At 39.7% G+C, this 288,358-nt stretch overlaps 4 protein-coding genes across 13 annotated transcripts in view; 1 reads left to right on the top strand and 3 right to left on the bottom strand.

Annotated features, from left to right (window-relative positions):
• The window catches only part of SEMA6A (semaphorin 6A), a 106,761-nt gene extending 72,061 nt beyond the window's left edge, over positions 1-34,700 (top strand). For 3 of the 5 annotated variants that reach the window (XM_064735103.1, XM_064735100.1, XM_064735102.1), the window contains 2 exons: positions 6,458-6,622; positions 30,596-34,700. In XM_064735103.1, the coding sequence (XP_064591173.1) occupies positions 6,458-6,622; positions 30,596-31,785 (1,355 nt within the window). In that variant the 3' untranslated portion in view covers positions 31,786-34,700. The remainder of the gene's footprint in view (positions 1-6,457; positions 6,623-30,595) is intronic. The other 2 variants (XM_064735105.1, XM_064735104.1) reach the window with 1 other exon arrangement.
• Positions 34,701-96,354: 61,654 nt separating this feature from the next.
• Positions 96,355-197,932, bottom strand: COMMD10 (COMM domain containing 10). 2 transcript variants are annotated; one of them, XM_064736357.1, is made up of 7 exons: positions 197,827-197,932; positions 197,576-197,666; positions 194,679-194,789; positions 192,794-192,949; positions 175,166-175,276; positions 97,553-97,612; positions 96,355-96,927 (listed from the first exon to the last, which is right to left on the bottom strand). In XM_064736357.1, exons 1-7 carry the CDS (start codon positions 197,856-197,858, stop codon positions 96,889-96,891), a joined length of 600 nt encoding a protein of 199 aa, XP_064592427.1. In that variant the 5' UTR covers positions 197,859-197,932; the 3' UTR covers positions 96,355-96,888. The 2 variants fall into 2 exon arrangements, with proteins under 2 accessions (XP_064592427.1, XP_064592428.1); XM_064736358.1 differs by lacking the exons at positions 96,355-96,927; positions 97,553-97,612 and adding an exon at positions 135,733-135,878.
• A 10,095-nt stretch (positions 197,933-208,027) lies between these two features.
• On the bottom strand, positions 208,028-215,200 carry ARL14EPL (ADP ribosylation factor like GTPase 14 effector protein like). 5 transcript variants are annotated; one of them, XM_064736057.1, is made up of 5 exons: positions 215,099-215,200; positions 213,517-213,698; positions 210,215-210,334; positions 208,670-208,809; positions 208,028-208,327 (listed from the first exon to the last, which is right to left on the bottom strand). In XM_064736057.1, the coding sequence occupies exons 3-5, from the start codon at positions 210,323-210,325 to the stop codon at positions 208,105-208,107; spliced, it is 474 nt and encodes a 157-aa protein (XP_064592127.1). In that variant the 5' UTR covers positions 210,326-210,334; positions 213,517-213,698; positions 215,099-215,200; the 3' UTR covers positions 208,028-208,104. The 5 variants fall into 5 exon arrangements, 3 of the variants coding, with proteins under 3 accessions (XP_064592127.1, XP_064592126.1, XP_064592128.1); XM_064736056.1 differs by having other exon boundaries at positions 213,513-213,698; positions 215,099-215,184; XM_064736058.1 differs by lacking the exons at positions 213,517-213,698; positions 215,099-215,200 and adding an exon at positions 210,442-210,556.
• A 7,684-nt stretch (positions 215,201-222,884) lies between these two features.
• On the bottom strand, positions 222,885-256,808 carry LVRN (laeverin). The gene is made up of 20 exons (XM_064735831.1): positions 256,216-256,808; positions 250,813-250,955; positions 249,443-249,582; positions 247,195-247,321; positions 244,955-245,109; positions 243,446-243,559; positions 240,817-240,957; positions 240,438-240,503; positions 240,239-240,304; positions 239,026-239,195; positions 237,562-237,638; positions 235,627-235,766; positions 233,499-233,554; positions 232,042-232,195; positions 231,069-231,163; positions 230,311-230,418; positions 226,400-226,570; positions 224,760-224,900; positions 223,785-223,860; positions 222,885-223,109 (listed from the first exon to the last, which is right to left on the bottom strand). The coding sequence occupies exons 1-20, from the start codon at positions 256,806-256,808 to the stop codon at positions 222,963-222,965; spliced, it is 2,880 nt and encodes a 959-aa protein (XP_064591901.1). The 3' UTR covers positions 222,885-222,962.
• Positions 256,809-288,358: the final 31,550 nt, after the last annotated feature.

Here is a 288,358-nt window from a genome sequence, read left to right as displayed (position 1 = left end):
CACTTACAAGCTGTCCAGGCTGGTGTCGGTACTGTTACATCAGCCAGTCAGAGATACCTTAGGGAAAGTAGAACTATCCCTGGGTTACAGAAAGATCTCTCTCTCATAAGGAAATTAACCTTTTACCCATGTGGTTTGAGACTGGATTATGCCTCAGTTCCTGAAGGTTCTTGTCATTTCTAGGGTGAGTAATTTATGTCGTCCATTCTAATTTACATAGCAAATTGAATGACCTGAACTAAAGAGGATCTTTTCTGCAAGCCTAGAGTAGCAGGTTCCCATAAGGCAGCTGATAATCTGTGCTCACAGTGCTTTCTACCACTTTGTTCTCCATATTTCGAATTAGATTATGCTGTTTCTTGGAGTGAAGAATAAATGTTTTCATGAGGAGTCACTGCAGAATAAATAATCACTTTAAATTCAAACCTAGACATATATTGCAATAGCTTTTCTTACAGACATCGTGAACAAAGACAAGTACTCACAAGCTAAGAGCTGCCAGTGAAGTCAATGGCAAAATTCCACGAGAGGTGGGAACTTCCTTGTGAAGTTCCTTTCAGGCTGTAAGACTAGCAGTTCATTAGGGCTAGATCAAATTCACCATGCATTTGGTTAATGTGAAGTTGTGATGAACTTTTCATTGATCCTTTCATCTTGTGCCTGCAGAGTATGTAGGTATGAAACTGAACCAATGACAGCTCAGTACAGCAGAATATAAATAACTGGAGGCACAGTAATGCTGTTCAACATTTGTAAAAATAAAATCAAATTCCCCCTACTGTGTATTACCAGGAAATGAAAAATGTGCAGGTGAAACTTATTTGAAAGTATGGTAATGAAATCCAGTGAAGGGAATGTGCAAAATCAAAGGCAAGCTGAGACTTTCTGATATATGGAAGACTCACAGTTTCATCCGCATAGACAGTTTATACTTTCTTTCATTGTGAAATTGCTGTATTTCTAATGCACAAAGCAGTAATTAAAGAAGAGTAATAATAAAATTCGTACTCTGAATATGAAGATAAAGAGAGTGGCTTTGGGTATAGTGCTGAAGTGCCAGAAATGTTCTAGATTTCCTGCTTGTATGTGAATTCCATAGTCTGCAGAGTTATAACTGTGGAACTGTGGTTCTGGATCCTGCCAGCTAGCGTATTAGTAGGTACTTTGGTAAAAATTATATTTTAGTCTGACTAAGAAAGCAGAAAAGTGCTTCAAAGTGAGCAACAGAAGGCAAAAAGCTGTAGTCCAAGAGAGTACAGGTAACAAAAGAGAGTACATTTGTCCAGGCATGTCAAGGCCAAAAAGAGACTCCATAAATGAACCCAGCTTTTAAAGTAGGACTTTACAGACAGGTGCAATGGAGAAACGCTGACCCAGCATTAGTGTAGGTTCCCTGTCCTGCCTTTTATGGTTTATTTCACATTGACTCCTCTCAGGTACATCCTGATAACATGCTCTCTATGCAAGTCAGCTCACTTTTTACTGGTTTAGTAAAAATACCTAGTCTGATATTTTTGCAGTTGAGCTTTCTTTTCACCTTCCACTAGTTACCTTCTATTGATCTTCCACTAGGATGAGGTAGTAAACCAGCCTCGGTAAATTTGTTCCTGTTTGCCAGGTGTTGAGACTGGTCTGAGTAATTTTGCGTCTTGAAAAAACAAAAAAATTTATGAATGATCTCTCTTGATGTTATTGAGTACAGTTTAATGCAAAGGTAAATGCTATGTCACAATAGATTAAGCCTCAGAACACCAGTACCAGAATGCCAACTGAGTGAATGCTCAGTGGGCTAAATATACCCAAAGTCATCTGAAGCTCCAAAAGAAGTCATAAGGCCTGATTCTCTTCACTTATGCCACTATAAATCATCCTCCTTCAACAGACTTACTGCCAATCTGTAGCAGTGTGAATGAGAGGAGAACCAAGCCCTTAATCTTTGCATTCCTGGCACCAGCCTCCTCCTGATTTTGGCACATGGCTCTCTTCCTAAGTTAGTCTCACATGATCAGTTTTAAACAAGTAACGTGCAAAGTTCATGCAGGTGACTCAATTGACACCCAAGGAGAGGATAGCAGACGGAAGGTCTGGATGCAGAAAGTCAGAGAGAAATTATGCAGTAGACACATATTTAAACAAGGAGATTAAGCTAGATCACTCTGCAAAAGTCTAAGCAGCTTCAATTACCTTTGGAAACATCAATTCTTAGTGAATTGGGCCCTTATATTACCCCCTAGCCATAGTCCTTTGTCCCTCTATAGTATTGATTTAACTTTTCTTCTAATTGTCTAATTAGATTGCTTTAGCTGTTAATAGGATAGTGTGCAGATATCTTAACCTCTGAGATTCTAATGACTTGTGCATATTAGACCAACTATCAAATACTGATAGTATTGAATCTCTGTCTTTGTTTTAAACCTGAAAAAAAAACCTCTTTGCGTGTTACAAGTGCACTTCAGAACAAGCTATAGTTTCAGAAGTGCAGCCTTTCTGAATCATTATCTGTGCTCACAGGCACTAAGTGCTTTTACTCTGCCTCTGTTACTTGATTACAGCACTCCAAATGAAAAGTTTTTCCAAATAATGGAAGCACCTAATCCAGATTTTTTCAGAGTGTGTCTATTTGATTTTTACATGTTTTCTTTAAACAAAGACATTTGAAAAGCACTATGTGTACAGTTATTCAGATGCTTTGTTTTAAAACAAAGGCAGAATTGGTTTTTCAGATGTTTTTGTATTAACCATTATTAACACAGAGGTTCTGGCCACATCTCAGATGTGCCAAAGCCTCAATACATTTCAACAAATCTTATTGGCAAATTAGAGTGGTGAAAAATGGTGTAATGGGAAAAAAAGGCCCACTACATGTTGAGAACTATATAGTGCATTGTAAAGGCTTGATAATGGCTGTGTGTGAGAGGGCCAGGACTGGCTTGCCTGCCACTTCAGTCTTTTCTCTGTTTACGAGAGAAACTTAAATAGGTCATACATTTGTGGTGCTACTCTGCTCAGAGGTGAAATTCACCCAGTGGGACTGGCTATTCAGGCACTTACAGGACACTGTGATACTGCTTACAGGAGCAGCATCACTGCCTAGTAGAAAGTGTTTGCAAATACAGCTCTAACACAATTGGGACGGGCTATTAAGGTTTAATCTGCTTCCTCAAAATCCAGTGGAAGAAAGTTTGTCTCAATTAACTGTGTAAGCTTGCTTCTCAGTGTGTACTAGTCTAATACATTAGTAACAGAGAGAATAAATATACGGATTCCTTGTATTTTTGTGGAAGCCCTCTCTACCTAGTGACCATCTGGTACACATTAATAGATTCACAAAGCCTTAGCTTTCGATTACCACGAAGTTCTCTGTGTATTGGCAACATATGGTTCAAGAATTTTTTTCTCCCCCTGAAAAATGTGTCCCTTAAGCATATACTTCTTCTAGATTTCTGTATTATGAAATGTTTTTCTTTAACTATGCTTATAGCTTTTCCCTAGAACTCTTCCTTTAGGCATATTTAAAAGTGTGAGTGTCTGGAAAGAGATACAGGTGTAAAAATGCATATCAAACACAGGCCTAAAATATGATTGCTACTTGGCAAGATTTTCTTCCATTTTACCTCCTTATCAAGCAATGACTAAGTGCTGTCATATGGTGAGTGCACCACTATGTGTAAGCTGACCAAATACTGTACACATTGTTGTTGTTGCTGAATGGGGTATAATCTTGAAGACTGGAACCCCATTAATTTTTGCACTGCGGTTTAATCCTTAGAGAAAAGAAAACATGAAAATTCCATAATTTCTATTTTCTAGTCTGTTCTCTGCCTTGTTATTTGTCTTGTTCCTGGAGAATGAGCACGGGAGTTGACAAGCGTAAAAATAGTGTTGGAGTGAATGCTTTCAGGATCCAGCATATTCTTGCTTCAAGAAGGGGATGTGTTTTCAGTTGCTGGACCTCTACCAGTCCCTTTGGACACAAACAGTCCTGCTGCAGGACTGCTGTGAAGCAGCATTTGGATTAGAGATCAAATGGAGTCCTCTATCTGTGTGCTACCAACGTCCCCAGCCAGGACAGGGCTTACGGAAACCTTTTAAAAAAGGATCACATTTGGCTTCTCTTTTCTATTTGGATGACATTCTGTCTTAACAGAACACAGCATTTAAAACTCTGTCTTAACAAAACACAGCATTCAATTTGCTGCTATAAAGAAAGATGGCTGGGAGACAACACACTTTCTACCATGAGAGGGTAAAATATAATCCACTGCCCTTGTCAGTATAAAACCTTCAGAATGCCATCCAGAGCTAAATTGTGTTAACAATTAGTTGGAGTTGAAGGGTGGCTTCATGGTGAGGGCACTGTAAATTTAACTCCTTTAACTTTCTAAGCATACAAGTTAAAGGAGTTCATTGTGACCATGTCCTGTACAAAACATGGTCCAAAGTGGTCCCATATATAATTCAATTCAGTAAATCAAAATGGCTCCTCAAAAACTTATAGAGGAGCACAGACATTTTTTTACTCTAAAGTCATTCATATTCAACAGGGTTTCTTTAAATCATATCATCTTAATAATTGTTGCAGCATTTTGCTGACTTCATCAGTAGCTCAACACCATGAAGCTGGTGAAAGGGCTGGATAAAAAGAATCATGTGGGTGCATCTAAAAGCTTGGGGACATTGGTGGCCAACATTTAGATTTTTGATAGTTGGAGTAGAATTGAGGATCTACGTTCATCATCTCTCTCTAGACTTCTGAGAGCTGAGGCTGTATGGCTTTAGAAACCATTTAAAACAGCATTTTTGAGATGCAGTTTTCAAAAGCTTTGTGGTTATCCAGGAGCTGTTTAAAATAAACTACAGAAGCACAGGGCTCTAGCTGCCCAGCTCTGTGCCTTCTGTGTGAGGCTTAAATTTCAACTCCTTGTGTTGATCTGTCTCTGCCCCAGTGAGTCTCAAATTATTTTTCTGAGCAGTGAAGCAAGATCAAGGAAAGGAGCAGAGAGAGGGTCCCTGCTAGGGCAGCCTGTAGCCTGGTGATTGGACTCCTCTCCAAGTGAGATTCATCTGAGGAAGGAAAATTAATTTGCTGGGCTGTTCAAAAGGAGACAGGAGAAAGGAGGGCTGCTGTCAGTCTGTCTAGAGTTATCTGACAAAAAATGTTATATGCCATCCTGTCTGTGAATAATCCAATTCTGTTAGTTTGAGCATGTGTCAAAAATCCCATTTTTTTAATGGGCTCCTTAAGAAAAGTAGGTAAGGGGATATAGTTACTCTACAAATTAAGGAGGCCCAGAACTCCTTGAATCCTGATGAAAATAACTCACTTTTTCACATGTACCAAAAGAAAAATTTCAGAATGGTTTTGAGGTCAAAATGTTGTGGTGTGGATGGCTTTTGGTGCCCTCTCCCCAAAGCAGCTGAGCCCCTGGAAAGTCCATGTGGGAGCTGTCTTCCAGAGACCGTAGACTCCAAGCACCTCAAGCATTTAGGTGCTGATGTGCTTTTCAGGTCCAGCTGCAAAGAGTGTATGAGTTTGCAAACATGCTATTGTCCCTTCCAAAGCACACTTCAAATTGTGCTGTGTTTCCAATGGGGCAAGTTCTGTGAGTGTGCTCTTTGTTGGGGTGTGTATGATATGCAAGAAGCAGCTCAGTCTTGTTCAGGGCAGCAGTAACTATGTCTAGAGCATTTGTAATGGAAAAAAGGCATGTGAGACCTCAGCCTCAGCTGCTGCTGGAGTCAGGGGTTCTTGGGCAGATCCCGTGGCGAGGCACTGTCTGCACTGTCGCTCTGAGCAGAAATAGTGCTCAGTCTTGTGCTTATTTCAGAGCCGTTTTGGGCCACCAGCTCAGACAGGACCAACAGTGCTGGTGCAAGCAGGTGTGAGCAGCTGGCCCGGGACATTTGCCGTCTGGAGAGGAGGGCCCTAGCGAGAGCACACTGGTGTTAGGCAGGCCCTCACTCCTTGGGGACATGAGGTAGAGTGCCTCATGATGTCACCCTTTTGTAGTTCTTCTGGCATTCCCAATCAGTTCCAGCCATTTTGGACTTTGTTCTGCTCTACACTGATTTTTTTATTTGCTTTTTGACTGAGCCACTATCAGACAGCATGGGCTGACGCTTCAGTTTCAGTCAGGCATGTGTGCTGAATCCAGCCAAAGGATGCTTGGCTCAGATGAAGTGTGCTTACCCTCTTTCATATGCATTTAACTCTGTCGAGAAGCACAGAACTGCCAGCTCAGTGGCAGCACCTTTTAGCACCCTGATCTGGGAGGTTCAAATCCCCTCTTCCTTCGGAGTCACATTTTGAAGGACTTTTGAAGTATTACCCAGCCTAAGACAAGATGTTCACCTGTCACGGAAGCAAAGCAGTCTGTACATCCCTGAGCATGGGGAGGTAGCGTGGTAAGTGACTAATGAGACTTGTCTTCCCTACCTGTATTTATAATGTGAACAGGACACTCCAGTTCCCTAGTCCCAAGCACCACCACTTCTGACTCTCGCGCTCGACAGGGTTATGATGCTAGGGGACGCATGCTGGATTGGAAGGATCCGCTTGGTTCATCTGAAAATACTGATCCATATGTGGCAGTTTCATCCCATAATCATCAAGACAAGAAGGGTAAGGCCTTGGAAATGACATCCTGTGGTGAGGAGGGAGGGGGAGGAGGACTAAAGTGTAACTGCTTCCAGCTGGCTCAGAGTAACATGTAATGAAACTCCCATGCTATAATTAAAAGCTTATCGTAAAGTCTGAAACTAAACAGCCAATCTTAGAGTCAGTCCTAGATAATTCACTGCCTGAGGAAACCACACAAAACAAACAGAAGTGTATGCCTTTATCGAGAGTTTTGTGCATGTGTATGGGAAGGGGGGAAGCAGAGGATTTAGCTCTCTAAATTTGATCTCTCCTGTTGTCTGACAAAGCAAGACCAATGGCTTCCTATTGTTCTTAAGGATGCATTTTTATATTGCCTTTCTCGGAATTCCCAAGGCAGCACGACAGCTCTCAGCTAATTTCACTTTATTTCCATCTCTCAATAGCCATAGAATCATAGAATCATGAAGTGCTTTGATTTGGATGGGACCATAAAAATCATCTTATTCTAACCCCCCCCTGCCATGACCAGACAGACTTTCCACTTGACCAAGCTGTTCTGAACCCCATTCAACCTGGCCTTAAACAGTTTCAGGAATGGGCCATCAACAACTTCTCTGGGCAACCTGTTGCAATGCTTTACCACCCAGAGTAAAGAATTACTCAGAGTATAGAATTTCTTCCTCATATCTAATTTAAACCTGCCTTCTTTCAGTTTGAAGCCATTTGCCTTGTCCTATCACTGCATGCCCTTGTAAAAAGTCCCTCTTCAGCTCTTACATATTCCCCTCTGGAAGGCTGCTATAACATCTTCCCAGAACCTTCTCTTCCTCAGCCTGAGCAACCCCAGCTCTCTTCCTCACCCTGCTGGCCACACTGCTCTGGATGCAGCCCCATATACATTTGGCTTTCTGGGCTGTGAGTTGCCCTGCTCAGGTGCTTTGCACTTGGCCTTGTTAAACCTCAGGGTTCCCATGGGTCTACTTCTCAATCTTGTCTGAGTCCCTCTGGATAGCATCCTGTCCTTCAGGTGCATCAGTCACACCACACAGCTTAATGTCATCTGCAAATTTCCTGAAGGATCACTCTGTCATTGATGTCACTTACTATGTCATTGATGAAGTTGTTGGTCCCAAAATTGACCCCTGAAGGACACCACTTGTCACTGATCTCCATTCAGACCTCAAACCATTGACCACTATTCTCTGAATAAGGCTGGCCAGTGAATTCCTTATCCATTAAATTGTCCACCCATCGAGTCCATCTCTCTCCAATTTAGAGAGAAGGATGTTGTGGGGGACCATGTCAAAGGCCTTACAAAAGTCCAGATAAGTGACATATGTAGCTCTTTCCTTGTCCATTGATGGACTCTCTTCACCAAGTTGGTCAGGCAATATTTGCCCTTGGTGAAGCCATGCTGGCTGTCTTGAGCACCTCCCTGCCCTCCATGTGCCTTAACAGAGTTTCTAGGAAGGTATGTTCTGTGATCCAGGCACAGAGATAAACGGACCGACAAGTTGATAGTTCCCAGGGCCCTTCTTTCTACCCTTTTTTAAGATGGGTACAAAATTTTCCTTTTCCAGTCACCTGACTGCCACACTTTTTTAATATCATAGACAGTGGCTTGGTAATTAAATCAGCCAATTCCTGGGACTCTGGGATAGATATCACAATGTTCTATAGACTTTGGTATGTTCAGGTTCTTCAAGTGGTCCCAAGCCTGATTTTCTCTTACAGTGGGAGGGACTCACTTTGCTCCCCCAGGCCCTGTCTTGTGGACCAAACACTCAAGAGGCACGGGAACAGAGGTTGCAGGAGAAGACTGAGGGAAAATTGTTGTTGAGTGCCTCAGCCCTCTCCTCATGCCAGCCCTGCTTGCCAGGTGGAGTACATCTTCTTCAACCTTCCTTTTCTGGCTGACATACCTGTAGAAGTCCTTCTTGTTATTCTTGGCATCCCTTGCCTAGTTCAGCTCCAGCTACACCTTGACCTTCCTGGCTCTATCCATACACAACCAGACTGTGTTCCTATACTCTTTCCATGATACCTGTCCTTTCTTCCACCACATGTGCATTTCATTTTTGCCCTTTAGTTCAGCTAGCAGGTCCCAATACAGCCATTCAGTCTCTTGTCTTTCTCATCCAATTTCTTTCACCTGGGTTTCAGTGAAATCTTCAGAGATTCAGAAATCTTCAGGAGATCTCCCAAGGGAGATATCCTTAAAGATCTGTCAGCTATGTTCTGCTCCCTTGTTCTTGAGGGCAGTTTCCCAGGGCGTCCTACTGACCTTCTTGAAGAGCTGAAGTTTGCTCTTCTAAGATGCTGGGTCCTGGCTTTACTCTTTGCCTGACCCATATGCCTGAGGACTGTGAACTCCACCAGTGCATGATCTCTGCAGCCCAGGCTGCTGCCACTTGTGACATCACTGATCAGGTCCAGTGTTCCAGTGCAGACAAGGAAAGCCTGCTCTATTTAACCATTGAGCAAACTGGGAGTAGTCCTAGTCACTGGTCCTCAGTCCCACTGTCTTCAGTGAGACCTAAGCAAAAAATTCCTTTTAGTGTGCTCATTAGTGTACATTAAATGGTGCATAAATATCTACTCATTGAGAGGTTCTGTGTTTTGTTTTTCACATATTAAAATGTTGGGATTTGGGTGTCATTTCCCAGTGTTCAGACCACTGCTGAAGTGCAGGGATCTAGTAGAATTCTGGTCCTTTGTCCTCCATTCCTCCTCTGCCATACATACAGAGAATTAGGCAAAGAATTGCCAAAATTTGCTGCTTGAACATAGAGAAGAACCTTTTCTCCTATGTAGAGGTGGTGGTGCCCCTCATTGCATCTTGACCCTCATCCTTCTTTCAGTTCCTTTTAATCTGTATCTCAGACTTTAATATGGTTCCTTTTAAATAGGGGAGTTAGGTTCAAATAGCTCCACTGCCTAGAGAGATCTTAATTCTTGTTATTCTTCTCTGGGGTGTTCTTAGATCTCTTCTTTCAATCTCTGTTGAAGATGTTTTTCTCTGTGTGGACTAATTAAATACTCAGTGTATCAGAAGGAAGATGAGTATGAGCAAAACTCACTTGCTGAGTGGTTAGGGGCGCTCACGAGGGGCAGGAACACACAAGTTCAGTTCTTTCTGCTATGAATACTTGATATAAAACACTTAAAATATTAATTGAAATGTGGATTCCAGTCTCCATTGTTCATGCATTTTATATTAAAAACTCATTAGACAAAAGCATCAGCTGTTTCTAGAGAAGCTACTGCATGCCAGACCTGATGCTCTGCATTGTCTGCCCAAACTAGTAGGTTACTAGTTTCCCCTATTCTTCCCCCTCCATCTGACCCACTGAATCTTGAATTCTTTGCATTTCTTGTGGAGGCTTTCAGTGAGGAGTGATGAGCACATTAACATCACAGAACAGTCTTCAGCAGAATTACATGAACGGCTGCTGGTGGTCTGGGCCCTGACTGACCTCAGTGCCTGTCATTCCTTACAGCCCAGATACACCATGCCTCCCATGGTTCAGGGACATCCAGGGCTTCCCACTGAGCTCCCCAGCACTGACCTCTAAGGGCCTTCACAATCCCTTACCATAGAGGCAATGGGCACCACCTGGCTGGCCCAGCAGAGACAAGGCCTGAAGCACTTTTCCAGTTGAGAAGGCTGGTCAAATTAAGCAGGAGATAACATGGAAAATATTAATCTAGCAGCCTTGGCTTTTAGGCTTATTGGCAGGAAGTTGACAATGAAGACTTAAACTCCCACAGGCAGAGGATGTAAACTTGTCCCCCACCTCCCGGCTAATTAGCTCTTCCTACAGAAAAAAAAAGGAAAAACTACCCCTGTTTGAACAATATCTTTAAAGAGCTTCATCCTGTAGATTCTGGGACATTCTGGGAGAATAACTGCAAAATCTATACCAGAAAAGTGAATTTCTAGAACCTGATCAGTGTTCCCTGTGTGTTAAGCACAGAGCCTCTTTGCACCCTGCAGACTGGGGGGCTGCTGAGCCTTGGCAGAGGAATAATTTCAGGTGGCTGCAATACTCAAACTCAAAACCTTAACTTCAGATGCAAGGGAGTGACAGTACTGAAGATGAAACCTCTCATTCTAATTCCAGTTTAAGCTCAGTTTGAGATATCTTCTTTTTCTAATTCCTTGTCCCTTGCTCTTCAATGTAGAAATGCAATTAAGAAGAAGGGTTATCACTTACATAGTGGAGGGAAGGCAGATAAACCTTCATGCCTTCCTTAAGATGGCTTGTGATTTACCTAGCATTCCACTTTCCTCCCAGCCATATCAATGATAATAATGCTGACAGCCAAAAAATGAGGATCTTTTCTTTCTTTGTCCAATCTGTTGGTAACATCTGTTACACAAAATACCTCGGGCAAGAGGACATTTCTTAGAAAATCCAGTTTGCACTTCTGAAAATAAGCAGTATCATTCTCTTGTCCACCCTGAAAGGGGGGATGGAAGGGAGGGAAGGAAGGAGGGAAGGAAGGAGGGAAGGAAGGAGGGAAGGAGGGAAGGAGGGAAGGAGGGAAGGAAGGAAGGAAGGAAGGAAGGAAGGAAGGAAGGAAGGAAGGAAGGAAGGAAGGAAGGAAGGAAGGAAGGAAGGAAGGAAGGAAGGAAGGAAGGAAGGAAGGAAGGAAGGAAGGAAGGAAGGAAGGAAGGAAGGAAGGAAGGAAGGAAGGAAGGAAGGAAGGAAGGAAGGAAGGAAGGAAGGAAGGAAGGAAGGAAGGGAAAGGATAGAGGGATGGAGTCATGAATACAACTCCTCTGCTGCTGCCAGACAAGGCAGCATTTTAATAGCACTGTTTGTTGTGTGTGGGTCCCTGCTTCACAAGTCTTCTGAAAGGCAATGCTTAATAGATGGAAAACTAGCTCTTAAAAGCATCTTGTATGCCACTAGCAGCTTTCAGAAGAGCATGCAGTGAAAATATTACTAAATGTATAACTGATGAATTCTAATAATTTTCGCTTCAATTCACTGACTGATGAAGTGGCTTACATTCAATATTTCCCTCCCCAGGGAGTGGTGGTTACCAAAGAGCCTTATAAGTACTTGACAGGGTCATTTAAATATGATGCATTCTTTGATGCCTCACCATGATTTTGGCAAGGCTGGAAGCAGTCTACACCCCTCGGAACAATGGCGGCAGCAGTGCCTGCATGGTTTTCCACCATGACCATCCACCTGTGTGCTGTTATTCTTTGCCTTGCCCAGCCACAGCCATTTGGCTCCAAAATTCCATTGAGCTGTTGTTTCAAAAGGGCAAAGGAAAGAGTTCTCACGCAAAAATAAATCAGTAAATGTTACACTTACAATCCTTTTATCAAGATTTTGTTACCACTTTTGCTGTGATTTCTTTTGCTTTCACACATTTACAAAGAAAATTTTTTTTTAAATAATTTTTCCTTGTTTTGCAAGGTGATTTGTGTTTTTCTTCATTGGTTGTGTCTATTCCTTTGAGCAGTGTTTTCTTTCCTTTTTCTGTGCTCACAAATGGCTCCTTACTGATTGTACTAATTGTATAAGAATCCACTTGCTGTTTTCTTTACTGTAACACGGTTGCTTTGATGATGTCACATCCATCCATATGCTTCACTCCTAATTCAGTGCAGGCATCTTGGGGAATATCTGTGGGGGTGTGAAGACGGGGTTCTTTAAAAGGGTTGACTCATGGGAATGTGACATTTGTGTGCCACAGCTTTAGTAGCTAAATATACTCTGGAACTGTTGTTTCTGAACTACATCACATTTCTTGCCAAGATGAAAATGTGTAGTCCAACCCATAGAGTGGGAATTGTGCATTGCCATCGCATTGGCATTTTTATTTTGGCCATTAAGGAATATGCCCTTTATATTGCAGGAAAAAAAAAAAACCAACCCAAAAAAAAAAACCCACCAAAAAAAAAAAAAAACCTGAAAAAAAAGCAAAAAAAAAAGCTCCTGTGACTGGACAAATTAAATTGCAACCCTCTTTTCTATTCTCCTCCCATCTCCCCAGAAAACTAAATTAAACAAAACTGAAAAAAAACCCTAAAGAGCAGCACATGTTCTAGAGTATATTTATGTTTTGTTTTCTTTCTTGCTTTGTTTTAGTGTTAATTTGAATTGTGTTTCTCACCTTTGTTGAAACAGTTTCCCTAACCTTGCTGCCTAACCTTCCCCCTGCTGCCATTGTACCTGGTGTTCCTCCTCCGCAGTGGGAGTCATGCAGCTCCTCCTGGGGAGCACTCCAAGGCTTTACCCTCCACACCCCAGTAGTGCTGCGTGCCCCTGTAGTGGCCCTACTAACGAGGGGGGATAGAGATGTACAGCTCTTCCACAGGGCCTCCGTGAAGAAAGCAAACTGATTTTCTTCAAGAGTAGCTGGTCCTGTCCCTCACTGCCCTGCTGCCCTTCTCTGCTGCCTCCTGTCCTTCCTGCCTCCATTCAGAAATGCTGAACTCATGCTTTTCTAGTACTGGCTTCCTTAGTGCACATGTAGCCAACAGCTCTGTTTTCTCACACATTCCCTATCTGCCTGAAATCTGTGCCTGGTAATCACTGTTTTGATAAATTGGCTGAAAATTCGGGTTATGATTTTGTGGCTCTGCTACAAAAAGCTTCTTCTTCACAGCAGTCAGGTGGAAATGACTGAGCCGGACACTGAACAGCAAAAGTCTAGTGGTTAACAGTCTTCAATGTTTCTATTCTTACTTGGCTCAGCACTCCTTAGCTAAAGATTGTAAGTGGTATCACCTTTCCTTAGCAAGCCCTTTGTTGATATCCATGTAACTAAGGTAAAAAGCTGATTAGATGTGAGATGTGATGAACACAGTTTACAGAGTTAAGAGTTGCTGGTTTATTTGGATATCAAGAGGGCTCCTTTAGATATAGAATCTGGTGGCACCTATTATTTTACAGATTGTATAATCTATATTATTATTATCAATAACTGCAGCTTTTCCTCTGGTACATCATTAATAGTCAACTCCTTTATTTGGAGAGGGCTGTGCCCTTGGGGAGCCCAAGAGCCACTCCTTTAAAAACCTGCCTCCAGAAGATATTTCATATTGTACACAAGTGGCAGTGTTACTAAATTTTACTGTGATTATCACTACTTGAAAGATTTGCCAAGTGCTGACAATGCTTGTCTCTGGAGAGTCTGCAAATGTTCAGGCAGATTCCGCTGCAGTGAGACAAAATTATAAGAAACTTCAGGTACAGTTATGATAAAGAATGTAAAGTGTTGATATAACAAGATACTTTACAAGTAGACATGAAATGAGTGGGGAAAAAAATCTGCGGCAAAACAAAGCTTCAGACTTTTTTTTTTTGCATAAATTAAACAATTAATATTCATCACAGGAGAGTTGAGTTTTGCACCAAGAATTACATTTGCAGAGTGTGTTTTTACACAAAAATAGTTATACACTAATATGTACAAGGATCTAAAAGATTCAAAGCAGTTTCTATATCAGAGAAAACAGAGGAATATTATTATGTTGTTGGCATTATGTAATAAATCAGATGAGGAAATGAGGACTTGAAGTGGCACAAAAATTGTCAAAACTTAGGTTTTGAATCAGTGTTTGCAGGTCTGAGGGGAAGGGCTTGGACTTTCAATGTGTGGAGGTGGAGCAAATACTCAGTATTTCATCAGTGCCATCATCCTGACCCTGTCAGAAGGAACTGACTGATCCTAAAACAAGTGTGAGTCCAGGGGAAGGAGTTGCATCATAGGCAGTTCTGCCTGGATGGGACTGGGAAGAGATGTATTCACCCAAACCATGTGCATCTGGGGGAAACTATGCAAACACTGCTACTCTTTCCTGTATCTCAAACCATTGTGTGCACAAATATAAAACAGTTACAAGCACTTTGCAGATCAGCACATTTCAAGTGCTGAGGAAACAATGAAAATTGAATCAGACCACATCCTTTCTTTACTATTACATTATCCTTCTTTATACTTTTACATTTTCTGCCCAGAGTCTAGTAAGTTGTGAGAAAGGGAGTAGAAAATTTGCTCTGATTCTGTCTGTGATTCTGTAGCATGTGGCTGAGATTTGGGGTGAGAAGTATGGCTACTCAGAGTTGTAGTGGTTCACAAAGTGATTTTACCTAGACAGCGTGACATAGGATTTAGTTCATTTAAACTTATATATAGCTACATCTAGATTAAAATGTACTGACTTCACATTAGGATGAAAACAGAGGTTGGTTGAATGTACTAAACAAAGCACTGTAGATTTTGTTCTGAAATGTTCTTAAGTAAATTAGCATCAGCTTACTGTAAACATCCCTGTTTCCAGAGGGAGGCCTTATTTATATATTGGTTGCTTGGTTGAAATTTTTAAAAAAATATTTTTTTTAGAACAAACAACCAACCCTATATTTGCCTAAAATGTCTCTAATGAGCACCATCTCCAGGAACTGGATGTCCCATAAACTAATCCCAGCATACCTACTGTGGAGCACTGTTCCAGCACCATATCAGATAAACACCTGAAAGCCATTGTTAGCATTTGCATAGGACCAAATTTCCCAGTACGGTTTTTAGTGGCCAGATACCTGAGTCACTAGGCAAGGCTAATAACTCACAAACATGCCAGAAGATTTATGATCTCACCACACTGGAATGGCTGGTGTCCTGTGACATGCACCAGGAGGGCTCTGCAGTCAGGATTAAGGGAACACAACAGACTTGTCCAGAGAAATGACACTGATCCTTCTTCTGTTCTGTCTTGCATGTATGAGCTGTCTTCTCCCACGGCTAGAGACAGCTAATCATCTCGGATTACATCCTCAAGTTCAATCACTGACAGTAGTAAAGTAGATGCTAATTAATAAAATGGAAATTGTATATAAAATTCATGAAAAAAGAATGCTGGAAGGATTTTTCTGACAGACTTTCTTCAGACTTTTTTTAATGATATTTTAGTAAGTTTCTCTGAGAACAAGAGTGAAGAGACAGAGCAGAGACATAGCATTCAGAAAAGATGTCAGGAGTTAAATCCCTGAGCAGCGCCACATCTTTAAGCCAATTTTAGTCAAACACAGGGTTATAATAGAGTATTGGGCAGTGATTTACTGTGCCTTCTGTGTGACTAAGCCTGCATTTCAGACTTTATGTAAAGAAAGCACCAGCTCATTTAGTCACAGATTTTCTATAGTGGCTATCTGAAAGTGTAAGAAAAGGAACAGATTTAACTGCAAAAGACAGGCAAGGATGAGGAAATCAAAATAATGGTGGGGTGTATTCCAGCACACACCAACTGCCTATGCCACACTTAAAGAAATGCCTATACTTTAGCACTTAACATTTTCAGAATTCAAAACATTTCTGCATTTCACTAACAGTACAAATTTGAGATTTAACTAGCAGAAGTGGAAACATTGAGTGGCAAGACTAGAACCAAGAGCCATTTGCTGTTTATTAGAGAAAAAAAATTACATCATTGGTAACAGAAGAGGTTGTATTGATCTGGTTTTGAAAACAGCTTCTGTGCTCCCACATTAGATCCTACAAATAAAAGAATGATGAAGTTTAAAACTGGTGTTATTAAATGTGGCTTCTGGAAACAGCAGGTATCCTTGACCCGTAATTGTCCACCTGCATAGATTTCAAGTCAGGCTATCCATTTCCAGGCTGCAATGAGCTGTAGAGGTTTGTCTTACTAAAAGAGGGAAAAACCTGTCATTGCCCCAGGACCCTGATGTGCTTTTTCAATAACAGAGGCCACATCTAATTTGTCAAGGCAGCTGCTCAGAGTTCAGGGCACTAGAGCTATTGTGTGGTGGAGCAGATCCCCAGCTGCATTCATCCGCTGTCACCCGGGGAGGACGGCTCAGTGGAGGAGCACAGACTGCCTCGTGCTCTTGTTTGACCTTTGTAGCACTGACATATTTATCAAGAGCTGGGAATTCGCTCTAGGGTGTGCTTGCTCCACAGAGACACTATTCTATCTAGAAATAGCAAGGCATAGCTGGTGGACAGGTTACCCACGGTTTTTTTCTTGTGATGTTTATATTGATTATAAGGAAATGTCGTGCTAAATAAAGATGCTGAATTGAGGAGAGTCTAGCACTTTAAACAAGAGATTTCTGACACTGGTTTAACATTCAAAGGGATTTAATAGCAGAAAATCTAATAGCTGAAAGATATTTAAAGCACCTTTTAGTTTTCTTAATGCCAGTGTACAATTAAAATGTTAATATGCTGTTGAAGATATTTGAATAATTCATTTTTCTCATATAGAGATGAGAAACTCGGATAGAGACTCGGATGTGCCGAGTTTCAATTACTGTATTAATTAATAGTTCAGATGTGATGTGGTAATTTTGCAATGACCTAAACATTGACAGTTCTGGTTCAGAGCACTGTTAATATGGTCTGTAAACTGTCAACTGTCTAATTACCTGCCCTGTAAAAAACATCACCTACATTTTTCTCATATTCATTAACTTTTAGTTAACAGTTATCAATATCTCGTTAATTAAATAGGAAGGATCCCAAATAACTTTTACATTTTTCTTAGTTTTCTTTGACTGTAAAATAGGCACACTTAATTCCTTGTGTCAGCATGGGCTGGTGCTTACTGATCAGCAGCATGTAGTTAATTAAAAAATTAAAAACCTGGAGAGGGCATAATTGAGGTTTTGCAATCTCAGTTTTATTGAACATTAAATAGAGATAACAAATTTCATTGTGTTTGGGAAGCAGTTGTTCCTCTGAATTTCTTTAATTTAGTCAGGTGTTTAGGGAGGCGTTCCTTTGAATTCTTTGATAGCCATTTAGTGAGGCACTGTATCCTCTGCTATCTGGTTATCATTGCAATTTTTGCTGGACTTTAATCATGTGCTCCAAGATTCTGCTGATGACTGAGAGAGAGGATAGGGAAAAGACATGTCGTTATTCTTATGTTACAAAAATGTGTCTTAAGGGCTCTTTATTGAGAAGTTTTGAAGCAGATAGTGTATTAAAAATGCACATCCTAACACCCCTGTGATGGAAAAGAAAAGGAGGTTTGCTGGCAAAGCTGTAAGTTTTGTTTTTTTTAAATCTCAGTCCCTCATGTCCTCAGAAGAGACTTGTCACAGTTAGGCAACTAAATGCACAAACAGCTCTGTGTACACTGAGCATTGGTGTTTTTAAACTACCAGCTGATACTCTGATAACTCTCCCTGCCCCAGCAGAGCAGGATAAGTCAAGGTGCCTGCTCAAGTGGATTTAACAGCTCCATTGGCATTAGAAGGGCTTAGAGCAGTTTATAGAGTAGTTGCTCAGGAAGCATTAAGAAGAACTTCTGGCACAGCTATACAATACCACAAACATTTGGAAATGGCTAACAGCATATTCATCACCAATTTTGTGTTGGCCAGGATATTAAACTGTTGTTCTTCTATTAGCAACCAAAGATTGCTTATCTCTGTGAAATAAAATCTCAGCTGAGGGGGCAGCCTGATAGCATTGTCACAACTGGGCATCAACTAGACAGTTCTTTCATATGCCCATCAAGGATTTTTTTAATTGGAAAATAACACCAGCTGCATGCTGTCAATAATATGCCATCTTGTTCATGTTCCATCCCATCTTACCCACAATTGTGATAGAAAATAAAAGAGCAGCTGTTATATAAAAAGAAAAGACAGTTGGGGGAAAGCAAGCACATTTTTGAAGCCCTACAAAGCTACTGCTATCCGCTATCATGTCCTTGTAGAGAGAAACAGAGAGGTATTTTTGGAAAGCCTGAAAGATCTGCAGTTGCTGAACACAAACAGTACCACACATACAGAGAATTTAAGCATGTGCAGAAACACCTGACCAAAGCCTTCACTAAAATAATTCCAAAAGTCTTTTGAGAAGCACATATGTTTTTGATGTTTTCTTATTCTTTAAATCAGTAAATTCTTATTCTTAAATAAATACCAAGTTTCTGTTTGCAAGTAAGCAGGGTGAGTGCAACAGAAGCCATGGTGCTGGGTGGACACTGAGTACCGCTGGTTTTTGAGGATCCTCACAGAAGTGGTCTTACCAAGTGGTGCAGGAAAGGCCATCAATATGACTTTGAACCCATGGCCAGCACTGGAGAAATTTATTTCTGCTACCAGCTCATGGCTCCCATCAAGGAGCTCAGCAATTCTCCATGTGCATTCATTGCTGAATGAGTCCCAGTCAGAGCTTCTCAAAGGAGGGCACAGTGCAGGAGTTCCCTCTGTCCTTTCTTCTGCCTGCTGTGCACACTGAACCTCCTGCACTCACCACAGCCTCTGCAGAGGTTTGTGCAATCATGGCTCCTAACAAGGAACATAAAGAGCACTGCTCTTTTCTCGCAGACACCATGCAGCTTTATCTCTACAAAACAGGAGTCTCTATTCAGTGTCTTAAAGAATTCTTACAGTTTTGCAGGACTTTATATGTTTTTTGTCTAAATATGACCAGCAACAGGCAATGTCCTGAGGCAGTCATCCAGTAAGACCAATTAATTTTGTGTACACAGGGTTTTTTTTATATCTCAGTGTGCAGTTCACACTCATTGAACTAATATCAAATCAGTATCAAGACCTGGAAAAACAATACAGTTTATCTCTACTTGCTCATGGCAAGACAACTCGATACCATCAGCAGTGCTTCCCTGAAAAGTTTGATCTCACCTATACCGTGTTATATGTCCCCAAGTGAAAAGAGATCATGATAAAAATTCATAGGGTTCCCATGCTAGGAAAATAAATTAGGCTTTAACCTCTTACATGGGAGTTTGTATATCTGTAGATCAGTATATGTCTTGAGAGATAATCTACAAATGTGAAAAACCCAGTCATGTTCCTTGTTGCAGGAGTTACCTTCATGTTGACTAACTAGCTGCGTAAGCTCCCTGCTTTCCTGCAGCACTGGAAAGTACTGGGTTAAAGAGCATGAGCGGGAACTGGACAAATGACTGCAGTAAATTCAGAAAAGCAAAATTTGACCCAGTAGCAGAACTGATTGCAAGCCTGGGGGAGGTGTTATTTGCAGCAGTAACACTGCTGTTTGTAAGATGTTTGGTAAAGCAGACAGGTATGTCTGCCTGGCCTGCTGCTGGACAATTGAGAGGGTGTCTGCATAGGATTTGGTTGTATGTTGGAGAGGACACTGGTTTGCCCACACTGCCCTGGGTGTGTTACTGCTGGACTCAGTGCAGCTTTACTGGAGCTGGGACAGGAACCTACTTGCTAATGTTTGTCCTCTGAGATGAAGCTACAGGTTCACCTCATCCAGGGAAGAGACTGGCCATAGTAATTACTGAGCATGTTAGAAAATGTACACAGGAAACATTCAACAAAGTTATGGCAATAAAGTATAAATGTGCATATATTATACCAGCGTCTGCAAGGTAGGGAGGTACTAAAAAAAAAGAATTTGGTTTAAAAAAAGCAGAAAACTATAAATAAGACAGAAAAATTGATGAAAGAAGGTACCACTGGAGACAGAAAATTAAGTGAGACCATAGCAACATCTGGGCACCAAGTCCATAAGGGAAATGCTGTCTTTTACCTCAGGACATGGCTGGAGTAACTACGTTTGCTTTACTGGACATACTATGGATGTGAATTAATGTAACAGAGGAAAGAAAGGTTCTTTTAGTTGTACTAGAAGAGTTGTGAGATATCAAAGAACTAGCAGTAAAATTAGTCTTGCTGACTGTTACAACCTGTGTTTCAAACTCATCACAATCTCATTTAAAGTATTCAAAGGCAGGTGAGGCAATGGTGCTGCAATACAAAGGGAAATGGTAAACCTAATATCAGACATGCATAATTATTTTTTTAGCAGCTCTGCAAATCTTTCTGGAAGAAGCAGTCTTCCTCAGTATCCCTGGTAGGGGCATGTTCTAATTCTTAAGTCCAGGCCTTGTGACTGCACCTGCTGTGCTCGTGAGTGTAGCAGAAATAAAGAGCTAATCTACAGTGTTTGTTTCCCGTCATGCAATATACAGTGATGGCATTTTAATCACAGAAGAGGTTTCATCGTTCCTCTGTGTAAAGGCAGAGCTAACAAGGGATCCAGCCATGTTCCAAGCATTCACCAGCCCAGCCCAGCTGTGGGGAAAAGGACTGTTTCTAAGAAATACAGTCTGTGTGCATGAATAAACACTGTTGGCTTGGTCACATAGTTGTTCAACAATTTAGTTATAATTTCCAAGAGCCTTGGAGAGCAGGAGATATGGGGTACTGTCTTACTATTTGTCTTTGAATGTTTAATAGATGACTCCTCTGTTAGTTCAGCTGTGATGCATTCGATTGCCCTATTAGCTCAAAATTAGCATTTGCATTTTTGTGTTTTTAAGCAAGATCAGAGTTGATGAGGAAACAGTTTTTACTTTTAGATTATGTGCAGTGTTTGAAATTTAACCCAAATTCTACCATAAGGCTGCTTTGAGCTTCAGCCTGCTAAGCAGAGCTGCTTATGTTGACATTCTGCAAACTTCACTTTTCCCTGTTGTGCAGAAAGGCCATAGTTCAAAACAGGCTGGATAAAAGGAGAGGAAAAGCCACAGAATTTCTCAGTGACAGCTTCTTTTTCCTTGACACTATTCATAAAACTTCTTCCAGAAAGGCACTGCGCTGCTCAGAATACATAATGCCCGCATCAGGAAAAAAAAAAAAACTGAAAAAAAAAAGAAACACCCAACACTTGTTCTGTGCCATCAGAGGAGCTCCTTGCAGTGAAAAGGGAGCTGTGAAGATGAGAGATTCACTTTGCAAGCTACAACAACTTCTCTGGAGCCCAGAAATTATGCATATTCAGCCAAACATATGTAAATCTATTTTAACCCAGCTGCGAAAGATCCCCTGAAGTAAGCTAATAAAGAGCAGCTGTATATGTTTAAGCTTATCCCAGGCATACTAGAAAGGTCCCAGAATGTGCACTGAGCTTCTTGTACGTCATTAGAGGAAATGCTGCAGACTTTAAAGGAAATTTGTGTTTTAAGATGCAAAGCAGAATAAAGTTTGTGTCTGCCGAGACACGCTACAAAAGAATTAATTTTCCTTGACATTTGGATTTTATAATCTTGTTTTTAACTACTGTGAATGCCTCTGTTTTATGGTTTTTGGGGTTTTTTTAAGCAACCTGATATGTCTGCTTATTCTCCATCATACAGAGGCATCTAAAATTATCATTGCTCACCAGGAAAGGGTGAGAGGTGAAGGAAAGTACTGAAATCAGGAAAGTTCAAAATTATCTCCACCTGCCAGTGGGAGAAAAGTTGTCAAATGCTTTCTAGTGCAAGGGCTAGCCCTGAGCTGAGCCACTGGGACAAACAAAATGGGGCTGGCTTCAGGACTGTAATGACTTTCGTTATATTATACATGCAGGAGGTTGTGTCAGGCAAGCTTTCTCCCATAACTGCAGACTTTAACAAACTGGGTCATTTACAGAAGTACTGCTCAAAAGTAACACAATTAAAAAGCTTTAAGACCTTCCTATTCCAGTCTTTTTCAGTCTTGTCTCTCCTTCACTCTGCTGGGGGTGGAAATTGCCTGAGCATGAATTTTCTGGTTCAGGTTTTGTGATTTCCATCTATAATAATCCCCTGTTTCAAAATTCACAAGTGTCAATTCACAAGGCCATGGTGTGAATTTTGTATGGCCACTGTAGCATACAGAAAAATTGGATTGTGGGCTCATAATCAAACTAAAACCAGATAATTTAAATCCATTTTTAAAATGTTGCTTCAAGAGTCACAAGCTATATCATATGGACGTGTTGATCTCCCTTCCTTTTGTAAATTACAACCATCTTTTTTCTATAAAGAGTCATGTTGGCAATCATTCATGGAGAGTGGAGAAAAATTATAAAATGATGAACCAGCTGAAAGAAGAAATTAAACCACTGTTAAAGATCAGTTGATAAACTTGTCCTGGAGGGATTGTTTCTGAAATAGGTCTGATAAGGGAACAGAAAACCCTAACAGAGGCCACGAAAGCTGATCAGATTGCTTAGGTAGTTTTCAAAGCTTTGTTGCAGATTACTTCAGTCACATTATTTATTGATTTTTTTTTTCATAGTTCTGAAGTATGATTTCTTCTCATACCTCCAATGATCCCCAGGCTTTTTGTAACTGCAGGTTTTTTCTTTAACAAATTCATTCTCTTTCCAGCTTCATGCACCCACTTTTTCCTTGCTGGATACTCAGACTACTAGCTCAGGCAGCTGGCTTTGAGAGCCCTAAGGTGGAGTATGAAAGATGGATTGCTTTTCTCAACACAGTCATGCAAAACTTTAGAGTTTTAGACCTTTACGAGTCAACTATACAGCTTTACTGAGAGGGAAGGCAGGGGAAAGCATTTTACAGCAGCTTTAAGTATGAATGCTTGGCTGGGTTTTTTCCTAGCTGGTGACACCAGGAGTTCAGAAAAATGGGTACTGTTAGTGTTGCACTGAGCCAGCACAATGAGTCCTGGCAGCCAGAAAAAAGATGAAGAAAAGGTGTTCTCACTGTTTTCAACACAGCAATTCCATTAAAGTGGCAAACACCAAGTCATTGGGATAATAGTGTGGTTGGTTTATATAAAATCTTCAAATTATTCCTTCAGGAAAACATAAGATCTCAGAAGTGCATGGTAGACTTTGATCATTCCTCTGTTTTTCTGACACTGAAATCTCAGAGTTCAGTCTAAATTTGTCTGGAGATCTTTTGTTTGGTTGTTTTCTGGAAGTTGTTGTTTTGTTTTTTTTTTTTGATTATGATTGCTAGTTAAAAAAGAGGAAGAAAGCTTGTTAATACCTGCAGGGATTTTCCAGTCTGAAATAGTGTTTTAGCAGCATGAGACTACCTGTAAATAAATTTCTAACACCTGGAGACACATGTTGAAAACCTTTTCAGTGGTATTTTAGAAAGATATTCTGAAGCCTATAAAACCCTCCATTCATAATGAGGTTTTTCACCAATGTTTCTTGCAAGCGTAAGGTGAGGGAAATGTACATCCTACAGAGAAGCTTGCACTGAAGAATGAAATTAACTGCTGAGTTTTCCCCTTAGATAACAATGGTAAAGAAATCATTGTGCTTTTCTGGAACAATGGCTTTTTCAGTGAAAAGTCTCAAGTGATTTTGTAGCTATTGGAGATGGACGTGGGCTTATTCCCATTTAGCTAGAGAGGTGACACTTAACACCGTGATGACACTCATGCCTTAACTGCTCTCAGTGTGTGGTCTGGAGATAAATATTACCTTATTTCCTGATAGTCATTCCCTCATTTCCCTTCCAAAACATCATTCTTCATTTCCCACTTTGGTGTTTCAAGTTCCATGTGTGTCACCATTTTGGGTTATTACTTTACCTTTGGAAAGACAGTCAATGACAGCTCCCTGTGGATCTGATCACAGAGCGATTGTGGTGCTTGTGGCATGTAGTCTTCCCATTTCCCAGGACACACCTGTGCCAGCCATAAGTCATTTCTTTGTCTCCACACTGCAGCAAACTGCAGTGCTCAGACTGAAAGGTGTTACTTTTCCGGACAGGTAGCTGTTATTCATACGCAGGAGCTTGCAGTGGCAAGCCAGGTATCGCTGTCTGTATCAGAGTTATCCTTACCAGCTTCAGCCTCCTTGTGGAAGAGGGCAGCATCCAAACTCTTGTATCACCAGAAGTCATCAAGCTATTCAAATTGGGGAATGATTTGCTGCTTATTTTCATTTTTAATGAGTTGTGAGGGTTATAAGCTGCAATTTCAGTTTGTAATCACTGCAAAGCATACACCAGAACTTAGACTGAAAGGAATGTGGCTGTGGGGCTTTTCTTCATGTCCTGCCATTCATGTCACACAGGGATCACAGGTGAGACAAGGAAATTTAGGCTTCATCGTGAGATGTTTCTTTTTATGCTGTACATGCTAAAAGGATACAGAACTTTTTCTGGGCCTCTGGAGTCCAGGTCTCCTTTCTGCAGATGCCTGTTTTAATTGCTGTTCTCCTGAGACAAACACCTTACTTCAGATCTCTTTCCAGGGAGACCTTTGATCAGCACTTTTCAACTGCAGCTTTTTAGCAGGTTTTAGCTTGCTTTCACTTACTTCTGAGAAGATAAGTCAAAGGCTTTAGAGAAGTCAAGAGCTGTCATACTTACTCCTTCCCTACAAAAAGTAAGCTGTTTATCCTGCCAAGAGAGGAAGCTTGTCTTGTTTAACATAATTTACTTTTGGAAAATTTGCTTTGCCTTTTTTTTTTCCCTTTTTAATTACTTTATTCTTTGGGTGCTCATTAAATTGATTGCTTTATTACTTGTTCTAGAGCTACCTCCATTTGAAAGATTTTACTGGTAGGTCTGTTTTGTCCTCCATTTGGCTATTCTCAAAGGCATGTAATACACTTGTCCTTTTCCAGAGCTCTTTATGCGTGTACTTCCCCCAATGTTGCCCAAGATAGCTTACAATGTCTAAAAATTGCTTTGGCTAGCTCCTTGAGCTATGGGGGAAAAAATTCCTTAAGACAATTTTTAAATGTTTGGTATCTAAGTAGGTTTACTTCTTTTTTCTATCATGGTCCACACTTACTCCCTGACTTTGTTGCATTTCTGATTACAGATCAGAGTGGGGATTTGTTTTTTTTAAGCAGCAGCAGGAAAAGGAGTAACTGGTTCAGTCTCCATGTTGTCCCTTGTCTGTCCTCCTTTGATGAAGTTTTTTGTGTTGATATTCATTATTCTTATTCAGTTATGCTCATGCAATATATTCCTTAGAATGAACTTAATCCCTTTGTGATTTTTTTCATTTTAATTACATTGCTGCCCTTGGAATTTCTTTTCTATTACAATTAGAAAGAATAGCTTCATCAGTATTTTCATACACATCTTGCTTTTTAACTTGATTTTTTTAGCATAAGTACTGTCCAAAAGCCTGAATGATTTTGTTAATTGGTGAAAAGAGGGAGCCTCACTTTCCTGCTTATGATAGTCTAGCATAGAGGAGATCTATATCTTTGTATAACCTCTGGTCTTTTCTGTATTATTCTTACCCAGAGACAAATCACAAATCTGCCTTTCCCATCTCCCACAACTTTCATAATAGTATATGTATTATTGACATAAAATGTAATATCTCCTTGCTCATTAGTTACAACTACCTTTAGCTAGATCAGTGCTGTACTCACGGGATTTATACATATCCTAGCTCATTTCTGAGTTGAATCACTTGAAGGTCTGGAAGCATTTTTCTAAGTGTCCTCTTAACCAACCAGCCAGCCCAAACTGTGTACCTTAGCTAGAGGCTCTGCTGGAAGAGGGAATCAATTATGCAAAGCAGTACAACACAATACCAGATCAGGTCTTCTCTCTCATTAGATGAGTGAGAAGAGGTGATTTTGCTTGTTCCAGACTGTTACAGTGCAGGGTATACTGACTGAGAAAGTGAACGGCAACGTTAAGAGATGCAGACAAAAGGACATGGGATGAAATTACAGAAAGTTAATGGAGGAAGAAGGATCAGGTTGTCTATGGGAATCAAAATAGCCATGGAAAAGGGAGAATATCAGGTGACTAGACTGTCTCTTTTAGTAGCCAGAAATAATATTACATCACATATAGGGGGACCCTGAACTTGTAAGCCCAACTGTGATTTGTAATGGAGAGAGCTTAAAAAGAAGCGTCCAGGGAGGTCAGTAAATGTCAGAATGTTTGGGGCATTAGTGACACAACATGTAAGATCTCATCCCTGAAGATGCAAATATTTGATGTCATCTATTTCTTTGTAGCATTTTCAGGTTTACTTTTCTTTTTACCACTACCCAACTTCGGAGTACAATGTTAATACAGATAATTCTGTCAAAACGATCCCTTTCAAAATAACAGTTTGTTGTTATCCAAGGTGATAGGTCTTAATGCACTAGAGAAAATAGTCTGGGGTGTGGATTCAGACCACATAAAATTAAATAAGTAGTGTCTTTTCACTTTTGCAAATGATATATTACAAACAGGAAAGTGCTAGACATAATATTTTAAATGTATTTAATATAGAATAATAATTTTATTATTAAATAAGATGTTTTAATATGGGGACTCTTATATCAGACATATTTTACTGGTTCTATGCTGCCAGCCCATTCAGTTTTCCAGTACATGATGTCTTAAAAGTATGTCAGATAATAAATAAATGTAAGATTTTTCAATAACCTCAAGCCTGGGAGTCAGAATATTTTACTTGCCTTTCAAAAATGTAAACCCTACATTTTTCTGATTATTTTTTTCTTCATTTTAATTCCTTGAACAACAAGTGCAAATGAAGGATGCTGGACTTGCCATGTGGACTGTGATGTTCTTTAAGAATTGCAGGCCTAAGTAAAAGCACACAGAATACAAACTGTAAAGACATGAACAGTTTGCCTCATGCTCGACATGGTGGGGATCACACACTTCCTTAGTCATCCCTCTGTGCAGGCAGTTACTGCTGATGTTAAGGTTTGACATGTTGATGGACAACAACTGCAATTATCAGCCTATAGGCTGATATATCATGTTAAATTCCAGACCACCCCCACCCATCCTGTGGTCATGACAGTAGGATGCTGAGCATTTCTCCTACTTTTTTATTACTTATTTTTTTAATCTATTCCAGGGACACTGATGAAGGGTCAAATCTTGCCCTTTTTTTTTTTTTTTTTAATTTACATTGAAGTTAGTGGGATTGTTTGTATGACTAATGACACATGGAAGAGATCTCTGGTAAGAAATAAACTATATCATTAAACTGACTTTGTTTCCAGAGAAGATGAGCCTGCCTAGAGAAAAGGCACTAATGTTAAATATCCTTTAATGTAAGAAACATAATAAACATCAGGAAGGTTTGAGTTCAAGAGGAAAGAGCTGGAATTAGGATGTTTTAAGAGACTCATAAATTTCTGCATGTAAAACACCAGCAGTGTGCACAACATCATTTCAGCTACCCCTTTCATGAACACTAAGGGTCATGCAGTCTGGACTGTGCAGGAATTTTGTCATGTGAGTACTAATGTTTTGATATCTCCTGGCAACCTAAAGCTGAAGATTTTATGTTGCTTTTTCATGCAGTGATGCAGGTTTGTGCTTAAGGCTAGCACTCATCGAGTAGGACTTAGCCTAAAGCAGAAGACTGAGAGTGCAGAGCTTGAAGTTCCCCTCAGCCAGCAGAAATTTCAGGGCTGGACATGAGTTTTTGCATCCTGTCACCAGATACCTGAGAGACGTGACAGCACTTTCCCCCTGAACTCCCAGTCATGAGGAAGCTTTAGGTAGCAATGAAGTCTCCTCTAAGCTGAACAAACCAATTATTTTAAGCCACACTTCATCACTGATGCCCTGTAGTCTTTCCATCATTTTTGTGTGTTGGAATGTGTCAACATTCCAATATTTTTATATGGTTTGCCCTTTTCCCACCATGGAAAAGGGCCCTTTTCCCATGGCCCTTTTTCCCACCATTATGGCTGAATCATATTGAGCTTACCTCAACCAAAAACGCCGTTTTCCTTCGCACAGCTGCACTCCAGCCTCTTGCTCCCAATCTATATATAAAAAAAATATTAGAATTATAGTGTCACAGGACAATTTATGTTGGAAAAGACCTCTGGGATCATCAAGTTCGACCTTTAACCTAGCACCACCATGATCTCTTCTAAACCATGTCCCCAGGTAGCACATTGACGTGCTTTTTGAATACTTTCAGGGATGATGATCCTACCACTTCCATAGACAGCTTGTTTCAATGACTGACCATCCTTTCAGAAGAATATTAAGTTAGTAAGATATGACTTTCCTGTCATGAATCATGCTTTTGGGCTTTGACTGTGGGTACTTACACCCTTAGGTAGGCACTGAGCAGAGATTTTGAGTTTTTTCCATGCAAAACACATTGGATAAGTTCTCAAAGGGCCATGCCTGAGAAGTTTGTGCACAGAGACTTTTTAAGGTGAAGCTTTTCCTAACTTCATTCTTCCCATCTATTTAAGACCCTCTATCTGATTCTCTGGTTAATCTCTGCAAACAGTTTTACAAGCGTAAATAAATTTGGCCACAAAATGCTGCAGAGTCTGGGATGCAAATATGAGCAGGTGAAGGATCACAGGAGAACAACACCTTTGCAGTGAAATATAGTTCCTGCTGACTGTGCTGTAACCACTAGACTGTTCTTCTACATACAGCAATTTTGTACGTGCATTTAAATTACAGAGTAAGGTTTTACTGCTTCTTGCTGACAAAGAAGCTGATGACAAAGAATAGAAGAGTCTGCCTCTGAAGAAGCTTCTGGGCTTTAAAAGAGAGTTTTCTTAGAAACACTAAATTTGAAGATTGTTTCTAATTATATATTGTTTTCTGAGTTTTACTTTCCTGCCCTTACAATTTACTATTAGGACATTTATATGAATGCTGGATCATATTTTCTTAAGTGATCATCTGCTCTCGCTGTTTATTCTCCTTGTGAAATCATAATCCTTTGTATTGTCACAGCACAACAATTTCTGCGGCACCCAGCTGCGATGTCACGTGCAGGTGCTTATGATTTCAAGAGCTGTTTTGCTTTTAAATATAAAGTTCATCTCTTGTATGTAAATATCTCTTGTCCACCTAAATGCTGCAATCAATTTGGGACAGAAAAATGGGAACAATACTATATCTGGCCAGAATACTTATCAAAGGCTTCTGTGAAATAGTGGTAACTTTTTAATATTCTTTTAACATAGTTTGGTTCTGATTCTGGATTGTAATTACCTTCTGTACCAAAAACATGAAAAAAACTTATTTTAGGAGTTGCTTAACAAGGTGAAAGTTTTGTACCTTCATAAAGTCTCAGGAGAGCCTTGGAGTTGTATTTTCTGCCTTGGTATCTCTCCCGAAATAAGGACAACTATTACATTTCCTTTGAGCATGTGGAGCTTTTAATCCCCTGGCACTTGGGCCTTTTCTGGAAGAAGAGGTGGGAGAGATATTCCTTCAGTTCCTTGTCAAACTGTGGCTGCTCTTTGCAAACAGTGAGAACAAAACCAGAAATTAAAAAAAAAGTCAAACAAGAAACAACAACAAAAAAATTACAGGCTTTTTGCTTGTGTTTCATTAGTGCTGCTGGCTTGGTGCCCTTATCAGGAAAAAAGCTTACTTTGGAAATTTAGGGTATTCATTAATGCTGCACTAGGGACTTCAAGAGGAGGAGGTGCCTCCTCAGACAGTGGGTGCTTGGAGGGCCAAGTAGGATTTGACAGTGACCTCTGACCACAGGATGTGGCATCAGGTCAGGTCTTTTAGAACAGAAAGCATAGGTTTCAGCACAGAGGTCAACCTATTCATGTGTTCAGAAAAGAGAGAGCTTTTAAAATTAAAATAGCAAGGACAGTCACCCAGCAGGCTCAATAAATTTCAACATTGTGCTCTGTCTTTCATGGTTACTCAAGCCTCCTTCTGAAACCCAGGCATGTGACATTGACTTATAAAACACATGACAAAGATAACAGAATGAAGAACAGAGAAAGAAGCCTTAAACAATATGGGATGCACTTCTTTGGCATTCACCAAGACTTTATCTCCTCTCCTCCATTTAATGGCTTTTGAATACCAATGACTTACCATAGTAAAAAAAAGATGGTATTAGCCTAGGAGAGATCAGAAAGAGGAAGGTGAGGAATGAGTAGTATGTCAGAGGAGAGCTAAAAGATCTGCTGAAGTCAGCGTGAATTGGCCAGGGCCAGGATTTCAAAACAATTGTACTTGTGCTACAAGTAAATTAGCTTTCGACTCCTGAACTTTGTAGTCTTCAGCTGCAGATCTGAAAGCTGTACTGAAAGCTGAAGGCTGTACATGGATGATGTAGCTGTCAGGTAGAGTATGTCTCCAAATTTGAACAAGCTGATAAACAAAATCCCCCTGGCAAAACACAAAGCAACCTCCCAGGGGCACACCTTTGAATAAACTAGTTAATGATAAGTAGCCTTCCCCCCATCCCCGTTCCTCCTTTGTCTTTAGTTTGTTTAACCTCTGTATGCTGTCTATTGCAGGAGTGATTCGGGAGAGTTACCTGAAAGGTCATGATCAGCTGGTGCCAGTCACCCTGTTGGCCATTGCTGTGATTCTTGCTTTTGTCATGGGGGCCGTGTTTTCAGGAATCGTAGTGTACTGCATCTGCGACCACCGCCGCAGAGACATGGCTGCCGTGCAGAGGAAGGAGAAGGAGCTCACCCACTCCCGCCGCGGCTCCATGAGCAGTGTTTCCAAGCTCAGTGGCCTCTTTGGGGATGCTCAGTCCAAGGAGCCAAAGCCTGAAGCTATCCTCACGCCTCTGATGCACAATGGCAAGCTGGCTACCCCAGGCAGCACTGCCAAAATGCTGATCAAAGCTGACCAGCACCATCTGGACCTGGCTGCCCTGCCAACCCCGGAGTCCACCCCAACCCTGCAGCAGAAGAGAAAGCCCAGCCGAGGCAGTCGGGAATGGGAGAGAAACCAGAACCTCATCAATGCCTGCACAAAAGATATCCCCTCGATGGCCTCACCAGTGATACCAACTGACCTGCCACTCAGGGCTTCTCCCAGCCACATCCCCAGTGTTGTGGTCCTGCCCATAGCCCAGCAAGGCTACCAGCATGAGTATGTTGACCAGCCAAAAATGAGCGATGGGGCTCAGATGTCTGTGGAGGACCAGAATGCCACCCTTGAGTACAAAACTATCAAGGACCACCTCAGTAGCAAAAGCCCCAGCCATGGAGTTAACCTAGTGGAAAATCTCGACAGCATGCCACCAAAAGTCCCCCAGCGGGAGGCTTCCCTGGGGCCCCCAGGCACCTCGCTGTCACAGAGCGGGCTGAGCAAGCGGCTAGAGATGCACTCCTCTGCGTACAACGTGGACTACAAGAGAAGCTACCCCACAAACTCACTCACGAGAAGTCATCAGGCATCAACCCTCAAAAGAAACAACACTAACTCCTCCAACTCGTCCCACCTGTCCCGCAATCAGAGCTTCGGCCGGGGTGACAACCCGCCGCCGGCCCCGCAGCGAGTGGACTCCATACAGGTCCACGCTGCCCAGGCACAGGCTGTGACTGTATCCCGGCAGCCGAGCCTCACTGCCTACAACTCCCTGACGAGGTCAGGCTTGAAACGCACGCCCTCGCTAAAGCCAGATGTACCTCCCAAACCTTCCTTTGCTCCGCTCTCCACGTCCATGAAACCCAACGATGCGTGTACATAATCAGAGGGGGAGGGGGAGTGGGAGGAGGATGGCAATTAAGCAGAAGTTGCCCTTGAAAGCCAGTGTTCTGCAACTGTTATCACTCGCTCCTCTGAGAAGACGGTTGTTGCAAGCTGAAGATGTGTTGGATTTCTGCTCTCTGGGAAAAGTGGAATATTTTTTTAAACCCGAGCCATATGACCCATGGTTGAAGGTTTGCAACTGCAGGATTCACCCCCACAGCCTGCCAGTTCTTTGCTCAAAAGACTAACCCTCCATCAAAAACATTGAGCCAAAAGCACACAGGTGAAAATGACTGTGACATTTCACCCCCTGCCCCTAACTGCACAGTGCATTCCTGAACTGGGAAAGAGCGCTCTGAAAAGCAAAACAAATGTAAAAAAACATACAAATGTAAAAAAAAAAAAAAAGAAAAAAAAAGAAAAAAAAGAAAAAAACTTTAAAAAAAGGAAGAAAAAAAAAATCAATTGATAAAGCTAACTCTGACTTAACAATGGCAGAGGTTTACCACTAGCAGGTACTGTGAAATGATGCCCTTCAGTGTTACAGTCATTTGGTCATAGCAGTTAAATGCCAGCTTGGGCAAGCTACCCTTCTCTTTTAACAAATAACATGTGACTGTTAACACAAGTAACTCCTCTTATTTATTGTTCAACTTTCATTTTTCTTAAGGAACTGACCTACATTATCATCCCATGAGCAGCTTTTCAGAGAAGTACCTTGAAAGTTATACCTATTTAACGTGAAACCCATTAACTGGAGTAACTAGAACTCTTTTATTTTTCCAAGAAATTCACTGAGTTAGATAAGTTGGAGCTGGATTTCTGAACTTCGTGCCTGGACTGCCTGGTTAGCTGAACTAAAAAGGGGATATCTATTTAAGTCTCTCAGCTAATTAGCTGGCTGGGCCTCTGACCTAAGACAGCAACAAATACCGCAAGTTCATAACTTCTAAAGCAGCTGCAAGAGAAACTTAAAAGCTGCACATCTGTGCACCATTGCTATCAACATGGCTTTGTCAGTAGCTAATACTTTCTGTGAAGGCACCAGCTTGTGATGTGCCATCTCATTTCACCTTGCATGTGAGACGGCAAACAAAATCCTCAAACAGTGTGAACTAGCTAATATGCCGGCTGTTACCATGCATAAATTATGGTCTTATCACACGGGTTTTTCGTGGGAATATATCTGTGAATAGCCTGTTTTCTTCCACATGTAAATTTGTGCCTTACACCCTCAGTTGTGTATATTTGTGAGCTGTAGTATGTAAAACCTTTTTCTTTTTCCCCTTTGAGTAATGCAAATATTTATTGATCCTTCCTCCTCCAAGCCCCTTCAAAAACTGGAGTAAAGGCATTGAAAGAAGAATGTGGTGGTTATTTTCATAACCCCACATCCCTAAAGAAATTAGGCTAGCACCATACCCTCCAAATTTGACTTTCTAGCTGTGCCAAGTCCTCTCTCAAAACCACCTACTGGTGGTGATGCTCCCAAGGCACCATGCTGGGGGTTCTGCCTTCCCCCACCTCCCGCTCCCCCTTTACAGCATGTCAGCGTGGAGATGGTTCTCACTGGCAGCAGGAATATGACTAACACCCTTGTCCACGGAGCTGGTACATCCCCTGACTGGGGACAGCGCGGGTGAGAGGGGCCAAGCCCTGCAGAAAGCCCAGCCGCACATCCTGCAGCATGCAGGGCACATGGAGCTAGGACAGGCAGGCAGGCTCCTGCTGTAGCTACCTGCTGCTCCAGAAGGATGCTGCATATACTTCTTTGGGGAAAAACGGGGGTTTGTTTTTTTTTCCTTTGTTTCTTTTGTGTGACTGTGCATGTAGCTAGTGTGGGAGTGTGCGTGCGCGCAGGTGTGTGCGTGTGTGTGCGCACGCAGGTGTGTAAGTTCCTTTCCAGTCTTTCAGTTTATGCAAAACGTAGCTGTGTTTTTAATCTGTTACAATAACTGTGTCAACATACTGTAGAAAAATGATGGGGATCGCTTCTAAGCTTTTTATATATATATATATATATATATCTCTACTGAACAGTATGTTTGAGTAAGGTGGTTGTTTCTGTTTCAATTTGTTTTTTAAAATTTTATACTTCCATTTGTTTTTCAGGGTTTTGGTTTTGTTTCAGAATGATTGAAAAGACAGATTTTAAGTCCACTAGCTTATAGATGGTATATACAAGGTCTGGATGGTCTACACCAAAGTGTGTAACAAGGGTGCTTGCATGTTCTTTCATTTCATCATGGCTTCTTTTATGAAACAGTTTTGTTCACCCGTAGTGAACTATGCAGACTGGAGTAGATAGATCTGTATCCAAAGCAATGTTGTTGTTTTAATAAAAACAAACTGAAAACCCTTTGAAAACAGTAGGTAGCAAGGTAATTTCTTTAAAAAATTAGCCAACTCAACACCTTTTCACCAAGCTCCAACCCCTGAAGCAGGGTTCCCTTGATAATATCCCTCAAAACATCCTCCCAAAACACAGAGATGGATAATCATGGCAACAGCTTGTGCAGCGATCTGCCTTCACAAAGTACACACAGTTACTGGGTTGACCTTGAAATGTTCATTTTGTATTCGGTGGGTCTTCTGTTTTCATCCTTTCCCAAACCCCAGTTCTCTTCCACCCTCTGCTTTGAGGGATTCATGAACCTATGTGTGCCTTTGCTTTCCACCCTTGCTATACACTCGTAGATGCAACAAATTCAAATTCTCATTTGCTGTAAAGTTGTAAAGTATTGTGATGTCACCAGTTTCCCTTCATTTCCACATCCCCCTAACATGTGATTCACACTTAATGTCGGTTGTAAAAGAAAAAAAAAGGCAGGAAAGGAAAAGAAAAAGGAGGAGAGATAGGAAATAAAAGCTTTTGATTACATATGGTAATAAAACCAGACTGTTCTACCTTGTTTCTTGTTTCCTGGTTCTCTTGTTTCTAGAGAATTTATCCTTTTCCTTTAAAAAATACAAATAAATGCAATGCTGATAATTTAGATCACGTTACAGTGAGGAAGAAATTTATTACTTTTTTGCCTCTTACAGGAGATGGGCTTTAGTGTAAGGTGCTGGTAATTAATTAAAAGTTAAATCACACATTTGCTCTCCCTCTATTCATGTTTTGCATTTAGCTTTTATAAGCTTGTTCATCATCAAATATTTATGACAGACTTGATAGTTTAAAAGAGCAAGGGCAGGATTTAGGAACATGTGGTCCACCGAAATAGATCATCATACAGATGTGACTTCATCTCCAGATTTTATGTATTAATAGCAGAGTACCCTGTACTATTTTCTTTCAACAGGCATAAATCTGTTGTGCTTCACAAGCGTGATTTAGAGGATGTTGTCTGAGACTTACTCTGCAAGAAAATAGTAGTGAACAGATAATAACAGGGAGTGTAAAAGTAATGACTCCCTAGTCCTGAGAGTCACTGGAACATACCTGGGTTCTTTGCCTTGATTTTGTGTAAATGGGATCACTTATGCAAAGCCATTAACTACAGTACAAACAAACATTGGTTATGTCCATTACTAGGCTTAATGGACTCGTTTTTTGAGCGGAGTAGGCATTGTGAAGTGTGACCCCATAGATAAAAGGAATCTAATCCAGTAATTTATCCTTGCTCAGATCATACTGGGGCTTTTCTGCCCTGCCAGTACACTCTGTACAGGACCTATTGCCTTTGTGATACATGCCACATATGTGACACGCAAATGCAGAGCATTGCACACACCATTTTTCAGTGCCTTGCCCACATACTTGCCTGGTTTTTTCTCTGTGTGGGCTCCCTTCAAGCTGGGCACACTGGCATGCAGATGTGTGGTGTGCACACAGGGAGAATGTCTGCCTGGAACATTCTCCAAGGCGTGGGACATGCCCCAAGGAATGCTCAGGGACTCTCCAGCCCGGGGACTGAGGGCAGTGCACAGTTAACACAGTGCTCCACTCTCTGCTGCATTTGACCTGCATGCTGCCAGAGCTGCAGCAGATGGGAAAGCAAAAGCTCTCCAGGTGCTTAGGGATATGTGTTTCTTTCAGTCCTGCAGACAATCCTTTGTGAAATTCCTTTGTCTATTCTTCTGTTTGAAATGCTTTGTATAGGCAGCACCTACAGAAGCAGTTCAAAGATTAATATATCTCTTTTTTTAAATTCATATAAATGCTCCTCCATAACCAGTGACAAGCCTGGAGAAAAGGACCCAACAGTGCCCGGTGCGGTGCTGGATGTCTCATTTTGCACAGCTTCTCCATCTCTTGCCAGTGAAAGGAAAGTCCATTTAAAACATAGGCATGGAGTAGGGAGGGCAAGTGCCCTAATGAGCAAACTATTTGGGGTCTGTAACTGCTCTGTTCATGCAGCCAAAACCTGCTGCCAAAGGGAAGGTTTGTACTTTGCCTCTTAAAGCACTCTTCCCTTGGAACACTCCCTCAGAGGTGCACTTCCAGATGGCAAATACAGGTCCTCTGACAGAGAGCAGCCTTACCTTCTGCTGGGCAGGAGGGATCAGAGAGGACCTGAAGGAAATACACTGCCCCAGGGGGGTCTTGGCCAGCCAAGCAGAGGGCAGGCACCCACAGCAGCACCCTGCCAAGGAATGGCTCCTCCACTGAGAGCACACAGCTTGTCACCCAGAAGAGGCAGTGACACTGTGGTGACTTCTGACAGGGGAGGATACCATTGAGCTACTCACTGTCTATTTGAATCATGAGATCTGTCCCCTAGAGGGGCTGCTGGTGCCACGCTGCAGAGGCTCCCTGGGGCTGAACAGGACAAACAAGAAAGCCAAGAGAAAGCGAGGATGCTTTGAGCACTTCACTCAAGTTAGTGTCATCTTATTCATCGTATTAATGGTACTCACGTTGACCTCATTTAGCGTGTCATCGAGGATGCATGGAAGTTCCCTTCCAATCAGCATTAATTTGCATACATATTTTTACACAAAATGAAACTCAGCTGAATGACTCAAAACAATAGGTCTCTGCAAATAAATCCTGGTCCAGTGCCTAGTCCTTTCCCTCTGCCTCCAACAGACATACATTTCAAACTATACCAGAGTGTAGTTTCAAAGACAACTTCAAGTCCTGTCCCATTGTAACAGGGAATCAGGGAAACCCATCAGGGAATACTTTTTACCTGAAAGTTCTCCATGTGAAAAGAAGATGAGGCAATTGGGTCAAGCATGTGCAGTTCAGGGCACTTTGCTGCCAGTAGGATGGCCATGCACACAGCTGGTTTGCATGGAAAGGGTTGCCAGAATAAAGTGCCATAATGGTGATGCATCAGCACTAACAGTAACACATGATCCACATGATGGCCAGACAAATTCCAGGGATGCAATTCTGATAATTCTTCTGCCACAGAATTAGCAGGCTGTTCTCTCCCTGGATTAGGCATGGATTATTGCTCTCTAAAGCTTGTTTTTATAGCTTGTTTAAAGCAATGAGCAGGACCTCAAGTGATAGTCTTATCCACCCCACTGCACTGAGGCAGGATCAAGCAAACCTAACCCATTCTTGATGACTGATTGTCTTACCCTTTCCTTGTAAACATATTTTACTCTGAGCAGTGAAAGTCACCCAAGGGATCAATATCAAGCATTTCAGAGTGTCTAAAGAAAATAACAAGCTAAGAAAGGGAGTTGGACTGCCTTAGTTAAGGCCAGTTTTCTATTTATCCAATTAAAGTTAATTTCCCAGAAGTATGGCACCTGCTCCAATGAACAAGTGTTAGAGAGACACATTGTGTGTGTAATATTCATATGCTTCCGGCTGATGCATGTGTCTGCTATGAGTCTCTAAGTAGTCTTTTTATTACTCTTTTTCCTTTCTTTTAAAAAGTGGAGATACTTTTCAGAATAAGTACTAAGTCCATCTTCACATACCTTGTGCAGAACAATGATGGGTTAGCCATATTCATATGAATAGAAACAGGTAAATAGTCATATATCCCCTGACTGTAATTTAAACAGTGCAAGTCAGTAGGGAAAAGCTATAATTGGAGTCAGAGTAAGTGAGGTGAAAATTGCTAGGTGGCAGTACCATCTGCATCTTGTTTTAATTAGCCAAGTTTATTGTCAGAATATAAAACTTTCTGCTATTCAAGTCCCTGGCTTATTTCAGCCATCAGTCCAAAGTGATTGCTACATGTCTGGGTAAGCACAATTACTGATCAGCAAAGGAGAATTATCCTCCCCACTGATCTGGCTAACAGTAACCATGTCTAGAAGTCAGGATAAAAATATGACTAACCAAGATCATTGTCATATCTGCTTAGTGTTTCATGACAAACTCTATTAAGGCTAACAGAACCACTGTTAATTCAATTAGATCAGTGTTTTCCTTTGCTGGCCATGATGCATTTGGAAGACCAGCAACTGTATGCAGAGCATGGCAGGCAGTCCGCTGCAAGGAATAATAGCATCATAAATAATATATTAAGACGAAGACAAATCTAGCATGCTGCAGTCAGAGCACATCAGGCTTATAGATGAATCCTGCAATATCACAAGGAGGTGGGGGAGGAAGAAAGTAGCTATGACAGGAAATTATAGAAACTGTAAATGACAGGGACTACAGGAGGGGAAAAAAATTCATTAGGTCAGCTCTTTAAGCAAAGTGCTTGGGAAGCACAGGACAGCCTGCTGGCAGCCATGGAGGCCCTGTGAGCCCTCACATTTATCCTCCTTAAAATGAAATAGCAGACGTCGAGTGCTGTATTTAAAGGAAGATGATAAATAATGGAAAATGACTGGTAAAGCCCTCAGTGGAAGCTCCTCCCTTCCTCTGGCCTGCATGCCCTGCGCTAGCACTCAAGGCCCTCACCGTCTCTGCAGAGCGGGGCTGCGATGGCCGCGCCCTCCAGAGCAAGCAGGCCGCCCTCATGCAGAGCAAGGCCCCAGCACCCGCTGGGCACTGCCCTGTTTTGGGGAGCACCTTGCACAGCATGGGACAGCCCCAGGCACAGGGAGCTCAGGACAGACGAGCCTTTGTTCCACCCGCTGGATCTGGGCTGGCAGGGGGCCCACACCAGCGCTGGGCACCGCCGCGCCACAGCCTCCACAGCAAGAAAGACGTTGTGGAAACCCTGTTCAAACCTCTTCCATGTTCACAGGAAAAGAAACCAAACCACTTCAGGGAATGTGCCAGTAAAAAGGTGCTGATAAGAGCTTCGTAAACCAATTTCTGCCTTTTGGGGGATTTTCTTTGCATTTTCTTCTATATATCTATACAGCCTAGCTGCTAGAGAAAGTCATTCCATGTCAGAAAAAAAAAAAAAAGAAAAAGAAAAAGAAAAAGCCAGCTAGAATATTTTGTTTCTCTGAGTTCTGGAAATTATTACATAATCTTATCCATTTTCTGAATCTAAAATATTCAGACTGCTGATAGAAATATTGCTTCTGATGGTGCTGCAAACTGCAGATTGAGCTTTTATTAAATGCTGCATAAATTGTCTGTGAAGCAACCTTTTACGAGATGTGGTGGTTCAAACAATTTTACAAAGAGCAGGAGACAAAGAGTTCCTTTTACACTGTAATGGTTTCCTAGGAAACACTGCAAAATGTAACATGATATCTCTTTGTGGAAGTTCAAGGACTTGTGTGTGCTAGTGTATGTTTCTCCTGACCCTCTTTTTTTTTTTTTTTTTTTCCTTTTCTTAGTGTGGTGTATAGTATTGCTGGCCAGTTTTACCTTTTGATGGTAAAACAAGAATAGGATAGGCCTGTACCACAGCAACCCACAATCTGAAGGACATTTTCCTCTTTGATAATCAAATCTCTTCTCTAAACAGAAAAGAAAAACATTGATAGAAACCAAGTCTTTTAATCTGTAGCACTGTGGTTTCACAATAAGGAAAAAACAATGACTGAAAATGCCCAGAGTCAAGTTTCAGGTTTCAGATAGTCCTCATGGCTGACCCAGAGTATTTTCTTATCTCTGTGGAGCCTGCAGTACACGACATAAACTTATAGGGTTAAAGCAGATATCAACTGCCTGCGAAGCTATCCAAAACTACTCAGAGATCTGGACATATGTCCGATTTTCCTTAATTAAAGGCTAATAATCCACCCATCTGAGACAAGCACTTTGCCCTTCCCTATGTGCAAGCAGTGTGTCCCCAGAAGTGTCAAGTTCCTGACCAGGACAGCTCAGCTGTTTAACCAAACAGGAGGTAACTGAGCTGGCCTGGCTGCAAGCCCTTTCATTAGCTGTCCTACTCTCATAGATGCTAATAGGGATGTAGCATTACATGCACTTCCTGTACATGATAAAGACCGCAGGAATGTTGATGTATAAAACACTTTGCCCCATCCATAGCTATTCTTAAGACCTCGATATGCTGAAGTCCTTAGCTAGACAATACATGAGCCCATGCAGTGCTGCTACTGTGTCTGTCATCCTCCTAGCTGCAGTCTGGGCACTCAGACCCATGCACTTCTGCCCAGAACTATGTCCAGTTACAAAAGCATACTGGCCCGAGTGCAGAAGCACTACAGCACTGTATACAAGGCAGCAGAGCCAGACACACGGGGCCAAAGCTCCAGCATGGCTCAAAGCAAAAACACCCCATTTCTTGCAGAACATTTTACAAGCAGTTGTTTTGCAACAGACTAAATAAAATTTCTGAACAGGGCTTGGGATATGATTTATGTCCTAGGACTCCTTTTGCCTAGTTTGGAGGAAGTACAAGCAAAACTTCAGAAATAGTTGCACTGAATTTAAGCAAAGTGTTATTCATAGGTTGTCCCTGCCAACCTCAGCCAGCAAACCTCTCCGAGTTAACCAGACTTCCCCTTTGGAAAGCGCACAGCCAGTGCACTGATCCTTACTGCTGCCTCCCCACTCCAGTTACTCAATTTTACTATCTTGTTCCTTGGTCCTTTGTTCCTCAAGCAGAGTCTGGAACTGTGGCAAGATGCAGTTTACATGGTGATGTATTTGTCTCTGGTCCCAGGAAAGGTCCCTGGAGAATTTCTGTTCTGCAGGTAATTGACAAATGGAGGAAAACTCTCGGAACAGAATCCAGAGAGTTTAGCTCATGTTTATAAGCCCAGGATAATCCAAACAGCAGGTCAGCTAAGAACTGACATTTACTGTTGGTGCAAAATGTGAACTTTGGTGAACTACTGAATTTGTCAGGTTGTGTGGAGAGCAGCATTTGGGTCCAGATGTGCACTCTGGAAGAGTTGGAATGCATTACTGCTGGCAACACAGTTACTGACCCAAAGTCTTGACCTGAAACACAATTTCGCCCAGTGAGCTCCCTGTTTTAAAACTGGGACAGAATGACAGATTTACTGGGCAGGGCCACAGGGCCCCTCCTGAAGAGACCGCATTGCCAACTGCATTAAGAATGGTGCTGAGCTTCTTCCAAACTAACCGAGGCCAGACAGCCATTGATACTCCATGAGAACCACTGCCCTCCAAGCCAGTAAATCTAAAGGAGTTACCTGACAGAGCTGAACAGGCATAAGGCCGTGCCATGCCTGTGAGGGCAAATTGCAGACTCAGGACCTGCTTCCACTCTCCTTGTTCCTGTCCCATTAATTGTGTGGACATAATTGGTTATTCTGCGTGGCACCCAGAAGCTGTACTCATGGATGTGTTGGAAACACAGAGGACAAAGGAAAAGGGCTTGGCTGATGCAGCCTGTAACACTGTTTTGTTCATCCTCTGCTGTATTGGCTCTGTTGTACTAATAGGATTAAAAGGCATTTAACTGAGATTTCATGTTTGAGATCAGCAGGTAATTAAGCCCACATCGATGCACTACAGTTATATAAACACTTTCTGAGTAGAAATGCATCCCACTTACTGTCCTAAACACTTTACTCAGAGTGCCCAGTTATTAAAGATTTAAATAATTCACATCTACATTCAAATACCTCTTCTTTACTCTAACTGATGTGTTTAAATATCTCCTAACTGTAGTACATCGTCATTTAGAGTTTAAAATCCTGTGCAGGCAAACACACTTAATGATATAAGTCATACCAAATATTAGTCAGTGGAGGGAAATCTGATTTTCAGGAAGGGACTTTCTGAAGTGCAGGACTCTTGAGCTGCACAGGCTGCAGCTTTGGTTCAATCTCCCAGTGTAACCAGCTCAACACAGAGATTGTTTAGATGGTCTAGTCTCATCCACAATTAGAGCTGATACAAAATCTCACTTAATACACAGAATATGAAATGCAGTAGGCTGACTGACAGAAAACTAAATAGTGTCCAGAGTATTTGCTTTTAAATGCACATGCCATTTAGTATAACAAATGCAACTCAATAGTAGTTCTTTGTTCATCTTAATTTTTGAATGAAAAAATCTACCTGAAGTTTGAACCACTAGCTCTAATGCTGGAAAGGACATTACTTAGAATTGGTCTAAAAGCAATAAAAACTAATTTTCCCTCTGTGGATTCTGTGACTATGTTATATAAAAGAAAGTAAACTTATAAACTCCCCTGACCTATATAAAGATGTATGTGGTCTTTCCCTATTGCTTTAATTATGTAAATTAAGAGCTGCCCTATTAGCTCAGATCATGGAGGCAGTTTCTTATGTGGATTTGGCTTGTCTGTGGGACTTTCCCCACATGAGAAGGGGAGCACCTCAGAGTCACTGCCATTTCTGTGTCTGGCACTGCAAAATACAGGTGCTGTGAGAGTTGCAGGAAGGGGCACAGCTTACAAGCATCAGCCTCTGCAAAGGGTGCTCCCAGTCATCGGTGGTGGTTGCACAAAAGTGGTCATTGCTCCCCTCCAGCCCAGAAGTCTGCCTGCTTCCACAGATCATTCAGCCTGATCTGGAGAGCACAGGAGAACCTTTGTGTATTTCAACAAGGGTGTGATTCAGGCTGCTCCTTTTTAAATCCTTCTTTTCCCTCTCCTTTCCCTCTTATCATGCTGCCTGCCCTACTGGGACTACTTTGATGCAGGAGAATAGGCTGGATAACACATTTTATGAGCAGGCAAAGCGAGGACTGAAGCCATTTTGTCCCAGGCTACCTGCAAACCAGCAGCAGGGACAAGGGCAGTCACGAGGTCCCAGGTCACCATCTCATACATTCTCTCTGCATTGCCCAGCATAACTGGCAGGTTTGAGGAAAGGCACAGCTCCATAAGCCTGGAGAGTGGTGGCAGAAACAGAGAATCAAAGGAAAGGGGGTTGAATGGAAAAGAATTCTCTTTTGTGAAGAATTTACAAACACGGCAGGCACACGGATATTCCTGTTTCAATAAAAAGAGCCAGGAACAAGGCTGAACTTTCCCAGAGCATGGAAGAATAAGAAGAGGAGCTACTGGTGTGAGAGGAGGAAGGAAAGCAGGCTGCTGCCCCAGGGAGCGAGGGCCACGGGTCACCAGGGAGGGGTTCACAGAGTTCCCCAATGCTGTCTCTGGTGAGGTGTGTTTGCACCTGCAGCTACAGGCTGGGCATGAGCTGTGCCACCACTTTACACCAGCCCTACTTGTGCCTGCCGTGCCCCTTGGCACTGCCTGGATGCTCACAGGACATCCTGCTGCCAAGGCACAGGCAGGCAAATGGGATGTCTCCAGCATCAAGGAACTTCTGCTTTCAGAAACCCTCCTGTGGCAAACTGATCATAAAACACCAACTATACTAATTTTTATATATGCAAGAATATAGATATAAATAATGTGGTTTGCATATATGATATATAGAAAATATATCATATGTGCAAACCTCATTATTTATATCTATATTTTTGCATATCATATATGCAAACCACATTTATATTTATATTTATATTTATATTTATATTTATATTTATATTTATATTTATATTTATATTTATATTTTCTAGATATAATGTATGGCCTAAAAATTGTGCCATATATTATATCTAGAAAATATAAATATAAATGTGGTTTGCACATATGATATATAAGATATATTAAAGTTATATTAAGTATATTTTATCTCTATTAAAAAGAAGACTCCTCTTGGGATTATGTGCCAAATTAACTGCTAATTTTCAGGTTTTGGTACAGTACCTTGTATCTTGTTCACAGCAGTGGGGGCTTGCAAAGCTACCCCAGTACACTGCATCCTGGCTGTGGTGGATGTGAGGAGGGACCTCCCTTCTCCAGAAGAAGCACTGCTGCTGGGATGAGGCACAACAGGGTGTCCAGGAGTCTGAGACCTCACCTGTCCTTCAGAAATAAAGTATGAAAGGCACAGTCATGGGAGGAAGCAACATCAGGGGTTGGAGGACTCGCAGCAGCAGGCTCGTAAGTGAGGAGGGTAGGAATAGATGGTGTTAAAAAATCTGCTACCTTCCCACAAAAAAAAAAAAAAAACCAGAAACCTTATGAGACTAAATTTAAGTAATTTAAGAGAGATTGCATGCTATCACTCATGCAGCTAATTAAAGGTTACCTCACTTAAAGGAAAAATAATAGTGTAATTTTTAGAGCAATAAAAATTATAACTGATTTGCTTCCAAATTGTGCCAAAGACAAACAATCCACAGAGCCAGAAAAGTTTTTTCCCCTACTCCTCTGGGGAATGAGGGCTGCAGGCAACCAGCTGCCTCCTGCCCAGGGGGCTGATGCTGGCCAGAAGCAATTAAACACTCAGTTGTAATTGGGCCTCAGTGAAGATACATCTCTAATCACTCATCAGCTGTACTGAGACTGTCAAAGCAGCTTGATGTTCTTCACTTAGCCTTCCTCTTCATTTATTTGTGGAGGGTTTGTATGTGTTTATTTTTACTTTAGGTGGAAGCTAGTGCCAGGGCTACCACCTACAGCTTTTTCAGCTGTTGTCCCTTTCCCAGGTCTGTTCTGTGCTCCTGGCTACAGAGCAGAGGGGAGCTCTGGCAGAAAGGGACCCTGAAGTCGACAGCATGACTGGCATGATGCACATGGCAATGCCTTTCTTTTCCTGCTCTCCTTTCCTGTTGTGTGTGCCCCTCATCACAGAGCATGAGGGTACTTGCCATCCCTGAGCAGCAGCTCTGCCAAGAGGGCCTGGAAGGTCTTCAATCCCAGCAACTTGGAGTTGAAACACATCCTTTTCCTCCTTCCTCTTGTCTCAGGATGTTTTCAGTCCCTTCTGTGACTGTGGCTGTGCCAGAGAGGAAGCACTGGAGAGCTGAAACACCCCCCTGACACAGGTTAGCCAAACTCTTCTGAGCAGCAGCGTGGACTGACAGAGATAAATTCACATAATGCAGCCTTCACTTTTAATATATATTTGTGTGTGTTACAGAAACCAGATGTATCCACATGCTCTCAGGACAGCTGAGGATGGGAGGCACCTGCAGATGCCATCCCATCCAGCTCCCCTGCTCAAGCAGTCTCAGCTAGAGCCAGCTGCCCAGGACCACATGCATTTGTGTTTTAGTATTTCCATGGGTGGAGACACCACGGATGGTTTCAGCAACCTATTACAGCATTAGATTGCCTCTACAGTAAAAAATAGGTTTTCTTATATTTAAGCTGAATTTCCTGTATTTCAGTGTGTGCTTGTCCTGTCACTGCACACCACTGAAGAGCCTGGCTCCCTACCATCAGGTATTCATATATTTTTATGTGGCTTTTTCAATACCCCATGTGTTTAAAGGGAAAAATGAAAGCAGACTTTTGTAACTACAACAAGAATTGAGCCAAATAACACCTAAAGAAGGAGAGGCAAACTGCCAGGTGGGGAAAGGAGAGGAAAGTAAAAGTGGAATGAAAACTACACGGTAAAATACATAGTAATAAGCTTATCTGTCTGCATATAAGAGCATCAAGTTTTGTTGTCAGATGCACCATACTTACTCAGATTATGTATTTGCATGTGTCCTAAAGTGTGTGTTTCAGTCAGTGTGAAAAGGCCTTTCACTGGCCCAACACCACCTTCGTGCCCCACCACATTCCCAAACTTGCACTGCTGCAAAGCACATCTGAAATTTCAGGGTGAGGAGGTGTGAGAGGCTGCCAGGTGGGGCAGGGAGGAGCTGCACAGCCCCTGCTCGTGGCACCTCCCCAGCAGCACCACCTCACAGCACCCACCTGGCTGAGGCCATCCTGCAGCACAAAGCCTGCTGGCATACAGACAGCAGCAAACAGCCTCCTGCAGAGGAAAATACTGGGCACATTTACCCACATCCTACCACGCCATCAATGCAGGTAATGGTACTGCAATTAAAACCCATGCATTTCCCAAGAAACCACAGTGCGGTAACGCTACTGTTTGGAATAGCATATCAGAATAATATCTGTGTGGTAAGTACTGGTGAATAATAATGTTTTCAATGGTAAGTACTTCGTGTAGCATTCTATTTTGAAGGGCTTTGTACATTAAGGTATTGTCCTTCTAAATAATTCCATTTAATTTCTTAGTTTTCTTTTAATTCAATGTGAAGTAGTAGCATGCACAAGCCAGAACCAGGTGTTTTTATTATCCTCTGGGTAAAGGATTAGAGTAAAATAATCACAAAATCTCGCTGAATGCCATTTGGAATTTTTGGACCTTTTTTGAACCCATCTTCAGAGCTACATCCACCACATTACCACTTGATCAGCCTCTGGTGTATTTACCATCAGCTAAAGAGCATTTCTATAGGATACAGCAACACCAAGTGTGACCAGCCCTTTTGGGTAGTGGGCACTGCTGTACAGTACCATGCTCTGAGTCTCAGACTACTCCTCTCAGTTGCTCTTTACCTCTTATTAAAGCCTAAACTGTCATAAATTGAAAGGGCTTTTGGAAATTTTAGCTGTAAAACCTCATGCATTTCCTAATCTAATCTAATACAATCTACAAGTATACTTTGGATGATAGGGAGAAATACTGTAATCTATTTAAAAAAATGAAACTCCAAGGGAGACTTGAGGTTACGATGTCTCTGATTTTTGTGGACATCCATTACTTGTTTTGCATTTGGGGGAAAAAGGCTTTACAGACAACTTTTCATTTATTGATAACATATGAAAGAAAAATATTTGCAGGTGAACCTAGTCACAGAGGCTTCAAATTGCTGCTTTATACAGAAGTAACACCCCTTCAGCTGGCAGGATACTGAGCAGGAGGGCAAATATCCACCATGTGTGAGAGACCTTGAAAGAACTGTGGATAAAAAATGCTAGTCAACCAGGTACTTTTGTAAAAGTATAAAATCATTATTCTCCCTAAAGCTTTCTATTTCCTCAAAAAGTTCACAAGGAAGAGCTGGAAACTTAAGATTTCTACTTCTGTGTCCCACTTTCTTACAGACTGTCTTTTTATTGATTATAGATAAAGCAATTCATTGTTTTGGGAATGCAATTTCTGCCTCTTCATGAACATGCAAAATGGCTTTATTATAATAAAACATTATTCTGTTTGTATCATCTATTGACATCTGAAGTCTTTTAAGAGCCATGGATGAAAGGTGCTATGCAAGTGCCAAGTACAACATAAATTATTAAATATTTCTTCAAAATCTGCTTGCTCAGTCTGCATTTCATTGGGTGATGCCAGATTTCAGAATGAGCTGTACAAAAGGCCTTTATGAAACTTTGCCCTCCTCAGCACTGCCTGTGCTGTGCAGGATCAGGCAGAATCAGAATGAATCAGAATATATGCTGTTTTCTGCAAGGAATTGCACACTTCCTGGGGGGAAGAGGAGAGAGAGAAGAAGAAGGAGAAGGGAAAGAGAAAGAGGTTTATTTGCAATTACTCAATTTGAGTCTGTGTCTCTCCCTGCAAGGCAGGGCTCCTGAAGGCAGTGAGGTTAAGAGCAAGCACCAGCCGTGTGCAGCCCTGCCCTCCTGCTCTGAACAGCCCTGCCTGGGTAATGCAAATTATGCTGCTGCTGCTGGGCATTTAAGATCTATATGAACAAGCTGTCAGTTCAAGATCTAAAACTTATTCAGTTATTCAAACTAATTCAATTTCATCACCCAGCTCTGACACCCCCGGCGCTTGCTGCAGACCATTTTAATGGGAAGTGAAATGTAAGTGCAAACACCTGGGAGGCAGACGGCAGGGGGACTTTTCTGATACAACAGTCATCACCATGGTTGTTAACAGCAGTGGCATTTATGTGATCCTAATTATGCTGTAAGTATAAGACAGACAGGGAGGGCTCACACTGCTCTTCCTGCACTGCTCTCACACCATCTGCAGGCTCCCAGTGCAGACCATTGTGACTTTTAGCAGACCCACTACAACCACTTGCCATATTTCTATTCACATGTCTTTCTGAGAGCCTTAAGAGCATGGAAAGAAGTCTTGCCTTGAGACCAAGTTGCAGTTTATGCTAAAGTTCCCACCTTTAATGTCGTTCCAACCCAGGCCATTCTACCATTCAATGATTTTCCAACACCAGTAAATTCTAGGCATGGATGGTCTGATTCCCAAACAATATTGCATTAATTGTTCACGAAGACAAATTACAAACTGGAGCTCTGGTAGATCCTAGAGCATGCTTAATAATGAGGCCAGATCCAGCAGGGTTTTCACAGGACTGTGTCTCGGGCCAACCTTATTTAATATGTTTTCAATAAATATTCCAAATTACATAAAATCTTCAACAAGATGCCTGAAAATGCTGTACTGGTCGTGCAGCACTGAGCAGTGAGCAGGACAGGCTTGTGGCTGCCAAATGAACTGAGCTGAATGCCACATCTCAGTGGTTTTTTGGGTTTGCAGGGACCTACCACCCTAACTGGGTAATTCAGGTGGGATGCAAGGAAAGGTTGGCTCCTACAAGCCATATGGGCTCAGTTGCACCTCGCCTTGAAGGGAAATAAAGAGAGCTGTGTCTCTGTGGAAAAACACAGAGCTGTTGGTCATGGTCAGTGCATGCAGAAGAGGAAATGGGGTGGCTTGTGACCTTGTTGAAGGACACAGCCCAGCTACCAGCAGTGTCCCAGCACCTCTGCACCAAGTAAAGCCTGGGTTGCATGCTTTTTATTTGGCTGCTGGGATGTGGCCTTAGGGGTGTGAGGTGGCTCAGCCTCCCTAGCACCTTCCTTCATCTGAAGGATGAGAAAGGAGGCCATCAGACAACTTAATAGTCTGTGATTTACCAGGGGCCATGCTGAGATCACCTAATGATCAAGAATTAAAATGTGCAGGGCTCTGCTGAGATGCTGTAACATATATCAAAGCTGCAAAGCTGCACCCACCAAGGTCAGAAATCCAAGGAGGTGGAAGGCAAAACAGAGATAAGTGATTTAGTTCAATGCTATTAGTGATCTAGTTTAATGCTATTCTGTTAGCAGCCAAGTCAATAGCAGCACCTGCTTTCCCTCCTCTCAGCCTTGCCCCCAAGCTCAGTCTTTGCAGCCTCAGGCACCAAACAGAAAACCAGCTTTTAAAGAAGTTTATGCAATCAAGTTGGTTTTTTATATATAACTTTCAGCAATTTATAAAACAATTCTTCATTTGCAAGTCACAATTAACTTTGCCATTAAAAGAGTTGTTGTTGATTTTTTTTTCCCTTGTGATTTATTTATGGAGAACTTGAAGCTTCTTCAACCACCCAGGCTAATTTTGTCAGCTCATGTAAAACAAGGCAGAGGCTCGGCCTTCTTCTTTGGGTAGGAGGGCTCCTCAAAAACCAGAAAGCTGCAGCTCCAGTCCTCAGCTCTGGCAGCAGTGCCTGCCAAAAGGGCTGGCAGTGTAAAACAAGGCATTAATGGCACACTAATGCAAACATCAGTTTTCTCTGCTTTCATCACACAGAAAAATTGTTTACTCCACAGTAAACCATGCTAAGAGGATTCCAGAGTGGGACAGATGTGTCCTTCTGACACACCAAACATTTTGTGGGGTGAGCAAGCATCGATATATGTCAGAGCAGTAGGCAAAAGTGTTCTTGACTTTATCTTGTAACATGCATAGTTACGAAGAGTGATCATGGTCAAAAGAATAAATACTGCAGATCTTTCAACAGGACTTTTCCTTATGAAAAATTGCTTTCTTTTGGCATTTGTTGTGCATCTCAAATGAACTAGTTATCAGAACAAAAAAAAATTCCCACTTGTTCTCAAATCAACAGTATTTTCACTTACAATTAACATCTTGTAGATGTGAAGAAAAAGAAAACTACAAATTTGATTGTGGGCTTGTTTCTTTCACTTTTCAGAGGTAAAACCCATAAATATCTAAAATATACTTTGATTCCTTTTCCAGACTCGCTGAAAACAGTACAATTTATGCCAATTTTGATATAATTTTCTCACATTAAAGGACTTTGTTTGCTTAGGTCTTTTTTGAATGATTGTGTTCATGCTGTGCTGGTTGTGGTTGGCATAGAGGTAATTTTCTTCACAAGTGGCTGGTGCAGGCCTGTGTTTTGGATTTGTGCTGAATACAGGGTTGATAGCACAGAGATGTTTTGTTATTGCTGAGCAGGGCTTACACAGAGCCAAGGCCTTTCCTGCTTTTGCACTTCCACCCTGGTGAGGGAGCTGGGGGTGCCCAAGGGGCCGGGAGGAGACGCAGCCAGGACAGGTGACCCAACTGACCAAAGGGATTTCCAGAGCACCTGACATCATGGTCAGCACATAGGGTGGGGGAAGGAGGAGGAAGGGGGAGGACATTCAAAGTGATGGTGTTTGTATTCCCATGTCACTGATACTGTGATGGAGCACTGGTCTCCTGCAGCTGGCTGGACTCTTCCCTGCCCTTTGGGAAGCAGTCAATTAATTCCTTGCTTTGCTTTGTTTTCCCTGCCCTTTGGGAAGCAGTCAATTAATTCCTTGCTTTGCTTTGTTTTTGTGCGCAGCGTTTGCTTTCCCTATCAAACTGCTTTTTCAGACTCATGAGTTTTCTAAGCTTTTAGCCTTCTGATTCTCTTCCTGATCCTGCTGGTGGGGGAGTGAATAAGCAGCTGTGTGGGGCTTGGCTGCTGACTGGGGTTAAACCTCAGCACCTGTAATAGGAAAAATAAGCATCACCAAATAATTATCCTATTGTTACTTCACATTGCAGTAAGGCAATAATAGGACCTAATAGCAAAAACTTCAGCCCTTAAGAAATGCAAAGCGTACAAACCACAGATGATTCACAGCACATAAACATTAGGGAATGCCACAGTGAAAAAAGGCTACCGAGGCAGAGGAGGATGGGACCCTAGCAGTGTCCTAGCTGGTTCCTTTTTTCTTTCGATGTCTTTTCACAATGGGAGCAAATATCTATAACCTGATTAATCCAGGGACAGATATGAGGGACATAAGGCACTACAGCTTTTTGGCCCCAGCCAGCCCGCACAGACAGCCTTGAATGTAGACAGAGTGCTATACACTGATACAAGGCAAATTAAGCACAGTAGGACCAATTTGCAAACAATAACCTCTCTTTATCAGTATATCTATAGTTGAGGAGAAAAATCCAAGGTTTGGGTTTTAGGCCATTTTGGGGAAGGAACAAAATACAAGTTGTAAACACATCTGTCTTTGCCTGCGCTCTCGGTAAAGGAGGAATATGAGTAGGGATAGCTGGAACAGCCAAGCTCCATTTACAATGGCAGCAGGTCACACTCACATGATACTTTACAGAGAGGGCAAGGTCTGGCTCTAGCTGTAAATGGGGAACGCAGCATGTGGGAAGCAACTCAATTGACAGACAAGGACCCGAAAGGTCACGTAATGGGGTTCAAAGTCTGTTTAAGCATGCACAGCCAAGCTGGAAAAGAGCCTAATAAAGCATGAGGTAGGTGAGGCACAGCTCTCTGCATCAAATCACTCTGCGTGGGCTAAAGCACAGGGAAAGCAAAGCTCTCCTCACAGCAGCCGAGTTGTTAATGGGTGCCTCCCTGTGCTGCCCCCCACCACCCACCCCACATCCCCCCATCTCCCCCCATCTCCATCCCACAGGGCGGAGGGGAGGGAGAGAGCAGGCACACACAGCTGTGGCCAGACTGATAGGAAAACCTGGGGATTTACGTGGTCCTTGTAAGCAGACCTGCCGTCCCCGGAGGCCCTGAGCGCATTGCGCTGTGCGTGCTTTGCCACCGGCCCGGACAGGCCTGCAGGCCCTGCTCTTCTTGCAGCAGGGAAACGCTCTGAACACTGGGGACGGCACAGCTCTGGGGGCTGCAAAGCAGCTGGGCTCATCAGAGGGATCACCATGTGTCTTTTGGGGTGTCTTAGTGTATGGAGGAAAACTCTTAGTGAAGGAGGAAAAACAAAGCAGAAGATGACCAGGAAGAGGATGCCTAAACACACATGGTGGCAAAGCTCAAAGCCCCGTGGCATCAGCAGGGTCTCCTACAAAGTGTCAGGATACCATCCTCTCCCGTCCTTGGGAATCCAAGAACAGAGCACAGGTCAAGAGAAAACTACTGTGCCTAAATCCCACCAGACTATCTCACCCGCCCTGCTGGCTGGGAAGTTACAAGGCATTTTTCATCCATTCAGAGGGATTATTTAAAGCATAAAATACCTGAGGGACTCCAGGCTTGAGAGAACAGAAAGCATTTGTCTAAGCTCATTTCAGGGAAAATAATACATTTCTTCCACAGCTAAATGTGAATGTAGAAGGTTTTAACCTATAAAAACACACAAACAAATCACACAACAAGAGCAGTTCAAAGATTTCTCGTTTAGTTAGAAGTAGAAAGACATAATAGCAAAAACCTAGGGGATAGAGAGCTTTAAAAAGGCACATTTTAAACAACGTTTAACCTAGTCCTGAAATACTTCAGCCCACATTCAGCTAAAAGTTCAAGAAAGAGAAAAGTACTAATTCCTTTGAAAACTTCCATGAAACAACCCTCCTTGCATTCACAAATATCTTGAATTAGCTCTTTGTTAAATTGAGAGAGTCTTTCCTATTAGACCAATATTATGCATCAGAGAGGAATTATCCACACTTTTGTTTTATAAAACAGGCCATTTGCCAAATGCTGTTCCATTTAGCAGGCTTAGCTTTATTTCATCATATGATTTTGTTTGTCTTTCAAGATTGGTTCAAATAAACCTTTGGTAACCTAGATATTTTTTGAAAATAGAATAATCATTATTTGAACTGCAGAAATTACTTTCTTTGGTCTTTTGCAGTTCCATATATGGTTCAGGATTCACATGCATGATTTATGTGCATGCATAACTACTCCTAACACTGGCTTGAGTGTTCCCCCATCTTTGCAACTTAAGCTGCTGCAGTCAGTCACCTGATAAGCTGTTAGAAACCAGAGCAAAGAGGCCAGGGTGAGCAATGCTCTTTTACAGACCACTCCCAGGAATGAGACTGCACTTTGAAGAAAGGAGAGACTCAGCAGGGGAAGGTTTCCCCCTCCTACATTGTACCTTTTTTATATCCTCCTCTGAAGTCTCTTCTGCTCCTTCCCCTGGATGGATGGTGTTGTGGGTTGATTGCTTGCAAACTGGCTGCAGCCCAGGACTCCAGGCAGTTTGGATCCTCTATAGCCTAAAAGAGAAACCCTGGTAAATGGTAAAATCCTTCCTTTATGAAAACTAGATACATTTACATGCACATTTACATGCCGGATTGACTCCCCCTCTCTTTTCAAATCTGAACTGAAAATACATGTTCTCACTCAGATATTATTTACTGTCGTGCTTTACAACTGCATTATTGGGCAGTACAGAAATCTGTAATTGTAGTTTGCACAGTAGATTATACATAAAATAAATTGGAAATACATAAGTCACCCTAGGGAACTACATTAAAGATAAGCACGTAAAATAGAGTCCCAAGTGTACTATACTGCCAGCTCTCCTGAGGTATTATTGATCCTTGTCAGGAGCAACATCTTGGGCTCTGGAGTATGTGTGGGTTTGATGAGCACATCACAGAGGTGCAAAAGGCTGGGCCCAGGCTTGAGAGGCAACACCTGCTATGACCTGTCTGCAGGTAGAAGGATCATCTGGTTTTCCACCAGAAGGACTCTCTTGGGAACATACTCCCTATTCATCCTTATCCAGGACTGACCACAGCTAAACATGAACAGTGTGCTACACGGTTGAAGAGCAGCTGGATTAAACTTTCTGCAAGCACAGGAGATAAAGTATTATTAAGAAAAAAGGTGGGTTTTAATTAAAAATAAAGGTGCAGTGACTAGATATCCAGATATTCTCCTTCCCTTAGGGTTATACTTCATGAATATTCCAGTCTCACAGTAATTCAGGAGCGACATCTAGGAAACTTCTATAAACATTTATTATATGATAGAAACCATATCTTCTCAATGCAGTCTACAGAAGTTCAGATATATTTAACCCTCTGATACCCAGCAACAGCGTCCAAAACCCTAACATTAGATAATTCAAGGGGTTTTCTCCTTTTGATACCCAGTCACTTCATGATCGATTTAACAGACTGACTCATAACAACAGCTTTTGAGTCAGGCAGATGCCACCCCTTCCTGGGCCAGGGGACAGAGCCAGGAACAAACTGGAAGGCAGGGTGCTCATGGGGGGGGACCTGGGGACAGGACACATCCAAAACCTGCCACGGTATTTTCCAACTGATGACAAAATCTGCTGAGCTCGCAGAGGCTGGCGGGGCCCAGCAGGATGTTTTGCCCCCGAGTGTGCATTAGCTAATTCAGAGAGCGTAATTTGGCACACCTCTGCTGCCTTCAGCAGCGCTCTGTCAGCCTACACCTACTGAGACTCTTGGACCAGAGTCTGAAAAGTATATATTTCACCCACCTTTGATAGTTCTGGTAACCAAATACTGTAAAGTGCATTGCTGGAACCAAATCTGCCCCAGCAGGACACGGAGTGGAAAACCTAAGATTTCTTTCTGTCTCTCTGATAACTATTCTCACTCACAAACACAGTAACATACCAGCAAATGCATTTTGCATACCTATGCATTTCTCTGAAGGACAGAAACCTTTTGCAATTAATTTCTATTGCTACTATTCATTATGCTGCTCAATTACATTAAGTGCCCTAATTACTTATTTACAAAGGGTTGGTAACGTTGTACTTTTTACCTGACCTATATACTAAGCCTGGAGGCAGCAAACAGTTTTCTGCATTCATCTCTTGCTAGAAGCAGCTTTCAATAGCCCTTTGTTTCCACAAAGCATCAGGTCGGCAGAGTTTTAGAGGGAGGCATGGCTTTCAGCTGACAGTGAGCCCAGAGCCTGGGAGGCCTGGGGCTGTCCTGGCTAATCTTGCTGCGCTCTGTGTACATTTCTGCCGGTGAAGGCAGGAAACCCTGGCCCATGTTCTCAGCAATGGCATGCATGGACTGGGGAGTGTGACCTCCTCAAGGTATCCACAGAGGACAATAGGCTGTCAGGAGTGCTGTGTGCCACCTCTGGCAGATGCCTGCCTGATAACACCAGGGCTGGGGCACTGGAGACCCCACCAGCCCTGTGAACTGGCCCCACAACCTGGCCCTTGCCCTCCTCTGTGCTTGTGTGGTTCTTCCATTCCCTGCACAGTTTACAGAATCCCAGAACAGGTAAGGGTGGAAGGGACCACAGTGGGTCATCTGCACAAGAAGGGTCATCCCAGAGCACATGGCACAGGATTGTGTCCAGACAGTTCTTGAGTATATCCAGCCAGGGAAATTCCACGGCCTCTCTGGGCAATGTGTTCCAGTGTATGGTCACTTGCACAGTAAATTCTTCCCCTTTTTCAGGTGGAACTTCCTCTGCATCAGTTTCTGACCCTTGTCTCTTGTCCTGCTGCTGGGCGCCACTTAGCAGAGCCCGGTCCATCCTCACGGCACCCTCCCCGCAGACACTTAGAGACACTGATGAGGTCCCCTCTCAGTTTTCACATCTTGAGGCTGAACAGACTCAACTCTCTCAGCCTTTTCTGGTGAGAGAGACACTCTAGAGCTTTGACCAACACAGCAGCTCTCTGCCGGACCTGTTCCAGGATCTCCACATCTCTCTTGGCACCAATCAAGCCCTTCTTTTCTGTCCAAGAGCATCAAGTGTAAACACCCCCTCTACCACAACCTGTTTTGGATTCAAGGTCATCCATCTCCAGCTGAAATTTTCTTCTCTGACTAAAGAAGAAATTTGTCCAAATTTTTTTCATGTTTTCTAGTCTACTGTACTACTCCCACTGTCCTCTTGGCTTTAATCAAGTAAGATAGCCTCTTTTTGAGATACTGTGTCCAAAATTGGACCCAGTAGTTTCAGGAACTTTTTCTGTGTGAAGCAGAAATGTGTATCATGTTAAGAGTCCCATTCATGTGCTGTAGACAGGTGGGCCATCACTTAATATTGTGCCTGTGTACTATTTCCATTTAAATTTATATATTCACCCACCTTAGATTCACCCCAATTGAGTTATATTCTGGGGTTTTTTTTCAGTCCATATCTCTACTGTCAACATTATGTGGAATGCTAATCCAGACTTTCAACCTCCTTGCAGCAGCACTGATAAGCCTGATCCCTACTCCAGTATTCAGGTAATCAGTGAATTACTTAATAATCCCAGTGCTCATGGCTGCTGAAGAGGTGGCTTGACAGATGTGAGGCTGCTGCTGTTTTTCTGTGTCCCCAGATCCACCCAGCAGCAAGGCTGAGCTTCTATTCCCAGCACACACAGAGTGCTCATCCAAATGGGAGCATGCATGCGGCCTGGCTGTGGTTCCTCTCCCTCCAGCAAGTGGCCTTAGGCAGTCTCTGCTGTAGCTGGTCCTGGATCCCAGCCTCCCTGGCTGCCTTACCAGCCCCTACTCAGAGCTTCTGGTCCACAAACACACACACACAAATCCCCAGGGATGCTTCACACAGTGTGTCATCCCAGGTGCCAGGATCCCAGTTGAGCAGGTGATCTCTTGACATGGGCTGGCGCACACAGCTATCACTGAAAGCACACACATGCACATGCATGCACAAGAGTCAATCAACTGTGACAAGTACACTTGCCATCCCTGTTCACACACATCTGTCCCCTTTTGTCTCTTATCCTTTGTTTTTCTGAACTTGTTCCTTCTCAGTCATCCCTGATCCCTCTTCCTCTGTCTCTGATTCTGCCCCAGTCATAAAGCCTGACCACGCTCACAGCCACCCTGTGAACATCCCAGAGTAGGTGTTGTACAGTCTCTAGGTATCATTTTTCAGCTTTCCATCAGCTCTGGGCTGTGACTTCTGAAGGCTGTTGATTGCTGCAGGGATCCTCTCCCACCTACTCCACAGGGTCTCACCTCTTACCCTGGATCCATTACTTATTTTTAAGACTATCATTTCATACATTCCACAGCAGACCACAATCTTAGCTTGCCAATGACAGCTGCTAGGTGCACTAGCAGATTACAGATACGCTAAGAGATTCTTCTGAGAGGAATATGATACAGGTACATTCTTCAGATCAAACTATGAGCACCGCTCCACCAAAGCCAGCACAGCTTTGACCTTTACCTCACCATTAACAAAATCTACTCGTCAGCTGCTCGTATTGTGGCTGGAGCCTCATGTGGGCCCACACACATCCCCAGGGAGAGCCAAATAAGAGGGCAGACATTCCTAGAGCAAGGGTCTCCTTTGCAGGAGTTGGTGCAAGGCAGAGGCATAGCATCCAGACACAAGTGGAGGTTCCTGCCAGGCTTGGTCTTTCTGAGGCTGTGTCCCCAGGAAACTCACTGTTTCTGCCTTAGGGAGGGCTCCTGTGGTCAAGCAAGGCCATGACAGGATATGGATGCTCACACACACACACGGGGAGCTGCCAAAGCCATCGTAGGTACCGCAGTCAGGGAGAGACATTCCTCCCTCCTGGAAGCTGATATTGTGAAAGGCAGCAAGCAAAAGCCACAGAGAGGGTATATGGACACTTGCTGCTGCCTGACAGCATGGATTTGGCAGCACTTTGCTGGAAGTGAGCTCACTGTCCAATTTCTTTCACATCATCCTTATATCAGGTTACATGAAAAGAGAAACATTTAACCACAACCTTCAGAATTTAGGGGATAGTTTATTCTTTTGAAGACATAGGTAAAGACACAAAGGAAAACAATGCCTAAGATTCAGCTAGTAAAAATATGTGAGGTCTCCCTGTTTCTCACTCCCTTCTGGCCTTCCTCCAGAGCTGGCTGGAGAGCTCCCAAGCTTGGTAAAACACAGGAACCCCTACTAAGAGTCAATCTCTTCCAAGGAAGTCTAACCTTCTCTTTGATACAACTGTACCTCTTTTCCTCCTCCCTGTGATGTATTCCTGAGGTAGTCCTGCCACCCTCTCATCAAAACAAATATTTTTTGTCCGGTTTTCGGCTGTTTGAAGGGCCTGGAAAGGCCCGGAGTGGCCTTGGGGCAGCCCACGTATCAAAGAACGAGAAGAGGCTTCAGTTCTTCTTTCGGTTTTTATGTTTATTAATTGTTTATCTAAAAGATTTTCTTTCAGCCCGACAGAGGTCTGCTCAGCAGTCAGCCATGAGCACACTGTCCTGCCCTCCGGACAGTCACCTATCTTTATACCCATAGTTACGTGTACAATATTTATCATTTTTCCCCAATCCTTTTTATTCTTATTGTCCGGTGCACTTTCAGTAATGACCAATCCCAAAGTGCCACCATCACCACAGAAGATGGAGGAGAAGAAGAAGAAGAAGAAGAAGAAGGACAGGACACGCCCCAATTCCTCCATCTTACTTCTCTAAACCCCCTGTACATAAATCCTAAACCCTGTGTCTCACCCTCTAATTAACTAATCCCTTCACCATTCACCCCGGTGAAGTCCTCCTATCCTCATACAGGTGTCGTCTCCCGTGTAGGATCAAAGTCCAGCCACCAGACACTTCTGGCAACATTCCAGGACTCCCGAGCCCCCCAAGGGTGGTCTCGGTGGCTCGGCACCTCAGTCCTGAGGTGCTGAGATCCCACAATTTTTCAGCTCCTCAGAGGAACAAACAAGGTGTTGCAAGGCCAAGCATTATCTTGTGGACTTTGTCAGTTAATCAGCTACTCATTTAGTTAAAGATGAGGGCCCATCCTGACCCCCAAAGCATTCACCTCTCCAAATACGTCACCTCTCCGCACTTGCACCTAAAGTTTGAAACTAGTCCATGTGTCCACTGATGGACAAACTTCAACATCCATGAAGACATACAGCCCAGTCTTGGCTTGTAGCCAGCCACAGTGGCTGTCAGCCACTTGACAATGTCAGTTTACCTTCCTGCAGGAGCTTCAAGAGCTGGAAAGCCCCTTTCTTGCAGCTTCACTGGGTAAAATTTGGAGGACAGAGCCAAAATTGCTGAAGAGGAGGACCTAGAAGCAGCAGAAAGATCATCCTTCACACACATAGTGTGAGAGTGCTGGCTGCAGTTCTCACATCTCTGTAAATATTGCTCTAAACAGAAAGTCAGTTTACTTCCACAAGATTAGTCTGTTTTGATGTTATTACTCAGCATGTGGTAGGTGAACTGAGAGTACAGATCCTCCTGTGATGTGTTTGTAACATTCTCTACAACAATAGCACATGTTATTGGGAGGGTAGAAGTGGGAGTGTGGGAAAAATTGGCATGAAGTGTGACACCTAAAATTCACAAAAATATTAAGATATGTCAGAAATTGCAGTGCTAATTTTAACAAAAATTAACTGAAACTGCCATTATTTCCTTAAGCAGTTTTATGCTGCAAAGACGATTTGATTGGCAAAATCCAGTCTTACTTAGAGATGTATTTACACCCTGTAAACAGAGTGAAGCAAATTAAGACCTATCCAAAGGGTAACACATTTAAATGAAAAGACACCTTCTTCACTATCCATCCATGCATACCAAAGTGAACATCACCAGCTAGCAAAATCCTTTAAATTACATACATTTTACTTGCTGAAAATGGATCCATGTTAATGGACACAATGACATACACCTAATGTACCACATAACCAGCTTATTATAAAAAATAAGTATCAACAGAATCCTAATTCATACATGATGCTGCAGAAAATGCTTATTTGAGAAATGTCTCATACCAGTTTACAACGTACTTAAAGGGTTTTTGCTTCATCATGAACTAGAGATGTGAAAAATTCAGAGCAAACTGACAACGTTTGGTTCATTTTTCAGAAATCTCTAGAACTCTGTCATCCTATTACAATTAATTCTGAATTCAGAAAGAGATTAATATGGTGTGTGAGGAAAGAATTGGATGCCATGTCTGACTATCCTGTGGCACAAGAGAGAGCATTTCACGCACCCATTTGCAGTATTCCAGTTTCATTTCTCTGTTGTGACAGGGGAGCACAGAAAAAGTATCATGGCATGGTGGGCTGTCTTGTTTTGTACCACCACCAAAGTGAAAAGGAAATTAGAAATGTTTTTGCCTTCTCATCATAAGCAATGGCAGCTTAAGGAAAAGAGGAGCAACTTCTCCAAAAGCTCTGTACACCATTACTCCATAATCTTGGTAGGCTCATATATGCACAGTTTTAGGGCTCACTCATGCTGCATGAAACACTCTTACATCCTTGAATAATTTAGAAAAATACACAGACATGTTTGGTTTTCTCGGTAATTATTCAGTGATGATGTTATCCCTTCCAGAAAACTTAGAAATATTGGCAGTGCATACCGGGAGTTCAGATGATGCAGAAATTTTTAAAAAAAGAAATTGGCCCAAAGGAGTCACTCATACCTTCTTTATGCAAATTGCCTGCATCCTTTGTGGGTGGAAAACTCCCTGGATATGTATATTAAAGCAGTTAACAGATTTAGATGGCCTGACTGGCACTGAGACAGCAAATCACCAAAGGTCTTGACAGCATAACAGAGGTCATTAAGATACGGAAGAAACAGAAAGAAAACTATTTTCCAGCTTGTCCACCATAAGCAACCATTTCTCTAAGAGCAGGCAGGTAGCTCAGCCTTTCCTGCTTTCATTTTACATCAGGAAAACAGACCACAAGCACAGCAGCAAGAATTTCTGCTTGCTGGAGCACTGGGAGGACAAGCTGGGCAACAAGGAAGTGCAGGGCATTGCTTCTGTCTCCCTTGAGCCTCCTACCCTCTAACGTTACAGTGCTCCACATACTGCGCTGCTGCTGTGGGAGAATTGCTATTGATCATCTCCAGCTCACACGCAAAAATCCATATTATTATTTTGTTGGGTGTCTCCAGGGAGGTAAGTGGCACCAGATGGTAAGGGGGAAGCAGCTTTCTGAAAATCAAAGGTGACAATTTTGCATGACTAAAATGCTTAGTGAGATTTCTAGCCTTCACCTCTCCCACAGATGCAGACTATTTCAATTGCTGGACTGGAGTCTTGTGGGCAAAGTGAACCCAGAGATCTGTGGGTGGCAGCCTCTGGCTCCTGCCTGAATGAGGGAAGCAAAGCAACCCTGTGGCCTCCATTGGCTCTCTGCACTGAAATGATTTGAGGAAATTCCTCCCCTGGGGGCGATTGTGCACAATTAGCTCAGAATCTCTGGGATTTGTTCCAGTGGAATTGATTCCCAATAGGCCCCACCACTCATCAGTGCTGGGCAGTGCAGGCAGAGGGAGTCCTGCCAAAAATGCATGCACAGGGATCTCTCCATACACATTCATCCCCATCCCTGCCCGTTCCTGCACACACCTTGGTAAGAACTGTGCACATTTGAAACCAACTCTGCTGCGCAGCACAAGGGATTAAAATATTTCCTTTCCATTCAAGGGCAGTAACAAATTGATATGACCTGTTGGTCACCAATGGAGCCTGGAGGAGCTGCTCACTGCTGAACACCTCAACAAGGATGCTCCAAAACTCCTCCTGACCACCCACACCCCTCCATCCAGATTTGGCCATGCTGTGGAATGATTCCTGGCCCTGCTCCATCCCCACATCCTACGTGAACATCACCACTTCCCACCAGCTAAGGTGGTTGAGGGTCATTGTCACCTTCCTGCAATGGATCAGCGCTGTCTCTGCCCCTGTCCTGCACACATTTCTCTGTGCCCCTCCAGCTGGGAAGCACTGGACACAGAGTGGTCACTCCACCCCTGCCTCAGCTGTTGCACTCACAGAGAGCTAATGACCCTACATTTTTTTCCGGAAAACAGACTTTGGAAAACATAACCCTGGAAAGGTGTCCCTCAGCAGCAGAAATGTGCCTACTTTTGCTTTGCTGCCTGACTCTTTATATATCCTTCCACTTCATAAAATATGGAACTGTGACTGCATTGGTGTCTGTCAAGATTATGTGATTATACTAACTACCTAATAAATGTATTTCTTTACATAACAGCTAAGCAGATGCTTCACACCCCAGCAAGCATTCAGCAGAGAAGAGGATCTTAACATCAACATAGATTAAAACCAGAGTACCATGGAAAAACATCTCACAATCTGCGCAACTCAGCCAGTTTCAATAGAAATTATCTCTGGCCCGTAAGACGGAGAGAATTTGTGAAATTATTAGCAGAGACAAGGGAGAGGAGGCACAAAAAGAGAAAGAGGAACTAACACCAGTGCTGACTAAACTGGGCAGGAGAGCTGAGACACAGCACAGATGTGTTTTCAAGCGCGCTGAGTGTGCTCCAGCGGCAGTCCCTGCCTTTTCCCACAGCGAGCTGCTATCTGCAGGGGAAAACATAACACAACAAAGCAGGCACAAGTGTACAGCTCCTATTCAGAGCCAAAGCTGGTTATCAGCAAGGAGGCCCCATATCCCACTGAGTACTTGTAAATTTACTGTCGGCTTTTTGTGATGTGCAGATACGTTCATTGTGTGTTTATCTCTGTGGTAAAGACTGCCAGGGATTTGGGGGCTTTATGGTATTGACTAAGGCCATGAAAATAAAATAAAAATAAGGGCTTGGGACTGAAAATATTAACACTTTATTAACCAGGGGGACCACTTTGTCTTCCTGAGTGGGTTCTAGTGCAGAAGAAAAACAACATGATCCATTAAGAGGAATTAATTTAAGTAATGCAGACAAAGGCCTGAGCCTGGGACACGATGGGGACCTGGATGCTTCCCAGCCAGGATGGTGAGATGTGTTAACACATGCCATTGGCAGTGGCTGTGCAATGGATAGGATCAGTGCCACAGTGATCCAAACCTGCTGCAGGTGCTGCTTCCTCACTGCCCGAGCATGCCAGTTCCTTAGTCTGAAAGCTAAGGAGGTAACAAATGAGAGACAGAGGCACTAAATGCTGCAAAACTCATCCTAAAGACCCAATGGTTCATAAGAGACTACCAGCTCCTCTGCTCCTTCCCTCATTGAGGAGCACTGAGGGAGCCATAGTGAGGTGAAGCTCCAAAATCCCTATGCCACGCCAGGACTGGGCAGTCCCTGACCCCAGAGCCAACCTGCCTTCCCCAGGGTGCCCAGCCGCCCTGGTAGCTGCTCGTCTCTCCACCTCACAGCACGGGGAAATGCTAAAATAGGACTGTGGGGAATTCGTGGAAGAGGTGACATGCAGATAGGGGCACCCCAGGATAATCCTCAAAATGGAAAATGGACTTTGCTTAACTTCAGAAGGAGTGTTTGCATATCATTTAGCAGGAAGGAGGAGAAAACATTGAAATATATTCTTCCAAAAAGCAAACCCCAGGCTACCAACAGCCTCTGGAAAATTAAAACATCCACAGTTTTTCCTCCCAGAGTAGTAATTTTAATTAAATATATAGATCACATCCTAATAAAAATATATATGTTAAAATACAATGGAGAATATCATGTGATGTGGACATCTGCAAATGGCATTATCCCACAGGCCTCTTAAGGAAGATATGCACCAAAGTTGAGGGAGGGTTTTAAAATCAGGCTCTTTGTACAAACTTTACTTTATCTCCATACTCTTTCCTAGGAAAAGAAGTACCATTCAAAAGAGGAAAGCTCGAAGAAATCTACCTCAGTTATTAAGGAAATTGTCTTTAATGTCTAGATTTGCATTTCATTTCAGCATTTTTGTAGTACCAGCAGAAGCTCTTTGATAATACAATTTTGTGTTAGAGAAATGACAGCTCTTGCTGAAAACACCTCCCTGAGAAGCATCTGGACACTGGGAAGAAAAAAAAGGTATTACAAAAAAGGCAGGGAAAAAAGTGATTTTCTTATTGATCTGAAGTTAATGATCTGCCACAGGGGGTTACAACTTTTCAGGTGCCTGCAGTCACATACAGCAGCTCTACCTTTGTTAGACTGGATACTTAATCAATTGGGAAAATGTTATCTGCCAGCCACAGAAAATGAATGTAAAACTACAAAGCATGTATAAAACCTGGCTGCTAAACAAAATAAAAATGCTTCGCAGAAGAAACTGAAAATTTGGGTGAATTGGAAGAATGACATGTCAGAATTACAAAGCGCTGTGCAGGGAACGTGGGGCGGGGGCTGTGCTTTAGCATGTGGCATTGCTTGGGCAGTGGAGCAGGGGCATCCACAGCTTGGTTACAGGCTGTGGGGAACACCTAATGCAACTCTGACGATGCCAAGCCCTCCAGTCTTCAAAAAGGGAATGAACACCTCCAGCTCTCACCAGGAAAATCTGGTGCAGGTAATCTCTTTGGGGACTGCCTCCTTGAAAGCAAAAAACTATCCATCCTGCCACTTCAGTGGAAGGTGTACAACCCATTTACAAACCTTTTCTGCTCTAAGGAGGGAAAACAGCACATAAAGGCCAACTTGTTAAAACAATCCTTATCAGCGGTGCAGAAAGTGATAAATACAGGCAAGTGGAACCTAGCTGCTCATGACTGGGGCAAGCAAGACATTTTCCTATTCTTTTTTCCAATTTCCCAAGAAGGGACATTTGCCAGCAGGCCCTAGCTCCCTGCAAGTCAGCCTGCAGAAAACGGAGCGGCCACATCTTCCCCAGCAATGCCAGAATCAGTGCAGATCCCTTGGCATCACTCGTCAACCTGTTTGCAGTTTGATCCCACTTAACTCAAGAAAAAATCAGAATATTTTGTTGCTAAACAGAAGACTGAAGGCTGTTATGTAAATCATTCTTATCCTAATGCATAGTCAAATGACTGAATTAGAGCAATAGGATTAGATGCTAAATTGTCAATACAATAGCTCAACTTAGAATATAGTAAAATTTAAAAAAAGCTGACAGTGGAGTTTTTGGTCTACCAGTCAAACATTTCAAGGAGTGACATCTTCTCTTTCTGTGGAAAATTCCCCTAGAGGAGGATAATGGACTAATTAAGGCAATTAAGGGCGAAGGCATCAGGAGCTTCTCTACAAATCACAGGAAAGAAGTCGCCAAGGCAGCGACCCCTCTGCTTCCCCGAGCCCACGTTGCCTGCAGCATGAGGGGAGCCACACTCCGGCTCCTCTCCCTGCTGGGTCCCGCCTGCCCCGGTGGGGAGGATGGAGCTGTCAGGCCCTGTCTCAGGGAGACGGCCAGCCCCAGGCCCCAGCAGCCTGAGGGGGCCAGCGCAGGCCTTGCCCTGCTGCAGGAGGCATCTGCGGCACTGGAGACTGCAGGCCCGCTGAGGAGCCCTCTCACTCTTGTAGCTCTACAGAGGAAGCAAAAACATTTTCCTGTGGTGTTACAAACTCAGGACCATAAAACCTGCGCTTGTCCCCAGCTCCTCATGCAGTCCTTTCCTTCCCTGGCTGCTCTCCCTGGCTGCAGAGCAAGCCCAGCCTGCCGGTTTCACCTTCAAGCAAAGGAAGATCAGTGGAACTGCTTGATTGTTAAAGTACAGTACAAGTAGCACTAAGCTCTGATATGGCAATTTCTGTCTGAGACAATTTAGCTTTTGATCTCTGGATGCAGTTAATTGCTAGCTATGCAGACATTTGCGGGGAAAAAAACAATCACAAGCAATTTCAGAAGCGAGATGCTTGATGTTTAATCTTGCACCTGTCCTAAGAACTGAAATGAGCTTTTCTTAGTCTGGATCATGCTGCACAGAGCTGCAGATCAGCCAAAGGCAGAATATTCAAATGTCAAATAGATGCAAATCTATTGCTCTCCCACATGATAAAAAGAGAAAGTCACCATAATAAAAACAATAAGGTGTTCCATTCAATATATTCACATTAATAACATTTTTTGTGTCTTAAAAATAAAGCAATACATCATATACAGAATAATTGGGGAAAACAGCTACATTCATTGTTCATTTTGGTCTTTATTTTTTCTTCTTGTGGGCAATTCTAGGACAGCAGAGAGCCAAGTCCTATTTCTCCAGGGAAACAAAAATTTATTTTCAGCCAGGGAAACTGAGTAAGATAAGACAGGACAATTTTGAGTATACCTAATCAAGGTTCAAATACCAGCACATAAAAAAAGTCCTGGCAAAAAAACCTAAAACCTCTGACTAGCAGCTGGCTAGGTGTATCTCAACTGCAACTGCCCAGCTACAAATGTAAGCTGTGACAGACATCCTGCTACCCGTCACCAGCTTGCTTCTCTTCTCCTGGGTGTAATAACTCATCTCAGACCCTTGAAAGCCTGGTAACTTGGGACTGCCTTGAGAAATGTCATAACAAAGTCCCATTTAGCCCAAAACACAGAGACATCCAAGGCCTGCAGTGTGGGTTTCAGAGGGGCTATGTGAACCAGGGCAAGTGCTCTGCCTTATGGCTGTGCCAGAAGGTGCAGCCTTGCTGCCCAGTTTAACTTGCTCCCCACAGTCTTCTTCCTTCAGTGGGTAATTCCTTCAGATTACCCACTCCTCCACACCCCACGGGTACTCTGGCATCCCCAATATGCAGAAGCAAAAGTGCAATTCTGCACCACAGGAAAAGGCACTTCTCTGCCTCCGCTCCAAATCCAACAGCCAGCTTGCCCACTGAGCAGCGCTTGGATGCTTTTAGCAAACATTCCACAATGACTCAAGCTGTCTTTCACTTTTTCCTGAGATAAGAGATCAAGATTTTACATAAGTAGTCACTTTTCCCCTAACACAGAATTTCATTTTAGTACAGTGAATAATTTCAGTGGTTTTTCAGAGTCAAGGCTAGTTTTGGTTATCCTGAATAATATTCCATCAGTTGTCACTATTTGCTTGCACCACCTTCTCCAGGCCTCTTAGAAAGATGCTGAACATCAGACCCAGGTCTTGTGTCTATTGGACCTCCTCTTGATGTATGAGGTTCTGTTTCGTCCAACCCTCCCTTTTCTGCAGGTTAGCCTATAAGTAACTTCTCCTATTCCATAGTAAGTGTCATTTCTTATGAGTCATTGCTTCCCTAAGGTTCTGCTGAAAGCTGCACAGCCTGAACAAGCACAATATGCATGCTCATGGTATCCTTCTGAGAGCTCTTGTGGCTTCCAAGCCTGACCTTCCTCCCAAAACCTATGTTTCTTCTCCAACCTCCAACCAAATCTGACCACTGCAAATGAAATCTTTGACTGACCATTACTTCCCAGGATCACTCCTGAAGCCCCATTCAAAACTTGGCATCATGTTCCCACTTGCATCCCTCTAAACCCAGAGCTGATAGTAGTGCCAGATCACACATAGTTAGCAATTCAGAAAATTCTTATTTGTGGTGTGTGTTTTTTCAGGACTCCTGTGTAAACACCATCTGGTGCTGAGAATTTGTTAATGTTTAGTTTATCAATTTGTCCTAACATGCTTTTTCCCACCACCTCCATTTGAGGTGGTTCCTCTGACTCCCTCCCCATTCACGGCGTCACCATCACAGTGAATGCCAATACATGCAAAATATTTGTTCAGCTTTTTGACAATGCCATTGCTGTCTGCCAGTGGATCTTTTTACACAGGGGTCATTTATTCGCCCCAGTAGTTCCTCATCATCTCTATGAATCATGGACAGGTGCTGCACAGACAAACAGATCACATTAATATTTATAAATCAGATGAACTTTAAATGCATCTATACTTCAAATACATGCTGCTAAGTTTACTATGAAAATTTCAGATGGAAAACACCAAATGTGATCTTGGTACACATCCAAATATAAATGTGAATTCTTTTGAGTATTTCCCAAACAGGAGTAATTTTTATCTTAGGGATCTTCCAAAACTGACTGCTACACAAGCACACTGTAGCCTCCAGTCATGTCAAACATTTTTTATCAACAAAGATGACTGAAGCCTGGAACAACACCTTTCTTTGTGTTAAACATTCCATTGAATCCCTGAAAGCACTCTACTGGAGAGAGAGAAACCAAATACAAGATGACCCTTGCCTGGCCAGCACAGTGCTTTTGAAGCCCCTCTTCATGTGGAGAGTTGTTAAGAAGACTTATGTGAAGTTGCTCATGAAAATTCATAACTAGTGTTTCAGCAGTGGAAGGTAAAATATTTATTAAAAGCAGTGGATTGAAGAGAAAAGCTTTGCAGTCAGTTTACCATACATAAAATAAGCAATAAAGGTGACTGTTTAACATTTACTTAACAATCCCAGCTGAAGCCCTTAGAAAAAGTGAAGGTGGCAATACGGGGTAGCAGCTTCTACAGTGCTGAAAGACAAGAGAGCACCTTCAGTGCAAGTGAGAAGGAGATGAGGAGAATGATTTATAAGGGTAATGATTAATCTTTCACTTTGTGTGGGAACAGACTTGGGCATTTGATTAAATATTCAAGGCAGAAGAACAACGTCTAATAACACAAAACCTTGTTTTGCAACAGCTTTCACGGTCTCACTTTTCCTTCTGTGAAAGTGGTTTGAATTTTTGGTTATTGAGGCTTTGATTTTGGGTTTGGTTTTTCTTAGTTGGCTTTTTTATTTTTCCTGAATTAAAGATGACATAAATAAATTTCAGTGTAGAGGTGTGGAAAGGACAGAAGGAGTTTTATTTGGTTACTAGCATTGCTTTTTCATCTCCCGCTCTTCACCTGATCCAGGAGGTAAGGAAAGCAATCAAAACAATGAGGAATATGCTCTTGGTCCCACAGCAAATTTGCCTCTTAGAGCAGGCAAATTAATTGGGGTGCTGTTCAGAGCTGAAATATATTCATCAGCACTGGGCACGGCGACACATAAAGAACATTATTCACATAGACACAGTAAGGATAATAAACCAGCAACACATGTCTGGGAACAAAAAAGCAACACTTTCAAGCTCATCTGTCAGACTTCTCATGTACTTGAGGTGAGGAGATGGGGGAAGGAAACCAGGAGAACCTGAAATAGCACAGTGTCATGTGGGAAGGTAATATCACAGAGCTCTGAGCAGCAGAGACAGATATTTAAAATTCTTTTTCATTAAAGAACATTTTTAGATGCTTGGCTATTGCCCTTCTTTCTGTTTTCTGGGTATCATTTTAATGAATATGCATATTCCTGAATATTTTATTTATATATGTTCCCTCCTTTGTCATCGTAATTCTACCTTGTTACTAAGTGACAAGGCTGTGCCGTTGCTATGTTTTTTCCCCTCAATAATCCTGCTCATTTGATGCTGCCATTCTTCTCCCTGTACGAGCAGGCCTCAGCCAACATCGGGGAGAAACAGCTGGCTTTGTTCCAAGGTCCCAGATTTTACCGCTGTTGGTAATGGCACAAGTTATGCTGAGTTCACAGATGAGTGGCCCTCTGAAACTTTCTTACTATTGCTACAGCACAAGCAGCAGCCTCCTGGAGTTCCACTCTGCCAAAGGCAACCAAACTGAACAAAGCCAACCAAAGAGCTGAGTGACCTGCAGACTGCCAGGAGACCTCACCTGCAAGTACACCCACCTGCAGGCACTCAGCAGCTTGAGCCATGAGACCCTGCTGGAATTCACACATCCCACCCGAGCCCACCTGAGCTCTCACACAGAGAATTTACACGAACAAAGAGATTCCTTGTCCACAAACAATCCAGTTACAGATATCTGTTGTGCTGAAAAACAAGTGCATATTGATAGGGGCATTTGCCCCAGGTGCAGTAATGCAGTGATGTACAGCAGGAGCTGTAATGCCAGCACTCCATACTGATCCCACCTCACTGCCCAGCCCACTGCATGCTCAGGGAAAGATAATGCCAGTGATATGGACTGCCTGAGGGGCACATCCAGCCCCTTCGGTGATGCAGGGATGCTGGGCCTCCCTGCAAGGGAAGGCAAACTTCAGATAATGTGCATTTAAAGGCCAGAGAGACCATCATTAAATATAGCGTGATCTTCCAAACACCCTAGGAATATTGCTTCACCCACCAATTCCTGCTCCAAATCTATTTGGATGTTTTCAAATTATGTTGACCTTGATACTATATTGCAATCTGGCTACAACATCAAAATATAGCTCCGCATTTATAAAAGCTTACACTGTAGTATAAATCAGTATATTTTTTACTAAATATATTCACACTTCTTTCTCACACATCTCAAATTTTAGTTAACAACAACCAATGGTTTAATTTAAAATATAAAAAATATCCTGTGTTATGCAACCACAACTAGGGAAATATTTTTAAAAAAACCCTAAAAAAAACCAAAGAGAAAATAGGGCCACTTGTTTGCTCTCCTGCTGTGATTGGAAAAGCAGATGATCTGGGGTTTTTTTACAATTGCTTTAAGACCATAGCTTTGTCAGCCAGGCTCCTGATCTGAGCCAATTTTTCCAGTTGATTTGCAGACCCCTGAAATGGGTGTTTCTAATGCTGTTGTAAACACAGACATGACAGATACCATCCTGGCAGATACCTCTCGGCTGCAGCGCCCATCGCAGCTGCGAGAGACGTGCTGGGGCAAGGCTCGTCTCCCTCATCCCACTGCATAATCCCAGGTTTTCACACAGAAAACTGTTGTATCCGAGCCCAACAGTCTGTTCACTGAAATTTTCCCAAGCTCTCTTGCATTCTTGTTATTTTTCTAGCCCTGATAAAGGCTGGTTTGCCGCTAGTTACCCTTCCCTCCCCTGTTCCACTCCCCAGTTCCCTCACCAAGAACCACTGCATCAGAGCTTTCAGGCCCTAATTGCTCTATTTTAGCATGGTTAGCAATTAATTTAAGTAGGCAAAATAGGGAGCCAAAATTCACTGATGCAGACATAGAGATTTCCAGTGTGGAAACAACAAACTCGCCTTGTTTCCCCTTGAAGTCTGATTCTTGGCGTGTTTAATTTTAAGCAAATATATCTCATGCTGAGTGGATAGTCAGCTTGAAATCTGAACTGGTGTCAAGAGGCTCAATGGCAATAGGTGGCACATTTTCCTCAGCTTCCTTCAAAAAAGTAATTGGTTTTGGTCCGACAACTCTAAGCTTAATTTGGCTGCTCGTCCAATGAGATCTCACTCATGCAAAGGTTTGTTTCCGCTTGAAAACCACATTGAATATAGGTACTTATGAATGAAGCAGAAGTAGAGCATGGTCAATATAGTACTACAAATTATGCAGCCTTTCACTTTTCTATCAAGCTAAAGAATGCTTAAAATTTTGTAGGATATCCTCTCAAAAACACCCTATACTCTATTTCTTCACAAAGTGATCCCATTCTGAGTTCAGCTAGCACTGTTTTTAAGAAGAATACCAACTATTGTCCAGGACAAAGGAAAAAATTTACAGCAATTTTTAGCAAAGGAGAAGAAGTATAATTAGCTAATTCTCAGCTTTAGTCTTGACAATATGTACATGATCCGTTTATGCCATATTTGCCAGGCTTCCTCACCAGGCTCATTATCAAGGCATAACAGCACCTGGCAGTCCCAGGAACACCTACAGACCAGGTGGAGAAGCACCTGAGAGCAGCCCTGCAGACAAGGACTTGGGGCAGCTGGTGGATGACAGCCTGTGGGACAGCCCAGACACAGAGCTCAAAAACCAGATGTGTCCTGGGCTGTGCCAAAAGCAGCGTGGCCAGCAGGGTGAGGGAGGGGATTCTGCCCCTCTGCTCTGCTCTGCTCTGCTCTGCTCTGCTCTGCTCTGCTCTGGTGGGACCCCACTGCAGGGCTGTGTCCAGCCTGGGGTCCCAACACAAGGACAGGGACCTGTTGGAGCAACCCAAGGTCCACAGACTTTATAAGAAGACTGGAGCACATTCCCTACAATGCCAGGCTGAGACAGTTGGGAATGTCCAGCCTGGAGAAGGGAAGGTTGTGTGGAGACCTCCTGGCAGCCTTGCAGGATGTGAAGGTGCCTGCAGGGAAGCTGGAGAGGGACCCTTCATCAGGAACTGTAATGGGTACAAACTGAAAGGGGGGAAATCCAGGTTAGGTATTAAGAAGGAATTCTGTACTGTGAGGGTGGCAGGGCACTGGTACAGGACAGCCAGAGAAGCTGTGGATGCCCCATCCCTGTCAGTGTTCAAGGCCAGGCTGGATGGGGCTGTGAGCAACCTGGTCAAGTGTGAGGTGCTCCCATCCATGGCAGAGGAGCTGGAACAAAGTGATCTTTAAGGTCCCTTCTAACCATCCCATGGCTCTATGAAGAATGATAAGAAGAAATATAAAGACTGGTCAGTTCAGATGCAATATTCAGCACTATAGAGATGCCTTAAATAAACCACAAGCAAAATAACAATTAAGTTTTGACAGAAGCATTTGCATAGACAGTTAATAAAAAATCACTTAATAAACCTTAACTTTTTTAATTATGACAAAATGACAATTAAGAATTATCTAATATGAATATTTAATTAGGTCTAATAAAATGTAAAGTCAAGACTAATTCCAATAACTAATTCCAAGGACTGACTTATTTTTTGACCACTTAGCTTGATTATCGGGGGGAAAAAATCCTACAACCATTTTACAATCCATTCCTCAAAAGAAATTGGAGCTAACTGCTTCTTTTCAGGAAAGCCACATTGCCAGATTAGCATACAAAACATATTTTTAAGGAATATTAAATTTTTTTTCCTGAGGAATAGTAAAATAACTTGGATGAATATAATTACTATCCAAGAGGCAGCACTCTGAGCTACACATACAGGCAAAAAGAACAGGTTTTATTTTTTGCAGTTGTCATTGCCAGCAGCCCTACCCAATCCAGCTTTGAAGTCTGATTTGGAAATTTTTCCCAGGGCACCAGCCTATGATTTCTTTTTTCCTGGAGCGTCCCATGGCTCTGTGGAAACAGTGATACATTTGTGCTCCCCAGGGATCACCACTGCTGCAGAATGGATGTGAGCAGGGGAAATGACACCTCAGTTGTGAGCAGGAGAGAGGAGGGAGCCCCCATCGCTGAGGTTGGGCTGGGGACTGCTCCCCAAGGGCTGAGCAGGTCGTTGGTGGCTCAGAGGGTGAACCCAGCACTGATGCCACATCTCCACCTCTGCCTGCAGATCACGCGTGTTTTGGAGGCAGAGTGACCACTGAAAAACAGAGGTTGCCATTAAATGCATTTCTGTCTTATTTTTCAGCTTCTGATTCAGGCTAATTACAGCTGCTCTAACCCAAGACTGACCCCTTCCACTCTTTCTGGCTGCCCCAAATTCGCAAAGACTGTCTTGGAGCTTCCTTCCTTGAAAACTGAGGAGTTCCATCATGCAAACAAATTCATATTTGAGACAAAACATGCAGGGGAGATGGAGGGCCTTCTCACTGATCAGGGGCATGCAGGGATGGGTCATGATGGGGAATATGTTGCACTGTTCTGGCGGCATCTCACTCACAGCTTTCAGGGAATGCTCGTACCAGAGACCACATCTGGCCAGCCGAGTCTGGGGACGGAGTTCCAGTTTGGGAGGGTGAGCCAGCAGTAATGGTCCTTACCTAAAAGACACCAGAGACCAGCAGTCAGGTCCTTGGCAGTCACCATCCTGTGTCTGGGCAGCTGCTACTCCTGGGGGAGAAAATGCATGTCTTTCTTCCGAATCGTCATGTGTTCTCATGTGAGTGAGAAATTATGGTGAAATACCACATTGAAAACTGACTGCACATGCAGCACCTTCTCACATAACCAACCTGCTCACTCTGTGAATTCTCACTTTTGCTGATTTCAGGCGACTGAAATAGATTTTTGCTACCTTTTGCTTTCTTGTTGCATAAAACTGATACCATTGAGAGCAAGACAAGGAGAAAAAGGTTTTCCCTATCTCATGAGCTTTCACATTTCCTTTACCAGGGACAGTGCAGAATGATGCAGAAGACATGGATTCATGTATGGATCCCAACCAGTTATGAAAAGCAATAAATACAGACCCCTATACCACACTTTTTCCTGGGTTGTTTTTCAGAGCAGAGCCACTGTAATGCTTTATAAAATTACTTCCTGAAGACTGCATTTCTACAGCAGCACAGCTATTTTTAGCAAGCAAAACTCTGGAACCACCAAACTACAAAAATAGCTGTGATGTACATCAATACCAGCTCACCTGACATCCTCAGCTTTGACTCTGCACCCATGCTACCAAAGGGTCTTTTAGTTTATCTGATCTGTCAGAGAATATCCCAAACAATAAATTTCTAGTGGAACAGGTCCTCCAACCATTCAGCATCTTGGCACTGAGCTAACATAGAAGGGGAGAGCTACTTAATAAACATGAAACACCACAGCAGACAGGTTTTCGGTAAGAGGTGAAGGAATGAAGTCTGGGGGAAGGAAGGTCTGACAATGTCTTTGCCATCACACAGCAGTGTCACGTCACCAACTTGGCCCAAGCAGATGCTCCAGGCTCTGTGCATATGCCCTGGCAGCAGAAATGGAACTGGTTCTGTTTGCTTCTTTTTACTGCAGAGTTATTTGCATGGCATTGACAGATCTTCAGGTATAACAAGGGAACAAGCAAGCAGAGAACAGATGACTACTCTGCGCTGTGCAAGGAAACATGGTGAACAAAGACCAGCGAGCATATAAATCCCCACCTGGTCAGTTATGAAGTTACACCTTTATCTATCATTGTTACCCAGAGGAGGGAAATGTCCAGATCTCTGGCAGTTTTGCTGCAGCACCAGCTGCAAGACATGCCAGCGGCTCTAATTGCTGAAAACCTTGTTGTGGTGATGAAATTGATGCTTTATCTTCACTCTCAGTAACAGTCATGGATACTGATTTGAAGCCAGAGTCTTTCCTCACAGAAACACCTGCCCCTGCAGTAACTGGCTTAATTAGGCCTCTGATATACATGGTCACAGACCAAGTCCCCTCTAACTCTTTACACACCCAACACTCAAAATGCAAATGCCTGTCATTTGAAGGCCTATTTTTTTTTTTTTTTTTTTGCCAGATTCCTCACCTGGGGGAGATGATTTCAAAATCCCTAAACTAGGAGCCAGAATAGCTGCTGCTGGCACCAGTGTCAGTATTTCAAGCCATGGCCACTGCTCTCAGCCTGGTGCCAAACTCTGCAGCAGCTGTGCCTGACAGGAGTGATGCCAGTCCATCTATGCCCTCCCCAGCATAATTAGAGAGGAGGTGAGGGAGAAAGAGAAATAAATAATTTCCTCTCACTTCTTGTCTTCCCCTCAAAATGGGGTGAGGCCCCCTCAAGACACCTGGAGGAGCTGCTCCTCTGCTCAGGGGCTTCAGGAGAAGCTTCAAGAAGTTCATGAGGAGGGAGAGAGATCTTGCTACCCATTTTGGGCTAGGCAGACACACGCAGCTTCCAAAGTGGATGGATGCCCGCTGTGGTGTTGGGTGGAGCAGACGGCACCTCCACAGCACAGCCCGGCCTCGCCACAGCGGGGCCCTGTGTCTGCTGCACATATCCCAGGCCACAGTGGGGCCTTGCGTCTCCTGCACATATCCCAGGCCACAGCTCCCTGGACATCACCTCCCAGGAGCACAAACACAGCCAGTAAGCAGCTACGTTTCTGCAGAAGCAAACTCCTGGTTTGGATATTGTGGGATGGACTGCAAAGCCATGGCCAGCCAAGCTGGCACGTGCCTTTCAGGATTTGAATAAGAACTGTCTCCATACTGTTTCTTCTGCTCAGCACCTTGTGGGTTGAATTTTTATCGGGAAGATTGACTCTTACCAAATACTCTATGATGTTTGTGAATTAATTTGGGATAATGAAGGCCATATTCCAAGGACAGTTTTTAGTCTGCTTTCCTTTCATCCAGGTACAGAGACAGGAGGGCTAGGTAAGGTGCAGATCTTAAAGATAGGGATAATAGGTAGTGCTGAAGCAACAGTGGAGAAATAACAAGCAGTGATGTCACAAATGAATGCTTTAGGGTCACTCAAGGAATCACCATCAAAGATATTGGCAAAAATAGATATAAAAGCTCTTTTTTAAAATGTGCATTAACAAACCTAATGTCAAGGTTCACTCTATTACCTACCTCATGGATGAAACATGCAAAGGTAAATCAAGTCAGAATCCATTTAGAGTGACAGAGACCAAAGATCTAACATGGGAGGTATCGGAGGTTCTCCCCTTGAGTCACAAGGCTCAAAGTGAATCCCCAGCTTTCTAAACTCGTGATGAAGCCTAGCTGCACCTAGGGCCAATCTTAGTCTCAGACTTGGACAATTGTTTGTATCAAAGGAATCAATTTCTTTGCAAAGGCATCCATTACATGATTTCATTAGAACTAATTTAGCATGCTATTAGCTACTTACAGAGGATGTGTTGCAAAGAAGGTATCTCTCTGCCTGGGGTAAGGAAGGATGTCTTGATCTCAGGTAAAGAATCTCAGACTTAGAGAGGCATTCCAGCTCCAGTGGAGATCACACTTATGCAGCCACACTGCCTAGCAGGGAGAGCTCAATTAGGCTGCTCTATTTAAGGGATAAAGCAGTTGGCCCCCACTTCAAGTGCATACAACGAGAAAGGCAAGCATGAGACTCCCCGTACCCACACTCATGAGTCTTGGCAAACCCACCTGCTCTCCCTGCATTAACAGCGTGCTTGGTGCTCCAAGTCCACGTGCACCTATGCTCCCTGGGTCACTCTGCCCTTTGTGGCTTCCCTGGGGAGATTCTGCCCTGCCTATGACCAGTTTTTACCTCCTCTGGAGTTTGCACCAGACTGCTGCTAGTTTGGTTGAGGAGGCTGAGTGCATCCATCACAGGTGAATGCCCTGAGTATGTCAATTTCTCCAATCTGTCCAGCTTGTCAATTTGTGCAAATGAACATCAGTGAAACTGAGTAAGCTTCATCCCCTGGGGAGCCAACCCTTGACTGCAGACATTTCCTGGTTCTCAGCTGCCATGAGGATGAAGCAGCAGGCTGGTTCCATTCCCTTCTGAGTGACTGCATTCAAATATTTCCAAATATTTTTAATGTTCCTTTCTTGCTTCTCAAGGTTACATATCCTTGGATAGGGTTTCTGTAACAGGTTTATAACATCCTTTCACGTACCCTTAAAATTGCCTGTAATGTTAGAGAGGGCTCTGATTTTGCATAGTTTAAACCAGTCCTAACTGCAGAGCTGTTATATCCTGTGCATCTTGCCTCAAGGCACAGTGTAAATGAAAGTGAAGCTAAGAATAGGGCCTTGTGTCTCAGCTGAGGAGAGAAGCATGTGCCTGCCTAAATAAGGAGAAGTAGGTTATGTTTCTAATAACAAGCAACTTTTTTCTTTTTTTATTTTTAGGGGGAAAAAAAAAGTCAAAAGTATCCACAAATTTGAGCTGATCTATTCTCCTTGCCCCATTCCTAAGCAGATAAACTATATATATATAAGAAAAACAGACAGACAGAAAATTCTCAAAGGAGAATCTTGTCTTGTTTAAGATATAATGAATTCAGTCTTCAGAGACCATGAAGTCTGAGAGTTTTAAGCTCTGTAATGTCAGTTGAATAATTATCTCACAAAATGCATTTGTGTAGGTGAAGTCCCTCTGGTTTAGTTGTTTTCCTGCCGTGAAATGGAAAGCTGCTAGTCCCTTGGAAAAAAAATAAAAGCACAGGGAAACCAGAGAACATCAATTTTGTGTAAACACTTCTTTCCACTTGTATTCTTCACCTAAGTTTTGGTGATGAAACACCTTAGAAATAAGGTTTGTCTGTGATTTCTCTCCCAGTTGCATGTGCAGACAAACCAGAGTGAAACATTAAAATAAGGAAAATTAAACATGTTGCTTAACAGTTGAGTGTTAAACATGTCATTAAATGAAAATCTTAGACTAGGTTGAAATACAGACATTTCAGAAAACACCCTTATCAAACACTGTTTTTTTTTCATTAAATGCAATAAAATAGAGTATTATTTGAATTGCAAAGTGACTGTGACATTAACTTGATTAGGTTTTTTCAGATGTAGAATATTTTACATTTAGGAGATAAAATCTGGCAACGTGGCCCTGTGGATATGGAACTGGATTAAGAATTAAACTGTTAATTGGCCGGGCAATTGGGCAAAGTACATAATCCCTCTGCATGAGTCATATTTCTTCATCTTTAATACAGAGTTTTCATGCACTTCAGCTTTCCCAAAGTGTTTTGATTTACACAGATAAAAGGCTTATATTAATTACTGTAGATGAATACTGAAACGCCATAAAAGCATTGCTTAATGAAATATTGATTTAAAAAATATCAAGTAGGACTAAGTCCTTGCCTTAGACGTTGAGGAAATGCCTGTGCAATGGGGGTCTCAGATCCTCAGAGATGATTCCCGGCTCTGAACAGAGGAGCAGATAGGACACTCAGCAGTCCTGAGCTGTTCAGTGGCAAAGCCAAGCCCTGGGTCCCCTAAAGGACCATCTCGGATTGCCATTGACAGTCCACAGGCACCTGAGATGCCTCCACTGCCCACAGCAAGACCCCTGGTGACACCAGTGTCTTCAGGCTGTTTTGTTTCCTAAGGGGAAATGAAACCTAGGGGAGTTGAGGATATAATTTAATCTCTCGCAAAAAGCTTTAAATTGTATGCTCTGTCTCTTTTAGTGGAGAGTGGCCTGGACCTGGAGGGATGGGGGGAGCATTTAAAGGTTAGTTACTAATGAGGCTGTGTGGAATCAGAGAGACCAGAGACAGAGGGAGGAGGAGGCAGTGGTTTCTGAATTAGGGAATAAAAAGAGAGCTATTTACGCCTATATGTGCAGAGACATTTACAGTAACCCACAAACACCTACAGCTGAATGCACTGTGGGTATTTTAGGTGACAGTGTTATGCTGAAACATTTCAATAATGCAGTCAGAAAGTTTAAATATAAAGGCAAAGTGACAACAGCCTTGTAATTGATGTTTTATCATTAGAAGTGCTTGAAATGAGGTTGAAAAGCAATTTGAAGCATCTGAGGGGTGGAAAATGATGTGAGCAGTATGCAATGGGTTAAACGACAGAATTTCGCCTTTTATCCCCACAGTGATGAACTGTGACACCTTTATTTTTGTGTTCCTATACTACTATTATAGTCCTTCTCTGAATTCTGCCGGTTTTTTGTGTTACTACAATTTCCTCTTATGATCCCGCATTTCTGCCCTTCTTTCTTTATATTTCATGTACTGGATGGCACTGAGATAAAACTGACCACAACCATGTTTCCTGAAGCTACAGTGAATGCTGCCTAAACATTTACTAATCTAACTAGCTTTACTTCCCTGCCAGAAAATCACTGGGAAGAGTGGGAAGGGACGGGCATGGCTAACTGGGACCTGAAGCCCCGCGGCTGCATCTGCCAGCACATCACAGGCCACAGAGCCAGCGGCTCTGGCAGCGCTGCTCATGCACCAGGAAAAGGGGAGAGACACATGCAGAGCTGTGCTCTCACCTCTGCCTGCTTCCCTGCCCAGACCTGGGATTTCTGGAGTGAAATTTGGCTGCTGGGGAGGCCAATGGCACCGCATGGCTGTCAGCATTTGCACCACGCAGGGGCTGCAGATGAGCCCCTGGAAACCACCCAGGGCTTGGGGCTGCAGAAAGGCAGGTGAAGCTCTGAGAAACCCCTCACTGGACTTGAGTGCAGCCAGGTATTTTGTCACAGGTATCATTTTAATTGCATCCATAATCCCACTGAAGTCTGTAGGGCTATTCACATCTCTCCATTTAGGCTCTTTCTGTAAGTACTTTGCTGAATCTGTCCCTGGAAGCTTATAGTTTTTTTTTTTTTTTTAACCAAGTGTAGACCTCTTACCCCACAGAATAGTTTGACAAGTTTAATTAACAACCCGAGCACCACTTAAGTGACCCAGAAGCACAGTTTAAAGCACAGATGGAAGTCAAGACAGATCAAGTAAAGAAAGATAAAAACTCCAATAGAGTGAAGCCCTAACCTTGTATCCAATTGCCTATGCCTCAAGTATCCCAGCTTCTCAGAGACCCTTGCAGGGGTGAGGTGACATGCAGCAGGAGCCTAAGGTACTGAGGCTGGACACATAACAGCAGAGAGAACAAACTGAGACATGAGCAGAAAAGGAAGAACACATCAAACATGCAGTGAAGGTCTGGTCAGCCTGCAGAGCCCACCCACAAGGTGTTGAGCGAAGCCTGTGGAAGCTTCTAGACCCCTGCCCAGGGCATGTGAGCTCTCAGCCCTCTCAGCTCTGTGCATGGAGCACTAAGAGGAGCCATTCAATATAACAGAAATTACAGAAACCAATAATAAAACCTTCACTGCACTGACTGCCTCTCGGTGTGGGGAGTGGGGAAATCTCTCATTCATCTCATCTGCAGCAAGGCATTTCTGGGATTTTGTTGGTGTCAGTGAGAGAGCTGCAGGCACAGAGACTCAAGGCACACGAACTCATGTATTCTCTCACAATCATCTGTGCCATGTACAAGAGGCACTGATAAAAATAAACCAAACCAAACAGAGAGCAGCTTAGGGTTCAATTTCGCCTTTTCTGTTGGTATCCAGAGTGCAGTCCCCCATCTCTGTCACTGCCCTGTGCCAGCTATTTCCTTGAGTTAGCCTGGTGTGTGATCCTACAACTGCAGACAATACAGAAGCATAAATAAAAAATATCTGCACAGAAATAATATAAAGGGATGATCTAGAAATAGACTGAGTTCTTATCCAGGGCTTCAGTTTTGGTAGTGATGGTGACTTTGATGTGCCTTCTTCAGACTCCGTGCTAAATTCATCCATCCATCCCTCTCATTTTAAAGAGTGGGAGAATTAATCCTGATTTTAGCTCTGTCACTTCAGGGAATGGAGAAGGAAACAGCCCACTAAAATAGATCTGAACTCTACTCATGAGGTGAAAGTCTAACTCTTTATGAGTATCCATTTAGTATCTGGTAAAAGTACAGAATATTCTAGATTGTATCCATCTGATTTTATAGTTCACTGAACAATGGAGACAGATCTGAAAGCTGGATCTATTAAACTCTTCACATAAAAACAAAAGCTGGGAATCAGCAAAAAAACGGAAAGTGTGAAAAGTTTCACTTAAATTCCCTTTTTTCTTCCACTGTAACTTCTCTCCCACTATCACTTCAATGATTCAAATTCTACTCCACCATCTGTTCTGAGAAGAAACAAATGGAATCTGTCTAATCTCTGGAAATTCTGAAACAACCTGGATAATCTCATTCCAACAAAGAATCCAAGTACGAGTCAGCTTTCTGATCTTTATACTTTACAAGAAAATGCAGCTGAGACTGATCAAAAGAACACTTATAGAACAGAAAGCAAACCTCTCCACAGAGTAAACATAGACCAAAATATGTATATACAGAGCCCCTCATTTCTCTGCCTAATGTACTCATGACCTCAAGTGATAGTGTCTCACTCAAGCTGCCAGAGTGTGTAACGAGTCTGAAGGATGTTCACAGCAAAGTTACCCAAGAAAGTTCCTGAAAACTCTGGATTAAAAGTTTAAAGTGAGTATCGAACCTGTAATATAACTTGGCAGATTTGAAACCATGTTTTTAACCTTGTCAGCTGCCCATGAGTTACACAGCATGAAAAGCATCCCTTCCCTTTGATGGCCAAGGCAAGAGTACATCATCTCTTCACTGTGATGTTTGGGGGACATGACAGACGAGCCTCCTCCATGTTCCTGTTCAACGCTGAGAGGTGGAATTTTACTGACAATGCACAACAGCCCCTCTCCAGGAAAAAGAGTTTTCAAAAAAATAGATTGAGAGGGGGAAAAAAGCATTTTGGAAGAACTCCTGAACTTTTTCACCTCCTTTCCTAACTTAGCTTCTTTTTGCATATTAGGTTTACACAGAGGTAACAGATAAGAGTGAGAAGGAATAGAGCTGTCATTCCTCCCATTAAAGATAAGCACAAGTGTTATGCAAGCACCCTACAGTTTGCTGGTTAAATGTACAGTGACTAACCAGGTGTCACAGTAAGGGGTCTTTACTTTCAGACACCACACCTGCTGTACATTGCAGGGTTACCTCACACTGGTCTATAAAACAGGTAACTGCCTTTCAGATTCCCTCTGAAGAAGAGCACATTCCATCAGCACATTCCAGGCACTTGGAAATAAAGTCTGGTGGGGACTTCAGTCACTTCTGCTGGAGATTTCTCTTTTGCCTTTTAGGCTTCAAATAGGCGGTTTCTAAGTCGCTGTCTATTGTGGGCAAAATCTGGCATGCAGATATATAAACACAGCCAGTGCAAGTCTGAAACATCTTAAAGTTTTCTTCTTTAAGTACATTTTAGAGATATACTTTAAAGTCTTCTGACAGCTGACACACACCTTAGTTATTCTTTGCCATGCGTATGGTCCAGACAGAAATGATGACAGTGCTGGTTTTGGAAATAATGGGTATAGGAGTCACCTCAAGAGTGAGCTCTGCAGCAGTTCTTAGCATGACATGATCCTGATGAATAGCACCCAGCTGAAGTTTAGCAGTCAGAGCATTTGCCTCTGCCACCTCTCTCCTGGAAGCTTGACAAATAAGTAAGCATTCTCAGTGCAAACCAGAATTATTTCAGTTCACAGGAGAGTAGTACCCACAGGCCCCTTTCAGAATCTGGACTGCCTTTCTCTGTCGTTGTACAAGTAATCCTATTCCAAAAATTAAAGAAAGTATAAAAAGTCAGATACAATTCAGATAAAATCAAGTGCAAATAAAAAGTGCTCCACACAGAATCCTGAATCCTGCATGAGTGACCAGCTATATAAGAAAAGAAAATGGAAATTGTTTTAAAATTACTTACAAAGCCAGTAGAGGAGAAGGGGAAGAATATAAACAATTCTTTCAAAGTTTTAAATTTGTCACCACTGGTCTCCAAAAATTTGTGATCTTAAATCATTATTTTAGCTAAAACAATATTCTTGTTTCAACATCTTACAGACTGCCAAGACTAAGTGAATCCTACATCAACACAGCAGAGGAAACCAGAAAAGGGCTCTTATTACATTGCAATAATAAGAAACATGCTCATGGCTCACTGCAGGCCTATTCAGAGCTACTTTCACCTGCTCCTGACTACACAACTCTGCTGAGAAGCAAAATATACTGTCCTGCAGTGAGGTGATCTCATGCAGCTACTTCAGCCCCACCTCGCCCAGGTGTCTCTGCTTTGACCTGCCTGTGCTCGTTTTTCACTTTTGCTGCTGTGGAACTGACACTGGATATCCCTTCCTCAAGAAATCCTATGTGACAGCGCCTCTGGTTCCCTAATGAGGACAAAACTGGATTCAAAAGACATAACAAACATTATTAAAAATAGACTGTACAGAATCTGGATCTCAACTGAATTTTAGGGCCATAATCTTATTATTTATATTGTAACAATGTAAATTCTTAGACAATTATTTATTTTTATTATCACAATTAGCTACATATTTAGTATTCAAGGGGGGGTATGATTATAAAACAGAAGTCTTGGGATGTGAGTGCTATTCCTTTCAGACATCACTCTCCAAAAGCAGTCTGCTTGGTTGTTTTCCCTTGAATAGATTATCTATGTTAAAAAATGTACCAAAACACACAAACACTTTGTTTCCCTTTCAATTTAGGCTCCATTTTAGCTAATGAGGCAGACAATGAAGCTGTACTTTGAATACCTGACTTTTATGGATCAAAGAATAAAAACTGCCTGGTAGGTGAATTTTATTATGTCAGAGAGTAGATCCTCTTCTTCTTTTTTTACTTAAATTACTAGACACTACTGTCACATACTGACTTTTTAAAGTTTTTACAACTTTAAAGATAACTGAAGTTATCTTATGGGTTAAGATAACTTCACAGATGAAGGTTGGTGGAATTCAAAGAAGCAAATATTTTTTTCTGTCCCCTGCCTCTGCTGACCATTTAACTTTCTAGACTCAGCAGGGGATGTGAGCAAGTACTCCCTCTATTTAAGCTGATGTAATGCCTTTAGAATGGATCTTAACAGAGGCAGTAGACAGGATTCTGTAATAGTTTAGCTCCCTGTAAAATTTATTACCTTTCTGTCACCCTCTTAGATATTGCCAGATCCCTGAAACACTGCAGTTCTTTTCCCTTCATATGTGTGACACTTGATAAATAATTTGATAGCACTTTGTGGTGAAATGAATTCCACTCAAATAAAATTTCTCTATCCTCCCACCTCTGACCCTGGTCCCAACTCCAAATCAGCAACAGACCCCAAGGACTAAGGTTATGAATTCATATCAATTTGAAAAGATATAAAAAGCAATTTAGGTGAGCACAAGAAACTATCTGTCCTTCAGAAAAAGACAGAAGCACCAAAGTACTCTCAGACATTCCTGAAGCAAAAAAGCCATCCCTCTTGGACTTTGCATCAGAGGAATGCTTCTTGGCTATCTTCAAACTTCACCAGCAAGGCCATATTCTGTAGTTCTGTCTGCAAGTTGTAAGTAACCACGTGTCCATAAATTCAAGATTCAGTTTCATCCTTTGACTACATTTCAGGTCTTTGCAAGGAGAGGCAAAAATCTTTGGGACTGAAATGCCATGTTGCTTTGCTTTAGTTCAAGCAGCCTTTGGCCTCTCTTTTATGAGAAACTCTCTATCACTTTATATCTCTCCTAAAAGTTTTCACAGCCTGAAGATGTCTCTCTGGAAAAAGGTGAATTAAGAGCTATCTTTATCTTTAGTGGGCAGCACATTTAAAGCAATTCTTCCTCTGTGGGTCATCAGTGTAACAAAGCAGTACTAGAGGAATAAGTACAGGCTAACATCTGATGCTTGGGATCCTGCAAAAATAGAGCAAACTTCCTAAATATCAGATCAAAGTTAAGAGTAAAGGTTACATAAATAGTAACACCAAAAGCTGGCAAAAAAAGCCCCAAACAAACAAACAAACAGAGAAAAAAAGAAAAAGCTGCACACAGAAACAAGAACCCACACCACAGAACAAAACAAAACCACAAAAAAGAGAAATGAAGATAGGAAAAAACTCCAGTTATACTGTCTGGATACTAAAAACACCAGATAAGAGAAATAGTTGGGTGAATAATGGAGGATGTACTCACCCACTTCACACTTTCCCCCACAAAGCAAGAAAACAGTGCCCAAGAGCTGAGATTAACATGGACCTGAGAAAAAATCTTATTCGCATGTTGATCCTTATCTACAACAGAGAACCGGGAAACCAGGAAACCTTGGAACACCACCTAGGAATTTAATCCTCAGAGATCTGTCACACTATGTGTTCCTGAAAAATAATTGTGATAGAAAATAAGAACTATCTTTATTAGTGAGTAATGTGAGAACAAGATAAAGCAAAGACACAATATACTCAGGGTTGACGCAAAGAATGTACTAAATTGTATGCCTTGACAGAGAGAATTTTCGTATCAGAAGGCCTCCATGGGGAAGAACCACAAGTAGGTGTCAGAGAGCAATCTGGGAAATGTTGACTTGGAAAAGGAATTTACCTGCAGAATAAACACAGGCTTTTAGCAGGGGTTTAAGCAGGAGTCACAGTACTGCAGTCCACGTGGCAGAATAATGCCAGGAGGAGCTGAGCCCCACTGGCTTGCTCAGCTCTCCCCTTTCCAGGGCCACCAAACCCTAAATTCAGTCCTGAAGTGCCACCAACAGCTTATTTGCCACACAGAATGGAACAGCATTGACCCTTTGAAACCCAAGCACTACACATATGGTGAATATGGATATAGGTAGCTATGGGTGAAGTCTAGGGGAAAAAAAAGGAACTGTGAAAAGTGAAGGGGGCAAAGTGGGAAAAAGCTGCTGAAGTGCCCCTAAAAATGTATTATAAATGAGTCATCCATTTCCAAATGCCAAAATGACTGTGTCCAAACAACTGTTCATTAAATGTCAGATAAACCCTGAGATCACTGAGCTCTTCCAATATTTTCCTAGGAACAAATTGACCATAAAATGCTAAATACTTCTGCAAATGGTTAATTCAATACAGATGTATCCCTCTGCAGCAGTACAATGAACCAAGACACATCTGTGTATGTGGATGTACACAGCCTGTCTCTGATATTAAGGAAATGGAGGGAAAGAAGGAGTGAACAGACTTTGCCTGGATGGCATTCACATCCCAAGGAACACATTCACTTGAAGCTTTGAGTCATAGGACAGCACCTGATTTTGTAACCTTAGAATACAACTGCACTCAATACATCAAAAATGAGTTTCATATAACCAATCTTCTGCCTTTCTAAGCACAGAAATGGGATGTGAGTTGAGAGTTGACATCCTGATGACAGGCAAGAGTAGATAAAATTTGAAATAACTTCTGCAAAACACTTCCATCCAGCCGAGCCACAAAACTAGACTCAGTTACACTGGAGAGAACCTCTGGGCTCAGCTCCCATCCAGAGAAGATGTTGCTCCAACGAAGGAATTGCTGAAACTGAGAAAGGCAATAGAAGAGCTGGGCTAACTTAGCACACACAAAAGTGGAATCAAAAGTCTGAATGGAGGCATTTTAGGACTGAGGTGCTGGCGGTGGTGGCAAAGCAACCCTAGGACATGTTTCCCATTAGAAATTGGAGACAAACTGGATGAAAGACAGTTTTAAAGTTTTGGATTAATACCTTAAGTGACACACATCAAGTGCACACATCAAGGGAAAATACTGAGGGGCTAAATGTAACTTTGTGCCCTCTGCAGTGACACCAGTAGGTTTGCAAATATGCACAGGGAGCCAGATCACTGTTCAATAATGCTTGCAAGCCCAAAGTGACAATCCAGTTTTGTGGATGTGGGCTTTAGATAGTTTTATTTGGCAGCCTTTCCAAGGACCTCTGTATTTTTTGAGCTCATCCTTTTTGTTGCCTATGTTTCTGAGTGCCACTCTTTCTTTCACTTAGAACAACAAATATTTTCAGATTTTAAATGCAAGTACACACAGACCAGGAATATGGTGGTCTGGTGAGATGCTATTAGATCCTTTGCAGCCTACTCCATTAGAATATTTCAATTCACTTCCGCATGCTTTACTTCAGAGTTGTTTGTGTCATAAAACTAAAGATGTCCTTATCATTTGCTGATAAGAAAACCATCAGTCTTACAAGCTGACACTTACAAGCTAGTATTTATGTATACCTTGGTTTTGATCATGAACCATATCTTTTAGCAGGAAATTAAAATCTCCTGTGGAAGAGTATCAAACACATGCTAACAAAACCCATCAATGGAAAACATAACTGATGTCTCTTCGGAGGATTTAACTTGACCGTGTCACATTAATCACCTCTGAAGGAAAGGAATGACTCATAATTGTTTTCCATTACCTTGTGTTTGCTTTTTCAGCATTGCAAAAATGCATGGGCCAGGACCACAGATCATAAATCTCATCAGACTCGTAGACAAGACTCTGAGTGGTTTTTGCCATGCTATGTTTCATGCTGCCCTTTTTCTTCTGATTATAAAAATATGTTTCTAATACTGGTATTTCTGAAGCATCAATGTTTTCAACTTTCTGCACTTTTGAACATAATGCTCCCATCATTCCTTATGGATAGTAAAATGAATTTATAAGGCTATTCCACTTTGTCTCAGACATTTTCAGACCTATTTACTTCTCAATGAAGTGACTGAAAACCACTGTGTACCCAAATAAACAGACTGTACTTACAGATAACAGAAGGATCTTCTTGCTAAGGCAGCAAAACTTCCATAGAGTAACAGTTTACACAATCACTTAAAGAAGCAAGGGAAACATTAGTTTTGTAGGAGGACTGATTATCCAATTAAGGTGGATTTGTTACGTGGCCCATGTGTCCAAATATCCAATTATCCTTTCCTTTCCTTTCCTTTCCTTTCCTTTCCTTTCCTTTCCTTTCCTTTCCTTTCCTTTCCTTTCCTTTCCTTTCCTTTCCTTTCCTTTCCTTTCCTTTCCTTTCCTTTCCTTTCCTTTCCTTTCCTTTCCTTTCCTTTCCTTTCCTTTCCTTTCCTTTCCTTTCCTTTCCTTTCCTTTCCTTCCCTTCCCTTCCCTTCCCTTCCCTTCCCTTTTTACTGTTTTCCGATCTTTGCAGTTGTTTAGCTAGTTTATTTCACCACTCCCACGTATCACCAGTGACCTTGAGTGTCACTGTGATGAATAGGGCAATTTCATACAGTATAATCTAATTGTGAATGATTTTTTACTGACTTTAAGATTTGTACTAAGTCCTTCAAAAGTGCACACCAGCAGAGGACTGTTGACAGAAAAATGGCAACTCCTGACCCTTCTTTTGAAAAGTTGACAGAGTACATATGCAGCAAATAGGGAAAGAACATGGCAAAACATTAATTTCAACTTAAAGAGTGTAGGGAAAGTTGTGAGCAGAACTGGTTAGCTCAGTGAGCTAAGGTAAAATCAGTAAAAGATAGAATCCATCAGCAAAGAGGTCAAAGAAGACACTGAGTTTGGAGGAAGGTTTTCACAAAATCCAAAGGAGAACCAGAATTTCAGTTCATGATTTCATAGGATGCATAATTTTTATTATTGGGGCTTATAACTGTCCTCGGAGATCATGTTCATGAAATCTGATGGATTAAGAACTAGAGACTATGGATAGGTATCTGCATTTTTCAGATAATGTGCTCTTAACATGATGCATAACAGTGAGATCTCAACTGACTTGTAGCTGGGGACAGGGATGGACAACCATTCCATGTATAATAAGCTAATCTAAATCTATGAAGATTAACTTTTGTTTTGTTTTTTTGTTTTGTTTTGGTTTTTTTTCCCTCCAAGCAGGCTCTTCCTAGAAGACAAAGTCTCTTACAAACTGGCACAGTAGTGTTTTCCTGTTCTTCTTCATCCTTATGTCAATATACCACAGGGATTACTGCTGCACTGTATTCCCAGACTGGGTAAAAAATCAGTTTTTAAATACAGGAGAAATATAAGCAGAAAGGGAGAAATAAGGAGAAAAGATTATGCAAAGGAATCTGCAGCATCTTTGACTGGTCAACAAGTCATCAGAATTCTTCTGTAAAGATATGTGCGTACAAATATATGTGCATATATACATATATACACACACACACACATATATATTGTTAGTCAAGAGGTAGAGTAGATGTTCGTACAAGTGATAAGAGTAGATGTTCATACAAGTGACAAGAAGATCCCTTGTACCTTTTTATACAAGAGATATGGTTGCTTTATCTGGAGGCTGACAGAACTCTCAAGGGCTGAATTTTCAAGGACTAACACCTTGGCTGCAGAAGTGGGCTAATGTGGCAGCTGAATGCTCTGTCTGATTTGAAACCACCTAAATCACTTGACTGAAGAGACTTATGACAATGGGGCTACTCTGGCAGGTAAAAAGCACAGGCATGTCTGCAGCCTGGGTTTGATTTAGGCAGGGCTATGAAACACAGAATAAGGTACCAAGTTCATGCTTTGTGACCTTGCATACTGGAATAAGGTTGATTAATAGGAGATTTCCTTTCTTCCAACATGCTGAAATCATTATACCACAGGGATACGACCTCTTGCTCAGGTAATTTTACACATTCATATCCAGGCCCATCTGAAAGGAACTCAAGGGTGGATTTTATTCATCTTACATACTAGTTAAAGCATGAACTTTGCTCCAGGCAGCAGAATAAGCTCCACCTTTGGCTTCTCTTTCATATTGAGCATTTCAACTAAATATTAATTTAAAACTTCTCTGTTCTCAGACAGAAGGTGGATCTTAAAACTTATCAACTTCAGTGCTGAGAGAGACACTCACCCACCCAAAACCCCAAAACCTTGTCTATCAACCCTAGCAAACACAGCTCGTTCAGACAGAACGACACTAAAATTACTTGAGATACTTTGCATTCCCATTTGCGTGCTGTTTGGAGAAGCAGTGCTGCCCAGTAGTGCTGGAGGTAATTCAGGACCTTGTATCCTCTGTCCTGACATACAGAAGATTGCCCAGACTGTCCTTCTTCTGACTACAGACCCACAGGAATCAATCAGTAGGCTGCCAAACAGACTTTAATGGGAAGATGCAGGGGTGACATTTGACAGGATATGAGAAGAGGCAGCTCAGTTGCAGGAGGACATTAAAAGCACTCCAAGTCACTTACTGGGTACTGCAATGAGGATTACACACAGTCTGTGCTGCCCCAAGCAAGACCTGAGAAAACTTCTCACTTGAAGCATCCTCAGTGGCATACTATGTTCTCTTGCTTAAAGGAGGCTCTGTGTCACAGACATCTTTTTGTGAAAATCCTTTCTTAGGACTTTTCCTGCTGAAGATGAGAAGTTTCAGCAACAGGATGTAAACAATGGTTATCTGCTGCTGTGGAATGCATCAAGTGTGTTTGTGATTGGGCCATCTTGAATGTTTACAATTAATGGCCAACCACAGACCAGATAGCGCGGACTCTCTGTCCGAGCCACAGATCTTTGTTATTCATTCTTTTCTATTCTTAGCTTAGCTAGTTTCTGAGAGGAAACCTTTCCTTGTATTCTTTTTAGTATAGTTACAATGTAATATATATATCATAAAATAATATATCAAGCCTTCTGAACGTGGAGTCAACATTCTCATCTCTTGCCTCATCCAAGACTCCTGTGAACACTGTCACAACTCTGCTTTGCTTGTTTGTGTCCTTTTTGCCTCTTTATATCTATTTTAACTGGGCTTTTTTATTATATCTAGTATCAGATTACCTAAGAAACTGGGATCACTGCCATTCATCCTGTCAGACAGTGAGTGAACACAGCTCCGAAGGTATCAGTTCACACTTATATATTTTTTCTACATTTATCTGATGCACTTCACTTCTGCTGCCCTAAATCCAATTCCAAGGATATTTTAGCTTGTTGCGATTCATAAGGATGATGTGGGGAAACAATAGTAATTTTATTCAAGTGGGCAGTTTAGCTGCAAAGAATAAATTTTATCATTGATTAGCTGAACAGAGAGTTTGTTCCAGAAATGGCCAAATAGTGAATAAAACCCCTGAAATGGAACATCCTGAAAGGCTGGTCTTGTTTGACTTCTCTTCTCAGACAGATCTTTTCTGGACCTTTCTCAAAGTGAGTTTCAAATTTGGAGTGATGAGAAAACCTCAACAAAAGCTTGTAGGGAGGATACTACTTGGAACTGTACTGAACACACTGTACTGCTGAGAGAGGAGTAGAGATCCTCTTGGGAGCACAGATGAAGAAAGAGAAATATCCTTTTCTGTTCTTGAGGCCTGTGGTGCCTCTCTCCAGGCTGTGCATGAGCTAGAAGTAGCAATAATTTCCTAGGAATTAGAAGACAAGAAGATGGTGGAGCTATACCATCACAAGGCATAGCTCCTGACAGAGGTATCAGGGATTCAGCTGATGTGCAAAGCAGTACTCTTCCCTTACAGGGAGGAGCCCTGGGCAGAACTGCAGCTTGCATGAAGAAAACATTCTCATCCCTTCCAAAATAAAGAGCTAAGCTAAAAACACATAGTCTCACTTAAGTTTTTTTCCAATGCAGTCAGCATCTCTGACCTTCTCCTGATGCACTATTATCCAGGAAAGAGGTAGCAACTCCTCAGCTAACAGGCAGTCTGAGGTGAAAACAAAGGAAAAGCCTGAGCTGCCCCACAGGGATCAACATGGAGGAGTACAAGGAACAGGAGACATGGTCCTTTCCTCAGTCCCTGGGCTTCAGTGACCTCACTGAGATTCACTCTCTGCTGCCAACAAGAATACTGGCTATGACAAACACTTTGAAATTAGAAACAAAAACAAGAAAGCAATATTTAAAATGCTACTACATAATTAACTGCATAATTTCTTAAATCAGACTGGGTTTTTTCTTTTTTTTAACAAAGAAACATTTTTTAACCCTGGAAGCAGAAAAACAGACAAGTGCATGACAGAAAAATAAGTGTTCTCATGCTGTCCATGAAATACAATTTATTGAAGAGCTGCCCTACCTACTGAAACCATGGATGGGAACTAAATGAAAAAAAGTTGGCTCACCTGTATGTGGAGCTCTTCATATTAACCCTGGTGGGATGATCCTTCCAACACAGTGCAGATGTGAGTAATCTTGTTAGCACTGTACAGGGAGCGCTGCTTCCTCCTCCCTTTCCCTTGTCCTGAATGACCAGAGGGTGAATTCCAAAAGAGCTCACATGCCACTTCAGTGTGTCCAGTGCCAGAACTTGCACGCCACAGCTGCCTGTGCCGGCCTCTGCGGACCTGCACAGCCATCTCAGAGGCAGCTGCTATCTGCATTCACACTTTCTTGAATGTATGTTTTATATTACCATAAAGGGGCAATTAATGTTTAACACTGATGACAAGAAAAGTTAAAAGTGCTCTAAAAATGTAATAATCTTATTAGAACAGCTGATCAAGACATTTATGCTTCCAGCATGTGTAGGTCTCCAAACTGCCTACCTATGATTTCAATAATCAGAGAAAAACATTGGATAACCATAAAACATATTTTGACCTCAACAGAAAAAAGACTACTCCTCTAAGTGAGAGGGGCAAGTGGTTCCTGGATGCACAGCTGAACACAGATGAACGCTATCTGATTTGTAACAGACCTGTAGTTTTTATCTCTTGAGAAACAAAATAATGAGGGGTTGAAGGGATGGTCTAAACACTTTATTTCAGTCAAAATCACAGCATATAATTTGGTCTGATCAACAATTAAGGAGGCCAAGGGAAGATCCAACGAAACTGATTAATTTCTATGGAAATTAGAAATCAACTTATGCAATTGCAGATAAAAGTATCTTACTAGTTTATCTTAATGAGACACCATCAATAGCATACCAGTCAGCAGCAATGTGGTTCACACACCTACTCAAAATCACTGTTATTCATATCTGCTCCATAGAAAAGGAACTTCCACACAGTGGCTCAAAATGTCACTCATTTTCATTGGTCAAATAAGCTACAAAAGCTTATAACACAAAGTGCTATGATACTTATTCACTGGTCAGCAAACATTACTAAGCTTTGTCATTATTTTACCATAATGTATTATGGAAAAGAGAGAATTCATAATCTTTGAAGATACGATATACCAATGCAGCCAAGCAATGAAATGTTACTGATGATGCTGGAATCAAGAATATGAGAATACAAACAAGTGTGAAGGGGAGCTTATGCTATTTTATAACAATAACCACTTTTCTTCCTTTGACCAAGATTAAGAATTTTAGCATGTCCATAAATTCTTCACGCTCTGAAAGAACAAGACTTCACAGCCCTTAAAATCAGACTGTAGAAATGAAGCTGCAGGTCATTACTCAAAATTTATGTGTCAGCAAACCCAGAAATTAAAGGAGAATTTGAAAGCTCATTTGGCTCATCCTCTGGAGAGCCAAAATAGGTTTCACAGTCAAAATTTGAGACAGCAAAGGTATATTTGTCTAACTATGTATTTTACTTCAACAAAAATAAAATGCAAAACTTTACAGACATTTTGTATTTGCTTAAAAAACAGGAATTACATCTCCAAGTTTGAACTGGACAAAGATAATCTAATGCATTTGTACTCAACAAGCATTAACGTGCCGTTAGTGTTGGTTCTTCTCAGTGATGTACAAGTGGTTGCTCTTCACCAGTAATTTGGTGGTTTTGAGGCAGTTTGAGAACTGGCTTTCCCTTAGGTCCAGAACTCCAAATCTTCACGTCAAAATATTACTGATGCTTGTTACGCCTGAATCAAAAGATTTCCTTCTTTTGTCAACAGTCCATTTGAGGCAGATTTTGACATTATAGTTTTGAAAGAAGCACAGTCACAGAAAATACTGTCTTTAATGTCTGAACAAAGATGAATCAAATGTTTTTTAAATGCACCGGAAGATCTGAAATAAGATTTAGTAATTCTTACTCATTCCAATTTCCAGTTTTAGAGTTCAATAAATCTCTGCAAATATCCTCTTCAACACTATGTGAAGCCTCGGTAATTTCAAATCTGGATCATGTCCAAGAGATATTACAGGCCAGTACGCTAGGATCCTGAACATGGAAAAAGCATCCCTTTTGTTTTCTGCAATAAACAATTTCAAAATTCTTCTCAGGGCCATTGAAAACAGCCCTGAGACTTAAGTGTTGTGTTTTTTCACCAGTACCCATAACCACAGCTTGAACACCTTCAGAATGCACACGCCTGTCCAGGCTCTCACACCAGCCTGGTATGGTCATTCTGTGTAGTCTACATGCCGCCCTCCTCCCAGAAGAGATTTTCTTCCTGCCACCCCTAAGGCACTGGGTTGAGTCCCTGCTTCAGGCAGATCCACCCACGCAGGACCCAGTCTGTGCCAGTGCTTGTTTTTCCTCTTGTTCACTGACACTTGTGTGACACCAGGACTCTATACAAACCAAGCAGAGACAGCTTCTCTCAGGAGAATAATAATCTTCCCCTCTCCAGGTTCACTCACACCCAGAGAGAAGCAACCAGGATAAAAGCTTTCTTTTCTGCAAGACCTAACAAAACCCCCAAAGTCTTCTGCTCTTTCTCAGTTAGCCAATTTTCTCTCCTTAGTCAGTAGCACTTAAATTTAAGTGGCAGTGTTCTTCTCTAAGATGGTACAGGTTATGTCCTCGCTCTGTAACAATGTACAACCCTAAAGCTTCCCACTACATACAGAAAAGTCTTTTTCAACTAAATGTTTATTTCTCAGCAGTCCCTGACTAAAGGTAACCACTGTACTTCTTACAATAAAGCTTTTGACACTAAGAATTCAGTACAGTTAGTAAAAAATAAAAGGCGGACAGTGTAAAGAAATTGTAAATCTTTTCAGTCATCTGCAAACAAGGAAAAACATTAATTGTATTTTACAAAATTATTGCAGTCTTAGGCTTTTTCATCCCTTTCAACATAGTTTTATAATTTTTTAAAATATTTACTATTAAAGCTAGATTTAAAATCTGTATTTCATTATCCCATACTTTGATCTTGGTCAGCTTTGCACCAAGGTTGGCACTTCTGGGTTAGTTTGAAATACTAGATGCAGTTATACAACTGGCTAGTTTCCATAGCTAATTCTGGTTTACTCTGATTCCCCTACTCTCACTCTACTATAAGGTTATCTCCCCTTCTGCTTAATATTTTCTTTGTATATATACTTTGTCATATTTTCCAATGTTTCTGCTCTCTTCCTGGTATTTTCCAACACCCAAATTCCCTCCTTGGAATATCCATTTCTCTACCTTCTCCTTTGTTTCTCTTGTGCTCCATTTCTTCTGACCCTGACTTCTTTTTCTAAGATATGCCTGCTGATTTGTCCATGGCTCTTGCTCTCAAACTAGTCCAGCCTTCACCTCCTCCTCCAGGATTCATCAATCACTGCCTGCATTCACAAAGTTAACTTAAACCCCTAACACAACTGCCTTAGCATGTCCTGTATCTACACAGGAAGGTCTGAACTTTCTTTAGACCTGATTTCCAGAACATAAGCCCTGAACACGCAGTGAAAAGGCTCAAGAGCAGTGTTCTTCCACAAAGCATACTGTGCCATGGGACTGGCAGAGAAGACATGTCATGCAGAAGAGGATTCCCTCAGCTGCATTAGCTACAAAGTACTGCTACTGTCAGCAAGCAGAGGCAATGGTGGGGATGTGTCCAGCTGCAGACATGCACCAGTCTATGCGTGGGTGAGATGAGCAAGCTGCCAAGCTCTTGTTGAACAACCACACCTAGGAGGTGACATCTGTATCTCCAGACAACATGGCACACGTGCCAGGGGCTTATGACAAGATGTGATTTTGGCAGCCAGCCTCACAAGCTATAGTGGAAAGCTGAGGGTGTTCTGCTGGGCAATGTTGACTCACTTCTTCCAGGTGACTTTCTTCTTTTTCTACAGTTAGAGTGTTACTGTACCAGAGCAGTAAAGCATCATTTGGCACTTCAAGAGCTAAGGACTATGGTAAGTAAGTGTGTGTTCTCTCTCCAGTGCCCTTCACTCACACATAGGCTGTTATCATCTGAACCTAATAATTTTCAGCTCAGACAGCTTGTGCAAACTTCACAGTATTCTAGAGTTGACAGCACAATCCCTAACAACAAAGCAACAAAAAGGCACAAAAAAAGCAACAAACCAGGAAATCTGGCACGGGAGAACCTTAACTATTCAGGAGAAACCAGCTATTCAAAACATACATTTTGGTTATAATTATACCTACAGTCATGAGCAAAGAAGGAAACTGTCTGGTGGGGTATTAACCATCCCTGAAGTAAGCATCAGGAAGGAAAAAAAATTAAATTTCTGATCAGGCAAATTTCCTCTTGCCTTCTATAAGCCCAGAGCCTGGAGTCATATACAAATTGTCAAGAAACAAGAACTAAGATGACTTTCACCTTTCTCCTGCTGCTCATGAATCATCTGGAACTAATGGGTGAAAGTATGACTAAGTTGGCTGTTAATCACTATACTTCAATTTTTCCTGTTCATGTAAAAATGCTGGTGGTAAAAAGAGCATGAGGAAGGATCAACATAGCTTTCAGAAATCTGTCAGATCATTTCAGTATTTTTTTGTTTTATACTCTGAGATTTCTCCCCTCAGTTATACATCACACTTCTTACATTCGTTAGTGCGCATGCAGTGCCAAGAACCATGTTAATTTTCAGTGTCAAGAGTAAACACTGAAAACAGAGATATTGTTGATTATTCCAAAGAAAAAACCCCCAGCAAACTAAAATAGAACAAAGACAGAGAAATGAAATTTGACTAGCCTCAAAATAAACTTTCAAAATTCTGAATTTATTTTGAGAAATCTGCAAGAAGCATTATCAATTGTGTGAATAATATTTTAAAAGGATAGAGATTTTATTAGCTGTGTACTTTCTTATAACTTCTACATTTATATCTACAAAAGAGGGTTTTCTTCCTGGTCACTCTCACTAACATGCAAATTTCTACCAGAATCAAGTAACACACAGAATGAAAAAAATATTCCTGAAGCAGAGTAGCATTCTTTGGGGAGATGGGGAGGAAGGGGGCCAGGGGAGGAGGGTCTGGGCAAGGTGTTTCCCCACTGTAAGTAAAGAAGGCATTTTCCACAGCTGCTAAGCAAATAAGAGAAAGTCCATTAGAATCTTCAGACCCTTGACAAAGACTCTTGGCTTATGGTACTGGTCTGAAAAGCAGATAAGCCATATAATTTTACAAGAAGCAACCCGCTGAATCCTTCAGGAAATGCAGCTTGGCAATCTATCTTCAATTCAAAATAATGAGGTGGCAGGAGCGTGATGGAGAAATAAGTCTTCAAAAACATCACGTAAGGGAATCCAGCTGTGCTTGTATAGTTTCCAGCTATTTAAAGGAAAGAAAAAGAGAGGAAAAAACCTCCACTCATAAAGGGTTGTTTAGAAACATGCAAACAGAAATAACCAATATCTTCAACTACGAATACCAAATATATTTGCATACCAATATAAAAATCCTGTACTCATGAATATTTGTTTTTACATGAAGCTATTAGAATTCATTGCTGCAGTTTAAATATTCAAATTTTAAAGAAACAGTTGTCTAAATACTACCTCTTTAGCATGCACAGATGTTTTCCTCTGAATTTTCAATGCATAATAACAAGCAAAAAAAATAGAGTTCATTTTGACTGGATTACGAGCCTGGCATCTTGACTGAAGATGCAACATGAAGATGCTGTTTCCAGAGAGATCCCCACTGCCAATCATCAGCTACTGCTTCTGATCCAACTGCCAGGTATGCTTACAGTGACCCAAGCCCTGCCTATTGCAAAGGTGAATGCACAGGCTCTTCCTGAAAGTGGTTTTTGTCAAAGGAATCCAACAGCCTTAATTTAAAGTTGGATCCCTTCTTTCCAGTTTTATTCTATTTAATTCATATAGGCAACACTTCCTGCTGAGCAGCATAAGGTGTTCACAAAGAAAATTATAATATTTTAAAATCTACAGACCTTGTTGTAGAACTCAAATAGCTCCTGATGGCTAAATTCTACAAACACCTTCTTCAGGTTCTGTAAAGAAGAAAGAAAAAACAATTTAAAAAAAATTAAGGATTAAGCATACTCCTCTTCTCTTTTCTTTTCTTTTCTTTTCTTTTCTTTTCTTTTCTTTTCTTTTCTTTTCTTTTCTTTTCTTTTCTTTTCTTTTCTTTTCTTTTCTTTTCTTTTCTTTTCTTTTCCTTCTCTTTTCCTTCTCTTTTCCTTCTCTTTTCTTCATTTCTCTTTTCTCTTTTCAACATTAACTCCAGTAAATCAGAATATGAGATTAAGCTATATGAAAGATAACCTTTGGTTTCCTTCTGTTCACTACAATGCTCCTCATACATGTATACTTCATTTAAGTGAAGAATTCAAATCTATCAGTATATCTATTCTCCTCCTGTGAAGAACAGTAACAAAATAATCTATGTGAAGAATTTAATTACCTTATTTTTAAGTCAGACTAAAATGAAAGATTACATTCATCTTTCTCAGCAGTCCATCTAAGATCTGGTAAATACTTTTCACAGTGACAAAGTCAGTAGTGTATTTGACTGAACTGGCACAGTTATTAATGTACTGCACAGGCACAGAGCTGATACTTTCATTCATTAATCCAACAGTTCCAATCTTAGCATGCTGACACTGCTATAGGCATCCATGCAGATTCAGCCAAAGTTAACAATTAACACAATGGCTTCAAAGCAGTGCTTAAGCACTTAAAAAACCCACAAAATAACACAACTGATGAAAACTGCTGTAGATAAAACAGATGGTGGTAATAATCCTCTGCATGCATGTGCTGATGTCTGTGAAGATGGGGGTTGACGTAAAACTTCTGTCCTGCTTAACTTGCTTGGAGCCTGCTACCTCCAATCACACTGCAGATCTAACCACACAGTTCCTAGCCTTATTCCTTCTACTTCACTTTGTGCCTTTATTTATTTAAAAGCAAATTTCTATTTCTGCACATTCTCTTTGTTTTTCTTAGACTTTTCAAGGGTTAGAGGCATTCCTGAGGATAAAAGCTGCACTGCCATGAACAATAATGAGGCTCTGTGAAAGCTGAATCTCTGGATTCACAAAATACTCACAAAATATTATCAGCTGAAATAATGCATACACACCACGTTTCTTTAACTGGTAGCAACTTCATGTACCACTTGGGTCAATAGAAAAACATTTGTTTATCCACTCATCTTAAATGAGCAAGGATACTTTTGCATACAGACAAGGCTGAGGGCCAGATTCTGTGTACTCAAAGCAATGCAAGTCTCAAGTTATGCCAAATAATGTCACTGAATTTGGCGTACCAAATGCACAAGACCAGCAGAAGCCCTGGGAACACAGTATAGGTACTGCCTGGTGCCTGCTCCTCAAAAGGAGCTGTAAGAGACACAGGAAAGAGATAAAATAACTGGGGCCAGCCTGTCTGGTGCAATTCCTCCTTCTCACTCTGCAGAAAGAAAGATCCCTTCCAACAATTTCAGGACGGCTACAAAAGCCTAGAAAAGGACCAGTGATTTGCATGAGAGACCAATCTTCCCCCTCTGGGAAGGAACAATGCAATACTGTGAATCGTATGGTGAATACAAAATAAAACTACCAGGACAGCAGTTTTCTTTGCCATGACTCCAGCTGATCCTCCCTCCAAAGAGCATAATGCCATGACAGGGGAAGTAAAAGCATTTTTAAAGGCTTTCTAACAGCTAAGAAACAAAAAAAGAAAGCAAACAAGGCTTTTTTCAGAAGAGAAAGCGGGTAGAGGAAAGAAGAAAGATACATTAATAGCAAACGCATCTACCATTTCAGCTGGGATGTTTGCTTGCTGTTTGCCTTCCTAGAAGGATTTTAGTGACTGAATGGAGGAAATCAGAACTGCAAAGATGAGGCTCAGCAAAAGGAAGATACAAGATATCTTTTAAGTTTATCAGTCACAATTAATAGCTAGGATAATTTCTTGAATGATTTCTGGAAGTCTGCTGCATTTTGATGTGATAGTTTTGCACTGCTGCCAGAGAGGGGCAGAGAAAGACCTCTGACCATCAGATCTCATTTCTCCAATCTCTGTGTCTCATTCAAGATGGGCATCTTCTGGTACTTCTTCAGATCAGCAAGCACAATCAATTCTCCTCTCTCTCACTGCTTGTCTTTCATATTTTCTACCTACATTAGTTACTGTTAGTTAGAAGATAAAGTGTGCAAGTGAAAAAAAGTGCAGACCTTTTAATTCAGATACTCTTTATGCTTTATTAAAAAAACCCACTCTGCTTTATAAAAAGTATGAGATCTCTCTTCCCATAATTATTTAATAGTCATACTCTGATAACTAGGACAAAATGTATGTTGGATTGTGTCAGGCAAATGTCTGTGGAGATCTAAAAGAAAGCATGCCACGCTAGGCATGTTTCTGATCTGGGGTGGGAGTAGGAGTGTCAATGGGAGAGAGGTGTAACAATCTTGTATGAAATATGTTGTTTATCTGCACTTAATCATCTGCAAAAACACATTTGTTTGTATGTCTAAAAACCTGGCACATCTACTATACCACTACAACAGAGAGTGGTGTACAAAAAAACCCATACAGATGTATGACACCAGTTAAAAATGTTATATTACTACGTTAAATTTTTCACTAGCATGAGTCCACTAAGGATGGTGACAAATTATAATTATTATGTGGTCAGGAGTTCCTATTACAAATCACAAAAATGTTGTATCATAACTAGATCCCTAAAAAAACCCCTACTCCTCAGGTGGCTGATGGCCCCCCATTTTAGCTGAGATATCCATTATTTACTTATTTGCTTTATTCTGTGTGAATATAAACAAGTGCAATTAAAACTGTGCACCACAAGACTAGATTATCACCTAGTTCTTTAATTACTCAGAAAAATTGTCTTAAAAATTACTGTTTAGATAGATTATTGCTAAACCCCCCAGAACAGGGAAATTCCTAATATACTTAATGGAATTTTACTCAAATAAGCATACAAAACTAAAAACCCCAATAATATTTCAACTGTAACTAAAACACAGGATGAAAAAAATCGCTTTCAGCTTACCTACTTAAACGTCACTGTGTGCAGACAAAGCCTCAACCTATTTATGAGAAGTACAGTTAAGCAGACTTCTTTTATCTGCACATACAAGTTTTCAGATGTTGCCTCTAATCTAGTATGTTTTTCCCACACGTAAATAAGAAAACAGCAATTTGCTGGATGTCTAAAGTCTTCTTTTTATCAAGTGTATCATTCTTTTTTCCTCTTTCCTTATAAATATCTTCCTATCCCTCACCTTCACACTACTCTCCCCCTCATTTCTGGCATCTCATTTTCTCTTTCTTTTTATCATCTTCATGTGAAAGAAAACTATACTGAGCAACCAGAAAACCAAACTGAATTTATTCCCATTGTCACACCTTGTCAATCCAACAGTTTTTCTAGTTACATCCCAAATTTTTCTGCTGTGCCAGTGTTAACTCCTAGCTCCTGCTTTTAAGAATTTTAGGCTTGAGTGTGACAGTTTCATAGCATCAGATAAACATGGCTGAACGTGATATTCTGATGAAGACAAAGAAATCTCTAAAGTACCAAACGTTCATTCTTTGGGCTGCTTTGAAAACAAGGAGACAGGCTTTTTGTCTGACACAATATCCATGAAGGGTGGCAGGGACTGCACTGGAGCAATATGCTCAGTAAGTGTAGCTAAAGAGTATGTGCAGCACATTAGCTAAATAAAGTTGCTCTTCAGTGTGTTCATCTACTGTAAAACATGACAAAGCACTGCATTTACTACTGGAAAGGTATATGTGAATTGCAACTGTCAGCAAGAAAAATCTTTACATCATTCTGAATTCACTGCAAGGAATATGGTAATAAGCTTTCTGAAATGTGTGGTTTAACATGTTTGGACATGTATCACTAGTGAATGTATTTTAAGTGTAAAAATTAGATTTTAGTGCCATTTTCCCTTCATACATCTAGATGAAATCTGATTTAATTCCACCTCTTCTGTCACCCCAGGGCTGTATCAATTTACAACTCACAGCCTCCTGAGAACCGTGAAATTCTAATAAGCTTAACTGATTAGGGTTGTTTTCTCCCCTTAAGTATCTTCTCACTTACTGTCTGCTATTATTTTAAAAAACATAACGTCTTCATCAGTCTCTAAAACCAAATTTCCTTTGGGGGTGGAAGGGGGGCAGGAAAGAGAAAAGAGAAATGAGGGGAAAATGAAGATAAAACCTTTGTATTCCCAGTCAGTATTAATATGTTATCCTAACCAAAACAGCCATTCTGAATGTCTGGCTAATTCTACAAAATAGCCACAGTCTTTTAATATATACTTAGCTTACACCACCACCAAACAGGCAATTTTTTAGCTGAACACGACCATCAGCATAAAATGATGAAGATACAAATATACAGGATATGTAAGAGTCTCCAACTTCCCATTATCTTGGCTAACTATTTTAATCATTAATACCTTCTTGCTGCAAAAGGTTTCTGTGGAAACCAAGCAAAAACTGCCTCCTTAAAATACTTCAGAAAGCAGAGGCAAATTTCGGGTTATAAACAAAGGACTGGGTTTTGCTTTTAGGGGGTTGGTTGGTTGGTTGGTTTTACAGTGGGGATGTTTATGTGCTTGTAGTGGTTTGTTGGGTGTTTTTAATACAGTTGTCTAGATATTCATAATGTGCTACTGAAAAAAGTCTTTTTACTAATGACAGTTTTGCAACCTTACATACTACACAACGATTCCACACTTTTAAGTCTCCAGCCCCATGTGTAAGCATAAAGTAATGCACTAGAAGTTATAAACTAAAGCCAAACCTCTGGTTTAAAGCTGTCTTGAACACAAAAACACAGCTACTACTGTTCTCAACTGCAAAGCTATAACTACTTCAATGATGTTGAAAAATAAATGCCAAGTATTTTGAAGCAAACGGAGGGATAAGCTGAATTATATAATATATTTATAAGCTAAATGTCTTATATATATATGTCACTAAGTGAAATAACATACATCCCAGTCCTCATATTCTAATATTACCTTTAATACTATCTTGAGCCACATCTCCATTTGGTCTGAGAGAAGAATATTTTCACATTTGCTATCCATTCTCCAAATCATTCCTATTAGATATCCTTAAAATCTCAGATATAACATAATTATATGGATAACTAAGCTAATCAGTGTATGGACAAATTAAGATTCATTCCTAAACAGACCCCAGTTGATTCTTACTAGTGTGCATTTCCCTCTGGACCTATCAATTTTTGTGCTACATTAATTCAGACTTCCTTTAAACTTGCATGGGTCTCAGAGAACTGTGCATTCACCTAGGCACTTACAACTTTTTCTACTTATATCTCACAGAATTTATCAAAAAGTTTCTGTGGCTTGGTCAGGAAGATCAATTTTAAGAAGAGCATATGCATTACAACAGACCAGCATTTCTTAGAAGCACACCTGTTTGTTAACTCTCTGCATATAAGAGACAGTAATTAAAACTTCTTCATATTCTTACAGCTGTAGATGAATGTAATTCAGCTCAGGGATTCAGTAAAACACTGGGAGTTAAATACAGACTAATATATTCCTAATTAAACTTCTTTCACATCATCAAAAAATGTAACCTTCAAACTTCAGTCTTTTTCAAAGCTTATCTCCATTTGCAATACCAAATTACTATTTTTGTAGAGAAAAAAAATCATGTTTTATTACCAAATTACATGCATTTCAAGTTTCGGTGTGTAACTGTTATAAAATGTAAGATACTAACCCACGCTTCCTGACCAACATATTAACATCTAGTTCATAAACATACTGCGTTCTACCTTTCAAAGTTGCATTTCTTTTTCATATAAGCTTAAGAAACTCAAATTCCTTGTGGATTCAGGGAGATCATGATCTGCATCGTACTAAAGATATACTTCCCTCTCTTTGCAACATATATGCAAGCATCCTAACCAAATCCTGTGTTGATTCCTGAGATCTAACCAACGTGTTACTGGAATTTATGGAGATACATACAGATAAATCTTGAATCTCACTCCAGCAGATTCAGGATCATTTAACATGTTTACATGGAAGACGGCAAGAATGAATTTATTGTCCAATCTGGTAGGAAAGCAACAGATTCTGCAGGCATTTGATCACCTACAGAACACCTGACATACTCCCAAACTGCAGTAAGAATTGTCAGTCACTACTGTTTTCATTACTCCTGTTCCTCTCCATCCTTACAAAAATACCCATTGCTGGCTGAATTAACTGATGCAAAACTATGGACAGGAAATGGGACACAACTCCTAAAAAGACCACACAGGCTGGGAGGATCACAGAGCATTAGAGGGAGACAGGTCCCTTTTCCACAGTAGGTAAGAAAAATGCTTTTAAAACTGAGAGAATTATCTGAGAAAAAAACCCCAAAACTACAGTTTTCACCTCAGTACATTGTGTCAGAGTAAATACCATCTTGCTAAAGAAAAGAGAGATTGAAAAGCCTTTTCTTCCAATAGCTGTATCCAAGCAAAATGTTCCTAGGAATTTACATTCCTGTAAGTACCATCATTATATTGGTTGGCCTTTCAATAATACTTTTGCATGGAAAACTTTTAAAAACCAGAAATCTAGAGATGAGGGTTGACACTTCTCTGCAGATTATGTTAAATACACTTTTAGAAAAACATCACAGTAAGCAAACAGGCTTTTTGGAGAAATGGGTGGTAGATGTGTATCAGTGTATGCCTATCACTTAAAAGCATGTCTTTTATATCGATATTTCCCTGTATGTTGCAGGTACGGAAAATGGCTCATAGGAGATCTGTTGAAAGGCTGACTTGCTTTATGTCATTTGTATTTGTATTTACCTTCACATGACCTTTCCGTCTTTGAAGATAAGTATGCACACTGTACAAGCCCCTGACTGATTCCTCACCAGACTCCATAAGGATTCAGCAATGAGCTATGAGCAACAAGCTTCCATCCATATGAATGTTGTTGTATTTTCAAGACTCAATAGCAAAGTATGCATAATTTCCAAAAACAGTATATCCAACAAAACATGCATTTAAAAATTGGTTCATTCACTGAAAGGCTGCCACAATTACTAAGAATGTCACAGATTAATCTGAGGAACACACGTTCCAATAATTATTATCTTCCTGTTTCATCTCTCATCTAATTTTGCAAATTCTACTGTACTACAAATACGGCAGAAAGCCCTCTGAAGAAGCAGTCTTACTAAAAATTTAAAAAGGAAACCCAAAAAAAACCCAACAAAAACAACCAACAAAAAACCCAAAACAAAACAAAACAAAAAAACAACAACAAAAAAACCCAACCCAATTCCAAACCCCACCCAAACAGGCTTTCTCCCTATTAAATTTCACTGTATAAAGTTTGGAAAAAAGAGTTCACAAGAAATCATATACACCCTAATTGTTGCATACTGCTTATACTGTCTGTAACTATCAAAATACAACTTTCTTCTTTAATCAGAGCTATACTGTGATAAGTAGTTTTATTCCTCAGAAGAAATTAAATTCTTATCTTCCCATTTTAGTACACTTCACTTGTCACAGAACTTACGACATTTAAAAAATTAAGTTCAGGAACTCTGCAAGGAAAACCAAGCAGTTGTGATTCTGTGTTTCTTTTATTTCCACTGGGGCTAGCATGTATAAGTCTTCAAAGACATGAAGACCAATGAGTTCATATTTCCATTCTAAAGATAGCTCACATCAAAACTGACACAACAGTCTTACATTCACCTCAAATGATAAGGAATTCACTTTTCTTCTTATTATTGTATTCACAGATAACCTCTGCTGAAGAAATGGAAAGCATCATGCTGGCACTAGAAATGCTTTCAAGCTTTTCTGACCTCACATGATCACCAGATTTGACCACAGCTGATGCCATTTTGATTTGATGCCACATTAAAAAGATGTCACGTAGTTAGAGTTGGGAAATATTTTCATTATTGTGATCAGAAAATGATCAAATTCTAGGAAATTAACAAAACTCAGTACAAATATTAAGTGCCTAGTATTGTCATCCAGCAAGATTATGAGGCTTAAATGGCAAACAATGCACCTTGGGTATCTTAGAACAGCGAAGCTCAACTTACAGCACCAAAGGCAGACTGAAAACTCTTTGCATCTTGATATACAGTGGTCAAAACACTCTACTAGCAAGAAGAGCAGCTCAACACCATGCACTGAGTGTTTTAAAGAGCTTTTCACACAGTTTGCTTGCAGCTGACGTAATTAACCTGGAGTTACAAACACTTTGTTCTAATCAGTTAATCTAATGCTGGGTCTGAAGCTGGATTTAGAGGAAACTCAAACTGTCATCCAAACCACCCCTTGTCAAAAAGCCAGATCAAACCTCCTCTGTCCAGAGAAGAAACCTGGGTTGCTATCATCTGTGTCCACATCTAGAGCTACAGATCTGACAGAAATATTATATGGTGATACCCTACAGATGATTAACATTTTAAGAAGGATTTATACCTCCATTTAGGAACGGAGGAAGCTGGCATCTTTTGAATTATGACCTTCTGAGCCTACCTGATTCAGTAAGAAACTGCAATGCTGTATTGTTTTTCCACAAAGAACCTTCATTGCTGGAAAACCTAAAAGTATCTATTGTTTCTACTGAGGCACAAGAAAAGTGGCTGGATAAAAGATGCCAGCAGTGAGGGGAAAGATCTAAGGAAGCTCAGACCCACATGAAATCAATGTAACTGATGTGAAAACTCCTTTCCAAAATCTGTTTAAATATTCACAAAATGTTGAGATTAGATAATCTGTAAATTAGGTTTTTTTGTTTGAAATGGGTCACTCGAAGTATCACAAATTTAGATTTTGTTAGGCAGATCAGCAAAGATAAAATGTTTGGGGCTGTTTTTTTCTGTGCTAAAGGGATGCTAGTGGCTGTCAGCAAGTATGTTTTTGATCTCCAGCAGGCAAATAATTCCAGCAGCTAGCAGCTGGGGACTTGCACACAAATCTCAGCTGCTGAAAGACAGGGAAGTCATGCAGGAATGAGGGATGTTAACTAGCAGTCTAGTCCCCAGCAGAATCAAAGGCAAAACTCCTAGGGAATAAGGTTGTTTGTAAAGTAATACATATTTTATCCTTTTAAAAATTTATTTAATTTTGTGAGGACATCTCCTACTTACTATTTCTACTGTATTCTAAGGGTCATAATATATCTACAGCTGTTGCTACAATGCTCATAATCTACAAATAAGTGCTGGTATCTCTTCCTTGCCATAAGCAACCCAGCAAAGCCTTGAACCAGAGCTACCTGTTTGTATCAAGGACACACTGATGTCAGATGTCTCACTGATGTGAAAAAACTACATTGCACCACTAGCCTGACCAAGTAAACACTAACATTTCTCAGACAACAGACCACAGTGCAAAACTGGAAGAGGTTATTAAAACCAAAGTTTGTCAAATGAGACAAAAAAGCTTTGCCTTTTTACAAGAATTACTAATAGATTATGTGGTCTTCTCATTGTGACTCCACAAAATTAGTAAGAATGTGGAAACAACCACTATACTAAAAAGCAATCAAGAAACAACTTTCTCATTTGTCACTGAAGGTTACACACATTCTAATGACACAAAATTAGCTATTTTGGACTTCAGACAATGGAATTTCAGTGATTTTCCTTTACTGCTTTGGCTGACAAATTGTTTAAAGCTTGATGCAGTGGAGTGATGTGAATTCTCACTGCTTACTGAAAACTGAACAAAGCGCTAAGGACTGAAAGTACAAGTTCTGTGTGTTTTCACATATACCAAAGATGAAATAAGATCTCTCACCCCCCATTTTCTTCAAAGCCAGACCATGAACATAAATGTGTAAGTAATATCCTTTCAGGAAAGAAAACAACAAATTTTGGCTGACATAAGCAACTCGAAAGAGGGTATCAAAGCCCTTTTTATTTTCAAGTCTGTGTGCTATTGAATCATACAGGTTGCTTTAAAAGACAGTAAGTAATATGAAGGAATATAGTACTAGATTCAGATTATTTTACAGATAGCAGGAGCACAATCCAGTACTTAGGTTGGATGCAATGGTTTCAGTAAGTATCAAAACCAAGACACTTTTTATGCTTCTCTCTCAAAATGAACCCATTTAGCTCCCAATTAATTACATTTTTCTCTTCCAAGACAGCACTGCATGATGCAAAACTAAAATGGTAGAGCAAGCAATAAAAAGTACATGTGGTGTAATCTTTTGACAAAGATAGACATGAAATTAATATTTAAACTAAACTTAATGTCTTTTTTTTGTCTTTTTAACATTGGAGTGTCACAGACATCTTTTCATAAAAATCCTTTGTTTAGGATTTTTCCTTCTGGGAAGCTGAGGCCCCAGAAAAAGAATGTAAACAATTGTTATCTGCTGCTGTGGAATGCAACAGGTGCATCTGTGACTGGCCCATGTTGCTGTGTACAATTAAGGGCCAATCAAAGATTGAGTTCTCTGGGACAGAATCAGAGAGAGCTCCTTTGTTATTTCATTCCTTTTCTATTCTTAGCTTGCTAGCATTCTGAGATCTTTCCTTCTATTTCTTTTAGTATAGTAATAATGTATATATATAATAAAATAATAAATCAAGCCTCCTGAACATGAGGTCAACATTCTTGTCTCCATCTTCCCCCTGAAAAACCTTTGCAAGCCCTGTAACAATAGGAGTTCTTCAAAAGGAAAAATGGAATAGCAAGATGTTACAGATCAGTTTGCAAATACTAATTTCTCAGAATCACTCATCATTAAGGTTGGAAAAAACCTCCCCCCGGACCAGAGGGGACAGGGAACACCGAGAGACCCAGGACAGCAGGGACAGGGAACACCGAGTGACCCAGGCCAGAGGGGACAGGGAACATGGAGTGCCCCCCGCCCTGCTGGGCCTCTGGGCGAGGGCACCAGCCCTGGGGAGCCGCCAGATCTCCATGTGCTGCTGCACCTGCCCCGAGAGCTCTGCCTTCTGGCACGGATCTGTGGCTGTCTTGTCCCTCGGTCCTACAAGCCCGGAGCAGTTGGCTATCTAGCCGTTATTTACTGTTACCTTTTTTATTCTTACCTGTTGCCACTTTGTTTGTTACTAAACTGTTATTTTTTCACTTACATCCATTGGTTATCTCATTCATTACTGGTGGGAAGGGATTAGTTGGAATCAAGGAGGAAGTTGCTCATTTCAGACTGCCCATCTCTTTAAATTGTCTCAAATCTATACACCTATTTGTAACAATTTTAGCATTAAAATGTATCTCTGTGACAGGAGATTTTAGTTTATTCTGTTAAATATTAGAGATCTTACCTGCTTAGGGAGTTCACCTCATAACAAAGAACCATGTTTGGCAACAAATAATAACTATCCCTTACCTGAAGAACTGACAAGGAATACAATTTTAACCCATTCATGACCATTCAATTTCTCCAAATAATTCTCAAACGGAGCTGATCCAAACAAAATCCCTAAAAGCTGGCAACTACATCTTTTAGATGGCCACTGGATCTACATCTTTAGATGGGCCTCTTTTAGATGTAGATCTGGATGCACAAGTAATTTCAATAGATACTGACTGATAAGCAGTGAAAGTAGCCAGAAAGATGATCTAGATAACTTGGTAGGAGGCCAATGAAGTTCACAAGAGACAAGGCTGTTGAATAGTAAAGTCTTGGGATCTGAAGACTTACTGACCTCCTGTTTGTTTATCACCAGCAGTTTGAAAGTGCTGCAACTGGAGTCTGGTTAAAGAATTCCAGCACAAAGTTCAATAACTCTGAAACTTTAAAGAGAGAGTAAAATATCCATAAAGAGCAAGTATAAGAGTGAATACTCAAAGGGTCCAGAGCTCTTGAATAAAAAATTGCTGCTATTAGTCAGCTACACCTCTCTAGACACTACCATTCAGAGCACCACTGGGCCACAGGACTCTTAGTGTAGAGGTAAAACGTTATGGTCAGATAATACAAGGAGCTAGATTACTTCCAACCGCTAAAATGTGCTTAATAGAAAGTCAATACATTAATTTTGCATTAGTGGTTGCATAGTCCATTCTCTCAGAATCTAAGACAGCATAAAAACGCAAGGCTGGCACAAACTCTGTATTAGCTGCATATATTCCAGTTAATGTGACAGAATGGCTATCTTGTACCCGACATTACAATTCTACTGTGAGCAATCCAGCCATGCAGAGATATAGTATTAATGATTGTGAAATCATGCCTTGACTCCGTGGCGCTAACCTAATTGTGAAATTAGACTTTGTTTATTTCACAGCTGGGTACTGACTGGCTATGAATTGAACTGAAAATGCTATTTACAGGCCAGTATGTGGCAATACTTCCAAGCAAACAAGAGACTGAAGAGGTGAAGATAGATATCAAAATGGGGCTGTAAATTAACTTGCTGAATGCTCTTACTCAAAAATTGCCTGGAATATTTCACTACTCTGAAGCCATACCAGAACGAATCTCACAGGCCATTATTCAAATGATAATAATAACAATGGCTACTAGAAAATGCTGTATTTTATACACCACTCTCTAATGCAGCATGGCATCATCTCCCTAGTGTTGCAGCTTCGAGTATGTTTTTCTAACACTGTTTTATGGAAACCAAGAAATACTGACAGAGACTCACAATCAAAACCTACACAAATTAGTGAAAAGTTAAGGTAATTTACTTCAGTTACTTCAAGTAATCCCAGCAGCCCACTGCTTCTAGTTGCTGACTACAAAAAGCTCCAAAATCTTCTCTAGTTGAACAGCTACAGTTGAAAGTACAAAATAATGCAAGAATTTTACAACTAAATATAACTTTGTCACAAATAATGTTTTCCACCCTGACCATGGGTGGAAGCTATTTTAATAGCTTCACAATCAAGAAAATGTATGAAATCAGTTGTGACTGGGGATTACAAAGAAAGTAATTAGTTCATGGAGATCAATCTACAAATCAACACAGACCTTGGACAAGACAGACCTCAGGACCAAGACTCTGCAAGAGTGGCTTCTGTCGTCACTCTGTGTTCTAGGTGGGAGGAGGGAAAGACTCCTTCTTTTGCCATCCCTGTAACACCCAGCTAGAAGATACCTGGGCTTCAGTAACAGTCTGTCCCTGTATTTCCATGGCAAAAAGCAATTTTGGGGGACCACAGTTACAGACCAACACAAAGTCCACCTATTTAAAAAATGTAACTACAATCACCTTGCTCCTATTGAATAAGGATTTGACTAGAGTGCTTCACTAGGAACAGAGAAAATTTTTTGTAAATATATTTTTTTAAAAGTCAAGTAAAATTCTTAAGTTTTGCAGTGATAAAAACTTTCTGCTCTATCAGTACAATAATTTTAACACCTTTAATTAAACAAATTTTAAGAATCTTTAATTCACTAGATGTTAAAGTCTCAAAGTATGGCCAGTATTTTTGCCAGTATAGCTACTTCTCAGTGAACTGTAGTAAATGCTTTATTATTTAATTTGTTTGGGTGGGTTTTTTTTGTTTTCTTATAGCTGCTTTCCAGTGAACTGTAGTGAACACGTTATTTGGGACGTTTAATTTTTTTGGAGGCGCCTTATCACAAAGCCAATCCATGCTAGATCAGAAATAGTTCCTTCTGCACTACCCTTATTCTAGTACAAAAATCTTGCCCTAAAATCTGTGGGAAAATATTAGGTGCATATATGCTGCATTCATTACTTAAAATCTTGTATTCCGTTCTTTAAAACATTTTTTTTTCACTTCAAGCTTTTTTGAATAACAGGGAGAAAAAATGCACCTGAAATAAATAAACTCATTTTACAGATCATTTCTAACAAAATGAAATATGCTCAAGGGCATCCACATCTTACATAAATGCTTAGCATGAAACCATTTTATTATAGTTAAGATAAATATCAGTGGACAAAAGGGGCAAATGGAACAGGGTAAAAGTATCAGTTTTATTGTGTTCAGTGAATTAATACTACACCAGTGTAGAATAAAAGAACTGCAACAGTGTACACAAGTGTATGAAAAATGTACACAAGTGAGCTCTCCAGCATCCCCAAGAACTTACCAAAGATATACTACACCTGTACACAGGTTTGTGTGTGATCTGCAGCACAGCATGAGATTACACTGACTATACAGTCTAATGCTTTCTTGCTAAGTTTACCTAGCCACAGCTTTGATGTTCAGTTCTCGCTTTTGCAGAAAGATGAAATGACTAGCAAACACTTCTGCTGACTTCATTTTCTTCTTGATCCTCAAAACTAACAGCTGAAGTTTTAAAAGTGGCACTTCTGAAAAAGCTTAGGAGACTCTAAGAGTGGTAACATGTTTCATACATCGTTTTCTACCAGCAGTTTGTATCTTTTACTGAGTAAAGTGCAGATCTGTATAAATCAGTAAATTCAGTTTCATCATGTTGTAATGAAGAGCTGTAACACCTTGACTCTTGAGTTGTTTCTATTTATTTTCAATCCAGGTTTGGACATCTGAACTCCTATCCTAGCTAGATTCTACTTTCACAATCCAATAGAAGATGTTACATCACACAATGTACTTCTTAAAAATATACTCATGCCTACAAAATGAAAAAGTCACTGCAAAAAAATGAGACTCAAACCTAATTTGAAAATTACTTATTTTTCAAAAAATCCAATTAATTAACAAGCAGGTTTTAGGCAAAACCATCTGTCCATTTCAAAAGACAATTAATATCTTTGCCCAGAACATTAAGTCTTACATGGCCAGAGAAATAACAATACTTAATTTAATACTGTACCATCTTGCTAGAGGGAAAATGTAGAATGGCTCTTTTATAAACTCTGTTAAAAATGTATGAGATATTTTTTGTTTTGGAGAATTTAATTTTTTTAATCCATAACCCTTAAATGTCACACACACTGAAAACCCTCATGCATTCTAAGCAGAGCAGATCAGAAGCAGGCAGCATATATTAATAACAATGGGCCTATTAGCATGGAATCAGAATGCCAGTCTTAACATGAGCAGGTCACATGTCTGTACAGCAAGAGACTGACAATACAAATTTTCTCAATAAGCAAACCTTTTGTCCCAAACTCCTTTTTTGAAAGTTGCGACACATGCATATTATACAGTGAGGATAAACAAAGTGTCATTATTTTTAAAACGCATAGTTGTATTTGTTTTTGCTCAAGTAGAACTAGCAGAGGACAGAAAAAAATAAATGAGGAAAAATTACCATTAAACAAAACTAAGATAGAAAATGCATTTTTTCTGTGTTGGAAATTATTTCAACAAGAGACTTTGAAGCATGTTACAGGAATATCTAGTAATACCATGGAAGCCAGAGACTCAATCTTAGAGAAGCAAGCAATTTTCATTGTAGAATCACAGACTGGCTTGTGTGGGAAGGGGCCTTCACTAGATCAGGTTGCTCAGGAATCCATCCAACCTGGCCTTAAACACTTCCAGGCATGGAAAGTGAAACAGATTTTATTTTGCAATAATATCAGAAAATCAAAGAATTCTGAAAATCAAAGACATATTTGATGCTTGATACAATTCCTAATCCTAAAGTTGATCCTAAAGCCCTCTACAAACTTTTCAAACTTGAAATCAATTCAATGGTCCAGAAAGAAACCCATTCTGTCACACTCTGCTAACCAGAACTGCAACACCATTTAAATTCCACCAATTTCAGTTGGTAAATTCTCTTCAGACTCTCTTCTCCCTTCATGCATTTGCAGGGTAAATATTTGAAACACTTTGGTATTGCCGTCAAAGCTTCTTGAAACTACCTCTTGAAACAATGTGTCTGGCCTTCAAAAGTCATCAAATACTAATTTATTTTCCACAATCTACTTACACTATCAAAATAACCCTTCTGTGCATGGGTTTAATTAACAAAATTAACTTGGAAATACTCTTGGTCATTAAAATTTTTATTTAGTGTTACAGAATCAGACCAAATAGCACTTCAATTTAATTTTACCTCAGAACACAAAACCTAACAAATTTCCCAGCAAGTCACCCCATGGACCAAAATGCCAGAAATTATGGAACAAAGATTTGGAATGAAAAAGATAAAGGAAATGTGCAGGCAGAGCTTCCCTTAAAAGATTATCAGCTGTCCAGATTAAAAAATCTGTTAATATTTTCAGGTTTCATCTGTTTCACTGTAAACACTTTGAAACCAATGGCTTTAAAGGCAATATCTGTGCATTCCCATTAGAAATTCTTTCAGAATTCACCTGAGTTTCTTCAGTCTCATCTGAATTTATTTGTCTAATAACCTTCAACCCCTATTCGTAGACTTGTTCCATCCTTCCTGAAACCCACATAAAAAGTTTGCCACCACATTTTTGAGCACAGTTTTCCAAAGGATTATTACTTCCGTGACCGTACCAACACTTTTGCTTTAATTAAAAACACTTCCTGATGTACCAGCCCAGTTTATAAAGTTAGTATGAGTCAATGACAGTCGTATTGCTAATCTCAGTAAATGCCTTCCCTTCAGCTGTTAATTGTCATGCCACTGTCAAATTGAGGAGAATATATTAAGTTGCTGCTTAAAGGTTATACTGCATTTTATCCACTCAGTTTTAGAAAGATACATTTTATAACGCACTAAGAAGGAATTTGCTTTAACTCCCAAAGCACCTTAACTCTGAGTTCCATTTTTTTCCACCTTTATTCCAGTTTCTCTTTCCTGAAAATCTTGTTTTCTCTCTATAAGAACTAACAGTTTGTGAAGTCTTCACTTCCTTTCAGGAAAAAAACCTCATGCTTAACTCCAGGAATAGGCCAAATATGACTTTGAAATATGAATGAACTTCAGAAAAACATTATGTCCTTCTTCCAGTTCTATTTTTAAAAGTAAGAATCCATGTGGATTCTGAAAAATTTATTATTATTATTATTGTATTGGTAATGAAACAGAATTATTGCTCACCATCAACTCTCTTGCAACCATGCATTTTTTTCACAGTATATTTTTCAATACCTGGGTAATTCCTTCAATTTTGCATTCCCATTCCTAAAGACACCTTTTTAATAAAATGGTTGTTGCCCTTGAGAATTAGGAATACCAGAATATTTTATTATTTTTTAAGTAAACACAAAGTACAGTAATTGATTTAATTGCTGCTTCTGCAGGTTTCGTATATACTGTTTCCTCTACACTCACACTTTTCAAATTTAAGAACCCAATGAGCCCTCTTTCTATCAAATATTGAATGAAAATATTAACTATTAGTGAACATTAAATTTACAGAAAAAATACTAAGAAACTTATACAGACTACAAAAAGTATGTAATTGATTAATTTTTTCCTGCCAAAGGATCTATTGCTTCTCTAGATGGTAAAATATTTTTTCTTCCTTGTGCAATGCCCCTATGCAAGGCTATCACTTCAATTCATCTACTCACTCCCTTTATTTCTTTAAAACGTAGTCTGCTGCTCACCGCAGAAATTCCTAGCCTGCTGCTAAACATTAGGCTATGCCTAAACATGTCTAAATATGCTTCAAGATTTCATACAGCTTTACGTGACAGCACATTAATGTAAAAAAGGATTTCCACCCAGACAAATCTGATAATGACTTGCTATAGTTGTCAACTGTTTATCAGCTTATGTTAAAAGACAGCTGATTTCTATGCATAAGCAGCTGGTTAAAGCAGCACAGTTCAGGAGAGTTCAGCTGACATACTTTTATACATAAGGAGCAAACTGAGTAATGTGAGTCAACTTTTCAAATCCACAAGGACTTTTAGGCAGAAGAATGAGGTTACATTCCCATAATAGCTTAGCCACTTAAAGCCACTGCAAAGCTGGTATGCAGCCGCCTGGTAAGAAGCACAAGCCACCCCAAAACTGAACGTGCAGCAGATTTCCCCCCTTCTACCAAGATTTCAGACGGTTTCAATAGTAAAGCAACAACTTGTCTGAATTTAGTAAGTAAAAGAATTCATATTTCTTGAAAAGTATTTAATCCCAAATACCCTTTATAGCATAGGAAATACTTTTTAGAGCATTAGTACCCATTACATTTCTTTGTGTTTTTACAGCAATCAAGAACACTTTATTACTACTGGATTGGGGGTTTTTTGTTTGTTGTTGGGGTTTCTTTTGTTTGTTTGTTTGATTCTTTGTTTTAGGACCTAAGCAGCTAAAATTTTATCTAAAGGACATATGGGTAGACCCTTCAAATTTCTCAGCCTTAGTTGGAGTTTACTGTAAGCTAACTAAGAATAAAATTGTAGCATTCACATATGTCAACATTTAAACCATTTATTTACTTTCTAAGGTAATATCTTTCTCTCCACCATAAGAGTGTGAGGTCTTTCACCAAGGCTTCTGCTTAAAACTTCTAATAAGAAGAAAGAAATATTTTCATCACCTTTAACAGAATTCCGTGATTTCTGTAGGCGATTGTATTAGCATAACTCTAATTAACACTACAGTTTTTAATAGACACATATGCTCACTACTTTTTTACAGAAGTAAACAATAAGCAAGCTTATTATTCTCATAATACAAGGGGGGAAAAAGACAAGAACACTGTAAAGCCATAATTTACTAAAATGATTTGATTAATCTTGAGTCATAAAATAACACTCAATGGTTCGTGTTCTGCAGGAAAGCAGAGAAATTAAACATAACAAAGAAAAGAAAGTCTACAAGACATGTACTCTACATATAGGGAAATATTTAAAGATGCTGAAAGTGATTTTCTCTCTCATAGTATGTGTCACAGCATTTTTCAGGAACAGTATCTACACCTAAGCAATTGTTAAGATTAGCCTAACAGTTATTTAAATTAATTTCTGATCAAGCCTGTTATGCTTATAAAATTCAGCACAACAGCAGTACAATTCTAGCTGAAGATCTTGCTGTGTCTCCTCAGCTCCCTTTGTAAGAATCTCAAATACAGGCTGCAGAGACCATCTCTGTTCTTCATTTAGCCAGTTTTCCCAGTTAACAACATGGTTTTTTGATCTTTGTCTTTACAGCAATGAAGAAAACAAAGAACTTGTTGAATGCACATTAGTGCCTCGGTCCTTCTGTAGAGAAGTAGCTCAGTATTTGATAACTCTGTAAATTTACTGGCACTTGTGCAACAAAAAGCAGCTCCACATTTGGACAGCTTATGATTTCACAGTGCATCTGCAGAGGTCATACATGATAGATACTTTTCTGAGGTCCATCCAAATAAAAGGAACTGAACAAAAGCAATCTGTGCTGATGACACTGACATAATCATAGCTGGAAAATAAAATGCTGCACAGAATATCACATCAAAATTATATTGCAAGAGCTAGTTTGAATATTTAGAAAGTTTAGCAAATCTAGCACCAATATATGCAGGAAATAATATACATAATATTCTACATCATCAAGCATGAAATGTACAGGACATCTAGAAAGAGAAAGGGAATACAGATCCTAAGGAGTACTGAAAACTTTGCATTCAAAACCATGTCAGTGGTATAATGCTACGCCACTAAATATAGAGAAGAGTCACCAGTATAAAGGCAGGAAGAAACTTAGAAGTAATTAATTATTGAGATACTTGAAGAGAGTTTACCTCAGCTTCCTCAAATTCTTTCACAATATAAATTCCTTACGTTTATTACAGGGCATAAATACAACAAAGAGAAAGAAGAGGGAAAAAGAACATTGGAATGAAAACAAATGAACATAAATTAGGCAAATATTCACTTCAAATTGAAATGAAGATTCCCAAATACTGTGACAGATAAGTCTGGAAGAGTCTTCCCATTAAAGTAATGGGGAACAAATCTGAATTAATTCTATAATGAAGATGAGAGAACTTACAAAGGTGATATATGACAGAACAATCTAATGAGAGCAGTGAAATAATGGCAGATTTTAACTCCAGATTCTTAAATTCTCATCTAAAGAGTGATGCACCCTACATCAGAAGATATCTATACCACTAAATTTATTACAGCAAAGTAAATTCAGCGGTATAACAGAATATTAGTTTCTCAAAGCATGCTAAATATTAAGCCACATTAAAAATAAACCAAAAATCCACTGGACATTGACAGCTAAGATCAACTAGTGCCACAAGCCTCCACTGAACCTTAAAATCATGAAGCTCAAAACACAGAAGCAGCCCACCCACATACCTTAGTCTCTGCCCATTGATTGCAATGCTGTTGCTAATATGACCCAACATGACATAAAGCTTTGAGTTCTACAAACAGCACATCATCAATAGCAACATGTACCTTAACTTTGTCACACCTACAAAATCTCAGAAGCAGGCTTTCTACCACTGTGAAGTGACAGAATAGCATATCAGATTGTCAGTACATTTGTTTACTTTGTTTCAGTATATGTGACAGCTAGTAAGATAAAAGTCCACTCTGCCCCGACCCTCAGTTTTGTGTACCATCCATGAGATACTGGGTACTTTAACCAGCTTCTCTCCCACACCAAATTTTCCATCAAACATCCTAAACCATGCTAGACTCAGTGATGTCAGAAATAGCTTCAGGGAATATTGTATATTGTCACTGTGAAGCAGGCACAGCAGGTTACTTCAGAGAATAATCTCTTTCATGAAAATTTTAAGAAGCGAAATATCGTCAAATGATTCATTCCCTGCAATCTGTATTGTTTTGTAAAATAACTGAAAAAGGAGTTAATTGATTCATGTTTTACTTCTTTTTCCCTTTAATTCTCTTGGGTACAGAGGAAAGAAAGTGTTCAAAACTCTCAGAAGCAGTTTGTTTTACTCCTGCATTTGAGATAAGTCCCGAAAGGGCCAATCTGTAGCTAAATGAACACATGCAGAATATTTAATTTTGCCACTATCATATAACTGATTTCCACACAACAGAAAGAAACATTCTCAGTCAGCTCTTGTCCAAATTGAAAATCTCGAATCTTCCTATCTGTTTTCATATCATCTCATCTCCTACAGCCAATTGCTTCTGCACCAACATACCCTGAAGCTTTCTTTATTTAAATTTGTCATTAAATGCAGTCTTCTGATGCTTTTTTCAGATACACAACAGAAACTAATTTTAATTTTCTTCTTGTGCTTTCATTCAGCTAATGGGTACAAAAAGAACATTTAAACTACAAAGCTGAATTTAGGAGATTTTGTAGAAGGATCCTGTCACACTTCAATAATTGTATATAAGTAAACAATCTGCACTTGAGTGAAAACAAGTTTAATGTTTTTAATGAACATTCCCTCAAATAGTAAGAAAAGTTTCCCATTCCTCAAAAATTGTTTTGAAAAATGAGGATATGTTTGAGGCACATTCTGATTTCTAAAAGCAAATTTGTAAAAAAAGTAACATGTATTGGTATCCTTTGCATCATTAGGGGTTTTTATTTAGAAGAAAGATGAACTATAAACAAAACAAGGACAAAGCAAGCAAATTCCTTGTCAAGTGTATATCTGTATGGACAAATATAGAATAAATCGTAAATTCACACATCAGAGACCATGAGAACTAAGAAAAATTTAATAAAAGACTATGCAAATTCAAGCTAAGTGGTTCATAGAAGCCATAGTATAGGATCATGTCTGGATAACTTATTTTTTGATGGTGAAAAAGAAGAGGGAGATTATGCTTTTCATTAGAAATATTTGAAAAAGAGCAGTGTTTCTCAGCACAAGTCAATAGCTACCACAATATAAAGCCACTAAAGACAATCCCTATCTTTACATGCTACTTTCAAGGATCTCTCTGTTAAGAACAGGGGATAAAAAAGAGACAATATGTGTAAAATATACATTATAGATTTGATACAGAAGTAAGGAGCTGTTCCAGCATGTGAGAATACCACAAAGTTTAAAAAATCTGAACATGTCTTGAAATGGTCAGTCTTTACAAGCAGTTAGTGGTGAAAGATTGACAAAATTTTCTTTTGTTATTATTTTTACTTTTCTGAAACTGACATTTCAACATTGTCCTTCATTCTAAATTAAAATTTACCCTACTGCTAAATGTGGATGTTTGCATAACTACCATAATCTCAGGAGAATGGATGATGTAGTATTACAGTCCTAGTACTAAAGTGCTGCATTTGCAGAGAGACACAAGAATGAAACACAACAGAAAAGGGGCTTCTGGCAACCTGCTTTCCCTGCCTCCTCTCAGCTATCCTTCCTTCTCTAAATGATAAATCCACTCTGCCACATTAACACCAGTAACTTTTCAAAACATCCACTTTAAGATCTAGCATTTCCAAATAGAAATATCAATTCTAGGCAGACAAGGGAAGCAAAATAAGAAGATAATCTAATGAGAACAGCAATCCACCTGGGTTTTTATTTGTTCACTCTTGATGTACTTTGGGATATATTGTTTAATTAATATTACACAAAGATAACAATTGTGCTCAAGGTAATCTTTGTAAAAATTCAGTCAGGAACATGCACATTGATCATGCTCTGATTGCTGCTAAGTCTCATCAAGCTGTAAAATGTATCTGGAAACAGGACAAACTGTTCTCCCCTTCTCTGGTATGCTAGTAATTAAAATAAAAATATTTAATTGAGATCAAATGTTTGCTATTAAGCTCTGTAGTTTTAAAAAACTAAACCAGGAGCTTAGAAGTTGAACAAATGCTCAAGAATAGGAATACAAGCACAAGAATGTTTTGAGGTTTTAAGTATTAAATATAGTGAAACTTGGGTGGCACGCTCCCTTGCAAACCATTGATTGTGATCTGTTACAGGATAAATCAGAATTAAAGTGCAAGAAAAATTAATAATTTTTTACAACCTCTTTCTTATGCCCAATATCTTTTTCCTCTCTCAAATTTCAAAAAAATTTCTAAATTAACTGCAGAACATTTTATATTGTTTCAAGCTCCTTCATGGAAAACAAACAAATCCTTCTCTCTTCTGGATATTTTCGTTTTCTGCCCTGACTTCATAAACAGTATTACTATAGACACACACATGCAAGATATCACCACTTCCAACCTCCTAATTTTTTTTTTCTTGTTCAGGCTGAAAGAATTTAAGGTTTCAATATAGCCAGTTAAGAAAGTTTCAGTATAGTAACTTTCAGATAGAAAATGCTGATTTTGACATATCCCTGAAAAGAATTCAAATTCTAACAAAACACTAGCTAGAAACATGCCTGCTCTTCTGTCTGCTTCCCTGGGCCTGAAGACTGGGAAGGACACAAGGGTTCCCATCTTTTCTACCAATCTGTCCAGAGGGCTGCTGCAGAGCAAAGAATACTGACACTGCCAAAGGCTGGGATTTCCAGACCAATGTCAGCCCTGGCTTGTGGACAGTGAAGACACTGTGTTTCTGAGCCTCCAGGTGCTGCTGAGGGCAGCAGCTCCCAGACCTGCTGGAAGCTCTGGCCAATGGTTTGTCTGGCGGACAGCTGGATCCTCAGGGCTGCCAGTGCTTCTGGGTGGCGGCTGGCCAAACCCCTGCTAGTCTGTCACACTGCGCAGCCTACAAAGCCATCAGGGTAATCTTGGCAACTGATAAGTTCCTTTGCAAGAAACCAAGATCCCTATCTGTACAGGACTTTCCCACACCTACTGTTACGTGTGGGAAGACTTTGTAGTTATTACAGCCTTGGCCTGCTCGATAAAGGCAACAGCTTTTTGTTGCAAAGGACAAAAAGCAGTAAGTATCTGGTTTTCATTTGTGTTGCTGGTGGGGTTTCAAATTATATAAAAACAACATAAAAGAAAATGCAACTAATTAATCTTTTCTTTCCCTTGCCCCTTCACTGGGATTTAATTTTGTAGTCTGAAAGGCTACTGATTTAACCACATTTGTGGTATCATCCAAGAGAACTAGTCTACCCCTTAAAATCTGGATTTGGACACAGGCTGTTTTCACTCATATTTCAGCTAAAACATTTGAATAGCAAAGACTACATATACCATGACATCTTGGATCCAGAAATCCTGACCCATTCTGTATGAAATATATACCAACCAAATCTGAATGGTAAAATCGAATAAACAACTGTTAATTAAATAACAGATTACTTTACACATTTCATATAATCTGGTCCAAATAAGCATTAAAAAAACTTACAGTCAAGCATTGTATCTGTTGCAATACTACTCTTAAAAAGAGTAGTAAAATCGTAAGTTTCTGAGCAAAGCCATTAAATCAGGAAAAACGGAGTGGTTTCTTGAGCAAAATAAGCTTTGAAATAAAGTAGAAGTACACTGTGCTGAAAATGGATGAGAAGCTGGTGAGGTGTCCAGTAATGATGCATTTAAATAAGCAATTTGGCTAGAATTTGCAGTCATCTGTGAATAATTTATCAAATTGAGCAAAGCAGCTCAAAAGAGTACACTGGCTAAAAACTGCTGAATATTTTTGCAGTGATAAAATTCAAAGTCTCCCTCAGCTTCAGTTCCTTTACGTCTAAATCCATAAAGTCTGTGAGAACATTCCAGTACACTGCCTAGGTGACAGCAGATCAGAGACTACATTTTCTGTCAAAATATTCCTGAATAAAGAGTGTAAAAATGGTAAAAGGCTTTTTTCTTTCTCTGAGAAAACACAACAAACAGAAAACACAACTACTAAGGCATCACACATGTTCATACTGAGACAGTACACTCTCCACACATGCTGCAAAGTACAATCAGGGCCTGAGACCAGGCACACTTGCTTATCCCACAAGTCATACATTCTGTCCTCAACAGCCTATGCACAGCCTGCATCATAACACAGTCTTCATGTATTAACCATCCAGAATAACAAAAACAACCAAGCTGCAGTGGTCCCTTCCTTTCTTCTCCCACCCTACACTCTACAGATGCTGAAAATGGAATTCCAGGCTTCTTTTGGATGAAATTTATATACTGTAGTCAGACTGGTTGGGTTTGATTTTAAAATATTTTCAATTCTAGCCTTATTGATAGGAAGAAATCATAGAATTATGAAATGGTCTGTGCTGGAAGGGAGTTTTAAGCATCATCTAGTCCAAGCCCCTGCAAATTAGCACAGACTAATCTCCAACTAGATCAGGTTACTCAGAGGCCCATTCAGCGCTGCAGAAGAATAAATTCTAGCTAGTTATAAAAGAACTTGCTCTGTAAGGAAAGTGTGAGCAGCTTTTACACTTTATCACTGTCCTGTGATCAGGAAAAGCACATTTATAGCTACTAACTGTAGAGCCCAAAGCCCCTACTGCATCTCTAATTACAATACACTTTCGTTTCGGACAATGACCGCAGGGGTCATTGTCCTTAGCAAGCATGCTTACCTGGAACATGATGGTGAAAAGAAACTTATTTCAAGCATTTCAAAAGTGGGTCTCTTCTTTTTTATCTGCAGCCTAGCCCTCATAATATACTTTCACTCAAATATAAAAAGCCTCCAACTTCTGGCACCCTTTCTTTCATATGACACAACCTTTCGCTATCCCTTAGTAATGCAGCTCACCAGAAAAATCTTATTCCCCCATTCCCAACATAAGCAGTCTTGGCTCCAATTTATAAAGCTCCCATCTTTCCACTAGATTTCTCAAATGCAGCTTCCAGAAAGGGAATACTACCATCCTTTTACTGTATATCCACCTCATGTAAAAATTCATTTAAAAAAACCCCAAAATTTAACCCTCGAGATTAAAGCACTCCAAATGCTTAAATCAAAATCTTGATGCCCCACCCAGCATGGAAGAGTCTGAAAAAAACTGTCTCTACTTTGTGAAGTCCATGTATGCCTTAGTTGCTGAACCTCTCAAAACACAGAACATCAAGGAGAACAAAGCACATACTCACATGTTCAAAATATTTAGTTTAACAAAGCCAAATTACTCCACACAAGAAAGTTCTAGAATACTTCACATATCAGCAGAACAAAATGGCATTACTCAGTATGTCATGGATAAAATAGGTTGTAAGATAAAGACAAAATTAATTTTCTTTATTACAAAGCCCCAATCAAAACCTTCCACTTTACAACTCTGAGGACAGAATACTGGAAAGGCCCTAAAGACTATTAATTAAAAGACTTTGATTTCTTTTGAAGAAGGCATTTAGATTTAGTTGAATCCATGTAAAACTGATAAAAGAATACTGACGCTAGTGAGACAGAACTCACATTTGCACCAAGAAATAGTTTCCTGATCCAGAAAAAATATATTATGTTTTACTTTTAATTACTTTTTCTTCCCAGACCAAATTTGAAAAAAACTTTTACTGACTTAACCGGGTTTGACAGTAATGAACATTGCAATGTTTTAAAAGGAAAGTAAAAATATACGAGTCTATATGAAAATATGCATTCTGAAACACATACATGCTACTATAGATTTTCAGACACTATTCCAAATAAAGTAAGTTCTACTAATGCAACCTATATTGCAGCATATATGCAGGATAAAAGAATAGAAGTATGATGTAGGACCCCTCAACAACTAATTTTTAAAAGTTGTATTTGAAATACAGCAAATAGAAGAAGTGGAAATTAATACAATCTTAATGCATGATCAACACATCATGAATTGATTCTATTAAAATGTGACTACTATTGTGTCAAAATGAACAAACTTCCTTCATCATTCTGGTTAAGTAAATTAAACTTTTCTTGATATATTCTCACTTGAGGCTCAAGAATCCATTACAAATGTCTAAACCAAGACTGGATAACATATGTCTTGTGGCTTTTTCATATTATAATTTTAATTTTAAAAATATCTCAAGAGGTAAAAAAGCAGTGAAGATGAAAGCATTTCTATTAAAAGAAAAAAGAAAGAAACCCTGCACAATTTAATTAGCTGAGAAACCAGAGCTTTGTTAAAAGTTGTAAATATAATAAAGATTATCACTCAGCCACAGAAAAAAAATCTCCCAGCATGCCTTTGAAGAAGGATATTTAAATTCAGCAAAAGATCAATTACTGTTTGCAAGGATAACTATGAAAGTTAATAGAGAGCATTGGCAAGCGGTATTCTCATAATAAGCCAGCAAAGTATCATGGATAAATTAATACAAAGTGTTAAGGCTTTAGAGACTATGGCTCTCCCAAAACACAGCTCAATCACATACAGAAAATTAACAGAGAAAGAGCATAGCCAAGACTCTAAGAAAACACAGTCCAGAAGTTAATATGAAAACCCTTGTTACGTTTTGGTGTTAGTGAGTACTCAAAACTCATGTTCAACAAAAGTATTTTTTCTCGGCTGGCTCCTCTTACGATCTCCCCTTAAGGCAACTCATGTGCTAACTCCTCTTCATATGAATTACAGCCTGTGTGGACTAGCCGAGCCATGTACACAGAAATAAAGCAAGAGAACTTCAGCAATCTTAAACCTGGCCTAAAAGTTTTATTGTATTTTAAGAGGCCTAGTGCTCTTATCCACATTTGCATATGCAAAGTTAAGATGGTAAGAAATATGACAAAAAAGCACTTTAACTCTGCATGTCTCGAATTTTCACCAACTTAGTTACTGCCGTTCAAATGTGCCACTGGTGCTTCAGATGCTTTTAGACTGTGCCTTAGGCCATGAAAAATAATGTAATTATCACCTCAGCAAGGGGATCTTGGTTACAAAGTCAGGGAGCTGCCAACAGTCTCTTGGAATGGCTCAGTGACAAGTGTCCATGGATAGGAAAACCTCTGCAATTAGTAGAGGTTGTCCATCTTTTCATTTCTTTGGAGCGCGAGGATGAACTTCTGAAGAAAGCCACTGTCTGAGAAATCCATACAGAAAGGATAGCCAAGGGGCCAGACTAGATGATGGTTCTCAGGGGCCTGAAAATTGCGACAAGATACATGAATAGAAATGTGAATGAACTAGAACAATGTGTTATTGTTTATGCTGTATTCACACATTTGCATTCCAGCACATATTTGCAAACACTCCAGCTGCATTCACTATGTTAACACTCAGTGTGGCAACCAGTGGAGTTGTTAGTGAGAGCAGCCCGGAGGAGCTGCATCTTGTGATTTGAAAAGAGTATATATTTATCCCAAGGAATCAAGAATGCCTCCTTTCAGGGCTGAACTGAATTGATTGTGTGGGAAAAGTTCCCTAGAGATGAACAAAAATGCCTCCGTGTCATGGAATTACTAATAGCCTACTGGCATATATGACAATGAGTCCTGAAAGTATAGCAATGGGTAAATGAAAGGAGCATCTCAGAATGAAACCCCAGGCAAGTCGGGTATAATTTGTGAAGAGTAATCTCAGTGCTGGGAAAAGCCCCTACTTACCATACCTATTTAAAATCCAAATTTTGCCAGGCAAAGAGCCTAGGTGTTTTGTGCCCAGAGCTGTTAGAGCACCTGCAGAGGCTGTGGAGAGCATGTAAAGATATAGCAAGGCATGATTCCAAAAATTCAGAATTAAAATCCTGTAGTGGAAGCCGAACACATTAAATCATGCACTTTCTGGTTTCTAGAGTCTTTGTATTAGCTATTCTCTACATCCTCAAAAACTACAGAGCACCAATGAATAATCTTAACCCCATGTTAGTGAAGCTTTTATTCATTTATTTCCTTGGTCTTCAAAGCAACAGATTTCCTGGCAGACCCTTAATTCAGAGGCCTAATCCTTCTTTCCATTTATGTGAATTCTTTGAAGAGATACTTCTGAATACAGAATGCTCTAATTACCCTTTTCTTTGCCCTTACATCATCCTCCCATTTCTCTGCTGTTCAGCACAGCCTGGTTCACACTCTTGAGGTATTCTCCCAGAAAGAGAGATCTTAGTAAAGGTATGGAGAAGTGAAAAGCAGAGGATGTAAGAACAGCAAAGGACCAGCTTGCAAAAAGGCTGTATTTAAAAGATTGTAAAAGAGCAGGGATCAGCAGTACAAGAGGAAGATGGATAAAGGCAAGGCTTATGCCTTATGAAATCTGGACTTGATATTCTGCTCTTACAAGTTCATTATGCACTTTGGGGCAAAATGTTTAAGACTTACCCATGCTCAAAATTATCCTGTAATTTTTCTCTGTTTAAGCTGCCATTGTTACAGTTCACAAGCAGCTACAGAAATTACCCAGTCACCTCCTCAAGTTTTGGAGAAGGTCCAAACTACCCTCCACTCCTCAGATTTGGGAAGCCTTTATATTGACAAATGTAACATTATCACTGATATCTTCCTTCTTTAAACCAAGAATTCCATCAGTAATAATAAAGGCTATCTTATGTGGGACCTAAGCTTATAACAGGCAATGACTTCAGATGCTCTTCCTCAGATGCAACAGACGTGTCTAGCCACATGTGACTCAGGGTATGAATTGTATGTGGAAACCAGAGGCTGAGTGCACAGTTGTTAAAATGCTGTTAGCCAAAACACTTAGCATCCCATGGGAACCCACCTTTCCCTCCCAGTATGGGGATCATGCAACAGCAAAAGGCAAGCTTTCTCTGTTCCAGGACGGAGGTGCACATTGATGGTGATGGCTTCAGGCTCTGGTATTTGTCCCTGCCCTTCAGAGAAATCACAAGCGTGTATGAGGGGAAAAAAATGAATCAAGACTCTTAAGAGCACAAAAATAAATCCTACCGGATGATTTCCACCAGACTTGTTAATGTCTGTGCAGGAAATCTGGCAGACTGTTGATCACTCATAGGACATGACCAGCTATGTGGAACCATCAAATCCCAGAACTTAAAACCTCCTGAGAGGAACCAAGCAGGTGCTCTAGGGATTTTCTTTCTGCCTGAAGAAAGGGCAAGTATTTGGTACCCATAGATATTAGAAGCAGAAAACACTAACACTATTCCTACATTTCGCAGCTTACTTTAGAAGTAAAAATAGTGCAAGCATTCTCACTAAAACAAAACAAAGCAAAACCCACATGTAAATGTGAACTGCCAACACTATTTCACAAATGAAATTCTATCCATTGTGTGGATAGAATTTGTGTATTTTAGAATATTCAGGGTAAGGGAAACAAAAAGTACCCTAATTACAGCAAGTTGGTGTTACACAATATTAATTATGATAATGACATTCAAATAAATAGATCAAACAATGATAAAACAGACACAAGGAAAATTATTATTTCATCGGTAATTTGGTATTGTTAGACTTCCCCGCTTCTGACCTGCAAAATTGCATGTTCCTACATTTAGAAAAGACATTAAAAGAAAGTATATCCCTTACTTTTCTTCCACAGCAGATAATGCTTCCACTTGAACAATAACAAGAAACAGCTGGAATGAGTTCAAGCAGTAGCTTGGGTTGCAAACAAAGAAAATGCAGGTTCTTGTTACATTGAGCAATTCCTGTTGCAATTTTAATAAATACTTTAATTAGGGGGAAAAAAGCCACCAACATCTCAGTTGCCGTATGAGGCTATTACATTCTTCCTGTTTTGTACACTATAAAAGTATTTTGAAATCAATATGACTCAAGCAGCACACAAAGTACTGAAAATAGAAACACCAGTGGCTTAGCAGGATACAGCATCCTTGAACTTTCAAATGAGCATACTTAAGAAAGAATAATTCCTGTAACATATGGCACTTTCATCCAAATGATAATTTTTTTAATACAGTTTCCAGAAAACTTTAATAATTACCATTATATGGCATTAGGGAAGGCAGTACTCCACCAGGTCAGCCTAAGGGGCGCAATTCTAGAAAAGGATTACACACAATGGCACCCACCAAACCTCACCTCTTGTGAAGATCTGTCCTTTTGTTAGTCACATAAGACACATTACACAAATGCAAAACCTTCCATCAAAATGCAATTCATTAAGGAAATGTTCATTAGTTTTCTCACTGCCTTATTCTCCCACTCAATACAGAGAAATTTTTCTGCTCCCACAAACTTTTGTTTTACTTCACAGTAGCAACTGCTTAAGTAAAGTTGTCTTTTTAGGACCATCCCTACTATCCTGGCTACATTTCTGTATTAGTGTGTCTTACCCAATTCTCAGATTTGGTCACTACATTTCAGCATGTCAGTAGCACTTTAAAATTCACCTTTATTAAAAAGCTTCCATCAAGAAGATTTGATTCATCACTTATAGCACCATAAAGCAACATATGACTTAGAGGAAGATGAAAATCCCAGAGCCTGAGTTTACTCAGTGGAGGCTTGAGAGCTGCTGGGTGGCTAAGAAAGAGTAAAGAATCTCACAGAACTGGACACTCAGGCTTGCTGGGGCAGGAACAGCACTGTATTTATTAAATACTGCTCCTACTGCTTTATCCCATGAACTTGGATGCTTTCCTTGGAAGCCAGATTGCAGCCAAAGACTCTTGCCATCAGCCATGCACCTCTCCAGCTACTTGGGGGAACCACAGTGGGGACTCCAAAGGAATTCAGAAACAGAATTTTTTTTCACACTTAGGCAAGGGGCACTAAAAGTAGCATTTCTTGGCTCTCCATTTTCATTTTATCACATTACTTGCAGCACTTCTCATAAAACGTTCTTAGAAGGGTAGTCAGTGTCCATAGAAATGTTAAATGATAACAGACAACAATCATTCATTCCACACAGGTTAAGTTTCTTTGGATTTGCACTCTGTTGTATCTTTTATCTTCAAAACTAGAGAGGCATCCTTTTCAAGAACAAGTACTTCATCTACTCAGTCTGCTTCAGCTTCTTTAAGATTGCCCCATAAAGTTGAATTGCCCTCTACCCTCTGTTCAGACTTAAATAAAACAAAAACAACATGAGAATCATGGGACCTACAGCATGTTGATGTGCACAATGAAAGCTAATTTAAGTGCTAGTAATTAGGTGAAAAAGTGATCTTGAGTTTTATGGATATTAAAGAAAGACTTTATTTCGGAACATAAGTTTCATAAAGGTAAATTTTTGTTTCTTAACAATCCAGCTCTTTTTATCCATAATGTCATGTCAATACACAAACTGCCAAGAATAAAGAATACAAAGAAATGCTAAGAATAAAAGAAGTAAACAATTCAGAGGACATTGGATATATTTTTAAAACTAAAATAACTGGACTATATTTGTTGTCCAATTTCCTCTCAGTAAGATGGTACAGCAGATCTGAAACCCTGATTGTACACTTATGCTTAAGCATTCCCTAAACATTATGATATCCATGAGATACATATGTGCTAACATGTCTTTATCTTGTAAGAAGAGTTCTTGTAACACTATTGTTCACAAATGTCACTTCCGTAAAATTGCCAGCCTCACATACAGCCTGTTTTCCTGAGACCAAAACCAACTTCCTTTGTCTATACTTGAAGTAATGAGTTTCAATCACATTTCGGTTAAATAGCTTGAGTTCTTTATTTAGACTGCTTTTTCAATGTATTTCAAGTGGACTTTACATACTGATCCATTTACTACAGATGAAAAAAACCCTCAACAACAACAGTCACCTAAAACTGTTCACTTAATCAGTAATCTCAGAGAGAACTCAGCTTCTGTACGTCTCCAACAAGTCAATATAGACTCACACACAATTAGAATTTTATCAAGAGAGATGTTACTCCAAGACAATTTTTTCTGAAAATATAGCAAATCCATCTTTTCAGAAGAACATTTTAAAAGGTGACAAAATGTACAAGAACTCAACAGATGCAGTTTCTGTTGCTGCAGTATATTGACTACACATTTCAATACTCCAACACTTGCACTTTTATCAAAGTATGTATCTATTTAATATTGTCATTTGTTTAAACTAACCATTCAAGTGACCCTAGAGTGCTCTGAAGCATACGTATTTAGCATCCAAGACTACCTTGCTTTCAGGCATGAAAGTAATCTCACCATCCAACATGGCGTACCAACAAGAGTACAAAAAAAAAACCAAAAAGAACCATCCAACAAATCAAAACAAAACCACAAGCAAAACAAAACCTAACAACCCAGAAAGCATCTGTCATTTTTCTCAGTACTCAACTGAAGTGATGAATCAATCAACCTTCTTTAAGAAAATACAAACATAAATCCCCCATGCAATTTTGAGGCAGATGCAGTAATTCTTATCTTCTGACTCCAGTTGCTCCAATGCAACAGAATAGATAAATCTGATAATTTCCAAATATCTGAGTAGTCCCCTGAAAGGAAAAGAAGTATCACAGGTGCCACTTTTACCACATGGAAATGGTCTGTTGGATAAGAGCTCCCACACAATAACATATAAGAACAACAGTGAAATCTTATTGAATATTTCAGGAGTTGAAAGGCAAGACCTTGGCATTTTTTTAAAACATACCAGGAAAACAACCAAAAACTCTGAGAACTTGTATGGCAATGAAAGGAAACAGATCTTACATATCGCTGAATATGTAATTAAGTAAAGAAAACAAAACAAAACTTGGAAAGTTAACAAACTGATAACTGCTAAGTGTGGTCCTCAATAGGCTATGCACCTGTGTGCACACATACTTGTGTGGCCCAGGTAAAATGAGGCATTTATGATTTCTCTTTCTTGCATGGGCTCTCTTTGCCCGATGGTATGTAAAATCACTCTGTACCTTTTCATGTAGTCAAGGATTTACAGAACACTCTACATCCTGCTCTCAAGATTAGCAGGGAAGAAATTATGTTTGATACCTCTGCCCTTTTTTCCAAAATTGGAAGGAAAAAAATAAGAGGTTCCGATTGCTAGGGGATGAGAACACAAACATTGACTGCACAGATGACACAAGGTTTACTACCTTGTAAAGTACAGGACAAGAACAGGAACCCAGCCATAAAATTGCTGGAAAACTCTGGAAACCACAGCACAGGGTACCAGTAAGACCTCATCAGAACTGAGATAGGCAAATCCAGTGATCCATTTACAAATAATATGATTCAAGTTGGCAGAACAACAGGAAAAGGATGCTAGGAATTTCTGAGAATGGGAAGCTTTTTTACACTAGCAACAAAAGTAGCCTGGCTTGCATAGGATTGCAATACAATGGCAATTAAGGAATAAAATTGCTCTTTAAATGTCGGAGGAAGCATTACAGAAAAGTCTTAGGATGAAAGATAATTCTTACACACAAAAATAAGGAGAGAAGACTTTGAAAAGAGACCAAATAAAAAAAAAGCTCATTGTTCTCAGAGATAGATTCTGGTCAAAAACTTAGCTGCTACAGCAAAAGTAAAACACCCAAGTACAATAAAACTGCATAGAAGAATCACACAGCTCCAGATGTCTTTCAGTTTCATTCTACACCTCTTAATTTCTCCCCTTAGATGACACTTTGTTTTCAATATCAAATCCTAAAATGGTACGGCCTGGAAGGGACCATGAGGATCATCTAGTTCCATGTCCCCTGCCATGGGAAGGAACTCCCCCACCAGCCCAGGCTGCTCAAAGCCCCACCCAACCTGACCCTGAACATCTCCAGAGACGGGGCATCCGCCTGTGCTAGCGCCTCATCACCCTCACACTACGGAATTGTCTTAATAATATCTTACATAAATCTATTCTCATTCCATTTAATACCATTCCCCACTTGTCCCATCTCTACATGCCATGTCAAAAGTCCTTCTTTGGCCTTCTGATAGGCCCTTTTTGGGTATTGGAAGGCTACAATAAAGTCTCCCTGGAGCCTGCTCTTTTTCAGGCTGAACAACCCCAGCTTTCCCAGCCTTTCTTCATAGGAGAGCTGCTCCAAACCCTATGACAATTTTTGTGACCTTCCTCTGCACTCACTCCAACAATTCCCTGTCCTTCCTAAACCGGGGACCCCAGAGCTGGATGCAGCACTGGAAGCAGGTGGGGTCTCACCAGAGCAGAGCAGAGCAGAGGGACAGAATCCCCTCTCTTGCCCTGCTGACCACATTGATTTTGATGCAGCTCAGGACACAGTTGGTTTTCTGGACTGCATCCAGCTTCTCATCCACCAGCACTCCCAAATCCTTCATCTCTGGCCTGCTTTCAACCCATCCTCTGCCCAGCCCGTATTTGTGCTTAAGTATTTATATGACAAAGTATTTATCTGCCAAAATAGATTCATACAATCAACATAAATATTCAAACACATAGCCATACCAGTTGCAGCAGTAAATATACTGAAGTACCATGGCCTTAATTATTAGAGCATATTATTTTACTATGAAAACAATTAAATGCTATGCTAGTATCCTCTAAGATGAAAAGATCTTATTTCACTATATGATTTAGTAACTCTTGAATCTGATTACAAAAGCAGCATAACAGTAACAAAAATTACAGGAATTGAATAACTGGGGACAGGAGGAAAAACCTGACTTTGGTAATGAATTTTAAAATATGAGCTTTTAATATTTTAAACATAGAAAATGGGAAAAGGTTAGAGAGGTCTACTCAGTAACCCCTAAATATATGCCAAAGATTCCAGCAGATTCCCTTTCAGACTAGGTGTCAGTACAGGTATCCATTAGTAATGAGCAGTGCTATTTCAACATCTGAACTATTTTAGATCTAATTAATCAGCAGGAGAAATACATACAGTGTTGATATACCAGCCAACACTTTTCCTCTAGGAACGGCACCGTTCATACGAAAAGCTGAACAACTCCTTAAATATCCACTGTTGAGTAAAACTTGCAGAATTAAAATATGAAGTATTGTTCAAAATAGCAATGCTTCACAAAATGAAACCACAAGTGCAGCAGCTGTCATAATAGAAACTCATATGAAATCTCTTTGCTGTCAGTTTCTGTGAAGAAATACAAACTTTAAGACCAAGATTTGGATAATAACCTTGTGGACTCTCTCAGCCATTCCTGTCTCTCCAATTCCTGCGTATATTTTCCTGCTCTGCAATAATCATATTACTCTTTCTCTCACACTTGTGCTCACAGTAGCTGGTAATGCAAATAATTTCCAGAAACCAAAGGTCTGAGCTGCCACATGAATCATTCCATTATTGGGACTACCATATACATTCTGAATTATAAAACTCAGCAATTCTAAAAAGAAGCATATTTGACCTTGCTTCTGAAAGGGGTAAAAAATCTTTGCAACATAATTACTAATAATCAACAGAAATCTATGCAGCTTCTGCGGGGGTTTATTACCAGCAGAGTATTTAATCTACGTGCTTCTAAAGGAAGAGACACAAGGGACCGTGACAGCAACCTCTGACGATGAGAGGAAGCATTCCTGCTTGCCAGCAGCAGCCAACTCCTCCTCGTGCAGCAGCAGCATTCAGCTGGCTGGCCTTGGCACAATAAACAGCAAGGTCACGATAACCCCGGTGCCCGCAGCAACAGGCAGCAGCATCGGGTGTGACAGCCCCTCCCGAGGCACCAGGCTGGGCTTTACTGATTTACTACAGGAGCTCTGTGTTTTCAGAAACAGCAATAAAAGCTCTTGTGACAGCAGAACCACAGCTTAAGATGTGACAATGGACTCCAGTTGAAAAAGAGGAATTCAGAACAATGCTGTTCTTCAGTTATTTTGAAGACAAACGCGTAGAATCCAAAGACTCATGGAAAACAGAAAAAGAAACCTCCCTAAACAATGGAGCACTGATGATTCCAAAAGTGGAAATTATAGTCTGTTTCAGAATTAGCCTACACTGTTGAGAAAGTTTGGTCCATAAATATTTACCATTAAATATACTTAAGAAAGATATTTGTCTTCAGCTTTGTCACGGAAGTGTTTAACTCCATCCTGATGGGATGTCCAACAGCAATGCATAATAAAAGAGAGTCAAGAATTAAAAAGACAAAGATCTGATTTTTAAAACAGACACTGCTCTGAGAGATAGACTAGTGAGACTCCATTGTGCAAATTAAACATGCAAAATAGTAGCATGTGGATGTGGATATGTGTATTCACCACTGTTTTCAATGTTTCATATGGTCTTTCAGGCCAGTGTTTTCATTGCTTTTAATGAAAGAATATGGAAGATTGTAGAGAATAACACCTCTTATTAACCTTCAAAAAATCACAATTGCACTATTCACGGCATTCAGGGCTTATGAAAATTCACTACCTAGCAGCTGTTACAAATGATAAATTATAAGTTATAAACCAGCATACCTAGATATTTTCTGGGAAAAAAAGTGAATTCAATCTCAAATTTCAGAAGTCATTTGAAACTATAAGTGGGCCAGAGGCATATGTCAGTTTGTTTGCTTGCTTTATATTTTAATTCATTTACTTACTTAAAATCTGTTTTGCATGTCAACAAAAGCTTGAGGGGTGGAGGAAGAATTTCCAGTAACTGAGTTTATTTTTGCGATAAATACCATCCTTATTCTTAATACAATTTTATTCATATAACAATGCCATTGTTTTTTTTATCCTCCCCTCAATAATAGTGTCTAAAGTGATTAAAGCTAGATAATGAGCTTTAAAGGATAGGAAATTCAAAGAATTTGTAAAAGGGGAAAAAAAATAAGGCTATTTGATTTTTCAGTAAAAGGATGGTATTGCGGGATTTTTTTCCAGTAAAAAAACGAGCAATTTTATATCCTGACACAATCCTGTGCTCATGGCCACAGACAAGGCAACATGATAACTATCAGGCAATGTAGCATCTTATTGTAATTGTAACGAAAACTCCAAATACAATCACATTTCAGTTTTATCCAGACTAAGTTAACCTGTACTTAACAGTGTGCCTTACCCACCTACAAAGGATGCTGAAGTGATTTTTTTCAAGAGAAGTTTCTGAAGAGGACTGAGAATAATATTTACACTGACATGTCTCAGACATTTGACTGGCACAAACATGAGCGGCTAAAAATGACATGTGCCTTGTAACCACGGCTCCATGAATATCATTTCTCCATGGAAAAACATCTTGTAAAGTTAATACAGTGCCACACACAAGTGAAATCAATTGCATATTAATTTTACTGTGACTAACAAATCTCTATCACTGTTTTTGCTTTAGACTTACAGTATATTTGAAGTGTAATCCAGACAAGATAATTACACAAACAATTTCCACCCTCCATGCTTTTTCCCTCCTTCATGCAGTATCCACATAACACGCAAACATTTCATCACTTTTATTTTTTCCTGACATAGAGCATCATTTAGTCACAGTGGACAAGACCTGCACAGGATGCAGAAAATACTAGATGCTCTGGAATTATTATTTTTTTTAATGATGATTTAGAATGGTAGAGTTACATGTAGTTATATTCATTCTTCTTCATATGTTCCTTTGGGAAATGGAATATGAAATAAAACCCAAGGAATAGATTCAAATGTTCCTAGAAAAAAAAAAAAAAAAAAAAAAAGCTGTATTCTTCTCCATAAGCTCTGGCCCCAAGAGTAAAGAGTCATGCTTGCTCCCATCAAAATGAATGAAGAATTCTCTGATCTTCCTAAGCCAGCTTTTGTTCTTTTCAGAGACTTTCCAATGGAAAGATTTGCATTACGGTCTTCTTTCCTGAAACTTTTTCATTTTCTCCTTGGGAAAAAAAAAAAACCGTCTTAGATTGTTTTCTCTATAGAAGAGTGACCTCTGCAGTCAGATTCTACAGAGTCTTTAATGCTCCTCTTTAATCTCTTTTTCAGTGTGACAGATTTTGGGAGGTAGGGGTAAGGGGGATGGAGAAGAGTGCAAACAGGAAGAAAAACGCAAAAAAAGCAATCAACCTCTCAGAACTCTGATAATCAAGTGTTTCAAATGCAGATAGCTCCCTTTCCTTTTCTTTTACTACAGAACAAAAATTGGTTCCAGATTTGGAGAAAACAGAAAACAAAGCCATTGCCAACAAAGGAACCATGCCACCATTACTGAAAGAAATTTAATGCTGAAATGTTCAGAGGTGACCCCTTTCTGTAGAAAAGGATCCTGAACCTACTTCAGACCACAAACTGAATAAACAGTGGGAGGATGCTGCCCTCTCTAGTGCTTTAAGAGAACTGCTGCATACAAGACACAGAGGTTTTTTGTTTAGGGATTTTTCTTTGAAGAAGAAAAAGCATGAGCTGTGTCAGATTTCAGTTATTTCACATCAAATGAGCACAAACTGAAATGAATTCAGGGAAAAGCACCAGCATGAAGTAACATTCAGAGAATACAATGAACTAAAACACTGAAAAATAATCTGTTTATAACAAAAGAATTTATGAAGGGCATATATTTCAGAATTTGATACATTCAGAAGACTGTTACAAGAGAGATCTGTGTTCCATGGTCTTTTTCATGGCAAAACTAATAAACAGGCCAAACTGCAGTCAGAGAGAGTTAATGTTAACATCCATAGAGCTAGAAAGAAAATTTGCCCCAGTAGAATGTATAGAAGAAACCTAAAAATCTCTGCCATTGGGATATGCAAATAAAAGTTAAGAACTATTTACAGGGAAAGGATAAACAGGAATTCCCATTAATTTGCTTTTGTTCTTCAGCAATTACTTCCTACCTGCCACTTTCTCCATTTCACTGAGAGAAGTGTGCAAATGTGAAGTAGCTTCTAGAACAACTTGGACAGTTAACATTAGTACTTTTACATGCAGTCCAAAGACCATGTCTTGTTGCTTTGCACTTCAGGCCACACCATTAAATGTGGCACCCAAAACACGTGCAGCCAGCTACTCCTGTATCTGGAAAAACAGCTAACTTTCTGCAGTAAGGAAGAATCAATGCAAATCCAGCAATATTGAGCAGGATCCTGTTTTGCATCTCCACACTTACACTCTTCCATCTACACAGGCAATTCAAGAAGCCTTTCCAGATTCAGAGAGTGGGTGAAGATGAAAGGGATTTTGGAGAACAAACAGTTCAAACTTCCTGTTCAAGGTTTTACACTGTCAAAAATAGCTTGATCTGCGTGTTCAACAAGTTTGGTCACTCCCAACCTCACTCAAAATCTGGATCTGCCATAAGGGAACAGTAAATAAAAGTTTGCTGAATAAAGTAAGGATTCAGCTGAATAAATAAAGGTTTGCTGAATAAATTAATAAATTAGAAAATATTTATTAATATGCCTTATGAAGAATTGAGTCATTATGAAAAATTAATCTTCCCCAAATCAGTATACACTTTCATATGTATCATAATTTCAGGCTGCATTTGATTAAATGAATGACCAGTAGCTAAAAGAAAGAAGAATAAACTATACTGTTGTAACTACATAGTGAAAGAAAACAATTGAACAATACATTTCTTTTACATTCCAACAAAACACAGTGAAAAAGCAGCACCACAAGCAGTTGTCTTCACAGACTGTTTTTTAACATCAAGATCATTCCAACACCATAATAACCATCTGAGCTTATTATGCAGCCCATCTTGCAAGTATAGGATGGTGCAATGTATGAACTGATCATAAAATAAACATGCTAACCAGGCATTTGTTCACAATTGGGTTTCCCACACATCGTACACAGGCCACAAAAAAAATTCACTACAGAATTAAAAATTAAAAAATATTTTAAAGGCTTTTCTAGTTGTAACTGAGTGAAAGTTGAAGAGCTGTCTTGCATTTTCACTATTTCTTGAACAGCAAGTGTTGTGTCTTTCTGGTATACAGCATTTTCTCCTAAGCAAAGTAATCTCTGCTCCTAGAAAGAAAATCCTGGTTTTGCAATTTCTGGTTATAACTGTATAATGAAGGAAGTCTAAAGATAATGTTTTGTAAAACTACCCAGGACCAAGATACTGTAAGCACAATGGACTGCATAAATCAGAACTTAAGAGATAAAAAATATAACTTGGATTTCTATCAAATCACCATACAATTTGCAATCCAGCTGAGCTACTTCTTCATTGACTTAGCTTCTGTTTTTTGCTCTCCTGTAATACTCCTCTACCTAGGCACGTCCCTACATGTTTTGCTCTCTCTCCTATAACGTCTTTGTCCCACTGTCTAGCAGCTGAAATTGTTTCATTTTTAGTCTACATTACCATCCAATTTAGACACTCTGTTGTAAGTGATTTAAACATCTAAACAGTGCCTCTAGACATGTAAGAGCTGTCCACTTACATCAATGAGACCACAGCAGTCAGACATTACTAGAAATTCCATCAGACATTTAAGAAAGCCTGGGCTTTTTTAATCCAACAGTATAAACTTGTATTGTGTTTAGTCAGCCAACTTATATTTTAGGTACTTCTATCAGTGCAATATAATTGCAAAATTATGATAAGTAATGTCAGGCAATTTAACTGTAAGCACTCGTCTCAAATCCTAAATAAAGACAGGGCAATGTCAGAAAATGCTAATGCACACATTATAAAGGAATCACTAATTCTGTTCTGTATAAAACGCTAGCTGCAATTTATTTGGGGTTTCAATTCTGGAGGGAGAGATTTTCACTTTTTATTAAAATTCGTATTTTTTTAAATAATGTAACAAATGGTGCAGTCAAAAAAGTATTTCAAAATGCATGTTACAAGAACAAAGATTAAATTATCTTAAAATGTGCAGAGAGAGTTTTAGAGGAAGATTTGACTTCAGTGATAAACTTTTTGCAATTTATTGTCACATAAAAGCCATAAAAATGAATGATGCAATAGTTATGAAATAAAAAATGAAAGGCAACTATATTTATAGGTGCATATCTGTTAAGAAATGTCTATTAAGTGCTTTAATAACAGGCAATATTTTATCACTATCAGCTTCAAATCCATTCTAGAGTTGTATTCAAAATGCTTAGTCCACAACTACCACATTAAAATCCCAGATTCCATAAATCACAATGCAAACTAAAATCTCTTGTCTACTAAGTCAAGTTTACAAAACTTGCGACCCTGTTTAGTGCTTAGCACTCCTTTTTTGTAGGCAAAAAAAAAAACCAATTCGATTTTTTAAAAGTCCTTCCTTTTCAAAAATAGGATAAAATAAAACATGACCCCAGTTTCTAACTGTCTTGTGCCTTTTAAAAAAACATGTCTGGAGTAATAAAAATAGCACGTAAATATTTCTGAAACTTCTTGTGAACAAATTTAGAAGTGCTTCAAATTTAGTCAATAGCTACAAGCAACCAAATCTCAGCAGAATAGGCTGTATTGTTCCCAACAAGTAACAGCTTCTCTCTCTAAACTGCATATTTTGTCAAATTACAGTAAGTCTTGGAGAAGTATCCTAAAATTTGTGCAAGAAAGCTTTTGCCTTGCGGTGTACACAGCTCAGTGTCATTTAAGGGGCAGAAAGCTTGCTGAGTTTGCATTGAGAACAGAGAAAGTTCATTTAATTTTTCATATTTCCCTGCCTTTGTCCCTAGGGTTTGGTGATTCAAAAAACTGAATTTTTTTTGTCTAGGAATGATATTCATTGTTAGACTGCAGATTTTATTTTACTAGTAAATCTTGAAAAAGGTATAAATAAAACACAATAAAAATGGATAAAAAACTGTAAAAAATTATAAAAAACTGATAAAAAACTGATAAAAAAAGTTTCCAAAAAGACAGCTGAACTTAAAAGTCAGCTATATATACTTTAGATGGAGAGAGCGTTTTGTTTTGATTTTCAGATAAAATCAACCACTTACTGCCATCTGTGCAAAGGTAATTCCTTTAGTAGATGTATTAAGATATTAACTGACATAAAAATGGTCAGAGTAACACAGAGTAAATTTAGGAGAAGTGGAGCAACATGTAAGACATTTTCATTTTAACTAAAGATTTAAGGCCTTACACACAAAATAAATTTCCAAAGTATGAGGAATTCATTAAAAATTACTACAGATGTACTGACCTTTAAAAGAAATAAGTCAACTCTCTTTAAGACTATGCACATACATTCAAGCTATCTAATGTCTTCATATACACTACACTACTTCATCCAATCTCAGTTTGCATAAGAATATACATAGGATTTTGGGATTTTTCAAGGAGAGTTTTTGCAACATGGCTGAAACAATTCTTGGGCTAAAATTTTCTATGGAGTTGTCTGCCTCAGACTGCGCTTTTAAATTCACTTAACTAATTTTTGGCAAGCACTCATTTAGCTTTTCCAAGAATTCTCAAGGAATATCCCAACTTCTTTATCTCACGACTGTTATTCTTTGTCCTGATACTTTTGTCTACACATCATTATACACCTTCTAAAAAGAGAGAAATGCTATGAAAAAACAGCACATTGTCCTGTAATCAAAGAATGTTACACAGACATACCCTCTAACGTCTGTGCCTGAATCTGCAGCCTTAAACTTCACAACACTGTACAAGTAATTAACTCAGGATCATTTATGAAACATGCATCAATTCTACAGACTGCTCCCCCATCAATCCACAATTAGATATTCAATGAAATGACAGCTCAATCTTCCTTCTCACAAACAGCAACACTTCAAACAAGTGCACTGACTCTCAAGGCTGAGCATCTGTGGTGAAAAAACTGCAGACAGTGTTATTTGCAGCAGTTTTTCATATATGTGCATCTTGCATGTGGCATTTTACTTTGTCATTTGTTTTGGTGACATTTATACAAGATCAAATTAACATGGTGAGAAAGGACTTTGAGTTTCATAAGTGATTTTGGCCAAGCACAATGTCTGGTTCCTACTGGTTTGCAAATAATGATGAATCTGGATTATAACAGACTAAGCTTTACTTCTTATGTATATGTGTTGTATATGTGGATGAAGGTATAGCAGCAAAGAAATCCAATACTGCAAAACTAAAAGTTGATTTTTCTAAACTGAAAACTGGTAAGAGTGAGCCTAAACACCGCAGATCAGGTTATTGAACATTTGCTATCATGCTATAAAAAATATACCAAGTGCGGTGACAAATGTCACAGATAAAATCACAAAATACAGGACAAATGAGTGGTAAAAATGGTAAGTCTCTTTCACCATTAGACCATTCACACCTTCTGCTGATAGTCAGTCTACTATCCTTCAACCTCGACTCCATTTTGGCAGTACATTAATTAATTTAGAGCTGTACTTAAGAATAGAAGGCTGCTGGTGCTCTCTAAGAGATAGTTTGCCAATATTTTTGTAGTGAGAAGTGAAAAAAGGGGAAAGAGAAACAAATTATAACCATAAAAAATCCCCACTGTTTCTCTTATTCCAGTGTCAAATACAGGCAATGGACAAAGTAATTTACCTTATTCATGAATAACGTAGAGACAACTTAAAATTTGGAAGCAGTTTTTAAAGACTTGAAGGTTTAAAGCAAATTCTTCATATTGATATGAAGAATACTTTAAAAAGCCAGGAAGCAAGAAGTACCAGAGCAGTGCTTCTGCAAATCATGGGTTGGGTGACACAAGCTCCATAAAGACGCCACATGAGTGTGGTCAGATTCAAGTAACTAACACAGAAACTTTCAATTTACTGCAGGAAAATAAACTGTTAGAATGTAGGTACTTTCCTGCAATCAAACCAGGAGCTCTTTTCAACTATACTGAGAAAAAAACCCCCTCAATTTAGGTAAGTAGTTGCATCCGATTCCACAACGCAAAGATGAAATTACATCACTGCTAGCAGCTCCAGCCTAATGGCAGGCAATAATCATGGCACGTACTTTACAGTTCAATGCAGGATCAGCAAGTAGCACATAGCTAGATAATTGTCAATAATTTAGTGAGCAACTTGGAAGCTAGTCTTTTTTTTTTTCCCATCTACATTTACACAAAAAATGTTTATATAGGAATGTTTAACAGTGCCTACAAGTACAAAGTGTTTAAATATATAAAATACTAACAAATACTTTAACCATATGGTCAGTCCAGAATGCATACTCAAGTATATCTGTAACACTTATCTGAAAAAGAATACATTGCCACTAGACTAATTAAATCGTCTGTATAAGGACTTCTTTTATCTGCATATTAGATTTACAATTAATTACATTTAGATTTAGCCAAAAACCACATAACCCTCCAATTATAACCTATTTTTACATCTCAACTCTAAATGCTCTATTTCCACAACTTCACTGAAATGTATTTCTAGTTACCAATATATATTGGTAACTAGAATATTTCTGAAAAGAATATCCTAAATATCAACTGCAAAGATGACTGGATACCAATACCAAGGAAAATACTGATCCTGGGACCTGCCAAAAGAGGAATAAAAATGTAAGTATGTGCTGTACCGCTTTCTTAAGTGGCTTTTACAAATAGAGTTATGATGGTCAATATTTTAATTGCTGTACTCTGCTATGTGTATAGAATTATACAGAAACATAATCCTATCTTCCCTAGATACATGAAGACTGACAACACTTCAGAGTTTCCAACCAGCCCTTTATTTCACAGACAAATAAAACTGGCCTGTTCTGAGCTCTAACAGTCTCACAATATTAACTCTAGTACATTAGTTGTATTCTACAATTAGAAGATTTTGGGAAATTAAAATACTTTTCACATTTCTTAGAGGCCCACACTAACTTCCTGAATTTTGCAGGCTACAGCCTTTGAGTTAATTTCTTCCAAAGCACAGGGGGTTTTAGAACCAAATCTTGGAGCTCTGGCACACCTATTTCCTTCCTACTCATCAGACTTATCCTCTACACATCCACCTCTTTTATTCCTCATCTCTCTTTTTGTAATTTCCTTTTTCTTCTTTATGTTTGATTCTCAACAAGTTTCATTTTATGACCTAGGTGTAATGCAGAAGGATTCAAGATGCTTCTGCATTAAAAAAGGGACATACAGTCACTTCTGATTTTAACTGCAAATAGCAGTAACTGCGAAATGGGATGAACTAAGCTCTTTTTGGTCAGGCATATCTGAATAATAACAGTGATAATTATTCATTATAAAAATAATAGTCTTCAAGCACATCACAGAAGAAAGATTCTTTGAAAGAGATCTTTGAAAAATTACATGAAATATTACTTTTTCTTTCCACCTGAAAAAAAAAGTAAAGGGACAAGCATCAAGTTTCACATTTTAAGAAAAATTCCAACCCAAGATAAATAAACAAACAAACAGAAGTCCATATTTATCTTTGTGGATCAACTTCCTATGCCTTCTGAAATTCTTTTAAAAAAAAGTCCTCTAGTTTATACAAGAGAGAGGCAACTTACTGCTAATAGAAGTGAGTTTCAAGAAATTCTCTTTTTTATTTTGTGTTTCTGACAACACAGGGTATTTCTGGAGGGCAGGACTGCCTTATTTCTTAAATGTCTATGACAGTCTGAAACCTAGGTATACAGGGCTTAAATACATCAGTTTCAGAAGGTTATTATGCTGCAGCATCTGCAAAAATTTATCACAATAAATATTTTCAGTCACATTATAGTTCTGCATTTTTTCTCTTAGATGAAGTTTTAGGTTGAGTAAGTTTCCAAATTAATCTATTAACATTCAATTCCAGTGCCTAAACCAAATTTGCCTGAAGAGAAAGTTGGCCACGCTCCCTCCTTGCTCCACTTGGGAGTATTTTCACAGAAACAGAGTTACTAAAGGAAATAAATTGAGCTTGAATGCTCCAGAAGTTTGTTTGGCATCACTGTGATGCCTCTTCCATTGTGCCCTGGGTCCTATCTCCCATGGGAAAATGCACCAAGTTCTCTTCTTTTATCTTCTCCCTCTTTGGCCTGCATTTCATAATTGTCAACACAGCACTGAAGGATCACAACCTGCCCCTGGGTAGGATAATTTTCAACACAGAGATGTAGCAATACACAGCTACTTAAAGGCCCTCTGTTGGCAAAAGAAAAAAGCATATTTGGTTGAAGGAGGGGATGAATATCTATAGATTGCATTTCTACATATAGCCTGAAGTGACACATTCACATTTTCTTAGTGTTTCTTTCTCATAACTGTCTCGTTTTTAAACACTGTCCCCCACGTTCCCTGAGCTGCACAAAATCCCCAGACTCACCCTAGTGCATTTGAACTCATCTGATGCTATCAAAGTGGAAACATGTATTTTTAAATATCTTCAGTTACCAAAAAGACAAAACCCTGAATGACATTTTTGCAATATAGAGAACTCAAAATACACTAATGAGGTTTATCAGTAAATTTATCTGTTTTTTCTCTTTGTCCATATGATACTACTCACATTAGAGAGCTCTTGTTGCAAAAAATTACGGAATCTTAAAAAACATTAATCACATCAAGTAATTACAATAATGTTGACTACAGCCAGATAGTAATGACAAGTGTAATTTCCAATGCTAAAATAATTTTGAGGAATCATGAAAGAACTAAGCACACATTTTGCTTTCTTTGGATAGGATCTATACAGTATAGGGAAGAAAGAGATATTTTCATGCCCCTAAGGAAATTCTATTCCTTTTGCCTTGAACAGTATTCAGTCCAAACACTGCCTCTTTACCTGGACAAAACCTATCCTACCAACTTCTGTTGTATAACCACTGAAAGAGCTTTTTTGTATAGATGCATGTACAGTAATGTTTTCTTTGCTGCTGCTTAGCATCACACATTGTTGATGGTGTCAGTGTTACTAAACACTAAGATAAAAACAGGAGAAAGACCACTCACAGTTATCGATAGACAGTAACCTTTCACTCCATCACTGCCCATGATGGACAAAATTCAAATTGTACCACATATACCTGACCTCCGCCTTGAATTATTTGAATCATCATGATGAGAAAACACTGTGAGCACGTTAACAGAAATGCAGTTCACACATAAAGGAGTTTAGAAAGTCTACACAACAGCAAGATGAGCACCCACTGCCCTGGTGCAGCATTTGCTGTGTCCGGAGCGCAGCCTTAAGCAGCCCCCAGTGTTTCTTACGGCACCAGCTGCTGAAAGGCTGGGTTCCCTCTCCATTCCCTCTTCCATCAGCACAACAGCCTTCATCTTCCACACCAGCACAACCGACAAACAATAGAAAGCACTGAAATTGAAGACTTTCATGTGACTGTGACAAAAGACAAGACGGCAGCAATTGCTCCTGGAAGAACAATGCATCTTAACCACATGCAGAATGGAGCCTCAACCCTTCAATTTAGCTTTTCCCTCAAGTGTCTCACACCTTCAACTATGAACTAATCAAGCTAAAAAGGTAGAGGGAGAGAGACTGTCATTTCTATTTTTAAATACAAAGGAGACAGTCAGGTACTATCAAGATGAAGGCTAGCAAGATTGACACAGATAGGATCTAACTATCATGTCTAACAGTCATGTTAGTTAAGGCAGGCATACACTAATACAGATCTTTTTCAGCAGATTTGCATAGTATGTTTCCATTCAAGAAAGACAGGCTTGAATAGTGTATTAAGGTGCTCTGTAATATTGTGGCTGCCAGTGGAATATTCACGATTTTTTAAAAATATCTTTGGTATTCTTTTCCATCATAAAAAAGAAAACTTAGTATCTTACAAAAATTTTTGTCAAATGCTCTGCGCCTCTTTCTCACAGCATGAAGCAAGCAGGAACTCAATGTACTTCTGAGCCTACATTAATTTTATAATCCAAAAATGAAGTGTCACCAGGGTTCCAGTTACCTAATACATTTTTGAAAAGTATGCCTAGACCATCTTACAATTAAGGGTCTCATAAAAAGGCATAGACAAGCTTACAGATAATCACATTTTGCATTCAGAAAACTTCATAAGAAATTCAGAGAGACTGCTAAGAGTCACTAATGGTTCTTCTGACACTGAAGAACCTAATTTTCTTCATTTAGCATTTTCATCAACTTCATATTGCATTTTAATGAACAGATTCTCACCCAAACAAAAATGGCTGGACTTAGTTATACAGAAGCACAATAGCCCAGGGTAACTCATTGTGGAGATAACTAATATTTTAGACTACTGAAATCAATGTGTCTTACAAAAACAGGTACTTCACTAAATCCTAAAATACCATATTGTAGGCACACTAGTAAGTAAGATACAGAAAACCCAACTGAATGCAAAACAGCAAGGATTTTACTAGAAAAAATGAGACTACAATGTGGAAGGAAACCATTGAACTATAAGTGAGATTAAGAGTGAAGGTCCTTACAAACCATTGTGAAAAATTACCTTATAACAAAAATAAAGATAAAGCCCTGGATCATAAATATAATACTTGATGATGGCTAAAAAAATAATAAAATTTGAACTAGTATCAATACAGAGTAAAATCAGAACATCATAGTGCAAGAACTGAATAGCCTTCAAGGTCCAAAGTGATAGTAATGACAAAATACAATAGCACAAAGACAAGGTCAAGCATTCTGGGAACAGGACAAATTTCTACTGTAATTCTACTAGGGAATCATCAAGTCAAAATAATAAAACAGGAGAATGACTTAGATGTATTAATCAATTGGGATGAATACAACCTGTCAAAGAGCTACAGCTGTCAAAAAGACATATGCAATCTGGCTATATCAAGGGACAAATTTTCAGTAGAGATGGGGATGTGTTACAAGAAACTGGTAAGATCTCATCTGGAGCTCTGTGAATAGTTCTGGTCACTTGTCTTAGAAAATTCATGATTTAACCTCCAGCATGTGTAGGGGAAAGCTACAAGAACAACCACAGAAGCAAAGAGAGGACAGTATAAAGTGGGTACCAATGGAAGCTTGTTTAATTAGTGTAGTAAAATGAAAGCTGAGAGGCAATTAGTACTCTCTGTAAACAAACCAGGGATGTAAGAAAAGGGAAGGAGAAAAACTCTTAAGCTATAGGCAACACTGGCACACAAGAAGCAGCTATTAACAAACGGTGCTGGGAACTGGAAGCCTTCATCACCAGGTGAACAATACACTGAATAGTTTTTGCTAGCAGTAGTCAAGGCAAGGAACATCCCAGGAGCACGATGCTTTTTTGGTTTGGTTATAAACAGTACTACTGCTGCTGAAAGCCAGAAGATCTCAGAAGTCCTTTTTTCTATAGGCCTGCGCCTTACGCATATTCCAAGCTCATATACCATGAGTATATGACTTTCTGACTGCCATTTCTTTCAAACGTTATCTCTTCATACATACAGCGTGAAAAACCATTTGCACACACTTGCCTACAAAACCTCCTTACTCTGAGGTATTCCTCAGCCTGAAGACTCTAGCTGAAAGGCCAAAATACCAACCTTTTCTGACCTAACCACTAGTGCACCTAAAGGTGCAGAGGTGGTTTTGTCAGCTTCTCCTGTAAATAAAATCTTAGGGTATTTTTGATGTCTGCAAGACATCCCAATGCTGCAGCACCAGACAACAACTTTATAGCTCATGCTGTTTTACATAATTAACCAATCTGCCAATTCCAGCTTCTTCTCCCCATCCTTATATTGTAATCCCATAGCAAGCTGGTAATAAACTAACAGCTGCTCTGTACTGCAGTGTAGAACAAACTAAATCAACAAGCCAAGCACTCTAACCACACTATTTAATATCAGCAAGCTCCTGGCATTGTGAGCACCTTAGGTAAGGATTTCAATCTTTCAAGAAACGTAACTGAGTCATGCAATGTATCATTTCATACAAAGACTGTATCATACTGATAATAAATTTCATTATTTAAATGCTAAAAAGATAATGCATTTTAAAAATAAGCTCCCAATTAAAAGATAAAAAATAAATGAGGGTGCATAAAAATTGTAACACATGAAAAGACCGTACTAGCTATTTAGTAGCTTTACATAATTAGGAGTAGCTGACATCATGCAACCCAACAACTAAAGGGACCTGACAAAAGCTTGAAATGTGGTTTTGCCATCTGTATCATGCCTAAGTATGTTCAATATAGTCCATATGCTAAATCTGTAATGCTTGTTTGAAGCTACACATAGCAACCTAGCACGGCACCTATTTTTTTCAAACGGGGGCTAGCACACTTTAAAAACACTGCTTGATCTACCCAAAAGTTGCACATTATCCTAATGAAGAGTATTCTGCTATGAAAAGACACATGTCCAGAAATCCAAGCAGACCAGCAATGGTCTTCCTCTAATATTACCTTGATTCATCTAGCACATTAGTTATTTGCATTACTCTGGCTAGTTTATGAATGTGCATCCAGCAAGACAGATGCATAGGCAAATCAAATCCCTGGTGTTCAGACCCCTCACAATTCTCTACCCAGTCAGCTGTAAAAAAGCAATATATTCTAGAACTGTGCATACACAGGTGGAAGACTGCACTACTTAAACCTGTGCAGACTGCACCATCAAGCTTTTTTTTTTTTTTCTTTTTTGCATTTTAAAAGTAGATAGTAATAGAATTGAACATAACTAAACACACAAGTGTATGCTTAGCTACAAATGCGAACTATAAGAACCACTGATATAAACACAATCCTCTTTATGCGCTGCCCAGGGCAGGAAAGGTGACATGCTCTTTACTTAGCAATGGGGAGGTATTTTCATTCAGTATGAAAATATGATAAATTATTTACTGTCTAATTCTGTGTTAGGCCTAAACATCACTTAAATGGTGCAACTTGTTAGCCCAATTCCCACCACTGTTATATTACTGTTGTATTACTCAGTTACTTTTCCTTCCAGTTTGCTAGAGCCTGTGCTTGCAGATAGCGTGCTAACACACTAATCTTAATTACAGCTGTTATTGAAAGTTCATGGCTTTAGTTTCTGTAGGCATTTGAAGACAAATTTAGCTTTGGCAACTGTGGTTTTGGCACATTATTTCCTTGCTAGCTTGGTTTACTCCCCTTCAGCAAAATTCAGTCTCTGTGTCACCCTACTCTTCCTTCTAATGAAAAAATCCTAACCAGGGTATACATCATTCATTTTTAATAAAGCATAACTGTCTCCATCTAATATGTGGTTCAGCTTGATGCATGCATACAATAAAAAGAAAACCGTGTTAAGGAAGGAAGCATGGTGATCAGGGAGGGAAAATCAAATGTAAATACCAAATCAGCACAACCAAGAAGGTAACTTGGAAGGGAAGGTCTTCCTTGCTGCTTCAACTGCTAGATTCCTGGGGAAAAATAGCAAGCTGCTGCTCTTTCAGGATCAGGTATACACTTAGAAGTCTCTCTGCATGGATGATATTGATTTGGAGGCATTCCTTATGTAATGGCCATCTGTAATGTTATAATTAGACTGAGCAGCATACATGCTGTATTCCTTTTCCACTCTGCTAGCATGCAGCCCTTCACCTATAACCAGAATATTAGGTATCTTTGGCAATAACCTTTCTCTGTGAGATTTGTCCTTTCAGGCAAAACAGCATTCTCTGCTTAAACATATTTAGTCTTCTTTGGAAGTATACAATAATCTCAGTAGACACCAGCATTTCCACTGGTTCTCTAAAAATCACTCATTTGACAAGAAATATTTGATTACTGAAGTCACTTGATTCACTAACATTATGAAGGATTCCATGACAACAAACAAGATATAATAATAATAATATTTAAATGAAAATGTTTTCCTTACAAATTGTCACTTAAAAGTTACCTTTCAAAAGTAACACCATCACTAATTTTCTGTTTCATCGTCATTTTTCCTTCTGCTGCTAATCTGAGGAAGACATTCCTGGTAGTGTAAGAGCTACAAAAAGACAACATGTGATTTTCCTATTTATGGTTTGTCCATCAGTTTTGAAACAGATCAAGAAGAGGGATTTTATTTTAATAGTACAGTCTTTGAAAACAGATGATGATTGAGGAAAATGGCTGAAAAAATATGGCAAACTTCTAAATCTACATTGAAAATCTAATCATTCTTTGTGTAGCTCTTACCCTATATTCCTAAAGCATATCCCACATCTGTGGGTAGAAAACATGAAAATACCAATGCAAGAGAATACAACTAAAAAATTAGTATTTACACAAGATGAAGAACCACAAGGTGAAATATACAGGCTATAAGTGGGCTCTGCCCTATGGTAATCCAACTAAGCACTTACAATTATTTAAATCATTGTATGGATCTGTAGGGTATCAGGAGCTGTGATATTCACCCTCTGGTGGTTTCTTCCATGTGCTTCAATTTCTCAGTGACATAAAAACAGTGTAATACAACCGCAAGACAGCTTTATCTGATCACAGCATCTGTTAAAACTGTCCATGTTATTAATATCCACTACCTACGGGTGGCTATATACAGGACAGTCTCAGACCAGCCGCCTAAAAATATGTATCTGCACCCCAAGATGACAGCCTTACAACAGACTGCTTTTTTTGATCTGTTTTCTAAGTGCAATTTGTTCTGTCCAAAACTCATATTTGAAACACCCCAGCAAAATATTCTGAGAAACTGGGTATATCTCCACTGCAATTTTCAAGTCTCAGTGCTTTTCTCAAGTACTTGAGTATGTACTACGTTATGTATACCACTTCAATACTCAGACTAAATAAAATACATTACTTTTAGATGAAGTTATGGCACAGGCAAAATGACAATTTGTTACAAACAACAGAAACATGCAGCAAAGTGCCCTGGTCTACTGCTATTCTACCCAAAGCATTTGTTCAATAACTTAGCACAAGCCCACGATCAGAAAAAATTCATAATGTCCTTCTTCCACAAGACCCAACATCACTACCTGTGGTAAAGTTCAACTTGCAATTACTACACAGATCATGGTTGAATATTTAGCCTGAAGTAAAACATATATTAATTCCACTCTTCCCTTGCAATACTCCTTTTCCTCAAGCTGGAATATAAAAGGACAAAATCTCATCTCAGGAAAGTTACTCCAAACAGCACTGGCTTGCACAGAAAACAGAAGCACAGAAAACCACTGGGCAGAGCAGGTCCCCAGGACACCGCCTGGAAGTACAGGAAGCACCAGCACCTCTCCCTCACTGGGACAAGGCCATGGCATAGACAGCGTGATGCCTCCTGCAGTGACTGACTAGGACTATCCCCCTGAGTTAAAGACTGGTCTGATACTTTTGAGATAGCAGAGAATGGAGATGAACAGCATCTAGACCAGTAACCTTAAATCACAGTCCCCGATGGGCGTTACTGCCATGTGATAACAAATGCCAAAACAAAGGTATACTGCACAATACAAAACAAGTGAATTCAATACCCTCTGCTTTCTGGATGCTACTAAGAAAGGCTTCCCTCCTAGGATTCTTCCTTTTGAAAACATAAGCATCATAATGATATTTTCTCCCTACGTTTTATATGAAATTTAACTTGGAAGCCATGAAATTTGACTAGGAGCTCCAAACTGTTCCTTAGAGAGAAAGAAAAACTAACTAAACAAAAAAAACCTCTCAAATCAAAATCATGTGCCATGGTATTAAATTCCAACAAATATATCATTAATAAGAAGACAGGCTAGAATAAGATGCATGATAAGAACGTTAGGCTAGAATAAGATGCATGATAAGAATGTTATATAATTAAAATCAGTATTGTATTGAACATTGGATGTCCTTGCTCTATTTCAGAAATCTATTTAATAGTTTATTATATATTTTTAATAGCACTGTTAATAACAGAATTGTGGAAGTTAAAGCTATAATTCTAAAATGTACACATGAAAGTAAAAAACAACAGAAAAAATCCTTTTTCCTATGATTATTAAGCTTACAAACTATTTTTAATATTTTATTCTTGTTGTAAAATTTCATGAAGTATTTCCTTTCCCACTCTTTATAGACACTGTGAAAACTTCAAAGAAATATGAAAGCTTCAATGGACATGAAATATAGCTGTGCTCTTTCAAACAGAGTTCTGAAACTAATTAAGCTGAAATACTGTAAAAGATGCTACAATAGGAAAAAGCTGATGAACCTATAATATTTCAGCATTTCAGCTGGGTTTGCTGTGGGTGAATTTTTTTTCCCACAGAGCAGCCACTACTTGCAGGCATTTAGAAATTTGTTAAAATAATTGGAAGAATTAAGTAGGCCACTGTATGCATTTGTGAAAGGCAGACACCAAGATAAGAAGCTTAGGTGTGTGCTGCTAAACCTGCCTGAAAGTAGCATTGCTTCATATACTGCTGCTTTGCTTCTGGAGTCAGTTCAGGCACTGAAACCTTACACTTTGATAAGAAACCAAATTTTAATTCTGCTTTACATATCTTAAATAGGAGCATTTTAAATGCATCATTTTCTCTCTTTCCTATATTTAGTGGTTCTAGACGATAAAAATTCGCTTTCTACTGCTTTATCACCTGTGGTGTAGTGACAGCAATGGCTGAAACCAAGAAGAAAAAACATTTATCTGAAACAGGCATTGATGAAACAGCAGACAGTTCTTCCCTGCACAGAGGTGAAAGCATGAATACCAGTCTTCCAGACTAAAACTGCCTTTTTTATCTGCAAATAATTAGGTCCGCTAGAGTAAATGGGTTGTACATGTAGCTTTCTGTATGTATTGTTCAGTACTTCCCAAGTGCAGTTCAAAATTACAGTATGTAAGAAATCTCTCACATCTAAACCAGTTTTATACTTCACAACATTAAGCCCAATTAAATGCAAATAGAAGAAGGCAGAAGAAACCACACAATAGATGCTTGTTGGGTTAATGACAGCCACATGTGCCACAAATTCCCACTTTGATCTGAACATTAGCATTGTTTAAGATTTGTTTTCACTTTTTAAAAAATGGTAATACTGAGTGATTTATTACTTATTTTTCAAGGAAGGTGGCTGGGGTCTGTTTTCTCAATACTGTCTTGACACATTACTATAATTTTATTTCTTTTAAAAAGGCTACATTATTCCACAGGAACAGATATTTACCTGTAGATTATTTGCATTTTAAATATCATCATTTCAAATAGTAAATAAAAAATAAAGAATGGTTGCATAGCTATCCAGCTATGTTTCAGTATTTTATCCAACTTCCAGACATTACAATGATCAATTGATCAAATATTTATTAACAGATGTTATAAACACATTATTTCTTTCTTGAACTGACTCAGAGACAACATGCAAATAGAATCTCTGATCTGAAAGTTTCAACTTTTTAAAAAGTGGGAATAAATCCTGATCTCAATTTTACCATTTTTACCCACCATTCTCTTCATAAAAGAAAAGATTCTGTATTTTCCATCAAATAATTACTCCTTATGAGTAATCCAGTGATAGCTATGTGGATGTCAACATTAAAAGAAACACTGCAAACAAGTATGCAGGTGGTCATCTTTATGTCTGGCAACCACAGTAAAAGCTCTCCTTCTGAACAAGAAAAGGCACTTGGGTTTCAGTTCAAAAACAGCTCACCTCTTTTCAGATGAAATGTAATCTAAGATTCTCACATGAAACCTGTGAGAATAAAGGCAAATTGAAAAATTCATGTTAAAAACACCAAAGCTTACAGCACCATAAGCACTTAAAGCAAGTATTGCATGGTCTCCCAAAATCATGTCTTCTGAGTTTTTATGTCACTTGAGCTGTATCGTGCAAGCACTGAACAAATATCAAATCAGGGCAAAACATTCAAAGATTCTCAGATATGGTGTTTCTCAGAAATATTTCCATTCTCAGATATGGTGTTTCTCAGAAATATTTCCAACCCCAAATGTAGCAAAAGGAAGTAAAACACCAGTGATGCAAATGTTACCTTAGCCCTCAATGTCCAGTCACCTTTCATAGGGTTGGGTTTTTTAAAAAAAAGTTCTTATTTAATGCAATATCCCAGAAAATGTGGGAGGGAAAAAAAACCCTTTTACCTTGTGAAAGCATGTAGTACTTGATTCAAGCTCAGCATAACAAATTCATAAGAAAGACCAGGTCTGAGCATGAAGACCCTTACTGCCTTCATTTTTAGGCTTTGCTTTATAATCATTCTGTGAGTTTATACAAAAGCAAGCTTTAGCATTCAGAGAAAAACTTGGCAACTGTCAGGAACCACTTGTATACTTGTTCCTCTTACCTTACAGCTCTTTCCCTACAGGCAGAGCTAATCAAAGCCGAGACACTTCTGACATGCACAATGCATACACTTGAACTTTACAGCAAAGGAAACTGAGTGGTAGCGTGTTCATAGTATCCCATGAGCTACTAAGTTTGTCTTGAATAATGAATGGGGTTCTACAACTTGTCCTTGGTGCTTCCAGATTTGTCAACCACCACAGTAACATTAATAAGGTATCAGCTCATACTTTTTCTTGAAGATCTCTAGTGGTAATTAAAACAACTCCTGATTTACAGTCTAAATGAGAAGATAATGGATATTAAAAGTTCTATTTTAAAAGCTTAACATTTTCAGTCTGACCTCTCTGTTACTTAACAGACTGCATCGCTAACCATTATTATTGGCTCTTGCATACTTGTTTCTATAGGTTCCTTTCCTGGCGCAGAAGAGCTGATTTTCTTTAACCTCCTGAAGCAAGAAAATAAAAATAAACTGGAAACTCAGTGGTAGGTCTGGTTCTGGTTTGGCATCTTTTAGTTTTCTTAAGCATGACTGAGTATTTTGCAGTGGATTAAGACATACAGTAGGCAAAGAACCCAGTGTTTTAACAGGAGAAATTCTGTACGTCATCTGTCCAAAAAACTTACTCCCTTTTGCTCTCCATTGCTTTTGTCTTCTTCCATTCTATCCACCACAGCTCTGGGATACTGCATGAGTACTCCAAGGTATCACTGTGTCAGTCAGCACACCTTGTAGACTTGTATAGACCTGTACGCTTTATGGAGTATCATTCTAATGAGGAGTTGGCATCTGTAATGCCTTTATTACAGTAACAGAAATTAGTTTTTGCATTCCACATTTTCTTAAAAATCACATTAAAAAATCTCCTGGTTTTGCATGTTGCAGCAGGGAATACAATCAGCCTCTTTGCAGTTTCATTAGTTTAAACGCAGAAGGAGAATTTATGTCTACTCAACTAATTACATTAACCCATTACTCAACAAAGTGATCTCTGTGGACTCCTTACAGAAAATCATGCAGGGAAAATCCTAAAACATAGCAGAAGAGAATTCCCAGTGGTTTCCTCTACAATCAATTCAATGCAGAATTAGCAAAATTGATTACTTATCAAGTCATGGCTTACCTCACTGCATAAAGCTCAATTTCTACAGTTTCAATTCAAATAATTCAGTATTTTCATTATTTCAGGTTTGTGTTGGAAAATAAGCTGAAATGGCCAGAGGATCGGGGTAAAATTTTTGAAACCAGTAGAAGTAAAGAATCTCAGACAATGAAATGTCATATTTTCAGAGGTAAAATTATTTCATCAAAATAACTGAAGCTGACAGACTAGACACTACTTTAGAAATCATAACCTAAATTTAAAGTGATAAGCAGGCTAAAATAACAAACACAAATAAAGAAATAGCGGAAATTTGGGACAACAATTCAAAATTGCTTTCTGTAAGAGTCAATTCTCCTATTTTGTCTTTGTCCTGCTTTGTCTGAAGGACAGAAACAATCAGAATTGCAGAGCTCTAATTTTCAAGTGCAACATTAATTCAGTGTGTTCTGGAATATTTTCAGATAGTATTATCAAAGTAATCTGCATGTTACTGATTTAACTCTGAAAGCAGCTGACAGGAGGTTCCATCAATATGTAAACTGAGTAGTAACACAAGTCTTCAATGAAAAATTACAAGGGCAAAGCTCCAGAACCTACTCTCCTTACAGGACACAAGGCCAAAAAAAACCCCAAAAAATCTCAGAATAATATATTTATCCTCTGCTGTAACAATCTATCTATTCTCAATGCAATGTACAAACACTAAACAATAGCAGGCTATCTTCCAGCCTTCTCTAAGTGCTGTCCACACTTTGTCACACTGTAAGTTCATCAGAGTGGCAATTTTTCTTCTGCAAATGCATCATCATAATGATTGCCCAGTTTCCAGTGAAATCTGAACTCACAAGCGAAGTAAGTCCTCAGCAAGACACAACCTCAGTTAACACCGCCACCACAGCCCAGCCATTAACTGTGATCTATGCCCACCTACAACAGAAAAAACACTTTTGAAACACATATATGTACTAACGATTTGCTATCACATTCTGCCGAGATCAAATTATATTCTAACTGACTTGCAGGCTTCTCCCAAGGACACAGTCATGTTTCAAATGGATACAATAGTCCACACACAGAGCACTTTTTTACTGTCCACTCTTCACCTTCTCTTCTTGAACATTTTGTCTGATCTGCAGCTTCAAGCAAAAAACCCCTGAAGGCAGGCTAACACAAGCACTGAGTCTATTTGCCTTTTAACAAACAAAACACCATGTGCCAAAACCACTATTATAGACGAATGGGGGGCCAATTTTTTGTTGTTGGAGAGAAGACAGGGAGAAAGAAGGAAATATGTTTGTTTTTTTTTTTCAATTACCGCTCTTGAAAACTAGAATACACATATGAAATCACAAAGTCCATAACCACAAGTAAACAATTCATATTGCAAGCCATTTTGGTACTGAAAAGGATTATCAGACTACTGCTGCCCTACCCTTAGAGCAGCACAGATGCAGGTTGGTCAGACAGCTACTAAAGAACTTTTCATAGAGTTAATGTTCTTTGCAAAATAGTACACAGATTATTTTAAGTGTCACTATAGTTCAAATGTTACCACTAGGGAAAGCAGAAACACTTAGCTCCATTTTGTTCCTTCAGTGAGGCTTTGCTGAAAAAAAAAGTTTCAATTTTATCTCTAATATAATATACTATGATAATCATAGTTTAACCTTTACTCATCATTTTCAACTCACACTTTGTTCATCTGAAAAAGCTCAGTTTTCTTAACCTGGGTCTCTGCCCTTTTTCACCCATTAGACCTATTTGGAGTTGAAGATGTCCATCTCCCATTTAAGCCTTTTATTTTATGGCACTGCTGTATTTCTAAGACTCCAATGTTTCAGTCAACATGAGGCACTATGGTAGAAAATAATTGTTGTGATCTGTTCCTCTGTGTTGCTTAATGAAGTAAAAAGGAAAGTTGCATAGCAGCTTGGCAGCCTTGTTGGCTGTGAAATGTCATTAAGAAGGAGAGGCAAGTTTTATCCACGCACCTCTGACTACTAAATTCACAAAACAAACAGAAGGTTTACCATGGGAGGTAGAGAGAAACCAGGCAATATCCTCAAGATGCTCTTCCAGTTAAACAGTGCGTGGTTACTAAAATTGCTATGGGAAAATGGGAGTTCATAAGAAACACAATTTTAGATGTAAAATGTTCCTTAACCTTTTACATTACCACTACTACTACAAAAAAAAAAAAAAAAAAGAAAACAAAACCAAGGTGAAGAGTCTTACGCTCACACACCAGAAAAAGCTAAAATATAAGTCTGAAACAATGTAATGATAAAATCTTTTATGCGACCTTGGGTTGCATAAACTATGCTAAGCTGTAGTATCTGATTGAGGAAAGAAAGTCTCCACATGTGCCCTACAGTGATACACTTCACTTGATTTTAACACACTCTCTAATTGCTACTGAAAAAAGAGGCCACAGCAAAAAGATGAACAAGAGACAACTGTTTGGAGTCAGTGCTGCATCCAATTATTCTGTTCAATGGACTCCTATGATTTTGATCACAGCAGTAACATTATATTTAGGTATCTCCATAGTGCACAACAACTCTGCTCCAACTTCCATCCATATTTGATGATTCATTGATTATCAAAGTCTATTATTTGAAAAATTGTATTATTATTGTATTTAGGCAAAAATACCCACTAGACCACAATTTATATTAGTGCCTGCCACATTATTCACAGTTCCACTAAATCACAATGTCCTGTTTACAAATACTGAAATTCTGGAAACAAGGGCTTATTCCTTTTAAACGCCAATTTAAAAGTATCTTTCAGGACAAAGTCATACAGTATTCCTCAACAGACAGCTATAAAACCGCCTTCACAAATATATTTAGATTGTGTACCACGCTCATAGTAACTGTTGCACTGAGTTCTCTGATTCCTGCAAAGAGGCTGAATTGTGGTCCAGAAATGAATATAAATGTCCATTATTAAAACCAACATTCCAAATGCAGAATTCAGGTCACTTAGGTTACTTGGATTATAAAAATCTGGGCTCTCAAAATACAAATTAGGTATTCCAACCTAAATATAGAAGCAAGAAAGAAAAAGGTACTTTTTTTCCATGTAGCATGTTTCTTTCTGCTTGCTGCCATCTTCCCTAACAGGATTGTCCTTTAAATGACATGGGCAAACAGGAGAGGTCATTTGAAATTTTTATGGCTTTCCCAAGGTCATGGGTATCATGGACATAATGTAATAAACTAGATCAGTTGGACTGATAAAGCATAAGGAATTAATTAATCCCTAGCTCATAAAAAAATTTAATCAAGAAAAAGTAAATAACATGCTTTTTACTTTCAACAAGCAAGCTATCCATCAAATTATGATGTCAAAAAAATTACTAGAATAATACATAACATATCCTGATAAAAGTGTCTGTAATAAATTATTCAAATAATAATGAATATGTCTACAAGTCAGACCTGAAGACAGAACTATTGGGTTAAATCTAGTCTAAAATTATGCCTAGTTTTCACTTTTGCCACAAGTTACCACAACTCACATGCCACAAGAAGCTGTAAATAAGCTCTTCCTCTGAGGTAGGCACAATTGGCCACTGTAAATGCAAATCTTAAGAGAAAGCAAGGCAACACACCCCAGTGATTTTAAGATTTCTTCAGATTATCCACTTCCATAAAGCCTTACTTAAAACAGATAGCCCCAGTGAGATGCAAATCTAAAGCTTCATTCACACGGTTTTAACTGTGCCATAAACATCATGACTGTCAAAATCCACTCCTCTACTCCGCACCATGTTGCTCTGCATGTCATATTTGTACTGCTAAAACAAAGGAGCAAGCTGCAATAACACAGTCCAGACCTACAAAATGGTTACAGCACAGGATTAAAGACAATAAAAGCATGTGTGAATTTCTTATTTTATGTGGCTATGCCTCAGACATGCTTATTACTTCTGAGAATCTGACTGTGTAAGAATAGTTCAGGGTCGACCAACTGTTACAAAACACATCACAAATATCCTTCTTCCCTTCTGTGCACAAGAAGTAGAATTAAGACACCTTGCTTCCAAGGAGAAAGTGCTTGGGCTCTATTCCTGAGCTTACCACCAAAATGCAGCATGACGTTTTGTTAATATTTTATCTCTGTTATTCTGCTTCAGATTACAGAATTCAAGTTGGTTGTTCTGGATTGGGAGTTATTTTTGTTTTTAACTTTTAGCCACTTACAAATAGGAATAATATAGAAAATTTAATCTATTAGAATCTATGACCTCATGCGAAAATACAATCTCAGAAAAAAGTGTTTCCATTAGTAATTCACAAGAGCATTAAGAGAGGAAAAAAAATAATGCCTCAACTCCTTCTTCACTGCAAAGTTTGTTTCATATAATAAAGAAAGAAAGGATTAATTCTGCATTTCCAAAACTTTTCAAAAGTCTAATTTTAGAATTTAATCAACAAAATAAACAAGACCCAAAGGGATGCAGGGCACATATTTTAGTGTGGGATTTTTTTTTACTTTAAATTAAAAAATAATTTTTATTAGGATAAGTAAGTGAGGAAGGCAACAGCATTACTATTGCCACTATGTATTGCAACAACCAAATCTGCCTTTATCACCAGCAAGCATTGCATGTTTAGGATGAGCACCTTCCACTGGCAGATTACCACGGTTAAAGAAAAAAAAACAAAAAAACCAAGCAAAATCCAGCTTCCAAGTTTAGCCTAATAATAATCAATATTTTTGGTTTCATAATACACTTTCAAAAAACTTTTTTATTTATTAACTATAGCAATGTAACATTTTACTACCATCTTTCTGTTCTTTACACTTTCCAAAAACTAAATGTGAATTCAGTCCAACGACCGGCTTGTACTTTTTTTGTTTTACAAACACCTTCAGTAGGTTTATACGGTGATCCTACATACACCGCTCAGCAATGCCACAGAAATGCAGCCACACACTATTCCACATTCTCCAGCAAGCTGCCCAGCTTCACCGATGGCTCCAGCAGCAGCCGTGCTTGCCGAGCAGCCCTGAGCCGGCGGCGCGGCACAGGCGCGTGGCACACGCCAGCTCGGGCACAGGCGCTAACTGGGTGCGCAGCTTGGCACACTCAAGTACAGACAAGATGCGATTTTTGCAGCCAGTGGATTAAAATAAGGAACGCTGCTGCTCGTTACTTGTGAAAAAGAGAGGCAAAGCTATGCAGAATCCAAAACTTCCACAGCATTTTCACAATTTTTCTAGAGCGCATTAACATCGTAGTAAAAAATTAGCATCTAAAGAAAGCAGAGAATTCAAGGCGTAACAGTCAACAGGTTAGAACACTGATATGAGGAAATATGAAAGTGCTGGACTAAAATCAATAACTGCCTTTAGAGCAGTAGTCTAAAGAGCATTTTCTAATTGTGGCAAAAATCTGCTATTTTTAAGTACAACAAAAATGGATCATGGCTGCAAGGAATTTACAAATGCTAATCTTATTTACACACAAAGGAACAAGTTAAAACAAATCTACCACTAATTTCAGACCTTCAAAGGGAAATTAATCATATAAGTTACCAATTACAAAAATGTATTTTCTCCAGAGCACTGCAGAGTTTAGAAAGGAATATGCAGCAAAAATTAAGGTCAACATTCCAAACGTTGAAGATTTTCAGGGATAAACAATTTATTAATTTTAATATTTAACCTCCATGCCTCACTCACTGTAAAATGCAGAATCAAATTACAGTCTCATAGGAGAAATAGAAAAGAGTTTCCATGAAATGCTACTCTATTTATTGGTACTAAACAAACTTAAATCCCTAGTATTACTCTAGTAAAAATAAACTAAACCCATAATCATAAAGAGTCACAAGAGATCAGAATCCAGGTCTCAAGCTGTTTGTTTTTTAAACTACAAGCCATGCTCAGAGTAACTGGAATCATAAATATATACCCAAATATTATTTTCACATCAAATATGGAATACCACAGAATTTGCACTCTAGGCACAGAACAAGCATTGCCTTTGGTCCTTTATCCTGTAAACAGCTTTAACCTCATTTTGGTGCTCATTCTTGTCTAACTGCTCCTTATTGTGCATGTTTTACATAATTACTGTAATGCTAGGCTACACTAACTATCATACTACTGATTAATGTTTGACATAGGTCCCAAGTCTGCCAGGTTATGAGCTACTTGTTATTCTCTATTATCTAGTAGAGACTGAGTGATTTTTAATGAGAATCAATTCCATTGAAGAACTCATCTGCAATGCTATAGGTTGTTTTTCTTTTTTTACATGTCCCATTAAGCAGCATTTCTAATGAAAATTCAGTTGAACACCTTAAAGTGAAACTCAAAATGAAAAATGTGACCAACTGACGAGTACAGCATGTTTTTTACGAAGAGTCAAAATAAATCAGGCACCTTGCACAAAAGATTCATTTTTGGAATCCACACACTCTATCTCACTATTCTTGTTTAAGCAAAACAGGGCAGATTAAATACAAAATTAGCATTAATCTCTTCTGCCTCTTTTTCAGGGTTCTTTAGAAGGTCCTATTTACATTTTCATAAATTAAATCTCTGCATAAGTGCAGAAAAATTTACCTTGAAAATAGGCCTCAGGAAGCCATCTGGCCCAACCATGCCCAGATTCCCTGCTTAAAGCAGGGATACCTCTGCAAGTCCAAGTACTTTGCTTTACAGAGAATTTTCAACATATACCCCACAAATGTCTACTTCTCACATCTTGGCTGAGGACAGCACTTTCCCAGTGTGAAAATTTCAAATTTCAAACTTTTCAAAGTTTGAAACCATTTCTTCCAAACCATATTTAGCCATTTCCAGTGATGTTCTCAGTTTTTTCCCCTCGTTGAAAATGTTGCTTAAAATACTAAAGGCATACATTGAAATCTTTTTGATAATAATCACCATAATCATAGACAAGAATCTCTTCATTTCAGTTGCAGTTGCTCTGATCATTGCAACCCTTTTTCAGCTTTTCTTGAGCACTTTCATAATTTCTTTTTATTTTTTTTTTTAATCACTGGATATATTATGAGGAATATCCCTCTCATCCATTATTTCCTTAGCTCCCTTAGATACACACCAATTATTAGCGGCGAAAACAAAGTAGTAGGCTAATTCCTGCAGCTCAAAGAGGAGTTTGATTCTCACACATTCATTTCCTGCCTTGATCAATTTCATACATTTCATGTCACTCTTACGCCTTTAACCCAAAGTATTTCGGCTTCATTCTATCTTATCTATTACTAATTTGCCCAATATTTACTCTAAATGTGGTCCACATTGACATTTCCTTAATTCTTCTTCATCTCCTGTTTTCTCTTTCATAATGCATGCTGTTTGCAACAACATAAGCTTTTCTTTCTTATCATTGCTATTTCACACCTGTACCTTTTAGTTCTATGTACTTCACTTACATATCAAATTCTTCTTATTGTATTCTTTGGTTTATGTTTGGAAATGGAAAATTATTTTAAAACAGGTATTATTTTAAAGCAGTACAAAATATGTTCATCTCTAAACATTATACAGACAGTTTTTTTAAAGTTAATTATTTGGGGTAAAAATTATGTCATTTTTAGGTTGAGCATGTGAACAACACTACTAATAGCAGAAAAACAATCTAGTCAAATAGCACTTCAGAAAAACAAGGGCAAACATAATTACAAAAAAAAAGGTGCTAAGCAATTTCCTGCTTTTTTAATTTGTGGGACTTTTAAAAATATTTAGTTTTCTCTCCTTCTAACTGATTTCCTTAAAAAGAAATGCCAATGCATCAACTTTAACAAATTCCATGCAAGTAATGTATCGTTCCTGCCTCTGAAAAGAGTAAGTTTTAATCATCCTATCTTTGCATTAGTAGCAATACTAAAGGGACAAACATACATATTGAAGTGCCTCACTACATCTCTAAAGCAGAATGACAGTCTTTAAATGCCTACCAAAGTAAGGGAGATGACTGCTATTTTGTGAAAAAGTGTTAACAGTTAAAAACAGGGCACAGCTTAAAGCTGTATTTTCTTTGCTATGCCGCACCCCTCTCCATGCTAACAACTCACAACCACCTGCAAATCAGTGTATTCCTTCCAGTGCCAATACAATTTTTCTGTAGATCCCACCAGAAACATAAGGTGTCATAATTTCTAAAAACCTTCAGGCCATCAGTTTTGTTTCATTTTCTAATTTATTTCAGGGCTCCATTTTGCAGCACAGCTTTACAAACATACCAGCGCAACTATAAGGATGTGAACTTCATTCACTCTCTACAGGAAAAAAAACATGTACTTGGGGGTTTGATATATTTAGAGGGAGAATCAACACAATTCTCAACTGCCAGAAAGAGAAAGGAGTTTAGCTTTGTTTTTGTTTCCAAGGTTTCTATCTACAATCATAGTTTGTTCTACTGCTTTTGTGCTAGCCTTGAAGGATACTTCAAGGCTAGCACAGCACAATTGCTGATGAAGGTATCTACTTTCAATGCAAAAAATACTACTTAAGTTAAGCATCATTAAGGATTAAAAACATCTCCAACATTCTAACAAGAATAGTCAAGGAAACCAAAACCCCCACAATAGGCTATTGTCCCTGATGCCTGTTCCAGAGGTAATCTTCTCCTCCTTGATCTAGAATTTCCTGCCCCATTTTGAACTAGTTTCCAGGTGCCACACAGGCCACAGACAGAGGAAGAGAACTGAGAGCAACACAGATTTTACTGTCACTAGCACATATATAGTCCCTTACTACTTTCATGTATATATATAATTTTTTTTTGTTAAGAAATTATTCTATTACGATCAAAAATTACAGGGAGAATCCTTTTGGTCACCTCATCCATATTTCTGCTAGTATGGCTGTGTCCTATTTTATATATAGTATATTTTATATTTTATACTCCCTGGAAATGTTGGGATTTTTTTGTAGAGCATTCCCCCACATTTCCACCTGTGGGAATATCAGCCATCATCTTCTACATTATTTTATTTGCCAACTTCAGAAAGCAGAGTGAATGCAGCTGATTCTCTGTACTAATATTCAAGGCAGGAAGGAAGCAGCACCAAGCCTTCTTCTGCTCCAAGACGCATTATCTCCATCATTCAGACTCCCCACAATGCCCAAGAATGTGGTGTTTATTGACACCAAAGCCCGACCTTAACTCAGAATGCTCATAACAACTTAGTGTTTGGTAAAAATCCAGGAGTTTTATGAGAAACCATTGGCAGAAATGGAATGGTTTTTATACATTTTTTTTAAAGTTTTTATACATTTTAGGTCAATTAAACTTTTAAGTCATTTTGTGGCACAAACAACAAGACACTTTTCTAGCCCAAAGGCTTTCTTCTCAACACTTTTACATTCAGTAAAGTCACTAGTACTCTTTAACAAAAAAAACCTAACACAAAACCCAAACTCCCCCCACTAAAAAAGTTCTAAAACACAAACAAACAAAACATCAAAAAAACCACTCATACAAGAAACCTCAAACCCCTAACTGAAGAGAGTATTCTATTGGAAGCTTAGGAATTAGATGCAAATAAGTAAACAGGGATTACATGTAAACAGGTACTTTTCTTAAAAAAACTTTGTCTCCACAAAGCCAAAGAACAATTTATTTTTCAAGCTCTGAGGAAAATATGAAGATATTAACACATGTACAAATACAATGTCACATTACTTTTGCGCTTGTTCCAAACCTGTTGCTAGAACAGCACTGGATGTTGTTTCCAGTGGTAACAATGTGCAGTCTTCCTGACACTCAACTTGCCCTACTCTTGCAACCTTTTTTGACAGAATTCCACACATATGAATTTCACAGAAGCCTGCAAATGGGACATGCTTATCTGCATATAAAGACGCATACTAAAATAGTAGCTCTTTGGTTTTGACATGCAAAGCTATTTTTGCAGTTTTAAAGGCTGATCCATGTTTGGTCTACATTTTTTATTTCCATATCCACTAAAAAAATAAATAAATAAAAAGAGAGAGAAAAGGAAAAAGGCTAATGATGAAAGGAACCGCTTCATAAAACAGTGGGAAGAACAGCATTCCCTTCTTTACTTATTTTTCCAGTATCTAAAGCCACATCACTGTAAAAAGCGAGCAGTCTGTCAAGTGAGATTAGAATATTTTGAAAACAAATTATTTTATTGCAAAAAAGGAAATAAGGAATTTAGAACAAGTATCCACAATCTGATGCCTCACTGCAGTGCTTAAGTTACAGCACTGCACATCACATGCTCTGCACTGGCAAATATATTTAATCTGTCTATCCATAAAGAACAGACAGATGCCTTTTTTGGGTAATTTGGGGAGTTTTTTGGAGTCATATCCTTCTTCTGCCTTACTATTTCCACAACTTCCTGTTGGTCTGTGGCTCACCCTTGGAATGCAGTTCCTCAGAGAAAAAGGTTCTTCTCTTCTCAAAGTAGCAAAAAACAACTTACTTATACGTCATTCTAGACAAGCATCAAAGGCCTCAATGTCAAAGTCAAGGGTAGCTCCAAGTGCTTTGTGACTTCCTGAAGGCCACAAAAGCATACAATTGCAGTTTGAAATGGTAATGTGAATTCTAAAGCAATTTCACTAAGAAAGTAAAATCAAATTAAGATTGAGTTGAATTTTCAAGAGCTTTTGAGAATGACTGTTCAGTGCTTGAAAAAAAAGCTCTGCATCATGTTGCCATAACCCTTCTCTGAGGTTTCCCCTAATCAAAGAACTGTACACCAACAGAAGTAGTAGTAGTAGTAGTAGAGCTCCACAGTAATCTAGATATTGGCCAGTTGTTTTGCTGTCAAATTCCCAGTCTCATAACATGACTTATTTCCAAGTATAGGTATCTCCCAACTTCTTGTTTCTGTTGACATTGCAAAAGATGACAGAGAAATAATCCAGTATTTTTAACCTTGTTAAAAGTCTGCTGCCTGCCTCTACACACCAGAGGTAATACAAAAAGCTGCAAATCGGGCATTACTAAAAAAGAGAGACAAGCATTTTCAGTAGCTTTGGATCTCTCTCGCCTTTTGTATTATATATTTATTACTCCAAGGTTTCCAAACATATTCTTAATAACGGGATCTGTCTCAATATGAAAAAAATGTTTTTCCTTTCTCCCTTGAAATCTTTCTCCTACTGTCTTGCCACTGAGCATGCACTTCTAGAAATATGTTTTATTTCATTAGTAGTAATTTTATACAATCATACTGAACAAGATTTTTTCAGAGGCTGTAGGCCAGGCTGTGGGTTGTGGTTTTCCTATGAAAGAGATCATATTTCATGTATTTCAACCAGTGAAAAAGGCCATTTGTCGTAGCAGCTTTTAAAGTTTGTTAAACATTCATACAAAGCCAAGCGGCACAAACTGAGATGCCACACAGTTTCAGATACCAGACTCCTGCAACTGGTAAACAACAGGAAACAAGACAAGTGAAAACTGTCTCTTCTGCATATGATTGAGGTGATGACCTACCTTCTTCCTCCAGAAGAGGGACTGGAAAGGGTGTCACAACATTGTTAGACACCTGTTCGATGTCAAATGCTTGGCATTGATACTGTTTGACAGCTTGTACTGTATATTTATTGCCATGAGCAGGACAGATGTTAGCAACACAGGAGATACTAACTTTATACTGTTTCAAGAACAGATGCACTATTTCTCCAAAAAGCCAGATTTAGCAATTACATTCGTTTCAAAATGACAAAAAAAATTAGCAAAAGTAACAGGAATGCAAGTCCAGCAATTTGACAAAGTGGGCAATAAAACTGCTTTTAAATTCAAAACCATGCTATTAACCCCCAAAGATGCTTGGTTTGAAACTCATTACCACAAGATTACTTTTCCTTGACAGTACCATTTTGTACCAAAACTCACAAAACAATTAAAGAACTGACAAAGAAAAAGTAAAGCACAGGAGAGAATTACAATTGTGAACAGAAATGTAAACTGAATGCAAATGAAGAAGTGTGGGCTCTTGCTACACTGCTCTGAGAAAACCTGGTGAGATGCCTGTCACATAAAACACCTAATTAGTTTGTAATCGTCTAAACAAGACAGAACTGCCGGCAAGGTATGAACCAACAGAGTAACTGGAAACGGTCCTCCTCACCATGATGTTTTTCAAAGGTACACAACACAAAAGCAAGGTGTGATCTGTACGGTACTCAATTGGTTTGGCAACTGCTCTTTGTCACCCATTCAACTGTTTTCACAGCCTCTTCAGATATGAGTATTGACATTATCAGGAAGAAAAGACAAGCACATATCTTTCCATAAGACACGTGACACGTTGTGTACGGAGGAGGAAACATGACCAGGTACAGGATGCACAGCCCCAAAGTGATCCCAAAGTAAGCTATGGGGGCTGACCCGGCCAAGATGCAAATGCTCTGACACGGATCAGTTTTTCTCCTTTGGGCCGCACAGTATTTTTACTTTACTTATTTTACACCAGTAATAGAATCCAAATTAAGCAGTTTCATATGCAATGTGAACTACCCTTTAAGTGAAGGTATTTTTCCTAGTATCCAGTCTAAACCTCCCCTGATGCAAACTGAGATAATTTCTTCTTGTCCTACCTTGCCTGCAAGAAGAGACTGACCTCCGCCTGGCTATGACCTTTCAGGCAGTTGTAGAGAGCCATCAAGTCTCCCCTCGACTTCCTTTTCCCCAGGCTGAACATCCCCAGATCCTTCAGCCTTCTCATCAGACTCCAGACCCTTCACAGCTCTGCTGCCTTTCTTTTTGTTATACTTTGTCAACTTCTGCTTCCACCTTCAATTCTCAAAGGCAGCAGTCAAAATCAGTGTGACAGAGGAAAAGGCAGCGGAGCAATATTAGTAACATTAGATTTTCTGTTAGAGCAAGTTCAACTTTCACATTCATCTCTCCCCAGCCTCATTCATTTCTTAGACTACTTTATCTTTCTACCATAGAGCTGGTAAGAAACAGGAAGAGATGGTGGGTTTTTACATATTTGTGAAGGTACCACAGAGCTTATTGTCTCAGTAAAAGCAGAGGGAAAAATAATGTCCAGAAGTTCTGCAAAAGCATAGCAAAAGTACTAAACAAATAGGGTTATCTTCCATTGCTACATACAAATAAAAGCAACAGTTCATCTGTTAAGGCACTGCATACCTTCTGAGACTAACAGGCAAGAAGATATATAAGTGCCTGAGAATTTGCCATGAATCCCAGGGATTTGTCTTCTTCATCTAAAAGACTGAAGTATCAAGACCAGTAACCAGTTTGGGGCTAACAGGAAACAAGTTTTCTGAGAAAAAAGATGTTATAAACAACTGCATTAAATAAGAAAAGCTCACCATATTTTTCTGTTTTTTAAACTCCCTCAAGGCCGTAAAGTTTACCTCTGCCTGGCGATGAAATGGTCACCAAGTTTAAACTTCAGTATTTGAACTACTTTTCTGCTGCTTATTGGGACTGACAACAGTACAGCTACATATTACAGACAGTTAAATTTACTCCTGCACAAAAGATTAATTTCTAAATGTAGGCCAAGGTTGCTCAAGGCTGCAACCAACTACAGTCAACTGGCACCATCTTCTTCTTTAGTTCCAAGACACAAAGAGACAGGGAAAAAGTCCTAAGAATATTCTGCCATGAGCAGCGCATGTGTAGAGGCTGTAACCAGTTACAGGGTTTGTAAATTTATATTATGTAGTCTGTATTCACAAATTTTGCATATAGCCAGATGAAAGAAATGTAAGTATACTGAAAAGAGATCCTTACTATAAGCTAGATAATTAAATAATGTAAAATCACACATGTGGTCAAATAATTAAGTACACACTGCAGTAGAATTGCCAGAGGTGAGTGCATACTCCGGGAGCAACACCCTGTGAAAAATAGTTACTAAGAAAAATGTCAAACTACTCCAAACTTACAGAACATAGGTTACACAGGCATCCATTTCTATACTGCTCAGGAAAAAAAAAAAACTCTCAGCATTTTAAAAATTCCAGGCCACAGATTCATTTTTTCCTCTATTTAAATGGATTTAATCAGAGGTAATAGCTATGACAGATCAAAACCAAACAGTCTAATGCAGGATTTGCTCTTCATCGTAATTGCGGAATTTCCGTCACTCATGGTGGAGCAATTAAATTTCTGTCACCTGTCCGTAGCAATTTGACTGCTGGAATCAAGTTATAAATTTCAGGCTCATTTTTCTCTGTTTTTCCCCACACTCAAGATTATACTGTCTTTCTTACTACCACTCCTACAAATATAAGGACCTTTCTCATATTCTGAAACCTCCTCTTAGGGAACTTTCTCTTTTCCTAACAGCAGTAATATTTATTAGGGTTTAATATTTGGAACAAAACTCATTTAATGATGTACACCTTGCCAAAAGCAGCAACACTGCCTGGTCAGAAGCACAGAAAAACCTTGAACCAGGACTGTGCTGTCTGAGGCTATCCAGGTCCCCAGTTAACTCCTCTGAATAGGAATGAAGAAACCCTTTTCTCTCAATCTAATCCTTAAATATTTTTGCATTCACCCAAGGCCTGTCCTACTTTCTTTTTCCAATTGTTAGAGACTTACAAATACTCTTGATGAGAAAACTAAGCTCAGTTCCAGGGTGTACATACAAGGCTGTTTGTGCTCTGAGAAGGAAAGGGGTGATGTTCTCATCACAAAAGAAAGTGGTTGAGAAGGAACTGATGAATGTTGGAAGCAATTTACAATTGTTTCATATTTGGACCTCATCATAGTTCTTTCAGCATTATTACTTTCAAGTGTTCTCTTTTCTGAAGGCCCTACAGATAAAAATTACTCCTCTATTTTGAAAAAAAAAACAAAAAAAAGGCCACATAAATGCATCATCCCCAAAGGCAAGGACTGACATGACAAATGAAAGCAGAACATGTTTAACGCTGCCACCTCCTACGTCTCAGAAGTGGGATCATATTACTAGCATCCACCAACTCCCACTGTTGTGCCAGTCCACGAACATAAATTCTTTTCAGAGAAAAACAAAGGGCTAAACTGAGGTGGAAAGGGAAGTAACACCATACTTCCTTACACATTGATCAATGTGCAGGTCCTGCCTGCATGCCATACAGGCTGCAGAGAATGTATAGTGTGAATTAAGTAACTGATGTAGCTCTGATAGAAGATTTCTCATTTACTTTGCTTTGTTTTTTTTTTTGTTTTTTTTTTTTTTTTGTAACAGATGGGAAAAGTAATCACAATGGCAAACTCAGAAAGTAGAATGGTGTACTTATTGAAGTAAACAGAGCAAAAAGGTATAAATTTTGTTCACTGCCCGAAAATAGACAGAAAATCTGTAAAAAACAGGAGAAAAAAAGCCCAACAAATATGCTATTATTTTACCAAGTAAAAAATAATTCCAGATTTCTAAATTTCTACTTACTCAGTGGAATGATGAATATGTAGTATCACCTCAGTTTCAAATGTAATCAGACTACTGTTTGACTTTCATAGAATCATAGAATATCCTGAGCTGGAAGTGACCCACAAGGATTATCAATCTCCAACTCCTGGCCCTTCAGAGCCCCAGGAGTCAGACCATGTGCCCAACAACATTGTCCAAAAGCTTCTTCAGTTCTGTCAGGCTTGGAGCTGTGACCACTTCCCTAAGCAGCCTGTTCCAGGGCCCAAACACCCACTGGGTGAACAACCTTTTACTAATATCCAGCCAAAATCTCCCTTGACACAGCCTCACAATGTTCACTCAGGCTCTGTCACTGTCACCACAGAGAAGACACCAGTGTCTGCCCCTCCTCTCCCCTCACAAGGAAGCTCTGAACTGCTATGAGATGTCTCCTCACTCTCTCCTTCTCCAGGCTGAACAGAGCAAGCAACCTTATCTGAAGCTCATATCACTTCACCTCCAGACCCTTTACCATCTTTGCTGCACTCCCATGGGCATTCTCTAATAAATTAGTATCTATTTTATATGGTGGCACTCAAAACTGCCTCCAGCACTCAGGTGAGGCTGTCCCAGTGCAGAGCAGACTGGGACAATCCCCTCCCTTGCCTGGCTGGCCGTGCTGTCCCTGACGCTCTCCAGGACGCGCTGGGCCCTCCTGGCTACCAGGACACTGCTGGCTCAGATTCAACTTCCATCAAGCCCCACATCACTTTTCACAGAGCTGCTGTTCAGCATCTCATCCCCAGTCTGTCCATATACCCAGGGTTGCCCCAGCCCAGGTGCAGAATCTGGTGTTTGTCCTGATTAAAATACATTTGGTTAGTGATTGCCCATCTCTCTTAATTTGTTGCAGTCTCTCATGTGTTACATTCCCCTGTTAAAGCATAATGATGTTAGGGAAAATTATTTAAAAGGACATAAAAGTAAATCAGGATAATATTATCTGTCTTTTACCAAAAGTATTACACTACCAGATTCAACAAACCAGCATAATTATCAGTTACTTTTTGTCTTGCATTAGCAGGCAAAATCCTGTAAAAATTCTTTATATACATCTATAAAGAAGGAACAAAAGAACCAAAATATTGATTTTTCACAAGGAATATCTACATAGTATTTATACTAAAAAATAGAGCTCCCCCAAGAAGTTCTTTATGGTTAAGAATAAATTCACAGATTAAATAAGGAAAAGGAAAACAAGAAAAGAGCAAAGCCTTCCATAGGACAAACTGCAATTAGATAACTGAATCTAATAAAATCTGTGGAGTGGATTTACAGAAGAAAATTGGATAACTATCGAGAGACAACACTGGGCAAGAATAATTTATTTATCCTAACGATTTTCAAGCATAAATGGTAACTACAGATAATGTGTGAAAATAGACAGTAACAAATACCTTATATAGTAATGTGCCTTACTGCATCTTGTTAATGATGAGTAATAGCAACATCTCTTTAAGAACACACTCCTACTTCCCATATTCCTCTGTGAAGATATTCAGCACCAATTGTGAGACATTTCCAAAGCCCTTCAATCATTCTACACACTTTAATATTATTTATTTATTTATTTGTGTGGCTTCTCCTACGGTTATAGAAATTTATCACAGTTGTTTAAAAAAGTCTGGACTAGATAGCCTAAGGAATTACTGCTATTAACAGTGGGAAGGAATGTGAGAGTGTGTGTCTATGTGAATAGTTACCAAATAGATTACTGGAGGAAAGAAATACTAAAAAAAACACAGCACTTTTTGGCATTAGTCCTTGTTTTCAAATCAAAAAATCCAAATTAACAACAATCTAAATTGTCAGGATTGTTAATCTGTGCTCCTTCTACTGGTCAATTAAACCTATAGCCGTAAAAATAATGATACACTGTACAGAATCTCCAGACTGTCATGTTGATAGCAACAGTCCAAAAATCTGAAACCAAATTTACAATTTAAAAAAACCCTTATACACAGCTGCTAAGTTACACATTAGTTCTCAAATGCCACCTAAACTCATCAAAATATCATAAGGGAAGCAAAGAGATCTTGCAAATCAAAAATATGTTTCCTATTATACCAGTTTGTTTCATGTGTCTAGTTCATTGACATTTCACTTCTCTCAGATTCTGAGATGAATTATACATCTGAAAAAATTAATCATTATAATAAAACACTGTTAATTGGATTTTTAATTGGAAGTTCCTTTTCTCTCTTTCTCATACCAAACATCAGCAGCAACCAAAGCAGTCTAGATCACAGGACAACTTGGGCTGGAAGGCTGTGTCTGGCAGCCCACATTATCCACCTCCCTGCTCACACTGGGGCTAACACAAGCATAATTCCATGCCTGAATATACACAAACAGCAAATCTGTAACAAAACCCAGTAAAAACAGTTTAACAAAAATCATGAGCTCTGATCACAACTCTTGCTAGTCACAAACGGTTTATTTCCTGGGAAATGCAAATGTCACTAGCAGCTTGAACCACCTGAAAGAAATAAAGAACACCCTACTTTTGCATTACGATGGATTTATTCCTCTGGGACTCTGCATTACATCTGAAGCTGACAAAATGTACTCTATAAATATTTATACAGCATATACCAGATTTCTTTTTATTTCTCAACACACAAGTAACATCCATATAGCCACAGGTTTTATGATTACCTTTCCTGAAGAGATAATTTAAATACTAATTTAAAATGTCATCTTGTGAATAAGAACAGTTAAAATGTTCTTCAAGTAGTGTGATTTATAGTGAATACAAATGTATTGGTATAATTAATTTTAGTTAGCAAAAGTGAAAATAATAGCCCATTTCATCTGCCTTGCTTAATATGTTTTTTTTTTATTAATAGGCTTTATTTTTTTCTATACACAAGAGAAACTTCTATTGTCATATACAGATTAGAAATGTAAACACTTAAACACTTCCCACAATGACTGACTTCAGAATTGATTCTGAGTATTATCTCAAAAAAAAAAAGCAAAGAACCAGGGTGACAAAGAGCACTACTGCCCCCTAATGAGCCAGACCATAAAAGCTCCTCTGTAACAGCATTTTGCGTCTTTCCTGAAAAAAAATCAAGTCATTACATCCATGAATTATGAAAAAAGAGTTAAAAAATAATCCAATCATTAAGAATATACATTTTAAATTTACACCATATTTCTGCACAAAAGAATTGTGCAAAAAACACAATTTCATAGAGGATAAGAAGAAGTATCCAGTAGCTACAATTTTCAGATACAATACTTAATGCACCAAGAGATCACAAAGAGGCAAGATACAGCAGAAAAATTACTAGCATTAAGCAAATATTAGTCAATCTATGTACTAGGAAGTAATCCTGCAGTGATCTTCACACCAACCCAGATTTTTAAATTTTAATGTCTGTATTGTGAGAGCATCAGTTTTCTTGTTGCATTGTTTCATCTAAATGCCCACCATAGTTTATTCTAGGCTTGTAATTATATCAAAGTAATTCTGATCTTGGTATCCAAACATATCCACGAAAAGAAGTAAGAGAGGAAACAGTAGAAAAAGTCCAGTACATGAATTCTGTTTGTACAAGAAACAGAACTTTCTAGCTGACATGAAAGTGACATTTTTCTGTCTGTAATTTTTAATAGTTTTGCCACAAGAACTGAATCTGTATTCAATGCTCACCAATATAGCTTGGACATAAAATTTTGTCCACTTCCTGTATCTGCAACAATGAACTGCTGAAAAAAATAAAACTGCTGCAAGTCTTAGTGAGAAGCACAAACTTAAGCTTTCACCATATTTCACCATAAATCAGAAATTCCATTCACATTAGTAAAATTACTGAATTAAGTGCAATGCTAAAGCAGCACTGAGGTCTGATTTCTCCCCTCAAACTCCTTATACTGAATTTTTCATAGGTAAACGTTCTGACATAGGTAAACATTCTGACAGACACCACAGAAATAAATTTCAATTTCTGTTAGCAAGACAAGGTTAAAAGCAAATCGTGTCTAATTTGAAACATGCTGGCTAACCAGAGACAGATTTTATGAATAAAAAATTATCTTCTTTACTGAGTTTAGATTCTGATACGCCACCAACTCACTAAAATCATTGAACTTAAGACTCTACCTTAAAACCTCCAAATACTGGTTTCTGTGGCCTCACATAGTGTCATCATTCACATATATACATCAATAGCACAGAAAAGTTGCAAGTGATGAGCAATGTCTTACATAACTACACACATGGTAGAAGGCTGCAACCTACTATGTATTAAAAGCATAAGAACTACAGTCACATGCTATGTGATAAAAATAAACTATCTACAAAAACTTTGGAGACTTAAAATAACCATATTCCCTATACCCAGAGGGCTGGTAACACAGCTCTCAGTCTGCTGAATATTTATGCTATTATATCAGTTTATTATAACTTATATGAAATACATAAATGAAAATAATAACAAGAATAACAACAATTAAGAGTTCCAAAGGATGCCTTTAATAGAACTTCAACATAAGGTCACCATGACAACTCATTCCAGCTCTGCTGACTTATATTTCTTACCTTTGAATCTTCATTGCTCACTCCCAGCTCTAGCACAGCTTGAGGAGACTTCAGCTTTGCTTGCATGGATTCCGCCATTTGAAGATTAAGCTGCCATCCAACTGTTTCAAGCTACAAAACACAAGTTTAGATGACAATCAGATGGTACAGAAGCACTGATGTCAATCCTCAGGCCTGCCAGTGGTCTGTCAGTGAACACAGTGTCACATTCTACAAACCTTAAATATTTGTATACAATGCGTAATATTGGTATACAATTTCCCTCAAATTACCTTGGACTCCAGGACAGATGTGCTTTTTTCTTATCAAAATTACCATTCAAACTACTACCACTCAAGTAGAGCAAATTCCTGTGTCTCAGATCTGATGGACCCAATCCATAGAACACAACTACAGATCCAGAATCCAGCAGCTTCCTATTCTTGTGGAAGTTTATCAGCAAAGTTGCAGATTCAATTTCATATTTATTTTACTTTCAAGAAAAAGTTAGGTTGTTTACTTTCAGTAAATAGTAAACAACCTAAAAATGGTGATTTCTTAATTCACAGATCTACTCATGTGTGTAGTACCATATTCAGATCTTAATGACAAAAATAATTTTGCTTTTTGAATCATTAATGCTGAAAGGACAAAACCCAGGTAAGCATGTGAGCAAGAGAATTTTTAATAGAATTTTTTTTAAATACTGTTCAAATTCCTTTTTCATATGAAGTTAAATTCAAGCATTATTAAAGTACAGCTCATGCACAAATGAAGTACACAACAACAGAACCACAAAGCTTCCACAAAATGATCTTCCTGGCCTTAGTGAATAATAAGAAGTGGAAATACAAAGCCTTACTATCTGCCAAAATAATTTATACATTCTTTTTAACATGTAAATTTACAAATTTTAATGTGATAATTTACAAATTCTTCTTAATCTAGGGTCTCCCCTTTTCTAGTAAATATTGTAGCTGATTTGGAAAAGTGAAATAGTGCCACATCTTCATTAATCTCTCACCAATCTAATAGCTAAATTCAGCTAAAATCATTGACAGAATAAAGCCATGCCAAAGGCCTTGTGCTGTGAACAGCAATACATGCCCTGCATCCTGCAGTGTCATTAATGTCTAGATGAAAGATAGGAAAGGGTGGTAAAAGCTCCTCCCATAGACACAGCTCAAGGACAGAACTTCGAAAATTTCTTGAAGCTATACAATTTACACTTACAAACTAATGTACTTTATACTGCATTTATTTATATTATTTATATCCTGTATGCAGGATGAATAGCAGAACTATGTAACGAACACTGGCCACCACATATCTACACATACCAGAAGGAAAACTGTGTATCATGACATATCTTAACCACCAAGGCCAGTACAAGATGGTTAGGGAGTTCAGTCAAGACCACAGCTAAGGGAAAGACATCACCTCAGACTGACTCTGTGCACAGCTATAAGAACAGGGCAGCAGGAAGAATGTCAGCAGGTCAGCCTGCAGTCTGGCAGCTGCTCTGCAAGCAATGCAATCATTCAAACTTCAATTTGTCATGAACATAAGGAAGTTTACATTAAATAAAAACCATGAAAGCATGCAGACCACATAAAAGGACTCCGTGAAGATATTCCAAGTTCAGTCCACTTCATTTTGAGCATAGCTTTAATAACAGTAGGCTCACAGCTTATGAATTAGAAGATGTTTTAAAGAAAAGTTACATACCTTATAAAAGCAGATGAATTTTTAACCATAATTCTGCTTTGATTTTGATTGTCTCTAATTTGATTACATCTTGGATAGTGAAAATAATAGTGCATAACCCATCCCACCCAAAACTACAGAACAATTTTCGGTTTTTATCAAGAAAAAAAAGTATAGTTCAGTTAAGAAAATTGATAATGGTCAACAGAAAATTGATAATGGTCAACAGAAAAGGGACTCAGATCCTAAGTTACGGGTTACAGAGGTGGAAGGAGGCCAAAGCAGGCAACTGGTAACATAAACAACCTATTGACAGAACAGCTGATCACTAAGGACAAAACCAGAGACATGGAGCTCTGGAAGGTGACAGCTCTTCATACTACAGTCACTGTGGTTCAAGCCTTCTGCTCCTTATGTTAGAAAGGACTTTCTATCAGCTACTTAAAGAGTTTATTACTGTAGTACAAAAACCAAGCCTTAGACAGGATAGCAGCTTACCCAGGATCATAAGACAATGCCACCAGAGACAAAAATAATATACAAAGAAGTCTGACTTTAAAACTTTTCTGAAGCTGTTAAATACTGTACACTCTGAGTAGACTGAAGAACAAACCACCAAAAATAAAAAAATTAAGTTTGTGTTTTCTATTTCACTTCTAATACACATCTATCCCAGAATACTGTAGAGAGCTCAGAACAAAGACAATACATGTGGCAGCAGACCGGCCTGAGTTTATAGCTGAGGAGCAACTGTAACTCTTGTTTTATATTGCTTTACCTTAAAAATTACATTGTTTTCCTGTATGAGTCATGATTGTTTTCTGTTTTAGATATACTTGTATGAGAATAAATTTTAATTAATAAATAGCATGCTGCCTGAGGCATCAAAATGGTCCATTATCTTGAAAGAAAAATGCAACATGTATCTGGCAATGGTTGTGTTCGTTTACTTAGAAGACATTTGACATCTTGCAATGTTAATTAACCTTTCGAGAGTAGTGACACATTTCTGCATAGCATTTATGTCAAGGCAAAGTATTTGTTAGTCACAAGGTGGTACATACTTTAGGGCAATTTTTTTCAAATATGAAAGGGCTATAAAATTATTTTTACTTCTGGTATAAAACTTGTTACAGAAAAAAGAATGATGGAAGAACAGTGCCAGAATCTGTGATATACTAACTGAAAAGCACTTACTGGGGCAGAGGAGAAGTATTTCTCCATGCCTAGCATGAAAACAAAGCCGTGTTTTTAGCTAGTGTAGACCTCCTTCTCACAATTTCTTATCAGCAGGTTAGAAATATGCAAGCTACCTTGTCACTGCAACACTAAACACTGTTGAAAATATACTGTTTATTGCTGTAAATTCACACTGATCTCTCTGGCACTTATTTAACTTCAAGGATATGTTTAGGAAAAAAATACAACAAAAAGTAAACAGGTGCAAGCTGGAAAAAAGAAAGGGAAATAAATGTAAGAAATAAGCCAAACCAATAGTAAGAACACATGAAAATGTTTCAGACCTGTTTTATGAACTCTCTGGCAAATAAGGCAGGGCAATAAAGATACGAGGAAGCTTTCAACAACCCCTGTAAATCCTCAGTTGTTCTGTCCATTTTGTTCCATTCAGGCTTGAAGAGATTACCACAGCAGTAGGGAGAACTTGAGCACCTCTCCCTTCCAGCACTCACTCTGCACTGGCTGCAGAAGAGCTGTAATTGAACGTTGAACCAGCTCTGTACTCCCCCACCCCCAGGGCTTCTCAGGGCAGATCCACACCAGAAAGCAGCTAGTTCCCCTATAAGAAGATCTGACCCTTCAACTGAAGATGAGCAGTACCTTTACAGGTACATAAACATCACCTGGTCTGTCCATGATGACCACAGTAATTTTCTTCCGGTGTAAAACACTGGATTTTCCAACTCAAGCCCTATCCAGCAGACATGCTAAATACTAGAGCATAGCATTTTACACAGTAAGACAAGATCATCACCAATCTAACATAACTATGGCAAAACATTTGTGTGCAAGTCACTCTCTTGAAAAAGCCCAGTGCATTAAATGTCAAGGCAGCCTTTACAGCTGATATAAACCTCAAGCACCATCCAGTTAAATCAAGGTTCACACAGTCAAAATTAACACCCATAGAATCCACCATTTCTCTTACAACCCATTGTGTTTTGGCATACTTCATTGTCTCTTCCCAGTATATCTTCACCACAGTTCCTTACTTCCACTTTTTGCTGCCCATAAATATTATTACAAATTAAATTTAAACTGAGAAAAAATTCAAGAAGTCTGTCAAATAGGACAAGTTTCTATATTAGTTGTCAAAAATACTTCTCTCAACTACACAGATATATTTATTTTACACTCTTCAATGACAAATCAAATAAATGTTCTTTGGCAAGGAACTTCAGTCTAATCATCTCAACTATACAAGAACGAGGCTGTCAGACTCAAAATGAAGGACTACAACTTTGAGAAGGAAAGCAGAACAAATGTCAATAATGGGCATGTTGCAGGACTTCAACCTGAAAGAGCAAGAACAGAGCCCAAGTGAACAAGAAACTGACACTAAAAAATGGTTGGCAAGGGCCTAATTTGAAGGAACAAAATAAGGGGAAGTATTGTGAAACAGGGACAATGAAATAGAACAGAATTTCAGAAAATATGTAATTCACCTAAAATTTCTTACCTAATACCTCCAACTTCAGCCAAACTTCTGGAGCAGGGTCCAGTATTTTTAAAGGACAACAGAAAAAAGGGCCTTAAATACTCAGTCAGTACCAGAGGAGGAAAAGAGGATATTTTTCCATTGGTCTTGGCTGATAAACTGAGATCACACCTCCTGTCTGTCTCCACGCTCATAAAGATTGGAAGTTTGCTTTAATTTTAAAGAAGAATACTTCAGTTTTCATGTAAATTACCTGTGGAAACCCAGGGGCCCAGGAATATTTCTCTGTCTGCTCTGCAGTGTCCTGACCCCCAGGAGAGCACTGACTTTGACCCTCATTTGTGGAAAATGTTTCCCAGACTTTAAGATAGACTAGAATCCACAAAAGTGTGAAAAAGATATAGAGAGTGGTGTAGGTGTATCACTTGGTGAGAAATTTAGGTTTGGGGATTTTTTAGTTATGTTGTGGATGGAAGCAAGATGGAGGGCACAGGGTGCTGTCCAGGCTATCTTCTTCATGCTTCTTCCTTCTTCTTGGGTTTGGGTGGCTGGGCAGAAAAGTCTGCAGTGGGGGCTCTTTGAGATCAGTTACTGGGTTAAAAGGGAAAATAATCTAGGTGTCAATTCTTAATTGGATAGTTTAGTCTTAAAAGACCTTGTAAAAAGAGACTGTTGGCCATTTTGTGCCTTCTAATGAAAAGCTGCCGAACTCATGGTTGTGAGACTGTTTTACTGATAAGAAATAATAAACACCTGAATCAGAACATGAACTAGTGTCTCAAGTGCCTTCAATCCAGACCCAGAGAAACAGGTAATTATCTGATTCTAGAAGGGCTGTAACACTTCATTACAGAAACGATAGAAAACCAGTATTTTATACAGCTCTCTGCCACTCAGATGTGGCAGCTTACTTCTCACCACAGTGCCAGCAGGACGCCCTAATACCATGCAAATGCCTGTTTCTCATACATGATCTGGCACCTGTCTGTCCCTTAGAAAGCGCTTTAAGCACAGACTCATGGAAAGTAAGAGCAATGACGAGTTGCTCAACACAGCAATGAACCACACTAGAGAAATACTGCTTGGACACACAAAATCAACAGCACTCAGATTTTTATAACCACCAGGCATTTAGACAGTTATGAAAAAGCCAATTACTTTACAGATCAAATTTAACCTGATATGAAGATCTAACTTTTTTGCTCAAGTTCTTGCTCACTCTTTTCTTGGCAAGATTTGCTGCTTTCAGAACACCTAACTTTTACTAAATAGAATAAAAATGTTATATTCAGAAAACATGCTTGATTCAAAATATGTGGACAATTATCCAGTGCTACAGGTTAAATGTTACTTAAATGTTACAGATAACCTGGCTACAGGAAAATGGTATAAAGGTCCTGTCGTATCCAGTATTAGCCTTTCTGGCAAACAAATGATCAGGAGCATTTCTACCAGCAGAGCAATAAATGCTGATTAGCAGTTAGCAAAGACCAAGAAGAATGCTCAAAACCAGTGTTTCATATTAAAACCCAAAAAGGGAGAAAATCACAATTCCGCGCTGTACTGCTTAACAAGCCTGGTGGGGAGAGAATGCAGAAGCAACTCTAAACTGGCAGCAAGTGTCCTGTGGTTTTATGCTTATGAAGGAAAAAAGGTTATGAAAGCCGCAGATGGGAAAGGAACATATAGCATAGGCAAACTAACACATCCAATTTGTAGAAGTCTACTACTAGTACCACAACAAATGTTTTATAGCCTAAAGGTAATTGGTCAATAAAAGTGGTAACACTACCATACAATAGTAATCTTTGAAGACCAGCTGTATAATGCAGTTTTTCAACAGTATTATTTCAATTCAGTATCTCTTCCACAGTCAATGGGCTACAGTTTAGTTTGTCCGCTTGAACTTTTTTAAAGCAAAAAACTGCCCAACATGTGCCTTTTTAGGTAGCAAAAGATCTTCATTACCACAAAGTTGCTAAGGAATTGCTAAAGCCTTCTAACATGACTGAGGAGAATTTTAAAGCAAACTGAGCTTATAGCCCACAGTCAGAATCATAAGCCAGTAATATGAGCACAAATGAAAATAAATCCTACCATCCCTTCTGCAAATGCAAATCTTGGCAGAAAGCTAAGTGCTTCTAATCATAGAATGGTTTGTGTTGGAAGGAATCTTAAAAATCATCTAGTTCCAACTCCCCTCTCCTCCACACACATGGACACCTTCCACTAGACCAGTTATGCAGAGCCAAATCCAGCCTGGCCTCAAACACTTCCAGTGATGGGGCTTCCACAGCTCCTCTGGGCCACATGCTGCTGTGTCTCACTACCCTCACAGTAAAGAATTTCTTCCTATCATCTAAACTAAACCTGCCCTTTTCCTCAGTTTTTAGCCACTTCCCTTCAATCTATCACTACATGTCTGTGTAAAAAGTTTTCTCCAGCTCTTCTGTATGCTCTCCTTGAGGGGTCATCCCCTCCTGGTAATAGTGGGGCTGAAAAACTTGATTAACATGAACACCCCTGTTCTTGGTTGCCAGCAGTTTTTTATGGCACAGAATGATTCTGTAGACTTGCAAAGTCAGGAAATAATATCCAGGTCTCCTGACTTTACGTCCATACTCAAATACTGACTTCAGGGTAGTTTAAGTGCATCTATAGTTACTTCCATTCTCAGGCAATCTGATTAATTTGAGGATGTGCCAAAGTAGTGAAATTGACTTCATTTTTTCTGAGATTTTTAAAAACTGCATAAAGGAAACAGAATGCCAATAACTTCTTACTGGCTCATTTTTTTTACAGGTACCACAGAAAAGAGTCTTCCATTAGGCTCAAGCCTAATGAACTACTGTAGACAAAGTAGGTCAGTTACAGCAATACAGAAATTAGTGTCATGCTCCACTGGTATATAGATTCACCCATTTATTTACAAATAATTTAATCCTTATTTTGAGAAACCATTTAGTTCAAAATGATTTGGTATTTGTAATAACTTCAGTGTTACTGAACATCAGATTAAGCTTTTCATAGCCAGAGAAAGAAACTGACACGCTTGAAGCTCTTTCTATTAAAAACACAGTAATAATGCACAAGTGCACAGCAGTACTTTTCAAAGTTACACTCTCCTCATCTATTTCTACTAAATGTGGTGTATCTTCAGTTTACACACAGCAGCTACTCTGGAGGTAAGTTCAGCTTCACCACATCAAGGCTCCCTACTTAACAGGCTACCTTAATTCATAGTTAAAAGTAAATATTGACATATTAAGATTGCAAAGTTTAAACGCCTACTATTTTATTGTTAAGAATAAGTAACTAACACTGTCAAAGACTGCATGAAAGCGAGATGAAAACCCAACCTTCAGCCTATTCTTGAGGAAGTAGAAGAAAAAAGGAACTATCCTTGAATAGCCCCAGTGTGAGCAAAAACTATACCTTAAAAATGAAACCTGACAAACTGAAAAGGTGCACTACATAATTTTGCTGCTTTCAGTAATGGGGAAAATTAACAACTTAACGTCTTTGCCCAATATACCTTAGCAAGGGACTATAATGTCCCAAAAACAATTACAAAAGGAGAGAAATTACATCTCATTTTAACAAATGAAATCAGAATTTCATCATTTTATCTCAGATATCAACTCATTCACTTCAGTTATTTTTCCCCCTAACTTCAGAGGAATAGTCCAACTTGAAAAATGAAACATTTCCTGGAATAATTGAAAGAGGTGTTATGAAATTTAAGCCAACAATACCATTCTAATTGGAACTATTATGAACAGTGAAGAGACAATAGGATATGAAAGACATCTTCAGAAAATCTTTTTCTCCTATTATTACAGTAGTATGTATCACACTGACAACAAAACATTTTAAAATGTTTTCCACTCAACAAAATATTTTGAGGAAATAGATACTCCACAACGAAAGAAATTTTCTAATGCAGTTCATTCACTTATATTTTTTTGGTTGTTCTAAGCAAATAACCTAGAAGAAAATGAGTATAAGCTATCCTTTCACTCAGTTTAATTCTTGAAAGAGTAACTGCCATGCTTAGTTCCTGCAACGAAGACAAAATATTCCTCAATTAATTGTAAAAAACTAAAATCAAAATACTCATGTTTAAAGTTTGAGGATCTCTTACCCTCATCTTTCAATAATCAACTGGACAAAATACACTAATTAACAGTTAAATAAATGAATAATTTTCACTTAAAGAAAGTATTGCAACATGTATGTATCATTTTAATATATTAAGTATCAGTTTTGTAAGATGGGAGAGGACTAAATATGTATTATATATTTTAAAAAAACATTGGTCTACAATGCCTTACTCCAACTTCATACCTGTCTAATCACACCAGCCTAAAACCAGAGGAAACCATTAATTCTTCTCTCTAAAATTTGCAGCTGGAGGTCCAATTCCACTTTTCATCAGCAAACACAGCACTCCAGAATCAAAAATCAAAATAAGACATGAAAATTTTTGCCTGCTGTGGTGATAGAAATCATTTAGGAATGATTTAAGGGTGACAAAACATGCCTGATTATTCACTCCTTCAAAAATTCTCTCCATCTCAAGAAAAGAATATTACTGCAGAGGAGACAGCAGCAGGATGTAGCCAAAAGTGTACTCAATATAACAAATGAATATTAAAACAGAAAAAAAGGGGCAAATTTTTAAGAGAAGGCAATGATTGACAGGCAAAATTTGCCAATCATCACAGGTAGGGTCTTCATCACAGAAATAATCTGTAATCAGGAAGAAAGTGTTTCCTTAAAGATAAGTCCCATATCAAACACATATTTTCTCCTGACGGGAAAATGAAGCATTGTGAGTGTGGGAAATGACTGCACAAACACGCTGATTTCTACTCTCCATTGTGCTACTGACATCAGTTGAACTCAGGAGGCATGAATATCACTGAAGACGTTCTGGATGCTGCACCTTCTTTTCAGCAGGTCTCTCTGTAACAATTGCTCCACAGGTGCAAGCCTACAGTGAAACAGCCGGATTTTCTATGGTTGCATGAAATTTCTGACTGAAGTCCGTTACCACATTTTTAACAGCCATAGTAAAAGACTTCTATTTTTTAATAGAAAATAGGAAATAAAGTATTCAGTAGTTAAAAAACTGGCCCTCTACTGGACAAACATATTCAACTTCAATAAAATTCAGCATCCCCATTTCATAAATAGGTTACTGAGGCATTTTGTACTTTCAGTGATAAGTTTCAGAGATAAGTTTCTCTTTCATGAAAAGTTTAAAATTTGTAGCATTAATATTTTACCTGTATATATCAATTACAAAATGAGCGACTAGCATCTTCAGCTGACAGTATTACACTTCAAAATAAACACAAGAGCAGTCCCCATAAAAATGGTATGTATCTGTCAACAAAACCATGGGTACAACTACTCAGCCACACAACAGATTCACTACAATAAGTTGAAGATTTTTATAAACTACAAGTCTCTATTTACAGTCAGTCACAACACATATGCACAGCCAGGTTAAGCAGAAGTGGCATAGTCAACTCAGGGACTCATACTACATTTTTAAGGCTGGACTTTGAAACTTTATTGATATTCTTGCAATCTTTCTCAGTCATGAAGACAAAAGGAAGTAAGAATCACTGGATGGATCCTATCTACCTAGACACAATACCTGAATGCAGTGTTAAACCAGATTCTGCCCTAATCTTGTCAATATTGTGAGACCATCAGCAAAGTAGACAAAAATAAAAGTAGCTGTAGTATAAAGGCAAGGAAAGAGTTGGATTGGGCTAGGCCAACAGAGTGAATTCACAGAATCAAGTAAATATTGATCAAATGAAGCACAGTTCTCAGGGGGGAAGAAAAGTATCTTGGCCTCAAAGGAAGCACTGTTATGATCAAGAGACTGAAAGCAATTTAGGTCAAAGACTCTGTCAAGTGATTAAACCAAGCAAGTGAGATAGAGGCACTGAATGTGAAGAATCTTCACTAATGTGAACAAACACAATGTTTGCCGCGCAACTCTTGAACCCCCAAAGAACATCAGTAACTTCAGAAGACAGCAAAAAAAATTAAAATGAAGAGCAGTAAGCTTTTTAGCTCTGTAAACTGTTAGTTTCAGCTTGTAAATAATGTTAGAAAAAGCAACAGGAGCAGAAGAAAGAGCTAGTACCTCACCTCTCAGAGAAGATATTAAGAGCATATTAAAAATAGAAGAGACTAGGATTTAACTCTAAAAAGAAAAAATGCACAAATTATGCACCTAAATCCATCTTATCAGCAAATATTTAAGTTTGGCTAGATTACTTATCCGAAACTAGCTGGAGATTTCTTTCTTCTGATTTTCCATTTTTGTCTTCAAGGATAAAATTATTTTTTTCTTCAGCAAATATTACTTAGCATGTATACCAAGAAAAGTGGTATTTTCAGACCTCCTTGTTCAATATTCAACTCAATCTCCCTCACCTCTTTAACCTAGGAAATCAGAAAAAAGACACATTCCAAAAAAGAACCAGTATGCTTCAAAAGGAAGGATACAAAAGAAATAATATGACATGACATTGGTAGAGTAAAACTAGTGCTAAGCTGCAACAACTTTTGAGTTTCCCCTAAGTGAAGTTACTGCAAGTTTTCATCTTTCACTGATAAACAGCAAGCTTGAAACAGAAAGAGACTCTATGACAAACATTAGAATCTGCATTCCAATTTCAAAAACCGTAGCATTTAGTGCAAAAGGCAAACATGCTGTTCTGCTCCGTCTATGGCAAATTTGTGGGCACAGCTGCAGTAAAAATGTACACCAGTCTATGACCATTTCTATCAAGTCATGGCTGACTGGTGTTTTTACCTAGCAGAAAATATAAGATCCAATGGAGGAAAGATTAAGTTGGATAGTTTTTAATTAGAGATAAGGCAAACATTTTTAGTAATCATTAAAAAACCCTCAGAAGCTACCTGTCATTTCAAGCCTTGAAAACACAACCAGACTCCTGTTCCAAAACCTCTTTTATATACTGATGAAAAATTATGGTTTGTATTGTACAGGAAGTTCCACAAGACAAGGACAATACTCATTTTATAACCTCTTAAAATGCTATTTTGCATGTAGGAACAGAACAAAACCTACAGATCTTCCTAAACATTCTCAAAACGTACATTCTTCCAACCTTCATAATTTACACTTTCTTGGCAGAAGAGGGCATGGATAGGAAGCAACTCATTAAAAAAACCATAAGAAGTAGTATCTAAAAACTGTAAACAATTAAAATTCCTACTAACAAAGCTGAGTGAGTGAAACACTAAGACTCACTTGTGCTGTAGCGGGTGATTAAAATAATCTCATTAAGTATAAAGTTGTGGTTTTACTTTGTATTTCATCATTTGCAGTCTCTTTGTGAGTGCACTGGCATCACATAATGCAAGCTGATTCACAATTCACTGTGACAACACCCGTAGCTACAACACTGTTTTTGTGACCTCAGCTTGTCACTGTAAGAACAATTAGTAAATCAGATACCAACAAGAAACTGTAAAATTATTTCTTATCATTCGAGCTGTATTCCTCCTTATTTTGCATTCTTCTAGTATCAGAAAAAAAACTACATAATACATACACAGCACACCAATTCTCTTCTTTTTTTTTTTTTGGCATAACCACAGTATGCATGTGTTTCAGAGTATTTCTGTAGATGTGCCAGCATTTAGCAGAGGAAATTCAGCACATTAACATTACATATACACCCATTAGCAAGAAGGCCAGTTTCTGAGAAAATTACTTTCAGAGTTTTCCCCATATGGCTTCAAATAGGCACTCAAGAAACAGAACTGACAGCTCTGTCAAGAATTTTAGGTACATAATTTCACTAGTTGCATTCCCACGCATCATTATATTAAGCAATGCTGTCTGAAAGCTATAAAAAACTCCTCTTGCTTGGCAACACAGGACTTTTATCTTTTTCTTTATAGATACTTTAACGATACCCTGAATAGTTTTCCAAAACTAGAAAGCAATAAAGCACTCAGCTTGATCTGCCTTTAAAACAAAGATTTTCGCAGAATACCAAAACACATACAGAGAACAGAATATTAGGGGGAGGAGAAGTGGAGAAAAGCAACAAAACTGATGTAAAACTGCCATGAGAATTCATAGTGAACCATATCAAAAATCCAGCTCTTCTTTGCAGGGAGAAAAAATACATTTTCATCTGATCAGTGTGCCCTCATTTCTAAAGTTGTACATTACCAAGAAAAGACTTATAAAGTGGATCAGTTTAATATCAAACTATTATTACCAGCCTATCATTTTAAAGGCCAGATTAAGAATGCGTTCAAAGAAAAACAATATACAAATACCATGATTTTAATAGACTAGGATTGTATTATCCTCAGCAGAAATCATCTAATAAAGGCACTGCCATATGAGTAAGGACCAAAAAACCAACTAATGCAACAGCAGATTATACATAATTAATAACTTAGTGCAGCTGAAGACTGCCAATAATTCAGCAAAAAAAAATCAAAAGATGAAGTGAGAAGCAGTATTAAACAGTACAGCTTTATTTTAATTCCACAGTTTTTTTAATTCCTCAAGTCAATAACATCCCTATCAACTAAACAGTCTGCACACAAAATTTCAAAAACCTCTGCCCAAAAAGAATGTTTTTTTCTCAAACTATTAGAAATAGTGTTTAATATGCCCCAGAAAACTTCACCTAATGAGTATTCTAGGAAATACTTGTTCTGCTGCTCTAATAAACACAATTTGACTTGCCATCCTAATGAAGGTATCTCTTGCTCAGAACTAACAGACCTAGAACTCAGAATGCTACTTTTTAACAATTTGTAGTTTGCAGGCAAGAAAAGAATTTGATTTAAGAGAAATAGCACATCAATAAAGAAATAGCACATCAATAAAGAAAAATTATGAAATTATTTCGCATAATAACTAGTGGTTAGGCCATAATAACTGGCCTACTCTCAAAAATGTCAAATCTTTTGCTCTATTATGAAACAACAAACTTGGTCACTCAGTTACCCACTAGTTTTTGACCATAAGCTAATCAATCACACAGGTTCCAATGTTCTCTTAATATGTAAATCATATCCCTAATAAAAAAAAAAATTAAACTGTCTGCCATTTTTTATTGTTTTGAAACAGAAATGGATTACAGCCCAGTCCTTCTTGTGCACATGCCAGAAAATACTGTACTGTCAGCATTTCAATACTACTGAAACAGACAACCTCTAAGTACCATGTGTCAGGAAAGACTTAGAATTATTTTGCCATGCAGATTTTAGTAAAACACAATATAAAATTCCAAACAGATCTTAGTTATTTCATAAACTCTGTCTTGTGAATGTGTGCAGGGACACTGTTGGAATGGAACAGAGCTATTCAGACCTCAGTAATGTTAACCATGATCCTGATTTTGCATTTGGATCCACACAAGCAAACCCTTTACACACCCACTAAAGCTTCCAACAAAGAAAATTCAGAGTTATGAATGTGGAGGAAGCAGATGGTAACCAAAAGTACAAAAGAATTACATGTGAACTAAATTCTGAATTCATATGTAGTGCTGCACATCACCTAAACAGGTCAGCAACAGTCCATACCAAATATGCAATGCTAACCAAAAAGCTGGTATGTAATTTTAAAAGAACATGAAAGAGAAAAGAAAAACTAACCAACAACTAGCATTCATAAACTCATAGAATGGTTTGGATTGGAACAGATCTCTGAAAATCAACTAGTCCAACTTCTCCACAATGGGCTGGGAACATGTTGATCACTAGATCATGTTGATCAATGCCCCATCCAATCTTCTGAACATTTGCAATGACAGGGCACCCACAATCTCTCTGGGCAACCTGCTCCAGTGTCTCATCACCCTCATCAAGAACTTCTCCCTTAAATCCAGTCTAAATCCATAATCCTTCCATTTAAAACCATTGCCCCTTGTTCTGCCACTACATGCCCTGGTCAAATGTCTCTCTCCATCTTTCTTGTAAACCCCCTTTAAGTACTGAATAGCTACAACAATGTTTCTCTGGAGTCTTCTCTTCTGCAGGCGGGACAACTCCTACTGTCTCAATCTGCCTTCACAGCAAAGGTCTTCCTGCCTTTGAATCACTTCAATGGGCCTATGGACCCATTTCAACAGATCTGAGTCTGTCTCGTGCTGGGGGCCCCTTAGCCAGCCCTTCATGCAATATTCCAGGTGAGGTCTGAGAAGAGCTGAGAGGAGGGGTCGGTACACCAAAGTTGTGTTGCTATCCAGAGGGACTTGGGCAGGCTGGAGATACCGTCTGACAGGAACCTCATGAAGTTCAACAGAGGAAGTGAAATGTCCTGCACTGGAGGGGACAAGCACCAGTACAAGCTGGATGCTGTCCATCCAGAAGAAAGCCTTGTGAAAAAGAACCTGAGCCTCCTGGTGGACACCAAGTCAATCGTGAGCCATCCTGGGCTGCTCCAGGAGAAGTACTGCCCACAGGCTGAGGAAAATTATCCTTCCCCTGTACTCATCAATGTGAGGCGTCACGTGGAGCAGCATAATCAGTGCTGGGCTCCACAGTATAAGAGTCTCATAGATACTGTAATGATACAGCAAAGGCCACCAAGATGATGAAAGGATAGGAAGGGCAGGGAAAGGACAGGGAAGGGCTCCTCACATATGAGAGCAAGCCACAAGAGAGCTTTTTAATTCCTTACGTGAAGAAAAGCTATGTAAATTGGGAATTCATATATGGCCATGTATATAATTACCAATATAGAGGGCAAATATATAGGATCAATTATTTAATATGTTACACCTGTATTTACATGTTGAAGAGGATATTAATAATTGACTACACATCTCTTTCTACAAAGAATTTAACATAATCTCTAAATCAACATAAATACCTAAATTGTATATCATTGTAATCTAAAATCATGAATTTTAGATTGTATATTATTGTAATCAAAAAAGCAATCACCCTTGTCTAAATACTTGTCAGGATCAGAACTTTCTTCTAACTTCAGTTAAAGAGATGATGATGAACATTACAGAAAATGTGCTAATACAGCAATGTACAAGTTGGAGAATATTTTGCCCACTATTTTTCAAGGTACAGAAAGGTAATATAGAAAATACATGCAGATATGCAATTACACACAATATTGAAGGAAACAATGCAGTCACCTACTGCACTTGTAAGATATTACAAAGAGATTCAGAAGATTATAAGGACATGGCAAGTTTTTCTTCCATTACAATGCAATTTCAAAAGATATTTTACTTCTTGCTAGCAGAATTAATTCTTTATTCAGCAATTAGTTCTGTGAACCTAATCTTTAAGGAAAACTCTCACAAACTTCAAGTCTACAAGAGTAATACTTCAGAGACGTTCAAAACAAACTGAGAAAGCAAATTCAAGTTCCAACTCAAATTACACTTGAACTGAAACTCAACCTGTTATCTGAGCAAAAAGGTAGGAGAGAAAATGATGGTTTAAGCATATGTAGTGGCACACACCTCTATTTAAACCTGCTTTCACGCCAAAAAACAAGTAAATGTCACTACAATATTTTTGCAGTTGCTTACCTGCAAGTTCAATTAAAAAGACAGTTTAAAACTTCTTTATATGGGATGCAATATAGTAGGAAAACACCATTGCCCTAGCAGATGGTGTTGAAGTCAGAAAGAACCTCCAAAACTGCAACATACACCACAAACATCGCATGTTGCAGGGCTGACAAAACTTGAGACAAGTAACAGAGTAAGGTCATGCTCAAACCAGGTCACAGAAGGACCTTGGGTATGAATGGTACAAGCTGGAAATGAAAGAGGATGAAAGGTGTTTCTATTAGTTTCTCTGGCCTAGGAGCCAGCAGTAAAACATGTATTAATGCATAGTCTGCCTGAAGAAAATTTTGAAATACATCTGATTGGTAGGCTATATTCAGAATTGCCTTCCATCCTGCACATATACTCTGTATGTTGAAAAATTTACCTTATGACCTTTCATTTTTCACTTCAATTTCAAGGAGGTAAGTTTTCAAATTACTTACCTCCTTCAATGGGCAGTCATCCCTGCCTCTACACTTAGCATCCCACTGACCATTTAAACTTTGGGACTTGTACACTTGGCATTGGTAACATTATTTAAAAAAAAAAAAGAAACGTAAAATATCTTGCCGATTCCTTTTTTTTTTATTCTTTGTACAGTTATACTTTCAGTTGTTTACTCTGTTAGATTAATGAGTTATTATAATTTTGCATATCAGAATCCTAAAAGTTTTGTGTCTTAAATTACCCAGTTTTACAAAGGATCAAGTTTAAGTACTTTGAAAAAAAATCAACTGCGATGCAATTCAGTATCTTCAGTCTGTTCCACAGATACACCTCATCTTTTCAAAATTCTCAAAATGTGAATTTTACACCTAAGTGAAATTCTAGATTTATTTAGGAGCAAGCAAGCTGGTAAAAATTACATAATTATAGTTCTGTGTTTCATATATACTTAATTTATACAATTTATTTTCTATGTTTATATTACTCACCAAATCATAATATATTTTTAGCATTGCTTTATATCCCAACATGATATAAAGCAAGGCTAAAAATAAAGTAAGAATAACTGAGATATGTTCCACAATTCTTTCTAAAAATTTGATCCTGGCTGACACTGGTGTCTTCTATATACAATTCCTTATGCATTTGAAGGGTTATTATGAATCAACAAAATGATGTTATTATACCTTGTCATAGATACAGATGTCTATGTCTAAAGATACAAAACTTGCTGCAAGCTTTGAAAGTCTCATTAAATGCAACAGGCACACAGGAAGCAAGATTATATGCCATCATAAAAAAACACCGCAAAATTATAAGTATCTTGCAAAATTCACTACGCAACCAGCTTACGAAATTAAAAGATGGCAGGAGCTCAGATACAAGCACAGAGAATGACCAACCTGATGAGCTCAATCACCACAAATGCTCCTGAACACACTGTCCCCTGGGCATGTTGTAAAGTCTGCTCACAAACCCTATGCAGGTTGCTAATACTGCATATATAGCTGGGTTCCAGCAGTTACAGCAGCTCAGCTAACATGCAACACCTCTTCAAGACAACAGAATTCAACTGTCTCAGTTAAATTTATCTAGTACCTGTAAGTGACCTGGCTTGTCATTAACTTTGCACCTTAGTTTAAAACTCTTTGCTTTAAACTGAACTAATACAACTTCATTGTCTCTCAGAAGAAAAGCCACACACATTACCTTCTGAGGGGTCAAAACCCTCTGCCTGAACTTTTCAATCGTCTCTTGACCTGCAGCTGCCCATGCACTAGCAAATGCTTCGGCTTTGTCTTGATCCAGGTGAATGCTTTGCAGCTGCTGTTGCAGTGAAGCAGGCTTCAAATTGTGGTAGACTGCCTGTTAAAGGAAAAATAACTGCTGTTGCCAAGTGCTGTTCTACAGGTCATAGCAGATACGTCCTAGCACAAATGTCCACCATGTTCACACAAGATTTTTACTAGCAACTCTGCTAGGGGAACTATCTGCATACTTTTCATCTTAACCCTCTTACTTGCTAGATGGAAAACTGTAACTATCTCAAAATGCAGTGTAACAAATTATTCTTCTCAAGATAGACACACTACAAAAAAAATGTAGACACAAGTCAGATCTGAGTATATGTACAGATTTCCACTGTACGTAATCACAAAGCAGCTATCCGTGAAAAACAGATGGGTTTGAAGCCAATTGTGACCATCAAGAAAGGTGAACTTTTCCAAATTCATACTATTCAAGCAAAATTATACTACAAGGCAATATTCTGAAAAACCAAGAAGTTTGCCTAAACTGAATGGGTTAGATATTACTTCCCTATTAGGGTCAATTTTTTTGTGGAATGGTTCTTCACTTTCAAAACAGGATTGTGTCACCACCAGGTCAGGTTAAAAAAAGAAGCAACATACATGGGAAAAACTGTATGGTAGTCCTTTTATCTATAATACCTCCACAGACCAAAGTGCTGTTGAAACAGTTATTATCTGAGAAAACAAGCAGCCGCTCCAAGAAGCACAACTATCAGCAGGAAAACAAAGAATTCTCATCCAACATGTAGTCCATCTTGGATTCTTTTTTTGGGAAGACATTAATATTCTTCCCTCTTTTTTTTTTTTAAATGCATAAAAATCATGAAGAGAATTAACTGCTTTTTCTGCTCATCTTCAGTAATTATAATATAAATTAAGCAGTCTGAGAAATCAGGACAAGGTAATTCTGCTGTTTTGCTGAGATGAAAATTTAAAAAAATTCCAGTCTGGAGGTGACCTCAGGTTTTATTTTGATTTTTGGTGGATGGGAGCCATGAGGAGGATTATTTGTTTTATTTCTAATACAGTGGAATGTGTTAATTAAGCAAACTGATCATAAACTGACATGTGTAAGAAAGGACCATATTTAAATCCACCAAAAGACCATCATTATGCGTGCCCTCTGTACAAGACTCTACTTTCTATATTTACATTAAATGGGTAGATAACAACATAGGCTTAACAATTTTTAAAACAGTTACCATATTTACTGGGCAATACAACAGCTTCCCAGCTATAGCAGAGGTAGACCACAGAATCAGAAAACCTTCTCTGTTTACAAGGTGACTGCACCATGCTACACCATGCAGTCGCCCACTCCTCCAAATTCTTGAGCTACATTAGTTGTGCCTGTCCACCTCAGTACAGACTGCTTCTGTGCATGAAAATTTTCCATAACTGACTCCTAATGTAAGTTAAGCTGTGCTCAGTAATGTTATGTAGGATTTTCCTCACAAGAACTTAAAAATGCATGGCTGGCTCGATACGATGAATAAGAGAGAATACTATATCTCATAATTTTCAAGAGTTCCCTTGAACTGCAGACCTCACCTATATTATTTATCTTTATATTAGCTGAAAAATCACTGCACAAAGGAACTTAGTCCCATCCAAATCAGAAAGGCCTGAAACAAAAAGCAGTTAAATCATAACCCCAAAACATACAAAATATACTACAGATATATTTTCACTAATTCCTTTTTAACTTCACTATCCTATCTTTGAAATCTATAGCTGGATTAAAAAAATACATTTATTAATGCCTAATAGTGAAAACAAAATACCTGCTCCAAAATGAATGATATAGTTTCAAGAACCAGATGAAGATCCTGTTTTTCCAATGAAAAAGCTATTTGAAGTTTTTCTTCCTCCTCTTCACTGAAGGTACTTTCAGCCTGAAGCACAAAAATGGTTAGTCCTGACATTTCATTTAAGGACCAATTTATCAAAGGACCAATTTATTTAAGGACCATATTTATCAAAATCAAAACTTTCTCCTCATCTTTATAAACACAGCGGCTATCCAGTTGTTTCTAAACAGAAATCACAAAGCAGTTTGAATTCCTCTCACTGAAAATAAAAACTAAAAGCCTACAGAGTACCACACGATTATCTGACATACATCAGAAGAAAAAGCTTTCTCTTTGTACCTCATAGACACTACAGAAATATTATTCTTTCAATTATCAGATCATCTCCAGCAAACGTTTATAAATAAAAATAAGGCAAATACAAACTGCATTAGTTAAATCAAACCCCAGAAAACAGAAGGCAAAACTATAGTTAAGTTAGTTATGTATGCATCTTCCATTCTGGATACCCTTCTAAAAATCACCCATGCTGTTGCAAAGGAAATAAAGGCCTAATGCATATTTATTTTGAAAGTCAAATTTGAATCTATAGCCTACTGAGTTACTGAAGACAATTGAGAATCTGCTGTACTTTTAAAGTACAGCAATTGTATTTACTATACTACAGAAAATTAAATAGTAATTTAAGATCCAGATATTGCCTTCTTTTAAAACCCAATTACTAACAACGATATTTAGACCACTTAGCAATCCAAAATTGCAAAGCTAGACAAGCAAAACAATTTAGCTGTCCAAACAAAAAAATGAGGCAATTACACAAAACTTTCAATGATCACCATGTTTATAACAAGAGTATCAAAATGGAAACATTATTTGAATCATTAGTTGTTAAAAGGAAACACAGAGTTCCCAGTGTCTGCTTTGCTAAGGCAATGAAGTTCATTTCAAGCTTCCAGCAATTTAACTAGTTACTTAGGCACTTTAGAAAGTAAAACTATTCATGAGATTGAGTGGGCTGAATTACAATAACCACTTCAGCTCATGTAAATGACAATTAAAACTGTGAAGAGCTACTAAAATGCTATGGAGTAGTGAAAAAGAACAAAACAAACAAACAAAAAGCTGGTGATGCATTCCTGTTACCTAGCAGTTAATATCCATGCAAAACAGAGAAAACTCTCTGCAAGAACAGCGGCATTCAAGCTAGTGATGTTAATAGAAAAAAAAAAAAAAACAAACCAGCAGCTGAATGAAATTAGTCCTTACAGTCCCACACTTACAATCTTTAATATATTTGTATTTTTTTCCATGCTGCTCCTGTAATATTTTACCATTCAGCTTATATGCATATGTGTATAGAAAACAAATTCTGTGTTTCTTTTTATACTTTTTCTAAACACAAAGCAATGGAATAAACAAAATCTGACACCATAAGACAATGAAATTAACAAAATAACTTCTGGTGTAAGATTCATTTTTCAGTTTCCCCAGCAATATTTAGTACAAAGTTTAGAGTTAGCCTGCATTTGACATCTGACCACTGTGAAAAACTGACTTTCTTTCTCTGTTTTTATTTTATTTCTTTTGATTTCACAATCAATAATCGTCTTATGCAAAGATGACAGAAATATTCACTAAAAGCTCTGGATTTAATTTTTATCCTCAATTCCAGAGGTATTTTTAGTTGCTGGACATCCACAAATGCACACCCATTTAGTGTTTCCTTTGTGTTGTAAAACACAGAACATGTAACATTTTCTTAAGAAAGGATGTTCTTTGGTGGTTGATCTTTGCATACTTTTAAGCCTAATCAAGAAGATGAATTAACCCCTGAAACACAGAGCAGCTAACAAGCTCTGAGTGATGTGCACGATTCAGAAAGACAAAATACTTGATGGAAGAGTTGCCTTGCTAAGGTTTAGGGCCTGACATGCATCAGTGACCTCAGACCAAGGGGAAGGGTAACAAAACCTGGGAAGAAGGATGTACCACCAACAGCGAGCACAAATAAAGCAGAATTTATGGGCCTCCAGGACATTCGGCAGAACTCCCAAGATAAGGGAGAAACCGATAAAGCCAATTCAGCAACTGTGCTGAACTTAGCTCTGACTGGGTGAAAGGTAATTCCTGGGAGGAATCTGCAACCACTGGCTCACAGACCACAAACCCAAGAAGCTCACTGACTCAAGAGAAAAAAAAGAAAGAGTAGGCAGACTACTTCTTGGGAAGCAAGACAATAATTAACCAGTAGAAGACAGAATATTAACTAACAAGAATTATGTAACTTACTGCCAATGAAAACTAAAGCCTTTGTTTGCTAAGATGTATAAATGGTAAAAAGTTTGGATGCTTGGGGTGCTTGCCTTGGTGAATGCCACTGAAAATCGAGTCTGCACAGCTCTGAAATAAATAATCAATGTCTCGCTCGAGTGTGTAATCACTGGCTTTTTGCAAACCGGGTATCAAATCCGATTTTTGTAGACAACATTCATGAGGGCAGAGGAGGAGTTTCTGCAAAAGGCCAAGCAACTCGCGGCTCCTCAGACAGCGCTCTCGGAGGCAGCAGCACCTGGGGAAGGCGGGCTACAACAAGCATCACTCGTTCGCATGCCATTCACCTCCTCAGGCCATTTGTAACCGGCTTTTACTTCATCCTCCCGATACAGCTCTGAAGAACTAGTGATGAATGAAATCAAGATCGAAAATCCTTAGGAAGGAGCGGAGCGGGGCGGCGGTTGCGTTCAGGCTCCGCGGGCGCGCTTCCCAACCTCCGGCCAGGCCCAACCCCGCGTCCTCCCAGCACCGCCGAGCCCCCGCTCCCGCCCCGCCCCGCCCAGCGCCGCACGACCCCCAGCCGGCTCCCCGCCAACCTTCAGGTGCAGCTTCTGGAGAAGGCGGGAGAGGAGCCGCGGAAACCGGCCCGGGTCCACGGCGTTGAGCAGCGACACGGCCCTGCGGATGCTGGGAGGAGGGAGGGAGGGGTGTCAGAAAGGCCCTCACCCCGCTGCGCCCCGGCACCTTGGCGGTGCCTGCTCTGCTCCGCTCCGCCCCGCACGCCCCGCCCCGCACGGCCCAGCTCGGGCCAGGCCCGGCGGGAGAGGCGCCGCCGGAGCGCCGGTACCTGTCGCTCTCCGGCACGACGGGCGCCGCCATGGTTGTGCCACGGGCCCGCCTCCTACGGCGGCCTGGCGGGGCCAAGCGCTGCCGCGCCGCTCTCAGCGAAGGCAGCGCGGACCCAGAGAATCACGGGATGAGCTTGGTGGAGAAAGACATCTGGGATCGTCCTGTTCCAGCCCATCATCGGGCACCACCATGTCAGCTAGACTACAGCGCTGGAGTGTCACGTACAGTTTTTCCTTAAACACCCCAGGGACGGTGACTCTACCACCTCCCCGGGTAATCCATTCTAATGTTTAATCACAATTTCTGTGAAGAAATTCCTCCTCAGGTCCAGCCTTAACCTCGCCGGGCTCAGCCTGAGGCTGTGTCCTCTCGCCTCGTCGCCGGTAGCCCGGGCGAAGGTGCCGAGCCTCGCCGGGCGAGGGCTGCGGCTGAACCCCGGCGGGGACGGCTCCGAGCCGCCCTGGTGCCCGCAGCAGGCAGCGGGGACCAGTGCTCGTCCTTGAGGCTCATCCCTGAGCCCTCGCTGTTCAGCCCCTCAGGAACCACAGGGACATTTGTTCCCGTGTGGGAGTGCACCGTCAGCCCTAAAATACCTGTCATCACCATCCTGGTTTGTAGGCCTTGTTTGTAGCCTTGTCAAAGCAAGCTGCCGCCCTTGCAGCAACAGCGAGGTGTTCTGGAGGCCATAGAATCTACAGTTCCTGCCTTCCCCAAACAACCTGTGCCCAGGCAATGCTCCCAGAGTCCCATCCCATCCCACGCCACTGAACTCCCCTGCATAAGACACAGAGCACACCATGCCTTGTTTCAGGCCAAGTACAAGGTTCTCAAGCTACATTAACAGAACCATTAACTTTCAAGCGTTGAATTGAGTGTTTCTACTTCACTTGAATGTGTGAAAAATGTGTATTTTATGATTGGCTTTTCGCAACTATTAAAATGAATATTATAGGTGTTGTGTTAGAAAGTAATGCTTTATTAATTCTCTTAAGTACTGTAGTAACACTGCTAGTAACTTTAGGTTATAACAAAATGTTAAAATAGAAACTATGTTATGTAGGATACATTTTTTCTCTAAAGAAAGGACTCGCAGTGAAATAGCAGTCACAGGACACCTAAATCTTTCAGAGAACGGGAATTTATTGATCCATTATCAGGAGAAACAAACTTCTTCCCACCTAGCACAGCCAGGATGACACTGTTAGGCTTATGAGGAAGAAGTTGACAGAATCCTGTATTTGAATGGAATTTATGCATCATATATGAGGTGTATGAATATGCAACAGGCATATGGTTAATCCTTTGTTAATGAATGTCCTTTCTCGGGCTTATGCTGCCCAGAAAAAGGTACCCAGATGTCCATAATGCTTTGTTTCTATTGTCTCATATAATCCTAATTCAAATTGTCCAAATTATTATTACTCTAATTGTATTACTATTTTTATAATCATTTTATTACTATTAAACTTTTAAAATTTTAAAAACAAGTGATTGGCATTTTTCGCAAATGGATCTAATGTCTGTGAGTGAGACCTCTATTTTCCACCAGGTTTCGCTGAAATTAAAAAACAGGATCAAAGACAATGGGATGAGCAAACAGAGGAACAAGCAGCATAACTGCATAAGCCTTGTTTTCCTAGGAAGCCAACTAAAAATATTAAAAATTTTTGAAGACTTCTTCAGGATGTAGCTGTAAAGGTTTATAATATGTGTCACGAAGGTAATGAATGGTAATAAATTATGGTAACCTGAAGAGACAGGTGGGAAAAGGTTGGAAATTTTTGAGAGTACTGTGGAGAAATGTTTTGTAAACATATATCCTGAAATCTTGCCTCTATTAACTCAAGGGAATTTTATCAGTAGGGTCAACTTCAATATGGTCACCATTGCAGCCAGAACATCTGAAAAGATAATTTCTGATTAAATAGACTTGGCCTTAAGAAGCAACTTTAGCAGAAAAAAAAAACCTGTGAAAGACATGGCCATATTCTAACAGGAGTCTGAAAGCAGAGAATTCCTGCCTGAGACTTAAAACACATTTGTACTCTATTCTGTCCTGGGAAATCCAAAATGTTATTGGATTCCATATCTATCTGTGCCCAAAATAGTTACTGACACTTTAAGGCCCAGCGCCACAGCCAGAAGCAGAACTGCGTGGCAGGTGTGGGTAGTGCCAATCCCTTTAAAATGTTGGAGCACCCAAGCCAAGAGCTCTTTATCCTCGTGGCCTTTGCTCAAGGTAGATGTTGTTCCAGGTGGGTTTTTCTGGGCTCACAACAGTAGCAACCCAAAAAGCTGCATTTTACAATAAGAACCCGTTTCAGAGTGAATTTCACAAAGCCTGTCAACTGTGCAAAGCTTGAGCCAGTCAGGGTCGGGCCACCCACACGTCAGTGCTGGGACCCTGGTTGTTCCCTGCTGCTCCCGCCCCACACAGCGACGGCTCAGGAGCAGCAGCACCAATGCCAGCGGAGCCCAGTGTGTGACAGGAGACAGAGGGACAGCAGCACCAGCACCCAGCGAGCCAGAGCCGACTCTGTGGGGCCAGAGGGACTCCAGCAATGCCCACGATTTCTGTCTGCCACCAGATCTGCTTTGTAAGCTCCTGCCTTCCCAGGACAGGTTTGCCACCAGCTTCCCTTCTTTCAAACCACATTGCCAGCTGGGGGGTCCACCATCCTGGAGGGGCGGTCACTCCACCAGTTTTAAATTTCTCTTTTTTCCGGGAGGGCCAATGACATTTAGCAATTTTGTATCTAATGGTGATTCACTGTTATTTTTTGCCCGTCGCTGTTTCGCGTGTTAGGAAAACTCATATTCATTTCTCCTTATGGTGTAAATAGACTGGTTAAAACTATAAGGTGAGGTAATTCATTTCAGATTGTACACTTTTTAAATTGTCTTAAACTGAGACAAACTTATACCAGAAGGTGGACCCACAGTCACTGTTATGAATGGCCATTACGTTTTTCAAGCTATTGTTCTGGGACGAAATACAGTAATATTCAACTATTCATCTGGTTTTCTGCGCTCTTATAAAACACACAAAAAATGCAATATTCTTGCAAGAAATTTACATGACTAGAAAAGAAAAATGAGTGTTTTGCTCCACACTGAAAAAAACTCAACAAATCTTTTTGTTCTAGGAAATCTCCCCTGAGAGCAGAATTTTATAAAGTTTGTTCAGGCAAAATGAGCAAGAGCAACTGGAAGTCTAAACAATTGCTTATTATTTCACAAAGTTACAGTTGATACGTATGTTGGATGCACTGCTCTGATGTGCTGCCAATTCTGTAGTATTACAACTTGGACCTATTTTAAGGTGTTTTCTTTCACACTTTGCTGCATCAAAAGAATATTTAAAATGGATAATCAGGAGAATGAACATTAAGAATTCAACTGGGCAACCTGCTCCACCTGGACTTGCTTGACACAGGAGGTTGGACTTGTGGGCCCTGGAGGCGTCTTCTACCCTGTATGATTCTGTGTTCAGACCCTCACTGAAGAAACACAGGAAAGAGAGATTAGAAACAATAAATAATGAAGCTCACTTGACAAGGTGCTGTCAAATGCACTATTACACAACTTTTTGTCCTAATACCTTTTCTGATACTAAGTAAGAATTGTAAACAGTTGTGATTTCTCAAACATCCATTCATCTGTTATTGGTTTGCACTTGCACCCATGTCATGAATGAGTGTTTTAAAATTGTTTAAAGAATCAGTGGCAAAAGTATCAGTAAAAACAGGTTTAATATAATAGATTCTATAGGCCCTCTCTACTACTTACCAGATGGTCAAGGCACACCGAGGATAGAAAGAGGAAGGATAAAGGGGAATACAGCCTAAAGGCTCAACAGCACTTAATTTAATAGCATTTAGAACTTCAATTCAATTGAAACTAGTACTTCAATTCAACAGCATTTAACTTAACTTGTAACTTAAGTTAAACAATTTAAGCAGTTATAAATCTAGGAGAGCAGCATTTCTCCCACATTTGGTATAGCACATGCACACTTGTATGCACGCAGACAAAAAGAGTGTGTGCTCTCTAGCAGGACAGCCCCCAGCCTGTGCGGCTTCTTGGGGTTCTTCCTCCCCGCATGCAGAACTCTACACTTTGCCCTCCTTGAACCTTGTTAGGTTTCTCTCTGCCCAGCTCTCCAGCTCATCTCCAGCTCATGCACTGAAGGTCAGCACAGCCTTCAGGTGTTTTGTATCATCACCAAACTTGCTGTGGGTGCATTCGGTCTCTTCATCCAGGTCATGGACAAACAGGCTGAGTAAGACTGCTTGTAAAACTGTGAGTAAGACTGAGTAAAACCCAGTACTGATCCCTAAGGAATTCTACTGACTACAGGCCTCTACCTGGATTCTGCTCTGCTTGTCATGATCCTCTGAGCTCTGACATTCAGCTAGTTCTTGATCCATCTCACTGTCCAGTCATTTAACCCACATTTCCCAAGCTTAACTACAGCGATGCTGTGGGACACAATGTCTACCTGAGATGAAGTTGAGGTAGACAACATCCACTGCTCTCCCCTCATCACCCCATCCTGCCATGCCAACTCAAAAGAGTTGTAGCAACTGTAATGCATTTGGTGCAAATGTGTATTTAAGGATATTTGAATATTTATTCAGAAAGGATTGGTCTATGTTTCTTTAGTCCATCTCTTTTGGTTTTTTTGCCCTAAAGTAGTGAGTCAAATCTGTATTCTACCAGAGTATGGGATGGATATAGACAAAGTTCAATTGTGCTCTTATAGAAGGTCTTTAAAAGGATAATGAAAATAGTCTCGGAAAGAATTAAAAAATGTATCTTTCTTTTTTCTGTTCTCTCTTTCTTTCTTTTTTTTTTTTTTTGCTTTTTTTTTTTTTTTCTTTAATGATGCAGTGGGATTGAGTGGCACTTTGCCATATGCAGAAGTTCATTTTAAACCAGCAGGAACTGTTTAGTGGTCTTGTAACTGAAATATGTAGACTTTCTGGAACCACAGCTCTGACTTTTCCCAGGACTGACTGTTCCTCACTCTTTTAAAGCACTGAAGGTGCTGAATACCTTGTTGTTTACTTAAGTTATCCAGTTTTAAGTTCCCATTTGGACAGGGATCCCATAGCAATTTTTCTATTAAAATGTGGGACCTTAGTTTGGGAAAGAAGATCTCAATTTTCTGCCTGTTGTTTTACAATGCTATGATCTATTGTACTCCTAGTCTGTATTTCAGAAGTGCTATGTTATACAAATTTTCACTGTGGAACTTTGCATGAAGGATTTGCAAATACCAAGCAAGGGAAAAATCACCATTGTGTGTCTCCCTTCTCGAAGCAGAGAAATAGAGGTAGACAAGAGAAGGGTGGTCCTGCTACAGCTGTCTAGCTAGCCCAGCCTTGTGCCCCAGTACAGCTTTGGTCTGCCATATTCCAAACTTCTATCTCTTAACTCACCCAATAAAGCCTCAGATGTTCATGGTCTTTCGCGTACTTTCACATATTAAAAGTCATAATATTTAATGGCTCTTCCTTTGCCTCTCCTAAGCCACATGCTAATAATTCTATTAATATTTCCTTTTAATTGGCCTTTGTTGTAGAAGCAGTTGTAAGTATACAGTACAATATGAAAGGACACCTATTGTTGTTTTTTTCCTCAGTGAAATCTTCAGATGTGGAGAAATAGACACATTGTCAAATATAGAGTGTCCTTAGTGGGTGGATTCCTAGCTTGTTGTCTAACTCAGTGCAATGAAGGCAAACAACAAGATGCTGTGCATAGGTCTTATTTTATTTTCTGAATTTTCAAGTTTATAAAAGGCAGGAGGTGCACAGTGTAATCTTTGGAATTAAAACAACTCCAATAAGACAATGCCTAAGCACACAGGAGCTTAGAAGGGAAAGAAGCATCCTTATGCAACAATCATATGGGAACACTTCCCTGAGACTGGCGTCTTTGTAGTAGCAACATCTAGTAAAGCAGAGGGTGAATGTCTCCTCCCAGACAGATAATGATTGTAAGCAAGGGAAATACAGTGGAAGACACAATCATTTCAAATTAAACAAACTGAATCAATTTTTACGCACAGAATTGAGAGATTGAGAGATGGTATCTTAGTTTAGGGTATAGTTCAATATGTATCTATCTATACTCTCCCCTTTCCTTAAGCCACAATGGGATCACTTGTAGCCATGAGCAAAGCAGCCACATGGACAAGGAAAAGACAGGAAAATGATTTGCAGAGTCACTACTTGTTTCAAGTGCATAATTTGGGGAGGAGGGGAGGAATTGGGGAGAGAGAGAAGGACACACAGACCTTAAGGAAGAGTTCATTGATCTGTTTTCCCTTAACCAGTTTTCTAGAGCAAACGTATTGCATAGGGAAAATCATATTCTGTTTATACTGATTTATAAGATGTAAAATGATCTGATGTCATCTGGAGCAAAACCAATCTCTCAAGAGACTATAAAATGTTCTCTGCCATTTCTCTCGAGGGATTTAAAACCATAATGTCATGCAGTGTGGTGGTATGTAATTTCCTAACAAAACTGTCAAATATGGGCACTGTGTTGCTATTTGTATCTACCACTAACTTTCACAATCCATATAAAAATACGTGTAACATGTTTTCTTTTTCCCCATGTACCTCTGCCCTAATAGAATCATACTCGTTCAATCTGAACTGCTCATTAGGAATTTGGGGAAAAGTTAGCAGGATCATTGCACTAGTAGAGTTATTTTCAAACCACAGCAGAACTGCCTCTGCCCTGTTATTTCTTTATCTTGGCTCTCACCTTTCTTTTATTTTCAGGTTATGTGCTCTATTTCCAAGGCTGCAATAAGTGTGTTTGTGTGGAGTTCTCTTTGAATTTGTGTTTAGCTATGACTGTGACTGAGTCACAGTCCATTTTAAAAACCACAGAGTAACACAAATTAATTCAACAATTGGATTTCCACCAATCTGGTATTAATCACATTACTCAGGAAATGTAACATGTAGCCTTACCACAGGAATCCATGTGATAAACTGTTTAGGTTTTTGTCTTAAAATAAAAAGAAATAGATGATAATTCAAACCTGTCCATTTCAGATCTTGAAGTTATGTCAAGGTTATGTCAGTTATGCCATCTTCCTGTCAACTTAAATTAACTTTATCTTCTTGAAGATCTGCTTGTTCCATCAAATCTAGAATGAGTCTATGGCACATTTGGAACAAGGAACAATTCCTGACTCCTGACTTATGAGCAGGATTTCCACCTACCTTAAGAAATTATGTGAGCTATTTGGACTCCTGGCAGAAGTCAAAGGATACTTGGGGACCAGTGAAGTATATGAGAGAACATCACTAGATCCATTTACCAAACAGAGTGTCATACCTATGATGGTTTTTTGGTTTTTTGTTTGGGTTTTTTTTTTTTTTTTGGTAGTGAGTGTTTTTATAGAATCATAGAATTGTTAAGGTTGGAAAAGATCTTTAAAATCATTGAGTCCAAGCACTAAACCATGTCTTAAAGTGCCACATCCACATGCCTTTTGAGTGCTTTCATGGATGGTGATTCCACCACTTCCCTGGCCAGCCTATTCCAATGCCTGACTACCCTTTCAGTGAAGAAGTTTTTCCTAAAATCCAATCTAAAAGTCCCCTGGTGCAAATGGAGACCATTTCCTTTCATCCTATTACTTGTTACCCAGGAGAAGAGACCAACCTCATCTGTTTACAATCTCATTTCAGATAGTTGTAGAGAGACATAAGGTCTCCCATGAGCCTCCTTTTCACCAAGACAAACACCCCCATCTTCTTCAGCTTTTCCTAATAGAGCTTGTGCTCCAGATCCTTCAACAACTCCATTGCCCTTCTCTGGACTTACTCCAGAATGTGGACACTCTCCAGAGTCAAGGTCTGTCTTGTAGTGAGGAACCCAAAACTGGACACAGCACTCAAAACTGGACACAGCACACATTGTCCCCCTGTATCACCTTTGCCTGGTACAGGGGGACAATTCTGCCCTGGTACTCGTGGCTACACCACCAGCCAGTGGCCTTTTTGGCCACCTGCACACACACTGGCTTATGTTCAGCTGCTGATGACCAGCACACCCTGGTCCTTTTCCTTCTTGCAACTCTCCAGCCACTCTCCTCCAACTCCTGCATGAAGTTGTTGTGGCCCAAGGACCCAGCACCTCACCTTGTTGAATCTGGCCTTGGCCTATCAGTCCATCCTGTGCAGATCCCTCTGCAGAGCCTTCCTACCCTCCAGCAAGTCAGCACTCCCATCCAACTTAGTGTCATCTCTGAATTGACTGAGGGAACACTCAAACCACTTGCTTAGCAGGACTGGCCCCAACACTGAGCCATGGGGAACACCACTTCTGACCAGCCTCCAGCTGGACATAGTTCCATTCACCTTCACTCTCTGGCCATCCAGCCAGTTTTTAACCAGGGCAGAGTGCCCCTGTCCAAGCCATGAGCAGTCAGTTTCTCCAGGAGAATGCTGTGGGGAACAGTGTCAAAGGCTTTACTGAAGTCCAGATAGAATCCGCAGTCTTTTCCTTATCCATTAGGCAGAGTCGCCCTGTCACAAAAGAAGATCAAATTAGCTAATCAGGACCAGCCTTTCCTAAACCCAAACTGGCTGTGCTTATTCCCCTGGTAGCCCCATACACACCAAGTGAAGGCATGTGCTTCACGACCCTCTCTGGCACCGAGGCCAAACTGACAGGTCTATGGTCCCCTGAATGTTCCTTCCAACCTTTCCTATAGATTGGCATAATATTTGCCAACCTTCTGTCATCTGTCACTTCATTAGTTATCCTGGTGTGCTGGTACATGACGGAAAGTGGCTTAGTGAGCTTTGTTGACAGCTCCCTCAGTAACTTTCAGTGAATTCCATCCAGCTCCATGGACTTGGGTATGATTTGGCAGGTCAGTGGTCATGGCCCCTTTAATATGCAGGCTTCATTCTGATCCCCATGCCTGTCTTCCACCTCATGAGGCTGGGGACCCAAAGGACAACCTGTCTTGTTGTAAAAAAAGAGGCAAAGATGGCACTAAGCACCTCTGCCTTTTCTTCATCCTTTGTCATGCTGCATCTCCCCACATCTATGAGGTAATGAGTCCTCCTTAGCCTTCCTTTTTTTAGTGGTCACCTAATCACAGAATATGCTGTCAGAAGGGACTTTTAGTCTTGCACAGGACACCCCAAGAGCTTGAAGAGCAAGTTAGAAGGAAATTTTGATGTTAAGACATTCTTGGGATCTGTTCCCAAGTTTCATGTATTGGAAGGTATCTTTGTCTTGGAGCAGATGGTCTTTGTCACAGAGAATGGCCTGTGGTAAGGGAGAAAAGTGGTGCCATGTTCAAAGTTGGGAGAGCCTCCTCAAAAAGAAACAAGCACTAGGCCCAAGGAATGATTCCCCCACTAGCAGCATGCTCCTGGAAATCACCTGCAACCATCTGCAGCCTTCTTGCCTTCAAGATCTAGAGGGACTCTCACTCCTCAAAAAGATCGTGAATGACTATCATGAATGAGAATACCTACCTCATAAGAAGACTGGGTGTAAGTTGTTGTATTTAAAATCTGTCATGTCTTACCTGAAGAGGAAACTTATGGAACTGAAGATATTTTTCTGTCCAGAAGGAAAAATATCCACTCTGTTTAGCCATATAATTAATGACCAGTGGACATTTAAGGTGCCACATACTGTAAAAAAATAGTGCAGACTGTACATGTTGGTTTCAGTTTTTCTACCTGAACAGCAAGAAAGAATTGCTGAGAAAGAGTTGTTTCCACTCTCCTTCGCTTAATACACAGACAAACATGGAAAGTAGTGACCTAGTTTCAAAGAACAGTGTTATCTCAAATGCCTCCTGTCTCATCTATACAAGGAACGAATGCATCAGGATGAGAAGGCTCTTGGACAAGCCTACACAAAAGAAAGAGCTGTGTCACACATCTGAGTAATTGAACAAGCAGAGAAATCGGCAAAAAACCCTCATTACAAGTAAAGCAGTTCAGCTTCCCAGGGTAAGAAAATTATCTTCCATAACAGTTCAGATACCTTCAATTTTAGAAAGTCAAGAGTTAGAAAGAATTGACTAGGTGCCTCAGCAAAGCTTACAAGGATGAGGAAGAATGAAATACACACTTTTACTTGATGGGGAATGCTAAAACTTGCTAGGTAGGCAGCAATAAAAAAAGCACAAGCATCTCTGCCAGGTGGTGATTTACTTTAATAAAACATGAATTAAAAAGAAAAATATTCAGGCACAAGACCTAACAGAACATAATCAGTCAGGGACAAAAAATGGCAGCTCGCTGATCACATCCCCAGCTTCAGTCTCAATCGTATCATAAACCCATTTCCTATTGCAGCGGCATTCTGGCCCACATTTGTTCGAGTTGCATTTGGGGCAAGGATAGAAGCAACCCAGGCAGTCCACTTCCAGGCAGTCACATAAATCTATGTCATTACAAAGCAGCCTGCCATGTTTGTCATACTTCTTTGTAAATCTGTGAATGAGAAGAAAAATTATTTTCAGACAATGCTTCAATGCATTCAGACACTTAATCAAGCACATGTGGGAAACATCTGTACAACAAGTATTTAGTCTTTAACAAACTCACAGCAAAATGAAATACCAGCATTATACCCTAATTGCAACAGCCATTGGTACTAAAAAATGAATGTATGCCATACTATATCAAAATTCCCTTAAAGTCATACAGAAAAATCTTGTTTTCCCAAGAAATCATTTTGAAAAATACAATGCTTATATTAATTTTGTTTAGGTTCACTGAACAGCCTACCAGCCATTTTTTAAAGTAAATCAGTTAATAAATTAGAGGTCTTACTTGGACTCATAAAAAAAATTTTGTTTCATCTGTGACATGCATGCTTTCTTTTTCTGCTGTCTAGTTTCAGGATTGAAGTCAGCTACCTGAGGTCCTGGATTTTGAAAGGCTAAGCATTTTAATTGTTTCTCGAGTTTTTGCTATAAATGAACAACAGAAAGTTTGTAATTAGTACAATTGGAAAACATATTCAAGTGTCCTCACTGACTTCTGAATGACATTAAAAGTAATACTCCTGATAACTTATAAGATCATATTGATTGTTTAAAATGTTTGATTGTCTGACCATTAAACAAGTATTCCTTTTACCGACTGTGGATCCTGACTGGGGATGGAACAATCATAACTCTGAATACATGACATACAACTCTGTATTCATAACTCTGAATACATGACTCTGGTACAGTGTCATGGAGTTTGCAAGGTGCCATGTGAGAGGCAGAATTATGTGTTTTGCTCTTCATCTAAAATGTAAAAACAAGTACTATAATTATAAGCATCTCAAATGGATTCACCCTTATTTTTATTGTTCCTTCAGATGCCTAGAAACTATCTATGTCCAAACAATCTGAGGGCAAGAAAAATGTCTGAAGGAGCAACTAGTACAGTAAGAAAACATTTGCACAAGCGAGAAGTATGAGAAAAAGAACTCCAACACACAGACAAAAACAAAGAAGCTCAACTGAGCATGGTTTTCTGAGAAATAGGAGGATGCATTTTTCTGCCAATTTTATGGAATTCATATTTACAATTAGTTAAAACTGCTGAATATTTTTGGAAACTAAAATATTATCTCTGTGTATTACTATTCTACACAGTCCACATACATAGACAGATACCTCTAAAGTCACTGCAACATAAGCATCATGTCAAACAATTTCCCTTTGGACAACGACTGTAAGCTTTGACACTTATCATTCATTATGTAAAGCCACAAAAATACATACAAATTTATATTTTTCTTCTGTTATATAAATGGAGCTGCCTTGCCATCTCTTAGCTTCCCTGGAGGGTGTCATTCCCATCAGAGCTCACAGTGATTTTCCACAAAAAATTGAGCGCTTTCACTGTTTTCAGGGGAAAGCAGTGGCCATTCAGCCCAATCTGTTGATACAGTGATTCAGGAATGTCCATGCACTTGAGTGCATTATTTCCCAAGGTGATGATGCTGTGCATCTTCAGCTGCCTTCTCCTGAAAACATAGAGAGCAATCTCATGTACCTTATTCAGACATGTCTGCTTTGGATTCTGGGGTAGATTTTTCAGCACCATCACCATTTGTGATCACAAATAATGCAATTTTAAGTTGCAAAAGAAAAATAAGGTATGGTGATATTCCTTCCTCTAAGACTACTCTTCTGTTTCCCTACTTACTTAGAATTGCTCTTAGCCCTTTAAATCACTGCATTACAAACTTGATGCATTTCACTGTTCTTGTTACTGATATTTCCCTCTTGACTCCAGCTCTTTGTTTTTGTAATGACGGAAAAAACTGAAGGCAATTTTAAATATCTTGATAATAAAATAGTCCTGGAGAAGTCATACCACATTTTTGTGTCTTATTGAGCAGTCCTCAGCAGGAGACACATTTTTTTCTGCAGATGTTTCCTGGGAAGAATAGCTTTTCTTGCCGTTTTCTTCCACGAGATCACTCATTTGGCCACTCTTGTGAAATAAGCACATATTTGTTAAACATACACAACGGCATAAACAGACTTTTAATTTAACGCTTTAAGGTAAGCAGGTGATATCCACACAAGGCTTTTACACACTCCTAATCAGCAGCAAGTGCAGAGCAGGATGTAGCTCAGTGACAAGCTCGATTTTCAGAATGCGTTAAACAGCACCACGAGCACGTACTGGAGCTGCACCACCGTAGGCGCCCCAGCTCACTGCGCAGGCGCGGAGCTCCGCAGGCGTTTGAGCGGCGCGGGGCTCGAGGGCGCAGTGCCCCCACCCGCCCGCAGGTGGCGCTGCCGCCCCAGCCGCGCGCCCCGCCTCCGTCCCGGCATTCCCTGCGGGCCCGCGGCGCTCTTCCCGGAGACCCCAGCCCAGGGAAGGAACGTAGGGTGCCTGGCTTTTCAATCTCGCTCCCCTGGGAAAGACTTTTTAAAAATAAGGTAGAATGTGGACGTTTTTGGTTTAATACGAAAAAGGGCATCACTCACTCTGCTAGCAAGGTACCTACGGAGGTCTGTGGGCTCTGTGAGTCTATCCTACAAATGCCATCCATCGCCTGTCTGCCATCAGCATAGCTTCGGCATGGGTATTAGCTACCTCTTCCCAACCTTGTGCGGATACTTAGTTAAAATTTTTTATGCACCACTGCCTCAGACCTATAACCCCAAACACAACCAGAAATAATTTAAGATATCTGGAGTTCCTCCAACCCTTCCCCACATGCTACCCAATCTCCCTCATCACCTCTGAAATGCAGCACAGTGGCCTCTGTCAGTTTACCCTGCACTTCAGGACTGTTGCCCCAACCCTGCCCCAGAGAAGATCTTGATTTCCCACTGCCGAAGGACCAGCACTTCTCTAAGATAAGCAGGAGTCAAAGCCTTAGGTTTCCTCTCTTGCAGCCACTTCCTGCAGGGCAACAGTCAACGTGAGAACAGGAATCACAAGGGAGTGACTGTATTACTGGGGACAATGTCTTTTAGAGAGGTGAAACAGCCTTCAGCCACTTTCAGAGGGGGGTTCCTGTTCTCTTCAGCAACTTGAAGAATGACAGATGTGACACAGTTCACAATGGGAGGCTTGACAGCAGCTGTTTTAGTTCTGGGACTTGAGTATCATTTTAGGGTTGAAAAAGGAATTCTGTTAGCAGGCAATTAATATTTACTGGATGGGGGAGCCTGCTTTCCTACTGGACATTTGTTAGGGGTCCACAACTGAATAAAGAATGAAGGGCAGCACTTAAAAGAAGGCAAATATTGCTCAAATTGGAGTCCTGGTAATGATTTGCTTCCTACATTTCCTTTTGAGTCCAACCATACATCTAGCATTGTTAAAGCTCCTTATGAGTACGCATGATTGTCATCCATGCCTGTTTTTTCACAGTACACCAGGTTCAGGAGCAGAAAAGCCATCAGCAGCTACCAGTGTAAGCATGGAGAGCTTCCATGTGTCCTGTGGCAGTGTAAAAGTTTGTCTGCTTTGACAACTAAGTCCTAACAGTTATCTAGAACCAAACACACAAAATCAGAGACCTCATTTTAAATACTAGCAGAAAAGAACATGCATCTTGTTCCACAGATGTGTTTCAAATGCCCTTGCACCTCAGCAAAAATATCCTATGCAGAAAATGTAGCCGACTTCTGCCTCCACATACAAATATTTTAAGTAAATAATGTTGAATTTAAATCTCCAGGAGAGATAACAAAAAATGAATAACAAAGTGAGCAGGACTGAATATCCTCCACAGTGTGTTCTGAGGATAGATGGAAGTGAGGGAGACACAGACACCCACTATGAAGTCTGCAGAACCTAATTATACAAAGGAAAGTATTCTTGGTCCTGAAACAGATTTTTTTCTTCTACTATTTTTAGTTTGACTGTAGTGATAATCTGGGGGCAATGCATTGAACACTGTTCTCTTCCATAAAAATTTCAACTCTGAGGATAACCACCAATTGCACTCTTCCTCCACCAAAACCTGTGTTCTCCCATGCTTTTTGAATACAGCAAGTACTTTTCTGGAGAGGATCACCCACAGCTGAACATCCCATTGTGGCTACAGTGTATGGCTAAGAACTGGCAATTTCAGCACAGAGCCTCGAAACAGTTGACCAGGCCAAAAACAGAGTACAAGTGGAAGAAAATCAGAGGCTGTGTTATATTTAGAGTCTTATCCATGACACAGATGTTTCTGCTCAGAGAACAATTTCAGAAGTTGTCGGGATTTGGAAGGAAATGCATTTGTTTATGATTGTCATAAAAGAAATATTTTCCTATATCTGTTTTTTCAAGAATTTAATATTTCTGTTTATGCTCCTGCAGATTACACAGCTACATGTTTCAGCTGGTGTGAAATGGGGTGACCAGCATCCCAGACACTTCAGGCTCTTTGGTCTCAGCAGCCTAAAGCTAGTGTCTCCGCAGGGATTGCCACAGTGAATTCACATTGTTTTCAAGTAGTATTTGTTTGTGCCATTAGAGAGGTTCTGGCTGAGATATGTGAGCATGTTCATCACCTTCACCAGGGCAAGAAGAGATGCTGCCCCTGTGCCTTTAATCCCCCTGTGCACACACAGATTAGACAGACCTACAGTCCCACATTCCTCACAGCCCTAATTCTGCATAGATGTCTGTGAGCTCAGGAACCAGCAGTCAATTTTGTGGCACATTCAGGTACACATCCTGGAATTCTACGGGACATCTGATGCCAGCCAAATTAATAGGAATAAATTAATCTTTCTCAGATCAACTATGGACTGAACTGTAAAGCTGTGGGAAGACCACTTGGCATCTATTCTGTGCCTTCTCTCACAGCTGTAAATGTGCACGTGTGTTCACAGGACAGCCTTAAGGCCAGGTAGGAAACACAGGCCAGATGAAGAAATAGAAATCATCCCTTGTAACTCAGCTGGTTTACCAGAACCCTGACAAACATGGTGACAGTACAATGGCCTATCCTTTAACAGGGGTCTGGAGGAGCAAATACATCCCTCTCCAAGTAAAATAACACAAATCCTCATGAGTTCTCCCTCCCAAACCCAGACATTTTCTGCTGCATCTGGAAGCGAGGGCTCCTGTAGCTGAAGTTAAACAGTTAATTATAATATCATGTGCAATTTCTGGTTGTCATACAATAGGCAAAAGAGATCTGCCAGGTACTTACCTACCTTCTGAAAACCTGTGGTTCTCAAGGGTGTATGTTCAGTTTAGAGCAGACAGCAGGAGAGCAAGGAGGGTCTCCGTAATCTTAAAGTGTACTTCCCAAAGAAAGAAGGGGAATGGCACAGCCTGCATTTACTGCTGCACAATACTTCTGATACTGCTTCCAGTGACATCAGCCCCAGAGAGACTGAAACAGAAGACAAATAATCAAAATAGTGCTCCCCAGAGAAGCAGCCTGAAGACAGTGCCAGGTAACTGTCTTAAAGGACCTCACACTTTCTGTCTCATTAATTATGGCTTTTACATAGTACTGAGCAAAAAGAGTGGAATTAAAGAAATTGGATAAACTGGGACGAGAGTTCTAATTTCTAATTTGCTTCTGTGAACAACAAAGCAAATGTATTTACTAGAGCTTTTTTTTTAAGGTAAGTAAAGAAAAGTACCTTGTAATTTTGCATTTTTTATTTTTAAAATATTTTAAAGTGATGAATTTTAGGATGAGGATGTAGTAACGAAGTATTTTACCATTTTAGATACAATGTTCTTGATTTGAATCACTTTTTCCAGAAGTCAAAAATAAATATGCTCCCCAGTTCCTGAAGTGATGTGCAACCTTGTGATTCAGCTTGCTGTCTTTCAAGTTTATTTGTTGCACTACTGCAGACAACTCAGCCTTCTCCTGATACCTTCAGATGCCAATTTTCAGCATGCTGTAATCACTAATGGCTTTCATTATTCTTCTCTACAACACTGCTAAATCCTAAGCATTTTAAACTATTGTCTTACAAATTCTCCTTTTGTGGCTTAGACAAATAGCCCAACATGTCTTTTTATCTTAATCAGCTGTACCCACACATTCTCTGAGGTAGTTTATAACCCAGATGGAGGCAAGTAAATTTTTAAATTTACCATATTTTTCTTTCCCTCCAAACATTTTTAAACGCAAAAGTTGATACATAATTCAAGTAGCAGACCTTAGCTAGGGGATGCAAATGCTGCTACACATGTATTCATGTGTAGCTACATGTATTCATTTTCCTTCACAGAGTGGTTTTGGGGGGTTTTGTTGTGAAAAAATAAACCAGAAATCACTCCAGGGGAAAAAAAAAATCACAGTATCCTGGGTACTTATATAAAAACAAACAAAAACCAAAGAACCTACAACCTGTTTTATTCTCATAATTTTTCCAAGGTTCTTCTTTCTCCATATTCTACTTGATGAAGAAAACAGAATTTAACTCTATCAGTATAAAAATTGTAATTAAACCATCTTATGCTTAATATCTCTTTCCACTTTGCTAATTATACTTATGTACCTGAACTTTTTCTGAATTGGTTGTTCATGAGTTGCATTTGTTTATTATGGCATACATGGTAACATGTAGCTTGCAATCTGCTCAGAAAAACTTCTACTGTGTGCGTGTCAGGCTATAAGGGTGTAAACATAGGAGGATTAAAATCTCAGGTGACATCTAGAGATTGATTTCAGAGGTGAAACTCCTATGGGTTCCTCTAGGGACAAGTTTTCTCTGCCATGAGCACGGGACTGTAAATACACCTGGGTAGATACAATACAGATGTTCCTACCTGGGCAGAGGAAGGTGCAGAGGTGTCGCAGACATTTCTTCATAGAAATCCTTTCTTTGGGATTTGTCCATCTTCTGGGAAGCAAAGGGCCCCAGAAGAAGAATGTAAACAATTGTTATCAGCTGCTGTGAAATGTAGCAGGTGCCCCTGTGATTGGCTCATCTTCCTTGTGTACCATTAAAGGCCAATCACAGGAGCAGCTCAGGGACAGATTCCCTGCACACAGAACTTTGTTATTCATTCCTTCTATTCTATTCTTAGCTTAGCAGCTCTCTGCAACTTCTCTTCTTATTCTTTTTAGTATAGTTATAATGTATTATATATAATATATCAATAAATCAAGCCTTCTGATCAAGAAACAAGATTCTCGTCCTTCTCTCACCACAGTGACCGTCTAAGGTCGCTGTAATACAGAGGAGCAGATGTCTTAAATTTCTCTTGAGCTTTCAGGTCAGGCTGATTGCTCCTTGAACCCCCAACACACTCTGCCTGCATGTGCTCAGTAGGACCTACAGCAAGACAAATGGGACAGCTGAAAAAGAATGTTTTTCAGTGTAATCAATTGACCTGTGATGCTCTTTCCTGTTACAAATATTTCTTCAGATCTCTATTATTTAATTGTTAAAATTTTGACAGAGTGCTATTCCTCCCATTTTATAAATAAATCCCCCCCCCTCCCTCCTCCTCCTCCTCTCTTTACCCTCATTTTTTCCAAACAACCAGGTTTATCAGGTCTTTCTGCCTCTTCCTGCATGTTCTAATTGGCAAGTCACTGTAAGGATGGGGTGGGATGGAAGGGGCGGAACAGGCAGGGGGGAAGTACATCAGTGTCCATGTGATAAATGAATATGATTCGTGCTAACAATTGCAACTATATTGATATTTTAGAAAATATTTGTTAAAAAGTAGTAGAGGAAAAGAATATGTAATTAGTGTCACAAAACAGATGTTCTCAGATGTTCATGAGAGAATAGAATACCGGACATAGTTTGAGATAAGTAAAATCTCAAAATGGAATAGGCCTCGGGATAATTAGAGAATCGGCCTTGAAATGGACAAAATTGAAATGATTCCAGGTATCTATGAAATAATAAGGCTTACTTTTGGAATATAAGGCTGGCTTCTATAACACAAGACTTGGGGCGCATGTGTAACCTGTGGGGTTGTTCAAAGGACAGTGACAATGACGAGAAGCCTGGGTCAGAAGCGACCACCAAAAAGCCAAAAGACCACGTTGCAACAACTGGAGCATGGGCTGTGCAGTATAGTGATGTAGATTTTGAGAATCGAAAATAGGAGGAGATTTACAGGAAAATACTGATGAACATGTGTATAAGCTGTGTTTTGACTCCTGTGCTTTTTGTACAGGAGTCAGGGTGAGAAAACCTCCCCTATACCGTGACTGGTTTTGCATATACTTTATCCAAACCATTGCCAAATTTATTTTTCTACCTGCTTGATTATATTTGATTGTATTTATTTTATATAAAATTGCTGCTCAATTAAAATTGCTGCTAAAATTTTAATTTTGTTGTTTATTAAATTAGACATATAGAACTTCATTCATAACATCTGGGAGATGATTCTAGTGGCCAAGATGCCCAGAAGACAACATGCAAGAATTGTGCGAGGCACAAGGGGAGAGCAAAACTAGCTCCCCTTTTCCAGAGGAAATGTCAGAAAGGAATGATTCGGGACTGAGCTGAATCCGCTTCCTTCCTTCCTCCCCACTGGGCTATTCTAGGAGCGGAGGTGAAAGAGCTGGGAATGAAGATGAGCCTGGGAAAAAAGAAGAGTACGGGGATGGTTAATTTTTTGTTTTGTTTCTCATTATCAGAGGCTATTTTAATGGACAACAAATATTAGGCATCTATTTTAATAGCAAAAAAATCAAATTATTTTTCCCAAGTCAAGTCCATTTTGCCCTGTCCTGGTTCCACCTAGACAGTTAATTTTGGCAATAATTGCAGGGCGAGCATGTCCAGGATAGTGATGTTATGGGTGTTATTCTGTACCACCACATCATTGCCAGGGACAGGGGAACTGTAGCAATGAAAACAAAGACATACAGACCTCCTTGCTAGCTCCAAAGAAGATAATTTATTGTAAAGAATAAAGCCTTTCTATACTTGAAACTTAACCAAAACCTAACCAAAATAGGCCCACATTTGCTGGCTGCGGCTGTGATGGCGTTGTTCACGCGTCGCTTTACCCAGCGAGCTCTCCTGACGCAGTGCCCGAGTTTCTCCATTAACTCCCAGCCATGCACCAGGAGTGGCTCTTCCCAGAAAGCAGCACAGTCCAGGATACAGCTGTAGGACTTCAGTGTCAATAGTTCAGCGTTGAAGGCAGGGGCAAGAATGAGGGAGAGGTCTTTTTTAAAGCTTCCTAAAAGGTGTATTCTACACAGGATCCAGCACCACAAGACGCAGAACACAGCTGTGCAGGGATTTTTATACAGGGAAGGTCTCAGGGGAGGGTACAAATTTTTAGCCCATGGGGAAAGTGACAGGGAGGAGCATTAGGTGGGGTTCACGCTGCTCAGTGGGTTAACACAGGGGAGGGGAAGAGTTCAAACAGGCCAATGGAGTTTCGGGTATCAGGGGATTTCCAGAGCAGGGGGCAGGTACAACCTCAGAAGGAGGAGGGGCAGAGAACATTCTACAACAAAGGGAAAGTGTTAGGGTAAGATTGACAGCTAGGTGCGAAGGTGCAACTCAGACTAAACCAACAATGCCAGGGGGAAAGAAACAAACCCTTGGGGATAAAAACACACCATAACACTCTCTGTTCACGTGGTGTCCACGTCTCCCAAACTGATCCCTGCCTCGCACAAGAGGTCACTATCATCCTGATGCCTTGATAAGTCTGACCTAGAACAGAGGCTAGACAGAGTTAAAGAATAAAGTAGGCATTTACTAAAAGGCCTCCATGAATACGCTTTGGGTGATACAAGAGCCTGGCCAGGGTTACAGCCAAGATGGACCCAAAATAGTCACAAATAGATGACTAGTCACGAGGTCTCACAGATTTATAAGTTTTGGTCCCTCTGCATAATGGAGCTAATTGTCCAGTTATAGCCCCAGGTTATGAAGTTACATCCTCCTTGTTTGTCTCTTTTCAATTAACCATTGTTTATACTTTTTGGGCTAGGAGCTTATACCCGTTGTCCCTGGTCTCAAGGTAAAGGATTGTTCTGTCTACCTACTGTATGAAGAGAATCCATGCCAACACTTAACACGAAGCTCAGAGCTACACAGTAAAGCACCACAGAATCTGAAAAATATGAAACCTAAAACTTAAGGCATCATTTCCTCCCGTTAGAGGCTCAACAAGCCCTTCACCTTTTACCCATAGCTGAACCCTTCCCAGAGTGCGTTCTGGTGAACACAAGTCAACAGAATAGGATTTACCAAAGGTGAAAAAGGTCTTTATTCCATAAGGCTTTTCTTATTTCCCACAGGGAAGGGGGTCTTTTCTGAAGAGGTCCCTTTCAGGCCCAATGGAAGGACAGGTCAGGTATTGTTTCTATGTGAATCTTTGCTTCTTTCTTGTACTGTCAGTCATTAGTATTGTTCCTGTTACTGTTTTTTTCATATCTCATTGCTGTTTGCAGTCATTTGTTCATATCTCAACCTGTAGTACTTGCCTCTTGTGACTCCTCTCCATCAAGCTGCAGAGGGAGGAGGAAGGAGGGAGTGAACAGGCAGCACGTGATTTGGAGTCTCAGTGGGAGCACTAAACTGAGGAGTGCTATTCCTTAACTATGACATGATCCTGACCATAGGCAGTAAGTGATCTCCTGGTCTTTCTCTCAACATATGTGCTTTTTCACATCATATTCTTCCTGCCTCACAATGGGTATCCCACAGCCAGCCAAGGTCAGCCTCTCCCTCTGCCTGCTCAGGTCCTTGTCTCATCCCATCACAAAGAAGGACAGAGAGTGACCCCCCCAAAGACCAGAGCTCACAGCCCCTCTGACGCAGGGAAGGCTTCCACAACTTAAAAACCATAGCAGCAACGGTGGTTTTATTGAAGTAAGATATTGTGAAAGTGAAACTTATCAAATGGTTGTTTAACAATAGGTTCATTCTGTTATTTACTGGGCAGAAGATACAGTAATGATTCAAAGTTACCAATTCACAGTCTTCGTGTGCTAAGATACAAGGTTATGCATGATGTTGCTCACTTACCGATTGCCTTGGATTGAAAGGCTGGTGTCTGCTAGGGAAGGCAGGAGCCTCCCTTGGAATGGAGAATGTAAACCCCATCCCTCCAAATTATTATAATTTTGAAATTAAGGGGCCCTCAGGCGAAGATATGAGGATAGGGATAACAGTTCTTTACTGGTGTGTATAACAAGGCCAACAGAAGAGAGCAGGCAGAGAGCTGAGAGAAGGTTCACGTAGGCTGTCTTATTTATGGGATAAAGGAGTTGGCTCACAGTCTAATTACAAGCGATGGAAAAGGTGAAGGTGAGACTCCTTGTGCCCCCTTTATTCCCCTTTATTATTTGTCATTTATTATGACAAATGAGTCTGCTGTTCCTGTGTTAATCACATATTTCCAGTTTCCAAGTTTATGGCATCAATGCTCACCATGCTACTCTTTTCCTGCATGGGCTACCAGAGAACAAATTGGAAGTAGAGAAGTTTTAACCTGGTTATGGTCTAGACCTTTGCTTCCTTTGGTGTCTGAACCAAAGTGCCATTACTTTGGCCAAGAGGCTGTGTCCAGACATCACAGCTGGCTCTGGAAGAGCCCTTGCACCTCTGAGCCAGGGGATGCAGAGATGACATCTCTTTTTATCTTTTGTGAGTCACTGCGCAGCAGGAGTGTGGCAAGGTCACATGAACTCAGTTCAATTTTTTGGCATTTTGGCCCACATCCCCTTTCACTACCCTATACTCACTCTTCTGGGACTTCCAGCAACCCTGAAAGAAGCCACAGGCTGCTGCACCCATCTCATCAATGTGCCATCAGTGCAGACAGATGGCGTGGGGTTTGTGCCAGGTCCCACAACCAGCTGCCTTCTCCTCGCATGCCTGGGAGGTTCTTGAGGTGCCAGGAGGGAAAGGGGGCACAGCCACCAGTGGGGAAGCAAGATAACTGTGCCAGGAGGTGCAGAGGAGAAGTTGGCTGGTGCTCCTGAACCTTGGCTTAAGCAGCTCTGAAGTCTCCCTCTCCACTGGGCTTGGTGTGCATTCTTGCCAGCTCACGACTCTGCCCTGTGACACATACATACAGTATGGGCAGCATAAGTGTAGCTTTGTGACTTCCAGTATGGGCAGCATAAGTGTAGCTTTGTGACTTCCTCACTCTCAAGGCAGAGGGCAGGACTTTAAGCAAAAAGCCGGTCTTTTCACATCATATCTACTTTTTTCCCCCCACTCAGGGCCTACTGAATGCATCCTATCTATCAAAGACACACAGCTATTTTTACTGGAAATTGCCCCACATGTGCGCACCTTCACAACTACAGGCCCCAGGACGCCTACACAGTCTGCATAAGTAGTATTAAAGCTCATTTTCTGATGTCCTCATATTCATTTCCAATGAAATTTTTCACCCCAATTCTCTCCTCAATAAAGCAGCTTTCTCAACTTTTCCTGGATTCATCCCATGCACCTCTTCTTCCCCTGCTGTATTTCCCAGTTGTCACTCCAAACCTCTGCACTCAGCTTGTACTCAACAGCAGCAAGAGCTGCCACTGATACATGCCACCAAGTGCAAATGTGTGGATTCTGGAAGTGTTTCAGATCTGCTCCTACTCAGGCAGCTTGCCTAGCAATCACCTTCACCATTCTGCCTCTTCCATGAAAACTGTGCTGAAATTCTGAAATATATAGATTGTCACTGGGAAGCAGACTTAAGTCAGCAGCCATTATTTGAAAATATCTTCTTATTTTAAATTCTTCTAGTAATCTTTACACATTGGTGGTTCAAATTAAAAGTTTTGTTCAGTAGGATGAAGAAAAAAGTGACAAAAGCATGAAAGACTGGTCAGAAAGGCAGTGTGGTTGCTCATGGTTGGAGAGAAATGGTTTGAACCTGCTGGGCATAGGGTGAAGATATGGGATGTTTCTTGAGCTTTGCTTAACCCGCATGATGAGACATACAGTGACAGTGATTAACTACTGGAAATCACAGAAAATGCTGATGCAAAACAGCTTCAGTACTGGCACAGGTTCCCCAGGAAGGCTGTGGACTTCCCATCCCTGCAGGTGTTCAAGGCCAGGCTGGACAGTGCTTTGAAGAGCCCAGTCTGGTGGAAGGTGTCCCATGCCATGACAGGGGGATTGGAACTACATCATCTTTAAGGTCCCTTACAAAACATTCTAAAAAGTCCATGATAAAACTCCCGTAATTCACCACAGCCTTGACAGTTTCCCCTGCTCTCTCAGTCAAATTGAAGGCTTGCAAGAATACATGCAATTTTCTTTGGTATTACCCTTAACTAGATCAAATGCTAAGAGGTCAATTGTTTCCAGCACAAATTTGTATCATCCATAAGGGTAATTTCCATACAGTAAAGGGCTTCTCATGCACCCTCAAAATAGTTTGAATTTTTCTTTGCAGCCATAGAAAGCAGAGGAAATTCAGTACAGCCATCATGGCAGCATTTTTCCTAAATGTATTTAGAGGGCACCAGTGAAAAATCCTTTGTATTAACATGTCTGGAGTTTACTCTTGTCTTTTCATAGATCAGTATTCTGATTTATTTTGTCTCCTGCATTCCCATGTAACAGTGTTTCCTGATCCATAACATGTTAACTGTTCACCGGTACTGTAATTTTGTCACAATACTGTTACCCTACAAATAAATTATTTGCATGGACTGAGGATCCCATGCTTTTTTTAAAGCGCAAGTTGATATGGTTTGCCAATTCTAATAGGCTGAATTCTGCCTGTCACCTCCAAAATGCTGTGTAATCAAGGTGACTAACCTTGTATCTACAGCACAGGATTTGGAATCTGCGATTCTGATGGGTCCCTTCTAACTCAGCGTATTCAGTGATTCTGTGATCAGCGAGCACCTCAGTGCAGTTAGAACAGTGATGTTCCAGAACAGTTAGTTTAGACTAGACTTTGCACACTGGTGCCATGGACAAAATGACCCTCAAATGTCACACACATCATCTCCAAGATAAATTTTAGCCAAAGATAATGCAGTTCATACACTCCAAGACCATTCTGGGGGCTGAAGCATGCTAAATGGAGATAACTAGCAGGGTCTCTTCAGAAGCATCTCCTAATCAAACACAAATGTAGACACCTTAAGTACAGATCTGCCAAGAAAAAACAAAGTTTGAATGACAAGGCATTAATTTCTTAATTAAAATTACAATTTGAGGTTTCTGTAGTCCTTTCCTCCATACAGGTCTGAAGTAATTGTGAAGCTTATGTTTCACAGAACTATTCTAAACTATTGTCCTCTTTGCAATTCAAGAGCATAGAAGTGGAGACAGACAGGTTATAGACCACTGTACAAATGAAACAAAACAGAATATAAACTTTTTCAGTTTCCTTATGCTATTTTGCCACAAATATGCAGCATATGTTTTATTTGAATATTCAGAAGAAAACCCCCAAAGTATTCAAGACTCTATCTATATGTTAGATTATTAGCAATGCATCCCTAAGACCTCATTCAGGGGGAAATTATTTTAGATATAAGATTCAAATATGCTTATATCCTCTTTTACTAAATCGTTGATTTCTTTGTGAATCATTTTATCCAGACTTTACAGTGGAAAGACAACCACAGCACTCATAAAAATGTGCTTTATGTTTAATTGCAGCATATAATGAATACCAATATGATAGTGAATCACATGTAATATACTGGAAAATGTTTTCCAAGTCAATCATCTATGTTCTTCTCTAACCAGTTGGCAATTTTGATTAGCAGTTTTCTCCTTTCAATATTTTCAAGTTTTGCAGATTCCAGAAGCATAGTAATAGTCTCTCTCTCATCCTCTTCCAAAGTAGCATTATAAAAAACCTGCAACTGAAGAAATAAACACGGGCTTAGTTCACACACAGCTTCACTTGCAGCAAGCCACTGTGTGCCTGACAGGTGCTTTGGACAGAACTACACAGAAAAGGGGCAGATGACAGAGATTGAAGAGGGGCTGGGGCAAGGTTACTGATTTACACTAACGTGGGAAAGCTCCTTACATATCAAGAATGTGCCCTTTTGCTGTTCCTCTAAAAATCCTTTCAGATGCAGCCAACTTCACTGGTACTGGTGGTACCACACTGTCTAGGACTAGTTGGGTAGAAGAATCCTCTTGTGCTGCCTGTTCTACAATCACAGAACAAGAAATCTTTCTCATCAGTCTAATAGGCAAAAGACAAGAGAGGAGTCAAGAATAGTAAGTAAATATTTGGGGTAAGAAGTGATTGAACAGTATGAGGAATTAAACAGATGTCAGTATGACAACCCAACGGGCCAGCTGTCCAACTGCTGGTACATTTTCAGTAGATATCACGGCAGAGGTTGTCTCTACAGACAGATTTCATAGAGGAAAATGAGACAGTTTTGATAGAATTTGTGGAGATTCTGCTTGAAACATGAAGGTTTGGAAGACAGCAACATTATGGTCAATGATTCCTTTTAAGAACCAAAACTTGTATTTACAAACGGGCCATGAAGTTGAGACTAAATGCTTCTCTGGTTTACCTCTTGGATCTGTACATCTGTTTTGACAAATCTTCCCATGGCTTTTAGTACATCATGCAATAATTCATGCCCATATCTGTAAAATTGAGATAAAGACCCTTTAAATGGCACATTAGCAAATATACTAAATTACATCTCATTTGAAAATAGTCCCGCTATTTAGTGATTATTTACTATGCTGCAAGTATCAACTAAGTATGCAAACTGAAGTTTGCAACTATGGATTCTTTTCCCTCTTTTAAAGAACTACCATTAATATTCAATTTAGACATTTGAGCTGCATGAAATACATTAATTACCCTTCATTTTCATTTCCTAGAAAGATCTGGTGTTTGTACTTTGGTAATGTGAATTCTTTGCATGAAACAGATAATGCCTCTGAGGCCATACAGCCAGACTGAGCTAAAAAGACTAACCACTAATGTGTCTAACAAGCTGATGTTCCTGTTGCTATCTTGAGGATAGCATACAAAAAAACACTTGCACTATTCTTTTCGTTTGAAAACAGGGGGACAGTTTTCCAGAAAATTTCTCATAAATTTGGAACACAGAAAAGCTCTGTAAGGGAACAAGTTGATATGACTCAAATCTGCTACAACTTGCCTTTTCTAGTGTTACCAATAATTTACATATGAGGATCTTACTACAGCATTTTATACCCACAATTTACAGTTTATCCTAGAGGATAAACCCACTTCTACAGTCAGGATTCCCAGGAGTACTTAAAAGTACAGAAACAGTCATGAACAGAATAATTTTTAAAGTTTTCTATGTTTGATGAGCTATTCTTTGGCATTAAACCCTGATCAGAGTTGAATCCTCTGAAAACTCGGCTCTGCATACTCAATTGAATCAATCATTACAAATAGCCATCCCTGGAAGGGCAATCTGCACCGGAATTTCATAGCTCAAACAAAAGAGAAGAAGAAGCCAAAGAGCCACAGAAATTAAAGGAAACCAAAACTTGTTGCTTACCCTTGACTTAAAAGTGGCCAATTTTCCGTAACAAATTCCCAGGCTATATGGTGCCCAATATCCTTAGTCGCTACATGTGAGATGATGACTGAAGTACAATTGGAAGAAAATAATGTGTCACTGAGTCCATATTGCAAGTATCTGTTAGAAAAGCAGGAAAGAAGTGAACCTTTCACTTGTGTTTTAAAATGGAAATATACAGTATTGCAATCTGGAAATGAAATCCAGTTCACAAAAAAATCCTATCTCAAATAATATCAGCATGTGAAAAGTTATACCAAAGTTGGTGTCACTCTGAGCTGTATATTCAGCTCAGGTTCTGTCCTTAACATTTGTTCTTGCACACAGACTCTTCACTTAGTAAAGTGAGGGTGTAGAATATCAAATAGATGTGTTTCTTATCTTGGCACCAGAAAGACAAGTGCTCCTACCAGTTGGAAAGGCAGACTGCTCTTCACCTTCAGGCAATTCACCTCATTGTGACTCAGATGGAGCCTATAGAGTATGCCAGGGAGACACTTTTACACAAAAACAACATGTTTGTAGGTTCCCCTACAGCGAGACTCAATTAGAAAATTTTTATTAGGACTAAGGCAGGATTTCAGAAGTGTCTTCTAATGATGTCAGTGGCAGTGAATTCCTAAACATCTTGAAAAGTAATTGTTCTCTGTCTTGCCTCGGTGTTTTACTTTGCATGCTCCTACTTCCAAATGAACCCTTTTAGAGTTATTTTCTCATAGTGTGTTGCAGGCAGCTGCTTTATGGGTAGAGTTGGTTTCTCCCCTTTTGCAGGCCCTATGTTTAACATAGTGGACATAATTGTGAGGGCCAGGGAAAGCACATCTTAACATTCTTCACCCCAAAACACTCTCCGGGTGGCATTTCAAAAAACAGATTGGTTTGTAAGCTACTGGAGTACATGGAGGAAGAAGCTCATAACAACTTCCTGATTTATCAGGGAATGGTGATAGCCTGTTCCAAGAAGAAGGCCATAGGATCATAGGTCAAGGGGGAAATTAGTATAGGTGGTTGGGCATCTCTTTGCAACATTTCTTTTCTTATTCTCTTATTCATATTTCTTATCTTATTATCTTAGTCATATTTTTCTGTCTTCCCAAATGACCACCACACTGGAAGGACTAAAGCATTACTTCTACACCTTTAGACCCATGGAATTCATGTGAATGTTTGGATGATAATTCTTTAGACCATCACTGCCAAAATTCCACCCCTTAACAAGTGCTTTAGCTACTACAAGTATGACTGATTAGAGAATTCAACATCATTTTACTGACAAAGATAAAATGCCAGTAAAAGAAAATAAACTCAACATTCCAAACTATGTTCTGGAAACTTCTGAACAAGATTCTTTGATATATGTCCTAACTTTTTGGTTGGTCCACATGGAGTCAGGACTCAAGACCTGATGGCCCGCATGTTGTATTTGCAGAAGGATTGTTTATTGCTGTTTGTCCCATTTTTCATACTTGCTCCTAACAAAACTCTTTAAAACTTTACCAGTGGTTGACAAGACACATGCTTCTGTGGCAAGCAAACCTCTACCAGCTTTGCACAGTAAAGTATTTTTGTTCTTGTTATTTACTTGTACATACACAAAGATATACTTTGATCAAGGTCACCTGTAAAGTAACCATGGCTCTTTGGCACAGCTCATGGCATAGAGCAGGATATCTTCATCTTCTTCAACAGAGTCAGTATGGTTGTACATTTCCCATGCAAAATTCCATTCTTTATCACTTCCCACTGCAACACCATAGCAGCAGACTGTTCTTCTAATTAGAAAGGGGATTCTGCAAGGTAAAATATTTAAAGGTACTCTACTGTTGTAGGGACAAATCCTGTTGTAAATGTGTAACTGAAACCAAATGTTTATTTACAGCTGAAAGATACACAGCAATGCAAATATAAAATATCAGTGTAAATAAAGATAGGAAAACTGTTTGCTTTATTTATGATTTAAACATTTTAAAAGCATGCAGTTTAAAGGAAACAAAAAACTCCAATATTTTTAGAGCAATTGGACCAGAGTATTTTGTGTACATACAGGGTCAATGCCATTGTTCCCCATCACAGCCTAGAAAATGGATCACACCATTAAAGAGTGCACTAATTCATATATGCATCATCCCAGACAAGCCTATTCTAAGTTCCTTCAGTGAATGCACCCAGTAGGAAAACACATTTGCAGCACAGAAGGAAACAGAAGGGGCATTTTTCCATGCAACAGGCAGCCTCCTATTACTCCCTCCCCAGGGAAGAGTCCTCAACAGGGCAATGAATTTCATAACAGAAACTAAATGTAAACATTACCAGTGTAATGCTCCATATGCAAAGGCTGAACAGGAAATTTGTCCTGTAGCAATGATGTGTCCCTAGTATTAAGACATTGTAAACACTTTTCATATGAAAGCAGTGTTCTACTATGCAGGCTATCTGAAAACAGTTTCAGCTAATGGTATTTTGGACTAATGCCCCTATAGCAGAATGGGTCCCATTGCTATAAGCAAAACATTTGACTTCCCTATGTCAGTCTGTTAGTCTGCTTATTATTACATTAAGCCAAGATTGTAAATCAAGGTGTAAAAAATGCCCTCCCTTTGATCAGGGGATACCCTTAGAAAAACAGGTAAGTTTCTGGTCAGAAAAGCCATTCTTCAGGCCTATGTGGAAACAACAAATTCAAATTTAAATACTTTGAGAAAAATTCCTGAGTTTCAGCAGATTATCCTAGAGGAAATGAGGATGATTCCAACAGAGTGAGTCAGGAGGAAGGATATATGACATCAATCTGTACAGTACAAGGTAGAGAAAAGGAAGTTATAAGTTTTGGAAAAAAGGACTAGTAGGAAAGAGCAAAAGATTTGGGTGCTTTACATGACAGACATTGCTTGTTAGTGAAAAGGCAAGATGGAGGGATTTTGGTAATTCTGTTGCAGATGTGGGGATTTCATTGTCATACTAACAGAGAGCATAGGCATGTTCTATATATACTTCAAAAAATAGTTCGGATTCATTTACCTAGCTATTTGCTGGGACATAAGGGATTTACCACTAAGAATGACATGTAGAGTAGTTCTGTCAGTCTAAAGTATTGCTCTGTGAGGAATCCTTCTCTAACTGATCTGAGTTACAGGGTTTAGTAATTTGTTTCATAATCTTTTCATAATGTTGCAGTAAGAGGTCATAGTAAGGTAACAACAGGGTAAAGCTATTTTGGCCAAATTACAGCTATTTATTTTGCTACTGAAGCTGCTCCAGTAGTTGCAAGAAAATGTTCATAAATAAGTGTAAAGTTGTATGTGAGTAGACAAGTTCTATGTATCATTTGGCTGCAACTCTGATGTACAACATTTGAAGCAGGCTGGATTGCCTACTATGGGGCAGTGGTTTGCTGGCTGGTGACATCTGTGGGGGCCCTGAAGTGGTTTATGTTGTGTAGCTCCCAGAGGATGTCCAGTATGGTCCAAAAAGGGACTTTGGAGCTTGAGGTTATATTAAGTGAGGGGTGTGACTTATTAATCTTGAATAAGCTGTGTGATTTGACATTGCTGAATAAACTCATCTTTCCTGGCTGTGTGATTTGACATTACTCGCCTGCCAGGATCCCTCATTTCTGGATGTTGGGGAAGATGCAAAGGGCTGCTGGAAAGCAGGGCAGGTTATTTTACATTGTGTTTTGGGAATCAATTCAGAAATAACCTGGCGATTTCTTAACTTTTGAGAGTAGTAGCAGTATATGTGAACATTTAGTAAAAAAGTAAAATGGACTGAAATACTGTCCCTCCCCAAGGCTAGTTTCCTTCTTTCAAAAGACAAGCCACTAACAGCATCTAAGAGAATACATTAATTTAGCAAGCTTCACTACACTCCTATAATGAAAAAAAGAGTAAAACTGAGAAACTGGCTGGGAATTACAGCTCTAGCTATTTCCATGAAACAGATGAAAATGCACTGTATTAAGTCCAGTTATGCTCTGCTCAGAACAATTTGGAAATGTTCAGCTGAAAGTTGATCACCCAATCTGAAGCAGAGAAGCATTACTTCGTTCCACATGTGTCAGAATCCTTCTGGGTTCCACCTGTGGCAAAACAGCTGCTGTGAATTTGCTCTCAGCATGGAGAACATAAGAGCATCTAAAGGGAGTTGTCTGTGAAATAGGGGTCAAAAGTGTATTGTGCCTGTTTCCTCTCCTACTCAGCATATGTGAAGTCTCATTAACTGCAAGGGAAAAGTGATCTGTCACTTGAAACCTAAGAAGTGTCCTGTCTTCTATGGGGTTTTCTCCTTAAAACACGATCATTTTTTAATGATGATGTTTAACTTAACCAAATTCAGAGTTTCATTTTTTCCACACATAAAGAAAGCCCAGTAAAATCCATTTGAACTTTTCTCAGTGTCAAGAAGGATAGCAAAATTAGTCTTCTTAATCAAATTCCAAACCAAATCAGCTAATGTATTTCACAGACTTTTCAGCTATTCAGGTCAAACAAGGTATGTAGTATTCCATCACCTCAAATGTTTTTAGTAGGGAAAGATGACTGTTTTGAAAATAGACTGACAATTCAGCATAGCATTGTTGCTTTTAGTGTGGAATTGCAATAATATTCTCTTTAGAATGGAACAAAATTTATGTAGGCTATTTAAACTTTTCAGTCTAACTGCAAAACTCAGTTTGGCTTTTATAAGGATGATCACTATGAAACTATTTTAGAAAACTCAAGTATAATGGTACAAGTTCAGTTTACTTAGCCAACTACATGTATCAACATATATCAAATAAAACTGAAATGTTTATCACAACTACCACAAATAAAAAGAAACTTTAAATACTCACTCACCAGTGCCAACACTATTTGACTATTGCATAGAAAAACATCAAAAGAAAGAGGGAGGAAAAGAGAATAAGAATTTCAATACATTGTAAATTCTTTTCAATGATGCAATGGTTGAATACAGAAAGTCTCTTCCTGAGAGTCCATCCTCACAGACCAGACCCCTAACCCCTGGGCTCCAGCACCAGCATAGGGACTGACAGCTATTCCCAACACCTCTTCATGTGATCACAGAACATGCAAGGCACTTTGATGGCTCTCCAGGGGCAGATGTTTGCTGTATCATGCAAACATCACTTCACTCAGGATTGTTAAGAGAAGCTTAAAAGCTGAGTTGGTGTATGTGACAACTCCAAGGCTGTACTACTGCAAAGGGACTGGGCCACATGGGATATTAGCAATGCTAGGAGGTTCACCTGTTACATGGCTAACCAGCTTTTGGTCTTCGTGGCAAAATCTGCATCCTCCAGCCTGTTAAGTCTATGTAAAAAGCAGCAATTATGAAATCGTCATAAAGCTGGGATTTGGGGAGGAGGGATACTTTGGGTAGACATAATTGTCTTAAATTCTGCCGTTCTGTCAATGAATGAGAGCAGTGTACAGAGGCATTTCTCATTCTGCCTCCCCCTTGTAACAGCCTTTTAACTTTCCACCTCCCTTAGACAGGCACACCTCTAAGAGCAGATCACCATTCTTACTTGTACTCAGGATTGTCCCTCCACTTAGCATACAGTTCAGACGACAGGTCCAAACAGTCTTGGAGGCCCAGCCAGCACGCTGTTGCCAAGAGTTTTTCCAAATACACTCTTGAAGGGAAGTTAAAACAGTAAGAATAAAAGATATGCATACCACATTTGGCATACTTGCACTGTGCCTGACCACCACAGTTTCAGAACACGATGCCATTAACCCACAAGAACTTCTACTAGGAACAATTGAGTTTTAATAAAATAACTAAACAAACAATAATGGTCCCCAGAATTAATATTAGTGGATATATAGTGAGGCAACCAATGTATTCAATTTTTGTAAGTTTTTTGTGTGGTTTATATCCCCCTTGGAAGTGATCCAAATCACTCTGATGTTTAAGCCTGTGGCTGCAGTGGCCTTGCAAAATAAAATATTTTGAAGAATTAGTAATTGACCCAAGAATCAGATCTTAAGTTCATTGCTGTCAGTTTTTCTTCAACTAGCAGCAGCCTGCTGAGCCTGTTCTCTGACAAACGAGAACTAACGCTAAAATTAAATGATCCTTAAAATTAATGATCCTTAAACTATCACCCTTTATGTTCCTGTCAAAGGTGTCACACTTACAGAGCAGTAAAATAACAATTCAGTTACGTTCACATTAGTTAGAGAATTATTCCTGTATCTTGTATTTAAATTTACTTGAGCAAACTGCAATGTATCAGATCCAATCACACCAGAAAAAACTCTTAAGAAAAGAGGAACTTACTGAGCAAAATAGTCATCTTCCAAAGCATCAGCATTTTGACGAATAAAACCTGCATAATAATGGTATATTGGCAACATTCTCTTTAAAAGGTATTTCTTTTAAAAGAAGGGAAAGAAAAATTACTTTCATTTAGACACAAGTGTTTATTTACTCAGTTTATCCTAAAAGTTTATGGCTATTAATGTCTTGAAAACACAGAGCATTAAATTAAATATAAACTGGGTCTAAAATACAATATACCTGTACTTCAAACTGACACACTACCGTTTCACATCACTAGGACATTTGAACTTATAATGAAAGACAACAAATTCTCAGAGAAACAGGAAAAAGCCCTTCTCAATAGAAAATACTTTGTTCTTCTCACTCATTTTAACATACCTTTACTTTTTAGAATTTAACTAATACTGTGGGGCTGTACTTTAAACATAAGTGGAATCTTGAAACAGTAGTCAAGGAAATAAATGTGACAGTAGTATCTCAGGTAAGTCAAATGTGGGAGAGAGTAAGTTCAATTAGTATCTAAACACTATTCCTTCTTTCACTCCATGAAGGTGAATGGAAAGCAGTGCAAAGCACAGAGCACAAATACACTATATGCCTTTTATACATAGCAGTGTTAGTCCTTTCACTTGCTACTGACAGACAGTTCTGTTTTCCAAATTCACTGTTTCAAACAATCAAGGATGAAGCTTAATGTCAGGAATGTGAATGCATTGCTGCTTTTCATTAAGGATCAGATAAGACTCAATGAGACTTATATGTATAATTATGACTAATATGACTAATATGTATAATAAAGTACCTCCCCCTTTTTAATAAAACCCCAAATGTTGATAAAGTCATGGAACAGCAATTACAAGCTCTCTGAATCATAGCCACCACTACATCCTTGAGAATTTAAAAAGCATTAATTTTAGACTAATGTATTTGTATGGTCTAATATCTTTGGTAACTAACAAAATGGTCATACCTTTAAAAGTGGATATACTGCATGGTTCTTCAGTGTACTTTCCAAATTCTCAGGTATAAGGTTTAACAATACCACATTCCATATGAAGAGTTCATCCTCTCTGGCAAGGTATTTCGTTAGCTCAAGTGCTGTTTCAATTGGAACATATCCAAATCTATGTAAAAAAAATCCAAAACAAAATAAAAACACCCACACATTTTAGCACGCTTATTCACATTAACCACCTACCACACATATATGTTTATTTATGGAGCAGACAATAAAACATCAGAATACTGTGTGAAAAGTAACCTAGAAAAGGCACTGGAAAAAGTAAAAGAAATATAAATGGATGGTGATTTTAGGAGCCGAACTCGCAAACCATCTATGAAGGAACACTGTGCTGCTATCAAAGGAACAGGCCAGTCTTGGCAGTAAGCATGGCAGCATGCACACTCTGTGTCTGCAGGATGTGGTACAAACACATTGACAGCAGGGCAGTCTGTCCCACTGGATCAGAATTAAGAAGTACTGTCTTACTTATAATACAACTTTATTTTTATTGTGAAATAACTTATTTTCATTACATGTTCTTTTGTGGAATACTGTAAAAGTCAAACCATTTAATTCACAGGCACACTATTTCTGGAATTAACTTCTTCAGCATGGCATTTCTGTCCCTCAGTGTGTAATACGCATGGAATTCATTTTTTCACAAAAAAAATCCAATTCAAGCCCCCCCCCCCCCCCCCCCAGAAAAAAGTATTTTTGGTGTACTTGTATAGCAGCACAGTTCTGTATTTCACAATTACATTTCTTGTTAGTTCCTAGTTTTGAGATATCTTCTGGAAAAAGACATTCTTATGGAAGGAGAAATGGGAATTTTTACTTCATCCTGTCAGAGGAACTTCCACAGGCCCTGAAGCAGGGCTGGTGCTTTGGCCACCTCGTCCCTGAGGTCCCTCATCGCAGGGACACCTTCATCATCGGTGTCGGATGCTTTTGGCACACCTCTGGCTCATGTGAGGCACAGACACACTTAATGCTTCTCAGCTCCCTACAACATTGCTGACCTCCTTAGCACCACAGACCTGAACAACCCAGTCATGACTCAGAAAGAGAAATTAAAAAGGTTTTGAGTGACACAGTACAGAACAGTTGAGATAGTATGGAATAAATGAAGGAAGATTCAGAATCTTCATTTGGAGTACTTTTTCTGTTAAGTATAGGTTAATTCCCAAAGAACTCATAGCAGTGCAACTATGTAAAATCATTTCCTTGGAGATGGAACAAAAGAAATTTTGAAGTAAATCACTCAGCACTGACAAAAGAAGGGATTAAATAACTCCCAACCATTTTGTCAAAGCAGTTATTCTTAGGAGGCACACATGGATAGGGATGAAGGAAGCAGAACTAGAAATCTTGAGTGCAGTCATATTTTTTAATCAATTTCTGTAACATATTGGAAACATACTTACTCTCTCAATGCAAAAACATCATCTATCAGCTGGAACCTGCTGACAGCGGGAATAGCCTGCGGAAAGCATTGGTGTTGTGTTAGTTGATTTCAACATGTCATGAAGAGTTTACAAAAAGCTTTACAATGTTTCAGAACATCCCTAACAGGTTTTTTATATCAAAACAGCCTACAAAACATTGAGAAATGGATCTTGAATTTTAAACTGAAATTATTTATGTGCTTTAAGAGATATGTGCTATACACAGAGCTACATAATATATATTATGTTGTATATAAACATATAACTACGGGCCGTTAAGTAGAGAATTTAAAGACTCCTCTTACTTGCATGCTGTAATTGAAATTAAAACATGGAAATGCCACATTTCTTCAAAATATCCTAGCTACACAATTTTGGTACATTTTTCCCTTTTGAGGTTTAAATACAGTGGTGCAGAGCAGCGTGTCTATCACTGCTGTGAAATAAATGACCCAAGCACAGCCGTGGCTGTTTCTCTGCTTACACGCGTGCATCTCATGCTCTCGTGGCAGGACTGCTATCCTCCTCGTCCCCTCCCTGTTCCACGCCCCTGCAGTTCACTACTTGGGCAAGCATTCCCTGTGACAGCTGGGAGCATTAAGCAGGGCAGAGATGCTGAAAGCAGACACAAGTCAGGTGTCCTGGGCAGGAATGCGGGGCTGGGTGGAAGCTGCGTGCTCTCGTTCCACCTCTCGATACCAAGAAACGTTAAAAGTAGCATGACCACGAGGAACAGACAGTTTTGCACAACTGTCACCAAGAACACTTCCCACCAGGAAGCATTACCACAAGGAACAGACAGTTTGACCGTGGTACCACCCAAGGCACTTCGCACAGTTGTGGTTAATAAGGCAGAGAATGCACCCTGATTTTGTACATGACTGGGGATTGTGAGAATTTGACACAAAAATTTTAGGCACAGAAAGATGTGTCTGTCCTCCTCACCCTTCCCAGAAGGGATGCCTTATGGTAAGACGCATCCTTGGCCATTGCTGAATGTTTTCACTCAAGAAATTAGGCTTGTGATTGCAGTCCTGCTGTTAGTGCTATCCTGCACTTGTCACGGTCAATCCAAAATAACTCCTTTGTTGTCTTTAATAGCCCATGCTACTTGTGAACCTGTCTTGTTTGAATGTGACCAAACCTATACTTCATAGACTATTCCTGCCCCTCCTGTCTGGCCCAGAGTTACATTTTTGCAACCCTGTATGGTGCCAAAAAATGGCCCAAGCCAGCACACACCCAACATCTTGATGATGTAGGTCTGCCCTGAAAGAAAGAAGCCTAGAAGAAATGGAGCCACTGTGCTGAAGGAAGGTTTCATATGCTCTGATCAGCCTTGTGTCCAGACTCTCTAGAGAAAGATTGTACCGATTACTATTAGGTCAAAAGGTTAAATTTTCTCACTTTTGTTAGCAAAACAAATGAGCTGACACTACTATTGCAACCTCTGGCTCACTGTAGGATTAGGCAACACTGAGACCATGCAACCCCAAATAATGTCACATTTGTTCTGGACCACTTTCACCTTCAGCTCAGGCTATGGTAAGTCAAAGGTGGGATGCAATCTATTCTAAGTCACTGTCTACAGAGGACTGAAAGAGCTCAAATAGAATTGATTGGAACTTCTAGGAAAATTATCCACAAAAATCTAAAACCAAAAAATCCAAACAAACAAATCCACAAAACCCCAACCAATCCACAAAAAAAAGGCAGGTTGTTTTTTTTTTTTAATTCTGCAGGCAGAAATACTATGGTTTGACAAAACATGGAAATAAACTTTCTCACAATTCTCCTTTTTCATAATTACTTTGTACTTACTAAGGCTGAAATCCCACATTCATACTGAAAGCTCCTTGAGAGAGATTTAAAGAGAGCAGAAGAACCATAGGCTAGTAACACAAATTTGAAGACAAAATGTCATGTAAAGTTATCTGAAACTGTTCAGGCCTCTCTTTTTCCACTACAAAAAGCCAGTGACTAGTGGTGCAATGGTGGGTTTGTCATTATTCCAGATTTTCATCAATGTGATTCCAGGTAAAATCTGCATGAAAAAATATACAGACAGAGTCTGCTCATAAGCTTGAGAAAACAAACATGATCTTACCTTTGGATCATTTTCAAGCAAGCGTGCTAATCTCTTCAAGTTTAATTGGTCATAGTTCACTCTGTAGTATCCACTTAAATTTACATTTAGCAAGATCCAGTCATAGTCTGACTCTGATACTTGCATTTCGGGAAACATTTCTGTAAAGTGACATTAGAATGTATCATTTTGTTTTCTATGCACTGCTTCTTTTGAATTTACAAACAATGGACTTCCTGCTCCTCTGAGGTATGAGACAAGTTTGAGGCTGGGCTCAAAGAGAACCCCCAAAAGCTCAGTGCACTTGAGATCTCGGCTGTGCCCAGCAGGATGACCTCAACAAGCCAATGATTCCTCAGGTACTGAGCACCTTGGGATTCTAAGGAGGAGGCTGAAGACCCACTTGGCTCCAGCCCTTTAGCTGAAAGGCAGCAGTGAGAGTTGAGGAAGTTTACTCAACAGCAAACTCTCAGGATGAGGAGCAATATCCTCCCAGCCTGTTGCGGGGCACAGATCCACAGCACACCTGCTGCTCCAGCTCCAAAGCACAGGGCTCAGCACCTCACAGAAGAACTGACCACCCATCTCCATTTATTCAGATAAATGCAGATCAAGGGGGAAAAAAAACCCCAAACCTATTAAGTTTAACCAAGAGACAAGTAATCAAAAATGCTTATTTTAAAGAAGATAGTTCCATAGTCCTTTTGAGCTACATCACTCACTAACAGATTCCTCCTGCATTCCATCTCACTACTCATGTGTTCTTGCCTGGTTGACTGCTCCTGAGAGCCTGCTGTGCTTTGAAGGAGCCAGTGCAGCCCTGAGGGCTCTAAGCTGCCTCATCAAAGAGTATTCTGTTTTCACAGAACCCACACGCTGTGAGGACAGTAAGTCCATACTGGTGAGTAGTCTACACCCACCAGAGCCCTACTCTGAGCACTCCAGTGTTCAGACAGAGCAAGTACTGCAAGATTCATCCTGTGTTCAGAGGAATATACGTGCATTTGCCTGTCTGTATACAGTCGAATTAATGGTCACTCAAGCTATCTTACTGCCTAAAAAAAAGAGGAAGTAACTTTTAACTCCTGCCAGCAGAGGGTGGAGAGCTGCAATGCACATAGCATGTTGAAGATTTGCTCTCAAGCATCCCACTGCATTAGTCTCTGCATCTTATTTTGACTCATCTAAAACCTGATGCATGCCTGACTTGCCAAAGCAAGATGATTACCCCATTCTAATGATTATACTTCTTCTTTCTCAAAAAAAGAAAAAAGCTATTGGAAAGCACTTAGTTCAGAAAGAACTGAATTTTTTATTCCATGACACCCATACAATCACTTTCTATTGTAAGAATTTAAGACTTTAAAAATCCTATTATGTTGATAATTTTAAATTTAATTTGCATAAACAAATTAAATGCTGTTGAAAACATTAATTTTCCTGTTGTTACAGGTATTAATGTGCAATAATATTTGGGTCACTTCCCACAGCCAGTGTTAATTTTTTCAGTCTTCTATCTACTACTCGAGCTGATAATTTTCTGATATTTCACAGCTGAGATCCTGTCTATATTCAAAACCTGTCATTAACACCAATGAGAACTGTTGGGGGAAGAATATTACAGAAGCATGAGGACCTAAAAGTTTGGATTTGTGTAAAAAAATATAAAATCATAATTTCTGTAGAAATTTCTACTCCTAAAATAAGTTGTACCATCTTATTAAAAACTCAAGCTTGCATTGAAGTTTGATACAACAGAGAAAAGAACATTATATTGACCTAATGGAAAATCTACTGCTATTTTTTGGCACAAAATCATTGCTATGGATAAACAGAGACATTTCTGTATTAAAGTTTTATGTCCCTATTTAATTCAAATATATACTTTTTTAAAAAAGACTTTCAAGTGTTCTCATCAGTTTCATTTTAGAATGTGCAAACAAATACATTACTTACTGCTGCTTTTATCTAGCCAGGTTAAGGGTTGTGATGATCCATTTCTCATCCAAGAAATAGGAATAATCCAGGTGTTACTTGACAAATAAAAGGATATTATTAAAATTCTTATATTTAAAAATCCCTCTTAGCTGATGCTAAACTACAGTGCAGATTAGTTCCATCCTACAAGAATATCCATCTACCTTCTGTCCTCTCTGATGCATGCAACCTCATCAGATAATGGCCTTTCTGCTGGATCAGCATTTATCTTCTCCAAAAGGGAGCTTTAGCATGGCTTTTAAAAGGCATTCATATCAAGAATATTGTTCAGTGCTAGGTACTTCAATACCATTGTTTTTCTGTTCTGTCTTTCCTTCTCCAGGCAGCAATTTTATTCTCCTCACTTTTTACACTTCATCCTATTTCTGGAGACCTTAAATCTACTTTTCAGAAGCACATCTACCAAAAAAAGGCTTCAGGAAAGCAATACAACTGTCTTTCCAACAAGTGTCATTTCTTTTCTGAGGAAATGTAAAACTCCCTTCTGGTAAAAGAGATGAAAGCTTCAAATGCCGGGAAAATTCTGTAATATGGGTCCTGGGCTTTCTTACATTTGCACAGTAATTTGTGCTTGCTAACTGTACAGGACTTCACACTTGTGACATAGAATTCCTGATCTGAGCTAACCAAGAACATTGAATGGATTAATGCTTTACAGTTCCTGGAGATCGGGAGCAAAGGAAACCCTTTGGCTCTTGTCAAAATTCCTTTTGTCCGTTTGTGTTACCAGCCATAATTTCCAAGGAAAAACTGCTTTGGATTTTGCTCTTTTTCCTCATATGACAATTCATCTCATGAGCTCCATCCATGCACTCCCAAACTCATAAAAACTGCTTCTTCATAAATGCTCAAACCCTAGCCAGCAGTTTCCTAAGTGGGTGACGAAAGGCAGCTACCTGTATCATCATTTTCAGACATCTAGTAAGTTTTCAAAAGCCCCAGACACTTAGCAATGCTCACTGACAAGAACTTAAAACTCTTGTTTGGGCATCAGCACTTTCTGAGAAAGGGGTCATTTATTTAAGTATTTAAATGCAGCCCTTCTATCCTTGTCAGGCAGAAGAGACTGGGAATGTGTGCACTGGAAGGAAGCTCAGTGTGGTGCATCCAGGTCCCCACACCTGACGGATGAGGAAAGGAGAAAATGCCAGGCAAAAATCCTGCCTGCAACACGCTCAGCACCTGCGTCTGATTTGGAAAAGTCACTGTCCCAGAGGAAAGCAACTTTGTGGAAAAACAAGCAAGATCTGCAGAACTATTGCAAACTCCAGCAAAATCTCAAACAGATTTTGCTTGACTGCTCATCACAAGAAAAAAACATAAGTTAAAAAGTCAGATGATCAAAACATATTGTTGTAACTGAAGCATTTCCTGTCAAAAAACAGGGTGTAAACATACAATAAAAACACAAGCTAAACATACTTGTAAGAATCAGTACTCTTTCTATTGTTTTTATTAAAAAATTGTTCCTGTCTGATTGTTCCCGAAGTTAGATTTAACGTTAAAACTGGAAACCCATTCTGGCATGTCCAGGAATCCATTATTTGCTTTACAGGTGCTGGCAACTGAATTTCATCCTGTGCATCTACGACCTGAAAGTGAAAGAGAAATTAGAAATGGTTATGATGAGCAGGTACTTACTGATACTGCTTCAGTGAAACTCAGGGAGTGCTCCTAACGTAGAGAAAATAATGCTTAGCAGCTTGCTGGTCTTTGGCTCATGCAAAAAGTCAATGTAACAAATTCCAAGGAATCTTTCTGACATCCTAATAAAGACATAATACAGGCATAAGCCATTTTCAGGAATTATGAAATACTGAGATGACATTTTTCATTCTACAACCTGCTGCTAACCTTTTCCTTTTTAGTGTTAATATACTTACACATCTCTATAGCTATGACAGACTTGACTAGTTAATTTCATTCAAATAGAACTGATGCAACACAAATATTTTTAAGTGTCATAATAAACTGAACTAGTAAAGACAAATTGGGAGAGACATTAAGCTGGAGCCCAAACCAGTGTGAATTGGCACAGTCTTCACTGACTTAAAATGTATCTGAATTGCGCATCTGAAATTCTAGCACTTCCACTCTAAAGACAGAATCTGAAACACAAGAAGCCTTCTTCAGAGGACCAGGAAGGTGGATTTTTAAAAAAAGAACCTAATATTAGCATATGTTTTCTTAGTCAGATCTCTGCCAAAACCATTGCAGGGTGAAATGCTGAGCTACTGCCCTGAGTAGAGACTCTGCTGGATCTGTGACATCCCAGCATCTTTGATCATCAAGTCTAAGGCATCACACACTCTGATCTAGCAAAACCTACGCTCCAGAGAAATTTCATATAGGCTTATGTAATTACCATGGAAGCCAAAACTTTGCCTGGTCCTGATTTCCTATCTCATCTCTCTGCTCCTTGTACTCAGTCCCACTGATCTCAGGTGCAGCAGAACAGCCAAATAAACACTTGGGAAGATGCCAGCTGAGGAACTGGCAAAGCAAATCTTATGCAGGAGAAAGACTGCACTACAGCCAGCCACATTCCAATGCAGTCTTCTACAAACAGTTTATGCCTTTAATTTGTACTGGGCCAAACAGCAGGAAAAGAATACTAGAGACATAAAATGAGTACCATCTGTATGTGGGTCCACAGATCATCTTGATTAGCATTTGAGAAGGAAAATTCTTTCAGATAGGACTGGGAGGAAACAAAGAGAAGCATCAGAATCCATGGAGATTCAGTGAAAACCATTAACAAAGCAAGCAATTCATACAACTGGAAATTTCAAACTTATAAATCAAGACAAAGAAGGTTGTTTTTTCAAACTTACAGTAAGTGCTCTGATGAACAACTTTTCAGTCAGGAAACCAGAAAGCATCCAGGTTACAGAAGCCCCCTAGAGTACAAAAAAAAAAAAAAAAAAAAGGAGAAAAAATGAACTATTATTGCAATTACTGCTGCAATATTTTTTCAAATATTCCAGAGATGCTAGTTGGTCTACACCCACACTTCATATTTCACAGAGATTAAAGATGTTTTCACCTCCTCCTTCATAGCCAAGTAGATTTGCAACACCCAATAAATTTGTGTGTGCAGCAGAAACATGTTTTGAATGACAAAGTAGTATTGTTCAACACTTCCTCCAAAACCTACCTTATACCATTAGCTTAGAATCTGCAAGAAATAGGAAAAAAATTCTCTTTTTTTACCTTGCTGTATGTGATGTTGTCAAAAAGAGACATTAAAGAAAATGATCCTTTGATCTTGTCTTCACTCTCTGACAGTGATCGAGCTATTTCACTGTCTTCCCTTAAGACAGGTTGTACAACATGAGCATAAAAGATTTTATCCTGCAAGAAGAAGACAATTCTTGTCATGTGAGATGAACAGAAGATACTAATTTTCTGGAGAGAATGAGGAGTATGGAATTAGCACTATTATGAATAATTTCTCTATAAGCAAGATCCCCAACTCCCTAGCTTTCTACTGAAGAACAAGGGACCATATACCTGATCCTGACATTTCCTACATCAGTGACCAGTGAAAATATTACATCTTCAAAGTACTGTGGGCTTGGGCCTGACAGTCATTAACAGTGTAATCCTCAGGCAAAAATAAGTCAACTGTATTAAACAACAAATTAACAAATACTCAAAACTGAAAGCCTGTATTTCATTTATTTCTGCTATGAATACGGTAGCATTTTCCTCCTAATTTCCCTGTTTCTTCTGCTGCAACCCTGAGCAATAACCTAAAACCTAAGCTACTGGAGGTGCAGGGTTTAGCTGCGTGGCATTGCTGCTGTCACCCCGCGAGAAACAGGGAAGGAAAGTGGCTCCTGAGAAAATGTCTCCTGAGTAATTGTCACCTACCATGGTCAACAGCTGAGGGAAGGGCCTGAAGCATCTCTCCTGTAAGAGCAGGCTAAGAGAGCTGGGACTGCTCCCCTGGGTAGAGAAGGCTCAGAGGGATCTCTGCAGTGTTGTGTGTATGTATGTGTGTGTGTGCCTGAGGGGAAGCTGAGCGGGGACGGAGCCAGCCCAGTGACAGGACCAGAGGCAGTGGGCACACACTGAAACACAGCCAGTTCTCTCTGAGCACCAGGAGCAGCTTTCCCACTGTGGAGGTGACTGAGCATTTCCACAGGTTGCCCCGAGAGGTTGTAGAACCTCCATCCCTGGAGCAAAAACTGTCTCGGCACCGCCTTGGGCAGCTGGATCTTCTGTGGCCCTGCTTGTGCAGGGAGGCTGGACAAGATGACCCGCACATGTGCCTGCTAACCTCAGCCATTGTCTGGCTCTGTGAACATTTATGACCCACAAAACTGCAAGATCTACGTTCTTACACCTGTGTGATTAATTCTGCACTCCCAAGGCACATTATCTACCCGCAATGTATCAAACAGAATTATTGCCCAGTATTAAAATTTACTTTATGGACACAAATGACAACTCCTGATTTTCAGACAGGCAAGCTTCTAAATTAAATGTCTAAATTTTAATAAAGTCAAGTATTTATTTCCAATTTACAATTCGGAGACCTTAACACTTTTCACTGGTATTAAGACACTGTATTGGAGAGAATAAAGTGAGCTGTTGTTGAGGTTCATAGGAGAAGGTTGGCATATCTCATGACCTAGAACTACTCCTGACAGGAATTGTTTGGCATGTCTTTATGAGTTTCCAATCAAACATATAATTAAGAGCTTTGGTGAATGCAAAAAGGAAATTGACAAATTGTTGCCCGGCTTGCAAGGGTTGCAGGAGTGAAGAGATAGACTAGAATCTTGACTTCATGATCAGAAGGCTGGATTTATTAATTTATGATATATGTTACATTATGACTATGCTAATAGGAATAGAGAGAAAAGTTCAGAAGCCGCTAAGCTAAGAATAGAAAAGGAATGAATCAACAAAGGAGCTCTCCCTGATTCTGTCCGTGAGAGAGCTCAGTCTTTGACTGGCCCGTAATTGTACACATCCAACATGGGCCAATCACAGGTGCACCTGTTGCATTCCACAGCAGCAGATAACCAGTGTTTACATTCTCTTTCTGGGGCCTCAGCTTCCCAGAAGGGGGAAAAATCCTAAAGAAAGGATTTTTCACAAAAGATGTCTGTGACAACAAACGATGTTTCAATTTAGCCACTTAAAAAGCACCCTGGAGAAACTGCCCAGACTCAAGGCCCTCCCTTCCTTCAGAAGATGATGGCGCCATGTGCAGACATTTAAGATTGCAGGGCAAGTGCACCTCATGCATCTCATGGCTGCAATTAGCAGTCCCTATCCATCTGTCTCTCAGTTTAACAATGGACAGAGTCTTCTAACGTGCTATGGGATGATTTATGCTTATTCCCATTTGCGCAGAACAGGAAGGAATTCTACCCTGCTGTTGGATTAGCTATTGAATTTGTCTTATCTACAACCAGATATCCAGGGACCCAGTGGGGTAAGCAGACTCAAAATGACCCAGCCTAATCTGTGCCTCGTAAAGATAGTGGAGGACTGGGATAATTAGAAAAGAGCCTGGCAGGTGAGGAGGAAAACCATCAGCTACAACAGGACCCAGGAGAGAAATCTGGGTTTGCTGCATGACAGATCTAGGGCCAAACAGCCACGCAGAATCCCAGCTGTCCACCTGTCCTCTGCACCAGCCACAGAGGGCTGGATATGATCCCAGTGCCCCCTCAGATGGAGACCTACAGGGGAAGAATCAGGACTGACTGATCTTTCCCCCAGGAGTGACATTTATAATAGCACTGTTTGATTAGCTCCCATCTCCTGCCCCTTCCTTCCCTTTGTGCACGATGGAACCTGGCTAGTGAGCGTTGGCACTTACCAGTGAAAGCTTGGGCTCAACAAAGGTGGCTCCCAGGTACTCAAAGTAAGATGCCAGGCCCTCGTTAAGCCACAGGTCATTCCACCAGTTCATGGTAACCAGATTTCCAAACCACTTAAATTGAAAGAAAAAAAATCTCAAAATCCTCTTGGAGTGCTGTTTTCACTTTTTTTTGCAGGTTAAACAGCTTTTGCAGGTTAAACACAGATAAACAGGCTGAAGTAACTTTATTTAATGTCTGTGTGTGAATTGAATAAAATGCTGAATGTTCTTTCAAGTAGTGAAAATTCAGTAGAAAAAGGCATATTTTAGAAAAATCAGAAGTTCAGGGCAGTAATTTTTAAATTGCTTCATCTACAATTTCCTACCATAAGGGTCCAACTCAGTGCATTATGTCATTCTGATAGAAAATTTAATTTTAAAGACTTCTCAATATAAATTAAATTTCTAAAATATCATACCAGGCTATGAGTAAAAGTAGGACATCAATCAAGCAATTACAAAATCATATTTCCATGCTCTTAGCAAAGAGAAATTGTCAAAAGAATATCACACAAAACTGGGGAAATAACCATTTCCAAAACCAGCAAATCCCTCTCATGGCAAGTACAAATCTTCCAAAACAGGTGCTGTGTTCTCATATCTGGCATTTAATATTTAACAAAAAACCTATCATTTCTGGATTTATATTTTATTTGCTAATTCTTAAAAACCAAAACTACAAGTTTATTGTAAAATAGATTGTAGTTAACCGCTGACATTTATTTAATTGGCCTCCTGTAAAAACATTCTACTCATCTGAAGATCTGCAAAGTTACAGACATTGTCAGAAAGGCATAAATGTGCACTAGCCAAGTTAAGCTATTTTTGCTAATTTTACTGACTAAATGCAAGTAGTTGTTGCTCAAGCAAATAACAGGAAATTAAACACTGTCAATAAGGAAGTGCAACTGTATTATCATTCCAAATAAAGTAAGAAAGAATTTGGAAATCTCTATGAAAGCCGGGCAAAGATCCAGCGCAAAGTATTTTCACAAAGTTAATTTTGTTCTATTGTACTATGGGCTGTGTCTTAGAGAAAAACAAATAACCTTTGCAGTGTGTACGTGCACTGTCCCTACAAAAGGACACTGATGAACTCAGTGTGAGTGTCCTGACAAAGTACTAAGTTTATTGTGTGGACAGTAGTGTCATCCCTACATCCCCAGAGTATCTTCTCTCGTGGCATTTAAGTACTGTGCAAGGAAAAAACCAAGTGTCCCATTAACAGTTTCATATCAATGAGTCCTGTGCAATGAGCATGCAGTCTGAAAGATGAGAGAACCTACTTTTAACATTGCTTTATCAGCAGAACATATGATCAAACAGGCTTTCAGTCCTCTAGTGCTCACACACACCCTCTACTGTTAAGTGATTATTTTGCTTCTATTAATCAGTAACTGCATCATCAGCAACCATGAGGAAACAATGTCACAGGCAAATACATGTACAGAATTTTTTACCACATGCCTGGTGTCCTAGTTCATGTGACACAACTAAGGCAATCATTGCCTTCCTGCTTGTGAATTCATCACTTGGGAGGTTCATCAATGATGCTTCTTGGAAAATCATTAGCCCCCAGTTTTCCATACCACCTGCCCCAAAATCAGGCAGTGCAACCAGATCTAAATTGATTCAAACAGAAACACACAGAAAAAAGTTATCTTAAACATTTTCATAAATAAAATGCTCACAGTTTTAAGGCTCACAATGGCTCAGCACCCCATTGAAGGATACTACATGGTAGTGCTTCTTTGTGGCATTACAGCAAAACTTGCAAATGATGGCTGAAATTTCTTCTTGTCATGCTTTTCACCTATGATGCCGTTCTTTCAGGAAGCCACATAATTAATTTCCACAAAGCCCAGATCTGTACTGTATCATCTACCTACAAATGTTCTGAATTAAAATGGACGTAAGAAGAGAATATATATTCACTGCTGGCTGTCAGAAATCTTTCTCTGTGAGCTTCTCTTATGTTTAGGTAGGGTTATAATTACCTTTTTTCAGCCTAGCAACTGACAACAAAGAAGTCTTGCTCCTTCAGCTGTGTGAGAAAAGGTATCTTTTCCACTCTTGTTTGAAAGGTGCCTTAGAAACATCATCTCTTTATTTACACAATACACAGGCATTAGTTTTCCAGTTCAAATGTGAGAGCCGGACAAAACATCAGGGTCTCAAGGAAAGATATACTGTTTAAACTCAGCAGGGAAAATCAAAATTTGGAAAAGGTGTACAGAACATTTAGAAGCAGCTGACCACAAGAAAGCTGCAGACCAAAAGCAAGGCAATTAATGCAAGCATGGTGCTGAATCCCTTTACAGGTAGGCTGCGTCTCAGCTGGGATTATTGCCTCCATCTTACAGCAAAGGTGTTTCACTTCTGGTGGGGCAGCCCTTATCCAGCCTTGGGGCAGGAGACCTCACTTACAACAGCATTAAAATCAGGTGTAGACAAACCCTGGGTTAAAGACCCTAGGTTTAAATGTGTTTTTTTTCTTAATTTCACATTTAAGTTTGCAATAGAAATCTCTTGCATTTACATGGAGGCACTCTTGATTGGTCTAATTTTACCATTTTTTAAGTGAAACTTTAAAGAAAGACACTGGGAAATCCAGTGGATACTGCAAGGCATTACAGTGGGGATTGTAATGGTATTACAGCCCTCTCTAAAACTGAAATTCTGCCTAGCAGGAAGTCTACAACACTGTTCCTCTACTTCTGTGGTGTATTAGTTTTATCCTAATGAATTAATGTATTGACATTGCTACTAAACACAGCAATACATGCATGAAACAGAATAATCTACAGCCCTTGCCTAGCTTGTAAGATTACTAAGACTAGAAAATTTGAAGAGTGTAGACTGCATATATTGCATTTTGCAAAAGAAGTGTAGTGAGTAATTCTACAAGTTATTAGAAATATACTGGGAGATAATAAATTCACACATATTAAGAATTATTTTTTTCAAGTGCCAAAATACAGATTTGACAAATCAACAAACTATCCGGTCAAGAAAGGGGGAAATTCCTCTCCCCCAGTCCTGCAATTCTCTAAAATCATTGGCAGGTCCAGAATTAATTTTAGATAAGAACTGTTTACTGTCTTCTCAATATTCTACCCATTTTCCCATAATATTAATGCTGAGTAGCAAACAAACTGTAGAGTGAAACAACATGGTGTCATCGATTTTTTTGTCTGAACCAACTTACCCAATGTCCATTTGAAGCAGAAACAATGTTTTCCTGCAGGCAATCCTCCTTGTTTTTCTGGGGAGGAATGTGCAGGAACACACACCCAAGGCAAGACAGGAATACACTGAAGAAAGTAAGGAATGCTTTGTGGGAACACAGGCTGCATAGAGGCAGCATGAAGGGCATAGGAACTGCAACATCCTTGCGTGCTGTGATCCCAGAGACAGCCCATGCGACTGAACTACACCTTTCTATCCACTTTGTTGTCCAACTCAGCCCTTTTATCAGGAGAATAGGTCTTAAAAATGAGTGGAATGCAAAGGTAAGAGTGTTGAGTTGCAGGTTAGTAAAAGCCATGAGACAGAAAGGAGAATTCAGTGATTTAAAGTTTAGGGGGTTTACTCCATGAATGTGGTAAGCTGTAAAAGGAGAGCCCCAGGAAAAACCCCACAGCTTCTGTGAACATTACACCATCAGCAGCCATTTCTCATCCATTCCAGAAAATAAGTCATCTCACCTGTCTTTGGCAGAGGGTAGCTGACATTAAGTATGTCTTCCAGAAATGAAAATATTGGGCCTGTGATATTTAAAGCATAGTCAACATACCCATTTTTAACTGCCTCCTTCCGGGCCCAAATACGTATCTGCAATAAAACAAGGAAGAATGCTTTTAAACAACCCTCACATTTCATTTTCTTTGCTTCTCCTCTGTGAGTCATTGTTGGAAAAAATGCTGTCTGTCTACACCAGACCATTCAATGAACTTTTAATTTAAAAAAATCCAACTGAAGTTTTACTGGATCTAACAAAATGCAGCACAGACCCTGATCCTGCTAAAATCTAGGGGAGTTCCAGTACTTCAAAAGGACAATGATTTGAATACAACTATACATAGCAGGAACAAATGAAATAATAGTTTCTATTTTCTTAAGTGGAAAACACTGTAAAACCATTGAGAATTACACATCTTAAAACCAATGTATTCCAGTGAGTGTGTCTGAGTGGCAAGCTTGCATTTAGCCCACCTGAAGAGAGAGAAATAGGTGTCCAGAGAGTGTTTGCAGTCCTAACATGCACACATCTCTCCTCCTGAGCTTTCTCTGAGACCACTGGCCTGCCCTTTGCTGGAGAGAGCAGGTGACATCTGAGCAGATGACATCCGTACCTCCAAGTAATGAAGATCACAGCAGCAAGAAATCTTTCCTCTCCTGTGCCCATTGACTTTGTTCCCATTCTGAAAAGAGCAGCTGCTTGCCCAAAAGTGATGGGGTAGCCTGAGAAAAGGTTTTTATCTCCATCTCTGAACAAGAGACTCCTCGCCAGGTGCCCAGCAGCTCAAAACTTTCATATTTCTTGCATCTAAATGCAATGCATGATCTCATAAGGACCTGCACAGCCAAACCCTAAGAGCATGCTTGGAAAACATCAGGATTCAATTCACAATGGAAAAAAAAATAAATTAAGCTTATTCAGACAAGAGAAGCCCTCTTTTCAGCCAAAGCTTCAGAAGAAATTCAAATACCCAATGACTTAATTTTGCTAAACCTTAACACAGCTAGCATCTTAAAATCCTGATCCTAGTATGAAATTTGAGGGTTTCAGTTTACCAGAGACATCAAAACAGGCACAATAAACATGGTCACACAAGTAATGTAGTGGCATAAACTGAGCAACTCTGTCCAAAACCTAGAGACAACCTCTCCACTCAATCTCACAGAACACAGGTGGTGCCTTTTCCCTCTGAAAAAAAGCTCCTTTGATGCTCTGCTCTGCTGACTCATCAGTGCAAGAACCCAGTCCAAGAGCTAGGCCCAAGCAAAAGCCACCACAGCCATAGCTGTAAGTATCCAACAAGTTCAACACAGGAGATGGCAGATCTGATGTACCAAATCCAACCTTCCCTGTAAAAAAGACCCAACGTTGTGCTTCTTAGACAATCTCTGCACTCTCCACTTATATTGCTCCACCTTTTCCCAGCAGGATGAGAGCAAACTAACTGTGAAGTGCTCTCATTTAATAAGAAGATAAAGTAAATATATCTTTAATGGCTTTATGCTTGAACTTACTATTTATTTTGGAAGAACTTGATACATCTTTTCCCCATTAACTTTGAATGAAGGAAAAGAAGTGAAGCAACTGCTGCCCATGCAGTACATTTTTTTTTTACAGCTTCTCTCAGCAAGCCTAGGACATTTTAGTCTAAGAACAAAACTGAATACTCATAGATGAAGAAACTTCAAGGCCAAACCAGTCACTTTTGGAGGCTAAAAGGTGTGCATACTGTGGAATAGAAGGTTAATGTACTGGTATACAAAATGTTTGGAGTTCAGTGTTACTCCAACTGATGTCACCGTGTGCCTCCTCAAAGGACCTTGAGGAACAAGGCACTGAACATCATGCTTTGTCACAGCAGTGGAAATGAGTATGCTTTCCAACTAAGACACCTAAGAAAGTAAGAAGAACATGAGTTATAACAAGTACTTTCTGCAGAGTAGCTGCTCCTAGATTTTAACATACATAGGCCATACATACTTGTGCAGTTATATGAAATGAACAGGACAAGACAACAATCTAATTGTTCCAAAGGAAAACTTTCTGCAGAAATATCTATAGGACAAATGTTAGCAGTTTTGCAACATAAGCATATAGTTTGGGAATGGTATTTAGCACAGTTAGTGTCTGTGATGTCCTCAAACTACATGATGCAGCAGAGGGCCAACTTGTGTTGTAAATTCCTGTAAGGTGTCAGGCAGTCTCATATCTACCTCATTTCCCCGCTCAGTTCTGGTGACGTAATCGAAATCACAAATCACAAAAGCAGTCAAGTAAGTTGACATTTTCAGTGAAGTGTTAAATGTGGTAACTGTCCACAGGCTTCCATTTTCATCCTTCACTTCACATACATCTAGAAAAAAAGCCAAAGAATTATTAAAACCAAAGTTCTCCCATAATAAACAAGGAATTTTGTGTTTTCTGCATGTTTATTTTTTACTCCTTTCTTCAGTATGGTGTATTCCTGCACTGACTGGTATGTTCCTGGGAGAAGGAAAGCAGCCAGACTTGCTGCTACTGATGCGTACCAGTGCCATGACCTTCCATGCAAGCAGCAAAAATTCACTCTTGGGCTTCATGACTGAAGTCTTGGAAGGATATCAAGTCCCATCACTTTTAAGTTGTGGGAAAGCTGAGGATAATTTATCCCATGCTACCTATCTAAAACATACAACCTGTTATGACCAAAATGTTGGTTAGGTCTGCCTAAGAATTATTAAATCAGATACCTTCCCTTTAAGTAAGGAGGACACAGGCAAGATTCTTTGGGGTAGAAAATGCTTCCAAATGATTCTCACAGCAATCCCACCTATTATAACTCCTAAGGGACTTCGCTTCCATGCAAATGTCATAAAACTTTTATGGCTGTAGTGGTTTTACAAAACCATGACAATGGCTGAAAATTATTTAGTTGAAAAATAAAGATCATGGCATTAAACTTCAAAAAAAAAAAAAGAGTTTTTAAGAAGGTGGCAGGAGACCCAATGGATTTCTCTAGGAATACTAAGTTAGAAAATTTGTTTGGAATCTTATACTCCACAGACATCCCCCTGGAGATCCCAGCAAGGGACAGAAGGGGCATCTCCAGAGTCTTATACTCCTCTTGTTCCTATTCTGCACACACACAGGAAGCTAGAATGTCTCTGAGTGGAAAAAAATATTTTAATTTGTTGTAAATACATACTGAGAATTACATAATTACCCTCTTGATGTCACAAATATGGACTTTGCGTTCCTGGGGCTGTGAATTTGCTTTAAAATAATGTCACACAGTATGACAGACACACTAACGAAGCAGTAAATATCAGAAATCAAACTCTGTGCAGCCTTGAGCAGGCAGAGGAGAGCACACCACAACTGATAAAATTGATCAACAGAATGGTTACCATCGGGGGCATTGATTATCAATAAAAGTGCCCAAACTTTTAAGGTCATAGGCATAGATTTTCTGTGCCTTTTGAAGACACTAGCAAATGGACAACAGAACGCTTTTTAAGATGGCATAAACTTCTCAGATGAATTGCACCCTTTTTAAAAGTAATGTAGGGGGAGAAAAAAAGCATACATCAAGTTGTTTACCTACCAATAGCAGGCATGTTGGAAAGAGCCACATAGCTTGGGTCATGGATAATTCTGATATTAAATGTGGCCTTCATGGCAGGTTCATCAAAACATGGGTAAACTCTCCTGGCATACGTTGGTTCCATTTGGGAGGCAATGAGCATACTGTATTAAAAATGCAAATAAGATTAATTCAGCATGCTACAGCTGATCAAAATTATATATGTACATAGAAACAACAAATCAGAAAAAGCAGCAAGTGAAACATGTAGATATGCAGATTTGGAAAAGATTCAGCTATTATTTAAGGTCATGACTAAATCCCCATACCAAACAGCCAGTTCAGTTTGGATGTTTGTAGAGAAAAGCAGTCTTTTTAATTGCATTTGTTTTTTTTTCCTTGCAGGCCTTTTCCAGATTAAATATTTGAGCATTTCTATTTTGTTTGCTAAAATAGAGTTGATTAAAGAGATACAGGAGACCATATCTCTTTACACCTGCTCTTCTCCCTAATGCATGCACTCTTATTAATTAATTACACGTTTACACAACATTGTGATAATTGTTAACTAACTGCATATGCGTGCACTTGCACAACTCTGACAAGTGCCACTGAGAAGTACCCTTGGGAATGCAGCACCAGTGCTGTTCCAGTGCACTGGCAAGCCCAGAATAATATTCAATATTCAATAATATTCAAAAGGATCCTTTATGTCAAGGAGCTACACCTCACGTGGGGCAGATCTCTGTGTCACGCTGTGAGGGATGCACTCCTCCTGTGTGAACCAAGCGAGCTTTGCTCCACTCAGGTGCTCAGCAAGTGGGTCCAGTCAAGGTTAATCCTCCTGTGTGAGGCTGTCAGTGAGAATTCAGCAGTAATTCAAAACTGGAGACTGGACTGGTAAATGGCAGGAACTGCATTAAGAGTAGAAAAGCTGACTACAAATCAGTCACTTTACACCATAGCATCTGCAGCTATCAGTCTTCTGAACTGCAGATAGTGTGGTGCTCCAAGGTTACCCTTGAAGTTGTAAGACCCTTTACCCGGCCCTGGACATGGCTGAACTGTTGACATTTTTTTGTATGTAACATTCAAGATTTTTTATAGGAAACTTTCTCAATAATCTTTATATCCCATCATAACTATAAGTGTAGTTCATTGACTTCTAATCCGTCCATATTTACTAAACACTAAAATACCTATTTGTACTTAATACTTACTCATTGTTAAATATGAACACCTAAATTTACTGTTGGAGTTATCTCTGACTCTTCTCCTGCAACACACACTTGCTAGAAGCAAAAGATAAACCAATGTCTTGTGGCAGAGCTCTCAACAAGCTGTACATCTGAGCTGCTCACACGAAGGCATCCATGCCAAGAATTAGAAAAAATACACATTCAATGGTCCTCAAAGCTCCAGACCTGTCAGCCAAGCAGTACCAGCAGCTGGGCACACAAGAACAGCAAAATCTCCTGCTTCTGTGACCTCACTACTACAGGGCAAATGTTCTTCTGTTGTAGTCCCAACAGTTTATTCCCACCAAGGTGAGAAATGCTTTTTCTTAGCACTGAGGCATCCCAAACAAGCCAGGAGCCATCAGGGCAGTACCCATACCTACAGTGGGTAATGAGTCAGATCTGCACTACGTTCTAGTAATTGGTGCAGAAGCAACTAATAAAAATCAGTGCAAATACTGTGTTTAGTTACATTTTGGAATGCCTGTTCAGCCCTATCCGGTCAAGTGTTTCGTGCATAGGACATATGCAGAGCAAAATTCCAAAAGGATTTCAAGATATTGATATGAACAGTGACATCCATAAAGCCTGCACTTCATAGCACAGCCTATGGGATGCTCTAACCCTGAAGCAGCACACGTGAGCTCATTCCTGGCAGAGCAAGAGCTCTGTGCAGAACGATGAGCAACAAATCCCCTGCATTGTGGATGTTTGAGCCAGCAGTGCTAGAGAAGAGCAAAACTGGTTTCTGTATCTTTCTGCCTACCCAGGTGCTGGTATGGACTACATGCTACATGCAGAATACTGATTCCCATTTCAAGGGGAAACCCTTCACACACCTAAAGCTAGAGAAGTGTGAGTTTCTTCCCTTTTCACTTTCTTTGCTCCTGCAAGCACTGTAGACATGGGTTATCCTTTATGCATAACAAGAGCTCCCATTTTTCAGCGTTTTCTTTTGTGTGTAAGACATGATCAGGTGGTTAGTGGGAATTGTCAGCAACAGTAAAAACACATACAGTCATCAATGGTCAAACTGATAACAACAAATTTCTGTCTTGGATATTCAGTGAAGTTGGAGCTTTGGTTTATTCTTTTTTTGCAGAGGTAAGGTTAAGACTTCTGAAAATAGCTGTCACTCCAAACAGCTTTCCAACCCAGTGCAACAACAGTGGGGTTAGCTGACCAAGAAACATGGCCAATAAAAAAGAAAGTTCACATGGAACAAATATTTCAGGGACTTCACTTCTCAAAGCTTGCCTTGCTCAGACTCTTCTGAAATGAGAGATCTCCAGCAGAAATCACAAAATCCATTAAGGCTTCTAACACACGGGAGAAACACAGAACAGCATGGCCATAGAGGTCACATTTTCTATCACAGCTGCTGGTTTCAGTGAGGTGCTGAGGTCAGAAAGTCTCTGCGGGAAACTGACCCAGGATCTGCTGAAGACTGGTGCGAGTCACTTTAGAGAAATCACAGGACAGCCTGCTGGAGGGGGAAGTTTCCTTGCAGAACAGTAACTGGCTTTGTACTGACAGCTGAAAAGCACTAGAAGTTTTTATGTCATTTCTCATCTATGTAATTCATTAGAATCCAACTTCTTCTGTCATTGATACCTTAACAGACCTTACATATCACTCAAAATTTATCTCCTCCAAGAAACAGCCCTTCAGTGTTTTTGGAACCCATCAGGTTAAGGAAATGGCTGGTAAAGTGATGGCCTAAATCTTGGTGAAGGAAAAATAAGAAGATACTATTGCATACCCTTGATTCAGAGAAAACCTTTTTTAAGCAAAAAAAAGTGCAAAAATCATTCAATAATATCAGCTATGTGTGCAGGAACAAATAAAAAACCAATATATTGCCTCTGCATTTGGTGGATTTTCTTTGATTTATTCCATTGTCTAAATACCACTGTCATCTTTTTAACCAGACTGCAATCTCACATTTCATTAGTGCTTTGCAATGAGCTAAAAATGAAAAGGAGAATTTGTCATAAACCCTCTAAACAACAGGAAACTTAATTATACATGTTATTTGAATTATTTAAAAACTCTTTTTCTTATTTTCTACTGTTCCAGCAAGGCTGATGACAACCTTTTTTTTATCCCACATATTCTGAATTTTATACAGCCTGAATTAAAAAAAAAAAAAATCAGCATCTAATTCAGTGTTTCTTATGTTGTTTAATAAGAGAAAGACCCTTGCAAAAAACCCTTGCAAGAGTATTAAAAAGGTAAGATAAAAAAGTAATTCTTTATTGGAAGCTTCCAGGTGCCTCCACAGGGCACTGTGAGCTTGCCAGTATCAGATTTCTACAATTTTTATAAGTTTAACAAATTATCATATCATATGGACATAACAACCATTGTCCAATTAGAAGAGCAGTTGGTAAGGTAATTTTTCCCCTGGGTACTGTCCTATTGGAGCTGGTCCAGGGCTTCTTTGCCCTACTCCTTGCTAGGACTTCTCAGATTCCGACTGAAAAAAACATAGTTGTTCTTCTTGTAGGTCTTCTACTTGAAAATAAGACTAAACAGTATTTCAGGAATGTATTAGAAGGTTAGCTTATTCCTCTGAAATGTAAGAGAAGGAGTAAGAAAAGTACCAGGATCTGTATAATCACATATAAATGGTCTAAAAAGCTACAAATATATGAAAAAATACTTAAAACCCAAAAATCTTTAGGCATCACTTAGATAGGACTTGATTGAATTAATACCACATCAGAGAGTACATTGGCACAGAATTAAGTAATTAAGGGCTGGTTCCTTTCTAATTTGGATTTTTATAAAATTATGCAAATAAAAAATTCTGGATTTTTCTTATCTTAAATTGCACAAATAATCCTGTGAACAACAATCAGTGAATAAAGAAACAGCAATTAACGAAAACAGAATGTGCTTCCTAAAATACTTATTGTTATACTGCACTTTTCTCTAAGGCTTACCAAATCATCACCTTTTTCTTCAAAAAGGAAAATAAAAAAAAAATAAAACCTGTATAAGTTGTTAAGTTACATTTTCCAGATGTGGCAGACAATGGTATCAAGATTTACACAAGAGCTGGCAGATAAAAAGCCAGCTTGTTGAGAAGAGCCACAGTCCTCCCCCACGTCAGTGAAAACTATTAACTTCATTTTGTGATTTCATGTTATTGCCACTACAGAGCAGCCTCTACAGAGGCTTGAATGTATGGATCTTGTGACTGCATTTTACCTGCTCAAACAAGGAGCCTATGAGCTGCTGAGATAAAGTTTATTTTAGTGGTGTTTACTCAGCAAATCATGACATCTTTGATTATTAAAGAAGAGATAACTTTAAAGACAGCAATTCATCTGCTTCTTCTTCAACTGTCTATTTTGAGAAACTTGTCTTCCAGTGGAAGTACTTAAATTCTAATCTTAAATTTCACTTCTCTTTAGCAGGTTTCACATCCAGAAATGAAAAAGGAAAAGAAAACGAAAAATATTATTTTGAGAGTGAAAATGTTTTAGATTATTGACTACCTAATAAACTCACACTGTACCCAGGACTGATTTTGCAGTTCAAAAGAGGAAGAAAGCATCCTGATAGCACCCACAGTGCAAATCATGGATTGCAGGGTGACAGCTGAACCAGTTCATGTGCATTAGCACCTACAAGGAAGACACAGCTGTCCAAAGCAGCCTCCCATCCTACTCCACCTTGCTTTTGAAACTGCATGTGGTCAAGGTCTCTAAACTCATGCCCAAATACACAGCCAGGATCCCGGGTTCTTGATAAAGACACGGGTTGAGGAGGTGGGGAGCTGTTAGCGCTACGCGGACCCCGCTGGGGCCGGGATGAAGATTCTGGGACGGGCTCCAACCCCCAGGCACTGGGCACAGGTACTGTCTGACCGCCTTGCTGCGCACAAAAAAGGCGCTGAGAGACCAAAAGTTGTCCAGCCGGTGCTGCAGGTGAAGTCACCTGCCGACGGAGAGCCGGGACAGCCTCAGCCGATGCTCTCCGGAGCGCGGAGCGGGCACAGCCCGGAGTGCGCGGCGCGCTCGCTCTGGAGCCGGCGCCGCCAGCCCCGGAGGCGCGGAGCGCTCAGTGCCCGTCCCTCGGCAGGGCTCGCCCGGCGCCGCTCCCGCCTCCTCCCGGCACGGCCGCCCCACCACTGCCGCCGGGGCTCGGGGTGCCCGCCGCGGCCGCCGCCGCCTACCTGCTGTGCCCCCGGTCGGTGTAGCGAGTGAGGAAGAGCCCGTCGAGGTCCTCGTCCAGCCGGCCCTGGAAGCCCAGCTGCAGCACGTAGCGCCGCCCGGCGCGGAGCCGGCCGCGGAGCTCCAACACGGCCACCTCGCCCGCCTCGTCGTGCCGCAGCCCCGCCACCTCCACGGCGGCGCCCGGCTCGGACAGGGGCCCGCGCACGGCGGCGGCCCCGCGGCTCCGCAGCCCGGCGCTGTGCAGCACCGCCGCGTCCGTGTCGCGCAGGCAGCGCACCGTGATGTTCACCTGCCCGGTGAAGGCGAACGGCCCCGCCTGGCCCCGCCGCACCCGCGGCCACAGCTCCAGGTCGTAGTGGAGCGGCAGGAGGTGGCGGGGCAGGCGGCGAACGGAGCCGGCAGCGGGAGCGGGCGGCGGAGCGGCGGCGGGGCCGGGGGCGCGGGGCGAGGGCGGCGGCGGCGTCGCCTCCTGCCGGCAGCGCCCGTAGAGAGCGGCGAGCGCCAGCAGGGCGACCAGCAGCGCCAGCAGCAGCGCGGCCCCCGCGGCCGCCGCCCGCCGCCCCACGTAGAGCCCCCCGGCGCGGGTCCCCATCGCCGCCGCTCTGCGCCCCGACGGCCGCGGCCGCCGCTACTTACGGGGCGGGGGAGTGAGCGCGCCCGAGGGCGGGACGAGCCCGGCCAGGGGAGTCGGGTTCCCCCCGTGCCGCCGGGGAAGCCGCCGCGCCAAGGGCAGCACCGGCGGGGCGGGCGGCCCGGGGACACGGGCCCCGTGCGGGCAGCGGGGCCGCGGCAGCCCCGGGCGGGGGAAGCTGCCGGCTGCCCCCGTCCCGTCTGCCTCAGCAGCCCGCGGGGGAAACGCCACGGCGGGCAGCCAGGCAGTCGCTCCTTATGTACGTGCGAGTGGCCGTGCCGGCGGCGGGGCTGGGCGGGAGATGCCGCATGCCGAGGAGCCCCCGGGAACGAGGGTTACGGCGCTGCCAGGGAACGAGGGATACGGCGCTGCTCGGGAATGAGGGATACGGCACTGACCGGACGGACGGAATGGCCCCCAGTGGTCCCGGCCGTGTCTCAGCGCAGGGCGGAGGCTCGGGGCTGCAGAAAACTCAGGTCCAGAGGCGACCGTAGGGCCGGTAATGGGGGATCTCCATGTACCGGCCAGAAAAAAAAAGCCAAAAAAACCCCAAAAAAACAAAACCAAAAAACTGCATAAATGTTTCTTCATCTTTTACCACAGTGGCAGGAGAAAAAATGAGGAAATGGCAGGGTCATTGAGGAGCACAAGAGTTGTGGTTGGAGTGTTACCTGTTCTCAAGGGAAATCTATGTTAGACGATCGAGTCTGCAAAATCTTTGGTACATAAAGGCGCGACCAGAGTTTTTAATAAATTGTTTAGAGTCCCATTCCTTGCAGCTCAGTTGAGGCTATAAACATCACTGTGCTGTCCATACATATTTAACCTCATTACAATCAATAGGATTAATCCCGTGTTCCCATTTAAACACATACTGAAAGGGTTGGCCAGTTGGTGTCAGATTGCCAGCAAGATTGAAAAATGAAACCTAGTAAAATTTCCTGCTGTTTTTTCTCAGTTGCTCCTTTTCTAAATCACGATGAGCCATGCATTAACAGAGGCAGAAGCCAGGAGCAGTGGTTCTTGGATGCCATTGCCTTAGGCACTTTGTAAATAGGATTACAAGCAGTGTTTCTTTCCCCCCTCCTTTTTTTCTTCTCTTTTTTTTTTCTTTTAATTTACTCTCAACCAACACATTGTCTTGGACCCAAGATAATTTCCTGGGGCTTGTAGTCTGCACAAGAGCCACATTCCACAAACATCTCTGCAAAATCAAGGCATTGGATTAGGCATTACAGTCTGTTTGGTCACCAGAGTTAAAGCAAATTTCACCTCAATAACCTCACTCTAAAGGTTGTCTCTCCTGCTAATTTAGTAGTTAATAAAGATAAATAACTTTTCCTGTTGTCCTATACAGAACACAGGTATTGCTTTTCTCATGCTGGATACAGCAGGGCTAGCTGCTCCAGGTCTAGGGAACAGCTCTGAGCCACTGCACTGTGAAAATTTCATGTTCCAGAAGAAGACTGTAATCTGTTTTCCTGTCACTTGAGGGATGGGGGAATACCCTCTGACAGCCTGTTCCACTGGCTGCATCCCACTCTTCTTGCCTCATCTGCTGCCTGTCCCAATGCCTTTGCTGCTGTTGTCCACTAGGTTCACAACACGTGGTCTCCTGGTGCTGGCTCACCCCTCTTCCTTTTCTTTTTTCACACAGCTTGACTTGTATGTTTCTGCTTCCATGCTTCTTTTCTCATTTGGTTTTCATTCACCCCAGCCCTCACCACCCACACCCTGGGACTTCTACTGTTTCCCTGGCTCAGGCCTTTACACTCTTTCCACTTAACCCATCGTCCTTGCACATGCCTCACGTAGCTTTATTCTTCATCTTGCACATCAGCAGCCTCTCCCTTTTCTCCTAGCATATTTTGCAACATCCGTCATATTGCTCTCCTATTAAGGCTTTATGATAACCTCCAGCCAACTCCTTGGAGGTTGCTGGACCTGCAGCCCTGAACAAGTACGACCTGCTGCATGTCACTTAAATATTTCACAGAAAATGTATTCAAGTGTTTAGGAAAGTATCTTTTCCTTCTTGTTGACATTGTAAGCTTGGGAAATATTGTAAGTTTGTTGTGCTAGTCCAAAAAGCGGGTTCATCCCAGAGAAGAAGCACTGACACACTGGGGAGACTAGGTAAGAAGAATGTGCTCCCAGAAAGATCAGAATGGACAAGACAGCACTGCAGAGAAGGACCTGATGGGAAGAAGAGCACAGATGTTTTAGAAAATTATGGAGGATTTCCATGTCCTGTTTTCAAATTTTTTTTTTTATTCATCATCAACACTAGTAGAGCCATTCTCATCCACTCGACTCCTCAAAACAATGCACTGGTAAAGTTAAAACTGAGGCATTTCATTCCACATCTGTGAAAAGAGACAGAATTTCTCAGTTCTGAGAAGTTCTCAACCCATGGGAAGCTTGCCCTTATTAACAGAGTGGGATATGTTTCAAAGTTTACAGTTCATGTCTGTAAAACACACTTTATTTTCTCATGTTTTCAGTGGAAAATTCAAACCTGCTCCTTTCCTCCATTAACACATAATAAACCCACAATAGTTATGACATGGAATAAATGTTTTAAAAAGTGTTGTTTAACTACCTTTTCCTCCCAAATAATTTATAATGTCACAAAGTGACTGATGAATGAAGGCCACAACTGGACATTTCCCTCCTGGTTGAAACATACATATCAGGGAATGTTAGAAGTGGGGAAATATTTGCACACTGTACAAAATATGTGAGGAGCTTCTGGTGCAAATATTACAGTATACCCCTTCTGCAGGACTTTGCAAAGTTCAGACATCTGGATGACATGCTCCTGGAGCTGAAGATGCAGGCGGTCCCAGACATTCTGACCACGGCAAGCAAGGCACAGTTTTTATTTAGGCCATAGCACAGATCAAATCCTGACCTTGAACAGAAACAAGAGGCTTATATTTAAGTCAGAAGAAGCTTTTAATTCATATCTGAAGGTCGAAACAAATCACCTGTTATAACAGAAGTCAGTTCTGTTGCTTTGAAGAGCACCAAAGCATCTGACAAATTTTACCATCTTTTTTCAGATGATGAGGTCTGTGCCATGCTCACCAGCTGTTCAAAGTGCTATTGGTGTCCCCTAAATTTTGAGCAACAGAGAAAGGTCACATCTGACAGCATGGGATCTACTATCTATTAAGTGCAGTAAAGGAAACAACACTTCCTCTGGCAGCTGGCCAGGAAATTTGACATATTTCAAGTAGCAAAATGTTAGTGACCCTTCCCTAAAGTTTTTCAAGATATTGAGGTTAATAGTATTGCTTTCATAAAAAATATTGTAATGTCATCGTAAATCGTATCTATTGAATGCCAAGAAAAGGGAAAATGACATGTTTAAGCAATGTGAAATAATTTTTATGCTGAAAGATGATCGCCTCAATCACATTCTTAGTGATTTGTTCATTCTAATTTGAGGATGAGTGATGGCTTATATGGTAATTCCAGCATTCAGTCAAGGGTGATCAGCACTCCTGAAACTTTGATTTTAATAGATTGGATCATGTTTCTTCTTCAGGTTTTGGGGAAGTGTCTGAATTCTTCTGCATTTACAAGATCAGAACTTCTAGGCATGAGGAATCCATGTGTACAGTGAAATCCCCCTCCAACCTGTTTTTAAAAACTTGGTCTGCTCATTTCACAAAGTCTAATTTTTTCTGCATCATTTATTGTCCTTCTTTAACAATAATGTATCAGAGCCAAAAATGTTGTAATGCCTGAGAGCATCTGTGGCAGGAACTATTCCATGGAAGATGCTGAAGCTGCAAACTTTTACCATTGCTCTGAAGGTCCAAATAAGTGATGCTTCAGGATGTTTCACAGTCATCTGAAGTAGGAAGTGTGAGCTAAAGGTGACCATGCACAGTTAGCTTAGCTGCGAATAGGATTTATACAGATGAACAAAGTGTGAGCAGCTGAGACTTTATCTTCTGTCTCTGGACATGTTTAAGAAGTTCCTAGCTTTCCTTTGGACTCAGGATGAATACTTTATGTCATTCTTTATGGAGTATGTACCTTCAATATCAAATGCAACGCACGTGATACTTGCTACCAAGGAACTAGAATTAGACTTGAAAGAATCACATTTCTTTCCCTAATATGAAAAAAAACCCAACCAAAACCAAGAAACCTACGCAAGTCAACAAAACCACAGAGCAAACAAAACAAGCAACCCAAACAAACAAGCAGAAGCCAAACCCACCACCAGACTCTGTTCCACCGTTTCTGCCCTCAAGAGATTTTGTACACTTCTGGTACAGAACTGTGAGTGGATATAAAGTTTAAAAGTTGTCACAGTATCAGCTGAACATAGATCTGTATTTGTGTTGACAAGAATGTCTTTATTGGCCAGTACAATGCAATACAGAAAGGCAAAGTGGAGAAGATTTAGAATTTAAAAAAGGGTCACATTTGACCAAGCATTCAGTATCTTTCTTCAAAAAGAATAAAATTGAAAATTCAGGTTAAAGGTTTTGAGTGAGGTGTCATTGTGCAGTGGTCACTATATGAGCAAACCAAGTGCTTTCAACACAAGTTATACATCAATTTAAAAAGTAGCATGCAGGGAAGCGTGCTTGAAATACTACCATTATTGGTAATGATGAATGATCTGTAACTGGAAGGTTTTTTAACCCATGCTTTAACTAGAATATGTTTCTGGGTGTTTCAGACTAACAGGGCACTGATAATCCTCTGTCTTGTAGATGATGAAACCATGCAAAAAATTGTAAATTCTGTTCTTGTTTGATGCACCAGCTGTGAGCTGCCTCTGTAGATATGTCTACTGCTGGCATGGTTTGGATCTGAAGAGCAAATCCTGGGTAGGAGCCATGGTTCTCACCACAGGAGAAAGAACAGCCACTGGAGCAAAACAAAACTATTTCTCTGGGTACTTCTGCTTGTGAGGACAACAGGGTAGTCCCTAAATGGTGTGGGTAAAACAGAATAATGACGAATCCATGAGCAGAGTCATGGTGCTGAAGACTCCCTCCAAAGAGCTGAGGGTGTCCAAAGAAGCCAGCAAGACCTGCAGCCCTGTTTGAAAGGAGGACACATGGGAAAAGCACCTCCTCCTCAGGGAGGGTCAGGAAAGCAATTCTAGGAAACATGAAGAGATCCACAGAACAGCATGGAAAACAACACAGAAATATGCACAGCTGACATGAAAACCACTAACCAGAATATCAGCAGAAGATGACAATTAAGGAGGCTACATTTTTGTAAGGGTTTTTGGTTTCTTTTGTTTTAATAACTGGTGATACTATCAGTTGGCTTTGAAGTTTTGGCAGGCAGTTGATAGGACTGATAAACTAAGTCTGGCAACTGAGGCTGTATGGCAAAGAAACATCACATTTTCATCAGTCTGCTTAACAAGGAAAAAACCCACTGGAACTCTGGAATGAAGTTTTGAAAGAAGATTGTTTCAGATTTAATAAAACAAGGATAAGTGTATCCATGAAACGTTGTTCCAGACACCATTTAACCTCTTCTCTTGTGAAGCTTTATGTTTTCTTATTATTACTGCACTTAAAAACAACTTGTAGTGGTATCAGCATTTCTCCAAATATGTCAACATTTTCAGGCTTGCATCCTGTCAGACTGCAAGGAAGTGGTTAGTAGACTGATATTGCTTAATGTGATGAATGGTGTCATTTTTTAAATTGTTGGCTATTTTTATTATACGTTTTAAAGCTTTTAGATGCCCATTATTTTTCTGGGAGCCTCACTGCAATTAACCAGGAATGTAGTACATGTCCCCCGAGTGCTTGTCATACTGAGGTTTATCAGCTCTCTAGGAGGAATATCAAGTAAAACTTTGAAAAATTGATGTATTGGGATGCTGTAAAATTTTTCTCATCCATGGATTTGGACCAATGGATTTGGATCAAGGACTCATGTGTCTCCTTTTATTTCATCTGCTTTTGTTGCAAGGAGGGCTCTTGGATGGTATGCAAGCCTAAGATTGCAACAGCCAAGTATAGGAAATGCTTCACAAAGCTAACTCCAGCCCTAGAGCTGCAGAGGGAGCTGAAAGGGAAATAAGCAGAACCTTAGCATATCCAGCTTGCTTTCCTGTTAGGACAGGAGGATAACAGAAGACAAAGCCATGGCTGTTCCTGCTGGAAATAACCTCTTCATCTGCACTAAGCTGGTGCCAGCCAGTCCAGCTGTGCAAAACAGTGGGCCATGCTCAGTCTTTGTCAGGAATTTTGAAGCCTCTCTCCTGGGGCACATTGTGCATTCCAGCCACTGATGGGCATTTGGGCCAAGACACAGAAGAGGGAGGTGCAGGGCATCACAGCTGATCCAAAGTTGTCTCCCTGGAAATGCACATGCTTTGGGCACTGGGTCCACTGTACTGACTGCTTTGTTTTTTTAGGGTCATCATACCTGTAAATGTCAGCTTAATCTTTCTTAGCCCATTTTCCTAAGAAAATGCTCAATTTTTCTGTACTGGGAGTTAGCTTTGAACACAGCTCTATTATTGCACATCTGCAGCAAGCTCCACTGGCTCATCATCATCAAAAAAACAAAAAAAAAAGTATTTACAGTTCACGTTCCAAAGTATTGTTTAAAATCTGTCCTCTAAGATTATAAACTGTTTGCCACATTTTGAGACGTGTCAGATTTTCAAAAATTACTGAGAAATTAGTACAGTTATTCCCCCACACTTTTTTCCCCATTAAAATCTTCACTAAACCAGTCAGACCTGAAGATTACCAGTGGGAATTCCCATGCTGACAGAGACCTAAATACCCAAGACTCCAACAGATATAAAGCTTATGCATCATCTTTATCCCAAGATTCCAGATATCATATTTTGAAAGACAGACTTCTTGAAGAAGTTCACAAAACACTCTCTTCTTTATTGATCCAACAAACCTTTACTGCAGAATGTGGCTACATGTCAACTTGTGATCAAATTGGCCAGAGCTCTGTATATCCTTACATTCCCCAGACAGCCTGTTTTCCAGGGCCTCTTTCTGGCAGGCCTTTGGCGGAAATGTACTAAGGTTTGAGCCTGATTTATAAGTGGAATAAAGCAGGTCTCCAATTTAACCCCTTAGTATGTTCTTCTGGCATCTCAGAGCACAGTACCTGTTTAGAATTCTTGTCCTGATGCAGCTTGCAGTCCCATTGCAGTTCATCATTTCTACTTGCTAAATTTGCTCTGTTAAATCCTAAATCTGATCTCATCTGATCTCCAAACGCTCTGATCCAATGAGACAATTAAAAAAAAAAAAAGAAATCTCTCCTAAAGCCCATGTGATTGGCAGGCAAAGAGTTCCAATATTTTTGGCAAGTCTCCACACTTGGTGACATGTGATGTGTCTCAAGATAACATGTATCATAGAAGAAGCTCAAAATAAATAAATTACAAAATATAATTAATAAATCTTTTGCATAGATGGACCTGAGAAGGGAATGTACTCTGAGCTCTTGTACAAATCAGCTTTCTACAAAGACTGTGACATAAGATACAGAAATAGGACATTCCTACTCACAATAGGATAGGAATACATTTTTCACTTAAAATTAATGTGTATAGAATAATAATGCTGCTAGATACTAGACCCTGTCTTTGGTGCAGAAAAGATCACAATAGAATAAAAGGATGTGGGTGGGCCTTTAGATATCTCTTTATATTAAACAAACAAAAAAACAAATAAATCAAGAAAGCAACCCAAAACAAAACCTCAAAAATCAAACAAAGAAGAAACCCAGTACAACACTTCTGCGCATTTGTCCGTGTTGGGAAAGCTACAGCTACAAAAGCAGGATTTTCTTTCAGGACTAATGATACAGTGGATGCCTTTGAGAACAGCTCAGTAACAATAATAGAGGTGGGAAGTATTTCTGATCTTTCCTTTGATAGTTGTGTGGGACTGCAGGCTGACCCTTGCTCCCAGCTGCTACGTGTGCTGTGGTGGTTTTTGCGATGGTGTGGGAAAAGCCTTAGGAGAGCACCCTCAGGATGCACTCTGAGGAAGATGGCAGCAGTGACATGAAGATCAGCGAGAAGAAAATTCTGAGCTGATGGCAAGGTGAGGAGAAACAAGAGGAAGGCACAGGGCCTAGAAGGCAGCCAGTGGCTACACCACTAGTTAATTCAGGGGATAACTTCTCAATCATTGAAGCCAAACTACGGGAATGCTAGTTTCCTTATAAAGTCATGAGGAACTTGTGCCATTATGGTCAATCTAAACCATGAAGTTATCAAATCTCTATGAAGGACAGAAGGATGTGTCAAAAAAAGGAGCATCCCACTCTTCATGTCTGGTACAGGAGTGATAAAAACACAGTCTCTGTGCCAAAAAAATCCCTACACATAACTGAGAAATGGCTGAAAACTAAGACAAGTTCAACCTGAGAAAGTTTGGTGGCATGCAACATGTGCTATTAGTATTAGTTTGTTCTGGAAACAGAAAGAATGACATTGATAAAGTACAGAAATGGGCTGCTAACCACATTCTTCATTCTTCAGGAACTAGTAAATCTAGTTGTGAGGTAAGGGAAGAGGGGAGCCTAGCAGGTATAAATCAAAACAAATACCATGGAATAAGCAAGGACATTCTGGCAAAGTATTCAAAGCTTCAGGCCATGAGAAGCTCAATGCTGACATTGCAAAAGAGCACAGTTTTGTAGTGCTAGCCACTCAAAAGAAGAGGGGCCCCAGGATTCTTCCCTTCCCATTGCCTGGCCAGTCTTTGGGATGATCTGCTCTGGTTACTGGACTTCACAAGCCAGAATCATTTGTTAAAGTCTTAGCTAGTGACTTCTGGCAAATAAATAATACACTCAGTAACTTGGAGAGAAAAACTCTTGATGTCTTTTTGGTGAACTTTAGTCCTTAAGACTTTTACTTCACAGTGGTCCCAAATGGGTTTCATTCACATACTGAAGGAACTCTTTGGCTTGCTGTAATTTCTTTACTGGACTGGTATCATACTGACTCAGAATCATCTTAAATATCACTGAATCTCACTTGGGGTCATAGTGCACCACCCTTGTCCTCACATCAGTCCCCCTGTTCTGGAGGGGCGACCACATACATGACAGATCATAGGACATGTACACATTTTCAGTTCCTGTCCCTTGTATTGGAATAAGAATCTCAATATAACCAGTTGGATTGTGCCTGGGTCAGTGTGACCCTCGCTGCTGAGGCAAAGGCGGCTTCTGTGGTGTTTTACCCCAGAGATACCTTGGCTGCTGGCGATTGCAGCAGGGCACTGGTGCAAGTCCAGGCTTGTCAGGAACTCCGTTTACCTCAGGAGAGAGAGCTTCTGGCAATGGTGAAGAGAAGAAGGAGAGGATTCTGCTGGAGGGTTATATCCAGATTTTTATTCCATGGTTACAGAGGTCTGAAGCGGGGCAACTCCTCCAACAGAATGCAGCCGCATGGTCTGATTAACCTTAGAAGCTCGGGGACAGGGGAAGGGGAGGGGACAGGTGAGCTACCAACCAGGTGAAAGGGGCAGGGTCTCAAGGGACTAGGGACACCTATACGGGCCAATGTCCCCCAGGCCTGAGGAGCATCCTTTGAAATCGACCAACCATACGACACCTTGCTGGTATGTTAACCTGATTGACAGGGCACACTCAGCAAGGGGCGAGGGGAAAGGGAGAAGGTATAGGCACACCTGGGAAGGGACCCAGAAGTTTAAAACAGGACATTGCAACACACCGCAACACCTTGCATTATGAATGGATCTTAATTTTCTTCCCTGGGGTCACTTCTGACCAGAATGAAGGCTGTATGATCCTAGCTGCAATTTTAACCAGAATTTAAAACTGAACTCCACAAGATCCATGCCCCATCCCCTGAAGTTGACACTTCAGGAGAGATAAACCTCCAAGCCCAAGCAGATGTCCAACATAACTATACCAGGATTATCACGGGCTCATTTACAAAAGTTCTAAATAAATTTTGTTCTGGGAACTCATGGGAAGCTATTGGAAGACTGTCAAGCAAGCTGAGCTTTTATTACCAAACCCACACCCATTTCATGCACATTTCAAGTGATGTCCAGGATGAACAGTCTATTCTTTGTAGTGTTTTCTTTTCTGAATTAACCAACCCTCCTGGTTTTGATTACCCTTCTCAAGCACCTCCTCAGTATGCTGACTCATTTAATATTCCCTTGGTTCCTTGTTGCATGACTTTTTTCCTCACCATGTGTACAAAAAAATGTATATGCCAAAAAAATGTGAACTCTGAAGTGTTCCTTTCTGTAACAGAACAAAGTGTTCTCTTTCCCCTTCAGTTGACTACTGTTCCATACTCTGCTTAAGCTGACAGCACCTTAGAGGTAATAAACATGTATTTCACAGGAAAGGTTTTTCCTGCTGTGGTTGATAGACAAAGACGAAGCTCAGCATAGAGAGCACACATCAGCAACAACTACTTATCTCAAGGTAGTTTATAACTACCCTGAGCCTTGGTAGGGTATTCTTCCATAAATCAGGACACTGCAAAATTCAGAAGAGCAACAAGGAAAGTGAAAGTACAAAAACACAGAAAGAATTGTGAAAGGCAAGAAAATAATTCCAGGGCCGTCAAAAAAATGACACCAGTACTGGCCTTCTACTGCAGCAAATTTTTGGAAACCACTGTGCAGAGTAATATTACACACATTTTGCTGAGTCCCCTTTTGCCTGTTCTTCACCTTGGTCCAACCAGAGATAACATATTTCAAAGCAAAGATGACACACAACATGTAATTGGGATACTCCTATATCACACAGATTACATTAAAACATATTCAGCAAAGATTTCCCACAAATATTGTGCAGGTGAAAGCTGAGATACCTCACCTGTATGGAACAAAAGAGACATTTGTAAGCAGTTTCTTAAAGCTGTATACAAACAGGAGTACATTAGAACTCAAACATTTACAATAATCTGTCTAATCTAATTTCAAAATACATAGAAATCTGAAGTGTGAAACTCAATCATCTTGCCTGCATTTAGATTTAGGAAGCACAAAGGGTAAATGCAGATCTCATCTCACTGTCTTTCTGCAAGTCTTTGGACCATAATCCTTGGCCAATGCTGTCATAAAATAGAGAGTGGGTGCTGACTTTTTCAGAAATGATACAGACAGCAATACAATTAATTTGGTGTTATATGGGTGTAGAGTATTTAACCATTACTTCTCTAGGCCAGGAAGATGTCAAGTGTAAAAAGCTATGTAGAGCACAGTGGATAATACACCTTCCAAAGAAAGAGCACTACCCCTTCCATTGCCTCCTCAGTAGCTGCTTCTCCTGATAAATACCTTATTTTTCCTTGGTGATTAACTTTCCCTTAAATAATTCTGCTTGAATGGTAATGCGCACCAAGTTACAGTTACCATAATGCCTTACTCCATTCTCAATTTCTTTACTTCCCTCTGATCACATTCTGTTTATTACAAGGTTAATCCCATTGCTAGATAATCTTCTACCACAAGAAGTAGTTTTACAAAAGAATGTCAGGTGGAATATCCCAAAATAACTTTTTGAACCAAATGCAGCTATTCAGGACTCCATCTCAAAACCAGAACTACTGCATACAGTCACTTTTTGTGGGTTTCATGTCTCAAACTGAAAATGTTTTCAAAGTTTAGTTAACACAGTTATATTTATAAAAAGTGCAAGTGAGCCAAAGCCCTGGCAGTATGCCACTTTTGTTACACTACTTAATCATTATTCTCCTTCTCTCACATAATAGACACTTCAGTTCATAAACATATTGTATCATAAAATGGCAGTCAGGGATTGCTTCAAATATCTTAATGACTCCTCACTGTGGGTATGTAGCAGAAATAATGGAGTTTGGAGTGTATCCCAAGAATTATCTCAGTACTCTTCCCAAATTCATTGTGTCAACTCTAAAACAAAGTGATGTGATCACAGTAGGCAAGAGCTAAAGACTTTACCATGGGGAATGGTAACTTCGTTTTTACATCACAACTGTCCTCATTAAACTGCAAACAAGCTAACTTTCGCCTAACAGCTGTGTTTATTGATATCTCTGTTGCCATGCTGTATCCCTTGGTACCATCAGAGTGGGTCCATTCAGGAAGGCTCCCCAGTACCCCAGCAGCTCACAGCTCAATGAGACAATGAACCACTTCACAGGGAAGATAGCTAAAAGTTCTCCTAGGAGAACTTCTTCCACTTCTGCAGCCATCAGTTTTTCTTGCCTGAACTCTTTGTTAGAGTGTTGCTTATATATCCACTACTGTAGACAAGCCCACAGTTTTTATCATCCACGTATCTATCCAGCAGTTGTGAAATAATGATATTCACCAGCAGTTTGAAGAAAATGGGTTGCAGACATCAAAATGATCCTATTGCCTCATCTACCATCTAACCTGCCAGGCATGAATGCCTCACATGCAGAAATCTGGGCACTGGTCATGGCCAGTGTCGTGGTTTGCCACACCAACACCTATTATTGCCATGACTGTTGTGCCAAAAAAAGAAGCTTTCCTGAAATTACCAGAAGGGGAAAGAGGTCATGTGGTGGGAACTGAGGGACAGATTTGGAACTGGAAAGAAGTGTGGGATGAAGGCATGTAAAAGTATGAATGTTACAGGTAAAAGAAAGGTGTCCATCTATCTCTAATTGAGGAATGTTGCATATATTGCCAATTAAAAGAGCACTAATTTCTGATAACCCCTTTTTTAAAGTTTTGCATCATGTTGCTCTAAGTATATGCATATTATTACTGCTCTGCTGTCTCACACTGAAACAGATCTCAGGATACCTTCACAAAATGCCACAGCTTACACATATGCTTGTTTTTTTCCAATGAGAAACACTGAATGTGAACATACAGAGCTGGTTAGGGAAGTTAGAGATTCTCTTATTCTATATTGTAAACTCTGCCAGCAAAGTGATTTCATTTGCAATTACAAAAAAAGATGCAGACAAGCTGCACAACAACATTTCTGGAATTTTTAAATTAAAAGCAAGAATTCCAGGAATGGTCCAAATAATCAGAGAATTGGAACAACAGAGTTCCAGCAGGAGGGGTGAAAAAAAAGAGAGGAAATTCTAAATGATCAATCCCTTATTTGCATTACATGTTTTACTGTTTGTAGAAAGATGTTGCCTCAAAACCAAAACAAGAAATTATTAGAATGCTCCAACCTTTACGGCTTCATGTAAACATACCTCTCTCTAGTTAACACAGAAAGTTTTTGTGCTCGTTTCTAGAAGTATCTAACCTCTCCTGTGTAAAACTGATTACCACAACAAAATGACTGCAGTATCAGAAAATGGGGAAGAGCTAAGTAAGCATCTTACCATACAAAAAGAACCAGGCCCTCTAATAGCCCTGGGAAACAGATCTTGACCACAGAATTCACTGGAGCAATCTGCTGAAATGAATAAAAGCAAAAGAACAGCTTGCTGAGGTCCAGAAAAACAGGTAGGAACCAAATAACCACCAACAGAGACTGTAAGTAGTTAAATAACACTAGGGGTTTTCAGCCAGCAATCTTTATTCTCCTTTGACTTTTTTTTTGTTCTACTGTTTCTTTACTTACTCTTCAAAAGCCTCTCACAACTGAGGTGGTGTGCTCAAGGCTTCGTCCTTGGCTTTACTCTTGCTCACTGCAGACAGAAAAGTTCATAGCTGCTAGCTAGCACATCCACCCAGGCAAATACTGCTGCATGGCAGAGGCAGAATATGTGTGTATCTTGAGCAAAAAAAAAATAGGAAACACTAATTTTGGTGAGAAATATTAAAGTGATACTTTTGAGTTAATGTGAAGCAAAACACTTCAAACATATCAGACTGTATACCTTCCAAGCTGGTTTAATTTTGAAGTATTTTTTAAATTGTTCATGTCTTAATTTTAAATTGTCATATTATAATTTTTAATATCAATTATGAAACAGTGAACAATTAAATAATGACTACAACTTCCTACTCTCCTTAGGAATTTCAGTAATTAATTTACTGAAAAAAGTTTAATATATTTATTACTAAAATATATACAGTACTTCTAATAAAAAACATTATTAACAGACATGTAATAAAATAACTTAAAATACATATACTATTAAAAAAAGGCACAAAAAATCTACAAGGCTCTAAATTCAGAGTGAAGCGTGTAGAATTCAGCAAAGACCCTTCAACTAAAGTGAAAAGAAAAATATGTAGAAATGCTGGAACTTTTCACCAGTTGGATTTTTTGCTGCAGCCAGCTTTGTGTTTTCTGGGCACGGGACATATACAGATACACAGAATGTCTCTGTGACAGTTCTGGTGCATTAGCAAATCTTCAGCTCTGTGGAAGGTGCAATTTCATCTTACACGTCTCTAGTGACAGCACTGGTTTTAAAACTTCCTGTCCTCCTTCATTTATTCCTGCCTTCATGCAGCTGTTCACCCCCGCCCCTTGCTGAGCCAATGTCACAGTCTGTGAGAGCAAAGGAAAAGAACACAAACTTCCCCCATCCCCTTGAAGAAGAAAGTGGAAAAAGAGAAGCAATGATGAAGTGATAATTGCCCCCTTTCCATTCATATGTATTGAATTATTTGCTTCTCTAAACTCCATGTAAAGATTGTCAATGCCTGTGCGTATCATTTTCTGAATGACAATCTAGCATGATACTCTTCCCAGTTAAAATCTAGACCTTCAACATCTGGCAAGACAGACCAAACTCTGGGTTAGCATAACAAAACTGTTTCTTATTATGAATACTGGGATGAGGCCAAATTACTGCAAGTGATATGACTTTGCCTTCTAAACTTTGTGTTTAGACTGCTGAATTAATGAACTAATGACTTGCATGGAGGCTACACCCTCTTCTTGGCAGCACTGGCTGAAGAAAGCACTCGTTATAGAACGAAAACAAACAAAGTGCTTTTGGAGAAGCAAATTGTAAGGGTACTAAATCATCTTTTTTTGAACCACATCAATATTACCATTTCTTCTCAGCCCAGAAAAATCAAGAAAAAATACTATCCTCCACCTCTGAGGTTTAAGACTGGAAAGTGCCGATGGAATCCCATATAAATTATTGATTCTTAACTCTTACAGAGCCTCCAATGAGTACTTATGTCAAAGTGGTTTACAAAGTCCTAAGATTTCTAAGGCAAAGGTACTAAACTTAGAAGAGTTCTCCTCAGACTCCTTCTCAAACAAAGAAATGTGGTATAATGGTACAATGGGCGGGTGCTTATTTTTCAATTGAAGTCGCTGTAAGATAAAAAAACTTTATCCAATGCAGATATAAGAGAAAATGAAAAATGTAAACCATCTGCATGTGAAAAAAAATGTAAAGGATTTACAGAATGGTTGGGAAGGCTTCTGCACAATGTACAGGCCATAGCAAGCTTTTTCTTTTGATCGAGAGACAGGATATACTGAAAGAGCCACAGACTCCTTGCCAGCACATGGTAAGAAAAATAGAGTAGTTGGCGGAGGCATGGTGCTGACTTTACCACGTGTTTGGAGACACTTGCTCCCAAACCTATTAATTTTAGCATTTTATCACTTTAGCATTTTCATGGTAGGCTGTTTAACAGAGAAACCTTTACCCTAGTCTTTGTTTTGCTGCCTTTAAATAAACTGGCTGCATGCCCAAACTTCTCAGAAAGAGTATACAGTATATACTGCCTAGAAGCATCCAAAAAGGTCTGTCCTTTGGCTCTCTACATATTAAATTGTTGTTGCTTGGACAATGGACAGCACAGGGGAGATGAAGACTTAGAAAACAGCTGAAAACTGGACCAGTAAAATGCCTGATGAACCTCATCAGGTTCATTCAGCTGTAATACCAGGAAAGACATGAGGTCTCCTTGGGTTCAGCACTCCTGTGGTTAATTTATCTGGGTTTGACAAGTGAGGGTAAGACCATGATCTTGACATTACAGACAGGGGAATCATGGGAACAGAGAGCCTTGGGGAGAAAGCACAGACCAAGATTTATGTTCTGTTATTGTTATTCAGTAATCAATAAAGCCAAACCCATCAAAACATAGCTAAGCTATACAATTGTAGGGCACAGCCAGTTTCACTGGGCAGCAACCCTTTTCTATGCTCAGAGGTCAGGGAAAAGCAGAGATACTGTTTGAGGATGTACTGGCAGGCTCCAGGTGCTATAAAAAACTGAGAAGCAGTACAAGGTTGTTGTCTTGAATTACACTTTCACACTTCCTACACTGCATCTGTCTCCACAACTCATCTCAGGAGCCCCCTTTCACTTCCGCTTTGTCTTGAGGCTTATCTGCCTTAGCCTTGCCCTTTGGAATGGACTGCTAAGGCTGAGTCCTCCCAAGACAGGACAAGAGAGGCAGGAGACACCTTGGCACAGGCAGTCAGCGCAGAATCTCAGATTGATGAGCAATCTGCAATCCATCCGGCACGAATGACAAGACCTAGTGGAAGGCTTTGTAAAGGACTCATGTCATGCTTGATAAAGTCTGTGCAGCTCTGAAGAGTTTTTTGTGACACAGGCAGAGCCCTTTTTCAGGCAGGTACGGCAAGGTAATAATGAACAGGAACAATAACTAAAGGCTACTAAAAATTCTGATAGTAGAAGCAACAGATAGAGGCTACTAAAACTACAAACTACTACAGGCTACTAAAAAGGCACAAAGGGTATACAAAATACACAATGGATTCATTTGTTAAAGACAAATGGACCTTTTGTATTCTGTACAAGAAGAAAGAAAATAAAACCGGGCAGTTGAGAAATAGAAAAAAAATTCACCTGACAAAGCAGTAAACTTTGCTGTGAGCATTCAGAGACATAGTCTCTCATTTGAAACAGAGAGATGCTAAATGTTCTTTACATTAAATAGGTAGATAGGTAGTTAATTCTCCAGATTTTTTAATCTCTTTGAAAGCAAAAGGCTGTCTATTAAGTAACTTGGTCATCCAAAAGAAGTAAGCAACTGAATCAGAAACACATTTTATTTGTAACAGCTGTACCAGCCATCAGTAAAAGTTATTTTGTGAGCTGCAAGAAAAGCACATATAATTTTGAATCTTTTTTATGTTTCCCTTACATAGCATTTACTTGTATGGAATAGCTTATACTTTCAGATCCAGTTAAAACAGCCACTTACCAAAGCATACAGCCTTGGTTGTTGAGAATTTAATACAATTGCCCCAGCCACATGAAGAAAGCTATCCCAACGTGATGAACGTGAAAAGACCTCTGGAGAGTAATCAAGTTACAGCACTTACAGTGATGTGGATTATATAAAATGTAATGAGTCAAGTTTTAAATCCTAAGAAGAAATACAGGAAAAGACCTAAAATTAAACCACTGCCTTATGTGAGGACCCACAGTGAAAGAAAAATTACATATAAAGGAAGGAAAAAAATTCATAAAAGAATCTGGATTAGTGTAAGGGTTAAAGCACTTTTTTCTCTAGATGGGCTCATGTTAATAACATATGCAACATGCATATGACATTGTAACTCCCATAAACACAATGTATTAGAAGTTTTTTAAAATTACTTAATATACCTGTGTTTATTTGTTAGAACACAGTTGGCACGGCTAGGTGAAAAAAAACAAATACAACTTTCCAAACCCTAAGCACATTTATCCAATTCTAAATAATACGTCTTTGGGGAAGTCAGATCTGGTTGCCCTAATAAACAGAGCAAAAACTTTAAGAAGAGAATCTGTAGAGCTCAACTTTTGTTCTTTATACAACACAAAATTAAGACTACGGGAATAAGAGCAGACACTGCATCCATGTACTAATTCATAGATGAACCCTCCAGCTCTACAACATGACAGGGCTGCCAGTTGGTTTTTATGCTAAATTTCATGGTAATTCACTGAATTACCCAACTGCAGTAGGTTACTAATTGTTTATTTATGTATCTGAGTTTCCATACTACAATCATTACATGCCATCGACATGTCTCAAATAGCTAAAGCTATGCTTACCCATGCTAAGTGGCAGACACACTAACATTACCAGCGCATCTAAAGAAGAAAGCTTTTTCACTTTTCTCCTTCTCACCTTTGAATCTCTTGATCCATTTCAGCCTGTTTGACAAAACCAGACATCTCAAAGACATTTAATTACCCAGGTGTTCTGTATCTACACAGAGAAAAAATGAAATCCAGTATTCTTGCTGAGGGAAGTGCTATACACCATTTCCTGTGGCATTTCGTGGCAGACCATCCATCCATCCCACAGGCTTTGGCTCTCCCCATGGCACATGGCACTTGTGGCCCATTAGCTTGTTCTTAACTGCAGCCAGTGTTTGTCCCCTCCCCTCAGAAACACAGGGGGTGGGAAAAGAGACAAGAATACAGAGGCAAGTGGTGAACTGGGAACACTGTGAGCACAGCAAGATCTCAAGTTACTGAGATGCACATCTCCCGGGATATTGGAAGGTAAACTGGCTTGATGTTGGGTGACAGAGTGCATGGTTTTAGAGGAAATCAGGATTCACTAGTTCTGCTGCGCATGGAATAGCTTGTCTTTCCTTCTGGTTTACTGACCAAGTCTCAGCAAGCACAGGGAACATTGCTATTCCAACAGCAATTTCTGATCTTTTATGAATTGCATTCTAATACAGGTTCTCTTTTATTTGAGATTAAACTGTCATGGGATATTGCAGCTTGAAGGTAATGCTTGGCCAAAGCTGTCTGAATAAGAACGGGTGATATTCCAGTTCCAGGAAACAATACACATGCCCTGCTGTGTGGAAAGTAGGAGGAAAATACATTTTAAAAGTCCAATTAAGGAAGGCTTCGCTAAAAAAAGTCCCTACATTGCAACATGTAGCTGCTTTCCCACTCCTAAAAAATTCCAGAGAGATTATTCTCCCTTTTGCAGATATTCACTTACTATTGTTTAACCGGAAAACTGAGAATATCATGCATCTGGTTTGCATTCCTTTTCCAACTGGAATAATTTGCTTTAGATTTACTGATATTAATTTAGGGCTAGAAATATTTACCCTTCTCAAAATAAAAGGTATTGTACCTTATATAATACCCTTCTCATATGACACTCTAACCAATTTGTTTTGTTTGCCTTTGCAACTGTCAGTCAGCTTGGACCAAACCCCAAGTCAGGATGCTCAGTGAACCCTAAAAAGCCCCAAGCCAGGAGGAGCTTTAGAGTAGGCAGAACCTTCAGCAATCACTTGTTTGGTGTCATAGATGTTACCACCTTTCCACTGAGTAGTTAACAAGGTTAACTGGAAGTCATGATATGCTGAGGAAGACACATCCACCCAGATACTGATTGTTGTGCTTTTTTAAAACACTTAATCCTTGTTTTTTTTCTCAGCATCCCTTGTGATTATCTTCCCATGCATTGTGTTCCTTGGGTGGATAGACTCTCAGAAGTATAGGTCTCCAAAACCACTGGAGAAGAAGCTTGGCCATGAAATCCAGGTGGCAGAAAGACACTCTATTCTCCTTTTATTGTTTTAAATCTTGTTTGACTGTTTTTTCTGAAGTTTGGAAGACAAACCAAATAAGCAGGTAGATGGAGAGTGGCAATTCCTTATCTTAAGGCAGAGCCTATCATTAGTTCACTCATCTACAGCTGGGCAGATTACAAGAAGGGATTTTTGTCTGTGTAAAGAAAGAACTTTAATTTAGATTGCTTCTCTAAGCAATCTTTTCTGTTTGCAAACATATTGCAAGCTAGAAAAAAGAGCACCAGAAGCAGAGATCAGAAGCAGGACCTTGGCTTAGGACAGTAGTAGTTAGGTGTTCAAATGCCTTTTAAATATGGTTCAATGGACCTTCTTGTCTTTGCACACACAGCCATATTGTGAACCATTTAGGAATGTTAGGATTTTGTGGTTTGATATGGTATGTGGTTTCAAAATGATGCTGAGTTTGTCACTGAGGTTGAACCTGAAGAGACAGACTTGTTTAGATCACCCTGCCAGTCTTTGCCCATTTTTGCACTCTTTAGAGGAGTTTGTGCAAACTGTAATATCAAAGGGGTTTCCAGAAATACAGAGGTCCCAAGAGAATACAAGAGTACAAAAATGCATGGAGCAACACTGGCAAATTTGATGACAGGGTTCAGCCCCTCATCCTACTTTCAAAACCCTTTATGAAATTTGCTTAACCCCTTAGTTCCATTAAAAATCTCAGTTAAATAAAGCTACCCTGTGTTCAAAGCAAGATCTGGCTTCAGTTTCCATTGTTCCAGTCACAGTTCCATGTACAGTAGTGCAAGGGCATCAAGGAAGCTGGTTTGATCAGTACTGCTTGGTCTCAGAAATGTAAACTGTAGGTTTATTGGTTTCTTTCCCAGTGTGCAGCTATACACACTGATTGTTTCCACTAATTCTGAGTGGAGTCCCAAATGAAAAGCTCAACTCTGTTATACCTAGAGTGACTTTTTTTGAAAAACTCATTCTCTATGGTCAGAGCTCTGGATTTCCTGATCTTGTTTAAGACTGAAAAAAAACAAAACTCCAGATGGTATAAGCCTGGCTTTAACCTCTCCCTACAGCCTTCATAATTTAAATGGGAGGGATAAGAAGAATTATATAAAGATATAATGTTTCATAGTAACAAATAATGGTAGCTGTAAACACAGGCACATTTCTCCCATGTAACATTAACTGCCACCTGAAACAATGAATTTTCTCTACCTTCTGAAAGTATTAGATTTTTGCTATTGCATAATAGAGAAAATAAAAATATATAAAAATGGATAAAAATAAAATATCCATCTTCTATTAGTTTCAGATGTCATATACTGAGAAAAAAATAATCTTTTATAGTGGTTTTGATACAAGGTAGATGAATGCGTTGGATATTGCATGTTTTTAAACAGAAAAATCTATGCAAAAAAGAGGTTAAATTTCTTGTGGTTGAACCCATGAAGTAAATACAGAACATATTTTGTTTGTTTGGATCTTGGGGGAACAAACTGTTTTTATGTAGTCATATTACACTAAAGAAAGCACTGTAATGTATTTCAAAATCACATATTTATATAATAGGGGATGTACTCACATCCAACATAATCAGTCTCAATCACAAAACCTGGAAACAGTTTTGAAAAGTAAAAACTTGTAAAATCACACCTTTGTTTTCTAAATGCTGATATGCAAAGGAGGAAAAAAAACCCTATAGGCCTGAAGTAAACCTTCACATCGTTAGGATCTAATTGTGAAAAGCAGTTTATCCTACATAACTTTCTTACATAAGTCTGATTCAAAGTGAGTACCTTTGAAACATCCTGTCTTGCTAAACTCCACTAAACTCCTCACAATCTAGCTCTTAATGATCCTGCCTTTTACCTTAATTCCCACACTTGCATTTCACCAGGGAAATGTCTGATAAAAATAAATAACATAATTCATCTTCAGTGAAGAGGACTTGGCAGGTATTTCTCAAGTTTAACTAGTAAAGAAGATGGTGTCTTAAGAGAACTACAGGTTAAATGGGGTTAGGAGGAGTGCCTGGAAACTGTTCCAACTTTGAAAATTATTCCTGTGCCATTTAGGGAGAAACCCAAGATCTTTCAAGATTTCCTGCAAAGAAACTGGGAGTGAGAAGCTCAGAGTAGATAATAACATTTTGTTAATTTGGAACTACTGTGTGACTTCAGGGCTTTAGCTGTCCTTGCACCAGGGCTGCTCTGGTAGTTGCTTTGGTTTTAAGCAAAAATTGCATGCAGTGAAAACTGTCTTTAAAAATTCCTGTCAGCTCAGATTCACTCCTTAACAGTGTGGTCACAATCAAGCACCTTCTAATGTTAAAAAATCCATAATCTGCTGGACTGATGCTTCTCTCCCCAACAAACAAGTCACCCTGTACTGACTTACAAGTGATTGCAGTTGGGAATTGCTGTGTGGTAGAGAATAGGGACATTTCTAAATAAACAATGATGTGGAGCACAAAAATGCTAGCCTCTGTGATCCACGGAAACATGAGATGGATCTCAGTATTCCTAGAGGAGGAGTAAGTTTAGCTGATTAGTTTTAGGGATACAAATAAACACAGTGTGTTTCTAATTACACCAGTGAGTCACAATAGAGTGCTGGTTAATTTGGGTAGTTTTGTGCCTGAAGTTCTAAAACTGTTTCAAAAAACAGTGTGCTTGTCCTTCTTCCTTTCCCCAAGCACAGCTGACTTCTTAGCAGCATTAGTTAATCATCACAGCTGACAGAGTTTAGGTCACAATCCTCAATCTCCTTTATGTCAGGACATTTATGCTGTCCCTACAAAGCTCTACAGAAGGAAGTAACACAGCCTTGTTGGTCCTTGTGACTGCTTGATTGTGGTAGAGCTCAACAAGTGTTATACTGCATTAACAGATCTGAAAACATCCCAGTCACACCTGCTCAGACCACCTCAAACACAAAAGCATTTAAAAATCTACTTTTCAAAGTTATACTCAAAGAGGCAGACAAAAACATTTTCAAACACAACCCAAACTTCAAAACACAAAATCCAGGGATTTAAGTATATTGGTCTTCACAACCTCTCATGGTTTTTTTTTTTGTTTTTTTTTTTTTTTTTTTTTTTGTATACTATTACTTCTTAACTAGGGGCATGTGATTTTTCAGACTGGAAGTGCACCTTAGACAGCTACAACACCAATTTCTTGACTGCTTTACTTTTGTACAATTCTGTTCAACAGAAAACAAAGGAAGGAGAAGAGTGGCTACCTAAAACAGAAATTTTGTGTCAGTATATATATATATATATATATATATACATTTTTGTGGGACAAGGTTTGTTGTTTTAAACTGCAGAGAAACCATGACGCATTAAGTTTAATTATGATAGTTGTGCTTATTCCTTGGTCACTGTGTACAGTGCAGAGTCATCTTGACAAAACTGCCATGCAAGTAAGGCTATGATTTATTCATCTTGGACAAAGTACCTTTCACAGTTATAAAAGGAGTTCTGAAAAGTATAGTAGAAAAATTACTTTTTATTACAATTACTTTTATCTGTGTATCTCTCTATCTACCTACCTATCTCATCTCCCCCTTAAGCCCTGTCCTGCACATTTAGAAATAACTCCTACACAACTTTGATCCCAATTTCCTGCACAAGCATCAACAATAACTCCTAGAGCCCTACCTTGATTCACATTCCTCTCTCTTCTAGTCCCTCCACCCAAACAATTCCATAACCAGAAAGTGATTGCAGTACCACTTAACTCTTAGTTTATACTAAAACAATGCACTAATAAAACAACGCAACTTTTACGTGTTCACTCCAAGGCTAAGCAGCTGTACAGCTCTCATTTGGACCTGTGTACTTCAGCAAATATGGCAACATAAGTCATGCAAATTCTCTATCATGAATTAAACTGACTTTGTGTGTGTGTGTATACATACATATATATATATATATATATGTACGTATGTATGTATGTATGTATTTTATATTACTGTGTTCACAAAATAGAATCAATGTGAGTTTGGTATTAAGATTTCATTTTTGGTGGAAAAGTCTGTCCACCTGGAGAAGACATTTCAGAGTCATCCAAAGAGAGAACTTCACCAATATTTCTCCCCAGGGGCTTGATGGGATCCATACTGTTCATTCAGTCAAATGGCTCTGCAGCAAAGCCACAGCCCCTTCTGATTTTCTCATCTGGCAATCCTCTAACAAACTTCACCTTTTGCAGTCTTCCAGTAGTATCTTGATTCCTACCCTCCCATCCTACATTTGTGAGCATATTTCTGGGATTTTTTTTTTCCAGAAACTTCTACATATAGCCTCTGTGTGCCTTTCTGCCTTCCCGTAAATTTTTCCATTGTCTCTCTCTCAAATCGCTTTTCCCAAACTGTGCTTAATTTCTTTTCTCTTCTTGCCACAAAACTCCCTTTTTTTTTCAGCTTCCACTCACATCCCCAAGTTTTCTATTTCTTTCCATCCATTTGAATCAATTAGATTAATGGATTTTTTCAAAACCACTCTTGTCTGATGTCAAGCAAGGAAGTTCAGTGGCCTCTCACACAGAAACACCGGAGTTGCAGTTCCCTCTCCAGCTAAAGCAAGGGGTCTGCAGCTCCCCGTGTGTGCTGTAACCAAGAGAATTAGGAGGCTTTCCTACACATAAAGTTGTGAACTCAAGCTGTCCATCAGATCACTTATAAAACCAGTGCTCCACTCAAACTGCCTCCACAAACACCTCATCTGCTAAATCAATAAGAAAAGTAACAATGATAACGATGATGATGATGATTATAATCCTATCTCTACAAAAACTCCAAATGAACCTTTTTTATACAGAAAACTCAGAAGCTAGGGAGGAGAAAAGAGAACAATTTTGCTAAGGCAAAGAAAACATATGCTGTAATAATTTACTTGGGGGCAGAAAAAAATTGTAATATATTTGCATTGGCCTCGTGTTGAAACCTTGTATGCTAAACAGGTCTTTGGCCATTAAATGTCACCAGAACTCCCAAACATTTGGCACAGTACTTACATGTAACAAAAAGACTAAGTAAGTGAAAAGCTACTAGCATGTCTTCTGGCAATGGACTATCTCTATTTTCTTCACTGTTTTCCCTAACTTGAAAGATCCTGCATTCAGCCTCCCTGCTGCTGTCTAGACGCAGCTCTGCTTTTGCCATCCACCCTGGGGTGAGTCTGTAGCCTGAAGCCACACTAACACATTCTCAGCTGTCTCACACAGTTGTGCATTGAAGGGCTCATGGGAGGCTGCAGTTTCCCCATCCCTTCTAGAAGAATACAGGCTCCGTGCTAATGCACCAGATATCTCCACCAGCTAATGAAGATGTTAGCAGATGATGAATTGTCTACACCTGGTGAGCTAACACAATGCTTGTTCCCCAAAACCACTGGCCTATAAAACTGCACAATGCCTATTGTGTGAGAAGGAGAACTGGAAGTTCTCTGCCAACTCAGCCAGGTCACCTGGAACAGCAGGTCTACAACACCAGGGACCACCAGAGAAACCCCCAGAACAATGCATGGGTAAAGGGGAGGGGAAATACATTAATGATTTTGGGGAAATGATTATCATATGTATGTTTATTCTGGGACAATCAACCAATATGTGTGCAAAATACAGTATAAAAACAGAAACAATCTAGTACTCGGCATGCACAGATCTTGGAGGAGCTCTGTCTCTGTGCATCCACCCAAATAAAGAATGCCTACCTCTTAATACTACATTTGTGTTAAGGAGTTTTTATTTCATCAAATTTTTGGTAGCAAAGATAAAACTTCGAGGATCAGCTTGGGAGGAAGTGAGTGAAGTGCCTTAATTTTGAAAACTCACTTAAAACCCATTAACAGTTCTAGCCCTCCCAACATATTCAAACTTTTATTTGGAAATATTTGGCTAAAAAATGATGAGGCAGGAGTGATGAGTGGGAAGAACAGGAGAGATACTTGAAATTCTAGAAGTGTGTCCTTCTAGGAACAGGTATGACTGTCGCAGCACACACTGGGCAGTGAATGGGTGATAGATACCATTACAGCCAAACTCTGGGAAGAATTTCAAAATACAACTCTGAAGTATGAAACAAACTGTTATTCTCACTCTTGATTTTGATCAAGAGGCTCTGTCTTCCTTATACTCTTACAAATTAAAATATCTAAAAACTTAAAAAACATGGATGCCAAGCAAACCTAATGACTCTGTAATGTTTTTCATTCTTCTCGTGGACAGGAGAGAAATTTTCTAAAAGGAAACATCATCTGGGAATCCCAGTCTTGGCACTGAAACTGACTTACACTCTGAAGAAATCCAGCCCTCTTCTCCTTTTAGCCTGTCATTTATTTAATAGGTAGCACAGGTAGAAGGAGGCTAGGGAAATAGGGAGATTGGAGAACTCATATGTTAACACTACATACCTTGAATATTCACCCCACCAGCAGCCCTATCACTGTTTTGCATCAGAAAGTGCACAAACATGGCGCAAGTACTTTCTTGCACTCACAAATGCTGCTAATACTATGTAGAACTTACTAAGAAACAGCAAATTTTCACTTTTCTCTCATTTAAATCCATTCATTTTCTAATCATCTTTGTTAATGCTTCCTCATCATTCATGCTGCCTTTAGATAAATGGTCATATCAGAAAAGCAAAATTTGATCAAACAGCAACTGTCAGATAATAAACACATATTGTAGCAGTTTAAAGCTCACTGCTTTTGTCCTTAGCCCAAGAAGACCTGGGTTTATAATGGCTATTTTCTCTCCCTCCCTCCCTCTCTCTCTCCCTCCCGCTTTCTCTGTCTCACTTAACCCAATAAATGATTTCTCAATTACATCACACTTTTGTTCCAAGAGTATAAAATGACCTGTTTAGCTCCTTCTTCTTTTACAACCTTAATTACACTCATTTTTCTTATAGGTTTTGGGCAGCATCCTTTCCAAGCTGCTCTGCAAACTACCAATTTAGTTTTGCCCAAGCCTTCTCTTTGGTATTTGCCTCCTGGGAAACCTAAGTGAGATTTAGTAGGAAGCTTGTCACCACACATACTTATGAAGGAATGAATTTAAAATAATGACTTCATGCATGATACAACATCTTATTGAGCTACTACCATCTCACATCACCTTCCCTCATCCTACTATTTCTCTTACTATTCCCTTGGAATTGGTTGTGACAGATTTAATTTTCTTCATAGCAGCATGTATGGTGCTATGTTTTGTATTTGTAGCCAACCAGCAGAGACAGCACGCCCATTTCAGGTACTGCAGTGTCAAGCAAGGCCTTTTCTGACACCACCCCACTCCAAGCAGCATGGGAGCACACAGGAAGCTGGGAAACGACACAGCTGGAACAGCTGTTAACTTGTGTTGTGCTAACTCAAAACATTTGGATAAGTATTTTTGGATAAGTACATTACTAAGTATTTTAGTAAACTGCGACCAAACTAGAGAGATACTATAATGGCATTAAACTACTTAAATGGGCTGTAACAGATTCCTAAGGACTGAAATTTCAAAGTCAAGGAGACCCATTTAATAGGGTAATACTTGCAAGCTTTTGCAATCTGTTGCACTGATGCCATGAGGGAAAGGATGAGCACTATTTTTTACCTTACTTCTGATTTCCTGTGTGACTCTACATTGTAAAATACTCTCTCTGTTTCTACCTACCAATTTTTTTCCTGCAGATCATCTCTGTGATAGCAGCTCTTGCTGAAGACCTGGATTAGCCTTCTGTGTAGCCTCACAGCCCCCAGGACAACCGTAACACCTCATGAGGCTTCCTCAGGCCATCACTTCTATACTGCAGATTCAAGTTACCCTCTGGCAAGAGGCTTTCACACTAAGTTTCATCCTCCCTCCTTTGCCAGCACTACGGTTCCAGCAGGCAGGTCCACAGAAGGGCATGTGCCTAACCAGCCTTCACCTGCCCTTGACTTTAAAGCAGCAAGGGAAACCTCAGCCAGGATGCAGATGTCTGTATTAACATAATTCTATATAGAAACATGTTCACAGAATCACTGAATGGTTGGGATTGAACAATAAACGTCACATAGTTCCAACTCCCCCGCCATGGGCACAGGGACAAATTTCACTCAACAGGTTGCTCAGAGCTCTTTCCATCTTGGCATTACACACTTATAGGAGTGGGATATCCACAACTTCTGTGGGCAACCTGTTTTACTGCCTCACCTCCCAGTCAGCAATGAATGCTTTCCTAACATGCAACCTCAACTCACTGTCTCTCAGTTTGAATTTATGTTCTACAAGTTGGCAGCACAATCACATCTTGCATGACTGCTCAACATCTTGAGGAGGGACAGCAGCCAGGATATGCCCTGCTGGACTTGGCTGCCCTGAAAACACAGAACAGACAGACAGACAGACAGACAGACCTCCCTGCCTGTGGAAACACAGTTTGTATGAGAGGCAGGCAAGCAATGACACGGTAACATCTCAGTGTCTCAGGAAAGGAAAGGAATTATGAGTTCTGTCCTATGACCCATCAGCTCTCACATGAAGTAAAACAGCACCTCACTCAGGAATGGGATGGCTGTTTGAATTGTGAAATATTTTTGCTGTTCTGGCACATATCAGCAGAGCAAATTATTGCAAATTACTGTTTTAAATGCACAGTCCATTTCAGTTTTGCTTCTCTCTTCTGCAGACCGCTTGGCCAGACTTGTTCAGATGGGCCTTTAGGGGGGAAGATGTGGGTGCTACACACTGGCTACACCAGTGAAGTTTCCCAGGTGCACAGAGAGTGCAGATCACAGAAGTATCTTACCATGCACACAGGTCATGCAGTCACTCAGCACACATCCCAGACTGTGACATTTGACTCACATTCCACAGCAACTCTGCTGGCCGAGTCAACAATCTTATGAGAAGAAGGTGTATGGATTTATCTGTGCAAGCTAACAAAAAACAAGGGGACTACAACAGAGGTGTCTATCCAAGCAGCTCACAGGCTGCTGTCGTTACAGGCCTGTGTTTACATGCAGCTCTGGTAAGAAGCTTATAGTCCTGTTCACAAAGAATCTGGAGAGGGATTTGCTCCATACCTCCAGCAGCCTTTCTGGCAGGTTTTACAGCAGAGCCAGCACAGAAAGGGACACACAAAGTCTGTGTCTGCTGCCGAGTCTCAGAACAGCCCAAACCCAGGCAGGAAAGCAGTGGAACATGTCACACAAGTGTGCCTGTCAGTCTGCCTCGTGGGATGGACACAGGATTAACTCCAATGTCCCTAGGATTCCAGTCACAGGCATATTTGCTCTGTGCAAAGAGAGGGTGCCTTGACCTGCAGTTGCTCTCGGGTCACACTGCACTCCTACTGTGCCATGAGACCAAAACCAGCACAAAAGAGATCTGGCTGCCAAGATAATATTCAGAGTGACTACCCTTGTGTTCTTGCCCATAGAATGAAAGCACTGAGTATTTTGGGGTAATCACTGAACACCAAAATTTTCAAGGACAGATAACTTCAATGGAAAAAGATTTATGATTTGTTATGGTAATTGTTAGCAGCAAATAACAAAACAGTACTTTTTGTAAAGTTAATTGTTCACCTTTAGTCAGGTTTTGGCAGTACTCAGTTGCTTTCCTTGCTCTTCCTAAAAATTATAAGAAATCTATGCAGAAGTTGAGAAATATATTTTCTGCAAGACCTAGGCTGTTTTTCTCTAACAGTTACAAGCAGACAATTCCTTTGGTTTGCCCCGCATATGCTGTAATTCTGTATCAAGGAGTTTTATGAGGTAACCTTTAGCACTTCAGCAAGTTTTCATTTCACTATCATAGGCCTAAGTAAAACTCAAGGCTAATTTTAGCATTTATAGGAACGTGCTGCTAGAAAGAAAAGGTCAAATGTGCTCACAGGAAGGCAGCACCAATTTGAATTTTTGGCTTGAACCTGTTTCTCCTTGCAACAAATGACTTTCTTCCATCTACCCATGTCAAGCAGAATGAACCTCAGCAGCAACAGCTGTTAAAAAGGAGGAATTCTGTATACACTTGTAACGTAAAGCTTTCCCTTTTCCCCATAATGTATTCAAAACAGTGGTGTCCAGGGAGGAGAGAGGAACACAATGACACAGCACATGTACTTTCTGTGCTGCTGATACCACAGACAGCATTCTCTGCCAACATGAGATACTTAATTTTTATTAAAAGAAGAGTCAGATGTTTTTTCAGCAGTACGTACTGCCCCTGCCCCAGTAGAAAACTAGCTGCTCTGTTCCAAGTCTAAGGAGGCAGATGATAATGCCCACTCACCCTATTGAAATATTATCCTTTCTGCCCCCTTTCTGTTTGGTTAGAAGAATCCATCTTGCAGTTCTAAGAGAAGCGTGGAGTTAGGAAAAATGGCTTTCAGAGATTCATTTACACTTGCTGGTACCCTTAACAACACCACTCAAAGGCAGGCCCTGTGGATTTGGAGAATGGCAAATTAGTTGTCTGTGTCCCACAGGTGATGGATGACTCAAATGACCTTTTCTCCTTTTTAACAACAAGCAAAAGAATGATGTCATATAGACATACACATATAAACACATAAATATCCACACAATCACCTATATCTGGTAAGGGTGGGTTTTTCTGTTAAAAAAGTATTAAAAACATTTAAATACACAATCAAGAGCTTAAACATTTAGATCCCACATTCTGTTTCCATTTTAAATCCTAAGCAGTGGTTGAGAGGAAACTGATGAAACAGGAGAAAGAATTCAAAAGGCACATCATTCTTATGAAGGTGAAGAACAAAAGCAGATCAATACTGTGGCAGGCCTATGAATATCTGAATATGATAAAAGGCAAGCCTTAGACGGTAAAGGGAAAGAACACCATTTCCATAATTTCTATTAAGCAAGTATCCCCTCTTCCCAGCAGTGTCTAACAACATGGTATGAGGACAGTACCTCCCCAGGCAAAGTAAAGATATTCCTCTGGCAAAGGGATGGCAAGCAGACAAGTTCAGTTACCCAGAGGAAGCCAACATGGTCACAACATCAGTGTTTATTTTGAGGGGAAAGCACTACCATTGAGGCTCTTCTATGGATGAGAATTTCTCTTATAAAGGAATGCAATTTTACTGTGAAAAATCTAATAAAGTGTTTTCTCCCATCTAAAGATCTTCTGAATAAGGACGCACCAACTCTAAGCTACAGCCTCGCCTTAAATATTTGCTGGCTAGTCACAGAGAATCTTCATGAAAAGCCTGGTGTCAACAGAAGAGCTGTCCAGAGAAAAAGTCTTTTGGCAGAAGACACATCAGATCAGAAAAAAAAAAAAAAAGCAGCATATACAACAGTTATAAAACCCATAAAACTAAACCAAAAGAATTTAGAATAGCCATATAATTGTTAAAAGCAAAGAACCTACTGAACCTAGGTCACTAAAATGAAAGACAGGCTGGCTATTGACAGGTGAGAAGTTAATCTGAAATATGCTTCATGTCAAGATGCATCTCAGACATACTTTCTTTTGGGTCTTTCATCCAAATAAAGACAGAAAATATTTCTCTGCAAGGAATGAAGAAATTTTTAACTACATAATCTTACAAATTTGAAAAAGAACTAGGGGGAAGAAACTGAGACAAAAATAGAGGACTCAGAAGAATTTCTGAAATTCCGAGTTGCTTTAACAAGCAGCCCACAGAACATTCTGTGGGTCAGAGTAACAAATGTTTCAAAACGTCCTATTCCTCTGGCAGGAGACCTAACCATATCATAACAGGGGCAACAATGAGGAAAGCTTTCAACATCGTTACTTTCAATGTCACATGTGCCATGCATTAAGAAGACAAACAAAAGTAGGCAAAGGCAGATGAAATGGTGAGTTTCAGTTTTGTACTAGCTAAGATATCCAACTTGGGCACACTGAGGAATACCTCATATGGGGGATAAAAAATGGCTGCATATTCTACTCTCTCACTTTCTTTGGTCAAAATGATAAAGAGGCAGTTAATTACTTAAACCCCATCTGAAATTTTCAGAAGCCTCAAATTAAGAGATTCATTGGAAGAAGAAATATTCTTTTTGAGAGATTGGGAGAGAATAATTGTTTTTGAAATAATTTTTA

The sequence above is a fragment of the Zonotrichia leucophrys genome, chromosome Z, assembly GCF_028769735.1.
Source record: "Zonotrichia leucophrys gambelii isolate GWCS_2022_RI chromosome Z, RI_Zleu_2.0, whole genome shotgun sequence".
Taxonomy (NCBI): domain Eukaryota; kingdom Metazoa; phylum Chordata; class Aves; order Passeriformes; family Passerellidae; genus Zonotrichia; species Zonotrichia leucophrys.
This window is presented reverse-complemented; position numbering and strand designations above follow the sequence as displayed.

What these genes read in the sequence shown, in the direction of transcription:
- COMMD10 (XM_064736357.1), bottom strand. Translation starts at nt 197,858, where the DNA reads ATGGCGGCGCCCGTCGTGCCGGAGAGCGACAG. An exon ending in TATCATTCATTTTGGAGCAG is followed by an intron (nt 192,950 to 194,678) that starts GTATTTTGTTTT and finishes TTCCTTTAACAG; the next exon opens with GCAGTCTACCACAATTTGAA. An exon ending in TGAGCAATGAAGATTCAAAG is followed by an intron (nt 97,613 to 175,165) that starts GTAAGAAATATA and finishes TCTTCTTTACAG; the next exon opens with AACCTGAAGAAGGTGTTTGT.
- ARL14EPL (XM_064736057.1), bottom strand. Translation starts at nt 210,325, where the DNA reads ATGAGTGATCTCGTGGAAGAAAACGGCAAGAAAAGCTATTCTTCCCAG. An exon ending in CAATAAGACACAAAAATGTG is followed by an intron (nt 208,810 to 210,214) that starts GTATGACTTCTC and finishes GTTCATTTATAG; the next exon opens with CAAAAACTCGAGAAACAATT. An exon ending in AATTTTTTTTATGAGTCCAA is followed by an intron (nt 208,328 to 208,669) that starts GTAAGACCTCTA and finishes TCTCATTCACAG; the next exon opens with ATTTACAAAGAAGTATGACA.
- LVRN (XM_064735831.1), bottom strand. Translation starts at nt 256,808, where the DNA reads ATGGGGACCCGCGCCGGGGGGCTCTACGTGGGGCGGCGGGCGGCGGCC. An exon ending in TTCCAACATGCCTGCTATTG is followed by an intron (nt 249,583 to 250,812) that starts GTAGGTAAACAA and finishes CTTTTTTTCTAG; the next exon opens with ATGTATGTGAAGTGAAGGAT. An exon ending in GAAGATGACTATTTTGCTCA is followed by an intron (nt 230,419 to 231,068) that starts GTAAGTTCCTCT and finishes CTTCCCTTCAAG; the next exon opens with AGTGTATTTGGAAAAACTCT.